This window comes from Chenopodium album, chromosome 3 (genome assembly GCF_948465745.1).
Source record: "Chenopodium album chromosome 3, dcCheAlbu1.1, whole genome shotgun sequence".
Classification (NCBI taxonomy): Eukaryota; Viridiplantae; Streptophyta; class Magnoliopsida; order Caryophyllales; family Amaranthaceae; genus Chenopodium; species Chenopodium album.
The window spans coordinates 65,879,615-66,167,972 of NC_137836.1; the positions used below are offsets into that span (position 1 = coordinate 65,879,615).

Genomic DNA, 288,358 nt, shown 5'->3' on the forward strand with positions numbered 1-288,358 from the left:
ACAAAATAGAGATTATGCAGAATTTGGACTCACACAAGGTACAAGGAGATACGCAAGCGCGTAAGAAAATTGTTGAGTTTCTTGACATCTGCTGAAGAAAATTATTAAAGGGATACAGGCCCATGTTCTACATCTTTGTCCTTTATTTTATTTTTTAAAGTTGGTATAACATGAGAGATGAACACCTATAAACCCTTTTGTTAACTCAGATCACTTCTCCTTATTGATTAATCATAATACATCTCCGTGTTTACATACCAAAATGGTTTCAGTAGCATGGATGAATGTCAAACAATGAGCGAGTTCTAACATCTTGGGTACCTTGAAGCATCTAATCTAACACCTTAATCAACGGCCCTTACTGACCTTTTCTTTCCTTTATCAAAACGTCATTTACTTTTTTTCCAAACAAAAAATTCATATATATGCATTTCTTAAGTTTCCTTTTTTATATAAAAAAAAGGAAATTTTCTTATTTGGCATATGAATTTGCATGATTCATACATATCTTTTCTTTCCAACTTTGGTTGACTTTAATACCCCTTGTATAGGTAACCACCCAGGATAAGCAGACGTCTGATTTGGAAGCCTTCTCTTTACAAATATGACCAATCCCTCTCAACAAACCAGCCTTTCATGCCGACTAGAAAATCCCATCCTAAAAAACCAAGGTTTGATGCCCCATCCACTTACTAAGGGTCTACAATTAATGATGAAAATGGGTTATATACCTGGTCAAGGTTTAGGTCGAAACAATGAAGGAAGGAGGTACCCTATCCCCATCATTGACAAGAAGAATCGCCATGGTTTAGGATATGATCCTAGCCACGACTTTCACACTCACAAAAGATCATCTTTAACACTCAATGGACAGTTCGTTTTACAAAATGATACCGAGCCATACCATGAATTCCCTGAGCTGTGGTATGACTTTGCCTCACAAAAAATACTCCCTGGACTGGAAATCTTCTTCGCTGAGGCTAGAGACGAGGATGTGGTAGAAAAGTGGTTTTACGAGAAGCCTGAACAAAAGGAATACATTGATTGGATAGAGTACTTGAAGCATGGTGTTCTGAGAAATTTATTTTCCACAAAATTTGGAGATATTGAAGACATAGATCCATTATCACTCATAGTACTAGTTGAGGGTGATGTTCAACTCTAAATGAAAACCGAAAAGACTCAAAACCAACCCTACCTAAAGGACCCTTCCCTTAAACTTTTTTCAAAAACGAATGAGATTCATTTCTCCCACTCAGATGGCTATGAAACGGATAGTTCTTCATCCAGCCAGCTTTCCCTCCACACACAATCTGACTTTTCTGATCATGAAGACTTTGAAGCTCTTGTAGAATCTAAACATGTTTGATGCAAGAAATTAATGTTGATTATCATGAGTTATCTGACAATGAATCTTTCAATGAGCCTAAATCATGCATGACACCTATAGAAGAGTCCATAGTCATAAATATAGGCATAGAAGGTGACATAAGAGAGGTTAAATTAGGATCTTCCCTCTCCCCTGAAGAACAAGTTGCATTCATTTCATTACTTAAAGACTATGTAGACGTGTTTTCATGGTCATACGCTGATATGGGTGTGGACCGTAACATAGCTGAACATCGTATTGCTCTCTATCCAGACAGCAAGCCAAAACAACAAAAGTTGCGAAGAATGAAGCCAGAAGTCAGTCTTAAGGTCAAAGAGGAGATCCAGAAGCTGCTTGATGCAAAATTCATTCGACCAATTAAACACCCTGAATGGTTGGCTAATGTGGTGACAGTTCCCAAAAAGGAAGGAAAGGTTCGAGTATGCATAGACTTCAGAGATTTAAATGCAGCATCGCCAAAGGATTATTTCCCACTGCCCCACATAGATGTCTTGGTGGATAGTACTGCGGGACATGCAATGTTCTCATTCATGGATGGTTTTTCAGGCTATAATCAAATACTGATGGCGATGGACGATACACCAAAAACATCGTTTATTACCCCATGGGGGACATTTTGCTACCAAGCGATGCCCTTCGGACTAAAAAATGCTGGGGCTACTTATCAACGTGCTGCAACAACCATCCTACATGACCTCATCCATGACACTGTTGAAGTGTATGTGGATGATATGATTGTTAAAAGCCATGACCGTATGGAACACATATCGGCATTGAAGTCTTTCTTCGATAGAATTCGAAAATACAACTTAAGATTAAACCCCCAGAAATGTGTGTTTGGGGTGACTTCCGGAAAACTTCTAGGATTTATTGTAAGTCAAGAAGGAATCAAGGTTGATTCAGATAAGGTTAAAGACATTAAGGAATTGCCTCCTCCAAAGAATGAAAAAGAAATAAGAGATTTTTTGGGAAGAATTCAGTACATCAGCAGGTTCATATCACAACTTACAACTAGATGTGAACCAATCTTCAAACTTCTTCGGAAAAATGTGCCAAAAAAGTGGAATGATGAGTGTCAAGCTTCATTTGATTCAATGAAAAATTATCTTTCTAATCCTCCAGTTTTGATGCCACCCAAGCCTGGGGAACCTTTGCTCTTGTACCTTACAGTGACAGAAACTGCCATGGGTGGATTGTTGGCGCAATATCAAGAAGGTACCAAGAAAGAAATTGCTATTTATTATCTAAGCAAAAAGTTCTTAGAATATGAGACTAGATATACTCCCTTAGAAAGGGCATACATCGCTCTAATCTACGCGACAAAAAAGCTCCGACATTATCTACAAGCTCATACAACATTCCTTATCTCAAGATTAGACCCTATCAAATATATCTTTGAGAAACCTATTCTGAGTGAAAGATTTGCGACAGAATTCGATATTCAATGTGTTAATAAAAAATCTGTTAAAGGGAGAGCCATATCTGAAGCGTTAGCTGATGGGCCTATATCAGGAGATGAATTCGATAACGACTTTCCGGATGAACATTTATTCAATATCAATACATCACAATGGAAGATGTACTTTGATGGAGCATCTAATAGAAGGGGGAATGGTGCAGGTGTGTTACTTATTGATTCACATGAAGTTCATATTCCCTTTTCAATAAAACTTAGTTTTCCAACAACCAATAACACCGCTGAATATGAAGCTTGCATCTACGGTGTAAAGGCAGCCTTAGCAGCAGGGGCAAGAAATCTTATAGTGTATGGTGATTCAAACCTCATTATATCTCAGACAATTGGAGTGTGGAGGGTTCGAGATGAAATGTTGCAAATGTATACTGACCATCTCCAACAACTTATCCCCTGCTTTGAGGAAATCGATTTCAAACATCTCCCCCGAGAACAAAGTAGTTTCACTGATGCGCTAGCAAATTTGGCAGTAAATTTAACCTGGGAAGATAACGTTAAAGTTCGGTCTGTAGCTATAGAAGAAAAAAGTTCCCCAGTGATCATGGATGAAGAAATGATCGCATCATTAACTATACAAGACGAAGAGGACGCTTGGTATAGCGACATAAAAAATTTCTTGGCCACTCGAGAATATCCCGAAGGGAGTCATAAAAAAGATCAACTTGCAATTCGAAGGCTAGCCGCTCATTTTGTGATATTAAAAGATCAATTGTATCATAAAGGTTTTGATAGAACCTTGCAACTATGTATTCATGGTGAACAAGTCCGAAAGGTCATGGGAGAAATCCATGGAGGAGAATGCGGACCACATATGAACGGACGAATGTTGGCTCGTAAGATTTTGCGAGCCGGGTATTATTGGAGCACCTTGGAGACAGATTGCATACACTTTGTAAGGACATGTAAGAAGTGTCAAATCTTTGCAAATCTCAACCATATGCCACCCGTCTCACTACATAATCTCACTTCACCGTGGCCATTCTCAAGGTTGGGCATCGACATCATTGGACAAATTCATCCGAAAGCTTCAAATGGGCATCAATACATTTTAGTAGCGATTGATTATTTTTCAAAATGGATTGAAGCAGCATCATTTTCCAAGTTAGGTGCAAAAAAAGTCTCGAAATTCGTGATAAATAACATTATTTGTCGCTATGGAGTACCTTTTGAAATGATTTCGGACAATGGGTCGCAATTCGAGGGGCAATTGAAAGAAACTCTTGAAAAGTATAAAGTCAGACATCATCAATCTTCTCCTTATCGCCCTCAAACCAATGGAGCAGTTGAAGCAGCCAATAAGACCATTCGGACAATAATCGCAAAAATGACTGAAAAGACAAGGGAATGGCCTGACAAGTTGCCGTATGCTCTTTGGGGGTATAGAATCTCTATTCGAACCCTAACAGAAACTACTCCTTACTCCTTGGTGTATGGGATGGAGCCCATCCTTCCCATAGAAATCGAAATTCAATCCTTACGGGTCATGAATGAAAGTGAAATCTCTGAAGATCAATGGCTCAAACTTCGGAATGATGAACTTGCCTTAGCAAATGAACGAAGGTTACAGGCTCTTCACAATACCCAACTTTACCAACGACGCATTGCTCGAGCCTTCAACAAAAAAGTTCGAGATAGAGACATCCAGGAGGGTGATTTGGTGCTAAAATAAAATCGCGCTCCTCTTCATGATCCTCGGGGCAAATTTAAACCAAATTGGTCAGGACCATTCTTGGTCAAACATATCACTCCTGCCGGGGCAGTACAGTTAGTCGATATAAATGGTGATACTTTCCTCCACTTCACCAATCTTGATCAGCTCAAAAAGTATTACGCTTAGTATCCATACCCAAGTCAATACGGGTAAAAAAAAAAAAAAAAAATCTCCGCACGTACTTTGGTCAATAAAACGGGAAATTTCTTGTCAATGTATGACATTTAATCAACTCTAAGGTTGCATACGAATTATAGTTTTTATAATCTCGTCTCCTTTAGATTTATCGATTGTATATTTAGGCTTTGATGTCATTGTCTAAACTTTGGACCTCCAATACGGTTATTAAATACATGATTGGGCTCATAAAATGGAATATTCTAAATCATGATCTCGTAATCATAAACTTTAAATTTCAAGTAACAAATGTCAAAGTTTAGAGCAACAATGAGTTGACTTTTAATCCTAATTCGATGCTTCAAATGCCCATAGTGCTAAGGAAACCCTAGACTTATTACGTGAAAGGTTCAAGTGCAAAAAAAAAAAAAAAAAGGGGGCATTTGAATCTTTCCGTTCTTGACTTTATCATTTCTCTTCCTTAATCCTCTTCGAATTGCTGATCGAGGGTTCATCCTCTATCTTTGGCCTTTTAAAAGAACCCACATCTTTGAGAAGCCACCCTTCATAATAAACATCAATAGTCGGATCTCTTAAGACAGGGAGAAATGGAACTTTCTTAACCCGTTCCCAAACTTTGAACAGATCCCTCAACATGTTGGTATCTATCCAATGAGTGGTACATTCATCAGTGGGAAGATCCTTTAGGAAGGTTTGTCGCTGCCCGAGCTGCCGAAGACACCTCCACGGATAATAAAAAGTGACATTGTTGATACTTGGAAGCACTACACCCCTTTTGTTAGCAGTACTATATATGACTTCTTTGATCCCCAAATGAGAGGTTACCTATTGGATTTCACCTTCAAGGGTAAAGCTCCAAGCATTACTTTTCTTTACCTTATGATATAAGGGTGAACAACCCCTACTAAGGATAATCTTAGGATGGTACTTGATTTCGTTCAAAGGTTTCACCAACTTAAACTTCTCCATCAGCCACAAGTGAAGCACCAGTGGGCTCCCCTTCATGAAGGTGTATGGATGTTCCTTTTGATGATCAAGACTAAGGACCAATTCTCCCAAGATCAATGGCCCTAATAGGCCCCCATAAACCATTTGTAGTGCATAGCTAGCTACATTGTTATGACACAACCCAAGATCTTCCTTGAACAACAAAAGACCCATGAGGGGAAACAAGCATGCTCGACTTCGTGCGGAGCCATATGAAATATCAAGTTTAAGACTGGTACCTTTTGCTTTAAAAGGTTCGAGGACACAATTGATAAGGATGGAATATTCATGATGGAAAGTCATACCATCATGATAAGATATGCCTAAAGCCTCATGTAAATAACCACTAATAGAAGTACACTTTTTTGTGGTAACCAATGGTCCACTCATAGAAAAACCCAAGAGGCCTTCAATTTCTTCTACCATTGGCACCATCTCCCCACCTTTAAACCTAAAAACATGCTTTTTCTCATCCCAATATTTTGTAGAAGCATAAATAAGGTCATAGCAAAGTGGAAGTTTGAGAAGAGGAAGAAGGGAATCAAAGAAGATTTTTGCATAACTCTTCTCTCCTAAAGCAACCTCTACCCCCATGGAAAATAAAGTGTTTTTGTAGTCTACTTCATTGATTTCATTCAAGTAGCTGGGTTCTTTTCCTTTCATATCCATAATTTTGAAAGAAATTTGAGGAAAAGGAGGAAAGGGAAACAAGAAAACTAAGTATTCTTGTTTCAAAGGAGAATAGAAGTGAATGATTATGATCACCCAAACTCATGTCTTATATAGGCAAATAAAAAACCCCACCTTACATTGAAACACCTATAAGATTTCATGCATTTAGTCCCACCACAACATGCAAAAATCCCACATATAAGCTTTCATGCATCTAGACCCACCATAACATGCAAAAATCCCACCTTACATTGAAACACCTATAAGCTTTCATGCATTTAGTCCCACCATCCACAACATGCCATTTTTCTTCATGCAAACTTTATTTACATGCATGTGTTATGATAACAATCAATTGTTTTTTTACTCCATATTCTCATGGTTAAAGTACCCGTGAAACTTGCTTTTTTTGTACATGAATAGTATGGTCAAACAGAATCAAATTAATCCTTAGAATGTCTTTTTAGCTAATTTTACGGTTACACTTTGATATGCCTCAAGCTGTTTATTATTATCTCCGTTCTATATGGAGTCTTTCAAGCCGATTTTTCAACCATGTGTAATGAACGAATAAGTTCTTTATCGAAATTTCCAAAGCTGGTTTTTCAACCACAACCGATCAATAAATCAAAATTTTCGAGCCGGTTTTTCAAACCGCAACCAAAATTCCCAAAGCTGGTTTTTCAGCCACAATTGATCATTGGTTAATTGACCAAGACTTTTTAAGCCGGTTTTTCAACCGCTATCGAGATTTTTCAAAGCTGGTTTATCAACCACAACTGATCAATAAATCAAAATTTTCGAGCCAGTTTTTCAACCGCAACCAAAATTCCCAAAGCTGGTTTTTCAACCACAATTGATCATTGGTTAATTTACCAAGACTTTTAAGTCGGTTTTTCAACCGCAATCGAGATTTTCCAAAGTTGGTTTATCAACCACAACTGATCAATAAATCAAAATTTTCGAGCCGGTTTTTCAATCGCAACCAAAATTCCCAAAGCTGGTTTTTCAACCACAATTGATCATTGGTTAATTGACCAAGACTTTTTAAGCCGGTTTTTCAACCGCAATCGAGATTTATCAAAGCTGGTTTTTTAACCACAACTGATCATCAATCAAATATTCAATTTTATTTAAGCCAGTTTTTCAAACTGCAAATAATTGGCGATAAATTTTTAACCACAGTCAATACGTTGTATTTGACTGCAAATATTCTCACGCCACATTTAAGCATATGCTTGATGATTATTAGCATTTTGTTTTACTCTAGTTTCTTTATAAGTTCTATTTAAGGATCAAAATTTACTATCTTTTTCTAATCATTGATCATCATTTGTTCCAAACTCGATCAATGAGGGGCATTCTGTAGACACCAAATTTTGATCCCCTATTTTCCATACTTTTTTACTTTCAATTAACTAATAAATTATAATAATAAGATCTGATTTTGCTAACGACAACCGCAATAATTAGACATAAGAGACAAATTCAAGTAGTGTTTATTTATAATTTTGGAGTATACAAAACTCTTACAATTTGTACTCCTAATTTACGAACAAAATACGAGGTTAATTCGAAGCATAACTCGAACCTTGTACACTCCGTGCCGGGAACTTCAAGTCGTCATTTATTCATGATTATGAAAATCATTAACGCCATTAGTAGCACCACTAACGCCATGATCAAAGCTAAATATAAATTTAGCACTCGAAAATGCTCGTCGAACGGAGATGGAGCTTGACGATTTTGGTTGCCGGGAGCCATGGAAACCGAAGAGGAAAAGGCAAGGGGTGTGTTTTTTGAGAAAAGGGTGATTTCGGATAAGGGAAATCTCCCTTTTATAAGGGATAAATCTTATCCGTATTTTTGTCATATCCCAATTGTATAATCGTTTAGTCTAATAATAGTAGTAAGTGTATCTTTTAAAAGTAACATAAAATAAAAACAATATTGTTACTACTGACATATGTAATAATTATTCCGTTTGACATATCCTAGTCAATAGTATCAAATTTTGACCCTTTAATCTGTACATTTTTAAAACCTTGACCATTTCTAAAGTATCACTTTTTAACCCCTAATAAATTTTTAGTACTACTGATTCTTTTTTATCCTATTGTTATTATAATTATTCTACTATTTTTATATTATAAGTGGGTTCATCATATGTTATGTAAATAATTGTTACATTGTTGTTGGATTTAGTTTGACGATATGCCTAACCCATTAACATATTCATGGCTTTTGTTCCTTTATAATTTTATTATTTTCTTTTTTTTTTTTTTAAAAAAAAAAAAAGGAAAAATACAAATCATAAAGGACAAATTAGCATATTTTGATTATGTAAAAGAATGCAAAGCATGCATGCATTACACTAAGCTATTACCAATGCTAACAAAGTCACGGTTTTCCCCCCTCCCCAACTTTTCATTTTTATTTTTTTTTATTGTGTACTTTAATTTTTTATTTTTCGCTCATAAAATGCATTTTGTTAGATTTCACTTTGTTAATAACGTAATGCTACTACCTTATATTTCATCTTCTTCCTTCCTATTCAAATTCCCACCAAAACACCATTACCACTTACCTTCATGAGTTATCTTTTCTCTGTTTCACACACTCAGAAATAACAAGTGTAAGTATGCATGCTATTTCTCTTCCGGGTTACTGCAATGACGACAATATTTGACAGTAAAAGAGTGGCTCCAAGCAAAGATACCCCTGCCATTACCACTCATTTGATATGTCAAATCTCTACAGAAAAAGAAAATGGTAAGCCATGGTTGTAATTTAGCAACGAGAATCAGAAAATGGTGTGATATGACAATACGTTGTATCACTGAGCTGTGTTTCTTCCCAAACAGTAAGGTGATATGACTATCCACAATCAATGGCAAACAATTTTTTTTTCTTGTTATTTTCTGATAAGTAGGTGGTGTAATAGTCGTATTTTGCTATGGTAAGTTTAATATACGAAGAGTAAGTACACTCTTCAAAGGAAAGTAGTACCAATTAACCATTGTATTCAAATTATATTAGTACTTTTAATTATTTTTAGTCATTAATAATATTGTCTTTTGTTCAGTCAATAGTAATTAAGTTTTACATAAAGTAGTAGGCTATTCTATTTGTCCTCTACTTCATTAAGACAAATTTTGGTTATAATTTCTACCTAACTCTTGTATTCGTATGTATTTATTTCGTATAACAGTATATTCTTTGTATTTTGTATTTTAGCTCCCATTTGCTTCCATATATATACCACCCTACTCTTCACGAAAAAGGGGGAAAAATATCGAAGAGAATAGTAAAAAAAAAAAAACATAAAAGAAGTATAAATTATTTCAGCATTATTATTAGACTTAAAAAAAAAAAAAAAAAAAAAAAAAGCAATCAAAATTTTTTATTTTCCGTAAAAAAAAAAAAAAAAAAAAAAAAAAAAAAAAAATTGTAGAAAGACTTGGCCTAATTTTAATTCGATCGTTTTGACACTATCACGCTACTCTTACTAACTCCACAAGATATCTACTCAAAGTCAAAGGTAATATTTTCTCTCTTTTTATTTGTGATTTCATATTATTTTTACATACATTTACTAACGTTTCTACTTTTGTGTGTTCCATAACCTCCTAGGGCACTATACGTGCCGGTTTCCTAATTTGGAATCCCAATTTTTGATATGTTATAGAAGACTGATAGACCTTTCTAGGGATCTATCATATGCTCAAATCCGACCGTTAAAACTTGAGTTATGGTGTCCGAAATATTAAGGAAATTTTTTTAAACCCTTAAGTTCTTTTTTTTAAGAAAGAATGAACTTTATTATATAATTTGTGTCACCCTATTATATACACCTCTGGTAATTTTTTTTTTTTTAAGATTTAAATTTAAGTCATTTGAGGAAGCTATAAATTACTCATGCCTCAAGTTGATATTAATCCAAAAACAGAGACACATATGTATCACTTTAAGACTAACACTCTTTTTTCTTAAAAAAAGGGTCTTCTTCCTCCTATGGCTATATGAAAGGAGCGGTATAAATAATTCATTTATTTCGGAATAGAATGTCTTACTTTTTTTATATATAAATCTTGTTTAAGTTTTAATTCCATCACCGTTCGGAGGAGCAAAATTTCCTTATGCATTTCTTAATAAAGAGACAACTAATTTTTAATTAAGTGAAATATGGCTTTGCATGCTTGTATCATTTTATTAATAAAATAAACCTTTCGAGTTGTGGTTTATGGCCTATATTTAAATAATAGGGTAAAATTGAATATTCAATCATGATAGGTTATGAGATGATCTTTTGCCACAGAGAACTATACTTTTAAAGTTTTATTATCTCTGATAGATCGTTTTCGTAATCTGACATGATCAAGGTTTTCAATTCACTACCTATCATTTAGATTTAAGCCATATGGACTGTCCATTTTGCATAAGTCAATTTCCTATAATCCAAATACATTTCCTTTGTATTCTTCTCGATTCATACCAAGTAAAATACCCCTTTTTATCAGACTCCAATAAAGCCCATACAATCTCTTTTCAGAAGTTGGTCAACCCTAAGTAAAGCCGTTGATTGAAACACATTTTCCAAATAAAAAAGCATTCTCCTCAAAGAAACTCCTATGGTGTCGCTAATTCTAGTGACTTCCTCAACCTTGATAAATTGACCTCCATCTTGAAAGCAAGATTGCTCAGCCTCATTCAAATAACCCCATACGGATCGACCACCCTTCCCAAAAAAAAATATAAACCTTCTTGAAACCTCGTATGGAATCTTTGACCATGTACAAATGGACGTTCGTAAGAACTACGTAGGGTTTTGATCCGGGAGTGGATTCAAATCCCACAATGAACGGTACGTAGGGCAACTTTAATGCTCAAACCCACCATATATCGTAAGGTTTAATTCACTTTTATTTTACATTTGAGTGTGATTGACAATGTGGAAATTTTCGTGTTTTTATGCATTAGTTTAAGGCAAAGTATGTGAATAACCATAACCAATTAGCAACGTACTAGTAAGAGCCTGTTCATTAGAACAGAGGAAGAGACGAGTTCCAAACGTTCGATCTTCCTAACTTATACCCCGTACCTAGATCTCTAATTTTCCTAAGACCATACTTAGATAGTGCCTCACCTAATGGAGTCAATGTCGTTTTCTATTTGAAAACGATCATAAACAAAAAGACCGTCTCTATTCGGGAAAATAAAAATAGAGTGGCGACTCTAATTTCTTTTTTTTTAGTCACATTATCGACTAACGTGGGATTTTGACTTCTAATTCTAATTAGTCAAAAATGGGGTACCACACTAGGGTAATTAGTTTGTTAAACAAGGGTGATCTATTTTTACCAACTCATCTTAAGACCAATGTTCTAAAGGAAAATGTACATAAAAAAATTCAATAGTCTAAAAACTTTTCCTAATTTTTTTGGTAAGGGAATAATAAATTAACTTAATTTCAAAGAGTTATATTTTCATTAATGTAATCAATTAGTAAGAAGTATAATGCTTTGAAATGAGTTTAATTTTTTTAGCATAAGTAATAAGGTGTTTGCAATTAGTTAAGTTTTTAAAATTTTAAACAATTAGTATTGGATGCTTTAAAGTGTAATATGATTTAAACTCCTTGTCACATACTCCATGTCTATATTCATATTGTAATCTTCATCTAAATGTCACAGCTTGTCACATACTCCACACCTGTCAAACGATCATAGAGAAAGACAATATCACTCACAGCCACATTAACACAACCTCTTAATCGTGATTTCACTAATGTCAGATGCAATAGTGATTTAACCATGGTATGCTATCTTATCCTCTTTCCTTACCTGAGGAGTTAATCGGTCATGGGTTACTTGAGTTACTCGGTCAGGGGTTACTCGATTTACTAGGTAAGGGGTTATTTAAGGAGTTTGGGCAGGAGTTACTTGATTAATTCAGTCAAGGTTACTTTAAGAGTTCGGTCAGGGGTTACTCGGTCAGCGGTTAATTGAGGGTTCATTCAGGGGTTACTTGAAGAATTACTCAGTCCGGGAATAGTCGATCAGGGGTTAGAAGATAGAGGAGGAGAGGAAGGAGAGAAGGAGAGAAAGGGAAAGGGAGGTAGAGAAAGAAGGGCCAAAATAGAGAGAATCATCGAGACAGAGAGAAAGGGAACTAGGAAAGTGAAGGGTTTGAAGAGAGAGATAAAGAGGGTTTAAGAGATAGGGCAGGCCGAAATTAGAGATACCAGTTCAAAAGAGATAAGGGGTAGGCTAGAACAAGGCCGGGAGAAAAAATGTTAGAAAAAATGGGAGAGATAGAAATATGTGTTATGAAGGAGAGAGGATGAGATAGAAAGAGGCTAAAAAAAAGATGTAAGGACAGGAGAAATGCAAAGGGGTTGGAAGAGAAATAAAGAGAGTGATTAATAGGAAATATGACTGAGTGAAAAGGATAGAGAAAGATATGATATAATAATAAAGAACAAAAGAGGAGGCCCGAGGGAGAGGAAGAGAGGGAGTAAGTGCGACCTATAATTTTCGATTATTGTTTTATCTTTTCTCACTTGTTTGAACTCGATTTTGTTTCAACATATATAATCAAACAACAACTTTTTGGTATAGCAAGCCACACCGTGTGGCAAGGGTTACCCGAGTTATTTTGATAGGGGTTATTCGAGTTATACAGTCAAAGGTTACTCAAGTTACTCGATCAAGGATTACTTTTGGGGTTCAGATAGGGGTTGTTCAAGAGGTTCACTCGGTTAAGGTTACTTGAGGGATTACTCGATCAGTGGTTACTCGAATTACTCGGTCAAGGGTTACTTGAGGAGTTAATCGGTCATAGGTTACTTGAGTTACTTGGTAAGGGGTTACTCGAGTACTAGGTAAGGGGTTATTTAAGGAGTTCAGTCAGGGGTTACTTGAGTAATTTGGTCAGGGTTACCTAAAGATTTCGATCAGGAGTTACTCGGTCAGTAGTTACTTGAGGGTTCATTCAGGGTTTACTTGAAGAATTACTTAATCCGGGATTAGTCGGTCTAGGGTTACTTAAGATAGAGGAGGGAAGAAGAGGAGAAGAAGAGAAAGGAAAAGTAGGTAGAAAAACAATGGCCAAAATAAAGATAATCATCGAGAGAGAGAAAGGGAACTAGGAAAGCGAAGGGTTTGAAGAGAGAGACAAAGAGGGGCTAAAAGATAGGGCAAGCTGAAAGATAGAGATACCAGTTCAAAGGAGATAGGGGGGGTAGAAGAAGGGATAAAGGTCGGGAGAAAAAAAAAGTTAGATTAAATAGAAGAGATAGAAATATGGGTTATGAAGGAAAGAAGATAAGATACAGAAAGGAAAAGAAAGAGAAAAATTGGAGCATCGACCATACAAAAAACACAATTTAACCCAAATTTAAATGCACATTGATCAGATCCGACTAAAACAATTCATAATTGCAAATATAAACCATCTTTTATTTATTTGGTATAACCAATCCATTCACATAAAATAGAACGACCCATAATTAAATTTTACGTTATAATTTCTTACTACATAAACAACGACATTACTAATCCATATATAACAATAACATTTATATTTGTAGATACACCAAATAATATGTCAAAATACAACAAATTAATTAGCTGATTTGCTTCATCTTCTGATAATTGAACAACGTTTGCTCCGAATACTCTCTCTTTTGCTAGCTTTTTTCGCGGTGCCGGTAGTTTTCCACCATTGATGCTTTGCTTCTCCATCGTCCATTAAAGGGAGTGAGAGCTGATTTTGCAGGACGTTGACGGGAAGACACAGAGGACTATCTAAAGGAGTTTCAGCCTAGGTATAATTATTGTGTATCCTTAATTTGATACAACAATGCAACAACATCACTATTTACATAATTAACATACACACTATAAATTATTGCTACATTATGAATTGACAAGAATACACAATAATTATACTACACGTTATAAATTATTGCTACATAAACAACTACAACTTTATTAATCTATATATGATGATAACATTGTATATATAAAATGCAACAAACACTATGTCAAGATACAACAAATTAATTACACATTAACATTAAGCGCTAAACTAAACTTTTCTGATTCACCATACGAAGCGCGCGCATCGCGCAGTTAATTAAAAGGTGTGATAACTAACTCTTTATCCACTCTATTGCCCTTAAAAATTCTAGACCATAGCACACTAGAACTAATAATACAGTCCCTGAATAATGGAAGGTGATTTTCACTATCCAACTTAAATCTGGTACAAAGAGCATCAAAGTTATCAATATTCTTGGCTAAAATCGTGGCAACCGTACCGGTAATATCTGGTGACTAAAATTCCAAACTAGCATTTTGTAATTGTGAGGGACGGACATATGCCATATTTTCTTTCATGTGATGGAGGGAAAAGAAGGACGAGAAGTAAAGTTTGAATATAGTTTTTTTTTCTTTTTTTTTTTGGAAAAATTGCTCCCATTAATCTAAACTTTGTCTCGTCCGCCGAAATTAATCCCAACTTTCGTTTATTATCTATCACTCCCAACTTTAGGGGGTATTAATTTCTGTTGCACCCAACCGGTCATCTAACCTGATATAGCAAGTCACCAGACACGTGTCAACACGTGATAGGTCCAAAAAAAAATTAAAAAAAATAATAAAACAAAAATTAAAAAAAAACCAAAGTCATCCCCCACCCCTATCCCGGTAAACACCCCATCCCTACCTCTCCGGAAAAACGCCCCACCCCCGAAAACCCTTCCCCCGCTGCCGGAAAACGGCGTCCACCACTCTCCCGCCCTGCAAACCCACCCAATCTTCACCAGCCCCCGCCGTTTTCACCCCCTTCTCCATCTTCTTCACCGCAAAACTCAGCCACCACAACCCCCTGTTCTTACACCAACCCGCAACTCACACCCCCAAATTTGCATCTCCCTTACTTAAACACCACGCACACCAGCCCACAACCCCTGTTCTCGTTGCACCTATCATTAGCAATCACCATCGCAACCAACACATTCTACGGGCACCGCACCACCTCTGCTCCTAGCCACCGTCACCAAAATCACCACAAATCGCGCGCAGCAGCCGCAATTAGCAACCCATAGCCTCACCATGACCCGCAGCCGCCCTATAGTTCGATAATTCGAATAGAGCAGCCCGCAAATTCAAACTTCGAATCAGCCCCAATTTGAGTTCGTCGCGGGCGTGGCCTCTGCCACCGTCGGCGCCCCTTTCCTTTCTCCTGCTTTGGTGCGTGAGAGAAGAGTGATGGATGGGGCATGGGGCTACTGCTTTGGGAGGCCGGTGCTCCGGGGGAAGGGGGATGGCTGGCAGGTGGTTGTAGGCTGCGATATTAGGTGGTTTAGTTTTTTTTTCTTTTTCATTTTTATTTTTTGATTTATTTTTTATTTTTTAACCAATCCTATTACGACACGTGTGCAATTAATCACAAGTCAGCAATGTTTACCTGATTAACCAGTTGCAAGTCATTTGGGTGCAATAGAAATTAATACCCCCTAAAGGTGGGAGTGATAGATAATAAACGAAAGTTGGGATTAATTTCGGCGGACGAGGCAAAGTTCAGATTAATGGGAGCAATTTTTCCTTTTTTTTTTTTTAGAAAGTTTGAATATAGTTTGTAAGCACTTTGAATAGTAAATTGGCCATGAGATTCTTGACCTCCTTATCTACATTTTTTTTTAATTTTACCACCCCTTAAATTAAAAAATTACTCAGATTTTCACATTTTTTCAAAATTCCGGTGGGCTTTCCTTTTGTGGGCTCCACTTAACGGCTACTAACCGCTATTTTGACCCTTTGAGTGATTCCCCCCCCCCTGATTTTTCTCTGTAAAACAGCCCTCCCAGCTTCAATTTGCATTTCCTTCACCAAATTCCACTATAATTGGGGTAAATAGGCAGATTTGGAAATTAGGGTTCTTAGGAAAATTCAACAATTGGGAGCCCTATCCCTCTATGAGAGGTGATCAACATTGGCCCTACCCGCTAGCCCGGCCCGAAAATAGGGCGGGTTTGGGCGCATATTCTTAGGTGCACACTTATGCACCTATTCCTAGAAATAGGTGTAACAACGGCACAACATGAACATTAGCTTTCTTAACCTCTGTTTTTTTCCTTCGTTTTTTATTCTCTCTCCTCTCTTTTTTAAACTTTTCCCCTTTTTTTTTACACTTTTTTGATTGAATTTGTTTCTTACAACATGAAAGTAGTTATTAAGTACTTCCTCTGTTTTTTTTTTATACTTGCAACACACCTTTTATCACGCTTTTCAAGGAGGTGATTAAACTAGGTAAACGAATGAATTAATCTATGAGATTTAAACTGTTACAACTTATCCCTTTCTTCTTATAGGTGGTAAAATTTCGTAAAACAATTAATTCGTATACCTAGTCTAATATCTTCCTTAAAATGCGTGCCAACGGGGTGTGTTGCAACTAAATAAAAACGGACAAAGGTATGAACATTGGTGTGAATTTCGATTTTGTGCTTAATTTCGATTGATTAAGGTTTATATGAATCTTTGAATTCACAAATTTTGTTTGCTTCGATCAATTGCATATTTGCATCTGTGTATGAATTTCGATTCAATTCTTATGAATTTTGTTTAATATATATGAATTGAATTTTGTTTCATTTTTGGTTATGTTCGATGAATTTGATCTATGTGTGGTTTTCGATTTCTTATGTGGTGACTTTGTGATTAACTTCGATTGATTAGGTTATATATGATTTTCTTAATTCTAATGAATTGAATTTTATCTGATTTTCTGCATTTTTTTTTTTATCAATGAACATAATCATGCAAAATATGAACATATGCATAGGTTCCCTTAAATGTGAACATTAGCTTTTCAGAAAGTGAACATAGGCATAACAAATATGAACTTATGCATTTCAAAAAGTGAACATAACAATTCAAAATATGAACGTAAGCATTGGTTTCCTTAAAGTGAATACAAGAATTTAATAGGTGAACATATACGTAAAAAAAAAATATGAACATAAACATTTAAGAAAGACAACATATGCAAAAACAAATTTAATTAATACTTCATGAACAACACATATTTACATTATGAATATCTGAAATTATATATGAACATATAAAATATTATTATGAATATAATGCATTTAATTATGAACATAAAAATTTGAAAAAATATAATATAATATGATTATGAAACATATGCATTATAACTTATAAGTATTAAATGTTCATTTTTTTTACGTGTTCATTTTTTATTATTAAATGTTCATTTTTTTGCATGTTTATATTTTTACTACATGCTAATTTTGTAGAGCGTAGTGTTGATTTTAGCAGATCGCGGATATGTTGTCCGGGTTATTGATTTGGGCCGCGTGTTTTGGGTCTTCCCGAATTTTGATCTGCCTTCTATCCCCCTCCCCCCTTCCCCTCTCTCTGAGTTTCCCATTGAAGCGCACTCCACGTTGTACACTGAGCCGCCTTCTGATATTTCAATCCTCCATTGAAGCAACTTCTGAAGTAAGTTCTTATTCCTTTTTTGTAATCATCGTATCAATTTCACGATTTAGGGTTTATCGTTGATCTAATCTAATATCAATTTCGTATTCCAGGGTTCGAACTTTTGAACTATTGGTCCTAATTACTGACGAGATAATTAAATTGTGAGCTTAATTTGATAATTGAATCAAATATGCCTTTTCTCCCTATAAAATTATGTGATTTTCGAGCCTATATTTTTTATTATCGTTGCTAATGTGTCGAAGAAACTTTATTGTCTGCCCTGTTCCTGTGATTTCCTGAATTTGAACTTTGAAACTTTGAACCAGATTGTTTCGTCCCCAGTTGCTCTTTCAAGTTATCGCTTTCATAAATTCATATTATAGTCCTTTTTTTTTTTATTTTTTATTTTTATTTTGTTTTTTAAGCGGTTTTGCATGATTATCCTATTTGATCAGAGAGGGCATTGCTGGGGGAGTGTTGCTATATTTGGGTTTTAATAGTATCGTCTATTTATTTATTATGGATGCAGGTGTATGGTCAGTATGGATAGGAGCTTGAAACCATGTACCAGTAATTATGCTACTGTATGTGATGTTCAAAATCACAACTTTACTCAAATGTTGGTAGATAGGCTCTCCAGTTTGCCTGATGAATTATTAATTCGGATCCTCTCTTTGCTTCCTACCAAGGATGCTGCTGCTACTTGTGCCTTGTCTACGAAATTGAGGCGTGTTTTCCCTTTGATTACAAGTCTTGATTTTGATGGTTCACCTATCTGTCTTTGTTTGAAACATCCCTATGCAATTGAGCGTTTCCCCACTTTTGTGAGCTTTGTTGATACCGTACTCCAGACACACCAATCGCAGCATCTTACCAAGTTTAAGCTTAAACTTACCAGCAAGGACTTTGGTAAAGTGTACTTTTTTGGTTGCGATAGTTTCTATGGGTGTAGTCAAGGTTGCCTCCCTGACTTGAAATCTCTGCGATTGAATGTGTGGATCTCTTATCCATTGTCTTTTTGTGGCCTTAGGGAACTTGACCTCTCTATACTGGTGGGGGAGTCGGGTGATTTTCAGCTGCCCCCAGCTATTTTCACCTGTGAAACGTTGGAGGTGTTGAAACTTGAGGTCAACATTGGTTTTGATCAAATTTACGCCATGCCCTCTTATCATCTTCCAAAATTGAAACAGCTCGTCTTGTTTGCACCTCTCATTTCTGAGGATGACTTTTTGCCGAGGCTAGTATCAAGTTGCCCTCTACTTGAAGATCTTACATTCCAACCCTTTACAAGGCATGTGAACATCATGGCTATCACGTCGACTTCCCTTCGAAGATTGACTTTAAGGATGCCTAAATGTCATGGTTTTATAGGAGATAACAGCGACTGTGTGCTGATCAATACTCCCAATCTGGAGTACATTAAATACTCTGATAATTTAGCAAGTTGTTACTCAATCCCTGTAATGCATGGTCTTGTTAAAGCATCTCTGACAATATGTATGGCCTTAAAATTTGAAAGATCATTTCAGCAAATAATTAACCTCATTAGACCCTTTTCTTATTCACAACACTTATCATTGTTTGGCATTTTTATGAGGGTAATGTCTCAATCTCTAATTTATCTCTTTTAAGCTGAATAATCCCTTTTCTCCTTTCATAGTTGATTTTGAAATTTACCAGTTGTAATGATTGTTTAACTTGTGGTTGTAGGAGTTCAACTTCGTCGATGAGGAAGTCTTAAAGGATAAACTGCCCGTGTTTCCTAATCTGAAACATCTAGAGTTGGGTGGTGCTACTGAATATAGCTGGTGGGATAATCTGTTGTTGCCTTTTCTCAACTGTTCACCTGTCTTAGAAACACTTGAATTTGCACAGGTTGGTGTGGTTTTAGTAATCATATGAGCAATGTTGTTCAACTTCTAAGAGAGTTTCTTATTTTTTATTTTATTGATTATTGCTGTTTACTTCTTAGGGACTTGCTGGATATCATGGCGGCATTTTGTGTAAGTATAGGAAAAAGACGCTGGAGCAGGAACGAGAATTTTTTACCCGTACAGATCATGAAACTCCCGTATGTTGCAGGAATCGTCTCAAACGAATAGTGATAAGGGAATACCATGGATTAGATCAGGAGATAGTAATAACCCAGTTTCTCCTTAGACATGCGTTAGTTTTGGAGGAACTGGTCATATGCTTAGCCCGAAAGCCAAATCCATATCAGATGTTTATCGAGAACACATTGAAGAATTTACCAAAAGCCTCAAGTATTATGATCAGCATGGTCCATGTTAACTTCTATTCATTCTTACCTACAAGTTATCTTAGTTTGGTTGTATTTTTTTATTTAATAACTAACTATTGTTAAATGATTTACTTATGTGAAGGCGGGGTAATTCTTACCCTTGAACTGTGCTAGGATTGAGCCCAACACATGTCGTCTATGTTTGATAAATTATAGTCATTGTTAAAAATAATATACTACCTCCGGTCCAATTTAGTTGAAACTTTGGGGGGGTTTGCGGAGGCCGAGGCAAAATTTCCTAAGCATGTTTAATGAAAGATAAGGGTATACAATTAAGTATTAATCAAGTAATAAAAAAAAAAAACAAATTCAACCCAATTTTTAAAAAGAAACCCACCACCACCAACCCAGCCACCACCACCAACCCACGACCACCAAACCACCGACCCCAGAAACCCAACGACCCCCAACCCACCGATTCCACCAGCCACGACCACTTGAAACCCACCAACCCCAGAAACCCACTGACCCTCGAACCCACCGACACAGAAACCACCAACCCAGCACACCGGAACCACCAACACTGAAACACCAACCCCGAAACCCACCAATTTGAAACCCACCAACCCCTACCCACCGATTAAAAAACCACCAAGCCCGACCCACAAATTTGAAACCACAAACCACTGATTAGAAACCTCAACCCGCCGATCTTAAACCACGAGGAAGGAGAGGAGAGAAAAACCGCCGATTCACGCTCAATTCTTCGCCGTGAAACTTTGGAGCTCGCCGGAAATTGCCTCAATTGGACTCGATCAAGCTAATTAGATCATAGAGGAGTGGAGAGAGAAATCGTCTCAATTGGAACTCGCCGAAAATCACCTCAAGAGGAGAGAGAAAAAAATTGGGGATGAGGAAGATTATGTACAATTTGATGAATAATGGTGGTGAGGAGGAAGATGAAGGAGGGTGAAGGTGGCTGGAATTTGTTTCGGTGGCTAAGGGGTTGATTTTGGTGAAAATAGGTAACTAAATTAATGTTAGGGTTTAAGGTAATAAGATAAAATCAGTTTTGTAATTAGGGTATTTTAAAAAAAAGTAAGGGTAAAATGGTAATTTTACCACTAAAAAGTTATTAAAAAAGGAAAGAAATGGGAAAGTTGCAAGTAATGTGGACCGGCCCAAAAAAGAAATAGTTGCAACTAAATTGGACCGGAGGTGGTAGTTTATGATTGGCTTAGCCTTTTAGTAATCATTCGCATTCTAAGTCGTGAAGAAGTAATTTGCAAATGAAAGCAATTATTTAAAAGAATTTGTTGGAAGTGTCTCTTTCGATGTTGAAACACGAAATTTCTTACTCTTTTTACCTGCTACGGAGTAGCTAGCAAGCTCAACAATGGAAATTGTGCATTATATACTACCTCCGTTACATATTATGTGCAACGATTAGACATTTTTTCTATCTACTTTATGTCAAATCGTTGCAAATAATATGTAACGGAGGTAGTATGTTAACATGTATGTAAATATGGAATAGACAAGGCAACAACTTGGAGGATAACACCAATCTTGTAATGATTAGAAGAAAATAATGAGGTTAGGTTACAATGTGAGGCATAATGGTGCTTAAACCAACCTTTTACTCTTTTCTCTTCTTTAAACTCTTTCAATTCACCCACTTTTGGTTTTGGCATATATTAATGAATTTTGCCAAATTGTTTCGCTTCTAATTTTTTGCATTAGTACCCTCCATTGTGAGATGACTTCTTAATGTTCTTTTTGCCTTGAATAATTTTTATTTTTTTATTTATTTATTTTTTTTGGGCATGGACGACAGTTTAACATTAAAGTACGTAGTAATTTTTTTTTTCTCATATTCAAAAATAAAAATTCTATAGAGCTGTCAAATTGGATCGATATTCGTTTATTGCTCAAGGGTGAGGATTATTTTAGTGAAGAAAAAATCTCCATGCTATGCCTATTCAAAGCTGTATCCCGTGTGTGAGGGTCTGATTAAGAGATTTGGCTTCAGTAGAGTTTGTTCTTAACATCACAGTTGTCAATTATATTCACCATCTCTGGGTTCATGGCAAGCCACCTGTTTTGAGTAGCCAAGCTACCATCACAGATGTTAGAGTAGCCTCCCTCCGCAAAAATAATGCCGAGTGGGATATTGATGCCTGCAAACTTTGTTTTGATGAGGAGACGAAAGTCGAGAATGGAGCATAAGGCGGGTTCTGGTATCATGGCAGCTAAAGATAATGACCTTGCAGCTGATTCCGAGTCAGAACAAAGCTGCCACCCAGGCTTCGAATCAAGGCAGGTCAGCAGGGAAGCACACCAACAGAGTAAGTGTTACATTTTAACTACAGGAAGTGGTGTTTGCAGGCCTACTATTCTGGACATCAGGCAAACAAAAATCGAGGATGGTGGTGGATACTTAGAACTACTGCAGATGCCATTAAAGAGGGAGAGGGATCCTTGCAACTAGCAGATAGTTTCATGCATGTTGGCAACGATTTTCAAGGGAGTCAAAGAAGCGGTGAAGCTGCATTTGTGGCATTTACAAATTTCTATCCCTGGCAGAAGACTTCATAAATGGTTGCAGGGAGATTATACTGGAGCTCAACATGCAAGAATGCATCTTCGAAACATTGCAGATTTACTGTTAAACTTTCATTGTGTTAGTATTTGTATTGTTACTGGGGATTAACTCTCCTTTTTCAGCTGTCCAAAAAAAAAAAAAAAAAAAAACAATTGCATTTATACAGTTATACTATATTGGGATTATTGTAAATTTAAAACATGTCATAAATATAAATAGAACTTGATGGTGGTTAGATTTCCAAACCTATACTTCCTCCGTTTTTTTTTCATATTGCAATGTTGGGAAAAATACTCTTATGCCTTACAAACATTTTTTTAACACTTAGAATGGAGTGAGGGACATAGAAAAGACAGATTACTCAAAGTAAAAGGCACCGCAGAATGAAAATTTAGGCAGTTGTTTAATTGCACAAATTTAAACATCTAATGAAATGCATTCACAAATTTATCACTAGCGAAGCTTCTACCGTAGTCGTCGACTACGGACGACTACAATAAGAGATTAAATCTGAACCATCGATATAGTTTGTTGCTTAATCTTAGCCTTTGAATGTTATATTTTTAAAAAAATAAAAAACCTAATTTACACATCATTTAAGTCATGACAAGTCATCGACCAGTCAACAAAGAGTTGTTTGGTTACTAACTTTTGGAGGGTAATTTTTTTTTTCCAAGTTATAATAAAATAATTTATAAATAACCAACCAAATTTGAAATAAGTCGTCCAATATAAATTAAAGAAAAAAAAAACATTTGTACAACTACATCCCATTTTGACTGCTTCAACCATCTTCAATTGCACACTTCATCTTCAACCTTCATTATTCAACCATTACACAACAATAAATTACCAAAGTATATAAGAAACCAATAAGAATAAAGTATACTCATCACATTTATGCTTCAAATTTATTTATTTATTTATTTTATTTTATTTGGAATTTGTAATCTACTTAATTATCTGTATAAAAAAATAGTTTGATTTCAGATTTTATTTTATAATTTTGGAATTAATTGTTACTTTGTTAGAAGTGGTATGATTTATTTTGTGGTATAATTTTGATTAGGAAAATTTGGATTTTGGTACCTCGAAAATGGGGGTAATTGAATTTTAGTACCCATATAAAATTTTATTTTAAATTGGTACCTCAAAAATGACTAAACTATAGATATCAGTACCTCCGTTAGCATTCTATCAACTTTGCCGTTAGTGGGTCCCATTATCTAATTATTTAATAATTTAATTTATTAAAAAAAAAAGAAAAAACATTTAATAAAAAAAATTAAAAAATAATAATAATAAAAAAAAAACAGAAAAACCCCTAATACCACCAGCCACCCACCTTCCCCGCGCCGACGCCACCCACCCCACCAGCCCTGCCTCCCCGCGACGACGCCACCCAACACACCACCACTCAGCGCACCACCAACGAGCCCAGTACCACCCAACACACCACCACCCAGCGCACCACCAACGAGCCCAGCACCACTACCACCTGCGAACCCAGACCCACAACCCCGAAACCCACGTACCACCACCCACCCCGAAACCCACCACCAAAAACCCAGACCCACAACCCACCAACCTCCACCCCGAAACCGACAACCCACGAACTACAATCCACCACCACCCACCCCAAAACCCATAACCTAAGAACCCAGCCAACAACCCCAAAACCCGCCACCACGAACCCAGACCCACAACCACGAAACCCACCACCCACAACCCCGAAACGCACAACCCACGAACTTAGATCCAACGCCCACAACCCCGAAACTCACAAACCACCAACCAACACCACAGGTGGCGTCGTCGCGGGGAGGCAGGGCTGGTGGGGTGGGGGGGGGTGGCGTCGGCGCGGGGAAGGTGGGTGGTTGGTGGTATTAGGGGTTTTTCTGTTTTTTTTTTATTATTTTTTAAGTTTTTTTTTATTAAATGTTTTTTCTTTTTTTTTTAATAAATTAAATTATTAAATAATTAGATAATGGGACCCACTAACGACAAAGTTGACAGAATGCTAACGGAGGTATTGGTATATATAGTTTAGTCATTTTTGAGGTACCAATTTAAAATAAAATTTTAGATGGGTACTAAAATTCAATTACCCCATTTTCGAGGTACCAAAATCCAAATTTTCCTTTTGATTAGTCATATGAATTCGCGAGTAATCATCCGCCATTATTGTACGTTGAAGCTATGTGAAATTGTGAATGGTTTAAGGTTGGAGATGAATAAACTTTAAAATTAAAATTAAAATTTTGTTAAAAAAAAAAAAATTAAAAAACTGAAACAAGACGTTTTAAAGGGCGTAATCAAGGTAAATTAATTTATTTATAAGACTTTAATTTAGGCTTAAAAGGCAACAACCTAACCACCTTAAAACATATCCTAAAATAACACTAGTACATAACTAACCTTAAGTAACATCCAAAAGGTGTTACATTAAGTGGTAAAAGTGGTATCATAGATCAAAGGTAACACTTTATTGGGTGATACATCTGCCCATGTTACCTATACTCATAAGTAACACTTTAAACTCCTATAATAGCACTTTCACGGGTGTTACTTAATGTCCTATTATGTATCACTTTTTCTATACCTTTTGTATCGGTTTTAAAGTGTTACTCACATTTTTCATGTAAAACTTTAGAACCAATAGTAACAATTTTCAATTATTTAATAACCTATTGTACCACTTTATTTGACATTATGTATCACTTTTTTGTCGCTTCTTGTAACATATTGTTAATAAACTAGGAAACACTTATGATTATTATTATTATTTATACAAAAAAAAAAGTAAATAATCAATCATAAAAGAAATTTAAATTAAAGTAGATATATTATAGAAGGTATATATGTTGATTACATAAATGATTATATCTACCACCTATACAACTCCATAAGCGGTAGATTTTTCAAAATAAATACATAGATAAATTTGAAAGAAAAATTCCTGGAAACAAAAACTTCTTCTATTTTTCTATGAGCTTCCATCAATTTTTCTTTATGCAGCATATGTTTCCCGTAGCTTCAAAATGCATTATCCCTCCACTCTTATCTTCTTCATTCTGCACGCATTCAATACAATTTTGTCAAAATTTATTATAAAATTATTATAATTATATGGGTAGAAGAGAGATTGAGTACCCAATGGTCAATATATATTTTCAAAAATTGGACTTGTTCCATCAATGTAGCACAGGGGACTTTAACAGCAACAATAACAAGAGAGAATATTGTAGTTGTTAAGGTAATATTCATATAGCCGTGAATTTATTGTAAAATTCTATTGTTATGCACAAACACAACCTCATAAATTACTAGATTTTGTTTTATAAGTATTTGAGCAACTTATTTCAAGAGATATAAAACACAAATCATAAGAATCATATTAGATCTGAAACAAGACAAGAGATCGGAAAAATAAGACATAAGGAATCAAAAACAAAAACTAGAATTTATCAAATACAACAAGGACAAAAAAAGATGTATAACTTGTATTGAATAACAAATAGAGCACCTGAACATGTTGTTGATCATCTGTGCTTCCAAGAGAATGCTTTGCATATATTTTTTTTCCAATAGAGGTGACCCATCTACAAGCACACCAATGGCACCAAAATTTACCACAACAGTCAACAGTTAGCTATAGTCTATTTCCAACATAGTAGCAAATAAAGAGATAAAGAACTACTTCAAACAAGTAACTGACCTGTAGCTTAAAAGTTATGTTGATCCACGGGTTAAAAATAATGCAATTACTTCAAGGTAGCAAAGCTTTCAAAGTAAAACCAATTTGTGCTCAAGGATATCAAATCACACAAACTTGTACATTAAAATTTCAATAATGTGAGCTAAATACTAGTATGAAGAATAGAATCAACACATATTATCAAGAATACAGTAAAATGTTAATCAAACAGTTTTTATTTATTTATTTTTTTTAGAAAAGAAACCTTAGAATGATATATGATATATACATAAAATGTTGTTTTCATCTAATTGCAAGTGTCTAGAGCAGGCAAGGACAAATAACTCAAAGTTACTGTATGAGTATCTAGTTGTTCTCAACTTCTCAATTTAAAAGCACTCGTATACTATAGCTAATCATGATGAGTTCATAAATTCGTTTAACATAAGAGTCCTATGTCCCATATTATTAAATATTTGGTGTAAGAGTACTTAAGATGGGAAATTAATTATCATAAGAATCAATGCAATTTTTTTTTTTTTTTTTTTTTTTTATCTAGTATAAACCAAAAGTGCTAGAGAGTTTTCCCTTAGAGGAAAAACCAAGTTTTTGTCAAAGCACACTTACTAACTGTATAGGCACAAGTTTGACATCTTACTATAGTCCTTTAGAGTTTAGACAATAAAGAGAACTATGGTGACAAATCAACTACAAGAACAAACACCAGTTAGGAGACGTCAAACTATAATAGTCTAAGCAGAATATAGGATCCTCAATTGTATAATGTAGCCTACAAATTAATGAACTTAATAAGATCAATACCAATTCAATAAATTAAATTCTTCCATTAAATTGAGAGATCAATTACAGAAGCAAAATAAGCTAATCCAAAATTGTTATACTCTCTGCAAAATACAAAGATTTATTGAATCGACAACTAGTTATAAAATTATACTTAGAAAAATTAAAAATTTACAATCCCAATACTTCAAATCATAAAATTCATCATTCCCTTTAAAAAACATAATTTTCTAACTAAGAAACCCAAATCAATACGAAGTACTGTACTAAACAAAACCTTTAAAAAATGAATTGGACTCAATAGATATGATAATAAAATCAATAAATAAACAAGAAAAATTTCAGAACAATCAATACCTCATTTAACAAGACAACAAACTTAAGTTGGGTATAACTCACCGAAAATTAACGATATTTAGAAGTACAAAAATACCCAAAACCATAAATAAATATATTGAATTAGTTTAATCAATCAGAATTGAAAATAAAAATTAAAATATAAAGCAAGAACTTTAATATGTACAAGTTCAATCAAATTAAACAAACTAATTCTAATCAAACCTGGTTAAAGACTCACAAACAACATGGATTGGGTAACGAAAGAGGGTGGCTGATAGAAATTGACTAATTGAGCACCGAAAGTAGCTTGGCAGCGATGATTGATGAATGATGATCGGCAAGGCGGTTTGGAGAAACCTAGGTGGTTACGACGAGAATGTGTTTTCCAACAAAAAAATTCTTCTAAATGTTTCGTAATTGCTATGAGTAAATTAATTAATAATAAAAAAATATAGTAATAGACATCATAGGACGGTGGAGTAAGTAACACGACTTCACAAATGATACCTTATAATGATACAAATGATACATATTTTGAAGTGATACCTTAAAATGCTACCTTTTTTTCATAGTGATACATTAAGTGTTACATAAAATAAAAGTGCTACATAAGTGTTACCTAAATATTTAGCAAATTGACAATATAAAAAGTGTTACCAACAAGTGTTCCTTTAGGTTAATTTTGTACTAGTGTAAGATGTTCTCTAGGTTGTAGTATTATATCATATATTCTCATATCCTTATAAATATATTTAAAAAATATTATATCTTTGTCAAAGTTGCATTTAGATTTAGAATACTAGTACATTGTGAAATTATAATGAGGCAAAAGCTTGTGTTTATTCATCATATGCGGCAGCTTAAATATAATACAAGTACAATCCTAGGCAATCCACCCTAGTATAAAAGATAAGATCAAAGTTTTCCAAAATATATCATATGCCAACTATACAATATATGGTCATATCCTAATATACCATACTTATAAATTTCCATACGCATATTATGTTAATAAAATTTTAAATTCATTAATTATTGTCCATCTTCTTCACGATGTATACAATGTTTCTTATTTTGGGTATACCTAAGTTATATTTGGGCGTACCTAAAACGAAGTGGTTCAATTCTTTTTAAAAAAAAAATTAGAAAAGTTTAAGGTTATTTCAGGTAATCACATTCGTTTTTAGTACTCTTGATGACCAGATTTATTGTCACTCTATCTAACCAAGATTTTATTAACTTATCACGACTCTTATTAAAATTGAAAGACCAATTTTAGATGCTGAAAATAGTTACTCATCCAAAACATTACCTATTACATAACGATTCTTGTTTAGATTAAAAAACACCCTTTATCTTAAATTTATTTAGGGATCAAGAAAACATATACTTTAATGTACGTAGTACGTACACAAAGAACACAATTAGGCGGTCCCATACGACTACTAGTTAGTCCCAAAATGCAACGCTACATAAATGTTTGGTTTTATTCGTAGGTCAATTATCGAAATTCATAAACACAAGAATCCTAACAATTTCGTCTATTAACCCTATTGTTTGCAACAGATTAACTTTGTGTAGAACAAAACTCACAACCCTTAGAGAATACGTAAATTTCACTTTTAGGTATCCCCAATTTAATTTTTCGTGTACCCAAAATTCGAATCTTATTAGTCAATTAAGATAATTGACAAAGATAAGACATGGTTAAAACATATTAGAGGTGATCAATGGTCGGGCAGGCCGGACCGGGTTTGGGTCGGGTCGAGAGCAAAAAAAGTCATTCCTTGTGTCGGGCCAGGTCGGGCCAAGCTTCGAACCGGAATATATGTGCCCAAACTACCCGGGCCATGCATGCTTTTCGGGCCAATTTCGGGCCGGGTCAAAAAAATTATCTAAAGTGCATAAAATTGATTTTCCTCGTCCGCCCTATTTTTAAAAATCTTTCGGGCTAGGCAGGGCCCGACCCGATTTCGGACGGAAAAGCTGCCCAAAACCCGCCAAAATCGGGTCGGGCTCGACTTGATCAGGTCTAAAACATATACTTAATTGTATGTAGTGCGTAACAATAAGACATTGTTAAAACATATACTTGAATGTACGTAGTACGTAACAATAATTTTGGGCGAACTCAAAAGTGGATTTTTTATTAGTTAATGTAAGACTTCTTGATTAAAACATAGATCAAGGTATATAAAATGTTTTTCAATTTGGGTATACCTAAGCTATATTTGGGCATACCTAAGCTATATTTGGGCATACCTAAAACACAATGGTTCAATACTTTTATTAATCAAAATACAGAAATATAAAGTTATTTCGAATAATCAAATCTGTTTTTAGCACTCTTGACTAGATATTACAACTCTATCTAATCAAGATCTCATTAGCTTAATCACAGTTTTTATTGAAATAAAACGACTTATTTCATCTATTAAATAACTATTCTTGTTTAGATTGAGATCCACTTATCTTAAATTAATTTAGGTATATGCGAAAATATATACAATACTTGTGAATGTAATTAGTAGTATGTAACAAAGAACAAAATTACGCGGTCCCAAGTAAACAACAGCTAGTTAGTCCCAAAATAAATCGCTAAAGATTAGTTTGCTTTTAATCGAAGGATAGTTTTCAATATTCATACACACAAGAATCCTATCAATTTCGATTATTAGTCCAATTGTTCGCAACAGATTAATTTTGTAAAGAAAAAAAACTCATGACCCCTACAACATAAATAAATTTTTTTAGATATCCTAAATTGGATTTTAGGCATACGCAAAATTCGAATGTCATAATTAGTCAATTAGGACGATTGACAAAGATAAGAATTGAATAACACATAGGGCCTGTTCCGATTTATTGAAAATAACTTAACAGAATGGAGCTGAACAAAACACGCCCATAGATTACGATATAAAATGTTTCCCATTTTGGGTATAGTTAAGTTATATTTGGACGTATTACCTAAAACGAAGTGGTTCAGTTCCATTTCCTTTTTCTTTTTTTTTCTTTATTTTTTTTTACAAATCATAGAAATTTATTAATATTTCGTATAATCACATCCATTTTAGTACTCTTGACTAGATTTAGGCCCTGTTCTCTTCACCTTAAAAAAAAAAATATTAAGTAAAAATAATTTCAGTTCAGTAAAATTAATTTCAGTTCAGTAAAAATAATTTCAGTTCAGTAAAAATAAGTTCATTTCAGTAAAATTCAGTTTTCTCAAAGAAGAATTATAATAGAAAATCAGTAAAAATAATTTCAGTTCAGCAAAAATAATTTCAGTTCAGTAAAATTAATTTAAGTACAGTAAAAATAATTGAAGTTCAGCAAAAATAATTTCAGTTCAGTAAAAATAATTTCAGTTCAGCAAAATTAAGGTGAATAGAACGGGGCCTTAATGTCACTTTATCCAACCAAGATCTAATTTGCATAATCATGGTTCTTATTATTAAAGTAGAAATCCTAAATTTATATACTAAAAATAGTTGCTCGCCCAAAACATTACCTTACACAACGATCCTTGTATAGATTGAGATTTTAAATTGGAATAAATAATATAAAAAATAAAACAAAATCATTATATGTAAACTTAAGGGATAATTGGATAGTTCAAAAGTTAGACACCAACATTTTCACTATATCATATACGAAAGTGGTACAAAAAAGGTTAAAAATATTACAAAATTTTTAATTAAACTGTTAAAATTAACAATTTATGTATTTATAATTCTATATATGAGAAATTCGAGAATTCTATTGTAAATGTCGCATACTGCTATGTAACAATAAAGCAGCGTACTGCAACGACTACTATTAAAATTAATTAAATATATTATTTATTTTTTGTATTTTTTAAACATTTTTAAACTTTATCTAAGCTAATACACAACAAAAATTGCATAAGATGTTGTATTATTTATTGAATTTATTAGACTGTTCGATTGACCTTGGCTAAATATCTTTTAGCATAATCGGATCCTAAACATGTATTCCTTTTTCATTGAAGAAATTTATGTAATTTTGCAACTTAACATTTGTTTACTATTAAAGTGATTTCAATTATCCCATAATAATAAAAAAATAAAAAAAAAAGTGATTTCAATTATATTGCCTTTTGAGTTATTTCATTTTTTAAAAAAATATTTCATCAATATTTTAAAATTGAAACTAAAAGGAAAGCTATAATTTATAAGGTCAAAATTACAATAATTATACATTGCAATAATTATGCAACCACTATAATAAGATCAGTCATATTGAGAAAGTTGAGATACACATAGTACATTTTTTTTTACCAAATATGCAAATGTATTCAAGTGAATATGCAAATTATATTTTTGGCTAGTAAATGTAGAATTGAAAAAAAAAAAAAAAACCCAACAACAACAACGTATTTTTTTCTAAAAAATCACTGTAATAAAAAACTGATTGAAATTATATAAATAAATGATTCTATGAATATTCAAATACATTAAATACAATTATATATTCTTAAAAAGTATAACATATAATTATTTATAACAGTACAAGTATATTTCAATTTATACGCTAATACGTGGTAAAAATATCCAATTAACATAATTATGAGATTTTAACAAAATTTTGTAGGGATTGATATTTTTTTTGTGAAAATATTTTAAGTATAGATAAATGAAGATAAAATTTATCAATAAAAAAAAATCCTTAATTACGCCTAACTTCCTTCAAAAAAAAAAAAAAAAAAAAAAAAAAATCCCTCAATTTCTCAATTTACGCCTAACTAACTACATTTTTTTTTCCTTTTCTATCTAATTTCCGTTATTTTTATTTTTTTTTTATATTAGAGCTTTAAAGTCCTTCATCAATGGTGATTATGATTAAAAACAACCCATTGAGTACACTTTTAGACTAATGATTATTGTACATGAACATGATACATGAGTTTTAAATTGCCTTTCTTTTATAAGTTACATTCAAATTAATTATCCTGTGAGAATTGATTTAAATGAACTAACTAATTTGATTTTCAATGATTTAAAAATTTAGGCATGCATAGTTGTGATAATTTGACGTTGCTTTTACAAGTTTTTCATAGATTTTGGTAATTTAATTACCGGATTTATTGTTGAAGGATGAAGGTAAATAATGAAATAAAAAATGGAGGTTCAATGTTAATGTTGACATTTGAGGTTCAATGTTAATGTTGACAATGGAGGTTAATAATAGAGATGAATCACGATAGTAATTAATAATGTTAAATTTTTTTTTTTTAAAAAAAAAAAAAATCAATTTTAACTAAAAATAAATAAATAATGTGCGTAAAATAAAAAAGCAATAACCAAACAATCCCTTGTTGACTGTGTAACATATGTGTTGAATTGGACGGCTGAGATTAGACAAATAATGTATCAACGGTTTAGATTTAAATTATTATCGTAGTCGACCATAGTCGCCCGTAGTCGACGACTACGCTAGAATTTTTATTATCACTAGATACTGAAACTCTTTACATTCGAAAAAATTCTTATCATCAAACAATCATTAAACCTATGAACAAACACTTAAGGAAATTAACATTCTGAACTAAGAAAAAACCTGGGGTTTTTATTTGTACCTTCAACTATTGTTTTCTTCTGACATTACGAAAAATCTACTCACTAAAAATTCTGCACACTGTACTAAACCTCCATTCCCCTTTCACTGGATCATAGGAGACAAAACTGTATATAACCTGAACAATTTCAAGAGAATTACTGGCTCGCTACCGCCACGTGTTCAAACGTTAAGGCTATTTCAGAAATTAGCAGCGGAAAACTTAAAACAGTTATAAATAAACCTCAAAATCAAAGGATTAAATCAAAATAAATATTACAAGTTGGAACCATTAAGGCCCTTTATCAAAACCCAACAAAAAGTAGTAAGTAAATAAATCCAGTGTTCGAACAAATTCAAACCAAAAGAAATAGTGTCAAATAAAAATCGAGTTAAAAGGAATTCAACTTACGAAAGACATAAACTGCAGTCAACCAACTCTCTACTCAAAATCCCATAACCCTGATGAATGATGCATGTGTAAGAACCTGTGGTTATTCTGCTCTCCAATATTACAAGTGTAAAAATTGGATCGTCATAGGGTCATTGAAAGGCGAAGGCCATGATCAAAGAAGGACACACACAAAAGCACGCAATCAGCAAAGCTTAGTACATACAAGCTGCGAAATAATTTAAGAAATATCAAACATGCTACTAATAATCAAACATATGCATCATTAAATAATAAACTCAACACATGACTCAACTATCCAATTTATTAAGACTTCACTAGTTAATAGTAGCTAACTCATTTCAATTTACTCATTGGATTTAGCAATAGACAAGGTTGTCCAATCCATGTCCCATTTGGAACATCAATAAAGAAAAACCCCATGCCTCCTTTCGGAAACATCAATAAACATCCAACAACCACGGGCACGACTCCGTGACCGTAGTTAGTATGAGATCTCACCTAACTCCTAGTTTTAAGAAAAATATTTGAAATAAGAGACTCGTAGATCAGACGGCCTCGAGAAAAGTACACGGCTAATACCCCATGTACCCCAACCCCTGATTGTCATTACTCCAGATGTACACCAATCCAGAGTTTTATTGCTCATCCATCTTGCACTTTACGTGATTTACTGGTTTAAACTTGGTGATGACTCATATGCATAATAATACAAACATTCCAAATACAATTAAATCAAGCAAGGCAAGTTTCCGATTTCAATTCTTGATTTATTAGTGACAAAACAACATTTATTATTTATTCCTTTACTACCTCGGTGTTTAAATACCTTGAGTGCATAAGGCAACCCAAATTCTTAACCTTGTCTTATAAGACTTGAATCTTTCCTTTACTCATCCTATTTTATTAATCATGACTGAGTAATAAATAAATCATTTCACCAATCACATACCTTTGCCTCTAAGCGCACCTTGCATAATTAGAGCATAACCAATAATTGCAATAAGGAATAGTGCACATCAAATGAAATTCACATTGTATAACCAAACAATTTAACCCAGTCATCCCTATACATGATACTAAGTTCTCGATCCGTTCTTAAATATGCACCTAAAAGCAAGGTTTTGTAACTTGTATGTACCTTGAGTAAACAATTCGATTGGCCACTTTATAAACTAGAAGTCGCTTTCTACAAAGTCCTATCCTAAAGCAAACAATGAGAAATAAATCAATACTCAAGCCATTAAATTTACATCAATACTAAAGCATTTTAAAATCTCTCAAACCATAAAATAAAGCCTTTAAATTGTTCCCATTAGTCAAAATTAGTAGTACAACATCCCAACTACAAGTTTATGTGTTAAAATTATGAAAATAGTGTATAATACAAAATTACAGCAAGTTTATCTTAATAATACATGCTGAAAATTCGTTTTATCATTAGTTTTTGTAATTCAAATAATTTGTACTTAGCATATTGCATAAATATTTGTTTAAATCATATAGAAGCATTCTAAAACCTTATTTTTGGCTCAAAACTAATAAAAATTAGATTATATCAAATCTGAAAATTAATTTAAATTATAAATTTCAAACCTTTAAAGATCTACATTAACAATTCAATGATTAGAATAGTGTATTACACCTTAAACCTTAAAACCCTTCAAATAAACAACATAAAACTCAAATTTTACAATATATAAAATCTGAAAATTAATATACAACCAAAATAATCATACTTTGACATAATTTAAACATAGAATAATTAAGTAACTTGCTTAGTACGTTATTAAGCCTTAAAACATGAAAAATCAACACTTTAAACCCTAAATTCATACATACCCAAATCTGAAAATTAATATAATAATTTAAACATGCTAAAACTCATAAATTTGTAATCTTTTATAAACTAGGTACATAATCAAACCATAATAATGTAATTTAGAACAAAGTTTTTAATTAAAGCTTGAATCTTTAGACATTTTAATTAATATTATAAAGCAATAAAAAAAATAAAGGAAAAGGGGAAGAAAGGTGGCGAACTGGGGTGGTCGGCAGCCGGTGAGGGTGGCGGTGCAGGTGGCGGCTGGGCGGCGGTGCAGGTGGTGGCTGGGCGGCAACAGCTTCGAGATTATTATTATTTTTATTATTATTATTTTTATTATTATTATTATTATTATTGTTATTATTATTATTATTATTATTATTATTATTATTATTATTATTATTATTATTATTATTATTATTATTATTATTATTATTATTATTATTATTATTATTATTATTATTATTATTATTATTATTATTATTATTATTATTATTATTATTATTATTATTATTATCGTAGTTGTTGTTGTTGTTGATATTATTGTTGTTGTTGTAGTTGATATTATTATTTTTTTTGTTGTTGTTGTTATTATTATTGTTGTTGGTTTTGTTGTTGTTGATATTGTTATTATTAATTAGTAGAAATATAATTTTAATATTATTATTATTATTATTATTATTATTTAGTAATTAATGTTATGGTATTATTTTTTTGTATTTGTTGTTATAATTGTTTATTATTATTTTTAATATTATTATTAATATTGTTATGTTTTGTATTTGTTGTTATTATTATTATTATTAGTATTGTTATTATTATTATTATTATTATTATTATTGTTATTATTATTATTATTATTATTATTATTATTATTATTATTATTATTATTATTATTATTAGTATTGTTGTTATTATTATTATTATTATTATTATTATTATTATTATTATTATTATTATTATTATTATTATTATTATTATTATTGTTTTTATTATTATTATTTTGACAGAAACCATGTTTTGTTTAATTTGTATAGGATATGGAATATGAGGAAGGCAGTGATGGTGTGAATTATAGTGGAAATTTTGTCATGGATACATTTTTTCCTACATTTGACGATGCGGTAATATGGGCTGATGGTGTTTCCATAAAATTGGGATTTATATTGGTGAAATCGTCTTATAACAAAACCAGAGATGGTCGGCCGTATCGGTATTTGCGATGTGATCGGTCATGAAGGAGCAAGCCGAAAGATTAGGAGAACGCAATACGGAAGGACACCAAAACCAAAGCTAATGGTTGTCCATTCTACATCAAGATATATTATGAAGTCAGCACCGACAGTTGGAAGATCATTGCGAAAAATGATCACACCGGGACACATAACCACCCAATGATTGTGTACCAAGAGGGTCACCGTAAAGTGAGCGGATTGAGTCCGGGTGCAAAACAGGTTGTGCGGGACATGACAAAGTCCAAGGTTGCTCCCCGTAACATCATGTCCACTATTGCCGAGCAATTTCCTGATGATCATCCAAACATCCGACACATTTACAATTGCCGAAATGACTTTAGGATGAAGATGTCCGAAGGAAGAGGAGTTGTTCAGCAATTTCTTCATCTAGCGAGAGTTAGTAAATACATTTACTGGGCCACGAACGATGATCACAACGTTTTGAAACATGCATTTATGGTGCACCCGATCATGGTCAACATACTCCGCACATACCCACATGTCATAGATATGGATTCTACTTACAAGACCAATCGATATAACATGCCTTTCTTTGAGATAGTAGGTGTGACACCGACAAACCAGAATTTTCTAGTTGGATATGTTTTCATGCGCGACGAGTGCACGGCTAGCTATCGGTGGGTGTTGCAGATATTAAGGGAGTTGATTGGGTTTGATAAAGAGCCATCTGTATTTATTTCAGACCGTGATCTTGGGCTATGTGCGGCTTTGAGAGAAGTCTTTCCAGGGACGTCACATTTACTCTGTCTATGGCACATCAACGGAGATGTGGAGGCTAAGGTGACGAAGATGTTTGGAAACAAGAAGGTTGGTGTCAGTTTTAGAGCTGGGAGATGGTTCAAAATCGTGAATGCAACAACACAGGCGGAGTATGATCATGCTCTAGTTGCCATGCAAGTGAGGTGGGGAAAATATCCGGCAGTGATTCAGTATGTTCAGAGAACATGGCTTTGTCATAAGGAGAAATTTGTGAAATTTTGGACGAACCAGGTTCTTCACTTTGGTAACACCACCAACTGCAGAGTTGAGAGCCAACATTCAGCAGTGAAAACTTGGTTTGAATCATCCACAGGTTAGTTGTACTATTTTATTAGTTGTTCTCGTTGTTACGTAATTGTAATTATAATAAAAAAATTAAAGTGTATTTACTAATTAGAATCATTAGCAGGTTCTTTGGATATCGTATAGGCCCGAGTCCATTGTCATATCGGTAATCGCATCATACAAATTCGTAATGACTTGGAGGCATCAAGGTCTGAAATTGGTCAGATGTACAGACAGTTGCCACTGTCACGTATAAATGGCAAAGTGTCTCAACATTGCTTGAAAGTACTGAATAACAAGACAAAAAGGATGCGGGATTTGAGTTACCAGGTCCATGAACGGTGTGGATGTGTTATGCGTGTGACCCATGGTCTTCCATGTGCTTGCCAGATACATGATTCGATAGTTGCACAGACAGGATTGTATAGCAGCCAAATTCATTCTTTCTGGAAGACACTGGTTATTGGTGATGGCCTTAACATTCCTGAAGTGGTTAATGATTTGACCGAGGAGGCTGCACATTTTAGGTCCCTAATTGATGAAGTCATGGAAAGTGACCCGACCATACGTCGAAATGTAACGCGAATCATCGAAGAGGAGCTACATCCAGATCAAACACACCTTGAAGAACCACATATCAACCTCAACACTCGTGGTCGACCGAGGAAAAATGACACCAGGCGTGATTGTAGCTATTTCGAGCATGTGAACCGTCAACACACTCAACGTGGTGGTGACCCAGAACCAGGTAATATTAAAATTATATATGTAATATTAAAATATGTAAACTTAATACTTGTAGCTTTACTAATAATTTATCTTTTAATTTTGTGTTGTAGATCCAAGTGACATTAGTCAATGCAGGTATTTGAACTTGCTTCCAGGCCCAATGTTGCCGTACATTTCGTCTTGGAAGGATGTCATTGGTGATGGGAACTGTGGCTTTCGTTGTGTCGCCGAATTCTTCTTTGGCGATCAAAATTAGTGGTTTGACGCTCGGGAAACAATAGCGAACGAGATCGCTGGTCATCCTGATTTGTACGAACGAATTTACGGGCTTGGGCGACTTTGGATGAACGTAGAGCATATTCGATGGGATGGTGGGGCTGGGGGAGTGGCATTGGATGGTTACAATTCAAGATTTATTTCCTATTGCTACGTGGTTCAACGCAAGGGTGATTTGTCTCGAGGTAGGCCTAGTACCAACTTGCTACTACCCATGCATCACAGTCTTACCGCTGAGGGCACGCAACGGGGTTCGGTCACCGACTCGAGAGTTTGTGATTGCTACAGTTGGTGGATCACATTTCATCCGTCTTGACCTTGTACCTGATTCACCTCTCTCGCCGATCGCCAGTTGGTGGACGGAACACCACGAGGATAGTGTTAATGGATGGGATCAACAATATCAATTGAGAAGGGACATGTGGGATGCATTAGTTAGGTAGTTTGTAATGTACATTCACTAACTTTGAACATTTGTAAGAAAATTAGAATTATGAAATTAATTTTAAATGTATTTGCTTTTAATCTAACATGATATGCAACAAAACATCAAATATAAAAATAAATAAGTGTCCAGTTTATACATTACATTTTTAAAAAAAAAAAAAAAGTTCATAACATAATTAAAACCACTAACACAACTTCTAATCAAAATAATCTAAAGTCCCATTTTTGACATCCAATCAAATACAAGCTGCTCAGTCATTGTTCGAGTCTCACTCGACATTTCAGGATACTCAGCCAGTGCTATTTGGTGAATCTCCATGGACCGACCCATCCACTGCAAATTAAACAATAACATATTATTAACACAAAAATTCATCACAGTCATTGTTAATATAATAATAAGCATAAATACTTACATAATAAGTGTTAGTCCGCTCAGGTAGGTTGCTTGTAACTCCTGCACCTGGAGATACCCGCGGGTGAGAAAACCTGTACAACCACTGCATGTAACCAGGCGCAACCGAAGGAGCTGCAACACTAAGCCTGGTGAGGGCACCTAAAACTACACTATGAGATACCCCAAGGACAAACCTCTTCCACATCACATCTGTCATCTCGGTCGGGAAGTCTACCCGATACATCTTCAAGTTAGTCGGCCTCTTGGCCTTCTCTGGCCTGATGATCTCGCGGGGAATGCCTTGCACGAAACCAAGCTGGCGCACCACTCTATTAGGCATGTACGGCTCAATGATTTTACGGTACTGGATGCAGCCAATGAATAAAGTGGGGGGCACTCGTAATGCTGAGGGTCTTGTTCTTCATCATGACTAGCCGAACATTCGTCTTCCTCGTCAGATATGGGTGCTCCACTTGCAGAGTACAAGGGCCGACTACTACCAGACTGTTGATCTCCCGACCAACCACTAGTAGACCCATATTGCTACTGCTCGGGCTGAAGCGGTGCTGAACGAGATGTCTGTCTCCTAACAGACGCTTTCAGACGTCGTGATATTGCATGTCGAGCACCAGAACCCTCGATCTACATAAAATAAGAAAAAAATCCGATTTTAGTAATAATAATAATAATAATAATAATAATAATAATAATAATAATAATAATATAATAATAATAATAATAATATAATAATAATAATAATAATAACAATAATAATAATAATAATAATAATAATAATAATAATAATAATAATAATAATAATAATAATAATAATAATAATAATAATAATAATAATAATAATAATAATAATAATAATAATAATAAACAATAATCAAAACAACAACACCAACAATCATAATCGTAATAACAATAACAAAAAAAAATTAAAATTAACAACAACAACAACAATAACCATAGAAGGCCAAGAATAACAACAATAACAACAACAAATAAAATTAACAACAACAACAATAACCATAATAACAATAACAACAACAACAACAACAACAACAACAACAACAAATACAAATTAACAACAACAACAATAACCATAATAACAATAATAATAACACTAATATCAACAACAATAATACTAATCATAATTAAAAATATTAATAATAGTACTACTAATAACAATAATAATAATATTATTATAACAACAACAACAACAACAAAAAAAAAAAAAAAAAAAAAATAAACAACAACAATAACCATAAAAACCCTAATATCAACTTAGTTTAATAATAATACTAATCTTATTTTTAAAAATAATAACACTACATAATATGCTAACCATAATAATAACAATAATAATAATAATATCAACAATAATAATAACAATAATAATAATAATAATAATAATAATAATAATAATACTAACCATAACACTTCAAAATAACAACAAAAATAACAAAATCCAAATAAAAAAATAAAAATAAATCAACAACAACAACAATAACCATAATAACAATAATAATAAAAACCCTAATATCAACAAAATAATAATACTTATCATATTTTTAAAAATAATAACACTACAAAATATACTAACCATAGTAATAACAACAACAATAATAATATCAACAATAATAATAATACTAACCATAACACTTAAAATAACAACAAAAATAACAAAATCCAAAAAGAAAAAAAAAATTTAAATTAACATAAAAAATTACAAAACCATATTTTTAACGGGAAAAAAAAACAAAGAAAAAAAAAATGGAACTTCCGCCCAAAAAATCCGGAAGTTCCAAAGAGGATCCGCCTGGAGTTTCCGGATCCTCCTTGGAACTACCGGATTTTCTGGGCGGAAGTTCCACGATCCGTAATTAAAAAAAAAAAAAATTCATCTGCTCGCCTCCGTCGCCGCCACCTCCGCCGCTGCCTCCACCGCCGCCAAAGCTCCTCCTTCCGAATTTCAGCCTTATCCGCCTCGAATCACCCATTTTTTTGTGTTTTTGATGATTGTTGTTTTTTTTTTAAAAAACGAAGAAAAAAATTTGGAAATTTTTTTTTCTTCAGATTTTTAGAGTGTTTTAGAGAGTTAGAGAGTAAGAGAGTTAGAGAGAGAAGTAAGAAAGTGAGAAATGTTGGTCGGGAAGTGGAAAAAACCGTATTTAAATGTTAGGGGTAAAATTGGAATTTCAAGTCAAAAGGGAGCGTTACTCGGTAAAATGGGAGCGACGAATAACAACACCCATTTTTTTTTGATCTTACGTGAAAGAGAAGGAGAGGAGTAAGGGAATTAAGGTGGGTTTTTTTTGTGTTTTTATAAAAGTTGGGCCTAAATTCCTAACCCAAGTAGAATTAGGATTTGACTTTGGGCAAATTTGGGTTTGGGTAGGAAATCAACTTTGGGCTAAATATATTCAAGAAAATAAATTGTAATTAGACTAAACTTAATAGTTTAATAAAATCTTATTATTTTCCTCAAGATAATTCATACTTAGAAAATCAAAAATAGAAATATTTGTATAAATAATTATAAATAATAAATTAATACATTATAATTATATCAAAAAATGTGGGGGATTACAATCTACCCCTCTTAAAAGAAGTTTCGCCCTCGAAACTTAACCCAAAAACCATAATTTTCCATAATCATTCAAACTTTTTGTGTTTTGTATTGCCGTAAATTGCTTGATCCTCAACATGTATACTCAACAAACTGAACTTTGTACTCAATAAACTCATATTTGGCCTAAGTTTACATACTTTTATTGTATGTAAACGCAATACTAATGCATAATAATAATAAAAAACATGCAAAATCAAGCAATAAATGGTATAATTGAGGTAAAAGCGCGAAATCACATCGCATTCTACCCCCCCTCAAAAGAAAAGAGTTACGCCCTCGTAACTCACCTCGTCAAATAACTCGGGATACTTGTTCCTCATCTCTTCCTCGGCCTCCCAAGTAGCTTCTTTGTATTCCTGGTTAGACCAAAGGACCTTCACTGTCTTCACATCCTTGTTTCTAGTACTACGCACTTTGTGATCTAGTATCTTGACTGGTCTTTCTTCATAAGTTAGAAACTCATCTAGTTGAATAGTCTCCAGCTGCAAAACATGGGTTTCACTAGGCATATACTTCTTTAACTAGGAAATGTGGAACACATCATGCATTTTCTCAAACTCCATTGGCAAAGCCAATTTGTAAGCTGTAATACCCCTAATATAGCAGTGCTCTATATATATATATATATTTATTAACAAAAGTTTGGTTTGTTTATAATTTTTTTTTTACATTCTCTCAAATTTACAAGTAAGTTATTTTTTTCTATTTTAAGTTTCGAGGACGAAACTTGTTTTAAGGAGGGTAGATTGTAATACCCGAATATTCTATGATTTTATATAATATATTTTATTAAAAAATAGTTTATTTTTATTTATTAAATAACTTTTCTTATCTAATATTTTTATTTTAGAGTTCGAAAAGTTTTAAAACCCTATTTTATTTAAATAGGACTCTTTTATTAACACCTATAAATATTAATAAACCCTAATTATTTTATTTGTTTTTACTACATTTATTTATTTCGCCGTTGCTCGTCACTTTTGCTTTTGGAACAATCAGAACCTTGATTTTCTTATGAAGCAAAATCTCAACCTATATTATATTGATTATCATCATGATGTATGATTTCACCCAAATTTTATCATCAAGCCTTCTATCATATCCTCTTTATACAAAATTGTTGGACATGGGTTTCTATTGGCGTGCAACTAATTGATTTAAATATTTTGCTTATCACTCTATGCAATTTGCGTGGTTCTCTATTGCGTCTCATTGTTTTAGTCTTCGTCGGAAAGGTATCACACTATCGATCTTTTGGAGTTGCTTGATTATAATGTGATTGTATTAAATTATTAGAATTGTTTGGTTATAATTTGTTTATTGATTGTACTCTATATTGTCATGTGTAAATTTTATTTTTGCTATTCGTATGATCAAGATTATATGTATATGATTAGTGTGAGGTATTATATGATTTAATTGTCGCATTGATTGATTATGTTAGGACTTTTGATGTTAGCTATAGAGAGTATTGTTCTTGAGGTTTTAGGGTTACTAATATTATATTGGGTTAAAATTTGATTATATTTGGGTACTAGTTTTATTTCCCTGAGAGTTGAGATATTTTTAAATCGAATTGTTATGTTATTTGGGAATCTGTGCCATTGTTGAGATATAATCTAATAGGTTGTGAATGATTATTTGATCGATGTATGAGATCAAAAGGTTGAGAATTATTTTTTTTTATTGGTTTGAGGCTCGGCGTTATATACCTTAGTCCTTGGCATGCTGGTAAGAGGATGATAATCATGAGTTAAGAATGAGGTACAATATTTATTTATTTATTTATTTTTATGGTCCCCTACAGTGGGAATTGACCCGTATGTGGTCTGGTTCAAGGTGTTTTTTTAGTTATTGGGAGTATTCAAGTTTTTATACTTGTTAGTTTGTTATTCGAATTGCCCATGGTCCAAGGGTAGGTGTAAAACAAAGATCATGGCACACTTAATGGTTAGAGGAGTTAATTGAGTAAAAGTTCGTATTATTATTCGAGGTTGAGTTTGATAAAAGTTATTATTGGAGTAGGGAGTTGTTTTATTCTTGAGGTGTATATGTGTAATGTAGTTTCGAACTGCATTGTTTAATTGATTCATTATATTAATTATTCTATAACTCTTTGTGTTTTCTAATATGTGGTGATTACTCAGCTTTTTGCTGACGTGTGTGTTTGTTTGTTGTGCTACTTGTGTTTGCATCCATGTCTTTTTCTTATGGTGGCCCTGCGACGATCTATTTTGGAATTTGTCCTTAATGATGAGTAGTCAAAATTTTCTTAACAGGTTAATGAAGTGATTGTTGTTGAGGGTAAAAATACCCCGTATACGTGGACCAATCCCACAGTGACACGTGGCCCAATTATGGGGTGACACGTGTTACCACGGGAAGATGCCACGCAATCCAGATTTCTTAAGGTCTCAGGCCAATCCCATAGTGACACGTGGCCCAACCATAGGGTGACACGTGGCCCAGCCATAGGGTGACACGTGTCACCACGGGAAGATGCCATGTGTCTACGCAATATGATCCTTCTAAAAACAGCGTGCCAAAAAGCCCTAACAACGTCAGGGCCCGTAGACACCCATTTGTGTCTCCCCAAAACCAAACCCGGTGATGAGTACCTTTCACGTCGAATCATAATCGAATGAAACGAAAGTGTGGAAAGTCTAGTGTTGCGGAAAGTTTTTATTTCTTTTCTCTTCTCCTTGTTTTTGAAAACTTTATTTTAAGAAAACAGCCAATCCAGTTTGGTTGGTCCGTGATATGGGTCTAATAGTGGTGTACTTGGATGGGGCTTGCAAAGACCTTTCCAACGATATATTATAAGCCCAATTTCGATGAATATTGAGGAAGTTATGGCCAAAATACTAAACTGGGCCCGGTTTGAGCTTTATATGCGGCCCAATGATCTAGAGGAGGGCCTATTATTAATTATCATTCCTAAAGCTATTAGGACTGATTATAGTCTTCTAGAATATTCTAGAAGGTTCTTTTCAATCCTAATGGAGTTAGGATTGATAATTATGTTTTAAAGAGTTTGAAATTGAATAAAACTACTCCTTTTAAGAATCCTTGTTTTGTACGAAGTGGAATATATTTAGATTTTATTTTCGTGCCTCATAATATTTATCCAAATTTTATATGGTTGGATAGATCTTTAAATTATCTTTCCAATGATATATTATAATATTAAATCCAAATTATAACGAAAAAGATATGAGTGAGACATGAAACTTTATCCAAAACTGATACCCTTCCACTATTTTGGCCATATCTTTTTATCTACAAAATATTTTAATCTGATTCTAATTGGGTTGTAAAGTAGACTTTAATAGCTTTCCAACGACATATTATATACCTTATTTAGACTTCCGGATCAAAGGATATGATAAAAACAAAAACGCGTTAAAAACAGGCTTGGCGCCTGACTCTAGGAATTGGCGTCTGGAATCAGACCTGGCGCCAGCCATTGGCGCCTGGGGCCAATAGCCAATACCTGGCGCCAACCTCGTTTTGCGTGCGCCAGATTCTGTTTTGTTAATTTTATCTTTTTGGCTGATTTTCTCTATAAATATCGTATTAAAAACTCCGTTTTGATTCATCAACAATCAGTTTTCTTTCGCAATCATTAATTCTCTAATTCTCTCTTAATCATTCACCAACTTTCATCAAGATTTTCTTGATTATTCTCTCTCTCTCTCTCTCTTTTTCTAAACTAGCCTTTTCTCAAATACAAAGTTCCGCATTCGCAAGATCTAGAAACACTTAGCCATATTCGAAGTTGCCTTCGCCCTAGATGTGAAAGGTTTAATTTCTGAGGGTTTGGTCCCAAATCTCTCTTTCAATTATTTAATTTAATTGTTTTGATTATTATTTTCCTTGAAGTTACTAACGCGTGTATTTTGTTATTAGAAAGAGGTACGAGGCATCCAAGTAAGTACTTTAATGGTTTAATTGATATTATGATGTAGAAATCATGTTTGTATAGTTATTATGATATTCCTAGTATCATGTCTAGGGTAATTTTAACATTAAATATGATTGCTATGATGCCTTTTATTCTCTTCCTAATATTTATGATTGTTAGTATCATGTTAGGGTTAAAGATTTGATTTTTATTGCTTAGTGACATGCTAGGGTTTGTTATTAATCTTGTTAGTATCATGCCTAGGATCTTGCTATGCTTTAACATGATTATGATGATTATGATTATGATTATGATTATGATTGATATTATTGTTATTAATGATGTCGACTATTTATTATGTTGCTTGATATGCATATTATTTTATTGTTATTGCTTGATCACCTTTTATTGCATGTTAAAGGGAATTGGTATTTGCAATCACGCTTAATAAGATAATTAATAATCTTGTTAGGTTAATTGTGATTATAATTCAAGTGATCGCCAATAATAGTTTATGTGTGCATTAAATTCAACCAACATAGATAAAAAGGTTTATGGTTAATCCTATTGATTGTATGTTAGTCAGAAAGCGCACATGAATACGAGCAGAATAAAGTAGAGGCCTATTATTAGGGCAGGTTCAATCTCTTTTAGGTTGGATTTGTACCATCATCCCCGAACCCTTATTTGGTTCATGACCTTATGGAGTTGACGATCTCTTGGATCGTTAAGGGGTGTAACCTACACCTCGTGAAGGGTTTACAAGTTCCTTAAAAACTTGTTGGCGACTCTTTTGCTCTATCTTCTTCCCTTTTGGACGCCACCGTACTTTAGTGTATGATCACAGTGGGGTTCAAGCTAGTGGGATTTTTAAAGGCTTGAAATTATTCCCTACAGTTTTTGGTGACTCCACTGGGGAGGATTTCTATTTTAATTCCTGAATTTGTTTCGGCAATGATTTAGAATGAGTGGATGAGACTTGAAAAGTTCTAAGTATTTCATGTGCGTAATTTTGATTAACATTGTTTCATATGCATAAAAAGGTTCTCATTGGAAAGACCATCCGTAATGAGTCAAAAACATAAGGATTTTACACGTAGGAAATTTGAGAAATGTCTTTCACAACTAGGACTGAAATAACACCGCGCGAAACTGGATGATTTTATTGAGCACAGAAAGCTGCTGAGGCATGTGGGAAGTAGCGTCAGGGGCCAGAGCTTGGCGCCATACTTTTAGCTGTTGCGCCAGACGCCAATATTGGCGCCAGGCGCTACAGTTAAAAGTTGGCGCCAGTCTCTGTTTGCTGGCGCCAATTTCCCCCAATACCGAGCTAGAAATATGCGTTCTAATTTCGACCGGTTTTTCGTATTGTTTGCTCGATCCTACTTCCTGATTGAATTTTTTCTCATTTTTTCGAAACCCATATGTGTTCTACATATGGACATAACCCTCTGGGAATTCATGCTCTATCTACCCGATTGAACGCTCCTAGCAACAAAGGGTACATCTGAGAGGTTGAAATCACCAAACCATGGAAGTGAGTTTTGTTTCTAAAAACTCGCGGTGTCCTATCCACACGCGTTAACCCTTCACGGTTAGGCTTCTACGCGGTGCATCTGGACAATTAACCATGGACCCTGTTTGACTAAACCATATCCCGAACTTTAGAGAACTAGAGCCATGGTTAGGTTGCAAACTCATTGCATCATGTCGTGCCTACTTGACTAATTGTGCATTTTTTGTTGTGCATATATATCCTATGCTCCTCTTAACCGTTTGTTGATTTGTGTTGAGACTAAAATTAATGACCTAAAGAACTTTGCCTAATTAATTAATTAATTAATTAATTTGAGATAATAAATAAACATAAAATCGAGTCATAGTTCCTTTAAGTCAACCCGAATTTTTATTCCCGTATACTGCACAAATGTCAACTTGTTTTGGTCATAGCTGGAGTTCTAGAAAGAACTACGAGTCGTACAACAAATGGATCTGTAGCCCCGAGTTTTATCTTTAATTCGGCGTTGGTTTCATCCCAATCAGAGTCGCAGATCAAAAGTTATGACTAAAATACCACAGTCTGTCCAGTTTAATGCATATACGTGAAGTCTTAATTTAGTCTTTGCTTGAGTCTAGTCACACAGTCTAGCCACATGGTCATGACACGAGTCTTAAAATGTCACCTACACTCACTAATCTTAGAACACACTTTGAGTATACATCACCATGACCATGTCTTAGGTTCATGCATGAGTCGGTCTTTTTCGTTATTTGAGTTGGGGGGTACATTCTATCCCTAATTCTTCATATCCCTCCACCTCCATCATCTTTTTCTTTTTTCACTTTCTATTCCATCTTTCTTCACTTCTTCGATCCATGTGTGTTGAATCGAGTTTGAGTCATATGATTGACAAACAAAAAATGAGGGTAATGATGAAACAACACAAGACAAGAGGCGAGCTTCAACGAAAAGATTTCATGACCTCTTTTTCTATTTCTTTTTCATTTTTTCCCTTTCCCCAATAAGTCTAGCATAGACACCTTTCTTTTCCATTAGATTATTTTTTGTAGATTCCTTATTTATTTTCTTTTAATAAAATGAGCATTTATTTCCTTATATATGATCATTTCATTATATTGCATTAAAAAAAAAAAAAATCCATGTCGAATTAAGCACAAGGTATACCAATGATTTTAGGCACCCCTTGTAGCCACATCATATCTCCTTTCACCTTTCAAATTTACAATCCTTTCTTCATAAACCACTTTGAGCCTTGTCTAATGATAGACCTTTCTGTTTTCAACCTACATCTACCAAACCTTGGGATGGGATGGTGTGCAACTTATGCAATTCTAAAACAAAGTTTGAGTGATTTCAAAAGATCAAAATAAAAATAAAAAAAAAATAAATAAAAGTGTACAAAAGGGTAAGTGTTCCAATGTCTTTGATGTGAATATATCTTCGATAAGAACACGTCTCAGATTGCGTCTCTTATCGAGTGCTCGGTACCGTGCCTGAGAAACATGAATGTCAAGTGAGTGATAGACCGCATGATCGGGATTGCTCACACTTATTAAAATAAAATAAATGCTAAAGCAAAAAGAGAGCTAAAAAAAGAGTAGAAAACCTCAAGCATAAAAATACAAATATTTAAAAGCAAGGTTGCACACCTTGGGGGCTTATCTAGGGTCTTGAGCCTTTATCCCCTTCTTCTTCAAACCTTTAGCCTAACCACGTTACAACCCTTGAAAATACCTTTTTGAGGTATACACACTTGTGTGAGGTTTGGCTAGAGCTACGTTCGGGCTGATTCCTAACGGATACGTAGGCAACCTCACATCGAGGTGCGGCCGTAATAAACATGCATTCATATTCACATTCATACACTTACACCATGATCATATCAAGGGATCTCCAATGCTCATCCCTATTCACTTAGAGCTAGACTTGGGGGCTTGGTCCTTACATCATTAGCTTACCTAGCCTAAGAGTCACCATTATTTGGCTCTTCTAACAATATGTTTTTTCACACACTTAGCTCTTGCGGCCTAACTTTAGTGTCACTATCACACACATCACAGACACATGACCAAATACTTCCCTTAGGAACCCTTTATCATGAAATCTTAACATTGAAGCATGCGTTGTCATATCAACATCACTCATCAATCATAATTGTCATTGCATCACGAAGTATGAAGTGCTTAGCCTTCGTGCCTAAGTTACCCAAATACTTTCATCATGGAGTCAACAGTTGAGATAGCCTAGGATGAATTAATCCTTGAACCTTAAGAGATAGTATAAAACAACATTTGACTAAGCTCATTCAACATGCATCTTCAAACTTTTGATTTTCTTTTTCAAGTCTTTCTTTTTCGGGAGAAAGTCGGTACCCTCCACAAAATTGACGGAATATTTTTGTTTTTTGCATTTTTCGAGTCGCACGATCACATTACAATGCACACACGAGTCATGTACACATTGAGTCATGTCGTGCCATATCACCTTGATTTGAGTCTAACACATGTGTCAAACAGTTTCGAGTCGAGTCAACCTCGAGTCAGTCAATCAGCAAGTCAAGTTTATACCTTGAGTCGTGTCAAGTTATTAAGTCAAGCAACATTAAACCTTAGGTCAACCCTAAGATAATTTTAAGCCTTAGGTCAACCCTAAGATAATTAAAGAAATTGGAAAAGTTCTATAGTAAAAATAAATATAGGTGCAGCGGAATAGGGAGGACCCTACTCCAATTCCTGGCGCCAGAAACATCTCAGTAACGACAGAGCTCGAAGCCTCTCAGAAAGGTGATTTCGACCTCATGCAACAATTTCGGGTTCCTTGGTACGCCAGTTAGCCCCTATAAGCAATTTGACATGATTAAGTAGTCAGTTTGATTACAATCACAATAAGTGGACGACCTGATGAAAGATCGTATCACTTAGCTTAAGCGCCTAAAACACTGGCTCATTACAATCGGTTTAAAAGCAAGCACTAAAACGACAATATTTCAAAAAATTGGATTGTCATCCCCAACTGACAATATTTCCAAAAATGGATTGTCGTGCATCTTCTTCAAACGACAATTTTTCCAAGATTGGATTGTCATCTCTAGCAAAGTTTCCAAGCATGGATTGTCGTGCTCCTTCTTTATTGGCAAGTTTTTCCAAGTTCGGATTGTCATACATTCATAGATCGCTGGCAAGTTTTCCGAGATTGGATTGTCATACACCCAGTTCCCTATGGCAAAATTTCCCAAAGGATTGTTGTAGGTTTTTATTCATCATAAATATCGGCAAAAGTTCCTCAACGTGGATTGCCATTCATTTCAGTAAGTGGCAAATTTTCCCGAAGTGGATTGTCGGTTGACTCTTTTTTTGCAAATGTTCCAAGACGCGGATTGTCAATAGTGGCAATATTTTCCCAAAAGGATTGTCGCATACTGTTGGCAAATTTCCAAGGTGGATTGCTTTCAAGAGTTATATTCTAAGATGTGGATTGTCGATCATAGCAAAGTTCTTATGAAAGATTGTTACGAAGCATTGGCAACTTTTCCAAAAATTGGATTTTGGCAAATTTTTTGAGGTACGGATTGTCGCTTCATCGTGGCAACATTTCCAAGGATGGATTGTTACGAAGCATTGACAACTTTCCCTAAATCGGATTGTCATACATCATACAAGAGTTGTGTTGGCAACTATTCCCAAAGAAAAGAGGATTGTCATCACAGCAAAAGCACCGACATACTGGTTCACAAGCAGCAAAGCGCCGACGTACTGGCATGGCAGTATTAAGGATTAAAAAGCAGTGATCTTTTCGAAGACTATCACAGCGGAAATTGAACATATCAAAAAGAAGCTCTTTGTTCAAAGACGCGTGAACATATCAAAAAGAAGCTCTTTGTTGAGAGACGAGTGAACATCGAAACAACAAGGTGGCGTTCCCTAGATTGTGGAGAGTTGTCACAAACAACTGAGGATTGTTTCGAGAGAAATAATCTTCGATGGTATTCCCTTGGACGTGGAATATTATCAAAGCGGGGAGGATAGTTTCAGGCAAAGCAATCTTCTAATTTGGAAGCAGTTACAGATGTAGCAGTTTTCAAGCGGGATGGCATTCTCTAGCTTGCAGGAGGTCATCAAAGCAAATCGGTTACTTTCAGAGACGTGTGCTCGACGGTGCAAGATACGCGTTTCTTAACTCTTTTATCTGTTTAACTAATGCTAGTTTTGCAGGTATTGGCGTTACAAGATTGATTTAGGATCGCAGAACGTTCTGAATCATTCTTCGTCCCTATCGTTACTTTGACTTTCGTTTTCGAAGCTTGCGTTTCTCCAAACTCAGTCAAAGTGGGGGCTTCTGTAGACACCCATTTGTGTCTCCCCAAAACCAAACTCGGTGATGAGTACCTTTCACGTTGAATCACAATCTAATGAAACGAAAGTGTGGAAAGTCTAGTGTTGCGGAAAGTTTTTATTTCTTTTCTCTTCTCCTTGTTTTTGAAAACTTTATTTTAAGAAAATAGCCAATCCAGTTTGGTTAGTCCGTGATATGGGTCTAATAGGGGTGTAGTTGGATGGGGCTTGCAAAGACCTTTCCAACGATATATTATAAGCCCAATTCCGATGAATATTGAGGAAGTTTTGGCCAAAATACTAAACTGGGCCCGGTTTGAGCTTTATATGCGGCCCAATGATCTAGAGGAGGGCCTATTATTAATTATCATTCCTAAAGCTATTAGGATTGATTATAGGCTTCTAGAATATTCTAGAAGGTTCTTTTAAATCCTAATGGAGTTAGGATTGAGAATTATGTTTTAAAGAGTTTGAAATTGAATAAAACTACTCCTTTTAAGAATCCTTGTTTTGTACGAAGTGGAATATATTCAGATTTTATTTTCGTGCCTCATAATATTTATCCAAATTTTATATGGTTGGATAGATCTTTAAATTATCTTTCCAATGATATATTATAATATTAAATCCGAATTATAACGAAAAAGATATGAGTGAGACATGAAACTTTACCCAAAACTGATACCCTTCCACTATTTTGGCCATATCTTTTAATCTACAAAATATTTTAATCTGATTCTAATTGGGCTGTAAAGTAGACTTTAATATCTTTCTAACGACATATTATATACCTTATTTAGGCTTCCGAATCAAAGGATATGATAAAAACAAAAACGCGTTAAAAACAGGCTTGGCGCCTGACTCTAGGAATTGGCGTCTGGAATCAGACCTGGCGCCAGCCATTGGCGCCTGGCGCTAGCCATTGGCGCCTGGGGCCAATAGCCAATACCTGGCGCCAACCTCGTTTTGCGTGCGCCAGATTCTGTTTTGTTAATTTTATCTTTTTGGCTGATTTTCTCTATGAATATCGTATTAAAAACTTCGTTTTGATTCATCAACAATCAGTTTTCTTTCGCAATCATTAATTCTCTAATTCTCTCTTAATCATTCACCAAATCTCATCAAGATTTTTTTGATTATTCTCTCTCTCTCTCTCTCTTTTTCTAAACATTGCTTTTTCTCAAATACAAAGTTCCGCATTCGCAAGATATAAAAACACTTAGCCATATTCGAAGTTGCCTTCGCCCTAGACGTAAAAGGTTTAATTTCTGAGGGTTTGGTCCCAAATCTCTCTTTCAATTATTTAATTTAATTGTTTCGATTATTATTTTCCTTGAAGTTACTAACGCGTGTATTTTGTTATTAGAAAGAGGTACGAGGCATCCAAGTAAGTACTTTAATGGTTTAATTGATATTATGATGTAGAAATCATGTTTGTATTGTTATTATGATATTCCTAGTATCATGTCTAGGGTAATTTTAATATTAAATATGATTGCTATGATGCCTTTTATTCTCTTCCTAATATTTATGATTGTTAGAATCATGTTAGGGTTAAAGATTTGATTTTTATTGCTTAGTGACATGCTAGGGTTTGTTATTAATCTTGTTAGTATCATGCCTAGGATCTTGCTATGCTTTAACATGATTATGATGATTATGATTATGATTGATATTTTTGTTATTAATGATGTCGACTATTTATTATGTTGCTTGATATGCATATTATTTTATTGTTATTGCTTGATCACCTTTTATTGCATGTTAAAGGGAATTGGTATTTGCAATCACGCTTAATAAGATAATTAATAATCTTGTTAGGTTAATTGTGATTATAATTCAAGTGATCGCCAATAATAGTTTATGTGTGCATTAAATTCAACTAACATAGATAAAAAGATTTAGGGTTAATCCTATTGATTGTATGTTAGTCAGAAAGCGCACATGAATACGAGCAGAATAAAGTAGAGGCCTATTATTAGGGCAGGTTCAATCTCTTTTAGGTTGGATTTGTACCATCATCCCCGAACCCTTATTTGGTTCATGACCTTATGGAGTTGACGATCTCTTGGATCGTTAAGGGGTGTAACCTTCACCTCGTGAACGGTTTACAAGTTCCTTAAAAACTTGTTGGCGACTCTTTTGCTCTATCTTCTTCCCTTTTGGACGCCACCGTACTTTAGTGTATGATCACAGTGGGGTTCAAGCTAGTGGGATTTTAAAGGCTTGAAATTATTCCCTACAGGGCTGAAATCCCGAGAGATGACGCTGAAAGCCGCAAAACGGCGCCCCCAGAGGGGCACGTGGCGATCGCTGGTTGCGCAGCCAATCACGTCACGCAAATCTAGGGGGGAGGGGTAGGCAGCCTCGTAGAGAAGAGCCTGAACCGTCCAGACGATGGAAGGACGCAAGAGAGTACCTTAGGCATAAGCAGCGGGAACGCGTTGCCCACTCGGACACGGCTTCAACCCCAACTATGCCGGATGATTTTTCACATCATTCTCTCTCCCAACATACCAACACGGCCGCCTCCAGTGGAAGTCAGGCAATTTGCACCCCAACTCCTATTCCAGTCTTCCATTCTCCAACTCCTGTTTAGGCCCAATCACTGCAATATCAACCTCAGGGGTTCAATGGCTTGATGCAGCCAAACCCCCAGGCATACGTACAATATGGGCCCTATGGGCAGGTGTACGGACAAGCTCCCTATCAAACTGGACCGTCCGTGCAACCGCAACCCATTGATTGGCAGATGCGCCTACTTACTCTGGGAGATAAGCCGCCCCCGTTTTCGCAAGATATCCTAAATGCCCCTCAGCCACCAAAAGTGAAGAGTGTACTTGTGGGAGCCCATGATGGCACGGGCAACCCAGAGGAGCACATCACCTCGTACAGGAACCTGATGTACTTGCAAAGTGTAGACGATGCTACGTGGTGCAAATGTTTCCTGGCCACTCTGAAAGGTGTGGCACAAGACTGGTTCAACAGTTTGCCGGCCGGTTGTATCAATTGTTTTACCACTCTTAGTTTGCTGTTCGTGGGAAATTTTTCATACAACATACCACCTCGAAAGACTAGCCTTAACTTGGCGACAATCGTCCAAGAAAAAAATGAGGGCTTACGCTCGTACGTCCAGCGATTTAACAAAAAAAAAGCCCAAATTCATAATCTACCGGACGAAATGGCTTATTCTGAATTTCTCCGGGGATTAAGGCACAATGGTTTTAAATTTGACTTGGTAAGGAAAAAGATTCGGACATATGCAGGTGTTCTGCGGGAAGCCGAATCTTATATTTAGGCGGCAGACTTTTGTTCGCTCACAAAAGCAGAAGCGCCGGCCAAGGGGGCTGAGAAGAAATCTTCTCAGCAAGACTCGGCCGGCTAAAAGAAAGAAGGAAAAAAGAGAAAGGAAGTCTGGGTGGCTGATGGCCAGCTGCAGAAAACCAAGAAGGTCAAGGCGTACGAGCCCCAGTTTGAATTCAACAAGGACTGTTATTCTATCTTGATGGAAATCAAGGATAAGTTTGAGTTTGAGAAGCCACAGCCGCTGAGAGGCCCGGCTCAGTATAGGAACAAGAACAAGTATTGTCATTACCACAAGGACGTGGGACATGACACAAATGATTGTATCAACTTGAAGAGACTGCTGGACAAATTGGCCGAGAAGGGCATGCTGAATTCATATGTGATGAAGTCCAAATTCACCTACACGCGGACAAACAACACGTCCGAGCAAAGACAGAAGAATGATAAGAACAAAGATAAAGAGGATGATGGTAACAACACTGATTCGGGCTTTGTGGCCGTGATATCAGGAGGATTTGCCTCAGGCGGTCCCACTATGAGAGGGATCAAGAAGGATGCTTGGAACCTGGGAAAGGTGATGCAGATGGATTCAGTGAAGGCTGAACCCTTCCCCGAAGTAATCATCAGTGAGGCCGATCGGGGGGAGGTCAAAGCCTTGCACAATGATCCAATGGTATTCATTATGAAGATAACCAATTTGAAGGTCGGACGAATATTGATTGACACGGGTAGTGCGGCTGATATCATCAGCCTGGCCGCCTTGAAAAATCTAAGCTTCCCAGAGGATGCTCTCCAAGACATCACTCACCCGTTGGTCAGATTTGGGGGGAATGTCATCCACCCGGTGGGCTGGATAGATTTACCCGTCCGATTTGGTCAAAAAGGGGAAGGAAGAGATATGGTCGTCCGCTTCTTGGTTGTGAAAGAGCTTACTGGATATAATGTCATACTCGGCCGTCTTACGCTGAATGCAGCAAAAGCAGTCATTGTGCCTCACCTAATGCTGCTAAAGTTTGAGAGGACGGACGGGAAAATAGGTACAATCCAAGGAAGTCAGAAGATGGCAATGGAATGTAATCAGTTGGCGGTTAAGCCTACAGCGCGCGGACCAAAATCGTCCGAGCCAAAAGAAGAAGGAACCTCACTCCCAACACACCAGGTCGGCCAGAAGCGTAAAGCGGCTAAGATAGAGCAAGCATAACAACTAATGACTGTCGGTCGGCCAGAAGAGTTACGACCCCAGCCGGCCGGCAGTCACCAGGATATAGTGCTCGACCCCGATCAACCAAACCAGACAGTCAGTGTGGGCACTATAGCTTTGGGTGTGCTTGGGGATGAGTTAATTCAATTATTGAGGGAGTTCAAGGATGTATTTGCATTTGAGGTCGGCGAGATGCCATGTATAAGCCCAGATCTAGTTGTGCACAAATTAGCGGTAAATCCGACCGTTAAACCTGCCCGCCAGAAGAAAAGAAATCATGGAGAGGAAAGGAATCAGGCGGGCGCAGCAGAAGTTAAGAAGCTTCTGGACGCCGGTTTCATTCGGCAATGCTTTTACCCAGAATGGGTGGCCAATGTGGTCCTTGTCAAGAAGCCGAATGGAACTTGGAGAATGTGAGTGAATTACATAGATCTAAACAAGGCATGCCCTAAGGATAGCTTTCCCCTGCCCAAAATCGACCGGCTGGTTGATTTGACGGTCGGGCATGCCCTGATGAGCTTTATGGACGCATACTCCAGATTCCATCAAATTCCGTTATGGGAAGAAGACCAGGAGAAAACGGCGTTCGTGACTGAGCAGGGGTTGTACTGTTACACAGTCATGCCATTCGGCCTTAAGAATGCCCCAGCTACTTTTCAGCGACTTGTAAACACAGTCTTTAGAGATCAGCTCGGTCGGAATATGGAGGCGTACATTTATGACATGATTTTCAAGTCAAAAGAGCCGGCCGACCATTTGAAGGATCTACAAGAAACTTTTACCGAACTCAGGCGGCATAAGATGATGTTAAATCCAAAGAAATGCGTCTTTGGTGTGGAGTCTGGTAAATTTCTCGGATTTTTAATTGATCAACGTGGAATCGAGGCCAACCCTGAAAAAATCCAAGCTGTCTTGGACATGAAGTCACCAAGGACAATTAAAGAAGTCTAAAGATTGACCGGATGCTTGGCCGCACTTGGTAGATTTTTGTCAAGATCAGGGGATAAGTGCCGCTATTTCTTTCAAACCATAAAAAAGAAAGCCATGTTTGAGTGGACGGAGGAGGCCGAGGAAGCATTCGTACATCTAAAAGGCCATTTACATACATTGCCTCAGCTTGTCAGTCCACTTAAGAGCGAGAAGTTGTTCATCTATCTTGCTATCTCAGAGCACTCCTTAAGTGTCGTCCTACTTGCTGAGCGGGACGACCGCCAGACCCCTGTCTACTTTGTTAGCCACGTTCTACATAACGCTGAGCTAAGGTATCCCCCCATTGAAAAATTTGGCTTGGCATTGTACATGGCATCAAAAAAGCTGCGGCCATATTTCTTGGCACATTCAATTGTGGTCTACACAGACCAACCTTTGAAGAAACCATTTACAACGCTAGAGGCAAGCGCCCGTATGCTCAAATGAGCCTTGGAAATGAGAGGTTTTGATATTACATTTGAGCCAAGAAAAGCAATCAAGGGGCAAGCCTTTGCTGATTTTTTAGCTGAAATGACTCGGCCGGATCTTCAGACGGCCGGAGATCAAATCTGGAAAGTGTTCGTGGATGGCAGTGCGACAACCACTGGTTGCGGTGCAGGTGTTATATGCCAATCACCTGAAGGAGATTAGTTTGAGTACGCCCTGAGATTCCAGTTTCAAGCCTCTAACAACGAGGACGAGTACGAAGCCCTCTTGGCCGGCCTCAGAATGTGTAAGGCGGCAGGAGCGACAAAAATTGACGTATGCTCAGACTCTCTACTTGTAGTCGGCCAGGTGAATGGAGACTTTGAAGCGAGGGAGCCGGCCATGGTAAAATACTTGAAGATTGTAAAAGAGGAGGCTGAGGGCCTAGACCATTTTACCCTGCAGCAGGTCCCTCGTTCGTCCAATCATCAGGCGGACGCCCTCTCTAAGTTAGCATCCTCAGCATCATGTGATACTCCCAGGTCAGTGTTTTGGGAAGTAAAAGAGAAGAGGAGCATTGATGTTGAGCCAGTACACGCAATTGATAGAAGCTCCACTTGGATGGACGGGATCATATCTTACCTTAAGGACGGATTACTCCCGGCCGATCCTAAAGAGAGCTGGTTGATGAAAAAGAGAGCGGCTTGGTTCGAAGTTAAGCAAGGAGAGTTGTTCAAAAAGGCATTTGTAAAGCCATACCTAAAATGCATTACTCCTGAGAGAGGGTATTATATCTTGGATGATATTCAGCAGGGGCAGTGTGGTTCTCACATTGGAGGACGAGCTTTGGCTGAAAAGGCTGCTCGCCTGGGTTACTACTGGCCGAGCTTAAAGTCGGACGCAATGGAAATGGTGAAGAAATGTAATAAATGCCAGAGGTTCGCAACATTAATTCACCGACCCGCCAACAGCCTTTCGGCCATCAGTAGTCCGCTCCCCTTTGCCAAATGGGGGATGGACATCTTAGGACCATACACACCAGCGTCCGGCCAGAGGCGGTATGTGTTTGTAGCAGTAGACTACTTCACAAAATGGGTAGAGGCCGAGGCCGTCCAAGGCATCAAATGGACTGATGTTACAGCTTTCATATGGAGGAGTATCATTACACGCTTTGGTGTTCCTCAGTCTATGGTGTTTGACAACGGACCTCAGTTCGAAACGCCTCAACTCAAAAAATGGTTGGAAGACCAAGGCATAGCTCATTGCTTTGCTTCAGTCGGCCGCCCACAAGCAAATGGTCAGGTAGAGGCATAAAACAAATTGATCTCCAATGGAATTAAGCGCAAGCTAGAAAAAGCAGGCGGCTTGTGGGTTGACGAATTGGTTAATGTGCTGTGGTCCATACGAACTACGACCAAAAGTTCCATAGGAGAAACTCCCTTCTTCTTAGTCTATGGTGCTGAGGCGGTCCTTCCAATTGAAATGTATGAGCCCACTCTTAGGGTGATGCTATATGATGAAGCGGCCAATTGAGAAGCCATGAAGACCGCTCTAGACTTCCTTTCTAAAGCTAGGGCCATGATGACCAGCGCACATGGAACACTAACAATCTGAAGAAATATTATGTTTAATTACTTAGCCAAAAAGCTGTGTATACAGCTAGGTCTATTGACCGAGCAATGTAAGCCTTATACAGCTAGGTCTGTAGACCGAGCAATGTAAGCCGTACGACCACGACAATGTAATTTTGACAAATTAATGAAAAATTCAAAGATTGTTATAATTATTTTTCCATTTAATTTATGCTTATTTGTACAGTCATAATTTATACGAATAGTCCGCGTGAAATTTACAAGTAGGTTACTTGCAACATAGCAACACGGTCGCAGAACAAAAATAAATTAAATAAAATAAGAATGGGCAGCTTGATCCCAAAATTCACATGAATGCGTCCGCCCTAAAGTAATGCGGACGATAAGGGTAAGGTACCATGTGAAACCCACATAGTGGGGCAAGGGCATACCAAGGCATTCCAGCCTAGCCAAACATGAAAATTTTAAGTTGAGATCACACTTGGAATTTCCTGAGTGCGTCCGAGCGATAGTTTTAACGGACAAACTCAAACAAAGCCGATTGAACGGCCAATATATGTGTTGATTCGGCGTACCACCTAGTCCATGGGCAATCATTATTGTGATTTGATTAACTTGGTAAAAGTCATACCACCTAAGGTATAAATTCTACCAAGCCAATCAAACTACCCAAAGTATGGACTAGGCGAACGCCGAATAAAGGGGCATACCCCCCAATTGTACGAGGATATAAAAACGTGAAAAGTACGTGTATAAAAATGCAAAAAACTCATTAAGTATAAAATGGGCAAAGTATGAAGCGAAATCGGAAGCCAAATTAATAAAAGGGCCGCTCAAAAGGCGGTAAAATATCTTACATAAAAATCGCTCAAAAAGGCGGTTGAAAAAGTCAAGAAAACTATACATAAATAGAGCTTAAAAACAGAGAAAGCTGAAAGTCAGGGGGCGGCCGGGGCAGAAGCTGAATCAAGGATTGAGATGGGATCCTGAAAAGCTGCAGGAGAGGCGTCCTCAGCTGGCACCTCTTTGCTCTCCGCTTCACCATCATTGCTGTCCGCCACTTGATTTTCCTCATCCTCTGAGGTTGTTGGTGTGGCGTCCAGCTCAGGAGAAGGCTGGCCAACCTTCTTAGCCTCTTCCCTGAGGCAGACGAAGTTGAGGTGCTTAGTGAAGCGCTCTTGAAAATAGGCAGCCTCCCCATCCTCCACCATGAGCTTGAACGCTTCGAAGAAAAAACTCTTCAGCCTATCCTCAGCGTTCTGCTCAATGCGGACGACCTCGTCTGCGCTAGGGGCCCGAGGCGTCTTCTGTTGGAGAGTCAAGTCCTCAACAGACTTATTCAAGGTCTCTACCTCGGCCCTCAGAGTGTCCGACTCGTCCAAGGCCTCCTTCAAGTGTTTTTGGGCCAAGGCCACATCACTCTGAAGCTTTTCGGAGGCCTTGAACCCTGCCCTCCAGCGTTCGCCGTCCAGTAAGGCTTGGTTCCTCTCTTGTCTCATAGCCTCCCTGGCCACGGACTCTTGCTTTAGGGCCTCGCCCAGCTTCACCAAATCCTCCGCCTGCCGCGCAGCCTTGTCGGACAGCACATTAATTTGGGTCTCAAAATAGCGGCGCTGGACGGCCGCCTCCCTCGTAACAGCATCCTGGGTCTTTTGAATCTGGGCCCAGGCATGCTTCAGCCGCTCGTTCTCCTTGTCCTTCCATTCCAAGAAGGCATTCAGCCGTAGGAAGAGCTGCGTACAGGGTAAATGTGTTAGCAAAATGAGCGAAAAATTGGCTAAGTCCATTTGAGGGAGAAATTTACCTCAGCGCTGCAATTGATCATGGGGCTGAGGAAGCCCTCATGAATTCCCCGCAGCTTGTCTCGCTGCTCAGCAGGGACGGCCCGAGCCATGGCCTCCCGCATCGCCTTCCTGTCCGCTCCAGTAAGGGACTGGCCGGGCAGCTTCATTTGTAGCTCCTCTGCAATGTCTGTAGGCGGACACAAAGAGTTTAAAAAAAAAAAAAGAAAATAATAATAAGATCCAAAGTTATTGGAACTGACCGTCAGAGAAGCTTGGAGGAGTAGGGAGATTGAAAGTGAATGGCGGGGGCGGCGCCGGCTTATTTCTCTCCTCCCCCGTCCGGCCAGGCTGATCGCCGGCCGATTGATTGGCATCAAGCCAATCAGATTCATTGACTCTTTGGACGGGCGGAGTCACTTCTGACCCGGTCGGTTTTGCCTGGGTCGACTTACCCCTATCGTCCGATTTCTCGGACCTAACATGATCCGGCATGGCGGCCGGATCTATGGAATTGGAGGCCCCGCTATAGCTCAGCCGGGGTTGTTCTCCTTTGAACTGTTTTGATATAATCCGCGATGTCGTCTTGGCCGCAGAAGTGGAAGTGGTCTTGGATGCGACCGTCTTCCGTTGCTTGGACGCCTTGCCATCCTGATCCGTCTTGGACACAGGAGACGGCTGCTTCCGTTTGGATCTGGGGGATGGAGTGGCCAGCTGTAGAGACAAAAGTTAGAAAACGAAAACAAGATGATATAATAGGCCGAGCCTAGTTAGGAAGAAGATCTCTTCCGAAATGTATACACGGACGTAAGAAAGAGAGCTAGTTCGGTTTACTTACTCCTTTAGTTTGCTCGTACAGCCTCTGGCGAGCCTTGTACCGAGTCAAGTCAATCTCGGACATGTTGACCTCCTCTTTCTGTTCTTTGTCCAGCATCTTGTACGCCTCAGCTGAAAGAGGAAGAAAAAGAGTTAGAAAGTTTTTCAAGTTCAAATAATATGGGTAAGTGTAAAAATTTGTGTCCGTGCGTCCACCTTGGGGCAGGTTCCTGTATAGGCCATAGGCGGACATGAAGGTGGGATCCCGCAGCCAGCTGGATAAAGGAACCTAGTTGCTTGGAACGCGCTCGGTTTTGCCGTTCCTTTTCACCCGCTTGACTTTAAAATATTCAAGCTGGTGCTCCTGGCTGGGGTGGACGGGTGGCTTATCGGGCTTGAGATCCCCACGTCCAAGTTGAATTGGCTCAGCATTGAACCGATTTATCCGCAAGTTAAATTCGACGTCCTTAGTTTTGATGCGGTAGAATCGGTGCTTCCAGTCACGCCACTTGGAGACGCGGTCCATCACCACCATGTAATCCCTAGTGGTGCTTAAGATGAGCCAGCCGTCCGTATCCGCGTCCAGCCTAGTCAGTGAGTGCATCTCGCAGAAAACTGCAAAGTTTGGCGCGAAGCCCTTGTAGATGCACGTCACCAGGTACCCAAAGATGTTCAACCAGCTGTTTGGCATCAGTTGGAAGAGAGCAATATCATACTCGTCCAAGATTGTGCGGACGAAAGGATGGAGGGGGAAGCGCAGTCCAACGTCTAAGGCCGCCCTGTAGACGCTGAAGGATCTTTGGCGCGGCCTCTCTTCTTCCCAGGCGGCCAAAGCGCAGGACTTTCTTGGGGGCTGGATCTCGAATCCCTCCCCGAGGTGGAGGAATAACTTGTAATCCTCAAATTTGTAGTTCAGGTAGCCCAAGGCTGTGCTACCCACCGTGGAGGCATACGGATCCTTGAAGTTGTCAACATTGGCAACATCCTCCTCGGCCGCCTCTTCACCCTCTGCGGCCGCCGCTCCACCCTCGACCGCATTTTCAGCTTCGCCCTCCTCTTGTCGAGGAGTGCTCCCAAACTCGGAGGACAACACTCTATTAAGGTGAGCTGCCTCCGCCAAGCTGCGGCTCCTAGAACTATGGCCGCCCCAGGGGGAGATTGCGTCTTCAAGTGGTCGTTTGCCCTTATCTTTGGCACCGGCCGCCTGACTCCTGGTAGGAGGGGCTCTGCGAGGGGGCAGGTCGGACGGTTCGTTAAGAGAAATCCCCGTTCTTGGTCTGTCCGACCCGCCATATCGGAGATAGAGTTCTGAAGGAGTGGGGGCGGACGCTCGAGAAGAGGAAGGACGCCCCTCACAGAGTAGCAACTCGGCCCCATCCATGACCGAGCTGGCATATTGGGGGAACCTCAACCCCGGAGTTTGCCCGGACGTTCCCCCCATTGAAGGAGCGCCTTAAGTTCTTTGATGCTCCTCAAATGAGGAAGTTACCTCCACGGCCGAGCAGTGAGTGCCCGTGGAAGCAGTCGTAGGAGTGGTAGAAGGGGTCTCAGCATTAACCCTGTTTGGGACATAAGGCGGCCTAGGGTTTACCAGACTTCCGTCTGGATTTCTGGCCGCGTGACGGTTGTGCATTTGCATCGTCCGTGCCATGTTTGACTACAGGGACAAAGAAGAATGGGTGGATGTGAGTTGGTACACACTAGAAATGGACCCACTCCATGAAGGAGACAACTCGTCTCCGTCCACTCTAGACTCCTCAGTCCCAGGCGAACGGCCGACCTCATGAGGAGAAACGGACGAAGCCGAGTGTTGAGCCAGCTTTTAAATAAACAAAGAAATAAAAAGACAAGGAAAAGAAAAACAGGCGGCCTACCTCTGTACGTGTTGAAAACTTGGAAAAACTTGAAGATTGATCGGAAAACTCAACCAATGTCACCGGAAAACTCAAATGCGCGGCGGAGCTCTTGAAGATTCAAAGGGAAAAACACTTTCTCTCTCTAGAAGCTCTGACTTCTCTCTAGAAAATGTAAAGTTCCAAAGTGCCAAAATGAAGTCAAACCCCTTGTATATATAGGAAAAATTTATAGGGGTAAGATTGTAAATTCAACTTTCCCGCCCAACTTAGCTAAATGGTTACAATTTGAAAAAAGTGACCTAGAATTTGGAAGGACAAGGAGTAACTCCGTTAAACTAGACGGAAAGGACGACCTAATAAACGGCTCGTCCAAGGGAAAGCTGACAGAACTAAGGCTCTTTCCGAAATGGCAAGACGGTCGCAAAAATCGACGGCCCAGTTTCGTCCGCGCCGCTTGAATAGACAGGCGTTTACCCTAAAAATGTCAGGCGAACAGAAAGTTGACAAAACTCTAATACATCTGTACGCGCCAAGGCTATTAAAGGTCAGAGGAGCCGGCCTATAAGCGTACGAGCTATCCCCTCTGAAGGGCAAATGTTGAGGGTAAAAATACCCCGTATACGTGGACCAATCCCACAGTGACACGTGGCCCAATTATGGGATGACACGTGTCACCACGGGAAGATGCCACACAATCTAGAGTTCTTAAGGTCTCAGGCAAATCCCATAGTGACATGTGACCCAGTTATAGGGTGACACGTGTCACCATGGGAAGATGCCATGTGTCTAGGCAATATGATCCTTCTAAAAACAGCGTGCCAAAAAGCCCTAACAACGTCAGGGCCCAAATCCCGAGAGATGACGCTGAAAGCCGCAAAACGGCGCCCCTAGAGGGGCACGTGGCGATCACTTGTTGCGCAGCCAATCACGGCACGCAAATCTAGGGTATAAACCCTAGAGAGAGGCACGAATCCCACCCCTATAAATACCCCAATCATTTATGATGGGAGGGGGATTCAGACAATTGAAAACACAGAGCATTAAATAGCTCCAACTTCTCTCTACTTTCTCTCTTCTAGCCCTTTTTCCGTTCTGATCACTGACTTGATCATCGGAGGCGAATATTCCGTTGATCGGAATATTCGTTGTTTTGCAGGTAGGACCGACTCATTGCCAGCAGAGCGTGACCAGTATCCCAGGAAATCCAAAAAATACCCGAAACAATTGTAGCTAAAGAAGCTCAAGTGTTTCGATTAGTATGCTATAACGAGTTTGTAAAGTTGTATAAATAGCTCACTTAGTTTTATTGGGTTGTAATTATTGGGATTTTGTAAGCCTCAACACTTGACCAGGTTGTTGAGTGTGGCGGTAATACCTCAGTTTTAGGTGTATGCTTCCGCAATTTTATTTAAAGATCGTTAATTTTCCTTTAATTCTTGTTTATTATTAATTAGTAAATCGGGGGTGTTACATAAGCCACCTTTCCCACACGTTGGAGGATTTCATATGGCCCCACATACTTAGCACTAAGCTTCCCTTTCTTTCCAAATCGCATCACACCTTTTGTTGGAGAAACCTTTAGAAAGACCTTGTCTCCAACACTAAACTCATCATCTCTTCTCTTCAAGTCGGCATAACTCTTCTGTCTATCTTGTGCTGCCTTTATACGCGACTGAATTAGTCTCACTTTGCTCACCATATCTTCAATGAACTATGTACCCAAAGTAACTCGTTCACTGTAATCATTCCAGCAAACTGGACTTCTGCACTTTCTTCCATACAAAGCTTCAAATGGTGCCATCTTGATGCTTGTATGGTAACTGTTATTGTAGGAGAATTCGATCAAAGGTAAGTGATTCTCCCAATTCCCTTGAAAGTCTAAAGCACAAGCTCGTAGCATATCCTCCATTGTTTGGTTTGTTCTCTCAGTCTGACCATCTGTCGCAGGATGAAAGGCGGTACTCATCTTTAATGCTGTCCCAAGGTTCTCTTGTCCTTTTTGCCAAAACTTTGATAGAAACCTCGAGTCTCTATCTGACACTATGTCCTTGGGAACCCCATGCAACCGAACTACATTCTTCACATAGACACTTCCTAGCTGCTTCTTTTTCTAGGTCTCTTTGATAAGAATGAACATCACTGACTTAGTAAGTCTGTCCACAATCACCCAAATCGTGTCATTCCCAATTCGAGTCTTTGGTATGCCTGTCACAAAGTCCATGGATATAGGTACCCATTTCCATTCTAGTATTTCCAAGGGTTGCACCTTTCCCATGGGTCTCTTGTGATCTATCTTCACCTTCTGGCACGTCAGACACTTGGATACAAACTCAGCTACCTCTCTCTTCATATTCGGCCACCAATAGAACTCCTTCAAGTCCTTATACAACTTATCTCCCCCAGGGTGAGCTGAATAAGGTGTATTATGGCACTCCTCCATGATTTTTCTTTTAGCATCCTCACACTTTTGTGGTATACACCATCTCTCCTTATATCTCAAGCTCCCAACCTCATGAATCTTGAATTCAGTGTCCGCACCACTAGTCACACGATCCCTAATCTTCTGAAACGACTCATCCTCCAGCTGCCTTTCTTTAATCTCCTCAAATATTGAAGGTTGGATGGTTAAAGCACTTAGTAATCCCTCTAACTCTCCTTGATTGATAACCTCAAGGTTTAATATCCTCATATCTTCACACAACTCATAGGCCACAATCAAAGCATTGACATTATGACTCGACTTTCTGCTAAGGGCATCAGCAACTACATTCGCCTTTCCCTCATGATACTGGATGTGGACATGGTAGTCTGTGAGGTACTCTAGCCATCTATGTTGCCGCATATTCAAGTGTTCTTGGGTGAAGATTTACTTTAGACTCTTATGGTATGTGAAGATCCTACAAGAAACACCGTAAAGGTAGTGCCTCCAAATCTTCAAATCGAACACAACAGCTGCAAGCTCCAAGTCATGGGTAGGGTAATTGACCTCATGTTTCTTTAGTTGTCTCGATGCATATGCGATCACCTTTCCATTCTACTGTAGCACACATCCCAAACCATGCTTCGAGGCATCACTATACACTTCGAATCCTTCTCTCCCATTAGGTAATACCAGCACTGGTGCAGTGGTCAATCGCTCTTTGAGGGTTTGAAAAGCTGACTCACAACTCTCATTCCACTCAAACTTGCTCTGCTTCTTCATAAGGGTAGTCATGGGTCTAGCTATCTTCGAAAAATCCTTAACAAACCTTCTATAATACCCAGCTAATCCCAAGAAACTACGAACATCAGTCACATTCTTAGGTGTGGGCCACTCACAAACTGCCTTGATCTTCGCAAGATCCACAGATACACCCTCTTTCGAAATGTAATGCCCCAAAAATGTAACTTTCTCCAACCAGAATTCGCACTTAGAAAACTTAGCATACAACTTGTTCTTTCTAAGAGTTTCAAGGGTAGTTCTCAAGTGCTCAGCATGCTCTTCCTCATTCCTCGAATACACTAAAATGTCATCAATGAACACAACTACAAACTTATCCAAATACTCATGAAACACTCGGTTCATCAAGTCCATAAATATGGCTGGTGCATTGGTTAACCCAAAAGGCATGACAGTAAACTCGTAATGCCCATACCGAGTTCTAAAGGATGTTTTTGGAATGTCTTTATCTGCAACCTTAAACTGATGGTACCCCGACCTTAAATCAATCTTCGAAAACACACTTGCTCCCTTTAGCTGGTCAAACAAGTCATCTATCCTTGGTAAAGGGTACTTATTCTTCATAGTCACATTATTCAACTCTCTGTAATCAATACATAGCCTCGAACTTCCATCCTTCTTTTTCACAAATAACACAGGTCCTCCCCAAGGTGATGCACTAGGCCTAATGAACCCCTTGTCTAACAACTCCTGTAATTGAGCCTTTAGCTCACTCATCTCAGCTGGTGCAATTCTATAAGGTGCTTTTGAGATAGGTGCAGCTCCTGGGACTAAGTCAATGGTAAACTCAACTTCCCTCTTAGGTGGAATTCCCGAAATCTCTTCTGGAAAGACATCTAAAAATTCATTCACAATGGGTACATCCTCTATCCGCCTACTCTCACTCATACTCAAATCTTGGACACAGCAAAAATACAATGGACATCCCTTATTCATTAGCTTCTTGACCTTCAAAGCAGAAATAATCCCAAAACCCTTAGGCTTCCCTAAACGTCTATAGGACACCGTCTTACCCAAAGGATCTCTCAATTGCACCCCATGAATCTCACAGTCTATCTTGGCCTTGTATGAACTCAGCCAATCCATCCCAAGAATTACATCCAAATCCCCTAGATTAAACTCAATAAGATTCGATGGAAATATAGCTTCTCCTGTTTTGGGTGTTTTTGTCCCTTGGGAGAGTTACAGCATGAAGTCTGATCCGGCCGAGCTGTACCTGCAAAATAACGGAGACTCGGTTGGAGCTCCGCCTCCGACGGTCAAGTTAGTAACTTGAAAAGGACTAAAGAGAACGGAAATTTAGGTGGGTATCTGCTCGGATTCCAAGCTCAGGTGTTTCTCTGGTGTAAGAGAATGCAAGTGTAATAAATGGTAAAACGTGCCCTCAAAATGAGGGACATCTCCCTATTTATAGGGTCTTTGGGAATTGTGCCCTTGATTAGGTCACTGAACCCTAATCATTGGTGGGCCACGCCGTTTTGCGGCGTTCTCGAGATTTGGGCCTGAAGGCCGCCTTTTTCCCTTAATTTCTGGAGTGACACGTGTCAAGCAGGGATTCACTACTAGAAAATCCGTGTTTTTAAGACGCTTTTAAAGCCTATTTTTGACGCTAAAAAGCGTCGAAATTTTTTTTCTCGACGCCTCTAAAAAGCGTCGAGAATAAGTGAGTCGAAAAAATTAGGCGTCATTAAAAAGCGTCGCGAATCTCGACGCTATATTGTGTCCAAATTCTTATACGAAGCATCGAAAAATGTAATATTTGGCGCACTTTATCAACTTTAGAGACGTTTTTTCTTGTCTAGAACCTTAAAATTGGTGACGCTTTTCAATGTCCAGAGTTTTATATAGTTGATGTCTAATATCTTGGGGACGCTTTTTCTTGTACACTTTCTTCAAAAAAAAAATCTACAATATATTTACATTTAGCCATATATATATTTCATTCACTGCAAAATAATACTAGTATACTAGTACTACCAAAATATATAAACATAAGTATATAGCAAAAATATGCCAAAATTTATTATTGCATATATTTAATTATATTATAGTATATGTACAATTTCTCATATATAGTACTGAGTTATCTATTACAACATATATAATTCCAGCTTGCACTTCACTCGCGACTAGCTAGTAGTGGAACAAATTTTGATACACGGATAGAAAATCTTTACACAGCTTAACATTATCTTTCTTCCATCCTCGTAATCTTGAACTGTTAATTTTATAATTGTGGCTACGACCATTGGACAGATAAAGGATAGATACAAAATGCTCAGACCTGCAATCCAGAGAGGAAAACAAAATTAATAGGAAAGCCATTAACCTTAAGCTCATACAAATCCACAAAAATAGTTAAACTCGAATAATAGCTACACCATTTCTTCTACTATATTATTTAAAGAATCATTAACCTCAAAAAATATTCAGTGAAAACAACAACAATCTTCTCATATATGACGAAAAAAAACTGTTAAACCTTTCGTATAAATATTCACCAAATTCAACGAAGCTAGAGGAAGTTCATAATTAATAGCACCCACAAGACCACAATCATGTCAAGAAATCATATATAGTATTGGACAATGCAGAGTAAATAAAAGTAGGAATGCACTATATGATAACAAATATTAGAGATTAAAGTTTCAAAAAAAAAAAAGCTACCTGAATATTAGAAATCAATGAGACAGCTAGGAAGATATCAAGTGTAAGACAACCTGGTAATCGTGGATCTTTTGCATACATATTCTGGATAGACAATTTATAGCTGCTCCTTATCCAATAGTTTGGTGATCTATCCTCAAATCTAAGCCAACATAACAGAATTTTAATCAAGATCAATTATAAACAAAGAAACTCAATCATGAATATTGTTAGCAATGTACCAAAGCTAACAATGAATATTCAATAATAAAAGCAACAAGATACATTTGAAGCTAAATAGCTAATTGTCACCTAAGAAAAATTTAACTAGCATGGTCTACCATACCAAGCCACGCCACCCCTCACTAAAAGGGAAAGCACTCGACCTTGGAAAAATAAATCATATCCTACATAAACCATAACCCCAATAATTAAGAAAACCACCAATGAAATCAAGTATACTTATTGAATAACATATTCAGATGCTACACTAATAACACTTCCTCAACCAGTACATAAATTTGAGCCATCTATTTCCTTGCTTAACCGGAGGAGAAAACTCAGTATTTTTTTTTTTTTTTACAATTAGGTTTATTAAGGTAGTTCCAAGAAATCACAAAATTATTACACTTAATCCTAAAAATCGTAGGTGATTTCAACATACGAATGCAAGAGCAAAAAAAATACAAAAGCAGAGCATCTCTGTGAGCTACAAAGTATCAAAGTATTAGACAAACCCCAAAAGTTGAAAATTAACAAGTAGAACAAAGAAATAAAAAGTTACATACCAATGCAAGAGCAAAAAAATACAAAAGCAGAGCATCTCTGTGAGCTACAAAGTATCAGACAAACCCCAAAAGCTTAAATTTAACAAGGAGAACAAAGAAATCAAAAGCTAACTATGAGCTACACTAACAAAAATGGGTACAATTCATACAAAGCACTTGATTAAGATGTGCATAAAAAATGTGGATAATACTTGAAGTAGAGTAGTAGGCATGTAGTGTATGAAAAACAATAGCAATAAGACAAAAATAGAACAACATAGAATAAAACGAGATAATTAGCCCAAGACTTGCGAGGTGGGAGCTCTAAAATTGAGCTCCTACTTAAATCACGCCTTTTCCTTGACCTTCAATACACTAATGAGGATTATTACTCAATATCTCATAATTAAACTTAAATGAAGAAAGTGAAGTTATTGCTTATACTTTGCATATCTTTATTTCATTGTCAATTAGCAGCCTTGCAGGTTTGATTTCTATTTTATCACTTTTATGTCTTATCATTTGTCATACTAGACAAGGACAGACATGCCATAGCATATACTTCCTCCGTTTTCTTTTACTTACAACAATTCCCTAAAACGGAAATGTCACAATACTTGCAACACACTATAAAAGGAAAGTTACTTTAGGGAAAAGCTATACCAATTTCCTTATTTAAAGCACATGGCCCATTAAATTACACTCCTAAAAACCACTCATCCTATTTTAAAGTTTATTATACCATGTAGACCCCACCTTTCTTAATTACCGCCCTAAAGGGTGTGTTGCATCTAAAAGAAAACAGAGGAAGTACATGATTAAAAACACAACAATAGTTCAATCTAATAAAAACATGGAAAGGTGATCAGATAAAGGGTATCGTCGGTTAAAATTATGTGCATACCCTTGGTTTTAATTAAAGCAACTAGAAAGAGGGCCATCAGCTACCAGTGTTTTTGTAGCTTGTAGAGCAAACAAAGCTTAATATAATTCATTTTTAAGTCTGATAAAACACAGTGCATTTCAAACATAAATAGATGTCAGAAACAAAGAATTAGTATATTCTATATGAATGAGGGTAATAAATATTATAAGGTTTTCATGCAAGTTAATAGCGAAGACTAAAAGGACAAATAATACACCATTAGTTTAACAAGGCATCTAAAATAAGTTAATACTCCGTAGCCAATATTATACCCAATTTGTTCTAATATATCTCTAAATAATCACGTAAAATGGTACAATATTTAAATTCCATTTGATTAGGGAAATCTCATAACATTCAAGCCTAATCTAAACAATTTCAGAGCAAATAACTAAATGCCTAACAAATTGAGAAAATGAAGAGTGAATAGCTCTTGTACTAAATAAGTTGAGAAGGATACAAAAACAAAGGATATGAATCATCGAGCTAAACCCAAACAATTATGAGATAAATAAAATGATAAACTCGACCCATTAAATTTGAGTTAATAACCCAAAATCAAATAGAACCCTAAATTGAAACACCCACAAATTTTATTTTTTTTTTAAAAGAATTGCAATTACACCCAGAATTGGAAAAATACATGCAATTATGCAAATGTAAGTTAGAACAAAATCAACAATAATTAAATAAAACGTAAAAACCAAAAATTTATTCTAAATCCCCTGCACCCAACACATACGAAAGAACCTAGATTTCAATAAAATGGCTTTCTACACAATAACTAAAAATTCAATGTTATTTCACAATAATTAAATATAACAAATATAATCTGAATGGTGTTTTAGCATAAAAACAGTAAAATTGATGAGGAAAAGAATGAGATTACCTTAATTAATTGAAGAAATTAACAAGGACATGCAGGAAATTATAACAAGCTTTCACCCATTTTAGCCAAATTTCAAGCTATTTCAACGGCTGAACTGAGATCGTATAAGAATGGATGATAAATGGTGAACAATTAGGTTTAATTTGTTTGAAGTTTTAAGATCTAAGAGTTAGAGAGAGAGAAAGGGAGAGAGAGAGATTGGTATATTTTGTGTGTGGTTAATTATACGGCGGTTTTTTTTTTTTTTTATTATTTTCCTTATACACTATTTTTGAGTCACGTGCAAGTCATACGACGTTGTGGACGCTTTTCCTTGTTAAGAAACTTGTTTGACATCAAAAAGCGTCGAAAAAAGCGGAAATTTATTTTACTGCTGACGGCCCATACACAACGTCGAGCCAATAGCGTCTAAAAACTGAGGGATTTGTAGTAGTGATTGGTCCACTCTGGGCCATTCTGAGACTGACACGTGTCATCCTCTAATTGGACCACGTGGCAGGGTAAAATTACCCTAAACATTTGCCCCTCACATATGTGACGTGGCACGCCACGTGGCATCTGTGACACATGTCACGCTCCGGTTGGCGGTAATTTTACCTTAAAGAAGTAACCATTCACCTTCCGAGTAAATTACGAAAATGCCCCCATATTTACCCTCTATATATAGCCGTTTTACCCTCATAATTTTGTACGTTTACAAAAATTTTCTAGAGTGAAAACTTTGAGAGAGAAGAAGTCATCCGTTTGAGTTAGACGCGAGTAAGAAAGTTTGCTCTCCATCGACCCAGTCGGACCCGCCTACCTTCAGATATCACATCCAAAGGTACCGTCTCTGTCTCTCTCAGCTCTTTTTTTTTTTTTCACCGCTTGTACATATTTCTTGCAATAAATGGATGCATCACCAACACACACGGCACAGCCTAGGTTAGGGTCCAGCCGGTCACATGGGACGGCTGAGTCTAGGATTGGGAGTGCCGTCTCGGGGTGTTGGGACCACCCTTTGCCTTGGATTCCAACCAGTTATGTGTCTGTGCAGGAAACCATGGCTCGAACAATGCAGACGGCAACTGATCCAAATTACAAAAGCGAAGTCTCAGGCGGCCAAACGCCTGAGGGAGAACCGTCTGGTCAGGGAGACCAGATGGCTCTGGAGAAGTCCCCTCCGCGCGCCCCCTCAACTCCCGCTGATTCCTTCTTAGAGGAATGTGACCAAGGCGGCGATGAGGCCGCCTCTGCCCCCTTGACCCAAAATGAGGAAGAGACGGAGAGCGACAGCTCCGCCTCTACCTCTGAGAGTAGTGATGACTTACCCCCGCTTCAGGATAGCGAGGAAGAGGTAAGGAAAAAATGGAACGAGAAGGACGATCCCTTCAATATCCACGTCTCCTCCAAGGACTGGATTCAAATGGAGGAAAACTTAAAGAATTTACGAAAATGCACCCGCTAGGAGACGGGTGTAGGATCCGGGTGCCGCCTGAGAATGGCACCATCTCCTGGGGGGACGATCAACAGAACGCCAACAGCTATTTTGGCTGTTATGAGGCGGCGTTTAAGGCTGGCCTTCGCTTCCCCTTCACCGGGCGGTGAAGGCAATTTTAAGAGGCTACGGCCTTGGAGTCTAGCAACTTACTCCCAACTCTTAGACAAACATTTTGGGGTATGTTGCCGTCTGTGAGTTCCAGGGCTTAACCCCGGCTGGGAGGCTTTTGCTAGTATGCATTATCTTAGCAGAAGCCCAGGCGACTGGAGGGCGTGGTACACTCTGACCACGCAGCCCCAATATATGATGACCTTGGACAAGGTCTCGAAATTCGACGGCTGGAAGCACAGGTTCTACCTGATGTAAGCTCCAACCAGACGGGAGAATTATGAATTCCGTTTGTACAATAAGAAGCCCGACTTGATGGGCCGGAAGTGCGCTCTTCCCTGGATCCCAGAGGAAGATTTTGACAAGATCATTGAGGCGGACTTTTTCGGCCTCACAGACGCGACCTTGTCAAATGGGGAAACAATAAAAGTTCCCAAGAACTGGATCCCCAAGAGCGCCTGGTTCAGGGACGAGTGTTTCCTAGCCGCTTGCGGGCTAAGACACATGTTTACCAAACGTATGCGCCTGAGTTTATATCCGTCTGTAGTACTTTTTTATCGAAATTGATTTATGATATTGACCAATTTCTTTCTTTTTGCAGAGGAAGAATTAAACATGTTGCAGACGAGAAACTCCCAAGTGATCCTCTGCACTCATTCACAAGCAGCTTGCGGAAAAAGCTGCGGCTGAGGTCAAGGCCAAGGTAATAAACACATGACCCTTTCGTAAATTGATCTTAACAATTATTTTTCCCCGGATGCTAACTTTAACTTGGTTATTTTTGCAGGGGTGAGAGGTTGGAAAGACGTTTGAGAAACAACTCAAACGGGCTAGGGAGGAGACCCCCGCCGTTCTCAACAAAAAAAAAATCCACCTCTGCGTCAAATCCTAGCGCCTCAGCCGGGCATCAGCAGATGCGGATAGTGGGGCGGAACGAGAAGGTAGGCGGCAGCCTGGGCCTCAGCCTCGTTAAACTAGTAACCGCGACCAGGGGGTTCTCCACGCCTGCAAGCGGTTCCCGCTTGGTTGGCTCTGAAGGTAAGAACCCTTTTGAATCCTCGCTTGAGCTGGGGTGGCCTTTGCGGGTGAAATCCCACTCTCAACAGACGTTATCTTCAGACGGTCGGCAACAAATAGGTGCTGCCTTAGTTTCGCACTCACCACGTATTGATTGTGGTGCAGATCAATCTCCACGCTGGCCAAACGTCTAGAAGCATGCCAAGGCCATGCTGGAAGCCGTCCGGAAGAGGGATAAAGACAGTATCCCTAGGATAGAGACGTTCAATCTTGAACGCATTCTATCCCTTCTGGCTGAGGTAAGAAACTTGTCAATTCAATTTTATTTTTTCCAAGTGTTTTATCCCGCCTGCAATTCTTATACCGCCTGCATTTTCAAGCCATGCTGCGAGTGGACGGGCTCAAACGTCCTTATTCCCGCAAACGGGAAGAGGTAAAAAGGGCCAAGAAGCCCACCATAGACGCTGATAATATTGCTTTACACTCGACTATCGTAAATGAACTTGAAACTAAAGCAATAATTATGACACAGGCGTCTAGAATCCAGCAGCTGGAGTCAGATCAAGAGACGGCCAAACAGCGGGCGACTGATGCTGAGACGGCCCGGAAAGAGGCGGAGGAGGCCTAGAAGAAGGCGGATGAGAGCGCCAAAAAGGCTGATGAGGCGCTCAAGAAGGCCCAGGCGGACCTTGGCACACTTCAGGGTGTTTCCGAAGAGAACACCAAACTGAAGACCAAGGTTGAGAGGCTGGAGAAGGAGGCTGCTCAAGCTCAGACAAACTTTGCAGAGACCCTGGAGGCGGAGCAAAACCGCCTTGTTGCTGAGAGTGATGCTGACAATGACGCCCGTATGAAGATCGCCTGGGCTGCCTTGTACCCAGACGCGGATTACAGCGTCTGGACACTGGCGCACATCTATGCCGAGTACGTGGTGTACTTGAGAGAGCAAGGTTAGCCAGAGCCTGACTCTTTTGAAGCCTAGGTAAAATCGAGCAACGAGTCGTCCGTGCCTCAGCTACCTGGTCTGGACGAAGCACAGGAGATACCCTCAGATGATGAGGAGAAGGAGGAGGACCAGGATGCACCACCTGCAGGCCAGAAGTGACCATTCAGCGGCAGTATGCCAATCTCTGTTTTTTATTTTTTCTTTTATTTAGCGGTAGTATGCCAAAACTTGTTTTTTTTGGCCTGCGTGTCGAGTATATTTGTATTTACCGGCTGAGGAGCCGGGTTAATTAACAATTTCTCTTTCTCCCTGTAGACACCTAAAAATGTCTCCCCAAAACCAAACCCGTTGATGAACACCTTTCACCGCCATTATTGGTATAGTTGAGTATTTAATCTTTGGAATACTTAAATCCATGTTCTATCCAATATACTTCATGAACCAATCCAATTTCTAGCTCATTTCCCTAAACCATAACCTATTTTCCACTTTTCGTGTCCACATCACATAACTGAGAGAAACTGATTTTATGGCTATAAAATTTTGATCTAATTATTATTTTGTTGGATAGGCCTTTAAATAAGCTTTCCAACCATATATCATAAGCCCAATTCCGAGCTATAACGAAAAAGATATGAGAAAAACATTAAACTCGGCCCAAAACCAACACCCTTCTACTAAAACAGCCATATCTTAAAATCTACAAATTATTTTGACTTGATTCTAATTGAGTTAAAAAGTAGACTTGATAAGCTTTCCAATGATATATTATATGCTTTATTCCGAGTTACGGATAAAAAGTTATGATGATTTTAAAAACGGGTAAAAAACTGGAATTACCGCGCAGCAGCTAAAATGCCGCGACGCGGCAAGATCTGACGTGGCACGGGAGAAATTCCCGTGACACGGTAATTTGGAGGGGATTTTCATGTTTTTAGTGCCCCGTGACTTGGCATAAGTACCGTGACCCGGCGCAATATGCCGTGACACGGTGGACTTTGCCGCGTCACAGCGTTTTCTGCCGTGTCACGGTGGGTTGCTGACGTGTCACGGTGCTTAAAACTTTCCCACGTCACGGGGAACTGTGCCGCAACAAGGGAATTACTACCGTGTCACGGTGCCAGTGCTGTGACACGGGACAACTCCGTGTCTTTTCCGCGTAATCCCTTCACGCGTTTTTACTCCCGTAGGTCAAATATTTCCCGCGTCACTCTATTTTTCCCCGCATCACGCTAATTTTCCCCATGACACGGTAGAGTCTGACTGTGTCACGGTACAGTCTGACCGTGTCGCGGTAGCCTTTTTTAGGGTTTTTATCTTTTTAGGGTTCCGTGTGTTCCCTCTGCTCATTTTCCCTATAAATACCCCCCTCCTTTCTGCAGTTCGGGGCAGCAATAATCATTCTCTCTCACCTTGCACCAAAAAATCATCCTCTTTTCTCTCTTTAACCTAATTTCTAGCCTCCTTATTCTTTCATAATAATTCTCCTAAGCACTCTAAGGAGTCTATACTTAACCCGAGGTTCCGTACTTAAACCAAGGCGTGAAAGGTACAAATAACTGAGGGTTTGGACCAAATCAATTCTACTTTTTATTTAATTTAATTTCCATTTACTTTATATTTTTTTATTGAAGTTACTAACAGTTTATTCATGATGTAGCAATTTAAAGGAACGCGCGAAATGTGAGTAATTATTAATTAATTTAATTACTCTTATTTTATTTTCTTATTGCTAGTATCATGATTAGGTTATTTTTTATTTGATTTGACTAACGCTATTATTATTGAATTGCTTCCAATATTAATGAGAATTCTATTATATTTATTGATCACTACATTGCATGTTTAAAGGGAATATGTAATTGAAAATTACGCCTAATAAGATAATTTGGACAACCGGTTTAGGTTTCTTTTTAATCTTGTTATTTAATCAAGTGATCACAAATATTTTAGAATTATATGCTGCATTAATATTCAACCAATTTAGCCTAATAATAGTTTGGAGCAAATTGAATATTGTATTGTATGCCTTTGAGATCGCAGGAATCACTTTTCACTATAAGAATCGAGTAGAGGCCAATACGGGCAAATGTGACTCCATGACTCACTTCGTACCATCATTCCCGATCCTCCTTTCGTGGTTCCGAACCATATGGAGTTAGTAATCTTATGGATTATGAATGGGGTGTAACCTTCACGGGTCAATCGTTGTTGCCTTCGTTGTCCCTTTATCGTGGTTGCCTTTTATGATTCGTGAACGGTTTACAAGTTCCTTAAAGACTTGTTGGCGGCTCCCTACTTTATTTGTCCCTAATTGATGTCCCTAATCGTAATGTCAATTTCCACTTCCTATGAGTGCCAAGCATATTCACAACATGCTTTTAACGTAGGCGCACTTCGAGCGACGCCTACACTCCCAGACGGGGTCCAGTTAACATTTTAATCCACTTCAACCGTTTGGTTGGGTGGACTTTATGAAATGCACCGACTGAGTCGGTTCTGATCATTTTGCGTTTGAATTTTAATTTTGCAAATTTTAATTTTTCATTTTTGCCTAACTTATCAAAAGCATGCGGCGATTTTTGCCTAACTAATCAATAGTCTGGCTGTCCTTGCCCCTGACGGCTGTGTGATTGGTTTTAAGTGGAGTTGGTTGATTGACTTGAAAACGTCTGATGCTGTAAAGAGCATGATATGTTTGTAAGTCAATCAATCACAATAGTGATTTCCCCAAACCAATTGCACAGCCGTACACCAACAGGCGTTTCAGTCACTACCCAGACGGCGTTTGTCCATCTTAGTAGAGATTTCATAGCCATTGAACAACTCTTTTGCCCCAATTGAGGTAGGAAGTGCAATTTTGGAATAAATAACCTAAGTGAGACCTTCAGCCGGTGACCGACGGATGCCCCAGGGCATCCGGTATTTGGCAACTTGATCGCTCTTCACAGGTCATTTTGGTCAGACGGCTATTAGTTGACCAATTTGGTCGTTCAATTTTTGTCGTCTGCATGGGTACATAGAACCGACAAATAGTCTGTTCTCTGCAACGATTGCACCCGGAGGGGTGTCGCCGGGCGCCTTTGTCCATGTTGGGACAGGCGATTTTATAAAATGAGCAACCATTCGGCCATTTTAGCCTCTGGTCTTGTTTGAGACCGGTTGTATAGCCACTAAACGTTTTTGTGCTTAGTTTTTAGTCGGAGTATTAAATGTACACTAAGTGTCAAACTTAGTTAAACAGAAAAACGCGTTTGGGTTATTGCCCAGGCGAACAGACAATTAATAAGTAAAACATAGTAAAAATACATAAGGAGTCCATCCGGGAATTACCCAGGCGGAAAAACAAAACTTGCTTGCAAACAAAGTCTGATTTCATTGATTGATTCATTGTTTACAAAAATTTACATTCTCAGAAGTAGTACTTTTTCAAATTGTCTACATTCCAAGTTCTAGGCAGGCGCCTGCCGTCTGGAGTTTCCAGGCGGTAGGTGCCGTCCCTTACTTTGTCATAGATCCGGTAGGGGCCTTCCCAATTTGGAGTTAGCTTTCCCAGCTCATTGGCCCTACCAGTTGCCTCCATTTTCCGAAAAACTAAGTCGTCCACTTTCAGAGGACGCTTGTGTACTTATTTGTTGTAGGCTCTAGTCATTCTCAGACGGTAAATCTCATGACGCAAGGCGACATTGCCCCTGCGTTCTAGGAGTGAATCCAATGCCAGGCGCATTGCTTCCTAGTTTGCCTCTTCATCATATAGCATGACTCTGAGAGTCGGCTCGTAACGTTCGATGGGCAAGACGGCTTCAGCACCGTAAACCATGAGAAATGGGGTTTCACCAGTTTCCCCTTTTTCTGTTGTCCGGATGGCCCATAGGACATGGTAATTCTTCTGCCCACAAGCCACCGGCTCTTTCTATTTTCTTCTTAATTCCGTCTGAGATGAGTTTGTTGAAAGCTTTAACTTGGCCGTTTGCTTGGGGCCGGCCAACGGATGCAAAACATCTTGAGATCCCCTGATCTCCCAACCAAGTTTTTAGCTGAGGCGTCTCAAACTGTGGACCATTATCAAACACCATAGACATAGGTACCCCATACCGGGTGATAATGTTCTTCCAAATGAAAGAAATTACGTCTGAGGTCTTGATGTTCTTAACCGCCTCAGCCTCCACCCACTTGGTGAAATAATCCACAGCCACCAAGATGTAGCGCTTTCCGCCTGGAGCAGGCGTGTAAGGACCTAGAATGTCCATGCCCCATTTTGCAAACGGAATTGGGTTGTGGATGGCCGTCAGATCAGTAGTCGGACGGTGAATGAGTTTGCCAAATTTTTGGCACTTATCACATTTCTTCACCAACTCCTTGGCGTCTGCCTCAAGAGTGGGCAAAAAGTAATGTCGTCTGGCTCTGACGGCTAGGGACCTGCCGCCTATGTGGGAGGCACAGAATCCCGAGTGCAAGTCTTCGAGAACCTCCTTCCCCTTTTTAAGGGTGACACACTTCAACAGGGGCTTAAGAAACCCCGCCTTGAAGAGTTCTCCATTTTTCAACTCGAAGCTTGCAGCTCGCTTCTTCAGGACGGTTGCTTCCTTTGGCGAATCAGGAAGTGTGTTGTCTGAAAGATAAGCCCAGATGCCATCCATCCAGGTAAATCTTTGGTCCAGAACTTCAATGGGATCTTCATAGATGCTTCTCTTTTCAAGAACTTCCCAAAAGACAGACCGAGGCGTATCATGGCAAGCAGAAGACGCCAGTTTTGACAATGCATCCGCCTGGTTGTTTTCGGACCTAGGCACTTGATTCAGTAGGAATTCCTCAAGTGCCCCGGCCTCTTCGTTGACTGCCTGAAGATATTTGATCATAGCCGGATGAGTAGCCTCATAGCTTCCCTCATATTGGCTAACAACCAATTGGGAATCAGAGTAGGCGTCAATTTTCATGGCCCCTGCCGCCTTACACATGCGAATACCGGCTAGCAGGGCTTCGTATTCTGCCTCATTGTTAGAGGCCTGAAACTTGAAGCGTAGTGCATACTCAAATCTGTCCCCTTTAGGAAACTCGTAGATTACGCTTGCACCTCAGCCATTCTTTGTAGAGCTCCCGTCTACGTACACTTTCCAAACCTGATCAAGATTATCCGGAGCCACCGGTCGGGTCATTTCAACAATGAAGTCGGCAAACGCCTGACCCTTCACTGCCTTTCTTGGTTTGTAAATGATTTCGAGACTTTGCATTTCAATAGCCCATTTCAACATTCTCCCGGATGAGTCCAAGGTAGACATTGGCCGCTTGAGTGGCTGGTCAGTGTAAATCACCACCGGATGTGCCAAAAAGTAAGGCTTCAATTTTTTGAATGCCATATACAAAGCAAGGCCAAAATTTTCAACCATGGGGTACCGGAGTTCTGCATTTTTAAGAACATGGCTAATGAAGTAAACCGGGAGCTGCACGCCGTCTCGCTCAGCAAGGAGAACGGCACTGAGGGCATGATCTGAGACGGCTAAATACATGTACAACATCTCCCTAGGCAAAGGACTGACCAACCTAGGTAGAGAATGTAAATGCTTTTTTAACCTCTAGAACGCCGCCTCAGCATCATCCCCCCATTCAAATCTTGTCTTCTTCCTGATTGCTTGGAAGAAGTAGAGGCATTTGTCGCCTAAACGACTAAGGAACCTCCCCAAGGCGGCCAGACAACCGGTGAGTCTTTGAACTTCCTTGACAGAACGGGGAGACTTCATGTCAATCACCGCCTGTATCTTTCCGGGGTTAGCCTTTATCCCCCTTTGATCAATCAGGAATCCGAGAAACTTCCCAGACTCAACACCAAAGACGCATTTCTTTGGATTTAACATAACCTTATGCCGCCTGAGTGTGGTGAAGGTTTCTCGAAGATCAGCAAGGTGATCCGCCTGTAGCTTGGAATTGACTATCATGTCATCAATGTATGCCTCCACATTTCTCCCAATTTGATTAATGAAGACTGTATTAATCATCCGTTGGAAAGTGGCAGGCGCATTTTTCAAGCCAAACGGCATCACAGTATAACAGAATAACCCCTGATCAGTGACGAAGGCCGTCTTCTCTTGATCCTTTTTACACAGGGGTATCTGATGGAAGCCGGAGTAGGCATCTATAAAGCTCATCAAGGTGTGACCGGCTGTGGACTTGACCAGACTGTCGATCTTTGGAAGCGGGTAACTGTCCTTTGGACACGCCTTGTTGAGGTCTGTGTAATCAACACACATGCGCCATGTCCCATTCGGTTTCTTAACAAGGACCACATTGGCCACCTAGTCGGGGAAATTACAAGGTCGAATGAACCTGGGGTCTAGCAGCTTTTTGACTTCGGCAGCTGCCGCTTGACTTCTTTCCTCGCCGTGGTTTCTTTTCTTCTGCCGGATGGGCTTCTTTTTGGGGTCCACGGCGAGTTTGTGGATAGCAAGATCTGGGCTGACGCCTGGCATCTCTTCCACTTTAAAGGCAAAAATGTCTTTGAATTCCTTCAACAGAAGGTGCAAGTCTGCACCCAAAGTAGCATGAGCAACCATCCTAACCTTTACAGTACGTTCTCGACGGCTGTCATCCAGAACGAGATCAATGCTTTCACCAGCCGGTTGGGGACGGAGCTCATCTGACCGTTCACCGATCAGTGATTGCTATTTTTTCTCTTTCTTCACCTCCACCAGCAGAGGTGCCTTTCTTTTCTTTCCGGCTGCTGGTGGGGCAGGTGCTAGGTCGGCATCCTTGACATTGTCAAGGTCTATTGGTTCCTGACCGCCTGTGGCCACAGTATCTCTGACGGATGAGAGATATCACTCTCGGGCCGTCTTCTGATCCCCATTCAGGGAACCAACAGAGCCGTCATCCCTCTCATACTTGATGAGCATGAGAAATGGGATGATTACTGCCTTGGCTTCGTTGAGAGTTGGCCGGCCAAGGATGATGTTGTAGGCGGTTAACTCCTCAACGACCAAGAATCTAACGACAATATGTCGTCCCTGGCCTTTTTCCCCCAGCCGGATGGGTAAGTCAATTCTACCGGCTGGGTAGACCATCCCACCCCCAAAACCAACCAAGGGGTGGGTGACCGAATGCATGCTGCTGACATTATATTTCAGCTTTTGCAGGCACTGGAGGCTGATGATGTCTGAGGAGCTTCCGGTGTCAATAAGGATCCGTCCAACCAACTGATTGGCCACCTTACATTCAATGACCACCGGGTCGTCATGCGGACGGCGGACGCTGCCCCTATCCTTCTCAGTGATCAAGGCGTCTGGGAAGGAGGAGCTGGCAGACGCCTACTCATCATCATCTTTGTCCATCTTTCAAAGATGGCTCTTGGTGCCTCGGATGGTAGGGACACCACATGAGAGCCCGCCTGCTATGGTGTAGACCGGCTCCTTATCGGTATCCGAACTACTAGCAGGCAGGGGTTAGTCTGTGAGGACTGACCCTTGTTTTTCTTTTTTGCCCCGGCAGGGGACTTAGAAATGTAGGACTTCAACAGCCCTTTGTCAGCCAGACGGTCCAACGTTCGCTGAAGACTAAAGCAGTAGTTGGTGTCATGGCCAACCTCCTCATGGAATTGACAGAATTTATTTTTGTTCCGTGACTAGACAGAACTCTTCATTGGATTCGACTTTTCAATGGACAGCCGGTCCTTTACTTCCATGAGGATGGAGTTGCAGTCTTTATTAAACTCGTACATGGGAACGTACGGTTTAAATTCTTTCTTTTTCTTCTGGGACGGCTGGTCAGAGTCAGTAACCGCCTAGACTTCTTTTCTTTTCTTGCTCTCTTCTTTGTTTTTGGCCGGCTAAGCTGACCGGCTGTCTTTCTGTTTGTCGGACTTCTTAGAGTCCGACTAGCTTCTAGGCGAGAAGAGGTTGGTAGCTTGGATGTAGCTTTCCGCCTCCCTCAGGGCCGCCTGTAAGGTGAAAGCCCCTTTTTTTACTAGGTCGAACTTAAAGGTCGACCCGTCTCTCAGACCCTTGAAAAAGTCTGTAAAAGCTACCTCGTCAGACAGTCCTTGAATCTGAATTCTTATCAGATTGAACCGCCTCATATGAGCGCAACCCTTCTCTTTCTCCCTGCCTAACAGTGCTCAAATCAAGGCTTGTTTTCTTAGCAGGGATGTTCATTGAGAAGTTGGAAGCAAACAGGAAGGCGAGCTTCCTGAAGCTATCAATGGACCCGGCTGGCAAATTGCCAAACCATTGTTGGGCAATGCCCTTCAATGTAGCCGGGAAGCACCGACACCAAGTGGCATCATCCAACCCCTGCAGATACATGAGGTTGGTGTAAGCCATGAGGTGGTCTTCCGGATTGGTGGTACCATCATAGGTACCAACCAACACATTCTTAACCTTGGCTGGCTGAGCCGCCTTGGTTATCTCCTAGGTGAACGCAGAAGGCTGTTCACCCAGGCGCAGCAGCCGGAGCTTCCAGTCCAATGGCTGGACATTTTGATATGCAGCCTAACCTCTAAAGAGAGCCAGCTGCATGAAGTGAGGGGGATACTGTCCGTAAGCCTGAGTAGGCACATACGGTACAGTTCCAATCATCTGAGGGCCAGAATGGACAGTATTACCGCCTGTCTGGCTCCCATGCAGAGAGAGAGAGAGAGAGAGTTCCCTGCAGTAGAGTTGTTGAAGCTGTCTGGAAAGTTCAACGTTGAGGCCGAATCAGACAACTGTTGATTCCTCTTCCGGTTGATAATTTCCTGGGCATCAGGAATTGATTTTTTACTTCCCACCGGCTGCTGAGTCCAGCGGGTGTTGTTGTTGTTCCTCTTGGGAAGGAGAATCTTTGACCAATCAATGGTCCCGGCTGCCTTCTCCTTTGGATGAGGAGTGGGCTGCCGGTCTCTGACTGACTTCCCCTTCTCCTAAAGAGTCTTCTTGGCCGACTAACCTTTACTTGGGCCAGCCCGGCTTTGGGTGATCAGCTCTTTAATTTCACACTTGAAACTGGTCATGAATCTCATGAGTTCGTCTCGGGTGACAGGTGCTGACCCAGCGGCCGTTTGGGTTTCCCCTTCCGGCTTCCCAGAGGGTCGGTTAGTACCCGCCTGGGAGGCGCCCCGCTCCAGAGTGTCTCTGGGCCGGATGCGCTTGGTTCTGAGAGAGCCGTCTTCGGCTGTAAAGGTTTCGACCTAAGGATCTTCAACCTCATGGTCTGTAAAGACTTCTGGGTCTTTGCCCAGACGGTTAGGGGGTGGTACATACTCTAGAACCATCTTCGAGGTACTCTCCCCACATATGGCGCCAAATGTTTTGGGTGTTTTGGTCCCTTGGGAAAGTTACAGCACGAAGTCTGATCCGGCCGAGCTGTACCTGCAAAATAACGAAGACTCCGGGTGGTTGGAGCTTCGCCTCCGACGGTCAAGTTAGTAACTTGAAAAGGACTAAAGAGAACGGAAATTTAGGTGGGTATCTGCTCGGATTCCAAGCTCAGGTGTTTCTCTGATGTAAGAGAATGAAAGTGTAATAAATGGTAAAACGTGCCCTCAAAATGAGGGACATCTCCCTATTTATAGGGTCTTTGGGAATTGTGCCCTTAATTAGGTCACTGAACCCTAATCATTGGTGGGCCGCGCCGCTTTGCGGCGTTCTCGGGATTTGGGCCTGAAGGCCGCCTTTTTCCCTTAATTTCTGGAGTGACACGTGTCAAGCAGGGATTGGTCCACTCTGGGCCATTCTGAGACTGACACGTGTCATCCTCTGATTGGACCACGTGGCAGGGTAAAATTACCCTAAACATCTCCTATTTTCAAAGGCAAGCCTTTGAATATTCTATTACAATGGACAAGTTTGCCCGTAGGCAGACTGACCGACACATTAACATGACTCGATTCAGCTAAGTTTAACTTGCGCACAACAAAAGTAGAAATGAAAGAGTAAGCTGCTCCAGAGTAAAAAAAAGTGTTGACAGAGACACAATGAATAGAAAAAGTACCAGTACCTACATCCGAGGACCTCTCAGCTTCTCCCTTGCTCATCACAATCAAGCGCCGGGAGTGTTCTTTCTTGCCTGGTAACCATTGTTGTTGTTGCCTGAGTTGTTGCTGTCGTTGCCAGATCTGTTGTTGTTGTTGCTACCATTTCCAAATTTCCCATTCTGACCATTTCCCTTGTTCCCCTGGTTGTTGAAGTTGTTAGGCCTCTGTTGGGTGTTCCCACCATTCCCACCATTTCCCTATTGTTTCTGTTTGGTGTAACACTCATATTCCCTGTGCCCCTTCTTATTACAAAACCGCCAAGTCACCAATTTCCCATCACAGTCTCTCCCAGGGTGGTTTCTCCTACACCTCTTACAATGGTAGGTTCTCTCTCCATTGTTAGCATTAGAAGAGTTGCTAACATTTTGGTTACCTCTATCAAATGAGTTCCCATTTCTAGGCCTCTTAAAGCTACTTTGGTGTTCGGGTCTCCCAAAGTCCTTCTTTTTTTCTCCGGCCTTAGTACTCTCGCCCTTACTCTTTGAATTCAGGTGGTATATGTGAGTAGCTCTCTCATATACCTTATCAAGGGTTTTAAATACCTTTCCAGCTAAGTCTTTCTGTAATTGGTCAGTTAACCCCTGCTCAAACCTCTAAACCTTCAGTTCTTCTGTGGGTACAACCTCAGGAGCAAACCTGGCAAGGGTCATAAATTTATTGTAATACTCAGAAATTGTCATCTGCCCCATATTCAGGTTTATGAACTCCCGAGCCTTCTATTTCTTTAGGAAAGGAGGATAAAATTTATCTCTTAGGGCGGTTTTGAACACTTCCCACCCAAAGTTAGGTCTGGCTCTCACTAGTTCAGAGTTATCTCTCCACCATATATATCAGCTTCGTCCTTAAGGTACATAGCTGCCTGGTCCACTTTCATACCCTCAGGACAGTTCAGTGCCACAAACAGCTTATCAAATTCCCTAATCTAGTTTTCTAGGAAATTAGGGTTAGCCCCTCCCTTAAAAACTGGTGGCCTAACCTGGGCCAACTTCTTAAACATCTCTGATTGTGGGTCGACTTGGTCTCCCCGATTTTGGTTAAGATTTTCAGCTAGCAAACGAATAGCATCAGCTAAGGCAGCGTTCCCAACCATTCTAGTGCTACGCCTGAAATAGAATAAATATGCACTCTATTTTAAATGAAACCCAAATACTATTCACACATATTCATTGAATCACAATATTGCATTCGTCACATAAAATTGTTCAAAAGGGTACTTTGAGATTGGACCCCCTTGTTCCAAGCAAAACCATACATTATAAACACAATTCATACGCAAGATTAAATGAAGTTAAGAAAATATTTCCCCCATCCCGCGTCACTCATACTAAGTTTAATCATAAACAAAGAAATTTTTTCCAAAATTATATGATCACAAAAATTAGACTTGATCTTACTCACAAAGAAAAGTAAAATAAGGCTCTTAAAATAAAATATCAACTTCTTTTTATAACTTGAATAAATGTATCAATCCCAAATAATAACTCTGTAGCATGCTATAATGAAGTTCTAATAACCATTATTAATGGCAAATTGCCTTATTCATGCTAACTCTACCCTAACAAAAATAAATCTCAAGGTATCACAAAGCTGTTTTTATCTTTCTTCTCATCATAATTATTAACATCAAAATCGGGATCCTTCTCATCATCTGAGTCTTCAATAATTATTGCCTTGTAAAGCGGATTAGGATTCCTAATAACTCTCCTTCTAGCATTTGGATCTTCAGGTGGTGGTTGTAGCCATTCAAGGTTATTCTCATCTGGAAATTCAATAAGAGTATAGTCATGGAACATTCTTTGGTAGGTTTTAATCTTATGCTTTTTGTTCTTTGTAGTCTTAAACTCATGTATATACTGGTAATCTTCCTCATCAGGATTAGCTGGCGTGATAGTCCTTTCAAACCTCTCTAGAGTATCTTCACTTCGAGCATCATTCTCATCCTCAGACACAACAACGGGGTTGTTCCTAGTACCATTATTCGTGCTTTCAGACGTGCTTACTTAGTCACTCATCTCTTTTCTACGTCAACCCAATGCAACGAACATACAAAAGCATAACACAAGCACATCATAAAACACATCAATTAAGACATTAATTACAACATGTTAAATAAAAAAGAAAAATAACACTTCATGTGACAATTAAATGAAAAGATATGTATGAAATATGCATGCATTCCCTTCTTAAGTCTATCCAAAGCTCACCAAGTAGACAAAATAAGCTTCAAAATCATATTAGATAAAACGTTTCAAACATACTAAGTTTCGAAAAATCACTTTAGCCTTTGAACTTAAATCCTCAACTGTTAGTTAGGCGCCTAAGACATACTAAGCTAATTGGCTTTAGTGGTAATTAAATCTAACCTAAGCTCCCAGATACCACTTTGTAATACCCCAATAATTCTCTCTTAAAAACCTGTATATAACCTGAACAATTTCAAAAGAATTACTGGCGCGCTACCGCCACGTGTTCAAACGTTAAGGCTATTTCAGAAATTAGCAGCGGAAAACTTAAAACAGTTATAAATAAACCTCAAAATGAAAGGATTAAGTCAAAATAAATATTACAAGTTGGAACCATTAAAGCCCTTTATCAAAACCCAACAAAAAGTAGAAAGTAAATAAATCTAGTGTTCGAACAAATTCAAACCAAAAGAAATAGTGTCAAAGAAAATCGAGTTAAAATGAATTCAACTTGCGAAAGACATAAACTGCAGTCAACCAACCCTCTACTCAAAATCCCACAACCCTGATGAATGCTGCATGTGTAAGAACCTGTGGTTATTCTGCTCTCCAATATTACAAGTGCAAAAATTGGATCGTCACAGGGTCATTGAAAGACAAAGGCCATGACCAAAGAAGGACACACACAAAAGCACGCAATCAGCAAAGCTGAGTACATACAAGCTGCGAAATAATTTAAAAAATACCTAACATGCTACTAATAATCAAACATATGCATCATTAAATAATAAAATCAACACATGACTCAACTATCCAATTTATTAAGACTTCACTAGTTAATAATAGCTAACTCATTTCAATTTACTCATTGGATTTAGCAATAGACAAGGTTGTCCAACCCATGTCCCATTCGGAACATCAATAAAGAAAAACCCCATGCCTCCTTTCAGAAACATTAATAAACATCCAACGACCACGAGCGCGACTCCGTGACCGTAGTTAGTATGAGATCTCACCTAACTCCTAGTTTTAAGAAAATTATTTGAAATAAGAGACTCGTAGATCAGACGGCCTCGAGAAAAAAACATGGCTAATACCCATGTACCCCAACCCCTGATTGTCATTACTCCAGATGTGCACCAATCCAGAGTTTTATTGCTCATCCATCTTGCACTTTACGTGATTTACAGGTTTAAACTTGGTGATGACTCATATGCATAACAATACAAACATTCCAAACACAATTAAATCAAGCAAGGCAAGTTTCCGATTTCAATTCTTGATTTATTAGTGACAAAACAACATTTATTAATTATTCCTTTACTACCTCGGTGTATAAACACCTTGAGTGCATAAGGCACCCCAAATTCTTAACCTTGTCTTATAAGACTTGAATCTTTCCTTTACTCATCCTATTTCATTAATCATGAATGAGTAATAAATAAATCATTTCACCAATCACATACCTTTGCCTCTAAGCGCACCTTGCATAATTAGAGCATAACCAATAATTGCAATAAGGAATAGTGCACGTCAAATGAAATTCACAATGTATAACCAAACAATTTAACCCTGTCATCCCTATACATGATACTAAGTTCTCGATCCGTTCTTAAACATGCACCTAAAAGCAAGGTTTGTAACTTGTACATACCTTGAGTAAACAATTCGATTGGCCGCTTTAGAAACTAGCTAGAAGTCGCTTTCTACAAAGTCCTCTTCTAAAGCAAACAATGAGAAATAAATCAATACTCAAGCCATTAAATTTACAGCAATACTAAAGCATTTTAAAACCTCTCAAACCATTAAAATAAAGCCTTTAAATTGTTACCATTAGTCAAAATTAGTTGTACAACATCCCAATTACAAGTTTATGTGTTAAAATTTTGAAAATATAGTGTATAATACAAAATTACAGCAAGTTTATCTTAATAATACATGCTGAAAATTTGTTTTATAATTAGTTATTGTTATTCAAATAATTTATACTTAGCATATTGCATAAATATTTGTTTAAATCATATAGAAGCATTCTAAAACCTTATTTTTGGCTCAAAACTAACAAAAATCAGATTATATCAAATCTGAAAATTAATTTAAATTATAAATTTCAAACCTTTAAAGATCTACATTAACAGTTCAATGATTAGAATAGTGTATTACACCTTAAATCTTAAAACCCTTCAAATAAACAACATAAAACTCAAATTTTACAATATATAAAATCTGAAAATTAATATACAACCAAAATAATCATACTTTGACATAATTTAAACATAGAATAATTAAGTAACTTGCTTAGTACGTTATTAAGCCTTAAAACATGAAAAATCAACACTTTAAACCCTAAATTCATACATACCCAAATCTAAAAATTTATTAAAATAATTTAAACATGCTAAAACCCATAAATTTATAATCTTTTATAAACTAGGTACATAATCAAACCATAATAATGTAATTTAGAACAAAGTTTTTAATTAAAGCTTGAATCTTTAGACATTCCAATTAATATTATAAAGCAATAAAAAAAATAAAGGAAAAGGGAAAGAGAGGTGGCGAACTGCGGTGGTCGGCAGCCGGTGAGGGTGGCGGCTGCAGCTTCGAGAATTTTTTTTTCTTCTGCTAGAGTTGTGAAGAGGGAGGAAGAAGAAAGTGAGGTTTCTTTTTTTTTTTTTTTTTTTTTTTTTTTTTTTTATCTTACGTGAAAGAGGAGGAGAGGAGTAAAGGAATTAAGGTGGGTTGTTTTTTGTGTTTTTATAAAAGTTGGGCCTAAATTCCTAACCCAAGTAGAATTAGGATTTGACTTTGGGCAAATTTGGGTTTGGGTAGGAAATCAACTTTGGTCCAAATATATTCAAGAAAATAAATTGTAATTAGACTAAACTTAATAGTTTAATAAAATCTTATTATTTTCCTCAAAATAATTCATACTTAGAAAATCAAAAATAGAAATATTTGTATAAATAATTATAAATAATAAATTAATACATTATAATTATATCGAAAAATGTGGGGGATTACAATAACCAAAAAAACATCTTGAACCAGACCACATACGGGTCAATTCCCACTGTAGGGGACCATAGAAAAATAAATAATAAAGATTGTACCTCATTCTTAACTCATGATCATTATCTCCTTACCAACATGTCAAGGACTAAGTTATATAACGTCGAGCCTCAAACCAAGAATAAAATATAATAATTCTCAACCTTTTGATCTCATACTTGATCAAATAATCTTTCACATGATAATAAATAATATCTCAATATTGGCACAAGTTCCCAATTCATATATGACGACATATTCGGCTCATAAAATATCTCAACTCTTATAGGGCTAATACTAGTACCCAAAATTAATTAATTTTCAACCCAAAATAATACTCTGCATTAATCATCCTAAACCTCAATAAAACAATACTCCCTATAGCAACAACATTAAAACCCTAGAAATTATCAATCATAAACAATAAAAGTAATACGATACTCATATCCAATCAAAATATATAATATCAATAATCAATCATGTACATATACAAACTTGATCACACGAATTACAATTATAAAATTTACACACAATAATAATATAGAGTACAAATAATAAATCATATCACACATAATAATACGAAATATAATACAAACATCTCCAAAATTTCGTGTGATTACCTTTCAAATCGAAACATCAAATATATTACATATGATCAAGGGACATTGTAGGATTTGGGGAACAAAAAGTCACCGAGTATGCTTGATCCGAATAATAGGAAACAAAGTTACCCAATAATTAAAAAAAAAAAAAGGAAAACACGAGGTTAGGTAATTGATAATTTCTTTTAGAAAACTAAGAAGTGGAATCAGATGTAAAATCATCTTACTGCCAACCTTGTGAGGACTCTCGTACGGCAAACGAAGTGCGCAGAGAAATAAAGGTTTATATATACATTACATAAGTAATTTAGATAATTATTAAGGTTTCAAAATAGTTTATATAAGATAACAAAAAAAAATAGAGTATAAAAAAATTGATAATTTCATATTTTAACCATAAAATATATTTGATAAAATCTTAAAATATTCGAGTATTACATGCATTGACTAAAGTTCGCAGAGAAGCCAAATATGAGATTGCCTTCATGATCTCTAATGATCCCTCCACCCCCTGCCAAGCCTGGACACCTTTTAGCAGCACCATCACAGTTGAGCACATACCACCCCAATTAAAACCCTACCACGAGATTTGCTGCTGCTGTTTTGCTTGCCTTAAACAAGGAGCATCTTCATGATTATTTAAGGTGCGAAATACATCATCTACTCTTATACAAATAAAGGCTCCCATATCAATAGGAGTTTCATCCCCCTGTTAAACACATAGCAATTTCTCCACCTCCACACCCACCAAGTAATTGTACCAAAGAGATTGGGCCATCCTTGGTCATCAATTTGTCCAAACTCCTTGAGATTATGAGAAATCCAATCCTTTAAGGACCCTTGAAAGAAATCACGAGCGAGAGTAGGAGTGAGTACCATTTTCTAGACTTGCATTGCTGCTGAGCAGTCACGCAATATGTGTAGAATACTTTCTTCCATATGACCACAAACGAAGCAATAGGGATCGTCAGTGAGTTGCCTTTTGAACCTGTTATGGTTCCAAGCACCTTGTCATGGAAAGGTAGCCATAAAAATCATGCACACACTATTGCAAAAGTGCCTTCCACACAAGATTCCAACATTCTTCATCAAAAACATTTGTTTCGTAGCGCATGATGCTAAGGACATATTTGATTGTAAGTTTGCCCTTTGAAACCCCCTTCCAGTAGATTAAATCCCTAATACTCGGGTTTGCTCTAACCTCATGATTTTGTATAAGCTTCAAAGTATCCGAGTCTAAGAAAGAGGCAAAGATGTTCCACCTCCTGCCATGATCGGTTTCCCACTTATCTTCCACTGTCACGCCAGCTAGTTCAATTCCATGGTGTTGTTTCTATGAATACTTCAAGAAGGGGGGTGGAATTGTAGTATGAGAGTTTAGCCAAACTTTTTGCGGAATTAAAGCTAAGTAAGATAAAGGAACAGAAAGATAAACAAAAGGAACTAAAGTGCACGAGAGATTTTTACGTGGAAAACTCCTTAGCCCTAATCAAGGAGAAAAACCACGACCACTTGGGATTTTAGGAAAAAGAATCTTCACTAGAATAGGACAATAAATCCTATTACAAACTAAAAACTCTTACTTCAAGTTCCTCAACGAACTTGAAGCCTCGAGGAACAAGTAACCTAACTTGTTACTCCTTCTCTTCTCTTTCTCTCTTCTCACTTCTCTCTTCTCTCTTCTCTTTCGCTTTCTCACTTCTCTTTCTCACAATACAGAAGTTCACTCAAACTTCCCCATTCTCCAAATTACAACTCAAAAGAAAAAATTAAAACTCTAGTACAATAACATTAAGAACACTCTAATCAACTTATGTGGAATTGGACTCTTAACTCGATTAAAAGCTTGAAAACTTATGTGAGCAAGGGTGAATTTTTCCGACAGAAATTATGAACTATTTATAGAGCAATAAACGCCTTGGAAAAACTTCTTTGTGCAGCAAATCCATTACGCCACTACTCATACCCACTAAGAAGATCATGTCCCTTAAATTAAGGAACCATGAACTCCTCAATGTGCAAAACCATGACTGAAGAAGAACATGGGAGAGTAGGGCGCAAGTCTTGGAAAACATGGAGATTTTATTTTCAGAAGATATTTTGTAAAATCAGAATAAAATCCTCTTTTTGTTTAAAAAGATATTCGTTAGAAAATAACAAATGTTTAGGGTAAAAATACCCCAAGTACGTGGCCCAATCCCATAGCGACACGTGGCCCATTCAAAAGGCGACACGTGTCCATATGGGAAGATGACGCGTGTCAAATGCCCAAAAGGGGCACCTGAAATCAGAAAAGAAAAAAGGCCTCTATTTTCATCAGGCCCAAATCCCGAGAAAGATCCTTGAAAGCCGCAAAACGGCGCCCCCTATGACACGTGGCGCTCTCTGATTGCGCAGCCAATCACGTTACGGAATTCTAGGGTACAAACCCTAAAGGGGCACATGTTCCCACCCCTATAAATACCCCAATCATTTATGATGGGAGGGGGGATTAGGACAAAACATAAAAAAAAAAGCATTAAAAGAGCTCCAACTTCTCTCTACTTTCTCTCTCTAAACTTTCCGTTTCCCGATCTCTAACTTGATCGTCGGAGGCGAATATTCCGATAAAGGAATATTCGTTGTTTTTCAGGTGTCCGAGTCTCGTTGCCAGAAGAGCATGACCAGTATCCGAGGAGATCACAAAAAACCCTAAAACATTTGGCGCCGTCTGTGGGGATACTCGTATGTTATGGCAATAGACGGTCAGACACCTGTGGGGAATAATTTCAAGCCTTTAAAATCCCACTAGCTTGAACCCCACTATGATCATACACTAAAGTACGGTGGTGTCTAAAAGGGAAGAAGATAGAGCAAAAGAGTCGCCAACAAGTTTTTAAGGAACTTGTAAACCGTTCACGAGGTGAAGGTTACACCCCTTAACGATCCAAGAGATCGTCAACTCCATAAGTTCATGAACCAAATAAGGGTTCGGGGATGAAGGTACAAATCCAACCTAAAAGAGATTGAACCTGCCCTAATAATAGGCCTCTACTTTATTCTGCTCGTATTCATGTGCGCTTTCTGACTAACATACGATCAATAGGATTACCCTAAACCTGTTTAATCTATGTTGGTTAAATTTTATGCACAAATAAATCTATTATTGGCGATCACTTGAATTATAATCAAAGTTAACCCTAACAAGATTATTAATTATCTTATTAAGCATGATTACAAGTACCAAATTCCCTTTAACATGCAATAAAAGGTGTGATCAAGAAATAAAATAAATATCAAGCAACATAATAAATAATCAATATCATGAATAATAATTATAATAATAATAATATCATCATAAATAAAATAATTATCATCAAAATAATAATAACCAAAAATTATAACAATTATAATAATTATCATGTTCATGTTAATATTAAGGCATAATAAACATAGCAAGATCCTAGGCATGATACTAACAAGATTATTAACAAACCCTAGCATGTCACTAAGGAATAAAAATCAAATTTTTAACCCTAACATGATACTAACATGAATTAATATTAGGAAGAACATAGGAAGCATCGTACTTTTAATCATACTTGATATTAAATTTACCCTAAACATGATACTAGGAATATCATAACAATGTAAACATGATTTCTACATCATAATATAAATTAAACCATTAAAGTACTTACTTGGATGCCTCGTACCTCTTTCGAATAACAAAATACATACGTTAGTAACTTCAAGGAAAATAATAATCAAACAATTAAATTGAATAATTGAAATAGAGATTTGGGACCAAACCCTCATAAATTAAAACCTTTCACGTCTAGGGCGAAGACAACTTCGAATATGGCTAAGTGTTTCTAGATCTAATGAATGCGGAATTTTGTATTTGAGAAAAGGCTAGTTTAGAAAAAGAGAGAGAGAGAGAGAATAATCAAGAAAATCTTGATGAGAGTAGGTGAGAATTGATGAATAAAAACGGAGTTTTTGATACGATATTTATAGAGAAAATCATCCAAAAAAGATAATTTAATAAAACAGAGTTTTACGATCGCAAAACAGCATTGGCGCCAGCCCTGGCTAGTTGGCGCCAGGCACTAGTGGCTAGCGCCTGGCGCCAATCCTGGTTCCACGTGCCAAGGCCTGGGTTTGGACGCCAAACTGGCTTTCAACGCGTTTTCGAAAATCTGATAAATTTCCCGTACTGGAAGATAAAATAATATAATTCCATCGAAAATGCTATTTGATCTTGATTAAAACTCTGAGAGTCCTAATTGAATTAGGAATGAAAAGAACCTTCTAGAATATTCTAGAAGACTAAAACCATTCCTAATTGCATTAGGAATGATAAATCATATTAGGCCTTCCCCTAGATCATTGGGCCGTACATAAAGCTCAAACCGGGCCCAGTTTAGTAAATTGGCCATAACTTCCTCAATATTCATCGGAATCGGGCTTATAATATATCATTGGAAAGGTCTTTACAAGCCCCATCCAACTACACCACTATTGGACCCATATCATGGACCAACCAAACTGGAATGGCTGTTTTCTTAAAATAAATTTTCAAAAACAGAGAGAAGAGAAAAGAAATAAAACTTTCCGCAACACTAGACCTTTCCACACTTCGTTTCATTCGATTATGATTCGACGTGAAAGGCACTCATCACCGGGTTTGGTTTTGGGGAGACACAAATGGGTGTCTACAACACCTAATACTGGTCCTCGTCCAGGCAAGGACGGATTTGTAGAGGATTTACATACCACCATACATTCCAGTCAGCCTTTGACCGCCTCATTTCATGAGACTGAACAATCTCCAGTTACTCCAGCTACCTTGATGGCCGAGCTCACTAAGCTTCGCCAAGAGTTGGACAACCACCGTGCCTCGGCCTCTAAACAACAGAAGGGGGGAGGATGTGCTTCCAAGAAAACGCACAACAAGACCAATGTAACAGATGCTGGTAATACCCCATTCCGCCGTCCACATGGTAGGTCTCCCCGAGTCCCACAGACCAATCTCTCTAGTTTGTTGGCAAGAACCTAGTCGGCTAGGGGGAGGGGTAGACAGCTGAAAAGGGGGAAGCCTGAGCCGTCACAGCGTTTCAAGGACGCAAGGGACTACATTCAGCACAAGCAAAGGGAGAGGGCCGCATATTCTGACACGGCCTCTACCCCAACTATGTCAGATGAGTTCTCTAACCAATCTTTCTCCCAATATACCAACACGGCCATCTCCAGCAGAAGGCAAGCTGCTCGCACTTCTACTCCTATTCCAGTTCAGCCGTTATAATATCAGCCCCCTCAAGTTCTCAATGCGTTGATGCAGCCAAGTCCCCAGTTCTTCGGACAGTATGGGCCGTATGGCCAGACGTTCGGCCAGGCTCCCTACCTGGCTAGACTGTCCGCGCAGCCTCAACCTATTGATTGGCAGATGCGCTTGTTGACTCTGGGAGATAAGCCGCCTCCGTTTTCGCAAGACATTCTAACAACCCCTCAACCAGCAAAGGTTAAGAGTGTACTTGTGAGTGCCTATGATGGTACGGGCAACCCAGAGGAGCATATTACTTCGTACAGAAACCTGATGTACTTGCAAAGCGTAGATGACGTTACCTGGTGCAGATGCTTCACGGCCACCTTAAAGGGTGTGGCGCAGGATTGGTTTAATAGCCTTCCGGCCGGGTGCATAAATTGCTTTACCACCCTCAGTTTGTTGTTTGTGGGAAATTTCTCTTACAACATCCTAAAAAGAAAGACAAGCCTCAATTTGGCAACAATTGTGCAAGGAAAGAATGAAGGACTACGCTCGTACGTCCAAAGATTTAACCAAGAAAAAGCCTGCGATTCGGTCGTACGCAGGTGTATTGCGGGAAGCCGAAGCCTACAATGAGGCCGCGGACTTCTGTTCGCTCACCAAATTAGAACAGCCGGCCAAGGGGGATGAGAAGAAGCAATCTTCTCAGCAAGACTCGGCCTGCTAAAGGAAAGAAGGAAACAAAATAAAAGAAGTCTGGGTAGCTGATGACAAGCAACCCAAGTCAATGAAGAGCAAGACGTACGAGCCCCAGTATGAGTTCAACAAGGACAGTTATTCCATTCTAATGGAGATAAAAGACAAGTTTGAGTTTGAGAAACCTCAACCCTTGAGAGGCTCGACCTAGTATAGAAACAAGAACAAGTATTGTCATTACCACAAAGATGTGGGTCATGACACGAACGATTGCATCAATTTGAAGAGGCTATTGGACAAGCTGGCCGAGAAGGGTTTGTTGAATTCTTATGTAATGTAGTCCAAGTTCACTTACAAACGGACAGACAACGCGTCCGAAAAAAAGCAGCATAATGATAAGAAAAATGACAAAGAATATGATGGGAACAACACTTATTCAGGCTTTGTGGCCGTGATATCAGGAGGCTTTGCTTCAGGTGGCCCTACCATGAAAGGGATCAAGCAGGATGCTAGGAATTTGGCAAATATGATGCAAATGAATTCAATAAAGGCTAAGCCTTTCCCCGAAGTAATCCTTAGTGAGGCTGATCGTGGGGAGGTCAAGGCCCTGCATAATGATCCTATGTTCTTCGTCATGAAGATAGCTACCTTGAAGGTGGGACGAATATTGATTGATACGGGTAGCTCGGTCGACATCATCAGCCTGACCGCCCTGAGGAATCTGAGCTTCCCAGAGGATGCTCTATAAGACATTACCCACCAGTTGGTAGGATTTGAGGGGAATGTCATTCATCCAGTCGGACGGATAGATCTTCCTATCCGCTTCGGGAAGAAAGGAGAAAGGAGAGATATGGTCGTCCGCTTTCTTGTTGTCAAAGAGTTGACAGGGTATAATGTTATCCTCGGCCGCCCTACTCTGAATGCGGCCAAGGCAGTCATTGTACCTCACCTAATGCTGCTTAAGTTTGAGAGGTCGGACGGGAAGATTGGAACAATTCAAGGAAGTTAGAAAAATGGCTAAGGAATGTAATCAGTTAGAGGTGAAACCTACTGCACGCGGACCAAGACTGTGTGAGGTAAAGGAGGAAGGAACCTCACTCCAAGCATACCAGGTCGGCCAGGAGCGTAAGGCGGCCAAGGCAGAAGAAGCCTAGCAATTAATGACTGTCGGCTGGCCAGAAGAGTTGAGGCCCCATCCGGCCGGCAACCACCAAGATATAGTGCTTGACCCTGACCAACAAGGACGAACGATTAGTGTTGGCACTATAGCCTTGGGTACGCTTGGGAATGAGTTAATTCAGCTGTTGAGAGAATTCAAAGATGTGTTTGCATTTGAAGTTGGTGAAATGCCAGGAATAAGTCCTAACCTGGCCGTGCATAAGCTGGCCGTGAATCCATTGATAAAGCATGTCCGCCAGAAAAAGAGGAATCATGGAGAAGAGAGGAATCAGGCGGCCGCGACTGAGGTGAAAAAGTTGTTGGATGCCTGTTTCATTCGGCAATGCTTTTATCCAGATTGGGTAGCTAATGTAGTTCTTGTAAAGAAGCCGAATGGAACTTGGAGAATGTGCGTGGATTATACAGACTTGAACAAGGCGTTCCCTAAGGGTAGCTTCCACTTGCCCAAGATTGATTCCACGCCCGGGCACGCCCTAATGAGCTTCATGGACGCATACTCCGGATTCCATCAAATTCCCCTATGGGAAGAAGACAAAGAAAAAACAGCGTTCGTGACTGAGCAGGGGTTGAACTGTTACAAAGTTATGCCATTCGGCCTTAAGAACGCCCCTGCTACCTTTCAGAGGCTTGTTAACACGGTCTTTAGAGATCAGCTCGGCCGAAATATGGAGGCGTACATTGATGACATGATTGTCAAGTCAAAAGAGCCGGCTGATCATCTGAAGGATCTACGAGAAACTTTCACCGAACTCAAGCGGCATAAGATGATGTTAAATCCGAAGAAATGGGTCTTTAGTGTTGAGTCCGGTAATTTCTCGGATTTTTTATTGATTAACGTGGAATTGAGGCCAACCCTGAAAAAATTCAAGCCGTCTTGGACATAAAGTCACCAAGAACAATCAAGGAGGTAAAAAGACTGACCGGCTGTTTAGCATCCCTTGGTAGATTTCTATCAAGATCAGGGGATAAGTGCCGTTAATTTTTCAAAACTATTAAAAAAAAAAGCTATGTTCAAGTGGACAGAGGAGGATGAGGAAGCATTCATACAATTGAAAAGTCACTTGCATACACTGCCTCGCCTCGTCAATCAGCTCAGGAATGAGAAGTTATTCATTTATCTTGTCATCTCCGAACACTCTCTAAGTGCCATCCTTCTTGCTGAGAGGCACGGTCACCAGGTCCCAGTCTATTTTATCAGCCATGTACTTCACAATGCTGAGCTTAAGTACCCCCCAATTGAAAAATTTGGCCTGGCATTGTACATGGCATCAAAGAAGCTGCGGCCGTATTTTTTAGCACACTCAATTGTGGTCTATACAGACCAACCTTTAAAGAAGCCATTCTCAACTTTAGAGGCTAGTGGTCGCATGCTCAAGTGGGCTTTGGATCTCAGAGGCTTTGACATTACGTTCGATCCATGAAAAGCAATCAAGGGGCAAGCTTTTGCGGATTTTTTGGTTGAGATGACAAGGCCTGACCTTCAGTCGGCCGGGGACCAGATTTGGAAAGTGTTTGTGGATGGTAGTGCAACAGTAGTTGGGTGTGGTGTTGGTATCATATGTCAGTCTCCTGAAGGAGATAAGTTTGAGTACGCATTGAGATTTCAGTTCCAAGCGTCAAACAATGAAGCTGAGTACGAAGCATTGTTGGTCGGCCTAAGGATGTGCAAAGCGGCCGGGGCAACCAAAATTGAAGTATGCTCGGACTCCCGGCTAATAGTCCACCAGGTCAATGGTGGCTTTGAAGCCAGGGAACCGGCCATGATGAAGTACATGCAGCTGGTGAAGGAAGAGGCCGAGTGCCTAGAACATTTCTCTCTCAGACAAGTTCCTCGTTCAAAAAATCATCAAGCGGATGCGCTCTCCAAGTTAGCTTCCTCGGTATCATGTGACACTCCGAGATCAGTATTTTGGGAAGTGAAAGAAAAACGGAGTATTGATGCCGAGCCCGTTCAGATAATAGATAGAAGTTCAACCTGGATGGACGGAATTATTTCCTATTTGAGGGATGGAATTCTTCCGGACGATCCCAAAGAGAGTTGGCTAATGAAGAGGAGAGCGGCGTGGTTCGAGATGAAGGATGGGGAACTATTCAAAAAGGCTTTTGTGAAGCCCTATCTTAAGTGCATAACTCCTAAAAGAGGGCATGATGTGTTGGACGACCTCCATCAGGGACATTGTGGCTTCCATATTGGAGGACGAGCCTTGGCTGAAAAGGCTACACACTTAGGATATTACCGACCGAGCCTAAAAACGGACGCCATGCAAATGGTGAAAAAATGTGACAAGTGCCAGAGGTTTTCGACCCTTATTCATCGGCCAGCTAATAGTCTTTCAGCCATAAGCAGTCCTCTCCCTTTTGCAAAATGGGGCATGAACATCTTAGGGCCATACACTCCAGCGTCCGGCCAGAGACAATATATATTGGTGGCTGTGGACTATTTCACTAAATGGGTTGAAGCCGAGGCCGTCCAGGGCATTAAATGGACGGATGTGTCAGCCTTCATATGGAAAAGCATAATCACTCGGTATGGATTGCCTCAATCAATGGTATTTGACAATGGACCTCAGTTTGAGACGCGCCAACTCAAAGAATGGTTGGAGGACCAAGGCATAACTCACTGTTTTGCTTCGGTCGGCCGACCACAAGCCAATGGTCAAGTGGAAGCCTATAACAAGTTGATCTCAAATGGAATCAAGCGCAAGCTTGAAAAAGCAGGCGACCTGTGGGCTGATGAGTTGGTTAATGTGTTATGGTCCATACGGACAACAGAAAAGAGTTCCACGGGAGAAACTCCATTCTTTTTGGTCTATGGAGCCGAAGCTGTACTCCCAATTGAGATGTACGAGCCCACTTTGCGGGTGATGCTATATGATGAGTCAGCCAATTGGGAGGCCATGAAGACCGCCCTAGATTTTCTCATAGAAGCTAGGGGCAATGCGGCGCTTAGACATGAAATCTATCGCTTAAGGATGACAAGGGCATATAATCGCCGAGTGTCTAAGCGTCCGCTGAAGATAGGGGATCTGGTGTTGAGAAAAATGGAAATTGTTGGCCGTGCCAATGAGGATGGCAAATTAACTCCAAACCGGGAGGGGCCATACCGAATTAGGGAAGAAGTCCGAGACGGCACATACCGCCTTGAAGCCATAGATGGTCGTCAGATCCCACGGACGTGGAACACTGACAATCTAAAAAAGTATCATGTTTAAGTTTCCTTTTTAGTACTTAGCCAAAAAGCTGTATATACAGCTAGGTCTATCAGACCGAGCAATGTAATTAAAGCCATACGGCCACGACAGTGTAATTTTGACAAATTAATGAAAAGGTCAAACATTTTTATTGTATTTTGTTATTTTACTTATGCTTATTTGCACTTTATGATATAAACTGAAAGGCCGAGTAAAATCTCTTACTAAGTTGCTTCAAACATAGCAACTCGGCCTACCATAGGCTCAGCAAATGGCTAAGGTAAAAAGGTTACAAGATTGTTTCCAATAAAGCAACCCGACCACAAAAAAAAAAAAAAAAAAAAAAAAAAGGAAAAAGAAATTGACTTAAGTAAGAGATGAACGTCCATCCCAATCCAGGACGGACAGTGAAGGCAAGGTATCCTAAAATTGTGTAATACAAGTGTCCCTTACAAATAGGGCAAAGGCATACCTAGGCACCTAGCCCAGCCAAGCCAAGAAATTTCTAAGTTGAGATAATACTTGGAATTTCTCGAGTGCGTCCGAGCGATAGTTTCAACGAACGACTCGCATAAAGACAATTGAACTGCCGTTCAAATCTGATTGATTCGGCGTTTCACCTAGTCCAAGGGCAATCATTACTATGATTTGATTAACTTGCTATTTGTCATACCCTTTAAGGTATAAAAACTACCAAGTCAATCAAACCACTCAGAGTATGGACTAGGCGAACACCGAATAAAGGGGCATACCTCTAGGTTCGTACAAAAAAGCATTCAAAAAGCATAAAATTGCGAAAAAAATTGCTAAGTATGGAACAGATATAAAAAACCGCTCAACAGGCGAACAGATTAGCATATAAAAAAGACCGCTCAGAAGGCGGCCAAAATGCTTTACATTACCGCTCAAAACAGGCGGCTTCAAACAAAAACAAAAAATTGTTCAAGAAAAGCTAAGGAAAACAAATTAAAAGATGATAAAAGGAAAGCTGGAAAGCTGGGCAGACGACTGATGGAGGACCTGAGCTCTATTAAGCCGTATCATCTTTGGCAGGCTCCTCCTGTAGGAGTTTATAGGTACTACGCAGCGGAAATAACATGAATCATATTCATAAAGCACCTAAACCAAGAATCCCATGCATAACACACAAGACACATAATCATACCTTTGATGCGTGAATTCCACGAAGCTATTCGACAGGCAAATTAGGGAGAGAATAGAGCCCCAAGTGTTGCTCCTCAACTTAGTCCACAAGATTTGAACGAGCCGTCCACCAATACTAGATCGGTCGAGTGATTGAGGAAAACCGCGATCACCACCTTTTCGGACAACCGACCATCGCACGAACCACCACCACCACGAGACACCACCGTGCGCCGGGGAGGAGGAGAGAGCTATGAGAGAGAGGAATATGAGAGGGGTTGGGTTTCGTGTTTGCTAACTCGGGTTTGATCAAAAGATCAGTAAATTGCATACATGCAAACCTAGGCACCTAGTCTATTTATAATATCATTATAATTAGACTAGGGCACGAATCCCAAAAGCCTCTTAATTCCCCTACATGGTCGGCCACCTAGAGTGATGAGGCCCATGATGGGCCTCGTCCTCTAATGCTCGATCTAGCCCCTTTGTGTGACCTTATAGAATCCGTCCAATTGGGTTTTGGCCTATTTTACTAGTCCAAAGATCGTAAGTACCTCTAGCTGTAGCAAAACGACGACCCAAATGTCCGGACTTAATTATCTCCATAATTTGATCCAATTATATATCTAGTAATTGCACACGACGAAGACATAACTCCTTCAATCTCCCACTTGTCTGAGACAAGGGTGCAATATTCAAATTCCTTAAGTTAATATGTGTCGATTTGATAATATGACTGCATCACATGTCGAGATCATATTAATATACATATCAATACTTGAAAACTGAGTTAGAATTACAAAAACAAATGACTACTAAGTACTGCATTTGAACGCGGCCACGTATTTTCTGAATTTTCCCTCTTCAAGCGGCCATGACACATTTCCTAATTTAATAGGTAGACTCTATCCAATCTTGTGGCAACAATCCTCCCACTCAACTTCTGAAATGAGCGGGAAACACCCTTTATAATCTCCAGTTACGGGAAGACGTTTGAGTGTACCACAGCCATAACATCCATTGAATGAAATCATGTTCCACTCATGTCAAAGGAATCCACTAATATATACAGAAGCTCTATACTTGAACTTCAAAGTAGGTCAATAGTTCGATCATACATCATTCATGCATATCCAAGTGATTGACCGAGCATCACTATGCCCATATAGCCCATGAAACTGCGCTATCCAATCAATCTTCCATGCTAGTCCATTTGTTGAAATCATTTATGTCTACTTTAATGATTTTAAACTAGGAACTTAAATAATATATGAATTTTGTTCACCTGTGGGGTTTCAATTCAAAAGGTCATCAACCTAGTGAGCCCATCAATTCATAATTATTTTGGACATTTTATTTAATTTCCAAAACCATAATTAAATAAGAGAAATAATAATTTCTGTTTTAAACATAATTCTGCAAATTGATGTATTTCTCATGTTATATGTTTTCTCAAACATACACAACTTAAATTACATAATTTGCTTCAATCCATGACTTTAATATAACTTTCATACCTTAGTCTAAGGAAGGGGTTTTAGTGATTTCTCACGCATAATAAAACTTTGCAGAACTTGACCTCCCGCTGGTCAATGATCTCATAACTGAGGCGATATCTCATATCCATTTGTTGTGATTTGTGATGTGACCCTGGCTCCTTTGTTCTTGGGCAAAGGTGATCCTTTAGTCATATGACATTTTAATCCGAACTTCCTCTAAAACTATCCGACTATAGCTTAATACACATATTCTAACATTGAGCATGCAATAGTGCTCTGCTTTGAACTCTTCAAGCTCACTGTACTTCTCCATACTAACAAAAATATGCATCTAGATAAACTTCTAGAATCATCTTGCCTGTTTGGAAGAACTTGCATCCGTAAAACCTTTTGACAATTTGTTTACCTTTAACACCATAAACTAGAAAAATTCCTTTAGCGCTTCTCAAGTACTCAAGGATTTGTTCTTTGTAACTCTCCGTATGCTTATTCTGTATTTGCTTGAAACTTGCTACACATGCACAAGTCATATGTAACAACTTGCTTTATAAATTTCATGGTATATGTAATGGACCCTTTTGCCGAAGCATAAGGTACAATACCTTTACAACTCAACTCTACTAGCTTTTAAGGCACTGAGTTTTACTGAGTGTAAAACCATGAGACATGGGAAGAGATACTCTCTTAGATTCTTGCATCTTGAATTTGTCAAGAACCTTATCAACATAAGTCTCTTGATTAGGTCCAGTCATCCTTCAAGATTCACTTTGTGGATTTTGATTCCCAATATGTACTCAACATCTCCTAAGTCTTTCATATAGAAACAATCTTTCTAACCATTTCTTGACTTATTCAACCATTGATTTATCATTTCATATGAAATGTATGTCAACTACTGTAGACACCTAAAAATGTCTCCCCAAAACCAAGCCCGATGATAAATAACCTTTCACCGCCGCCATTGGTCGGGTTTAGTATTTAATCCCGAGAGTGCTTAAAAAATCGTATTTTATTAAATTCATATTTTTGAAAGGTCCATGGATCAGTCTTGGTGTTTGGTAAAAGCATAGTTTTAATTTTAGCCCAAACTTGTTAATTAATTTTAAGCCCAAACCCTTTTGGTGTCATTCTATGCTTGAAGAATTCCACCGATAATGCCTTCCATACTTGAGGAAAGCCGACAAAGGAATTTCGTGGTTTTCTATACTTGAAGAAAAATCCACGGATGATGCTTTCCATGCCTGAGGAAAGCCGACTTGGCGGTTTTCTATACTTGAAGAAAAATCCACCGATAACGCTTTCCAAGCCTGAGGAAAGCCGACTTGGCGGTTTTCTATACTTGAAGAAAAATCCACCGATAACGCTTTCCAAGCCTGAGGAAAGCCGACGGTTGCTGAAAATTGATAAGTGTATGGTGGTTTGATTATCCCCGAACATGGGCTGTAAATGATTCACAATTTTAAGCCGATTATCCGACCATATTAGATGTTTAAAATGCCGCAAAATAGGCTTTGACGCCTGCCAGGGGTAAAATGGTAATTTTAGTCCCCCTTAAACATCAGTTGGGATTTTCCGCGTGACTGTAGCGAAAAAATAATCACCCAATAAACTCGGAAAGTCAGCCAAACTGGTCAAAAAGCTAAGAAAATTCCCTGACCAGGTTCAGATTTGTCACGCCACGTCAGAAAGTTCCCGTGACACGGTCAGCGATTCCCATCTGACAGGACTAGTATCCCGTGTCACGGGACACATAATTTTCTTTTTTTTCTCTTTTTTTTTTTTTATTTTCGCTGTTTGAATCAGTCAACAACGGCTCTTTTTTGTCCTTTTCTGCCTTTAAATCCGCGTGCACCATTTTTTCATTTCACATTTCTTCTTGCTTTCACATTTGCTTTCACCATTCACCACTTTAGCTTCTCTCTTTCCAAAAGCTGCCGCGCCACGCCTGGAATTAATCGCCGGCCGTTCGAAACTTGCCGTGACACGGTAACGGCGACCGTGACACGGTTAGTCTCTTTCTTTTTTTTTTTTTCTTTTTTCTTCTCCTTTTTGCTTTGCTGCGGTTGTTTGGCTACTGCGCTGTTGCTGTTTCGTTGCTGCTTCTGTTTCTGTTCTTGTACTGCCGTCCAGTTCACCGGAGCTCCGTCAGCCTTGAAGGTTTGTCGTGACACGGTTGCTCTTGACCGTGACACGGTTGGTCTTGCCCGTGTCGCGGTAGTTGCGCTGGTGACCGGAGCATATTTTCGAGTTTTGGAGTTCGAATTTCACCAATTTTGTTGTAATTTCTCGATCTTCTCCTCATTTTTGACTTTTTACACACATCCATGTAAGCTCCCTTTGATTTTTGCTTTGAATTTGCTTCACATTAACAATTTCATGACAAACCCTAAAAAAATCAATTTGGGGGTTTTTGATTTTGAAGCTTTATGTTGAAATTCTTGCCATGATTTTATTTGTATGTGTGTACATGTGTGTTTGTGAGAAATTTGAGATAAAAATTGCATGACTTGATGGAGAATTGAGCAAATCACCATTTTTGGGTGCTGCTTTGTGAAATAATGTTCATGCTTTGAAATGGTGAAAAAATAGTGGTGAATCTTGTGAAATGATGTGTTGATTCATATTTTGCATATGTACTATATTGTCATGGAGAACATAGTATCATGCGGCTAGGAGCACTGTAGTATTAGTTTGTCATGGAGAAACTAAATACAATAATTTTTGCCAATTTTTAGCCTTGAGGTAAAAATTTAGCGTATAATTCAATAAACAACTAAATAACTCACGAAATGATGCCAAGTATTTAGATTATTATTTTGCAATTTAAAATGTTTAGGAAATGATGCTAAACATTTAGATTTTGATAAAATTTAGCATATAATTCAATAAACAACTAAATAACTCAGGAAATGATGCCAAGTATTTAGATTATTATTTTGCAATTTAAAATGTTTAGGAAATGATGCTAAACATTTAGATTTTGATAAAATTTAGCATATAATACAATAAACAACTAAATAGCTTAGGAAATGATACTAAGTATTTAGATTTTATTATAAATATGCAACTTGAATTAAATGTTTAGGAAATGATGCTAAACATTTAGATTTTGACAATAGCATGCCTAGACGACGAGATTGCGACCTTTCTACCCGCGGCCGGCGTCGGGCTTTTCGGGAGGACAGTCCCATTGTCCCTGAGGGCGTGGACGACGACGTCTTGGAGTCCAAGCCTCGGACTTCTACGAGTAGGGGTAGGTGGGTTCCACCTCCGTGGACTCCAGACCAGTTGGTTTTCTGCCGTGAAAACCACGTTTCTCATCGTGCACTCTCCGGCATAGTCGATGGCACACTTCGCCATCATGGTTCCGGGGCCGGTGATTTGATCCCTCGACTTCACCAGGTCATTACGGAGGATCCTGCTACGAGCGCCCTATGGGAGTCGTCTGGCTTGGTCGATTTCTACGCGGCGGTTGTAGGGTTTCGCAGCCCCCGGGGTTGCGGCGCGACGGTTGTTCGTGCGTTGTTGGAGTATTTTTGGGATACTACCAACACGTTTCACTTTGCTTGGGGGGAGATGACGGTGACCCCCTTAGACTTCAGCATGATCAGCGGACTGCTCTTTACCGACCGGGCAGTAGGCCAGATGTCTGATCTATCCTGGACATCGGCTGAGGTAGCCGATTTGTTAGGTCCGATCGTTCAGCATATCTCGTCCGGTGTCACGAGGTGGTCCTAGGAGTGGACGATCGGAGTCGGCTTCAGTTCTTGCTCGCGGCTTCGATATGGAGGATACGACGGCCGAGCAGCGGGTGCGAATCTTCATCTTGATCCTGATCTCTATGACCCTCTCTCCTGACAGGAGTTCACGCGTGCTCCTCTGCTACCTCCCTTCTTTGGCCAGGATTCCCGAGATAGGATCCTACAGCTGGGCCAGTCTTGGATACGCGGATCTTCTTTTATCTCTACGTCATGGCTGCCGTCAGCTGAATGACGAGTCCCCTATCACCGTTTACGGCCTGTGGAGAGTCGTAGAGGTGATGATCTTTTCCCCTTCTTGTTCCATTTCGGCTTTTTCGATTCGTATGCTGAATGTTATTTTTGTTGCAGTTATGGTTCTACGAGTACTTCCCAGGCTTGGCTCCTCGCCGGCGTCGGGGAGTGGTCCATGACTTCCCCGTCGGAGCCAGCTGGCGTGACCGAGGAGAGTCACGGGTGGAGTCTGTTCCGGCGCTTCGTGGTGTACTACGCCGAGGCACCTCTTCCGTTGGCGTAAGGATTAGCTTTGTTGCGTTTTTTCCTTCTGATGTTGTTTCTGTCGTTTCACGCCTAAATTTTTATGGTTTCCAGGTTCCCATTGATGTCCAGTATCGTCCTTGGGCCGGGATGACTGATCTACCCGAGGCCCTACGTCTTTCAGTGTACCGTACCATTTTGGTTGGTACTGGGCGCTTCGTCTGGTATTTGGGGGAGCGAGTCGTCCGTCAGCATAGCGGCGATCGCTTTGTGGTGCCTTCTTCCCCGCCAGAGTCGATGCTGGACTCCCGCTTGATCAGAGGGTTGATCAACAGGGGAGAGCGCTACACTTTTCCGTGGCAGGAGCTTGTTCACATGGAGAGTGACTACGCGTGGGATTTGCTTCCCTCTCTGGCTCCTCCACCCCGTCTTCCCGAGGTATGATTTATTTCGAGAATCTTCTTTACTAGTCTCTGTTTTAAATAGTCGAATAACTTGATTATTCGATTATATTTTCAGGCGACCATTCACCCTGTGGGGAGGATTCAGATTCCTCCTCAGTCTGTCCGCTACCCTGGGCCGATCGGTATCACGGAGGACCACATTGCTGACGCGCAGGAGGGTTATAGACAGGCGCAGGAGTCAGTGCCTGAGGCTTTTGAGCCGGTGAGTTTTCTTCGACGTATTATCCACTCTTTTAATGCTGCTTATTACTGATTTTTCTTTGTTTTATCCTCAGCCTAACCGCCCGGAGGTGATGGGAATTATAAAGCTGGTGGACGCGCTGAAGTATTGCATCATTAAGCTTCGGCGTGGTGCGAGTTGTCGGAGCTCTAGCGACGTCCTTGAGGTATCACTTATTACTTTTTCATTTCCACCATTTGTTTTATTTTGCATCATTGACACCTTTTGATTTTGTGTTTTTTTTCAGGAGCGACGGAGGTCCCGCTCGCGCTCGAGGCCCAGAGGCTCGGACGAGGAGGAGCTTGGTCGTAGTAGACGATCTCCTGTGGCTCACCGGCGTTCTCAGTGAGAGCCGCAGACTACTCAGCCGTTCTAGGAGGCTCAGTGGCAGCAGGGGCAGTCTTCTTAGCGTCCGTCACTTTCACAGCCTCCAGTTCCTGAGTTTGGGTCTCCTTTGGATCCTGGTTCATTCTCGGCCCCATTATCCGGGATTCCTCCACCACTGTCGGGCTTGTTCTCGGTTCCGCTATATGGGACGATGCCTTCGCCGACGATTCCAGTATCTTTGGGCCAGTCTACTCCGCTTTCCGGCTGGACGGGTCCTGCTTTGAGCTTGACTACTACTGGGCCTGCGGGGACTAGTAGGGACGCTACTCCCCGTACTCGGATGGTCGAGGGACTCTTTGGTTCGCCGTTTCCATACACACAGGGAGGTCCACGTGCACAGGGACAAGATGAGACTGATTCTGATTCTAGAGATTTTTGACCGAGGGTTTATGTGCATACTGTGATGACACTTGATACATTTATGTATTACGACTCTTTGTACATTATTTACAGTTTATATATCTACTATTGTGTGTGTTAGTGTGTGTTTGAGACTCTTTGTGTGTGATTGTGTACTAATTAATGACACGATGAAAAAAGACATAAGTGGAGTAATGGAGGGTACCGACCTTCCCCAAAAGAAAAGAAATAACATTACCTTCCCCAAAAGAAAAGAAAAGAAAAGAAATAAAGATAAAATGATGAATCAATAACTAAAAAAATATCTTCCCCAAAAAAGAAAAATAAAAAATAAAAAGCAAAAGAAATAAAATCGTAAAATAAAGATAAAAATAAAAAAGGTGAGAATTTTATAGAACTCTCATAAAAGACTGAAAAAACAAACGTTAAAGATAAGAAAATACAAAAAATCCGGATAGATACGGAAAAGATGAAACAAAAGCAGGCGCGTAAGGTGCCGTGACACGGCACTGTTCACCGTGTCACGGCAAAGGTTCCCGTCACACGGTGGAATTTCCCGTGTCACGGGAAGCTTATTATTCAGCAGTTTGTTTCACGCGTGCGAAAAGATAAATTCTGGGCAGTTCCGAGCGCTTTTGCTATAAAATAAGACCAGATTATTCATGATATGCATAATTACGAAACACAAAATAATTTAGAATTTCATATTTCGATAATCATGTCTCAGAATTTTGATAATACATTGCGCGACTGGTCTTATTCTTTGACCAATGCCGAAAAAAGAGAGTTAGAATTATTTCATGTCAGGAGTTTGCTAGCCCTGCGACATGTAGCTATTGAACATGATTTTCTTAGGGCAGCATTAGATTATTGGAGTCCAGAAACGCACTGTTTCAAATTTGATTATGATGAAATCTGTCCTCTGCCGGAGGAATTTGGCGCAATCTTTGGATTTCCTGCTAGGAATCTTATAGCCATGCCTACCTTACGTGAATATTATTACCAAGACTTTGAACGCCATCTGAATCTAACAGATCCTGATTTAAATAGAATTGTTTGTGGTAATGAAGTAGACATAGAAAAACTTGCTAACTTATATTTTAATCGCCCTGTCTCTGAGTCTTATCATGTGTATCGTAGAAGGGCATATATTTTTTGCATGTTTAGCAAGCTACTTTTTGCAAACGGTAGGGTAGGACATGCTTGTCTAGCGTCTGTGCTTGAGCATGTAGAATCCGGAAGATCTCCTATGCCGACGTGCCTTGGAGAAACATTTCGTGGTTTAGACGAGGCAAAATCTGACCGGAAAGCCATCAGGAAGGGCTCTCTGGTACTATTACAGGTAAAAATACGCTCTGAATAGCCCCCGTGACACAAAACAGTCACCGTGTCACGGTTAGGTTCTGCCGTGACACGGTCAAAACTGCCGTGTCACGGGAATCTGCAGTTTTTTTTTTTTTTTTTTTTTTTTTTTGACGATTAATGTTCTTTTTGTTTTCTTGTTTTGCAGATTTGGTTGATGGAGCGTTTGGAATTATTTGAAGCCCCCGATGACATTGAAAAATATGGCCCTAACGACTTAGTCCGTAGGAAGAAGAATTATTCTGCGAACATGTCGTATGAAGATTGGAAAAATTTCTTTGCAAAGAGAGAATTTTCCATTCGTTGGGTGGTGCCTTGGTGGAGGCTTACTAGGATGGTTGGCACGAATGAAACACCATATTTCCGTGTTCCTAGTATCTCCAAATTGACCTTTTACTGTCCCTCTTGACTGATGCGGCAGTATGGACTTGAACAAGTAATTCCACGCTATAACGATAGTCCTCGTGAAGTATCGTTGCATGAAAGTAACGTTCACAAGTACGAGACTTATTGGATTGGAAGACCTTTGTGGACCGTTTCTGCAAGTGACCAAGCTCCTCCTCCCTTATCTAGTGCATACAAGGCATGGTTGAACCCTAGAAGCAAGAGGGAACGATTCGGATCACGCAAGTCTGATGTAAAGAGTCGTCTTGGAGATAAGAAAGCTCCTCTTAAAGATCGCCTAGGTCCGAGAACACAAGGAATTGAGTTTAAGACTCCTAAGATGCCAAGGAAGAAGACCTATGTGAAAGGAAAGGGTAAAGAAAAGATGGTGTATAGGGAGAAACAACCAAAAAAGTTCAAGAAAGGTGAAAGGGGCGAAAGCTCGACTAGGGGTGTGACGGTTCGGGCTACAAAAGACACACTAATGGTGAGGGCCGAACTAATTGAGCAAGAGAAGGATGTTCCTAAAGAGAAGAGAGATTAGATCAATAGTACTTTGCATTTTATTATTTAATTTTTATTTAAAATAAGGCGTATGATGCCAATATTGTAGTCGCATTTATTTTAATAATAACAGCGTATTTATTTCTTAAATAAAAATTACAATGACTTTTATATATTATCCGAGTCAAGGAGTCGGACGCAATGGAAGAACAAAGCTCGAACAGGAAATTCGCAACGAATTCGCCAATAAATAAAACGGGAAACTGAAAATCTGCTGTGTCACGGTCAAAAAGTCCCGTGACACGGTTAAAATTCCCGCGTCACGGCAAAACTCTTTTTTTTTTTTTTTTTTTTTGGCGCGACGTGGTACGGAATAGTTCTCCGTTAGACGGGAACAAATCCCGTGTCACGGGAGGCGTTCTGTTCTTTTTGCTGTTCAGATGTTGCCGTGACACGGGATTTTCTCCCGTCAGACGAGAATTCTTCCCGTGTCGCGGCATATGTACCCTTTTTTTTTTTTTTTTTTTTTTTTTTGCCGTGACGCAATGTTGAACCGGGCACATATTAAATCAATAGAGGGAGCATTTATTTTTTATTTTAGAGTGGTCGGGCCCCCTTGAGGGGTTGCCTACGTATCCTAAAAAGGAATCAGGCCAGACGTAGCTCTATTGGGTCATGAACCCATGCGACTAGGCGTAGAACTTTTTGAGTTGATCCAAGTTGGTTAAATTATGGAAGCCGTTACCGTCCATGTCTACCAATTGTGCCGCTCCGCCGAACAGGATGGCTTTAACAATGTACGGGCCTGACCAGTTCGGTCTGAATTTTCCTCTTGGATGTAACACATTTTTGCGGAGGGCCTTAAGCACTAGGTCACCCTCTTTGATGTTCCTGGTCTTGACTATTTTATTAAAATGTCGTGCCATACGCTGTTGGTAGGTTTGGACATGATGCAAAGCTGCCAATCGTTTTTCATCAAGCAAGACCAGTTCGTCGTATCTTGCTCTAATCCAGTCGACTTCATCTAGTTGGCTTTCCAATGCGATTCGGAGAGAAGGTATCTCGAGCTCGATTGGTTGTACAGCTTCGACGCCATAGACCAAGGAAAAGGGGGTAGCCCCTGTCGATGTACGGACAGAGGTTCGATAACCCCAAAGGGCGAAATGTAGCTTACTTGGCCAATCTTTATAATTTTCCGTCATCTTTTCGATGATGGTCTTCACGTTTTTGTTGGCCGATTCGACTGCTCCGTTTGTTTGTGGTCTGTAAGGTGATGATCGATGATGTTTGATGTGATATTTCTGCAACAATTCCGCGCATTCGGCTTGGAAATGTGTTCCATTGTCACTGATCATCTCATGTGGTACCCCATAGCGGCATATAATATTTTTCTCAATGAATTGAGCTACATGTTTTGCCGTCAGCTTGGCATATGAGGCTGCCTCAACCCATTTGGTGAAGTAATTGATTGCTACGAGAATGAATTCATGCCCCCCTTGTCCTGGTGGTGTGATTTTTCCAATGATGTCGATGCCCCAAGTGGAGAAAGGCCATGGAGAAGTATACGTGTAGAGAAGTGAAGGTGGAACATGTTGTAAGTTTGCATAGATTTGGCACTTCATACATTTCTTGACGTACTCGTGACAATCTCGCTCCATAGTAGTCCAATAGTAACCTTGTCGTTGAATCTTTTGGACTAACATCTTTGCATTCATGTGAGTTCCACATATACCAGCATGAAGGTTTTCCATGGTTTTATGTGCTTCTTTTTTAGCTACACATAAGAGATTCCTTCCTGTTGCGGTTCTCTTATGGATTTCTCCCCTGATGAGCACATACTGTGAGGCCAGGAGCCTCAAAGCACGGCGTGCCCTTTTATCAGTATTAGGAGGATACTCTGCTCTTGTCACATAATTGAAGATGTCTGTATACCATGGTTCTTCATCTTCTTCTTGTTCATCATCAAGTGCATGAACATAAGCTGGTTCATATCTTCTCTCTATGGTCAGTGGCATTCTGATCGTGTCAGCTGGAATTCGCACCATTGATGCTAACTTAGCTAGTGCGTCGGCGAACTGGTTTTCTTCTCTTGGTAAATACGTATATTCCACTTCATCTAGTTGCTCCGTGAGAGTTTCCAGATGAGCTTGATACGTAGCGAGACTTTCACTCCTTACTTTCCATCTCTTAGAGATTTGGTTAATGATTAGTGAGGAGTCACCATAGATTCTGAGTTTCTTGATTCCCAAGGCGACAGCTGTTTCTAATCCCAAAATGCATGCTTCATATTCTACGGCATTATTGGTGACATCAAAGTCGAGCTTCATGGAAATTGGGATGTGTTCTTCATTGGGCGATACGAGCAAGACTTCCACACCACATCCCTTTTAGTTTGAAGCTCCATCGAAATAGAGCGTCCAACTATCGTCTTCGGTCATGAGTAAATCTTCGTCAGGGAAATCGTACTCATCTTCTTCTTTTTCAGCTTCTTCTAGCGGAAAGTCTGCTAAGAAGTCAGAAATTGCAGAACCTTTGATGGCCTTTTGTGGCATGAATCTCAAGTCAAATTGAGCTAGATTGACTATCCACCTTGATAATCTGCCGTTGAGTGTTGCTTTCTCGAACAGATATTTGAGAGGATCCATCTTAGACACGACGTGCACTGTATGAGTGAGCATGTAATGTCTCAGTTTTTGTGCGGCCCATACAAGTGCGAGACACAATTTCTCGAGTGGCGTGTATCGCATCTCATATCCTTGGAGTTTCTTGCTCAGGTAATTAATTGCATTCTCCTTGCTTTCGATCTCTTGTGCTAGCATCGCCCCCATCGTTTCTCTTATGACCGTAAGGTAGAGTCGAAGAGGAAAGTCAGGTATTGCCAGCGCTAGCACGGGTGGGTTTGCCAAATACTCTTTGATTTTGTCGAAAGCCTTTTGGCAGTCATTATCCCATGTGACTGGGACATTCTTCTTAAGCTTCTTGAATATAGGTTCGCATATCGCTGTGAGCTTTGATATGAACCTACTTATGTACTGCAACCTTTCAATGAAGCCTCAAATTTCCTTCTCAATTTTGGGTGGTGGCATGACCATGATCGCTTTTACTTTTGAAGGATCTATTTCAATCCCTCGAGAACTGATCACATATCCAAGTAATTTGTCTGACGTGACTCCGAATGCACATTTTGCTGGATTTAATCTCATGTTGTACTTACGGAGTCTTGCAAAAAATTTGCGAAGTGCGACAATATGGCCTGGGCGATCTTTAGACTTGACAATCATATCGTCGACATAGACCTCCACCTCTTTATGCATCATGTCATGTAAGAGTGCTGTAGCTGCTCTTTGGTAGGTGGCACCCGCGTTTTTCAACCCGAATGGCATTACCGTATAGCAATATGTACCCCACTGTGTGATGAATGTGGTTTTCTCCATGTCTTCTTCGGCCATCAATACCTGATTATATCCGGCATAACCATCCATGAATGACAAGAGTGCATGATTTGCTGTATTATCGACCAGAATGTCAATATGAGGTAGAGGGAATCCATCTTTTGGGCTTGCTTTATTAAGATCCCTGTAATCAACACACATTCTGACTCTTCCGTCCTTCTTTGGAACTGGGACCACATTTGCTATCCATTCCGGATACTTGGATACTCTGATGAAACCTGCGGCCAATTGCTTCCTGATTTCTTCTTTGATTTTGAGAGCCACATCTGGTTTCATTCGGCGCAGCTTTTGTTTGACAGGCTTCATACCTGGAATGAGTGGTATCGTATGCTGAGCTATATCCCTGTCAATTCCTGGCATATCTTGGTATGACCAAGCAAATACATCAACAAATTCACTAAGCAAGTTAATTAGCTCTTTGCGTTCATCTTGACTTAGTGTTAATCCAATTTTTACTTCTTTAACAGTCGTATCATTGGAAATATTAATTGTTTCTGTATCTTCAATAACTGCTGTTTTATTTTCGTGTTCTTCCATTGCTTTTATTATTTCTTTGTCATTTTTATCATTAGCAAAGCAATATTGATCAGGGCTAGGGAAATGGCACACATCGTAAGCAAAGGTATTCATTTTATTGAATTCACTGGCTAAAACATCAAGACAGGCAAGGTCAGCTGCGACCTCACCAGAATTATTAGGACTAGAAAGATAAGGCTCAACAAGAGACTCAGGGCTGAACTCTATAGCAGAAAGAGGGTCGGCCTCAAACTCTAAGGACTCATCTACAGACTTAGACTCAAACTCGGACTCAGACTCAGATGATTCAGGCTCATCAAACATAGGACCCTCGCCAGCGGTTATTTTCAACTTCTCTCCACTTGGCGTAGTGATCCTCAATGTCTTGCGCCATCCCCTTGAAATGTTGTCAGCTTGGACGATTAACTCGGAGGGATCAAACTCCTTGTTTGCCATGACCGCTTGAACGAGCTCAGAGTTATCATTGCAGACCGGCTTGGATTCATTTTTCTCCATTCCAAAAAGAAGATTAATTCCCAGATCATCAGAGTTCAAGCTGGCTGACTTCTCGACTGTGGAGAGTTCTTCATCGAGGAAGTCACAATCGAGGAATACCTCGAATCCTGGTTCGCGGATCCCATCATGGACAAATGGCTCGGGGAATTCATAGCATGGGAAGTCTTCCCCTTCTTTGATGTACTGGCCGTTGAGAGTGAACGGATATGGATCCATGGCCATTTCTGTCTTCGTGATTCGAGCATTGTTGCGAGCCTTCAATTTCAAGGCGGCCCGTTTCAAGTCTTCCTTTGTCGGTTCGAATCCTAAGCCGAAAGTGTCCTTCTTGATTGCACCAGGATGGCCCCAAGATTTAGCCATTTTCTTCTTGAGCCCAAGGGTCATTCCAGGAAAGTGACCTTGCTTCTTCAGAATGGCGTTGATACTAGTGTTTGAATAAGGATCGAAGTCGAGATGACACTTTTCCTCTTCTTCGATCGCAAGAACATCATCTAAAGAAAAACCCCACAGATCTTCATCTTCCTCGTCGTGTTCAACATGGACGATAGGGGTATCAATAACTTGAATGCGCATAGGAGAAGCATCGATAGTAATCGGAATCCCTCCCACTATGGCTTTCACTTTCTGGTGAAGCGACGACGGAATCGCCTTTAGCTCATGAAGCCAAGGGCGTCCTAACAACAGATTGAAAGAGGCCTTAATGTCTACCACCTGAAACTTGGTGCGACGCTCAACGGCCCCAGTGGTTATATTCAGTATGATAGTACCCACGGCTTGACGGCGAGTATTATCGTAAGCTCGAATCCCCTGAGTGGAGGGAGTCAACTCTTCATTCTTTATACCCAACCTCTTTGCAGTACGGAGTGGGTACACATTGATTGCAGAGCCATTATCAACCAGGCTCATAGGAACATTCATCTGCCTACACACCACAGTGAGGTGTAAGGCCTTATTATGTTGGTCCCCTTCCAGGGGTAGATCCTTATCAGAAAAGGAAATCAGATTGCTGGTACTCGGCAGCTCAGTAGTGAGGAAGTTGACCAGTCCTTGGGGAGTCATGTCGTCATCGACTCCTATCTTCACCAGAGCATTCATTACAGCCTTTCGATGCTCGTGGGAAATGGCCAAAAGCTTCCATACATTCATCTCCACCTTGGTCTTTTGTAGCTGTTTGACCACATCGCTATTCACAGGGTCGATGGGATCAACTATCGGATTTGATTGTGGTGGAGGTGGAGGTGGGTTAGGTTGTTGCAACCGTCCACTTCTAGTGAGAACCTTGACCTCAAGGTCCCCCCAAACATCTTCACTGGTGCCGAGAGACGAACAGGTTATATCTTTGAGATAGATATCTTCATCATCGCTATCCCAAATCCCATTCACTTCTTCAGTGCTTGAGATAAATACAACTTCTGGAAAAGGTTCATTCACAGGTTGAATGAGTATTGACGGATCAAAGGAGACTTCATCTCCCATGATAGCCAAAGCATCAGAAAGAGGACCTGTTTGAATGTTAGGCTTCTTGCCCCCTGGAGGGACAGGAAGTTGGTTAGCATCTATCAGGTCTTGGATTGCGTCTTTCAGCCTCCAACACTTCTCAATGTTATGACCCTTGCCTTGATGATACTTGCAATAAGCATTGAGGTCATAGCTAGCGGTCCTATTCTCAGGTCGAGGTTCTGGGAATGGTCCAATTGGCATAATCAGTCCCTTACTATGAAGACGGTCATAAGCAGCATCATAAGTCATTCCCAAAGGTGTATAAATCCTCCTTTGCCTTTGGAATTTTTGAGGAGGAGCATTAAGGGCCAGCACATCATTAATGTTGATGTTGTTGGTAGCATTATTGGGCTTAGAAGACGAAGAAGAAGGAGTGTCGTTCTTCTTGTTTTTCCAAGTGCTGCTGTTATTGTTGTTACCAACAGACTTCATCAGTTCATCTTCGATATTGATTCCAATATCGTATACAGCTTCAAAGGTACTTAAAGGCAGAAACTTCAAGTGTTGCTTGTATTTATGCGTCAGATTGGAAATGAACAAGCGAACCATTTCCTTCTCCTTGGGAGGGTCTACTAGGAGTGCAGCTGTTTCTCTCCACCTGCTTAGGTAAGTAGTGAAGCCTTCATTCTCTTTCTGTTTGAGAATGGAGAGTTCACGTTCAGAAGTCTTGGCCTGAATGTTGCACTTGTATCGGTTCATAAAGCTTTCAGCAACATCTTCCCAGGTCGCGACATGCTTGGATTCTAGGGAATAGAACCACTGTTGACAGGCGTGCTCTAAGGAAAGAGGAAACACCGTAGGGAAGAGTGTCACATCTACTCCCTTAAGAGCCATAGTTGCAGAAAAAGCCTTCAAATGGAACAGCGGGTTATCAGTAGGCTTGAACTTGGGAATATCAGCAGTGGAAAATTTTTCAGGGAGTTTCTCTCTTATGGACGAGGAAGTGACAGGCTGTTCCACATAAGTGAACTCTTCTGAAATCTTACTCATCTGTTCGTTGATCTTGTCCATCGCAGCAGCAGTAACACTGTTTTTCTTGTCTTTCTCTACAGTGCTGACTCTAGTAGTGAGTGTCTGCATCATGTCAGACAACCTTTCGATTGTCCTGTTGAGGTTCTCGATGTCTTCCTTAGTGGCCATTGGTTGAAAGTAGACTGGAGACGGATCTTGTGGAGATGACTGAGGTGGTTTCCTTGTACGCCTCTTTGGTACGAGAGGTTGTTGAGGTATGGACTCAAACCGTAACAATCTACCCTTGCTTCTTGCCCAAGCGCTGTGACACCGAAACAAATACACCTTTTAATGACCACACTTAACCTTAACCTATCCGGATTAAAAAAAAGAAAAATTTGAAGTTCTACTTATTTTATTTTTTTTTTTTGTTAATATTATAAAAATAAAAAAAAAAAAAACATGGGAGGATACCATCCGACTTACTCCGAAAAAAAAACGACACAAAAACGAGACTTCCCTAAAATACGGTCAAAAGTGGTGTACGACTAAAAAAAAAGAAATGTGTGTGGACATAACATGTAAGTGATTAGGTGAGGTTATAGACGCGTGTTTTGACCGTATAACTAGACACGACTCAATACTGGACACAAAAATCGAGAAAAAAGACTGACGGGACACTTTCCTAGGCACCGTGTCACGGTGCAGACTGGCGTGACACGGTTAAGACTTACCGTCAGACGGTAGCCTTTACCGTGTCACGACACTGTTCACCGTGACACGGCAGAAAATGCCGTGACACGGTGCACAGTTCCAGGTCAGTTTTGTGATTTTTGTTTTAGATTTTAATCGATTTTAAGTCCGTACTAATTACTATGTGAATAAAAACCCTCGATCATGGGTCAAACAAAAAAGCAAACACATTAGGGTTAGCACCGAACAAACACATAGCATTTAGGCACGATGATGTAAAAAAGTTCGCAACCTAAAGTCAAGGTCTATGTTCAACTATTGGTCAAGCTTTGGGTGTCAAAAGGGTACCATGGTTAAGAGTTTGGACGCATTAGCAAGGCAGCCTCCCTTGAGGGTGTATGCCAACGGGCGGCTCCGCGAGTTCGTGATGAAATCGAACTCGACTCCATGGTTTGGGTAGATTTAATGACTCGGATGAACCCTTATTGCCATGAGCGTTTTTGGGTTGATAGAGCTTAAATCCCCCGGGGCTAAGACGCATGTAGAACACATACGTTTTTTCAGAAAAATCGAAGGAAGTCGACTGTGGGAAAAGAAAATAGGTCACCGGACAGATTTTAGGTCTGCCGTGACACGGCAGAAATTCCCGTGTCACGGTATAGTGTACCGTCAGACGGTACACTGTACCGTGACACGGCAGACTCTGCCGTGACACGACAGTCAGAAAATCTGACTGGTGCCCTGTTTGCTTTTGCGCGCAACCAAGTTATCCAATTTTTCCTACGGGACAGACCTGAATGCGACGTTAAAACGTCTATGCAGATGCAAAAATGCCAAATTAATCACAGGAATACTTTTCAAGAATCTTTCAAGTCTCATCCACTCATCTTAATTAAATACTAATCACTCAAATCGATAAATAATTAAGAATCCTCCCCAGTGGAGTCGCCAAATTGTAGGCGTCGTTCGAAGTGCGCCTACATTAAAAGCAAATTTCCGTGTTCTTTCCGCGTAAACCCTTAACGCGTTTTCCGTTCCGTTTTCTGAAAATTTCCCGCGACACTCCAAAAACTGACCGTGTCACGGGAACTTGTACCGTCTGACGGTAAAGTCTAACCGTGTCACGGTACAGTCTGACCGTGTCACGGGATACTTGTTTAGGGTTTTTATCATTTTAGGGTTCCGTGTGCTCCCTCAGCACATTTCCCTATAAATACCCCCTCATTTCTGATGAACGGGGCAACGAGAATTCTATTATTCTTATTTTCTCTCTTCTATGCTCTTAACCTAAACACTAGCCTACCCTTTTCACTTCAAAATTCCTTCTTCAAGCACTCAAAGGAGTCTATATTTTACTCGAGGTTCTATCCTTAAACCAAGGCGTGAAAGGTAGAATCGTTTGAGGGTTTGGCCCCAAAATTAATCTTGTTTTTATTTAATTTGATTTAATTGTTGTTTTATTATTTCCTTGAAGTTACTAACTCGTTTATTATTTTGTAGTTGCAAGTAAATAGATTCAAAGTAAGGATTATGCTCTTTTTATTATTGTTATTTTTCTAACGATTTCTCTGTTGTTAGAATTATGATTAAATTGGTTTTTATGTTTATATTGATTCTATAATATTTATTGATCACAATATTGCATGTTAAAGGGAATATGTAATTGAAAATCACGACTAATAAGATAATTTGGACAACCGATTTAGGTTCCTTTTAATCTTATTGTTTAATCAAGTGATCACCAAATATTTTAGAATAATGTGTGCATTAATTTTGAACCAATTTAGTTAAATAATAGTTTGGAGCGAATTGAATTATTGTTTGTATGCCTTTGAGATCACAGGAATGCTTTTCACTATAAGAATCGAGTAGAGGCCAATACAGGCGAATGTGACTCCATGACTCACTTCGTACCATCATCCCCGATCCTCCTTTCGTGGTTCCAAACCATATGGAGTTAGTAATCTCATGGATTATGAATGGGGTGTAACCTTCACGGGTCAATCGTTGCCTTCGTTGTCCCTTTATCGTGGTTGCCTTTTTATGATCCGTGAACGGTTTACAAGTTCCTAAAAAACTTGTTGGCGGCTCCCTACTTTATTTGTCCCTAATCGTAATGTCAATTCCCACTTCCTATGAGTGCCAAGCATATTCACAACATGCTTTTTAACGTAGGCGCACTTCGAACGACGCCTACAACTACATACTAGACTAAGAAGACCAATTGCTCCCACTAAACTCCTTGTTTGTACAAGATTCTTTTTCATTCTTCCAAGGTAATCAAACTGTTTGTTTTCCTAATGAATGTTCCAACTCCCTAATGCTTACTTCAATCCATAAATGAATTTCTGAAGTTTGCAAAACATTCTACGAATTTCTGGATTTCAAAACTCTTAGGTTGTATCATATGCATGCCATCCATCAAGAACATTTCATGAAGGTGATTTTGATCTCCATAACTAGAATAATCTGAATAGGCTTACACATCTAATAGGTTTGACCCCATTTGTAAGACTATCATGGACTAGCACATCTTTACAGACGTGGATTTTATTCAGGATTTCTTGGCTTTGAGCCACTTTCTGAGTTGGCACTTGTCCAAAGCTTGTTTGTAGGTATAGATTCCAACCATTCCAATAGGAAAATTTTAGAATCCACCTTTTACCAGAATTTCAACAAAACGTTTGTTTTGATCCTAAGTAACCTACGATAGGTATGAGCGACAATAGAATTATTCTCTTCAACTCTTTGAAGCCTTTCATTCTAGTAGGACGATAGAAGTCTCGCTAGTTGAATTAGCTTGCTTCGACACATGTTTTATCAAATTAGCTGATTTCATACGCCTTCGTCTCTAATGTAGTGTTATCCACATCCATTTGTTGCTTGTCTCGAATCTCATCGAGATCTAACTTTACTCCCACTTGGCTTTGTAGGAAGACATTTCTTTCTATAAAGACACTATCGCGAGCAACAAACATTTTGTTTCTAAGAGATTGTAGGAATAATACCTCTGATTTAAGGTTTATTATGCCATCTTTATAAACATTTTACATAGATTTCATATTCCCTCAATCCATTTTAGAAAAGATAACTTTTGGAACATTTCCAGTCTATAACTCTTATGACATCTTTTCTACTGCTTTGGTTAAGTTTCTATTTAGTATATTCGCAATTGTTGTTGTTCTAATGCATATCCTCAAAAACGATATTTGTAAATCATTAAATCTTGGATCGAATCATGGCAAGCAAAGTTTGATTCCTGCTTTAAACATACAATTTAATTATAATGTTTCTGGATTATGAACTAATTCAACAATTCCTTTAGATGATCATTTGTTTTGAGTTAAATATTTATCACAACAATCATATTGTGGTGCTAAATTGTTTATCTCAAACTTGATTTTACATTTCATTTTGTAATTTTGAACATTTCAATGATTCCAACCTTTACTTCATTAAGTAATTATCAACATATTAACTTAAATAGTTAATAAGAGCAATGAATTAGTTAAATCCTTTTGCTAAACCTTGAACTTGTGGTACACACACGTCATATGTTTGTGTTCCAAAAGGTCATTTTAGCTCTTTTACCCTTTCAACTAAAAGGTAATTTGGTCATTTTACCTTATCAAGCATGACTTCCAATTCTCAAGTGATTCATAATCATATAAGAGTAAGAGTCCACCCATAACTTTGGATGTGCAAATGGTTTATGTGACCTAACCTTACTTTATTTATAAGTAAGTTTACTTTGAATCATCTAAATTTACTTTTGTGATCTAATTATATCAATGTCATAAAACCAAAATTAACTCATATCTAGCAAAATGAAAACAATTTATTACCTTGGTCATGGATCAACATTTGTCCAAGCCAAGTAAAAACAAATCAGTATTCAAAACAAGAAAACCGAAATATTGTCTCATCAAAAACTGGAAATTGTTCTAGATGTCATGATAAACTAATCAAAAACTAAAGCTATGAAGCTATTTCTTGCCACTCAAAACTTCTAGTGCACCTTAAAGCTCCACCTCCATGCTAGCTTCACTTGTTTGCAGTTTTTGCGCAACATCACAATGTTAAGCACTGCAACTTGGTATCACATACCTAAGTGAAAGTTAAAATGTTTATAGCATTATACCTGAGGTTGATGCTCCATTCTTCTTCTTGAGGAAATCAAGGTATTTTTGGCAATTGCGTTTCCAATGCCCCTTCTTCTTGCAATAAAAGCATTCACTCTAACTTGCAGCCTTGGGTTTTGGATTCACCTTAGGCTTTTCAGGAGCCTTGGCAACTTGCTTGCCCTTGCTCTTGGCACTAGAATTTTGCCCCTTCTTCTTGAACCCCTTTCCCTTTTAAATCATAAGAACTTCCTTCTTAGGTTCCTTAGGGATTTGTTTCTCATCACTAACCAGCATTGCATGCAATTGATTCATAGTCTTTGCATTGGCAGTCATGTTAAAATTCATGATAAACTGGTTGAAACTTTCTTGAAGTGAGTGGAGAATGATGTCTGTTGCCAAATCATCACTATATGGGTACCCCATTTTCTCCATACTTTGAATTAGGCCGATCATTTTGAAAACATGATCATGAACTGTGGTACCCTTCTCCATTCTACAATCCAGAATCTCACGATGAAGCTCATATCTTTCAAATCTAGCTTGTTTCTTAAACAAAGCTTTGAGTTCTTCCATGATTGAGTAGGCATCCTGGTCCTCAAAACGTTTTTGAAGACTAGGTTCCATGGTAGCAGTCATTAAGCAAGTGATAGGCATAGCTCTATCATGAGCTTCCTTGTGCTTCTTGATCTCTGCTGCAGTAGGATTTTCTAGCAGAGGTCCTGGCAATGGGGTATCAATGACATCGTCCTTACCTTCAGATTTCAGAACAAGCCTTAGCATTCTTTCCCAGTTGGAAAGGTTTTCCCCTGTCAACCTATCCTTCTCAAGGAATGGTCGCAAATTGTAAACGTTGCTATCATTGTTATTACGGCTACCCATCTATGTCAAAATAAGGCAAAGTTTAATAATTATGTTTAATAAATTAAAGTACCATACAACGCATTCATTTGGTAACTTTAAAACACTTTATTCAATGATTAAATGATCCCAATTGAATTTTAAGTGATTCTAAGATCCTTTATTTGTGAAATAATTGACCGGACTGAGGCCCTACCATCAACCATTACATTTTCAAGGTGAGTAAACTCTTTACTGATTACAACTCTTGTAACTCTTGGTTGAATAATTAACCATCACATGTTTAATTATTACCCTTAGCTTCAAGGTTCTAAACGCTTTAGGTAACCTTGTTGAGTAAAACCAATTAAAATTGTAGAATTGGTCCTACCCCCACTTCCCCAAGATATATTATGACACTCTGCTGAGGCCGACCCATCATAAACGATCGAAGGTTTCGTCGGGTTTTTAATTGGAAAAGCTGCCTCAATATTACTGGGATCTAGATTTATTATGTTATGATTATTTAGTGAACTCTAGCGCATCATCAAGCAACATAAATAAACCTAAACATGCATAATCAACTAATGCAATAAAATAAACATGACGTAGTATGGCCCCTTAGTCCTAAGAAAACTAGAAATGAAAATTGCTCCCACTTGAATCATCATGGATCTTCATCCACCTTGCTCCTTTGGGCCTTCACTTCATGGGCTTCTTTTGGGCTAACACCATTTAAATAACTATTCTATTTACATTAAATAAAAGTTATAAAAATACTTAACGGTACGCAGACCATATTTAGATTACAAAAATACATCACGATGCGCAAATCGTATTTAAGAATCTATGGGCCATACTAGTCTACATATAGAAACATAATATCATATATTAGAAAAGTGCCATATAATAAATCACTCAACATGCTTATCTAAACTACAACATCGAATGTTCATAATAAAGTCAACGCATTTCCTGAAATATTTTATATTTTAATCATAATTAGATAATATCATATATTATTCATGACGGTTCATAAAATATCATATATTTAATTTAGTCATGAGATAGAATCAAATCATATTTTAATCTAGAAAGATAAAACATATTTAATCTTCCATGATTATCCTAACTAAGTTAGGAGATTCTATCCTAATGACTAGCCAATTAAATAATTTTAAAATCAATTACATCCTAATCTAATTATGGGATAATCACATTATTTAAATCAATTATTATCCTTTTGGAATATGCTCAAAATATCCTAATCATCTTATCCAAAATTAACCACTTTAATTTAGGGTAATTACCAAAATAACAAACTAAATATGGATAATATCAAATATAACAACTTTTGAATAGTTGATTTTATCCTAAAATAAAAGATCTTATCCAAATAAAACAAATTTTATCTTTTAAAATAAAAGACCATATTTTCAAAATATTTTAACTTATCCAAAATAAAAGTGATTTTATCCCAAAATAATTCGTAGTTATCTTGAAATAATTTTTCAAAAATAGATTTTTTTTTTTTGAAAACCGCAACCACCATCGTTGGCCACCGTGGTTGGCTAGCCTTGGCTAGCCACGGTGGCTGGCGGCTTTGCAACAGCCACTACCGCGCAAGGCAGCAGCCGCAGCCCTGCTCCATCCATGGCAACAGCTGTGCAACACTTGCACGCTGCCGTCCACGACCACCGGACCTCCGCCCTCCCCTTCCCGTCCCTCTAGACTGACCACCTGGTCGGCAGCCGCCGTGGCTGCGCCACCCAGCCGCGGTTATCGGCCATGGATAAATTTTTTTTTTATGTTTTTAATTTAATTAAAATAACATTTATCCTAATTAAATTAAATCAGTCCATAAAATTAAAATTAAATCATATTCAACTTTAAAATTAGGGTTCATCATAAAAATAATCCCAACTTAATTCTAACTTTTAAAATTAAATCTATGATCATACATAAAAAAAAATTTATGCATAAATCAATCCAATTAAAATTATGAAACATAAAACAAATCGAATTAAAACAAAATCAAGCACAAAAATCATATTTTAGGGCTTGGAATTTTCGAAATTAGGGTTCTAGGGCTCGAAATTTTCGAACATATTAGGGCATAATTCGATCTTCTTCATGGCTATTTGAGCATAATTAAATCGCATTTAATCGATTCCAAAAGTTTAATCACATTAAATATAATAATTGAACCATAAATAATTTAATTTCTCCCTCTTAATTGATTGTAAAATTAACGTGGACATCAAATAATTGTATTATTATGATCTAGCGCGATCATGCAAGAGGCTAACTGATACCACTGTAGGAGTTTATAGGTACTACGCAGCGGAAATAACATGAATCATATTCATAAAACACCTAAACTAAGAATCGCATGCATAACACACAAGACACAGAATTATACCTTTGATGCGTGAATTCCACAAAGCTATTCGACAAGCAAATTAGGGAGAGAATAGAGCCCCAAGTGTTGCTCCTCAACTTAGTCCACGAGATTTGAACGAGTCGTCCACCAATACTAGATTGGTCGAGTGATTGAGGAAAACCTCGATCACCACCTTTTCGGACAACCGACCACCGCACGAACCACCACCACCACAAGACACCACCGTGCACCGGGGAGGAGGAGAGAGCCGTGAGAGAGAAGAATATGAGAGGGGTTGGGTTTCGTGTTTGCTAATTCGGTTTTGATCAAAAGATCAGTAAATTGCATACATGCAAACCTAGGCACCTAGTCTATTTATAATCTCATTATAATTAAACTAGGGCACGAAGCCCAAAAGCCTCTTAATTCCCCTACATGGCCGGCCACCTAGAGTGATGAGGCCCATGATGGGCCTCGTCCTCTAATGCTCGATCTAGCCCCTTAGTATGACCTTATAGGATTCGTCCAATTGGGCTTTGGCCTATTTTACTAGTCCAAAGATCGTAAGTACCTCTAGCTATGGCAAAACGACGACCCAAATGTCCGAACTTAATTATCTCCATAATTTGATCCAATTATATATCTATTAATTGCACACGACGAAGACATAACTCCTTCACCTCCATCACAGACTTTTCTTCCTTGGCCGGGTCAGGGACGGACGTCTCTTCTTCTAGCTTTTCAGCGCCATCGTCCGCCTCCTCCTCCTCATCACCTTCAACTTCCTCTTTGTCCTCTCCGGACTCTAGGGAATTGACCACTAGCTCTTGAGGAGGTTGGCCGGCCTTCTTTGCCTCTTCCCTGAGATAGACGTACGCCAGGCGCTTAGCAAAGTGCTCCTGGTAGTAGGCCGCCTCACCGTCGGCCACCATCAGCTCAAAGGCGTCAAAGAAGTGAGCCTTAAGTCGTTCTTCAGCGTTGTGCTCAATGCAGACGACTTCTTCAGCACTGGGCGGCCAAGGAGCTTTCAGCTTCTCAGTCAAGTCCGAGACAGACTTCTTCAAGGTTTCCACCTCGGCCCTCAGCACGTCCGCCTCATCCAAAGCTGACTGAAGATTAGCTTGAGCAAAGGCTAAGTTGCTCTTTAGCTTCTCAGACGCCTCAAACCCAACTTTCCACTTCTCTCCCTCCAGGACGGTCGTGTCCCTTTCTTGGCGCATAGTCTCCCTTTCCAAAGTCTCTTGCTCGAGAGCTTTGCCCAGTTTGACCAGGTCTTCAGTTTGCTGCGCCGCCTTGTCAGACAGCGCAGTAATTTGGGTCTCAAGATGGACCCTTTGAATAGCGGTCGTCCCAGTGACAGCATCTTCGGCCTTCCTCAACTCGAGCCAGGCCTTGTTCAGCCGCTCGTTTTCCTTATCCTTCCAGTCAAGGAAGGAGTTTAGGCGAAGGAAGAGCTGCGGACAGAGGGAAAAAGAGTTAGCCAAATGACAAAAAAATATGCTAAGTGTTGAGAAAAAATAATATGGTATAAAGAAGGAATACCTCGGCGCTGCAGTTGATCATGGGGCCGAGAAACCCTTTGTTGATTCCCCGCAGCTTGTCTTGCTAGGCTTGGGGAACCGCGCAAACCATGGTCTCGCGCATAGCCTTTATGTCCGCGCCAGTAAGGGACTGGTCGGGCAGCTTCATATGCATCTCCTCCGAGATAAATGCGAACGACCGTACAAAATGGTCAGCTTAGATGAACAGGTGAAGCAAACAAAGACGTACAAAAAAGATAGAGATAACTAACCAGTTGAGAAACTCGGAGGAGATAGATTGAAGGGAGGGGGCGGCGGTTGAGCGTCCCCCTCATTTCCAGAACGGCCAGGAGTGTCACTGGCCAACTGACTGGCATGCAACCAGTCATATTTTTGAACTCTCTCGACATGCGGAGTCGAAAAAGGGTCAGTCGTTTTTATAGGGGACGACTTACCCCCATCGTCCGATTGGACGGACGCATCATGAACCTGCTCAACAACAGGATCCACGGACTTGGAGGCCCCGCTTTGTCCCAGCCGGGGTTGGTCTCCTTGAGACTGCGTTGGAGTAGTATGCGACTTTGTCTTGGCCGCGGTTTTGGAAGGGGTCTTTGCAGCGACCGTCTTCCTCCTTTTGGATGCATTCGCATCCTGAGCCGACGTAGCCGGCTGCTTCCTCCTTGCCCTTGGAGTGGGGGTGGCCTGCTAAAAATACAAGTACAATTATTAGCAAGGGCATAAGAAAAGGAATTTGTAAGAGTCCGTGTGAAGTTTGGAAGGAGCTCCCTTCCAATATACCTGAACGGACGAAAAGATACGTCCGTGCAAAGTCAGGAAGTATGCTCCTCCCAATATACCATGGCGAACAATGAAAAAGAGAAAACAAAGAAACTTAAAAACAGAAAACAAGTGTTTACCTCCTTGGCTTGCTCGTACATCTTTTGTCGTGCCTTGTATTGAGCCAAGTCGATGTCAGCCATCTCCACCTCACCCTTCTGTTCAGGGTCAAGCATAGCGTACGCCTCCACTGCAAAAGGAAGAAGAAAGTGTTAGAAAATTTTCTAAGTATGAAATTCATGTGCGTACAAAGAATATATCTAAGCGTCCACCTAGGGGCAAGTTCTGGTATAGGCTATACGCAGACATAAATGTAGAATCCCGGAGCTAACTGGATAGAGGAACTTAGTGGCGAGGAACGCGTACAGTATTGCTGCCCTGCTTGACCCTATTGACCTTGAAATAGTCAAGTTGGTATTCTTGGCTGGGGTGGACGGGTGGCTTGTCATGTTTGTGGTCCCCGCTTCCGAGCTGGATTGGCTCGGGATTGCACCTATTCATCCGCAAGTTGAACTCAACGTCCTTAGTCTTGATGCGGTAAAAACGGTGCTTCCAATCCCTCCATTTGTTGAAACGGTCAACCACTACCATGTAGTCTCTGGTTAAGCTTAAGATAAGCCAACCGTCCGTGTCCTTCTCCAGCCGTGTTAGTGAGTGCATCTCACAGAAAAACGGCAAAGTCTGGCTTGAAGCCCTTGCGGATGCACATCACCAAATACCCAAAAACATTCAATTAACTGTTTGGCGTCAGTTGGAAGAGAGCAATATCATACTCGTCCAGCAAGGTGCGGACGAAAGGGTGGAGGGGAAAACGCAGGCCGACGTCCAAAGCGGCCCAGTAGACGCAAAAAGCTCTTTAGTGCGGCTTCTCTTCCTCCCAGGCGGCCACAGCAAGTGACTTTCTGGGAGGCTATATCTCAAATCCCTCCCCAAGATGTAGGGATGCCTTGTACTTGTCAAATTTATGATTTAGGTAGCCCAAGGCCGTCTACCCACCGTACAGGCGTACGGGTCTGTGAAGTTGTCAATGTTGGCAACGTCCTCTTCGGCCGTCTCACCTTCGGCCTCTTTCTCAACTTCTTCTTCTTCTATTTGGTGAGGGGGAGCACTCCCAAACTCAGAGGACAACACTCTGTCCAATTCAGCTGCCTCGGCCGAGCTTCGACCTCTAGAGCTGAGTACGCCTCTAGATGAAGGAACATCCTCTTCGACTAAGGGACGTTTTCCCTTGTCTTTGGCAATGGCCGCCTCATTTCCCGAAGGAGGGGCACTGCAAGTAGGCAGGGCGGACGGTTCTCTAATAAAGATTCCAGTCCTTGGCCTGTCCGCCCTGCCCTGCTGGAGCAGAGGTTGTGAGGAAGTTGGGATGGACGAACCAGCAGCGTACGCCCCACAAGGGTTAGGATGGTTGTTGCGAAGTAGCAACTCGGCCTCATCCATGACCGAGTTGGCATATTGAGGGAACCTAAGTTCCGGAATTGGTGCGGACGAGGTGCCTTGAGCTCTTTGGCGTTCCTCGAAAGATGAAGTTACCTCCACGGCCAGATGTTGATAGCTCGTGGAGGTAGTTGTACGTGTGGTGGAGGCGGTCTCTACATCGATACTGTTAGGGTTTTCGGGTCATAAGGGACCCTGGGGTGAACCAGACTGCCGTCTGGGTTCCTGGCCGCATGAAGTTCACGCGTACGCATGGTCCTAGCCATATTCGCCTGTAGGGGCAGAGAAGAACAAGTAGGGGTGAGTACGTACGCACTTGACATTGACTCACTCCAAGGAGGAGACAACTCTTCTCCGTCCACTCTAGACTCCTCAGTCCCAGGCGAATGGCCGGCCTCATGAGGAGAGTCGGACGAAGCCGAGTATGGATCCAGAATTAAGGTAAAGAAAAAGACAAGTAAAGAAGTAAAAAGGGGAAAGATGTAGGCGGCCTACCTCTGTAAGTGTTGAAATCCTTGAAATGTTCTTGGTGTTCTTGAAGATTGACCGGAAAACTCAAAAAACGTCCGGAAAACTCAAATTCACGGCGGACTCTCGAAGTTTCAGGGAGGGATAACTTCCTCTCTCTAAAATGCTCTGCCTTCTCTCTAGAATTTCCAAGGATGTAAGGTGCCAAAATGAAGTCAAAATCCTCGTATATATAGGCAGAATTTATGGGGGCAAAATAGTAAAATCATCTCTCCCGCCTAAACATTCAAACGGTAATTTTTTGAAAAAATTACTCGAAAATTGAGCGGATGGCGTTAGGGTTCCGTCAGTATAGATGAAAACTGAGACAGACAAGTAACGACGTGTCTAAGTAGACAGCCAAATAACATAATCAAGAGCTTACATCTCAAAGATTTAGTCTCCAGAATTCCCAATGATTTAGTTGAGAAATTGCGTCCGTCAGACGCTTAGTCTAGAGAAAGCTGTTAGGCGGACGTAGCATGGCTTGAGTACCAGGGCGTACGCCCCTTTGATGAACAGATGATACGCGTCTGCCTCACCATGGATCCTAATCGTCCGAGGACAATGCCTTAGGAAAAAGACCCAATATGTGGTCTAGGGCAATTGCCACCTCAATGGACGGACACAACCTGTCCGCCCCTTTTTCCAGCCCATTCCAGGGTATGTGGACGTCCAAAGCAAGTAGAAAATCATAGGAGGCGGCCAGTTTGCGTACGAGCCACCCCCTTTGAGGGGCAAATGTTTAGGGTAAAAATACCCCAAGTACGTGGCCCAATCCCATAGCGACACGTGGCCCATTCAAAAGGCGACACGTGTCCCTATGGGAAGATGACGCGTGTCAAATGCCCAAAAGGGGCACCTGAAATCAGCAAAGAAAAAAGGCCTCTATTTTCATCAGGCCCAAATCCCGAGAAAGATCCTTGAAAACCGCAAAACAGTGCCCCCTATGACACGTGGCGCTCTCTGATTGCGCAGCCAATCACGTCACGGAATTTTAGGGTACAAACCCTAAAGGGGCACATGTTCCCACCCCTATAAATACCCCAATAATTTATGATAGAAGGGGGGATTGGGACAAAACATAAAAAAAGAGAGCATTAAAAGAGCTCCAACTTCTCTCTACTTTCTCTCTCTAAACTTTTTGTTTCCCGATCTCTAACTTGATCGTCGAAAGCGAATATTTCGGTAAAAGAATATTCATTGTTTTGCAGGTGTTCGAGTCTCGTTGTCAGAAGAGCGTGACCAGTATCCGAGGAGATCACAAAAAACCCTGAAACAACAAACTTTCCTAAAAATTAGCTAGCACAAAGTTATCTTTTTAGACCAATTCCACACAGTATTTCGAATTCAACTTAATATCTTATACTTACATATATCCTAAGATATAAAAATATATTTAGTCTTCATGTTCTCTGATGAAGCTTCTACTCCGAGGCTTCTGTTCCTTGGAAGGAACTTCTCTTCTCAAGTCTTCATTTCTGAAGCGCCAGTTCCTGTGAGGGAACTCTTCTTTTTGGATAGCTTTGTTTCTGGCCTTCCTGTTCCTCATGGTATCTTTGCTCGACACTTAATTCTCCTAGTCTTTGCACTGATCACACACTTAAACAATCAAGCTCTTATTAGTCAGTAAGTAAGTGAGGTTGTGTCATCATCAAAATCATTAAGTCCAACACATGGGGATAGTAATACTAACCAACTCTTTTAGAGGTGTGTCAGTAGCCAAATCATGATCCCTAAAAAGCGTTTGAGTTCCACCAATTGCTATCCGCATACCCTTGCTTTGGAACTTCGCATTTTCAGTGATGTCGCTCCACACATTAGACATTCCTTGCTTCGGCTCGAACATGTCAACATCGCAACGACCCTTGCAATATTTAGCACAAAGAACACGAGACCACAAGACATTAGGTTTAGCTAAAACTCGCCAACCTAGTTTCATTAGAAAAGTCGGATTAGCTTGTTTAGCAAAAGTAATTCCTACACCACCTAGATCTTTCGGCCTTTGCAGAACTTTCCAGGAAAGGATATGGATTCTCTTTCGATCTTAACTTCCTCACCAAATAAATCTTTGAGTTTTTTTTGTCAATTTCTTCGCATATGGTACGAGGATTTTGGCTAATTATTGAGTAGAAGGACATAGTAGATAGAGTGGATTTAGCAAGGGTTATATGGCCAGCGAAAGATAAGTATTTTGACTTCCTACCACTAAGCCTTCTATCATTTTTTTCACAAAGGTGACTGTAAGTTTCTTTAGTGACCCTACTAGTTAGAGTAGGCATCCCTAAGTATAACCCCATATCCTCCGTAGTTTCCATCCCTAGAGCCGAACCTATTTCCACCTGCTCAGTGATGGAAACATTCTTTGAAAAGTATACTTGAGACTTAGGTAGATTTACTTTCTGGCCCGAAGCATTGCAAAAGCGATTGAGGCAAGTACGAATCAAATCATCTTGGTCAATACTGCAAGGAATCAATGTTATTAGGGGAAGGGTATGTTAGTCATATCCTATTAGTAGTAGCTTGGGGAATAAGTTAGAGTTTGTTATGAGAGTTTTTTTATAAATAGACCTCACTAGGAGGAATAATTATGATGTTGAATATTGTGAGGATTCTTATTGGGAGAGAGTGAGCCTCTCGAAAGCTCATATTAGGAGAGAATCCACCTCTCGGAAGTGGAATTATCATTCTATTAGTTGTAATTCTCAACTTAATACTATAATCAGATTTTTCTTCCTAATTTCTGTCATTTATAGTGTTGGAAACCGTGTTAATGCCTAGCTAGCAAATGGTATCAGAGCAGTACGGTCTTCGGTGACCTTGCCGGAAGTCAGGTGAAGGTGCCGGTGAACAGCGAGTTCGCTGACATGTTCTCACAGCCAGAAATTGAGGTCAAAATAGATGCAAATACATATTGATTGTACCAAAACATAGACTAGATGGATTTTTGAAGATGAAATTTATCGTATCAGATCAGGGTTAGGTGTAATTCAAGAAGACTTTGAGGAAGAAGAACATCAGGTTAGGGAGAAGGCCACCTCCGAGTGGTCATGTGGTGAGGAGGAACCTCCATCACAGGAGGACAAGAAGGTGGAGGAATTGGAAATTTTCAGATCTGACCGCTACTTCTACTCAATCGTGCGCCTCTCTAGTGGCGCAATGGTGGAGGAAGCCAATTTGGAGAAAAACATAGGTAATCAATACTTTTGCTCTGCTTTCAACGGCCTATTTGGTGGTTTTCGCAATGGTGCGGTTGTTGAGATGTCAGTTGGAGAACTTGAGAGTTCAAAATTTTGGTTTAGTTATGCTAAGACAAGTAGATCTGGATTGAGTGAATTCGCGTCTGGTGGCAGCGTTGGTCGAGATGGTTTTGCCGCCGGAAAATTTGGTGGTCGGGATGGTAGTGGTCAAAGAGGTGTCGCCGGCAATAGAGCGAGTAATGGATGTAATTGGCTCGAAAGGAAATCGCCAAGAGCGAGGAATCTTCGAGCGAGGTGGTGCTGATGGCAGTGGCTTAGGTGGTGGCCCAGGTTTTTACACCGTAAGGACTTGTGGTGGTGCAGGAGGTTGTATCGAAAATAGTGGTGGTGGTGGTGGGATGTTTGGCTTCCGGACAAAGAACAGCTTAATTCAAGGGCCAGGAATGATGGTGAATGGATTTAGGTCTAATGATTCCGGCGACGGCAATTCCGGTGGCGGTGGTAGCATCGACCATGCTGGTGGTGGTGATTTTTCATGTGACTTGCTGCAGAAAACTCCAGAAGGGTGTGAGTATGGTAGAAGCTTTACTGCCTTGGGAAAGAAGACAATCCTAAAAGATGCTAGTGAGGGTGTAGGGAATAATTTCAAACCTTTAAATCCCACTAACTTGAACCCCATTGTGATTATACACTAAAGTACGGTGGCGTCCAAAAGGGAAGAAGATAGAGCAAAAGAGTCGCCAAAAAGTTTTTAAGGAACTTGTAAACCGTTCACGAGGTGAAGGTTACACCCCTTAACGATCCAAGAGATCATCAACTCCATAAGGTCATGAACCAAATAAGGGTTTGGGGATGATGGTACAAATCCAACCTAAAAGAGATTGAACCTGCCCCAATAATAGGCCTCTACTTTACTCTGATCGTATTCATGTGCGCTTTCTGACTAACATGCAATCAATAGATGTACCCCTAAACCTGTTTAATCTGTGTTGGTTGAATATTAATGCACAAATAAACTATTATTGGTGATCACTTGAAATTATAATCACATTAACCCTAACAAGATTATTAATTATCTTATTAAGCGTGATGACAAGTATCAATTCCCTTTAAACATGCATAAAAGGTGTGATCAAGCAATAACAATAAATATCAAGCAACATAATAAATAATCGAGCATTAGAATAAACATGAATAATAATAATCATCATCAAAATAATAATAATAATAATAATAATAATAATAATAATAATAATAATAATAATAATAATAATAATAATAATAATAATAATAATAATAATAATAATAATAATATTCATAATCATCAACAATTATAACAATTATAATAATTATCATGTTCATGTTAATATTAAAGCACAATAGAAATAGCAAGATCCTAGGCATGATACTAACAAGATTAATAACAAACCTTAGCATGTCACTAAGCAATAAAAATCAAATCTTTAACCCTAACATGATACTAACAATCATAAATATTAGGAAGAGAATAAAAGGCATCATAGCAATCATATTTAATATTAAAATTAACATAGACATGATACTAGGAATATCATAATAACAATATAAACATGATTTCTACATCATGATGTCAATAAATCAATTAAAGCACTTACTTTGATGCTTCGTACCTCTTTCTAATAACAAAATACACACGTTAGTAACTTCAAAGAAAATAATAAACAAACAATTAAATTAAATAATTGAAAGAGAGATTTGGGACCAAACCCTCAGAAATTAAACCTTTCACGTCTAGGGCGAAGGCAACTTCGAATATGGCTAGGTGTTTCTAGATCTAATGAATGCGGAATTTTGTATGAGAAAACAAATTTTAGAAAAGAAAGATAGAGAGAATAATCAAGAAAATCTTGATGAGAGTTGGTGAATTGAAATAAGAATTAATGAAATCTGGTTATCGAAAACGGAGTTTTAATACGTTATTTATAGAGAAAATCAGCCAAAAAGATAAAATTAACAAAACAGAGTATGGCGCACGCAAAATGAGGTTGGCGCCAGGCGCCAATGGCTGGCGCCAGGCGCCAAGCCTGTTTTTAACGCGTTTTTGTTTTTATCATATCTTTTGATCCGGAAGTCCAAATAAGGCATATAATATGTCGTTGAAAAGCTCTTAAAGTCTACTTTCTAACCCAATTAAAATCAGATTAAAATATTTTTTAGACAAAAAGATATGGCCAAAATAGTGGAAGGATAGCAGTTTTGGATAAAGTTTCATGTCTCATTCATATCTTTTTCATTATAACTCGGATTTAATATTATAATATATCATTGTAAATATAATTTAAATATCTATCCAACCATATAAAATTTGGATAAATATTACGAGGCACGAAAATAAAATCTGAATATATTCCACTTCGTACAAAACAAGGATTCTTAAAAGGAGTAGTTTTATTCAATTTCAAACTCTTTAAAACATAATTATCAATCCTAAATCCATTAGGATTTAAAAGAACCTTCTAGAGTATTCTAAAAGACTATAATCAATCCTAATAGCCTTAGGAATGATAATTAATAATAGGCTCTTCTCTAGATCATTGGGCCGCATATAAGGCTCAAACCGGGCCCAGTTTGGTAAATTGGCCATAACTTCCTCAATATTCATCGGAATTGGGCTTATAATATATCGTTGGAAAGGTCTTTGCAATCCCCATCCAACTACACTATTATTGGACCCATATCATGGACCAACAAAACTGGATTGGCTGTTTTCTTAAAATAAGTTTTCAAAAACAGAGAGAAAAGAAAAGAAATTAAAACTATCCACAACGCTAGACTTTCCACACTTTCACTTCATTAGATTATGATTCGACGCGAAAGGTACTTATCACTGGGTTTGGTTTTGGGGAAACACAAATGGGTGTCTACAGAGGGCAATATAGTAAATGAACAAAAGGATGAAAAGGTTAGTAACAATAAGATGACATCTCTACTGCTGGGGTCACGTTCAGCTCAAAAAGTAGGGAGTCAGCAGGCAAATCCAATTAAAATTGGTGAAGGAATGTTAGAGGAAAGGCCCACTTATTTTGAATCCTATTTTGAAAGTCAAACAGCTGGGCTTATTAATAACAGGCCCATTTTACAGCCCCAAAATATCAACCTCCCTTATCGTTACTCTCTTTTTATGACCCAACCCAGCACCCTTTCTCATAATTCATTTATTAGCCTTAACTTTCTCACCCATTCTTCTAGCCCACATTATTCCAACTCCGACACTAAACACTTCATCCAGCCCATGACTATGGTCCATCTCGTAGGCCACAAACCAATCTATTACTCCTCCAACTCTTCCATCCTACTCCTGACATTCTTCCATGGCGAATCCCAGAATTCTTTTACCATAGCTCAGCTATTGAAGATTGAACAAAACCTCACTGTTGGGGAGCCTTATAGAAAGCTAAGAAAGTGTGACAGAGATTATCTTTGTTGCTGCCAGTGCCGAGAACCAAGTGCCGACTACTATCCACCATGAGGACAAGGTGAAAGTTATGTACATAATTAAATTGAATTGCAATAGCTTACAAGGTGGAAAACAATTTTCGCGGCGACTAAGGGGAGCGGAGGGAATGGACGATGCTGAGATGAGCTAACCCTAGGCGTGGCAAATCAAAATGTTTTGAATTTTTTTAACATTCAATGAATGAAGTTTATTGACGGAGTCCACCGCCATTAATTGTCTGACAATATCCGTATTATTATGTGTACTTGGGATTGAGAAGTGACATGGCAAAGAGACCATGTTATCATTTTAAAGTGACGATATGGTCCCTCAATTTAATGAGTGAAAATACGAAAATGACAAACTTTGTCAATCAAAGAGATAAACTAGAAATTATATTGGCGCTTTGTGTTGGAAATAGGTAGTCAAGGAAAAATAGGGAAGGCGACATACAAGAGTTTTTCTATGAGAACTATCGCGCCCGATAGGGCGGGCTTTGCCCGACCGGGCGGCGGACTCGAGTTTTTGATGAGCCCGATCGGGCGGCTTCGCCCGATGGCTCGCCCGGGATGGGGATTTCAGATCGCCCGATCAGGCGCCACACAACGTCTGGAAAAGCTCGATCTCACGCCCGATCGGGCGACAGCTCGCCCGATCGGGCCCGCCTTTTTCCTAGGTCGGTTTGCTTTGCGTGTTTCCTTTTTTCGGGACTCATATAAATACGAGTCTTACCTTTTCATGAGATCATTCACTTTTCTATCCGAAAACACAAACCTACCTTTTGAGATCTGAACAGTTCTTGAGCAATTCCACTCTTCGAGTTCGGGTGCACGGATTACGGAGAGAGTTGCATAAAACTTGGGGGGCGTGCGTCACTAGGAAACTTGTACCGGTGGTGGCGTATTTCGCTTCTAAGGCAGCGGATTTTGTTCCACGGCACGACTGTGAGTTTGGGATCTTCAATCTAGGAAAGTTCTAATCTTTTTGTTTGTTATTGATTTCAACAGTTATTTTTCCAACAATTTAGAAGCGAAATATAATTTGATTTATTCTGTTGATATCATGACTAGCAATTCTCAAACTCGTCTATACCTAGATCTGTCTAAGGTTGAGTCTCTTGATGGAATTAATTATAAGAGATGTTCACAAAGGATGTTGATTGCTTTTGAACAAGTAGAGATTGATTATGTTTTGTTTAAGGATGCTCCAAAACCCATTGAGCAAACCAATACCAAGATTGAAATTCCTAGTATTCCTGCTCCTGGGAATAAAGAATCTAGTTCTAGTCAAAGGATCACTACTATTATTGCTAATGAATCTGAAATCAAGAAATTTGATCGTGATAATAAATTCGTTAGAGGTCATCTTTTGAACAGCATGAAAAACAACATATTTGATTTGTATGTTAATATGAAATCTTCTAAAGAGATGTAGGAGTCTTTAGAGAAGAAATATGGTGCTGATGATGCTGGGAAAAAGAAGTACGTGACTGGAAATTGGTTGAATTTCAAACTGGTTGATACAAAGCCTATTATGGACCAAGTCCATGTGTATTAAAATTATGTTGCTGAAATTCTTGCTCAGGGTATGAAGATGTGTGAAATCCTTCAGGCTAATGTTTTGATTGAAAAATTACCTGATTCCTAGTCTGATTATAGAAATCACCTCAAGCATAAAAAGAGGGATCTAACCCTAGAAGAACTTGTGAGCCACATGAAGATTGAGGAAGCCAACAGGCTTAAGGATGTTTCCTCTAAGCCTAAGAATGTGTTAGCAATCAAAGCTAACCTTGTTGAATCTGGTGCTGACTCTAACAAGAAAACAAGTGATAATCGTGCCAAGAACGGGAGCTCTGAGAAGAAGGGAAATCTCCAAGCTAAGGGCAAGATTGGGAAGAAAGTGATTGTCAAATGTTGGTCGTGTGGTGAAGTGGGGCACTTTGCTTCTCAATGCAAAAACAAGAAGAAGAAAAATCTAAAATCGAGTGGAGGATTCAAGGGTCATGCTCATCTGGTTGAGAATGAGGATGAGGATGTCATTGCTGCAGTTGTTTCTGAAGTCAACCTGGTTGAGAACAAAAGTGAATGGATCGTGGACACTGGCGCATCTAAGCACTTCTGTGCTAACAAGGACCTGTTTGTCAGTATGGAAGATGCAAAGGAAGGTGAACAAGTCTACATGGGAAATTCAAGCAGCTCTAAGGTACTTGGAAAGGGCAAAGTGGTTATGAAGCTGACTATAGGGAAGACCTTGGCTCTCCACAATGTGTTGTATGTTCCTTCTCCTTCGTAGAAATTTAATTTCTGGTGCTTTGTTGAACAAAGTAGGAATTAAGTTAGTTTTTGATGCTAATAAACTTGTGTTAACCCGTAATGGGGAGTATGTTGGAAAGGGTTACCTTAGTGGGGGCCTATTTGTTCTTGAGATTGTAACTGTTCCTTCAATGAATAAGATTTCTACTTCTGTTTATATTGTTGAGTCCTTTGATTTATGGCATAGTAGGTTGGGTCATGTTGGTGCAACTAAATTGAAACAAATGAAAAGTTTAAATTTGCTCCCAAATATGTCATTAGATGGATTTGAAAAATGTGAAGTGTGTGCGGAGTCTAAATTTGTGAAGAAACCCTACAAATCTGTCACGAAGAGAGAGACCACACCACTTGAGCTAATTCATTCAGATTTAGCAGACTTTAAGAACTTGGAAAGTAGAGGCGGGAAACGCTACTATATCACCTTCGTCGATGATTATTCTAGATATAGCAAGGTGTATCTTTTAAGGACGAAGGATGAAGTTGAGTCCAAGTTTCTTGTGTATAAGGCAGAGGTAGAAAATCAATTGGAACGGAAAATAAAGAGAGTTCGCTCAGATAGGGGTGGAGAGTATGGCTCCGGTTTCCTCAAGGACTTATGTGAAAGTGAGGAATCATTCACGAAGTATCGGCCCCGTATACTCCGCAGCAAAATGGTGTGGCAGAGAGGAAAAATATGACCTTGAAGGAAATGATGAATGCAATGCTCCTAAGTTCCGGGTTGCCAGACAATTTGTGGGGTGAAGCGGTTCTATCAGCTAATTATGTACAGAACAGAGTAACTCACAAGAAGTTAGATAAGACTCCATATGAAATATGGAAGGGTTATGCTCCAAACTTTAATCACATGAAAGTGTGGGGGTGTCTAGCTAAGGTGGGCTATCCATCGTTCAAGCGCTCAACTATAGGTTCTAGGACCTATGATACAGTATTCATTGGCTACGCTGAGAATAGTGTCGCATACAGGTTTATGAGTCTGGAAGATCGCTCTATATCTGAATCTCGTGATGCAGAGTTCTTTGAACAGGTATTTCCTTTGAAGAAAATCTTAGTTTCTAACGATGTTTCTTCAGTTTCTTCATCTGCAGAGCCAGAAGATACTTCCCCTAGGATTGAAAGTGAGATTCAACCTAGGAGAAGTAAAAGGCAAAGAGTAGAGACAAGCTTTGGACCTGATTTCCTAACAGCCTTTATAGCAGAGTGCGGAAATCTAGGTGAGTTCGAAGATGATCTAGATGAGATCATGCTGTGTCTACAGGTTGTGGATGAAGATCTAAAATCGTTTGAAGAAGCTATGGGTTCAGTAGATGCAACATTCTGGAAGGAAGCTGTAAACAGTGAGCTTGACTCAATCATGTCAAATGGAACCTGGGAGCTTGTGGACCTACCAAAAAGGAGCAGAGCTATTGGGTGCAAGTGGATTTTCAAGAGAAAGATGAGAACCAACGGCACCGTGGAAAGGTTCAAAGCTAGATTGGTGATAAGAGGATTCACTCAAAAATTTGGCCTTGATTATTTTTATACTTATTCTCCGGTGACTAAAGTTGCTACTATTCGTGTTTTGTTTGCCTTAGCATCATCTTACAACTTGATTGTGCATCAAATGGATGTTAAGACAGCTTTCCTGAATGGCGATTTGGAGGAGGAGATCTACATGGAGCAACCTCCGGGTTTTGTAGTTCCTGGGATGGAGAATAAGGTGTGCAGACTAAAAAAATCCTTGTATGGCTTGAAACAAGCTCCGAAGCAATGGTATGAAAAATTTCATAAAACTATTCTTAGTTTTGGTTTTTTTGTCAATGGTAGTGATGCATGTGTGTACTCTAAGATGTTTGGTGCGCAATGTGTGATATTATGCCTGTATGTTGACGACATGCTCCTGTTTGGCACAAACATGTATGTCATAAATGAAACTAAGAAATATTTAAATTCAAAGTTTGAGATGAAGGATTTGGGAGAGGTAGATGTGATCCTTGGTGTTAAAGTTACTAAAACCAAGAAAGGGTATTTTCTGTCTCAGTCTCATTATGTGGAGAAAATTCTGAAGAACTTTAATTGTTTTGATTTGCCTTCATTGAGAACTCCTTTTGATCCTTCTGGAACTTTGGTGAAAAATGTGGGGGACGGTGTATCTCAAACTGAATATGCTAAGGTGCTTGGTAGTCTGATGTTTTTGATGAATTGCACTCGCCCTGATACTGCTTTTGCTGTTAGTAGACTTAGTCGCTATACTCATTGTCCTAGTGAGCAACATTAGGTTGCTTTGAGGCGTGTGCTCAGATATCTATGTGGAACCATGTCTTGGGGATTGAATTTTGTTGGTCATCCTTTGGTTCTTGTAGGGTATTGTGATGCAAATTGGGTAACGGATAGTGATGAAACAAGCTCTACAAGTGGCTATGTGTTTACTCTTATTGGGGGTGCAGTTTCATGGAAGTCTGGTAAGCAGACGTGCATAGCTAGATTAACTATGGAAGCAGAGTTCATCGCATTGGATCTTGCTACACAAGAGGCATGTTGGTTGAGAAATTTGCTTATTGATATTCCTTTGTGGGGGAATCCGTCACCACCTGTCTCTATGCATTGTGATTCACAAGCCGCTATATGTGTTGCTAAAAATAGCGTTTACAACGGTAAGAAAAGGCACATAAGAGTCAGACACGAGTATGTGAGGCAGTTTATTGTGAATGGGGTTATTTCTTTGGACTATGTTCGAACAGAGAAAAACCTGGCAGACCCTTTTACTAAGGGATTGAGTCGTAGACTAGTGGTGGAGTCATCAACTGGTATGGATTTAGGACCTTTGTTGTAATGACTTGGAATGGTAGTTATTCTAGCTATGTGACATGATACATTGGTTTTAATAAATCAGGAACCTGTTTTGGTTATTTTGTTTCATTGGAATGAATCATGTGGATTTGTTATATGTGTATCATGTGTTTGAATCTATTACTCTATAAGAGTGGTAAGTTTTACCAGTTAGATTCTGCTAGGATGAGTTTATCTCTTAATGTCATTAGTCCAGTTGTTTTCTGAGCAGGGATAGATGGAGGTTCTTAAGAGAGTTAAGGCCTTTGTCCCAGTAGCTTTTAAAACAGGATAGATAATGACACCGAAAGTTGAAGGGTTGAACTTATGTTCTTAATGTTCTAGTTCCATTGCATGTAATTCTTTGGTTTACAAGGTGCTTAAACATGTTTAAGCCTGCAGGGAAAGACCTTTGAATTTGCTGGGAACGTGTGTGAGTAACACATAGGATGAACACCTACGTGAGTACGAGAGGTGGCCTCTCTCAAGGGAAGACTGGAGTATTGTTTTCCTGAAGTACTCATGAGAGCCAAAGTGTTGGCCAAGATTGACGGAGTTGCTTAAGCTCTAAAGTCAAGGTATGTGCGTTCAAGGTCCCTTCCTCGCTCCTAGGAGTTCAAATCTTAGGATACTCACTAGGGAAGTGTTGAAAACCTTGTGCACTAATGTGTTAGTTCAAACCTTTGGATACTAGCATTTAAGTACTAAGACTTTCATTTACTGTTCAGATTTCATGTTGAAGATCCGCTCGCATTAGTGGGGGATTGTTGGAAATAGGTAATGCAAACGGATGACTCGCGTCCAATCGGGCGGCTCTCGCCCGATCAGGCGGAGGTGGTCAAGGAAAAATAGGGAACTCTCGCGCCCGATCAGGCGGGCTTCGCCCGACCGGGCAACGGACCAGAGTTTTTCTACGAGAACTCTCGCGCCCAATTGGGCGGGCTTCGCCCGACCAAGCGGCGGACTCGAGTTTTTGACGAGCCCGATCGGGCAGCTTCGCCCGATGGCTCGCCCGGGATAGGGACTTCATATCGCCCGACCGGGCGATGTCCGCCCGATCGGACGCGACACTACGTCTGGAAAAGCTTGATCTCGCGCCGGATCGGGCGGCAGCTCGCCCGATCGGGCCCGCCTTTTTCCTAGGTCGGTTTGCTTTGCGTGTTTCCTTTTTCCGGGACTCATATAAATACGAGTCTTACCTTTTCATGAGATCATTCCCTTTTCTAGCCGAAAACACAAACCTACCTTTTGAGATCTGAACAGTTCTTGAGAAATTCCACTCTTCTAGTTCGGGTGCACGGATTACGGAAAGAGTTGCGTTAAACTTGGGGGGCGTGCGTCACTAGGAAACTTGTACCGGTGGTGGCGTATTTCGCTTCTAAGGCAGTGGATTTTGTTCCACGGCGCGACTGTGAGTTTGGGATCTTCAATCCAGGAAAGTTCTAATCTTTTTGTTTGTTATTGATTTCAACAGTTATTTTTCCAATACTTTGGATGAGTACAAAATTAATCATGCACACATATAGAAGCAAAAGAGAGAACCTAAGACACCCTTTGTTATATGCTCCGTAGAGCGTTAACCGAGTTCTTTTAGTTTAAAACAGAAAGCAGTGACATTTTGGCATTAATTCCATATGGTGGCACATAAGATTCCTGTTGTCTATAACAACCGGTCACTTTTATTAACAATTTTTTTTTTAGGGCGCTACCCCTATTCCTACGTGTGTTCGCCCCTGCCCACAATAACAATCCATTATTCACTTTGTAGATAGGAATCCTACGGAGTATATAACTTTAGTTCCTCTACATAAGGGTTTGTAGGTAAGGTGAGTAAGGGCCTGTTCTGATTTACTGAACTGAAATGAACTGAACTGAATTGAATTGAAATGAATTATTTATGAGAGGATAAAATTAGGAACTGAACTGAACTGGTTGCAACTGAACTGAACTAAAATTAATCTGAAGAGAACATGCCTTAAGGCAAACTTGATGAGAGTTTCATAAAGTCTTTCTAAATTCTTAGAGAGTCCTCTAGAGAAAATCCTCACCTTAAGAGAAAGATTGATTTTCGAGTGTCATAAAGTAGAGAAAACAAAACAAAAAAAACTACTCTAGTTATTGTCATGTCTATTTAAACTTTAAGATTAGAGTGTCGTAATATTTTCAAATTTAGTAAAAATTTCTCCTAAAAGGGAATGTTATGTATTTGAACCTTATATCTCAAATGAGTTATTTGTCTGTTTAAAAGCTTCATCATAAACACAATATAGATTCTTTAATTAGAGACTTCGATCAAACGTAAAAAACGAATTAGATCTATGTTGTGCCTAATCTACGGAAAACAAGATTAAGGTTAACTACTTTAGTTAAACCGGAAACTCAAAACACCATAGATTCCATTGTAAACTAATCTCATGTATTAGTCAAAACTCTCTAACTAAATAGTTATTCCATAGCATGGTGGGCTATTAGCCATTAATTAAGAACAAATGATCATCAATCTTGTAAAGCTTTATTTTTAACTAATATTATATTTTGTTGATTTAACTGGCATTCTAAAGATACTTAAGATAGTTATTGGCATAAGCTAATAAGGTATCAAAAGGTTTGTTATAAATACCAACGAAAAGCTCAAAAAAAAAAAAAAAAAAGACAAAGAAAAGTGTTAAGTGTCTTCTAGCTAGGAAGACATGTATTAGTGGTTCATAATCCCTCATATGATCGCTCGTTACAGCCTCTGCCTTATGCAGTCGTGCATGCTTTTGTTATGTGTAGGCATGGGTTAATGCCTAGCAATCGTAATGTGGTGGCATTTTCAATAAGTAGGAAAAATCATACTTATGTATTAGTTGTCTGTAGATAACATCATATACATATAACATGACTGCAACCTTCAGACTATAATCAATATATATATATAAAACCCGAAAACTCATAAATCTTACTGCAGTAATATACAATACATTATCATTATAAAGCCAACGATGTTAGTATAATACAAGGTCCTGAACTCCATAAAATGATGAAAATACAAGAGGTATTAACAATCCATGAGAGCACCTTAGTCATCACGAATATGAACTGAAAGCATACTGTTATTCTCTTTACTTGGTAGACCTTCCACAAAAGAAACAAGTTAGTACTACATGGTGGTGTCCCCTTGAGAAAGGTAGGTACGCCGTCTCAGATTAGACTCCGGTGTAGGTTGCTGCAGAAAGATCTTTGTAGGATCATTTGGATCAACATACCTGCAGACATATAATTCTAGTTTAGTAAAAACTACCTTAAGGTCGACTATTATCTCGAAGACTCAAAACATTAAAAAGATACTTACGCATGTCTCATCATTTCATCCACAGGAGTTTGTGCTGCACGTAGAGGATCAATACGAGGCTCAGGGGCAGGTGCAACGTGCTGATTGTAGCGCCTTACGGAATTGATCAAGTTAAAGAACAATGGGACAAAGGTACCACAGCCGCCCTCCTTGAACAAAATCTTGAATGAGTGGGTTGAGTATAAAGCCCTGTTCTCATTTTCAGGTATAACCTGTGCGTTAGAAGTGTCAGAAAACAAGGACTGTTCAAACTCTAAAAAGTGTGATAATTGTGCAAATTTTTGAAAACTCACTGGTTCCACATGTCCGGAAATGTTGTTGCAATGAAATATTGGTTGGTTGAATTTCTCACTATGAACATGCAACTGCAGAAAGGCAAGATAGATCACCACAGTGTTAAGCCATCAAAATACAGAATACAAAATACCCAAAAAACAAAATAGTAATACATATACGTATGTGACTTCCACTTCAGATGAAGCTTTTCATTAAAAATAGTTGAATTCTTCTTCAATTCCAAAATAAATAAATAAATAAAATGCTACACTATTAGCATAAGACAGTTTCTGTTGGCAAGAAAGAAACACTTGGCACCAGAAAATCGCTAGAAACAACTCTAAATCAATAGAGAATGGTAGGGAAGGACGAAAAAAGGTTTAAAATTGGAATGACAAAGACACAAAATAAAACGATAAACAATTGCTGAGCACATAATAAAAAGTAGTTAATGGATTAGCTTTTTTGGATCAACTAGAAAGGAAAAATACAACACATAACTATGCACTAGGGGAAAGTTCGTATACCAGAGGCATATCAAATGCATAAAAATTCCCAACAGGCTTGCTTGCAACAAATACCATGCGCACATTTGACAAGTAGATAGTCCCCTTAGCTTTCACTTTTCCGCTCCTAGAAACCAGTAAAACACAAGTGAGACAGACAATAGTGCATAATGGATAATATTAATCAACTTGAAGACAAGGTAATAATTGCAGAACTAAAAGAGACAGCAATTTTAAAGCTGCAGAACTTCTCCCTAAAGCTATAATCTTTATTTATCAACTAGTTCAGCAAATCCTATTTAAGTAATTCAACTCAACTTCAAAATATAATTCCATCTACATCTTAGTCTTCCTTTTGTGCATGTACAAAGAAGATTTTGGTAAAAAAATGATACTCCCACCATCTAAAAGTAATTGTCACGTTTCTATAACTTTAAAGTTCAAGGATTTAACATGATTTAAAAAAAAAAAAAAAAAAAAAAAAATCTTGTAACAGCTGTGTCTTCCATTCATCACTCATTCCAGACGGAGATGTCATTTATAAAGCAAAAAAGATGCATTAAAATTTTGATAATATTTCTAGCCAAAAGGATACATTTTTTATATAATTGATGAGGTCCTTATATAGCCATATAGTAGCAGTGCAGCACACATGAAAGCCATAACCATACACACCTTAACATTTCCAAAAACAAAATTTAAAGGCAGAAATATAAGATCAAATTTAATTTTTAATCTCGTGACGGTACTAGGAAACAACGTATAGCAACTAAATTACACAAACACCTGGTCATGAACCTGCCCACATGCAATATGGAGTGCCTCAATATTTGGCTCTACCAATTATTCGTTGGTGCTGAATGTAATACATATTTACAAATTTATTAGTCACTTAAACCACTATTAATTAATGGCACATTGTATTACTGCAGCGCATCTTCCAGAATTGTGAAGAAAAAAAAAATTGCTAGTGGAGCTAACACCTCAAGAAACTTGCATGAGGCACATTACAGGATACAACTCATGATCAAGCATCGTGGTTTGGTTACTAGTAGGATTCCAGCAGTCAAAGTATTAACCTAAAATCTTTGTAGTTTGTACAATGCTAACAATGATACAAGACCACAAAGTCTTTGAAGGAAATTTATAACAAACCCCAACACTCTACTATATACTTAGCTAACAATAAGTTCTTGTGAAGGATACATCCTAAAAGGCTAAAACATAAAAGTTTGAATAATGGCACATTCCGATCTACTACTAATAAAAAAAATTGATCATATTAAAAGTGAGTTCATCAAATATTAGCGGTACTTAAAGGACTTAGAAATACATGATATTTTACACTGCTCTTGCAAACAACCACTGCCAAGTTCAAGCTTCACTCGTATGTGCAATTTCTTATCGATCATGACTAAAAGCATTTCTTTCATCTCTCAAAGTCCTACCTCAAAAGAACATTCACATTGACTTTGTTCATATCCAACAAATGTAGGTAAAGAGAATTTTGAAATTCCAAGAGCATATTCACACTACCCTTCATGAATTTTGTTCATAGATGGCAACCGTAGGGAAAGAAAATTTATAAAATCTAATTCACTAACAACTTATATAAACAACCGAGGTAACTACATGTTCAGAATCGTCCCCAAAATCATAGTCGAAAGCTTAAGTGATTTCGACTAACACTTCATCTTATCCCTTATGCTCTCATATACTATCACCTTCATTATTCTTCAAAGATTCTCTCTCATTATCTCCCATAAACTTGCTTGTATCAAATTTACAGCGGTTCACTATGTAACACATTAAAGCAAAAGTATAGTTAAATGTTGCTTCTGGTATTTTCAAAATACTTGCTTTAATTACTCAATTCTCTTCTTGTCCTCTATAATCCAAATTTGATGCTCCACCCCAAATTTTTTTTTTTTTTTAAAAGCAATTTATAAGCTCGAATTTTCTTTAAACAATAACATATCTGCAATTATAAAACCAACCAAAAATCCAATTCAATAACACAAAAAAAAAAAAAAAAAAAAAAAAAAAAAAAAAAAAAAAAAAAAAAAAAACTCATAATTAAGAAGAAATTAAGCAAAAATTGAAATATAAAAAAATAAATGCACAATTCGACACCACAAACACAACAATTCGTATCAATTAACCAATTCCTAATCTTAAAATACACAAATCACCCGTTCAATTAAACAAATTAACCCTTAAATTCAAATTCAAATTCATCAGAATACCAAAAAAAAAAAATAAAAAATAAAAAATAAAAAATAAAAAAAAAAAACATTATAAAACAGAAATTAAAGAAGGAGAAGTTCTAACCCAGGGATTTTATCGATCTCAAATTCAACACCATCTCTAGCCAAGACGAACAATTCGGCATAAAAAGGGACAGGCATACCATTAGGAAACAATTGAGGATTTTGAGCCATGTTTAATTTCTCTTCAATTTTTTGGATTAGTATGAAATTCTCTCTTGTTTTCAGATTATGATCTGAAAAATTAACACTCTGGGTGTTTCTTGTAAGGGGTATTCCACCAGCTTCTCGACAGATCAATTTACCTCTTTTTGATTTAGCTTTGTTTTGTGAGATGTATTTATATACTTGCGTGTACGTGTGTGCGCATCATCGAATGTACTAGTACTAGTAGGTGTCAAATCAAAACTAATTTGACCGACCTAATTTGAAAATCCGAGATAAATCTCTCCTTGTATACAATAATTTAAGAGGACTCAACTTTAAAATTGACTCGATCTCATCGAACTCGACCCTATCTAAATTGGCATCTCTAGATACTATCCTAATGAAAATAAAGTTTATGTGTTCCTAAAAACGTCTATATGCTACGTATACTCCTCATTTCACCACATCACTTACTCGACTTCTTATTATGCCACGTCATCCACTCGATACCTCAATATGCCACATCATCAACAGAACCAACAATACTCAATGTTGTCTCAACTGTTTTGGGTGTTTTTGTCCCTCGGGAGAGTTACAGCTTTAAGACTGGTCCGGCTTGAATTGTACCTACAAAAACAACGGAGATTCCGAGTGGTAGGAGCTTTGCCTTTGAAGACCAAGTTAGAACTTGAATGAAAAGAAAAGATGCGGAAATTTAGGTAGGATCTTCTCGGATTCCGAGATCAAGTGTTCTCTGATGAGAGAGAAAATGGATTTAATAAATGATTGAATGTGTCCCCAAAATGGGGAAATATCTCCCTATTTATTGGGTCACTCTGACCTAGGTTTTGTTGGTTGCGCCGCAATTACGGCTTTCTCGGGAATTGGGCCTTGAAGGGCGTAATTCTTCTGATCCATCTGAGGCTGTCATGTGTCAGCTTGTGAGTGGCCTTAGATGACCTGTCCAGACCTGACACGTGGACCTCTTGGTCCACATGTGTAGGGTATTTTTACCCTAAACACTTGTTCCTCACAAGGGCGACGTGGCGGGCCACGTGACGCCTGTGACACGCGTCCCCCTGTGAGTGGTGAACAGTAATAACGGCTATTAACCTTCTGGGGTATGACGGGGATGCCCCAATTTTACCCCACTATAAATAGGGTTTTACCCCCCCCTTCTCTCCCCTCATTTACAATGTTTGATAAGTTTTCTAGAAAGAGAAAGTGAGATTTTAGTGAGAGATACTCTGATCCCGCCTGCATTAGATCTTTCAAGATTTCCGCGTGGTTACTTACTACACCTGGTCACCGTCTATTGCAGTTTTCAGAAAGTTTAAAGCTAAAGTAAGGTAACCGCCCGTACCCTCTTTCAGCTTTTTTCTTCTTTTTCCTCTGTATACATTCTTGTTCCGTCTGTATACATATTCTTTAAAAATAAAAATGGACTCTCAATCCACACACTCGGCACTGCCTAGGACATTCAGCCGGTCTCTCGATACGGCTGAATCTAGAACATGGGGTGCCTTTTCTTGACTGTCGGAACTGTTGTGCTCATCCCCGAATTCCTCCTTCTTTGTGTCTGTGTAGGACACAATGGAAAGAGTTAAACAAACGGCTATTAAGCTGAGAAGCCGGCGCGCTAGGAAAGTGCCCGCAGACGAGGTTATTCCGGATGGGGAACAGGAGGAGTCGGAGGGGCAAAGTGGTTTCAATGATGGGGCTCCCTTTTCCCCAAGTAGTTCAAGTGTAAGGGGGGTAGGCGGTGAAGAGGTCGTCTCCTCTCACGGGTCAGGTGAAGAGTCATGGGTGACGAGGCCGCCATAAGATCGAGGGTAGAGGCATTTGGCTCCAATCAAGACGATTTTGCGGCTGACTACCAACAGTTGGCTAAAGCTTCAACGTTCCCTGATCCCAAAAAGACTAGGATACTGCTGGGTGATATTGCCTTGTTATAGAGTGGCTTTGAGTCTTTCAAGGAGAAGTACCCCTTTGGAAAGGGGTGGATAATTGAGGTCCTGCCTAGGGATGCGGTAATGGCCAGGGACAATGGAATAGAAAATGCTGACAATTACTTCGTCTGCTACGAGGCGGTTATTTCAGCCGGCCTCCAATTCCCTCTTCATAAGGGAATTAGAAAAATTCTCAAGGGGTACGACGTAGGCGTCTGGCAGCTCACCCTAAACTCGTGGGTCAATATTCTGAGCTACATCGCCGCCTACAAGTTTCAGGATTTGGAGCCTAGCTTTTCTGTCTTTTCTCACATGCATTACATGAGCAAAGCCCCAGGCGGTCATGGGGCGTGATATACTCTTACCACACTTCCCCAATATTTAATGTCTTTGGATAAAGTGTCCAAATGGACCGGCTAGAAGGAGAAATTTATTTGTTCTCCTCCACAAGGTTGAGTCACAACCGGACCTGCGCCGGTATAATAGAGAACCAGTTCTTCTAGGCAGGAAGTGTACCCTCCCCCGCCTCTCTCCCAAAGCTTACGAACAAATAATGGAGCCGGGATTTTTTGAGACCACGATTGAGCCCTTAGGGGATGGGACTCACATAGTCGTGCCAAAGAACTGGATCCCTGTAGACACCAATTTGTGTCTCCCCAAAACCAAATTCGGTGATGAGTACCTTTCACGTCGAATCATAATCGAATGAAGTGAAAGTGTGGAAAGTCTAGTGTTGCGGATAGTTTTAATTTCTTTTCTTTTCTCTCTGTTTTTGAAAACTTATTTTAAGAAAACAGCCAATCCAGTTTGGTTTCTCCAGGATATGGGTCCAATAATAGTGTAGTTGGATGGGTCTTGCCAAGAGCTTTCCAACGATATATTATAAGCCCAATTCCGATAAATATTGAGGAAATTATGGCCAATTTACTAAACTGGACCCGTTTTGAGCCTTATATGCGGCCCAATGATCTAAGGGAGGGCCTAATATGATTTATCATTCCTAATGCAATTAGGAATGGTTTTAGTTTTCTAGATTCTTCTAGAAGGTTCTTTTCATTCCTAATTCAATTAGCATTGATAAATTGACTTTTATTGACTTTTCAGAGTTTTAATCAAAATCAAATAGCATTATCGAGGAAATTATACGATTTTATCCTCCAGTACGGCAAACTTATCTGATTTTCGAAAACGCATTAAAAACATGCTTGGCGCCTGACCCAGGCATTGGTGCCTGGAACCAGGAACCAGGAACCAGGCCTGGCGCCTAGTTACAGGCCTGGCGCCTAGTTACAAGCCTGACGCTAGCCATTGGCGCCTAGCGCTAGTGTTGGTGCCTAGTGCCAGTTAGCCAGGGTTTGCGCCAGCTCTATTTTTCGTGCGTCAGACTCTGTTTTGATATTTTATCTTTTTTGCTGATTTTCTCTATAAATAACGTATTAAAAATTCCGTTTTCATTCACCAATTATCACCAATTCTCATCATTCACGAGTTCTCATCTACAATCAGTTTTAATTAGCATTCGCCTATAATCATTCATTCATTCATCTTTCTTTCTTTCTCTAAACTTTGTTTTTACATACAAAATTCCGCATTCGCAAGATCTAGAAACACCTAGCCATACTTGAAGTTGCCTTCGCTCTAGACGTGAAAGGTTTAGTTTCTGAGGGTTTGGTCCCTAATCTCTATTTCAATTATTTAATTTAATTGTTTTGATTATTATTTTCCTTGAAGTTACTAACGTGTGTATTTTGTTATTAGAAAGAGATACGAGGCATCAAATTAAGTACTTTAATGGTTTTAATTGATATTATGATGTAGAAATCATGTTTATATTGTTATTATGATATTCCTAGTATCATGTCTAGGGTAATTTTAATATTAAATATGATTGTTGCGATGCTTCCTATGTTCTTCCTAATATTTATGATTGTTAGTATCATGTTAGGGTTAAAGCTTTGATTTTTATTGCTTAGTGACATGCTAGGGTTTGTTATTAATCTTGTTAGTATCATACCTAGGATCTTGCTATTATTATGCTTTAATATTAACATGAACATGATTTTTATTATAATTTTTATAATTTATGATGATTATGAATAATATTATTATTATTATTCGTGTTTATTCTAATGATTGATTATTTATTATGTTGCTTGATATTATTTTTATTGCTTGATCACACCTTTTATTCATGTTTAAAGGGAATTCGTACTTGTAATCATGCTTAATAAGATAATTAATAATCTTGTTAGGGTTAATTTGATTATAATTCAAGTGATTGCCAATAATAGTTTTATTTGTGCGTTATATTCAACCAACATAGATTAAACTGGTTTAGGGTTAATCCTATTGATTGCATGTTAATTAAAAAGCGCACATGACTACCATCAGAATAAAGTAGAGGCCTATTATTAGGGCAGGTTCAATTTCTTTTAGGTTGGATTTGTACCATCATCCCCGAACCCTTATTTGGTTCTAGACCTTATGGAGTTGACGATCTCTTGGATCGTTAAGGGGTGTAGCCTTCATCCTATGAACGGTTTACAAGTTCCTAAAACTTGTTGGCGACTCTTTTGCTCTATTTTCTTCCCTTTTGGACGCCACCGTACTTTAGTGTATGATCACAGTGGGGTTCAAGCTAGGGGTTTAACGCTTGAAATTATTTCCTACAGTTTTTGGCGACTCCACTGGGGAGGATTTCTATTTTAATTCCTGAATTTGTTTCGGCAATGATTTAGAATGAGTGGATGAGACTCGAAAAGTTCTAAGTATTTCATGTGCGTAATTTTGATTAACATTATTGTCATATGCATAAAAAAGATCTCATTGGAAAGACCATTGATATGTCTATTTTATATAGTGTTTTATCCCCGTCCCTTGGTCGTTATTAGTAGTGTTTTTGGATCTTTCGGGCCACTTTTATTACTAATTTGTGTGTTCTAGTATTTTTGTAGTTTTAGTTGTATTTTACAGAAAATTACACTCTTGGAGCATTTTCCCGGGCTTTATGGATCGACTACGGAAGCTAGAAGGACACGACCACTTTTGGAGCCCAGGATCGGTGAGAGCCGGTGATTAAGGGCTCGGTAATTGGGATCACGAGGTATTTGGACCAAGTATTCAAGACCCGAGAGGAAATCCGGATTGGGCCGAGAAATCTAGCCCAATCGAAGTCCAAGCCTCGAAGAAGAAGACCGGGCCCGATCGGGCGGATGCGCGCAAAGGCACCCTTAAGGAAGAAGCGCGCCCGATCGGGTGAGCGTAGGCTCGATCGGGCGCGGCATGCCAGCAGTGGGCGTTGTAAAAAGCCGGGCCCGATCGGGCGGCCCTTCGCCCGATCGGGCGCGTGTTTACTTAGTAGCTGATTAGTTTAGTTCTAATTCTTGTTTTTAGGAGAGGTTTAAATACGATTTGTACGGAATTTTTAGTTACCTTTTTCTTAGACTTTCTCTCTCTACTTATTATTTTTCTCTCTCTTAAATTCTCACTAAACTTTTGTTCTTAATACTTCCTTTAATTCCAGATTTATTTTTGGTACAATTTCTTCCCTTTTTAATTTCAGCTATTTTAATTGTTTTCTTGATTATGCTTTTAATTATTTACTTGATTGGCTTAGTTATGATGATTAGTGAGTAGTTCCATTCTAGGGTTTATGGGGATCCATAATTAATATGAAGGGATAGTTTGTTATTATTGATTATTGATATTGCATGATAATTTCCTATTGAATTGTTTTAATTCTTTGCAATTAGATTATGAATCGAGCAGATGTAATTTGATTGTGATTGTTTAGCAATATTGAATTGATGAATCGAGCAGATGTTGATTTAATATTAAAGGCTGTTTTTAATAGGAACTTAGGTCTAGTAAATTGCGAGAGCCTGTTAGATCTATGTTGATTAATAAATTGCGAGAGCCTGTTAATCATGTTATCTGTGCATTGTTAATTATTAATTACTTTGTTCTATCCTGGAATATTAATTATTAGTGAACCTGTGACCCTAGGTTTCCTTATTATTGATTCTTTTCTCCCTAAACTTATTCTTCGTAGTATAGAATTCATACCTAAAAATATTGGTTACTTAGATAATTTAGATTATAGTAATTAATTAGAATTAAAAAGACCTGTTTCCCTGTGGAGTTCAACCCTACTTCCCTATCTACCTTAGTTAGTGATTTAGGTAATTATTTTTTATTAGGGGATACGACTTTACCTTGTCAACCATCCGTAATGAGTTAAAAACATAGGATTTTACACGTAGGAAATTTGAGAAATATCTTTCACAACTAGGACCGTAATAACACCGCGCGAAACTGGAAAATTTTATCGAGCACAGAAAGCTGCTGAGGCATGTGGGAAGTAGCGTCAGGAGCCAGAGCTTGGCGCTAGAATTTTAGCCGTAGCGCCAGACGCCTAAAACACTGGCTCATTACAATCGGTTCAAAAGCAAGCACTTTAACGACAATATTTCTAAATATGGATTGTCACGCATTCTTATTAAACGACAAAGTTTTCCAAAAATTGGATTGTCATCCCCAACGGACAATATTTCCAAAAATGGATTTTCGTGCATCTTCTTCAACGGCAATTTGTCCAGGATATGGGTCTAATAATAGTGTATTTGGATGGGGCTTGCCAAGAGCTTTCCAACGATATATTATAAGCCCAATTCCGATGAATATTGAGGAAATTATGGCCAATTTACTAAACTGGGCCCGTTTTGAGCCTTATATGCGGCCCAATGATCTAAGGGAGGGCCTAATATGATTTATCATTCCTAATGCAATTAGGAATGATTTTAGTCATCTAGATTCTTCTAGAAGGTTCTTTTCATTCCTAATTCAATTAGCATTGATAAATTGACTTTTGCTGACTTTTCAGAGTTTTAATCAAAATCAAATAGCATTTTCGAGGAAATTATATGATTTTATCCTACAGTACGACAAACTTATCTGGTTTTCGAAAACGCGTTAAAAACAAGCTTGGAGCCTAACCCCAGGCATTGGCGCCTGGAACCAAGACTGGCACCAGCCATTGGTGCTTGGCGCTAGTGTTGGTGCCTAGCGCCAGTTAGCCAGAGTTTGCGCCAGCTCTGTTTTTCGTGCGTCAGACTCTGTTTTGATATTTTATCTTTTTTGCTGATTTTCTCTATAAATAACGTATTAAAAACTCCATTTTCATTCACCAATTATCACCAATTCTCATCATTCACGAGTTCTCATCTACAATCAGTTTTAATTAGCATTCGCCTATAATCATTCGTTCATTCATCTTACTTTCTTTCTCTAAACTTTGTTTTTACATACAAAATTCCGCATTCGCAAGATCTAGAAACACATAGCCATATTCGAAGTTGCCTTCGCTCTAGACGTGAAAGGTTTAGTTTTTGAGGGTTTGGTCCCTAATCTCTATTTCAATTATTTAATTTAACTATTTTGATTATTATTTTCCTTGAAGTTACTAACGTGTGTATTTTGTTATTAGAAAGAGGTACGAGGCATCAAAGTAAGTACTTTAATGGTTTTAATTGATATTATGATGTAGAAATCATGTTTATATTGTTATTATGATATTCCTAGTATCATGTTTAGGGTAATTTTAATATTAAATATGATTGTTGCGATGCTTCCTATGTTCTTCCTAATATTTATGATTGTTAGTATCATGTTAGGGTTAAAACTTTGATTTTTATTGCTTAGTGACATGCTAGGGTTTGCTATTAATCTTGTTAGTATCATGCCTAGGATCTTGCTATTATTATGCTTTAATATTAACATGAACATGATTTTTATTATAATTGTTATAATTTATGATGATTATGAATATTATTATTATTATTTTTATGATGATTATTATTATTCATGTTTATTCTAATGATTGATTATTTATTATGTTGCTTGATATTATTTTTATTGCTTGATCACACCTTTTATGCATGTTTAAAGGGAATTCGTACTTGTAATCATGCTTAATAAGATAATTAATAATCTTGTTAGGGTTAATTTGATTATAATTCAAGTGACCGCCAATAATAGTTTTATTTGTGCATTATATTCAACCAACATAGATTAAACAGGTTTAGGGTTAATCCTATTGATTGCATGTTAATTAAAAAGCGCACATGAATACGATCAGAATAAAGTAGAGGCCTATTATTAGGGCGGGTTCAATCTCTTTTAGGTTGGATTTGTACCATCATCCCCGAACCCTTATTTGGTTCTAGACCTTATGGAGTTGACGATCTCTTGGATCGTTAAGGGGTGTAACCTTTATCCTATGAACGGTTTACAAGTTCCTAAAACTTGTAAGCGACTCTTTTGCTCTATCTTCTTCCCTTTTGGACGCCACCTTACTTTAGTGTATGATCATAGTGGGGTTCAAGCTAGGGGTTTAACGCTTGAAATTATTTCCTACAATACCCCCATCTGTATTTTTTCAAGGATGAGGGATTCCTGTTCGCCTGCGGACTTAGCACGATGTTCACCAAGGGTAGGTAGACCCACTATACATCCGGCAAATTGTCGTCTCTGCTTATTGTAGACACCCAAATGTGTCTCCCCAAAACCAAACCCAGTGATGAATATCTTTCACGTCATTTGATTATCTAACAAAGCAAAAGTGTGAAAAGTCTAGCGATGAGGATGTTTTTAATTAAAATATCTCTTCTTTCTGTTTTTTAAAATATTTCTTTTTTTACCTTATTTTTGAAAAACGTTCATTCCAGTTTAGTTTGGCCCATGATAAGGGTCCAATAATGGTAGAGTTGGATGAGGTTTGAAAAGACCTTTCCAACGATATATTATAAGCCCAATTCCAATGAATAATGAGGAAGTTATGGCCAAAATACTAAACTAGGCTCGGTTTGGTTTTTATATGCGGCCCAATGATCTAGAGGAGGGCCTATTATTAATTATCATTCTTAAAGCTATTAGGATTGATTATAGTCTTCTAGAATACTCTACAAGGTTCTTGTAAATCCTAATGGAGTTAGGATTGATAATTATGTAGAGTTTGAAATTGAATAAAACTACTCCTTTTTAGAATCCTTGTTTTGTACGAAGTGGAATATATTCAGATTTTATTTTTGTGCCTCATAATATTTATCCAAATTTTATATGGTTGGATAGATATTGAAATTGTCTTTCCAATGATATATTATAATATTAAATCCGAGTTATAATGAAAAAGATATGAATGGAATATGAAACTCTATCCAAAACTGACACCCTTCCACTATTTCGGCCATATCTTTTTATTCACATAAAATTTTAATCTGATTTTAATTGAATTAGAAAGTAGACTTCAAGATATTTCCAACGACATATTATACGCCTTATTTGGACTTTTGAATCAAAAGATATGATAAAAACAAAAAACGCGTGAAACTGATTATTAGCGCCTGATGACAAGCATTAGCGCTTGGCGCTAATGACCAGCGTCTGGCGCTAATCGTGTTTTATTCTCGTTGAAACTCTGATTCGTTTTATTATCCATCCGACTGATTTTCTCTATAAATAGCCTCTTAAAATTCTGTTTTCAATCATCAATTATCATCAATTCTTCTCACCAATTCTCATCAAGAATCTCTTAATTACTCTCTCTTTCTCTCTTTTTTCTAAACTAGCCTTTTGCATACAAAATTCCGCATTCACATGATCTAGACACACCTAGCCAAGTTCGAAGTTGCCTTTGCCCTAGACGTGAAAGGTTTTAATTTCTGAGGGTTTGGTCCCAAATCTAGTCTAAACTTTCCAAATCTCTATTTCAATTATTTAATTTAATTCTTTGATTTTGTATTTTCCTTGAAGTTACTAACGTGTGTATTTTGTTAATAGAAAGAGATATGAGGAATCCAAGTAAGTGCTTTAATTGATTTAGTGATTTTATGGTTCTTAGAAATCATGTCTAAGTTGTTATTATGATTCCTAGTGTCATGTTAGGGTGTTTCAATCTTCTTAGTATCATGTTTAGGGTAAAGAATAAGTTCCTTAAATCAAGTATCATTATTGTGATGCTTCCTATTTTTTTCCTAATATTTTTGTTAGTATCATGTTAGGGCTATATATTTGATCTTTGATGTTTAGTGACATGCTAGGGTTTGTTATTAATCTTGTTAGTATCATGCCTATGATCTTGCTATTATTATTATGCTTTAACATGATTATGATAAATATGATTATTTTATGACGATGATTATAATTATTATGATTATTGTTATTATGATTTATTATGTTGCTTATATTTATTGTTATTGCTTGATCACACCTTTTATGCATGTTTAAAGGGAATTGGTACTTGTAATCACGCTTAATAATATAATTAATAATCTTGTTTAGGGTTAATATGATTATAATTCAAGTGATCGCCAATAATAGTTTTATTTATGCATTAATATTCAACCAACATAGATAAACAGGTTTAGGGTAATCCTATTGATTGTATGTTAGTCAGAAAGCGCACATGAATACGATCAGAATAAAGTAGAGGCCTATTATTAGGGCAGGTTCAACCTCTTTTAGGGTTGATTTGTACCTTCATCCCCGAACTACCATTTATGGTTCCAGACCTATTGGAGTTGACGATCTCATAATCGTTAAGGGGTGTAACCTTCACCTCGTGAACGGTTTACAAGTTTCTAAAACTTGTTGGAGACTCTTTTGCTCTATCTTCTTCCCTTTTGGACGCCACCGTACTTTAGTGTATGATCACAGTGGGGTTCAAGCTAGGGGTAATGCTTGAAATATTCCCTATAATTATATACTTCAATTCCTTTAATTGCTTTGTCTAACAGTTTGTTTGCTCCTTGCAGAAGAAGCGCTGAAAATGGAGGACCCGGAGAAGACTCCGGCTAAGTCTGCTGCCCTGCTGCGTAAGGAATAGTTGCAAGCCAAGAAGGCAGTAGCCGAGGCCAAGGAGGCTAAGAAGGGCGGGGTAAGGTCACTAGACCTGTTTTTACTTTTGCTTTTTCTCCAACATTTTTCTTGCTGTAATCTTATTGTCTCTTTTCTCTGCAGAGTATTAGCAAAACTATGCCCCACTCAATCTTAAAATTGATCAAGAGGCCTGGTGAGGAGTTGGAAAAGACTCCCGCTACTAAGGCTGCCAGGAAGAATCCTTCCCAGTCAACCTCTTCTGCCAACCAGGATCGTCCTACGACGGGGGGCAAAACTCCTGCTGCTATGAAGACTCTGAGTTAAAAATCATAGCGCTCAAAGAATGCGCCGGATGCCTCTACGGCATCGAAGGGTTGCCAACCACCCAATGTTGCAGCCGGTGCGGCAAAGACTGGGGAGGGTGATTCCCCAAAACCCCATACTCAAACCTAAGGTAAGAATCGGATTGAACTTCCTTGGCCGCTTGACTTTATGCGAGTCAAGACTAAGGTTGACCCTTTTGGAGGTTTAGTTAGCAGCCGGCAACGAATGAATGCCAACTATGCTACATCCCTCTCACCAAGTACTTCTTATGGTGCAGATGTTACATCTGACGCGCCAAGCGAATGGTGAGGACCCTCACCTGGTCTAAGAAGAATTCCGTGCATGATTTGCAGGTAGTGGACTTTGACCAGATAATGGGCCAGTTGGCGGAGGTAAGTCGATCTTAGCTTAACACTATGCTTTCTATTTTTATTTTATTAAGTGTAAGCATCGTTTGAAGTGCGCCTATGTTAAATCATGTTTGAATATGCTTGGCACTCATAGGAAGTGGGAATTGACATAATACGATTAGGGACAAGGAAAGTAGGGAGCCGCCAACAAGTTTTTAAGGAACTTGTAAACCGTTCACGGATCATAAAAGACAACCACGAATAAAGGGACAACGAAAGGCAACAACGATTGACCCGTGAAGGTTACACCCCATTCATAATCCATGAGATTACTAACTTCATATGGTTCGGAACCACGAAAGGAGGATCAGGGATGATGGTACGAAGTGAGTCATGGAGTCACATTCGCCTGTATTGGCCTCTACTCGATTCTTATAGTGAAAATTGATTCCTGCAAACTATTATTTAGGCGTGATTTCAATTACATATTCCCTTTAAACATGAAAAATGGTGATCATAAAAAATAATAGAATAACATCAATGTTGGAAGATATTTAACAATAATTCTAACAATACAAAATCGTTAGAAAAATAATAGAAATAAAAGGAACATAATTCTTACTTTGATTCTGTTTGTTTGCAACTACAAAACAATAAACGAGTTAGTAACTTCAAGGAAATAATAATTAAACAATAATTAAATTAAATTAAATAGAATTGATTTAGGGCCAAACCCTCAAACATTCTACCTTTCACGCCTTGGATTAAGGACAGAACCACGAGTAAAGTATGGACTCCTGGGAGTGCTTGAAGAAGGAATTTTGAAAGAATAAGGGTAGGCTAGTGTTTAGGCTAGAGCATAGAAGAGAGAAAAAACTAGAGAATTAATTATTGCCCCGTACATAAGAAATGAGGAGGTATTTATAGAAAAAAATGTGCTGAGGGAACGCACGGAACCCTAAAATGATAAAAACCCTAAAAAAAGTATCCCGCGACACGGAAAAGTGTACCGTGACTCGAGAAATCCCACCGTCACAGGGGAAACATTCAAGTGACACGGTGCACATTTTGTATGATGCGGGAAATATTTAGTGAACGGGGGAGGAAACGCGTTAAGGGTTTACGCGGAAAGGACACGGAAATTCCCTTGTCACAGCAGGTTTCTCATGTCACGGGGAACCCCACCGTCAGATGGGAAATTTTCCCGTGACACGGTGGACTGTTGCCGTGACGCGGGAATTTTTAGTCCGCTTTTCCGTCTAAATTAATTTTTAACTCTAATTTCGTTCAGCATTTTAAGTGTCGATTGATAATTTCGGGCCATTTTCTGATTTTATTATTATTTGGGCTAAAATAAATAAAAATTTTGGGCCAAAATAAATAATAAAATAGTAAAATAAAAAATAAAAAAAGGTTTGGGCTAAAAGTAAATAATAAGTTTGGGCTGAAATAAAAACTATGCTTTGACCAAACATCAAGACTAATCCATGGACTATTCAAAAATACGAATTTAATTAAATACGATTTTTTAAGCACTCTCGGGATTAAATACTGAACCCGACCAATAGTGACAGTGAAAGTTTGTTCATCATCGGGTTTGGTTTTGGGGAGACATTTTTAGATGTCTACATTAAGTATTGAACTTTTCGACTGACCCCCTCTTTTTTAGGTGATGCTGAGAGTGGACGAGTTACGGGGCCCCTTCAGGCGGAAGCAAGAAGAGATAAATGATGCCAAAACGAGGGCCACTTAAAATCTCAACTCAGCTGAATATGCTAACTATATGTGCGAATTAAAGATTAAAGCAGTAGAGTTGAAACAGGAGGAGTTGATCCGGAATCTGACGACTGCTAACGATACTGCCAACAATCGGGCCAATGACCTTGAGCAACAACTTTAAAATTCTCAATCTGATCTCAAGGCATTGGAGGGGGTTGATCGGGAGAACACAAAACTCCGAGCAGACGTTACTCGGTTGGGGGTGGAGCTGGTCAACCTGAGGAACCAACATCGAGATGAGATTGCCAAAGAGCAAAGCCACCTGGTGGAGGAAAATGAGCGAGACAATGAGGCCCGCCTGAAGATTGCTTGGTGTCTCCTCTACCCAGTCGTAGACTTTGAAGTCTACAAACTTAGGTATGACTACGCCACTGCGGTGTATGGTGCCCAAGTGCTGGGAGAGGCAGCTCCGCCTCCATTCAAAACCTAGGCAATTGAGCTGGGATATGAAGTCTTAGATGATGAAGGGGAGCAAGCTAAAGGCCAAGGGAATCAAGCCCCCTAGCCCCAAACGGCTAATGACAAAGCTGAGGCCCCAACCAATCAATCTTAGGCAGCTGATGCAATTGAAGGAGCCCTCCCAAACTGGTCAGGACCAGCAGGAGCCAGCCACCCGTTCTTTAAGCGGTAGTATGCCATTTAACTTTCTTATCGGGTCAACAATTTTTCTCTTCTTTTCACCGGATGTATATCTGGTTAACAATATTATTCGACCTTAATGCCGATTTTTATTTATGAAGTATTCCGACTTAGTTGGTTTTGCACATATTGCATTTGCGTTTGAATCTTGAATTTTGCATATATACTTGAATTTCTCATATATACTTGACATTTTGCCTAACTTATGAAAAGCAAGCAGCAGATAGTAATTCGTTTGTTCTTGCCCCAGGACGGCTGTGTGGTTGGTTTCATTTTAAATTGATTGATTAGCTTGGAAATGTTTGATACTTTAAAGAGTGTGAGATGTTTATAAGCCAATCAATCACAATGGTGATTGCCCCAAACCAAGTGCACAGCCGGCCATTGAAGCGGGCGTTCCCAACCTCTTACCTAGACGATAAACAACCGTCTGGGATGGTTGCATAGCCATTACACGAAGCTCATTTGCCCCTGTTAGGGAAACCTGTGTAATTTTGGAATAAATAATCTATGTAAGAACTTTCGGTCGATAGCCGGTTGATGTACTAGGACCAATTAGGTTTTTCAATCTTTGTTGTCTACATGTGTACGTAGAGCAAACTATAGAGTGCTATATGCGACGATTGCACCCGGAGGAGTGTCGTCGGACACTAAGTTTCATACTGGAACAGGCGATTTTGTAAAATGTCTAAGGCCTCACGTCTTAATCAAGACCGGTTGTGTAGCCCCTAAGCCTTTTTGTCCTTAGTTTGTTTTGGTGTCAAGTTTCAAAATTAAAATTTTAAAGTAAGCATTAAAAGTCCGTATGTGCATTGCTCAGACGACATAAAAACAAAAACAGTAATGTAATTGAAATAAAAAAAGCAACTTTTTATTAATAAACTTCTTGTTTACAAAAAATTTATAACCCTCAGAAGTAGTACTTTTTTAAGTTATCTACATTCCAAGTTCTAGGCAGGCGTCTTCCGTCTGGAGTTTCCAGGCGGTAGGTGTCATTCCTAACTTCATCATAGATCCGGTAGGGGCCTTCCCAATCGGGAGTTAGCTTTCAAAGCTCATTGGCCCTACCGGTTGCCTCCATTTTTCGTAGCACAAAGTCCCCAACTTTCAAGAGCCGTTTGTGCACTCACTTGTTATAGGCACGAGTCATTCTCAGACGATATATCTCATGGCTCAAGGCAGCATTGCCCCTGCATTCCGGGAGCGAGTCCAATGCTAGCCGCATGGACTCCCACTTTGCCTCTTCATCGTAAAGCATAACTCGTAGAGTCGGCTCATAATGGGCAAGATGGCTTCAGCACCGTATACCATGAGAAATGGGGTTTCACCGGTTGCCCCTTTTGCATTTGTCCGGATGGCCCATAGGACATGAATTAATTCTTCTGCCCATAAGCCACCGACTTTTCAATTGTCTTCTTGATGTCGTCTGAGATGAGTTTGTTGAAGGTTTCAACTTGGCCATTTGCTTGGGGTCGGCCTATTGATGCAAAATAATTTGAGATCCCTTGATCTCCCAACCAAATTTTGAGTTGATGCGTTTCAAATTGAGGGCCATTATCAAACACCATAGACATAGGTACCCCAAACTGGGTGATGATGTTCTTCCATATGAAAGAGAGGACATCCTTTATCTTGATGTTTTTGACCGCCTCCGCCTCCACACACTTGGTGAAGTAATCCACACCCACCAGAATATATTTTTTTCCACCGGGTGAAGGCGTGTAAGGACCTAAAATGTCCATGCCCCATTAGCAAACGGGTCTGGGCTGTGGATTGTCGTAAGGTCAGTAGCCGAATAATGAATGAGCTTGCCAAATTTTTGGCACTTGTCACATTTTTCCACCATCTCTTTAGCGTTTGACTCAAGGGTGGGCCAAAAATATCCCTACCGCCTCGCCCTAACGGCTAAGGATTTGCCGCATATATGGGAGGCGCAATATCCTGCATGCAATTCTTTGAGAACTTCTTTCCCTTTTTCTAGGGTAACATACTTCAGGAGAGGTTCCAAAAACCTTACTTTGAAGAGTTCTCCATTTCTCATCTCAAAGTTTGCAGCTCGTTTCTTCATGACGGCTGCCTCCTGTGGTGAATCCGGGAGTGTGCTGTCTATGAGATAAGCCAGGATGCCATCCATCCAGGTAGAGATTTAATCAAGGGTTCCAATGGGCTCTTCATATATGCTTATTTTTTTAAGAACGTCCCAAAAGATTGACCGCGGCATGTCACAACAGGCGGAAGATGCTAATTTGGACAAGGCATCCGCCTGGTTGTTGCCAGACCTGGGCACTTGACTTAGATGAAACTCTTCAAGTGTCCCAGCCTCTTCTTTGACTGTCTGGAGGTATATGATCATTGCCGGATAGGTAGCTTTGTACTGACCCTAATACTGGCTTACGACCAACTGTGAATCAAAGAAGGCGTCAATTTTTGCTGCCCCTTCTGCCTTACACATGCGGATTCCGGCTAGCAGGGCTTCATATTCAGCCTCGTTATTTGAGGCCAGAATCTTGAACCGTAGTGCATATTAAAATTTGTCCCCCTCAAGTGACTCATAAATAATTCCTACACCACAATCGTTTTTTGTCGAGCTCCCGTCTACATACACTTTCCAAACCTGATCAAGGTTATCCGGAGGAACCGGCCGTGTCATTTCAACAATGAAATTGGCAAACGCCTGACCTTTCACTCCCTTTCTTGGTTCATAAGTGATTTCAAGACTTTGCATTTCAATAGCCCATTTTAACATTCTACCGAATGACTCAAAGGTATACATTGGCCGCTTGAGGGGTTGGTCGGTGTAGATCACCACCGGACGTGCCAAGAAGTAGGGTTTTAGCTTCTTGAATGCCATTCAAAGCAAGGACAAAATTTTCAACCATTGGGTACCGAAGTTCAGCATTTCTGAGTACATATTGGCAGATAAAATAGACTGGGAGCTGAATTCCGTCTATCTCAGCAAGGAGAACAACACTAAGGGCATGGTCTGAGACGGCAAGGTACATGTACAACGTCTCTTTGGGAAAAGGGCTAACAAGCCTTGGCAAATAGTGCAAGTGTTCTTTCAATTTCTGAAAGGCCGCCTTAGCATCATCCCCCCATTCAAATCTAGTCTTCTTCCTGATTGCTTGGAAGAAGTAAAGACATTTGTCACCTGACTAGTTGAGGAACCTCCCCAATGCCGCCTGGCAACCGGTTAGTCTCTGTACTTCCTTGACAGTGCGAGGTGACTTAATGTCAATTACAGCCTGTATCTTCTCGGGGTTAGCCTCTATCCCCCTTTGATCGATCAGGAATCCGAGAAACTTCCCAGACTCAACACCAAAGACGCATTTCTTTGGGTTTAACATGACCTTATGCCACCTGAGTGTGGTGAAGGTTTCTCGGAGTTCATCAAGATGATCTGTCTGTAGCTTGGATTTGACTATCATGTCATCAATGTACGCCCCCACATTCCTCCTAATTTGATAAATGAAGATTGTATTAATCATCTGTTGGAAAGTACCCGGTGCATTCTTCAAGCCAAACGGCGTCACAATATAGCAGAATAACCCCTAATCAGTGACGAAGACCGTCTTCTCTTGATCTTTTTTCCACAGGGGTATTTGATGGAAACCGGAATAGGCATCCATAAAGCTAATCAAGGCATGACCGGCTGTAGCATCGACCAAACTGTCGATCTTTGGGAGCGGATAACTATCCTTTGGACATGCCTTATTGAGGTCCGTGTAATCAACACACATACGCCGGGTACCATTCGGCTTCTTTACAAGTACAATATTCGCCACTTAGTCGGGGAAATTACATGGCCGAATGAACCCAGTATCTAACAACTTTTTTACTTTGGCAGCTACCGCCTGATTTCTTTCCTCACCGTGATTTCATTTCTTTTGCCGGATGGGCTTCTTTTTTGGATCCACGGCGAGTTTAATTTGGGGACAGCGAGATCCGAGCTGACGCCTGGCATCTCTTCCACTTCAAAGGCAAAGATGTCTTTGAATTCTTTCAACAGGAGGTGCAAATCTGCACCCAACATAGCATAAGAAACCGTCCCCACCTTAACAGTATGCTATGTACGTCTGTCATCCATAGGTATATCAATATGCTCACCGGCCAGCTAGGGACGAAGCTCATCTGACCGTTCAAGGTCTATTGGTTCCTGTCCTTGGCCGTCTGAAGGAATGATTACCGCCTTGGCCTCGTTGCGATTTGGACGGCCTAAAATAATTTTATAGCCGGTCAGCTCCTCAACTACCAGGAACTTGACGACCTGGTGTCGTCCTTCTCCTTTTTCTCCCAGACGGATGGGTAGATCAATCCTACCGACTGGGTACACTATCCCCCCCTCCAAAGCCAACCAGGGTGTGTTTTACCGTGTGCATGCTGCTGGGCTTGTACTTCAGCTTCTGCAAGCACCTCTGACTGATGATGTCTGACGAACTGCCGGTATCAATAAAGATTCGGCCTACCAACTGATTGGCGACCTTACATTCAATGACAACCGGGTCATCATGGGAGCGACGGACGCTGCCCCTGTCCTTCTTAATGATCAAAACGTCTGGGAAGGTTGAGCTAGCTAACTCCTGCTCATCATCATCATTGTCCATCTTTCGAAGACGGCTCTTGGTGCCCCGGATGGTTGGGCCACCGCATGAGAACCCGTTTGATGCAGTGTAGACTGGCTCCTTGTCTGTTTCCGAGCTACTACCAGGCTGGGGAGTCTTAGACGACTGCTCGGGGTTCTTCTTATTAGTCTCTTTGGACTTAGAAATGTAGGACTTTAACATCCCCTTGTCAGCCAGACGGTCCAACACCCGTTGAAGGCTAAAGTAATCGTTGGTATCGAGGCCAACTTCTGCATGGTATAAGAAAAATTTATTTTTGTTCCTTGATTAAATGGAACTTTTCATTGGATTCGGCTTCTTAAGAGACAGACGGTCCTTGATCTCCATGAGGATGGAGTTGCAGTCCTTGTTAATCTCATACTTGGGGACGTATGGTTTAAACTCTTTCATTTTCTTCTGGGAGGGCTGGTCAGAATCGCCCACCGTCCAGACTTCTTCTGGTAGTGCATATTCAAATTTGTCCCCCTCAAGTGACTCATAAATAATTCCTACACCACAGCCGTTTTTTGTCGAGCTCCCGTCTATAAACACTTTCCAAACCTGATCAAGGTTATTCGGAGGAACCGGCCGTGTCATTTCAACAATGAAATCGGCAAACGCCTGACCTTTCACTCCCTTTCTTGGTTCGTAAGTGATTTCAAGACTTTGCATTTCAATAGCCCATTTTAACATTTTGCCGAATGACTCCAAGGTAGACATTGGCTGCTTGAGGGGTTGGTCGGTGTAAAGAACCACCAGTTGGTCCAAGAAGTAGGGTTTTAGCTTCTTGAATGCCATAAAAAACAAGGCCAAAGCTTTCAACCATTGGGTACCGGAGTTCAGCATTTCTGAGTACAAATTGGATGATAAAATAGACTGGGAGCTGAATTCCGTCTATCTCAGCAAGGAGAACAACACTGAGGGCATTGTCTGAGACGACTAGGTCCATGTACAACGTCTCTTTGGGCAAAGGGCTAACAAGCCTTAGCAAATAGTGCAAGTGTTCTTTCAATTTCTGAAAGGCCGCCTTAGCATCATCCTCCCATTCAAATCTAGTCTTCTTCCTGATTGCTTGGAAGAAGTAAAGGCATTTGTCACCTGACCGGTTGAGAAATCTCCCTAATGCCGCCAGGCAGTTGGTTAGTCTCTGTACTTCCATGACAGTGCGGGGTGACTTCATGTCAATTACAGTCTGTATCTTCTCGGGGTTAGCCTCTATCCCTCTTTGATCGATCAGGAATCCGAGAAACTTCCCAGACTCAACACCAAAGACGCATTTCTTTGGGTTTAACATGACCTTATGCCGTCTGAGTGTGGTGAAGGTTTCTCGGAGATCATCAAGATGATCCGTCTGCTGCTTGTATTTGACTATCATGTCATCAATGTACGCCTCTACATTGCTCCTAATTTGATTAATGAAGATTGTATTAATCATCCGTTGAAAAGTTGCCGGCGCATTCTTCAAGCCAAACGACATTACAACATAGTAGAATAACCCCTAATCAGTGACGAAGACCGTCTTCTCTTGATCTTTTTTCCACAGGGGTATTTGATGAAAACCGGAATAGGCATCCATAAAGCTAATCAAGGCATGACCGGCTGTAGCATCGACCAAACTATCGATCTTTGGGAGCGGATAACTATCCTTTGGACATGCCTTATTGAGATCCGTGTAATCAACACACATACGCCGGGTACCATTCGGCTTCTTTACAAGCACAACATTCACCACCTAGTCGAGGAAATTACATGGCCGAATGAACCTAGTATCCAACAACTTTTTTACTTTGGCAGCTACCGCCTTATTTCTTTCCTCACCGTGATTTCTTTTCTTTTGCCAGATGGGATTCTTTTTTGGATCCACGGCGAGTTTAATTTGGGGACAGCGAGATCCGGGTTGACGCCTGGCATCTCTTCCACTTCAAAGGAAAAAATGTCTTTGAATTCTTTCAACAGGAGGTGCAAATCTGCACCCAACTTAGCATAAGAAACCGTCCCCACCTTAATAGTACGCTCTGTACGGCTGTCATCCAGAGTTATATCAATATGCTCACCAGCCAGATGGGGACGGAGCTCATCTGACCGTTCAACGATTAGTGATTGCTATTTTTTCTCTTTCTTCACCTCTTCCAGTTGATGAGCCTTTCTTTTCTTTCTAGCTGCTGGTGTGGGTGGGTTGACGTCCTTGACATTGTCAAGGTCTACTAGTTCCTGTCCTTGGCCGTCTGAAGGAATGATTACCGCCTTGGCCTCGTTGAGATTTGGACGGCCTAAAATAATGTTATAGCCGGTCAGCTCCTCAACTACCAAGAACTTGACGACCTGGTGTCGTCCTTCTCCTTTTTCTCCCAGACGGATGGGTAGATCAATCCTACCGACTGGGTACACCATCCCCCCCTCCAAAGCCAACCAGGGGGTGGTTTACCAGGTGCATGCAGCTGGGCTTGTACTTCAGCTTCTGCAAGCACCTTTGACTGATGATGTCCGACGAACTGCCGGTGTCAATAAGGATTCTCCCAACCAACTGATTGGCGACCTTACATTCAATGACAACCGGGTCATCATGCGGGCGACGGACGCTGCCCCTGTCCTTCTTAGTGATCAAAACGTCTGGGAAGGTGGAGCTAGCTAACGCCTGCTCATCATCATCATTGTCCATCTTTTGAAGACGGCTCTTGGTGCCCCGGATTGTTGGGCCACCGCATGAGAATCCGCCTGATGTAGTGTAGACTGGCTCCTTGTCTGTTTTCGAGCTACTAGCAGGATGGGGAGTCTTAGACGACTGCCCCGGGTTCTTCTCATTAGTCTCTTTGGACTTAGAAATGTAGGACTTTAACATCCCCTTGTCAGCCAGACGGTCCAACACCCGTTGAAGGCTGAAGCAATCGTTGGTGTCGCGGCAATCTTCCTTATGGTATAGGCAAAATTTATTTTTGTTCCTTGATTAAATGGAACTTTTCATTAGATTCGGCTTCTCAAGAGACAGACGGTCCTTGATCTCCGTGAGGATGGAGTTGCAGTCCTTATTAAGCTTGTACTTGGGGACATATGGTTTAACCTCTTTCTCTTTCTTCTGGGAGGGCCGGTCAGAATCGCCCACCGCCCAGACTTCTTCTGGTAGTGCATATTCAAATTTGTCCCCCTCAAGTGACTCATAAATAATTCCTGCACCACAGCCGTTTTTTGTCGAGCTCCTGTCTTCAGACACTTTCCAAACCTGATCAAGGTCATCCGGAGGAACCGGTCGTGTCATTTCAATAATGAAATCGGCAAACGCCTGACCTTTCACTCCCTTTCTTGGTTCGTAAGTGATTTCAAGACTTTGCATTTCAATAGCCCATTTTAACATTCTGCCGAATGACTCCAAGGTAGACATTGGCTGCTTGAGGGGTTGGTCGGTGTAGATCACCACCGGATGTGCCAAGAAGTAAGGTTTTAGCTTCTTGAATGTCATACAAAGCAAGGCAAAAATTTTCAACCATTGGGTACCGGAGTTTATCATTTCTGAGTACATGGCTGATAAAATAGACTGGGAGCTGAATGCCGTCTCTCTCAACAAGGAGAACAACACTGAGGGCATGGTCTGAGACGGCTAGGTACATGTACAACGTCTCTTTGGGCAAAGAGCTAACAAGCCTTGGAAAATAGTGCAAGTGTTCTTTCAATTTCAGAAAGGCCTCCTTAGCATCATCCCCCCATTCAAATCTAGTCTTCTTCCTGATTGCTTGGAAGAAGTAAAGGAATTTGTCACCTGACCGGTTGAGTTACCTCCCTTATGCCGCCAGAAAACCGGTTAGTCTCTGTACTTCCTTGACAATGCGGGGTGACTTCATGTCAACTACAGCCTGTATCTTCTCGGGTTAGCCTCTATCCCCCTTTGATAGTTCAGGAATCCGAGAAACTTCCCAGACTCAACCCCAAAGACACATTTCTTTGGGTTTAACATGACCTTATGCTGCTTGAGTGTGGTGATGGTTTCTCGGAGATCATCAAGATGATTCGTGTGCTGCTTGGATTTGACTATCATGTCATCAATGTACGCCTCTACATTCCTTCTAATTTGATTAATGAAGATTGTATTAATCATCCGTTGGAAAGTAGCCAGCGCATTCTTCAATCCAAAAGGCATCACAATATAGCAGAATAACCCCTAATCAGTGACGAAGACCGTCTTCTCTTGATCTTTTTTCCACAGGAGTATTTGATAGAAACCGGAATAGGCATCCATAAAGCTAATCAAGGCATGACCGACTGTAGCATTGACCAAACTGTCGATCTTTGGGAGCGGATAACTATCCTTTGGAAATGACTTATTGAGGTCTGTGTAATCAACACACATACGCCGGGTACCATTCGGCTTCTTTACAAGCACAACATTCGCCACCTAGTCGGGGAAATTAAATGGCCGAATGAACCCAGTATCCAACAACTTTTTTACTTTGGCAGCTACCGCCTGATTTGGAGACAACGAGATCCAGGCTGACGCCTGACATCTCTTCCACTTCAAAGGCAAAAATTTCTTTGAATTTTTTCAACAAGAGGTGCAAATCTGCATCCAACATAGCATAAGAAACCGTCCCTACCTTAATAGTACGCTATGTACGGCTGTCATCCAGAGGTATATCAATATGCTCACCAGCCAGCTAGGGACGGAGCTCATCTGACCGATCACCGATTAGTGATTGCTATTTTTTCTTTTTCTTCATCTCCACCAGTTGATGAGCCTTTCTTTTTTTTCCAGCTGCTGGTGGGGGTGGGTTGACGTCCTTGACATTGTCAAGGTCTATTGGTTCTTGTCCTTGGCCGTCTGAAGGAATGATTACCGCCTTGGCCTCATTGAGATTTGGACGGCCTAAAATAATGTTATAGCCGGTCAGCTCCTCAACTACCAAGAACTTGACGACCTGGTGTCGTCCTTCTCCTTTTTCTCCCAGACGGATGGGTAGATCAATCCTACCGATTGGGTACACCATCTCCTTTCCAAAGCCAACCAGGGGGTGGTTTACCAGGTGCATGCTGCTGGGCTTGTACTTCAGATTCTGCAAGCACCTCTAACTGATGATGTCCGACGAACTACCGGTGTCAATAAGGATTCGCCCAACCAACTGATTGGCGACCTTACATTCAATGACAACCGGGTCATCATGCGGGCGACGGACACTGCCCCTGTCCTTCTTAATGATCAAAACGTCTGGGAAGGTGGAGCTAGCTAACGCCTGCTCATCATCATCATTGTCCATCTTTCGAAGATGGCTCTTGGTGCCCCAAATGGTTGGGCCACCGCATGAGAACCCGCTTGATGCAGTGTAGACTGGCTCCTTGTCTGTTTTCGAGCTACTAGTAGGCTGGGGAGTCTTAGAGGACTGCCCCGGGTTCTTCTTATTAGTCTCTTTGGACTTAGAAATGAAGGACTTTAACATCCCCTTGTCATCCAGACGGTCCAACGCCCGTTGAAGGCTGAAGCAATCGTTGGTGTCGCGGCCAACTTTCTCATGGTATAGGCAAAATTTATTTTTGTTCCTTGATTAAATGGAACTTTTCATTGGATTCAGCTTCTCAAGAGATAGACGGTCCTTGATCTCCATGAGGATGGAGTTGCAGTCCTTATTAAGCTTGTACTTGGGGACGTATGGTTTAAACTCTTTCTTTTTCTTCTGGGAGGGCTGGTCAGAATCGCCCACCGCCTAGACTTCTTTTCTCTTCTTGCTCTCTTCGTTTTTCTTTGCCGGCTGAGCAGTCTGGTTGTCTTTCTGTTTGTAAGACTTCTTGGAGTCTGACAGGCTTCCAGGCGAGCTGTGGTCGGTTGCTTGAATATAGCTTTCAGCCTCTCTCAGGGCAACCTGTAGGGTGAATGCCCCTTTTTCTGACAAGGTCGAACTTCAAACTGACCCGTCTCTCAGACCCTTAAAGAAGTCTATGAAAGCTACCTCGTTAGAAAGTCCCTGAATCTAAATTTTGTTCAGATTAAACCGCCTGACGTAGGAGCGTAACCCTTCTCTCTCTCCCTGCTTAATGGTGCTCAAGTCAAGACTTGTTTTTTTTTGCAGAAAAGTTCATTGAGAAGTTGGAAGCAAACAAGAAGGCAAGCTTCTTGAAGCTATCAATAGAACCGGCTGGCAAGTTGCCAAACCATTGTTGGGAGATGCCCTTCAATGTAGCCGGGAAGCATCGACACCAAGTGGCATCGTCCAACCCCTGTAAATATATGAGGTTGGTGTATGTCATGAGGTGGTCTTCCGGGTTCGAGGTACCATCATAAGTACCTACCAACACGTTTTTAACCTTGGTAGGCTGTGTTGCCTTGGTTATTTCCCTGGTGAACGCAGAAGGTTGTTCACCAAGGCGGAGCAGACGAAGCTTCCAGTCTAGTGGCTGGACATTGCTGTATGCCGCCTGACCTCCGAAGAGGGCCGACTGCATGAAGTGAGGAGAATACAGGCCGTAGACCATAGGCGGTACGTACAGTGCATTCACAATCATCTGAGGGCCAGAGTGGTCGGTATTACTACCTGTATGGCTCTCATGCAAGGATTGGGCATTCCCTGCAGATGTATTCTTAAATCTGTCTAGAAAGCTCGAGGTGGAGGCTGACTCAGACAGCAATTGATTCCTCTTGCGGATGATGATTTCCCGAGCATTAGGAGTTGATTTTTTGTTACCCACCGCCTGTTCACTCCGCCGGGTGCTTCTGGTATTCTTCTGGGGTAGAAGAATTTTGGACTAGTCAAAGGTCCTGGCTGCCTTGTCCTTTGGATGTGGAATTGGCTGCTTGTCCCTAACTGGCTTTCTCCTTTCTAGAGGAGTCTTCCTTGCCGACTAACCCTTGCTTGGGCCAGCCCCGCTCTTGGTGATCAGGTCTTTGATTTCACCCTTAAAACTAGTCATGAATTTCATGAGTTCGTCCCGGGTGACTAGAGCGGATCCACCTGCCGTATGGGTTTCCCCTTCCAGCTGACTAGGGGGTCGACTTGTACCCGCCTGGCTTGCACCCCATTCCAGAGTGTCTCTGGGACGGATGCGCTTGGTAATTAGAGAGTCATCTTTGGATATGTAGGTTTTGACCTGAGGATCATCATCCTCATGGTCAGTAAAGACCTTCGGCTGGTTAACCGGTTGGTCAGGAGGTGGTAAAGACTCTTGAACCATCCTTGAGGTACTCTCCCCTCATACGGTGCCAAATGTTTTGGGTGTTTTTGTCCCTCGGGAGAGTTACAGCTCGAAGACTGGTCCGACTTGAGTTTTACCTACAAAAACAACGGAGACTCCGGGTGGTAGGAGCTCCGCCTCCGAAGATCAAGGTAGAACTTGAATGAAAGGAAAAGATGCGGAAATTTAGGTAGGATCTTCTCGGATTTTGAGATCAGGTGTTCTTTGATGAGAGAGAAAATGGATGTAATAAATGGTTGAATGTGTCCCCAAAATGGGGAAATTTTTTATCTCCCTATTTATAGGGTCATTCTGGAAAAGTGCCCCTCCCTAGGTCACTCTAACCTAGGTTTTGTGGGCTGCGCCGCAATTGCGGCTTTCTCGGGAATTGGGCCCTAAAGGTTGCAATTCTTCTGATTTATCTGAGGCTGCCACGTGTCAGCTGGTGAGTGGCCTTAGATGACCTGTCCAGACTTGACACGTGGACCTCTCTGATTGGCCCACATGTCTAGGGTATTTTTACCCTAAACATCAACTATATTGGAAAAAATACAGAAAAAAATTGTCCGGAAAAATTCCACCTTTGGGGCGTCCGCCCAAAATAATTCGATCTGTGGGTTATTTTTAAATAATGCGACCTTTATATCCAATCCACTCAAAATGATCCTGAGTGAACTGTAACCAGTTGAATAGGTAATTTTTATTTCCATAAAAATTTAGTATGACTCAATCCATGATTTGATATGCATTACCATAAATATTTAGTATGACTCAAGCTATGATTAAATGATTTGATTTGTATTGCCATAAATATTTAGTATGACTCAAACCTAAACTATATCTAACATGACTTGGGGCATGTTCGGCAAAATGTAGCTGTGAAGGTAGCTGTAGCTGTGGAGATAGCTGTGAGCTGTGGAGATAGCTGTTAGCTGTCAATAAGCTGTTAGCTGTGAAAAAAAGATAATTTAGGTATGATTGTTCGGTAAAGTAGTGGCTGACTAGCTGTTACATTTAAGAATCAATATTTTATTTTTAAAACCATACATTAAATTTTCAAAAGCTACCTCTAACTTCAAAAGCTAATAATCCTAGCTTTTAATAAAAGCTACCTCCACCACTAAAAGCTACTTGAACCATTACTTTGCCAAACACTCACATTTTTTGTTGAGTAGTGGTTTGAATTGGTCAAACCATTAAAAGCTACTCAAAAGCTAGCGCCGAACACGCCCTAGACTCGATCTAACCCGGTTCAGCGCCCTGAAGTGACACCTCTACGTATAATCATATATTCACTAGTGTTAGGCTGGAGAGTGAGAAATAACTCAAGTGGTTATAACTTTCCTCTCGATTCTAGGAGATCCTGTGAACCCGCCATTGTTAGCTCTCTAAACACACAAAAAAAAAAAAAAAAAAAAAAAAAAAAAAAAACCTAGTGTTAGGACCGCGCAATGCTCTGAGTTACTGCATTATTTTCATGATAATCTTTATTAATATTTAATTTTATTGAATGACATAAAATATGGTAATAGCTTAGTGCCTAACACGTTGGAGTTTAAATTCGTGGTAGTGAGTTCAAATATTGTAAGAACCATATTTTTAGACAAGGAGTAAAAAACGGAATAAATGAGGAGAGCGCCCATAGGGCACCTATGGCTGACCCATAGATGGCTAGCTAGTAGTAACAAGAGTTTGTTTTGCACACCCGGGGTATTTACTCATTAAATTTTGCTCATTTCATAAATGAGCAATTTCTTTTTGCTCATTTATTAAATTAACAAGTTACTACATTAAATGAGCAAAAATTAACGAGCAAATTACCCGGGTGTAACTTCAGGGAATATTTCAAGCATTAACCCCTAGCTTGATCCCCACTGTGATCATAAACTAAAGTACGGTGGCGTCCAAAGGGAAAGAAGATAGAGCAAAAGAGTCGCCAACAAGTTTTTTAGGAACTTGTAAACCGTTCACAAGGTGAAGGTTACACCCCTTAACGATCCAAGAGATCGTCAACTCCATAAGGTCTTGAACCAAATAGGGTTTGGGGATGAAGGTACAAATCCAACCTAAAAGAGATTGAACTTGCCCTAATAATAGGCCTCTACATTATTCTGATCGTATTCATGTGCGCTTTCTGTGACTAACATGCAATCAATAGAATTACCCTAAACCTGTTTATCTATGTTGGTTGAATATTAATGCACAAATAAAACTATTTTTGGCAATCACTTGAATTATAATCATATTAACCATAAACAAGATTATTAATCATCTCATTAAGCGTGATTACAAATACAAATTGTCTTTAAACATGCATAAAAGGTTTGATCAAGCAATAAATATAATATATCAAGCAACATAATAATAATAATCATCATAATAATAATTAAAATAATCACAATAATAATCAAAACAATAATCATCATAATAATAATTATAATAATCATAATCATAATAATCATGTTAAAGCATAATAATAGCAAGACCCTAGGCATGATACTAACAAGATTAATAACAAACCCTAGCATGTTACTAAACAATAAAAATCATATATTTAACCCTAACATGATACTAACAATCATATATATTAGAAAGAACATAAAATGCATCATACTTTTAATCATACTTAATATTAAAGTTACCCTAGACATGATACTATGATTATCATAATAACAACCTAAGCATGATTTCTACATAATAACATCAATTAAACCATTAAAGTACTTACTTGGATGCCTCGTACCTCTTTCTAATAACAAAATACACACGTTAGTAACTTCAAGGAAAATAATAAACAAAACAATTAAATTTAATAGTTGAAAGAGAGATTTGGGACCAAACCCTCATAAATTAAACCTTTCATGTCTAGGGCGAAGGCAACTTCGAATATGGCTAGGTGTTTCTAAATCTAATGAGTGCGGAATTTTTATATTTGAGAGAAGGCTAGTTTAGAAAAGAGAGAGAGAGAGAGTAATCAAGAGAATCTTGATGAGAGTTGGTGAGAATTAGAATGAATAAGAATTGATGAGAATTGATGATTGAAAACGGAGTGTTTAGAACGCTATTGGAGTTTTTAGAACGCTATTTATAAAGAAATTCAACCAAAAAGATAAAACATCAAAACAGAGTTCTGACGCAGATAAAATTTGATTAGCGCCGACGCCGGCAATTGGCGCCGGACGCTAACATTAACGCCAAGCGTCAGGCGCTAATGTTGGCGTTAGGTGCTAATCCCGTTTTTAACGCATTTTCTAAAATCAGATATAATTTAACCGTACAAGAGGATAAAATCGTATTTTCCTCAAAAACATTCTTTTATTCTGATTAAAACTCTAAAAAGTCAACAAAAGTCAATTTATCAATGCTAATTGAATTAGGAATGAAAAGAACCTTCTAGAAGAATCTAGAAGACTAAAACCATTCCTAATTGCATTAGGAATGATAAATCCATATTAGGCCCTCCTCTAGATCATTGGGCCGCAAATAAGGCTCAAACCGGGCCCAGTTTAGTAATTTGGCCATAACTTCCTCAATATTCATCGGAATTGGGCTTATAAATTATCGTTAGAAAGCTCTTTTCAAGCCCTATCTAACTACACTATTATTGGACCCATATCATGGACCAACCAAACTGGATTGACTGTTTTCTTAAAATAGGTTTTCAAAAACAGAAAGAAGAGAAAAGAAATTAAAACTATCCGCAACACTAAACTTTCCACACTTTCACTTCATTCGATTATGATTCAACGTAAAAGATACTCATCACTGGGTTTAGTTTTGGGGAGACACAAATGGGTGCCTACAGTACCGTACGTCCGGGTGTTTATAACAAATTCTAAGTAGTAACGACATTTTAAACCATTGCTAAACATAAGCCCAACTTGATCTCAAGCCCAATCCGAGGAGTACATAAGTACATTATACGAAATACATGTATCCTGTGAGAATGTGAGTATGATTTTGCAGATTTTTTTAAAAAAAAAAAAAAAAAAACGCGGGAGTTGAAGATCTTTTGCGTTCTTCTGACGCCGAGCAAATATTCTGGGCAATTTATATTATTTCCTGCACCATTTTCAAGCTAAGTTCTTCACTATATATATATGGATTCTTTTATATTTTCTCCTTTAATTTGCTTTAATGTTACTAATTTTTTTCCAAATTCCAACTTTCAAATTTGTTGCATTCATTGTGATCTATTGAAGCTTCTAGCGATCCGGATTGATGGCTGGAGGTAATTTCCGACGTCTTTTAATTTTTAAAATTAACTCAGAGTATTTGTTTTTTGAAATTTCACAAGTTTCTGTTCATAATTGCTCAATTTCATTAATCTAGGATTTGAATTGTTGATATTTAGGGGTTTTCTGTATATTTATTTTACTTATTTGCAATTTTTTTATCGTTGTTGTTGAGTTTCTTCTTCTAGGGTTTCAATTGATGATCGAATTTGTAGCAAAAATAGTGGAAAAGGGTTGATTTGATAGAAAAACTTGAAATTTTGCCATTCTCCCAAAAAAAAAAAAAAAAAAAAAAGCCATGCTTAATTGAAGTTTTTCCTGATTTCTCATTGACTATAGAAAAAATTTGCGATATTTAGAGTACCTGCATGACTTGGTCTCTGTATACCTATTAAATATAAAAATGTACGTAGTATAATCATGCATGCTTAACATACTTAAGGTGTTGTTGTGGATATAGTACTTTGAATGGCTTTGAGCTTTTTTATTCTCCATTTTACAGTGTTCGGGCAAGTTTCGGCTTCCTTGGAGACGCCACGTGAGTTTGAAAATGTTAGCAATTCGAGTAATTTGTTTGCTTCCCAAGGTTTTGGTGGTAATGCCACCAATGTATTTGGTGCCTCATTGTCTCCTTTTGAGACGTCAAGTTTGTTTGGGAGTGGTAGCAATTTGAATAATCTGTTTGCTTCTAATGCAATGGGTACTACAAATTTCCCTAATGTATCTACCCAAGGGTCTGGTTTTGGCTATAATGCCACCAATGCATTTGGAGAAGCATCTTCCTCCTTGGAGACATCAAGTATGTTTGGGAGTGGTAGCAATTCGAGTAATCTGTTTGCTTCTAATGCATTGGGGACTACAAATTTCCCTAATGTATCTACCCAATGGTCAGCTTATGGGGGTACTACAACCAATGTATTTAGAGAAGCATCTTCTTCCTTGGAGATGTTAAGTTTGTTTGGAAATGGTAGCAATTTGAGTAATGTGTTCGCTCCAAATACAACAAAGACTACAAGTTTACCGTCCAAGGGTTAATTTTTGGGGGTAGTACAACCAATGTATTAGGATCAACATCATCTTCTTTGGGAATGTCAAGTTTGTTTGGAAAGGATAGCAATTCGAATCATATGTTTGCTCCTAATATAACCGGAAGTACTGCTTCCCCAAGTTTCATTAATCAGGGATCATTTATTGGTGGAAAATCAACTGGTGTATTTGGAGTGTCGTCGGCTTCTTCTCCATCCTTGAGTAAGTGATGAATGATTTATGTCAGGTTTTTCACAATGTATTTTTAGGATCATTTTATTTTCTTCTGAATATTCCCTTGATAATTTATATGATTATGTCCATAGCTTGGCAGTTCTAGAATTTATATGATTTAAGTGGAAGTCAAATCCATGGCTCTCTGGTCAGTTTGTGCTGATTTCTCTGTTTGCTTCTATGTGCCAGCAATTGGACGACAACCAACTGCTTTCTTTGGATCGTCATCAACATTTGGGACCACAAACGTTGGAAATGATGGTCCATTTGGTTCTACTACTTCAATAGGAGCATTTGGAGGTCTGCCATCATCATGTTTGGTTTCTGTATTATCCTTAATTGAAGCATTTATTGTTTGGCTTTTACTTATTTTCGTGCTTCCTTGTCAAATCTATTTAACATGATTTTGTTTCCATGGGGAGTTTATTTTTCATATTACTCCGTAGTAGTTTGTGTGCTTTTGTATTGTTCATGTTTGAGAACTTAGGCCTTCTAAGTTATATTAACTGCCGATGCATATCATTTATTGCATTCTCATCTGTCATTTGCTAAACACACAATTTTCTGATATTTTTAACTCTAATTCCTTTATCTATTTATATTTTTATACATTCTTTATTTCAAATCTACAGTGTTTGGACAAGGTTCTTGTTCCTCTTCTTTATTTTTTACCTTGTCGTTATTTGGGAATAAGAGAATTCCTGGACATAATTCAGTTGCTTGTAATACAATAGAGTGTGAAGCCATCCCAAATTCCTCAATACAGAAGTCACTTTTTGGTGGAATTTCGACTGGATAATTGGAGCATCATCATCTTCATTTCTGACTTCTCCTACCACCTTCAATACATGTATCGGTTCTACTTTCATTTGTTTTTCTTCTCTTCTCTCTTTTTTCGTAGGGGAGGTGGTGTGTCATGTACTCATGTGTCAAGCCTCTAGAATGGCCGACATAATAGCTTTCTGAATAGTTGAATTGGATAGATTTTAAGATAGGTGAAGGTAAATATGGAAGAGAGTGATACTTATTTAGTATTAGTTATTGAATCAATGCTCTTTGTCATAGGTTATGCTGTAATTAGTGTAATAGCCTAATGAAGAATCTGGAAAGGGGAAACAAGTTGAAGCTAACTAATATGTTTATGATTTGGTTGCTTTGATTTTGAATATTGGTACTTTCTTTAGTCATGATTATTTGATGGTCATATGTTCTATTTGGCACATATAGCAGCCATAGTATCTCTTATAGTTTAGGATATTCCCTCGAGGAAGGGCTGTAGGACCGGTCCTCACTATTTGTCCAAAACTACATAAACTTGTAACATTATGCTGGTACTTAATCTTGCATATTTTTTGCATCCTTTGTGTGGTGATTGGTGAATATCTCCCTTTCACTGTACATTTGCGAATATAATAAAAATGGTAAGTCTTCTCCTACCCAGGAGAAGATGCAGGTTCAAATCCTACTATTCGCCAATATCAATCAAAGAAGTTGTAGTTTTTTTTGGTACTTGCTTAATTTCTGCATCCTTTATGTGGTAAATATCTGCATTTCCTTTTCATTATTGATACTGTACATTTGAATGCTGCTGCTTCTTGTTTTATGTTGATTCATTGATGATGGTGCATATAGTTTCACTGCCTAACTGTGTGTGTGTTTTTTTTTTCATTATTATGTTCACATTATATAGTAGTTTTCTCTCGATATTAATCAGATTCCTAAGCCCTTTACTATTAGATCTCTAATAAAAGTTCTCAAGCATCATTCTTGAGGGTATGCTTTTATGGGCAATGAAACAGTAGCAATTATCTGTATGCTAAGTGATTGTCAATGACGTGATAAGAATAATCATTAAGGCATAGGAGTATGCCACAATCTTTATTAATTCATGGCCGGTGAAAAACATTGACCTTTAATCCCGTATATGACAATTCATCGTTTCACAACGAGTAATAGACATGATGTGTATTGCTTTAAATAGATTATCCTCTTATATATTACTTTTTCCTATTAAGCACTTAGCCCTTATTCAATTAGTACTTTCTTTCTTGTGAGCTTGTGGAGCATTCAAAGATGACAGGGTCTAAAATCAGTATTCACCTGTTGAGGAGATTCATTCCTTTGGCTTCCTAAACTTAGGAAATCATTCTATTACATAGAGTTTGCTGACACGAGGCTATATGAACTTCAATTATTTAATCAAGACTTTGGAGCTTAATGTGTTTTATACTTTCTCTTGCTCTATGTGACCCACTGAGTCGTTCTACTACCCTACCTCCAAATAGATTACCTTTGGAGGGGGTTTCCATTTCCTTAGCTTCCATGTCAAAAATCTTACTGATGATGTAAACAATATCTTCTTCGAAATATTTCATTTTATGATCTAGGAATTGGAGATACATCAGCGAGAGCTTGTGGACCACCTGCAATAGTTGGATTTACCAGCAATAATAGTAGCAATGCAGCTACGTTTATGCCATTGAGAAATGCACTAGCTTCACATGTCACAGGGTTAAATTTTGAACAAACATCAAATGCACTTGGAATAATGCCTGCCAACCCATTTTCAACTTCCAGTTCTGTGGCTTCCCCATCATTACTAGCAGGTGAAATAGTGAATTTTATGATTATTTTATTATCTTTGTTATCTGCTTTTATTTCACATTATGAATACATTATCTTTAAATTGTTGGAACACCTGCACCTTTTTTTGGTTCTTTGGGCTCCATTTAAGTTCTACGTGAATAAACAATATCAGTTATGGCTATCTCTTGGAATTACTAATCTGAGGAAGTGAATAATTTCTGGATAAAATGTTTGACTTGTGACTGTTGTGAGAATTTTGTTAATTGTCTTTTGACCATCTTAACATTCTTCAGTTCTAATCAATGTCAAGTCTCAAGTGTGACTGAGACTATGGAATTTGGATTTTCAGTGAGAAACTTGTGGTTGGGTTTGTTGATCCTACAGAGACTTATGATACAGAGTCATTAGAGTTTGTATGTTTTGGGCATAATTAGTTGCAATAAATCATGGAATCCTAATTAATTGTTGATATGCTAAAAATCTGTGTGATTATTTTAAAATAATATACACCTATGGATTAATTTTATATATCCTCCAACACTTTTGTACTAACGGGGTGAGGCAATAAATTTCTCTCACACTTGATCTATGTATGCTGGAAACTTTGGAGGTAATGTCTGATTACTAACGGATTGTAGTGATAACAATTCTACTTTGCCGTTCTGTGGATACTATGAAGAAGAAATAAAGTTAAATCTCTAAAACTAAATGTTTTTCTTTACCTACTATAATGTAGGGTAGCAATTCTGTGTTTTCATAGTATATCATTTCTTGGTCCTGCTGCCTTAGGGACTTTATTTTGAGTATGCCCCACCCAATTCACCAGAGCTTTTGAACTCTGTTGAGGGTAGTAATAATCTAATACAAACAAAATCACAAGCTGTCTAAATGCAGAATCATTTTTTTTTGTATACATTCTTCTAATACTACTGATTTTCCGCCAGTCCGCCACATCTTTGTTCTGGTAAATTTTATGAGCTTTTTCTCTGTGATGTAAAGTTAATGCAATTTTTTTTTGGCCAATATACAGGATGCAGAAGTAAATCATATGAGTAAACCATTATTAAGGATGATTCAAAACATTGTAGACTAATTTCAATATCAGGCATGCCTTGTTACGCTGGTAAAAGCCATGAAGAATTGAGATGGGAGAACTATGGCCTAACATCAGGAGGTATGCATGCTTAATATGTTACAAGTTTTTCTATCTTTTGTTTTCTTTATACCTTCATCACTTGCTGCTGTAGTCTGTAGAAGTCTATTGATAATATTGCTATCAAATAATTTTGAATTTTGTTTTTTTTTTTATATGTTTTTCAGTCCAGCAGAATTCAGTCAGTAACCAAGCACAAGGGATTGACAAACAACATTTGAGCATCCCTCTTCCTTCAGTTAAAAGTTCCTTGGGAATCCCTACTCCATCCTGTAATGCTCCAGCGTTCTCAACAAATATGAATACTCCTACTTTCCAAATCCCATCACCAAATCTATCTGCATTTCACACCAGAACGCCCATTATTACTGGATCTGGATGCGATCAAGTCACTGCCGGTGATCCTAATAATCAGCTACTACAGAATCCTCAGTTATCAACTCAAGATTTAAGACTTTGGCCTGATTACTTAAGAACAACACCTAAACACCTGTCAATCCACTCACCATCTGCTGGAAATGGATGTGACCAAGTAGCAAGTAGTTCTGCTATTAGATCGACAAAACCATGGCCAAATAATGGAAATTCAGTGATCCATACAATTATAAGTAATGCGCAGTGTTTTTCTGAACTTCCTATCACTTCTTTCTGTGTGTTGCTCATCAAGAATTTTTCATCTGATCTGGTTGAAATTGCAATACATGATTTTCTTGTTTGGATTATGTTATAGTTTTATGCTCATTGCTGTCTCTTGGATAGTTTAATTCTTTTCTTTTTTTGGTAAATTTTCTTTTTTAATTTGTTCTATTAACCTCCTTTTGTCTTCCCTCATCAGCAAGCATCATCTCCCTGGACAACACCTCTTGTCTCAGCAAGTATTTTTAAAAAGTTCATATGATCATTATGAAAATATACTAATGGTTTCTGCGTGCAACATCTATCATATATTCGTAACTGCTATTTTTGGCACAGCATTATAACTTTCTTTGCTATTTTTTGGTAACCATTAGGGAATAATGGAGGTGTTTCACTCGATGTTGGCTCGCCTCAGCCCGATCCTCCTCAATAGTAAGTTGATGTTTTTTATCTTCATTTTTATTGTTGTAAAAATTTGTTCAGTAGTATCATACTTTTATTTCATGCTTTTTGCTGTATACACTTTTTAAAAAAAATCAATTAGTTGACTAACCACAAAATGTTGAGGCAATCATCTTATTTCTTTATAGGTTCACAGCAACAAGCAAGGTCACGGAAAGCATTATAGCTGTGAAAGATCCTTTTGGATCTGAGACAGCAACATTCCAGCCATTGATGGATCACTCTGCCCATTCTTCATTTATTCAACATGGAATCTCTAGCATGCCCGTGAGTATTTCCACACGCTTTCCATGCTACATTGAAAATAAACATTTTTTTTATTTAGCATGATTTTCTTTTAAAATCCTCACGGGCTATGTTATTGTGCCAAACAGGTGTCTAGTAAACCTGCAAAAACTAGAGTTCCATCTTATTTTACATCAAGGCACCATTCACTTAAGCCGTTGACAGTGAGTGTCAAGAAATATCATCCTAGCAGTGATGGTACAAAGCTGAGGAGGGTATTATTTATGTTGAAATTCTGTGAATTTGTTGTATTTGTACCTTTTCTTCTCCCTTACTTTGTTGAAGTCTTTGTTTCCACTCATTGTCCAATATAGGTGCCCTTCTTTGATCGGGCTGCAGAAGGTCTAAATATAAGCAAGGGATGTAATTATATAATTCCAAGGGAGAATCCTAGATCAGTGATTGATGCATCCACCGATGCAACCTTTGACAGTGCTTCCACAAAAGAGGCATCTTCACTGTATCATGCAGATACTGTGGAGTATGAGGATGGTATGTCATTCATTTTGTGTGTTTTTAGTCAAGCTCTGATAAATTGGTCTGACTGTTTTAGGAGCTTTTCCTAATTTTTTCTATCTTGTTCTAAAATCCTTTAAAGAATTATATGTCAGGTTGTGATCTGCAGATTATGTGTGCATATACATATTTTATAGGTTTTGATGCATCATACATTTCCACTATACAGGCAACAAAGTATTAAATGGATTAATGATAAACGAGAAACTAACTATGATAAGAAATCTTATTACAAAGGTGAGGAAATTTTGAGTAAAATAAACACAAAGAAGATATTCAAAAAGCACATAGTTTTGTTAAAATAAGTGAGGTTCCTGATTTTGTTCTGTTGGGAAATATATCTACGATTTTAGTATTTTGGAGGACTCGTGGACAAGGCTTCCAGAAACTTGATTGGATTTTGTCTTTGTGTTCATGTTTTGGATTCATAAAAACTCGTGCATGAGATGGTGCCAATTCTAATTCTATGGAAGAGTGACATTACTTGTTAAGGAGGTTAATTTGTTAATGTATCACAATTAAAAAAAAGTGAGACGGTCTAAGCTAAGACTTGGTTTCATTTTCTAGCCTTGAATAAATTATGTTCCCATTTCCAGATCATATCACATTCTGCCATTCTGGCCACCATATATGCTCTTGATGCCTCAGAATATGATGGGATTGCCAATTATTATTCTAAAATTTGTGTTGTATAAGAAACTAAGCATCTGGGTGTAGCTACTTGAATGAATTTGTGTCCTTATTCTATAGTATCATTTATGCCAATTTATGATTTCTACAGTTTTGATGTCTCTATAATTGTCACTTGCGCTGTGAATTATTTTACGTAGAGATCCTAGTTTCATTTCTTCTGATGTGTCAGGTATAGACAATGCTAAGAAAGCCCAAATCAATAGTTCTGAACCCATCTCTCATAAAGATGCTTTTGCTAAAACCAATGACAGTGCAAAAGAGTTGGAGCTCTTGCTCCCAAAGCTACAACGTTCTGACTACTACACAGAGCCCAAAATTGAGAAGTTAGCATCAATTGAAAGATCTAATCCAGGATTTTGCTCCCATGTAAAGGACTTTGTAGTGGGCCGAGATGGCTTTGGTTGGGTGAAGTTTTACGGGGAGACAAATGTACGTGGACTCAATCTTGACTCCTTAGTTCACTTCAGTTATCGAGAGGTGATAGTGTATGATGATGAGAGTGAGAAGCCTTCAGTTGGACAAGGCCTTAACAAGGCAGCTGAAGTTACTCTTCTGAATGTTAAATGTCTTGACAAGATTGGAAAACAGCATACTTGTGAGAAAATGGTTGAGAAATACATTGAGAAGTTGAAGCAGGCAGCTGAAAAACAAGGTGCCGAGTTTGTCTCCTATGATCCAGTGAAAGGGGAATGGAAGTTTAGTGTGCAGCATTTTTAGTTAGTAGATTTTTCGTAATGTCAGAAGAAAACAATAGTTAAAGGTACAAATAAATACCTCAGTTTTTTTCTTAGTTCAGAATTTCGAGTTCCTTAAGTGTTTGTTCATAGATTTAATGATGGTTTGATGATAAGAATTTTTTCGAATGTACAGAGTTTCAGTATCTAGTGATAAATTTGTGAATGCATTTCATTAGATTTTTCGAGTGCAATTAAACAACTGACTAAATTTTCATTCTGCAGTGAACTTTGTGTAATCTGTCTTTTCTATGTCCCTCACTCCATACTAACTTAGCTCCTGTTTAAAAAATGTTTGTAAGGCATAAGAGTATTTTTCCCAACATTGCAATATGAAAAAACGAAGGAAGTATAGGTTTGGAAATCTAACCACCATCAAGTTCTATTTATATTTATGACATCTATCTATATTATAATTGTAGAGTGGTTTTTCCAACTTTTAACCACAACACTCCAAAACCCAATCTCTAAATTCTCATTCACTTCCCCCCCCCCCCCCCTTTTTTTTTTCCTTTTCCTTTTTTTTTTTTTTTTGCCTTATAATTGTAGAGTGGTTTTTTCAACTTTTAACCACAACACTCCTAAACACAATCTCTAAATTCTCATTCACTCCCCCCCCCCTTTTTTTTCTTTTCCTTTTTTTTTTGCCCTATAAATAACTTCCACCTGTCTTTTTTAAAAAAAAATAAAAACTCTCCAAAAAAGAATTTCCACTATTATTTTTCCTAATAACACACAATACCCCAAAAACTATCTACATTGTCCAATTTTTTTTATAGAAACACCAATATTACAATAATTGCACATTTTTTTTTCCAAAATTGCTTGCACTTTTTTTTTTAAGTAATATCGCCACTATAAGTTCCACTATTTTCCTTTTTAAAAATTCTTCTAATTGTTTATTTATATTATTTTAAATCAGCTAATTACCTTACTATTAATTCAATAATCATCGGAAAAAAAAATATATACATAAGGTTTTTTGTGCGACAACACGTTTTTTTTTTCTTTTTCTTTTTTCGACAAGCCAGCAGTGGCACAGGAATAACCCATTATAATATAGACAGAGTAACCCCCTAGAACACAAAACGCACAACCCTTATAACACTGGCGGGATAACAACTATAACGCAGAACGAGTAACCCTTAAAATATTGACTGAATAATCCCTATAACATTGACAAAATAACTTCCATAATAGCTAGCTACACGGTGTATTCAGCCACATAAAAGAGCAAGTTACTATATTACAAACAACCATAATAGCTAGCTACACGGTGTATTCAGCCACATAAAAGAGCAAGTTACTATATCACAAACAACTTAACGTATTTAAAATATATTTTTGTTATAAGATCTTTGTAATATCTTTCTATAAAATATATATCCCGTGCACGGGTACACTCTAGTGTTTTAAATTTACAAGCATCCCAATGTAGTATAAATGACAATTTTTTTATTTTTTTTATTTTTGACAGCTGAAAAAAGGAGAGATAATCCCCCGTAACAATACAAATACACAATGAAAGTTTTAACAGTAAATCTGCAATGTTTCAAAGATGCATTCTTGCATGTTGAGCTCCTGTAAAATCTCCCTGCAACCATTTTAGAAGTCTTCTGTCAGGGATAAAAATTTGTAAATGCCACATATGCAGCTTCACCGCTTCTTTGACTCCCTTGAAGATCGTTGCCAGCATGCATGAAACTATCTGCTGGTTGCAAGGACCCCTCTCCTTCTTTAATGGCATCTGTTGGTAAAATACCTGTTGATTCCAATAACAAAATAGAGAAGATGAAAGGGAAAATACTTGATTGAAGATCTCAAACTCACAGTCGCGCCGTGGAACAAAATCCACTGCCTTAGAAGCGAAATACGCCACCACCGGTACAAGTTTCCTAGTGACGCACGCCCCCCAAGTTTAACGCAACTCTCTCCGTAATCCGTGCACCCGAACTCGAAGAGTGGAATTGCTCAAGAAGTGTTCAGATCTCAAAAGGTAGGTTTGTGTTTTCGGCTAGAAAGTGAATTTTCACATGAAAAGGCAAGACTCGTATTTATATGAGTCCCGGAAAAAGGAAACACGCAAAGCAAACCGACCTAGGAAAAAAGGCGGGCCCGATCGGGCGAAGTCACCCGATCGGGCGCGAGATTAAGTTTCTTCAGACCTGGTGTCGCGCCCGATCGGGTGAACACCGTCCGATCGGGCGCCCGGTCGTGCGCCCGGTTGGGCGATCTAGAAACCCCATCCCGGGCGAGCCATCGGGCGAACCCGCCCGATCGGGCTCGTCAAAAACTCGAGTTCGCCGCCCGGCCGGGCGAGGGCCGCCTGATCGGGCGCGAGAGTTCTCCTATTTTCCTTGGCCACCTCCGCTCGATCGGGCGAACACCGCCCGGTCGGGCGCCCGGTCGGACGAACACTGCCCGATCGGGCGCGAGCATCCGTTTGCATTACCTATTTCCAACAATCCCCCACTAATGCGAGCGGATCTTCAACATGAAATCTGAACAGTAAATCAAAGTCTTAGTACTTAAATGCTAGTATCCAAAGGTTTGAACTAACACATTAGTACACAAGGTTTTCAACACTTCCCTAGTGAGTATCCTAAGATTTGAACTCCTAGGAGCGAGGATGGGACCTTGAATGCACATACCTTGACTTTAGGGCTTAAGCAACTCCGCCAATCTTGGCCTACACCTTGGGCTCTCATGAGTACTTCAGGAAAACTACACCACAATTTTCCCTTGAAGGAGGCCACCCCTCGTACTCACGTAGGTGTTCCGTCTGTGTATAAAATACACATTCCTAGCACATCTAGGGTCTTTCCTTGCAGGCTTAAAACACATTCAAGCACCTTGCAAACCCAAGATTTTTCTGTACAGTGGAATAAGAACATTAAGAACGAAAAGTTCAACCCTATCAACTCGACGGTGCATCTATCAATTCACTACTCAATAAGCTCTTAGGCTAGATGCATTAAGGGATACTCCCAACCTCAGTCATTCGGTACCACTATCGTTCCCTACTCGAGAAGTATCAGGGCTAGTGATTCTAATTTATTTAAGAATCACTATCGTTCCCACCTCTCAAGCAACTGGGCTAGTAGTATTAAGAGCAAGCAATGCTCAACCTTCCACTTTCGGTGTCATTATCAATCCTAATCTAAGAGCCACTAGGCTAACGGTCTTAAATCCACTTAAGAACCATTATCAATCCCTGCTCAAAGAATAACTGGACAAATGACATTAATAGACACGCTCAACCTTACTGAATCCACATGATCAACAAACCACTGAAAAAGGTTATAGATTCAATAAACATAAATGGTGTAAATCCAACAATGAGTCAACCAAAACAAGGCTCCAGACCCATTTAGAACAAAAGTTCAACAAATTTAAACATTTCGGTGTGTCCATGTAAGCTGTCACAATTGACCACCCAATCTGGGTTATGGACATATTAAGAGCACTTAAAGCTCAACCTGCAAGCATGAAGCAACAAGTCTACCAAAGCAACTCATAACCATATAAATTAGAGGGTCATTACGCCAGATCACTTCAGGATGTAGACTCAACTTTTAAATTTCGTCACTAGAATAATTAAAAATACCCCACAGGATCTTAAATATATTCTCTTAGACAATCAAGCACTTACCTATGCTTCATCCCTGTATAAGGACCTGCTTGATTCTTCTTTGCTTTCACGTACTCTAACATGAGTATCATCTCCACAAGATCTGTCTAACTTTGTCACTACATCTGTAGTTCATGACAACATACATAAACACTTGTGAAAAATAATGTAGAGAACATGAGGATCAACTTACCCCCACAATGGACAAACTTCCAGAGATTAATTTTTGCAACAATCATCTTCTTGACCACGCCATCCAATCTAATGAACCTTTGCTTCATAATGGATAGTGTACAACAGTTTGTTTTGTAGCTCACTCGAAACAGAGCACCACCCTTCATCATGTACAAATCATACACTGAAGAGGTTCAACTAATCATCGTTGTTCATTCATCATTGTCTCTTATAATTTACTGGATAGGTACTTGAGAAACTTTCTCACTTTAACCTTCATCCCTGTACTAACTGAAACTCAAACAATAATTGAGTAATTCTCTCTTGACAAACAGAATGAACAATATAGTTTACAACAAAAACACTACACGTCAAGAATAGTTTGTTCATCATTTAGATTGCAAAACATTAGCACATTTGAATCAAACATCAAGGCCAAATCATGAAAATAACTCTGGCTTAGACATGATAAATATAATTTACCAAACCACTTTCTCTACATCACAATAATGAGATTGATGTGTGCCTTTATTAGTTCATCGGCATACTGCCTAGAACCATTCTACTTATCACATTATCTTGTACTTGTCTCTTGGCTTAGAGACACATATACATCTTTATCTCAATTAACAACATGCATGTGAAGTTAACAACTTATGATCATTCTAGCAAATGAACTCTATCAATGCGAACCATAGTAACATCACACATGCATCAAGAAGTTCAACTCACATGCTAAGAAAAACTTAACATAACAATTTAGAGTACTCAAATCTAACCCCCACTCACCATACATATCACAAAGGGTATAACATCATGAGCAAAAATACCTCATCTTCTAAGTTGTCACCTGTGCATGCGTTTTAAAAATACACACCCTTGATTTACAATCAATTATGCTAGGAAGCTTAAGCAACCTTACTGCAAACCAGACAAGCTTAGAACAAACCAGGTGAGTCATAAGAGTTGGTCAGCACCAAACTTACAGAATAAATCCTAACAACATAGTATCTTACCTTTGGCCCATTTCCAATCAACCACCTTTCAACTCACCTTGAAAGATACTTACAACTGATGGATTTATAATAGCAAGGAAAGATATACTATTCTCAAACATATCAGACTCAAAGAGAGTGCACAACTTGCGTTAACATGCTTCTTTCCACAACTAGTCAATCAGGTTTATCCATATGGTTCAGGATTTTTCCATTAACCACTATATAAATATATACCACACAACAAACATCCACATACAACTTTCGATCAAGAAAGTAAAACCAAGATGATACGCAACTAGTTTAAGCTTTAATCCAATACATCTTAGATGATGAACTCATCAACTTTACTGGTAGGATAAAGCTTAGGAAGCAAGAACAAATCCTATGAATGAGCAAAACTAACATGTCATGTCATAGGAAAGCATATACTTGAGACAATTCAAGGATTTAACATATCAAGCTCGTACATGATAAACATAGCAGATATTCAGCATACATATCACCCACATTCCCACAAGCCCTCATGCTTTATATGAAACTTATCTAGAAGTCAATTCTTTATTATTGGAAACCCCCACATCACAGATACCACATGAAAATAATCATGAATCAGGTAACAAATTAGGGAGTATAAACCAAATTCTTGGGTGAAATACTTACTAAACAAATAAACAACTGATACATATCTGCAACCCCGACAATACTAATATTCGCAGAATATTAATAGTGTTTAAAGACACATAGAATGTTAATTCTCATCCTTACCTCATGTAGGGCACTTACACTTAACACTTGCACGACCATCCTAGCTTAGTTAAGTCAAGCCTTTTTATTCTGCTAATAGGCACGGAAATCAACCCGGTCTCATCTAGACCATCAACAAGAAAAATAATTGCTAAACCTCTAGCAAAATAAATACATTTCAAGTTCGTGAACAAAGCTAATTAAGATCACAAGAATTAAAAGAGCCATTAATTCTAAATCCCTTTTTTTTAATAAAAAAAAGGGACACTTACAAGCTTATCACATACTCCGTGCTAAATAAAACATTATCCATGATTAGGAGAAATAACAACAAAAACGCTATCGTAAGATAGAACATATTTATATACCATCCCTAATCTGCTAGGACAAATCACATTAAAGTCCATGAACATAAATAAATTACCATTGGACGAAACATGCATTAGCAGAAATAAATTACTTGCAAACAACAAGTCAAAAGCTATAGATAAACGTCACTTTCGGAGACCTTCCTCCTCAATACCACTCATCAAATAGAGTACAAACTAACTTACTAGTTAGTCACAAAAATCTAACTCAAAACACCCCCACATTGTTAAACAATAGCTCATAATAATTAAATTATGCATATATAACAGGGGCACATAATAATGGACACAAATATTATGTAGAGTTAGAAATTACTTAAATAAATTGAGAAGGATAACTTATCTGATTACGAGCAATGGTCTGACCAACTATTGTTGCATATCTCGGCTCATTCGCTCGACAGTCGACACCATTGCTGCCCATCGATCCTCGCACTCCACAACCGATTGCATTACTTGCAAATCCTGTTGGAGTCCTCGTTAGAGAAGGAGCAACCTTTTGATAATCTACCACTTTAATTAGTCTTCCAAATTAAAGACTTCTCAATTGCACTGCTTCCACCAACATACTTCAATGGAAAAATTTCAGGATTTTCTTTTCTCTAAATTCGAGTTCATCCTTACAACAATGTACACAGATATTGCACACTGACGGATAAAATAAATTTCCCCAAAAATTAGGTTTCTTGAACATTGAATAATAATGGACGTTGACTTAACGATCCCAAATCAATTTCGAAAAATATATTGATCATCCGAATCGTAATCCTCATCCCGATCATACTAGTTATAATTGAATAATCCAGGAATCAACAGTATAATAAATTAATACTATTTTGCTTCTAAATTGTTGGTAAAATACATGTTGATTCCAATAACAAAATAGAGAAGATGAAAGGGAAAATACTTGATTGAAAATCTCAAACTCACAGTCGCGCCGTGGAACAAAATCCACTGCCTTAGAAGCAAAATACGCCACCACCGGTACAAGTTTCTTAGTGACGCACGCCCCCCAAGTTTAACGCAACTCTCTCCGTAATCCGTGCACCCGAACTCGAAGAGTGGAATTGCTCAAGAACTGTTCAGATCTCAAAAGGTAGGTTTGTGTTTTCGGCTAGAAAGTGAATTTTCACATGAAAAGGCAAGACTCGTATTTATATGAGTCCCAGAAAAGGGAAACACGCAAAGCAAACCGACCTAGGAAAAAAGGCGAGCCCGATCGGGCGCGAGATTAAGTTTCTCCAGACCTGGTGTCGCGCCCGATCGGGAGAACACCGCCCGGTCGGGCGATCTAAAAACCCCATCCCGGGCGAGCCATCGGGCGAACCCGCCAGATTGGGCTCGTCAAAAACTCGAGTCCGCCGCCCGGCCGGGCGAGGGCCGCCCGATCGGGCGCGAGAGTTCTCCTATTTTCCTTGGCCACCTCCGCCCGATCGGGCGAACACCGCCCGGTCAGGCGCCCGATCGGGCACGAGCATCCGTTTGCATTACCTATTTCCAACAGCATCTGCATTGTTCTAAGTATCCACCACCATCTTTGATTTTTGTTTTTGCTTCTTACTTGCCTGATCTCCAGAATAGTTAGCCTGCAAACACCACTTCCTGTAGTTAAAATGTAACACTTACTCTGTTGGTGTGCTTCCCTGCTGACCTGCCTTGATCTAAAGCCTGGGGGGCAGCTTTGTTCTGACTCGGAATCAGCTGCAAGTTCATCATCTTTAGCAGCCATGATACAAGAACCCGCCTTATGTTCCATTCTCGACTTTCGTCTTCTCATAAAAACAAAGTTTGCAGGCATCAATATCCCACTCGGCATTATTTTTGCGGAGGGAGGCTACTCTAACATCTGTGATGGTAGCTTGGCTACTCCAAACAGGTGGCTTGCCATGAACCCAGGGAAGGTGAATATAAATGACAATTGTGAATTTGTGATGTTAAGAGCAAACTCTACTGAAGCCAAATCTCTGAATTAGACCCTCACACACGGGATACAGGTTTGAATAGGCATAACATGGAGGTTTTTTCTTCACTAAAATAATCCCCACCCTTGAGCAATTTGAAAGCTCTATAAAATAATTATTTTTGAACATGAAGAAAAAAAATTACTACGTATTTTAATGTTAAACTGTCGCCCATACCAAAAAAAAAAAAAAAAAAAAAAAAAAAAAAAAAAAAATTCAAGGTAAAAAGAACATTAAGAAGTCCTCTCACAACGGAGGGTACTAATGCAAAAAAATTAGAAGAGAAACAATTTGGCAAAATTCATGAATGTATGCCAAAACCAAAAGTGGGTGAAAAGAGTTTAAAGATGAGAAAAGAGTAAAAGGTTGGTTTAAGCACCATTATGCCTCATATTGTAACCTAACCTTATCATTTTCTTCTAATCATTACATAAATGGTGTTATCCTCCAAGTTGTTGCCTTGTTTATTCCATATTTACATACATATTAACATATATAATGCACAATTTCCATTGTTGAGCTTGCTAGCTACTCCGTAGCAGGTAAAAAGAGTAAGAAATTTCGTATTTCAACATCAAAAGAGACACTTCCAACAAATTCTTTTAAATAATTGCTTTCATTTGCAAATTACTCCTTCAGGACTTTGAATACGAATGATTACTAAAAGCCAATCATAAACTATAATTTTTAACAAAGACTATAATTTATCAAACATAGACAATATATGTTAGGCTCAATCCTAGCACAGTTCAAGGGTAAGAATTACCCCGCCTTCACATAAGTAAAGCATTTAACAATAGTTATTAAATAAAAATACAACAAACTAAGATAACTTGTAATTAAATAAAAATACACCCAAACTAAGATAACTTGTAGGTAAGAATGAATAGGAGTTAACATGGACCATGCTGATCATAACACTTGAATCGAACAGGTGACTGAGGCTTTTGGTAAATTCTTCAATGTAATCTCTATTAACATCTGACATGGATTAAAATTCGGAGTTCGGGCTAAGCATATGACCAGTTCCTCCAAAACTAACGCATGTCTAAGGAGAAACTGGGTTATTAATATCTCCTGAACAAATCCATGGTATTCCCTTATCACTATTCTTTTGAGACGATTCCTGCAACATACGGGAGTTTCATGATCTGTACGGGTAAAAAATTCTTGTTCCTGCTCCAGCGCCTTTTTCCTATACTCACACAAAAAGCCGCCATGATATCCAGCGAGTCCCTAAGAAATAAACATCAATAATCAATGAAATTAAAATTAAGAAAACTCTCAGAAGTTGAACAACATTGCTCATATGATTACTAAAACCACACCAACCTGTGCAAATTCAAGTGTTTCTAAGACAGGTGAACAGTTGAGAAAAGGCAACAACAGATTATCCCAGCAGCTATCTTCAGTAGCACCACCCAACTCTAGATGTTTCAGATTAGGAAACACGGGGAGTTTATCCTTTAAGACTTCCTCATCGATGAAGTCAAACTCCTACAACCACAAGTTAAACAATTATTACAATTGGTAAATTTCAAAATCAACTATGAAAGGAGAAAAAGGATTATTCAGCTTAAAAGAGAGAAATTAGAGATTGAGACATTACCCACATAAAAATGCCAAACAATGATAAGTGTTGAGAATAAGAAAAGGGTCTAATGAGGTTAATTATTTGCTGAAATGATCTTCCAAATTTTAAGGCCATACATATTGTCAGAGATGCTTTAACAAGAACATGCATTACAGGGATTGAGTAACAACTTGCTAAATTATCAGAGTATTCGATGTACTCCAGATTGGGAGTATTGATCAGCACACAGTCGCTGTTATCTCGGAAAAAATCAGGACATTAAGGCATCCTTAAAGTCAATCTTCGAAGGGAAGTCGACGTGATAGCCGTGATGTTCACATGCCTTGTAAAGGGTTGGAATGTAAGATCTTCAAGTAGAGGGCAACTTGATACTAGCCTTGGCAAAAAGTCATCCTCAGAAATGAGAGATGCAAACAAGACGAGTTGTTTCAATTTTGGAAGACGATAAGAGGGCATGGCGTAAATTTGATCAAAACCAATGTTGACCTCAAGTTTCAACACCTCCAACGTTTCACAGGTGAAAATAGCTGGGGGCAGCTGAAAATTACCTAACTCCCCCACCAGTATAGAGAGGTCAAGTTCCCTAAGGCCACAAAAAGACAATGGATAAGAGATCCACACATTCAATCGCGGGGATTTCAAGTCAGGGAGGCAACCTTGACTACACCCATAACAACTATCGCAACCAAAAAAGTACACTTTACCAAAGTCCTTGCTGGTAAGTTTAAGCTTAAATCTGGTAAGATGCTGTGATTGGTGTGTTTGGAGTACGGTATCAACAAAGCTCACAAAAGTGGGGAAACACTCAATTGCATAGGGATGTTTCAAACAAAGACAGATAGGTGAACCATCAAAATCAAGACTTGTAATTAAAGGGAAAACACGCCTCAATTTCGTAGACAAGGCACAAGTAGCAGCAGCATCCTTGGTAGGAAGCAAAGAGAGGATCCGAATTAATAATTCATCAGGCAAACTGGAGAGCCTATCTACCAACATTTGAGTAAAGTTGTGATTTTGAACATCACATACAGTAGCATAATTACTGGTACATGGTTTCAAGCTCCTATCCATACTGACCATACACCTGCACCCATGATAGATAAATAGACGATACTATTAAAACCCTGATCAAATAGGATGAATCATGCAAAACCGCTTAGAAAACAAATATCCAGAGCTTGTAAGAAATTTAACAATCAATAAAAAGCGGATTATAATATGAAAGCGATAAAAACAAAATAGGATGAATCATGCAAAACGGCTTAAAAAAAAATCAAAATCAAACAAAAAGTGGATTATAATATGAAAGCGATAACTTGAAAGAGCAACTGGGGACGAAACAACCTGGTTCAAAGTTTCAAAGTTCAAATTTAGGAAATCACAGTACGAAATTTAATTTAGGCTCGAAAAATCACATAATTTTATAGGGAGAAAAGGCATATTTGATTCAATTATCAATAATTTAAGTATCTCGTCAGTAATTAAAACCAATAGTTCAAAAGTTCGAACCCTAGATTACGAAATTGATAGTAGATTAAACCCTAGATTGTGAAATTGATACGATGATTACACAAAAAGGAATAAAAACTTACCTCAAAAGTTGCTTCAATGGAGGATTAAAATATCAGAAGGCGCTTTAAGAATTTTTTTTATAAAAATACTAAATCTAATATATATATATATATATATATATATATATATATATATATATATATATATATATATATATATATATATATATATATATATATATATATATATATATATATAAGGGAGTTTTTTCCCGAGGGATTTAATTTTCATAGTGTGCCATGTAGGATTATAAATTTTAGTAGTAACCAATTAAATAGGAGATTATTAAAATATTTTATAATTAAATAATTCAAATGTCATGTAAGCAAAATTGGCGAATGAGATTTTCCAATTTAAATTAATTAAATATAAAATATTATCTTTTTATATTAGGAATTTTATCTAAATATATAACAAATTTTAGCACATAAATATATGTATAAAAAAAATTATTTTTAAAAATTCAAACAAACCGTGCATCACACGGGCTTTATCTAGAGTTTTTCCCCAGTTTTTAGAGAGCCACGTAGGATTTAATTTTCTTAGCGCGCCATGTAGGATTATAAATTTAAGTGCTAGCCAATTAAATAAGAGATTATTAATTTCTTTTACAATTAAATAATTCAAATGCCACGTAAGCAAAATTGACGAATGAGATTTTAAAGTTTAAATTAATTATGTACAAAATATTATCTTTTGAGGTTAGGAATTTTATCTAATATTTTAAAACTAATATAATAACAATTTTAATCACATAAATATGATATTTGTTTTTTTTTAAAAAAAAAAAATACTAACAAACCGTGCATCACACGAGCTTCATAAGTATATATATAAGTATATGTATAAAGGAGAGTTTTTTCCTGAGTTTTTAGAGAGCCATTTAGGATTTAATTTTTTTAGGGCGCCACGTAAGATAAACAATTTTAGTGGTAGCCAATTAATTACGAGATTATTAATTTCTTTTAGAATTAAATAATTTAAATGACGCGTAAGCAAAATTGGCAAATGAGATTTTCCTGTTTAAATTAATTAAATATAAAATATTATCTTTTGATATCAGAAATTTTATCTAAATATATAAGAAATATTAGCACATAAATATATTTATAAATTTTTTTAAAAAATTTTTAAACAAACCGTGCATCGCACGGGCTTCATCTAGTTTTTAATAAAGTTATGGAATACACGTAATAAGTAAAGGTAAAACTATATTTTAATGTCATTTTATGTTTTTTTTTTGTATGTTTAGTACAAAAAACTTATAAAATTAAAGTTTTCTAACCTTATTAATGATAATTTTCACCATTATTTAAGGTTTCACGCATATTTTTAAGAAAAAAAAAATCGGTCCGGATAGACCGGTTTTTATAGGGTTTTGGATCGGACCGGTCCGAAGACCGAAAAAAATAATTTCAAGACCCGAAGATCAAACCGATTAGTTCGGTCTGGTTCGGTCCATTATTTTGGTCCGGAACAATTTATGAACACCCCAAGTTGGAAAAGGAAGAGAGAGAAAGGTATAAATACAAAAGTGTCCATGTAATGTAAACTTAAACTAAATAATAAGGGTGAAAAAGTAAGGGTATGTTGGATATTTGCAATGTGAACAGATACAATTTTTGTCTTAAAATGGAAATGGTGCAATATTTGTGAAACTTTCGTAAAAGGCAAGTGATGAAATATTAAAAGAACGGAGGAAGTAATAAAAAATAAAAAAAAATAAAAAAGTAGTAGTGAGTTGGGTGGGGACCATGAGAGGAGATAGATAAATATTTTAATGTAGCTTTTTATCAAAAAAAAAAAAAAAAAAAAAAAAAAAAAGTGTAACACTTATTAAAACACGGCCGGTTTTGGTAAGTGTAACACTTATTAAAACACGGAGGGAGTATTTATCCATACTTCTATTTTAAAATAAGAAGTTTAAAGGACACATGCATGTCCTCTTCTCTCTCTTTTTTATTTATTTATTTTTTTTTTTTTAAAAAAAAAAAAAAAAAAAAAAACTTTATCCTAAACGATTACAATTCTTTTAAAATATCAATTTTCATATGTATCTTTTGGGTTTCACTACATTTCATTATATAAATTTCCATTTACAAAGAAATTGATAATATTTTACCTTCCCTCTCTTTCACTGATTTTACCCGTCCTCTCTTTCACTCGAAGTCTATAATTTATATCAACTAATTAAAATTTTTATGGAAATTCTCTTTGGTAACACCATACTTTTAACTTTCCTCAGTGGTGAATTACAAAAATTCTTATTATCTTTGATAAACCTAAAATTTTATATTAAGCTAACCATGACATTAATGATAAACTATAATTAAATATTTAACTATAGTTAGTTTATTTATTTATTTAATTTGTTATTATTATTTACTTAAAAAAAAAATTGTTTTTTTATAAAAAAAAGTCACCCCTTCCCCAACTAATCCGCCACCACTCTTCGCCCCCATCCACACCGGCGCCGACCCCTCTCTCCGTGCCAGCCTCCCATCCCGGCCATAAATCGACAACAGCCAAATTTGCTACTATGCAACAACATCAATCAACCAAACACCTTCCTCGTCCTCAATTTCGATCTTCACCATCAATCGTCGACGTCTTTTTCGATCAATTCGCTTCCAATTCGTCCTTATCACTCTTCGTTGAGATTTGATGAGTGATTTATTTTCCGTCGACCAAACAAACAATTGAGATTAGGAAGAGAAAAATTGGGGATTTTTTTAGGGTTAGGGTTAAGGATGGAAATCGGGAATTGGGGAATCGGGGAAGGGGAGTCCAACGAGAGAGGAGTTACAGGTGTGGTTGCGGATTTCAGGGATGGGGGTTGAGAGGCTGACGAATTTTGGGGGTGGGGTATGAGTGGCTGGCGGTTTTCAGAGGTGAGGGATAAGAGGTTGGTTGTTTTAGGGGGTAGGGGGTGAGCGGCTAGTGGTTTTTGGGGGTGGGGGATGAGCGGCTGGCGATCTTCGGGGGTGGGGATGGAAGTGTTTCAGGGTTTTCGAGGAAGTGGAGTGGTGTGGGATGGTCGCCGGCGTTAAGGGGTTTGGGTCCCGGCAAGTCGATAATGAAGTGAGGTGGCGCTGGAGAAGGGGAGGGGGTTAGGGTTGGCTGGGGCACTGGTGGGTGGTGTTAGGTTTTTTTTTTTTTTTTTATATAAAAATAATTTAATTATTTAAAATAATATTAAAACTAACTATGGTTAATGAAATTAAATTAAAATAAGTATTATCTTTGGTAATAAAAAACTTAGGTTTATCAAAGATAATAAGAATGGTTTCAAAAAAAAAAAAAGATAATAAGAATTTTTGTAATTCAACACTGAGATATGTAATAAGTATGATGTTATTGAATTTAGAGGAGCATTCAAAGGTTTTTTTTTCGATCTACACATTATTTACATTTCGGTTTTTTTTTTTCAAATTCATTTTTAATTTTTTGTTGTTTTTGAATTCCCTTTTTTAAAACAAATTTTTCTTTCACAATTTGTGTAGGTTTTCAATAAAAATCTGTATAATTTTTTTTTTCTATTTCAATGTTTAATGATCAATTTTTTTCTACAATTTTCAATGTTTTGAAATTTTATCAATTATCACCTTTTCAAATCTTGTTTTTTATTAAGTTTATAATCCCCACCAATAATCCTTGACTTTCGAACCTCGTTCTTTCTCTCTCCATGGCATGAACCTAACTTTTTATTCGAAACCACCATTAACGAAACCCTAAATGGTGCTTTTGTGGTGGGGAAATAGGGTTTGAGGTGTGGGGGAAGAGGATGGGTCGATTTAAGGTGGTGAATACAGTCGAGGGTGGATGCCCACCTTAGCCATGAACCACCACCCCAAAACCGTGAACCCCCAAAATCGAAACCCCAGATTTCGATTTTAGGGGTTTTTAATTTTAGGGGTGGTGGTTTACGACTAAGGTGGGCGGCTGCTGTAACACCCCCAAATCTCCCTCTACGGAATTACCAGTATAATACGTATAACTATACCGTAGAGATAGACTTGGGCGTGTTACCACCGCGTGATTACGCAAGGCTACTCAAAATACTTAACTCAATAACAAAACTTTGCAGCGGAAACTTCAATATTCCTCTTTATTAATAATTATAAAAATAGTAACATTGTCATGAATATTCTAAATAAAGACAAGACCAACATTCCTAAACTAGGTGATGCAAATCCCGGGACTCTCATATGCTCATTCATGACTCCACCTGAAAATAGTTAACACTGCTTACCATTACGGTAAACAGGGCGAACCAAAACAAATAAGAAATACGAATTAGCAAATTATGCTAAGTACGATAAGTGCAAGATAATGTAAACTCAATTTATTTGCAAACATGCTTGTAAAACCAATTCCAATAAATATTCCAATAATTCCAAAACTCATGATTCAAAACCAATTCCAATGATTCAACATTCAAAATAATTGATAAACCAATTCTTTTAAAAATCCAATTCCTTTTTGAACCAATTTCTTTAAATTCAATTCCTCACCCAAGTGTGCACACCGCCCAAGCTAGTCTCCTTATATTACAAGGTTATTCTTGAGGAAAGACTAGGTCATACAAAGTCCGTAGTCTTATCAATAAACCAAATCTGCATAGTGGGATTACCAACATGCTTATAAAGCATTAATAATAATATTTCAATGGTTCAATAAATCCTTTTAGTAATTCCAATATAATTCAAAATCCTTCCACAAACTTTCAAAATTAAAACCTGTTAAATAAATACTTGAGAATAAAATCTCATATTAATACTTTTCAAAATCAATAACTCTTCCTTGAAAAACCTTCTATTTAATTCAATAAACTTTTCAAATCAATTCCTTTAAACATGATAAGTAATTCGACCAAACCATTCAAAACATGATTTAAAAATCAATCATTAAAAATACTTTTATTAAAACTAATATTAAAATCAATACCTCCAAACATACTTTATTTCATAAATCATAATTCAATTCAATCACCAATCAAGTCATGTAAAAACATTATATTCAAACTAATCACTTTTGAAGGTATCTAGCCACCTAAACGTACCTTGATCCTTGCTTAGCAAACACACCAAAAGAACCTCATAGCAAAACACACCAAAAGAACCTCAAGAATCTTGATCGAACACACCCTACAAATAAATATAACCTTAATCAATATAAGGTTAACAAATAATTAAAACCCCCCAACTATATGTACATGAACCTTTTAAATTAATTTCTCATAAACATCATTAAAAAAAAATATGATTTTATATAATTAAAACTACTCATAATAATTTTTATAAATCCCCCATAATAACAATAATAATACTTGAATAAGAGAAGAGTAGAAGAAAAGATAAGAAAACAAGAAAGAGAGAGGTATTGGATTTGCGTTGGAAAGAATAGACAGAACTTACAGAGGCTATAACTCCTTTGATATAACTCCAAATTGGGTGATTCTTGAGCCTAACTTCAAGGAGTTTTTGAGAGAAACAATCTTCTGTGAAACGTCAATACACTAAAAACTGATCAGAAGTGCCCGAAAATTGGATTCAAAGATAAAAGGGATAATTTGTGTAAAATTGAGGAGAAGAAAAGAAGAGAATTGGTGTGAAGAATGTGAGAGGTATGAATGGGTATTTATAGGCTAGTATGAGCATGAATTATTGTAGGAAAATGTAGGAAGAATTATGGTAATTAGGGTTTAAGAGATTACTTGGAGAAGTGAGTAAAGAATTAAGGAAAGTTTGGATATTAAGGTGATTGTGTATACTTGAATATGGAATGTATGTATGTCATGAAAAATAATAAGGAAATTAGAACTACTTGGGGAATAATCAAGATTAACAAAAGGCAAGAGAATATGATGATTGGATACTAAAAAGATGGAGAATCAGAATTAAGGAAAATAGGAGATTCCCTTACTAGTATTTAGGAAGATTTTGCTCGGTTTAAGGAATAAAAATAATTGTATAATAATATAGAATAATTAATTAATTAATTAATTACCAATTATTTACCAATAAATAATCAAGAAAAATCAGATTTTCCATACATGGAAAATCCGAAATTCTTTAGCTCTTTATTGGAAATTTTCAGCCATTATAATTAATTTATAAAATATTATTTTTCTTTAATTAAAATATCCAAAATATGTAAATAATCCGGTTTTTAAAATAAGATAAATGGATAATAAGTCTTATCCAAAATAATAATTAAATTTCAAAATACTTTTGGCGCCAAAATTCAAATATTATTTTGGCTCCAAATAATAAATTTACTAAAATACCCTTTTTATAAAATAATTCCGAATTAATTAATTAAGAAAATACGTGTGAAAATACGGGGTATTACAGCTGCGATATGGGAAGAGGTATGGGCTACCGGCGAAGGGGTTTCGCCCATCTCCTCCCTTTTTCTCCCCTAAACCACCACCCTAAAACCCCAAAATCGAAATCCCAAAAATCAAAACCCAATATTTAAAAGGATTTTTAATTGAAAAAATTGCCCACAATAATCCGAACTTTTCCTCATTCACCGAAAAAAATCCCTACTTTTGATTATTTTTTAATAACCCGAACTTTAACTTCAATTTGCTTCTAGCAGTCCCAAGTGACCGAAAACCTGATGAATAGGTAAAATAAAAATTGGTTTAATGTCAAAAATTAAGTAAAATAATGAAATTAAAATTAATCATATATAAATAAATAAACAAACAAACTCAAACCCAGCCTCCGGCAGTCTGTCGGCCACCCCCTCCATCTCCCCCTCCCCCTTCGATCCCCCACCAACACTCAGCCACCACCCACTCAAGTGTTAATATCCCATCCCCCCGTCAGGCGTCTTTTCCTCCTCCCCATTCTTGCAAACCACCAAAAAAACTCAACCTTCAATGGTAACTTAAACACCACCATCTCTTGTTACACATTGCCACCCCAGCATTCCGCTCCCAAGGTCGCCTAAACTCAGCAATTACATCGAAACCTTTTATCAGAAACTTATACGTTGTATGAAATTCGATAATCATGAACCAAATTGAACCCATAATGAGACAATTTTGTTCATTCTCTTCAAATTCAATTTAATTTCTATACACTCAAAAAAAAAAAATCAATTTATTACAATTTATATTTTTCTAAAATGCCTGCTAGTCTCAAACTCTCAAACAAATGCACTTGAATGATGAATTCTTCTCTTGTTCAACAACTCCGAAAAAAAAGTCAAGAACCATGAACAGAATTCCTTGGCCCCTACATGCCTACATGGTGGGTGGGTTTTTTTTTTTTTTTTTTTTTTTTTTTTTTTTTTTTTGTTGATAACTAATTAAATAATTATTCTAAAATTTACGAATTTTTCACCAAATGCCCTTAAGTTATTTTTTACTGACCACATACCCATGAAATTTTTCAAATTCACCATATACACTTGAGTTTTTAAAAAAATATCATGACATGTCGTTGATGACTAGCTAACAACTATTAATTCCGTTTTGCCACGTGAAAGCATGTTATTGGTTATTGTTTAGATTAATTAATTAATTATTAAAAAAACTTTATAAAATTTTGAATAAAAAAAAAAAAAACAAAACTTCACCTGCCACCAGCGAGCCACCTTAGCCAAACCACATCCCCACAACCGCCACCCATCCATCTTCCCCACCGCCGACGCCTAGTCCTCCTCTTCACCGCACCGGCACCGCCATCCTCTAAACCATGCGCCAGAACCCGCCCAGAACCACCATACTCCTTCCCTTCTCTTCAACTATAAAAACCCCTCTCCGATTTTCCACCTTAGGCAAACATTAGGAAACCACCCCAAAACCTATTCGTTGGCAGCCCAAGTCCCCCCTCCATGACGTCGCCGCCTACCTTAGCCAAAATTCACCGGCCCAAAACCGTTTTACCCCAAAATCGAAACCCTAAAAATCAAAATCTATGTGTAGGGAATATTTCAAGCATCATAACCCCAAGCCTGAACCCCACTGTGATCATACACTAAAGTATAGTGGCGTCTAAAGGGAAAGAAAAGAGAGCAAAAAGAGTCGCCAACAAGTTTTAGGAACTTGTAAATCGTTCACGAGGTGAAGGTTACACCCCTTAACGATCCATGAGATCGTCAACTCCAAAAGGTCTTGAACCAAATAGGGTTCGGGGATGAGGGTACGAATCCAATCTACAAAAGAAAGGATCTGCCCTATAAAATAGGCCTCTACTTTATTCTACTCGTATTCATGTGCGCTTTCTGACTAACATACAATCATTATATTAATCCCAAACCTGTTTAATCTATGTTGGTTGAATATTAATGCACAAATAAATCTATTATTGGCAATCACTTGAATTAAAATCATATTAGCTTAAACCAAGTTATTAATTATCTTATTAAGCGTGATTTCAAGTACAAATTCCCTTTAACATGCATAAAAGGCGTGATCAAGCAATAACAATAATATACCAAGCAACATAATAATAATCATAATAATCATAGTAATAATAAAGCTTAAATATAATAGCAAGACCCTAGGCATGATACTAACAAGATTAATAACAAATACTAGCATGTCACTAAACAATAAAAATCAAAGCCTTAGACCTAACTTGATACTAACATGTTAACATGATATTAGAAAGAATAAAAAGGCACCCTAAACATGATTCTAGAAAGCATTAAAAATATCCTAACATGATACTAGAAAGCTTAAATAACACCCTAACATGATACCAGAAAGCATAAATAACACCCTAGCATGATACTAGGAATTAAACAAATCTAAGCATGCTTTCTACATTGAATTAATATAAGGAGTAAGCTAATTACTTACTTTAAAGTCTTGTACCTCTTTCTAATAACAAAATACACGCGTTAGTAAACTTCAATGAAAATAATAAATCAAAGAATTAAATTAAATAAATTGAAAGAAAGAGTTAAAAAAGTTTAGACTAGATTTGGGACTAAACCCTCAGAAAAGTATAAACCTGTAGGCGTCGTTCGAAGTGCGCCTATGTTAAAGCATGGTGTGAATATGCTTGGCACTCATAGGAAGTGGGAATTGACATATACAATAGGGACAAGGAAAGTAGGGAGCCGCTAATTGCAACAAGTTTTTAAGGAGCTTGTAAACCGTTCACAGATCATTAAAGGCAACCACGATTAAGGGACAACAATAGGCAACAACGATTGACCCATGAAGGTTACACCCCATTCATAATCCATGAGATTACTAACTCCATATGGTTCGAAACCACGAAAGGAGGATCGGGGATGATGGTATGAAGTGAGTCATGGAGTCACATTCGCCCGTATTGGCCTCTACTCAATTCTTATAGTGAAAAGTATTCCTGCGATCTCAAAGGCTTGTAAACAAAGATTCAATTTGCTCCAAACTATTATTATGCTAAATTGGTTGAATATTAATGCAACATATAATTCTAATTATTAGTGACCACTTGATTAAATAACAAGATTAAAGGAACCTAAACCGGTTGTCCAAATTATCTTATTAAGCGTTATATTCAATTATATATTCCCTTTAACATGCAATATGGTGATCATAATAACAATATAATAAACATTAATATTGGAAGAAATTCAACAATAATAGCGTTAGTCAAATCAAATAATAATAAACCCTAATCATGATATTAGCAACATAAAATAAAATAAGTAATTAAATTAATTAATTACTCACATTCCGCGCGTTCCTTTAAATTGTTATATCATGAATAAATTGTTAGTAACTTCAATAAAAATATAAATCAAATGAAATTAAATTAAATAAAGAGTAGAGTTGATTTGGTCCAAACCCTCAGTTAATTATACCTTTCACGCCTTGGTTTAAGTATAGAACCTCGGGTCAAGTATGGAGTCCTTGGAGTGCTTAAGGGAAATATTATGGAAGAATATGGCGGCTAGAATTTAGGTTTAAGCCACTTTTATTACTAATTAGTGTTTTCTAGTGTTTTCGTAGATTTGGTTGACTTTCGCAGGGATTTATGCTTTTGGAGTATTTTCCCGAGATATTTTGGAGCAATCACAAACATTGGAGAAGGACGACCAGACTCTATAGCCCAGGGCCGGTTAGAGCCATCGAACCGGTGATTAAGGGCTCGGTATAGGTGATACCGGGGCATTTGGACCGAGTATTCAAAACCAGAAGAGGAAATCCAGATTGGCCCGAAGAATTGGAGCCCAATCGTAGTCTAAATATTGGCCCAAATGAGCAGCCTGGCCAAAGAGGCTGGCGCCCGGAGGCGCGCCCGGCCAGGCGGGAGAAGCTTAGGCTGGCGCCTGATGATGCGCCCGGCCGGGCGCAAGTTTAGTATTAGGGAGCAAAAAAAGCGCGCCCAATTGGGCGATGCCTCGCCCGATCGGGCGCGTGTATTTATTAGTTGACGCTTAACGTCGTTTTAATTTGTTTTGGTTTAGGATTTTTTTACGGAGTATAAACACTCCTCCGTGATACGATTTTAATATCTCTTCTTCTCTTTTTTTTTACTCTTTCTTTAATCTCTTAATTGTTCTCTTAGATTTCTTTCTCCAATAACCTTTGTTCTTAATCCACTCTTAATTCCAGATTATTTGGTAACGATTTCTCTTCCCTTAATCTTAGTTGTTTATTTTATTCCTTTCATCATGTTTTATTTTATTGCTTTGATTAGTTTAGTTTTTAATATGTGTGAGTAGTTTTATTTCTAGGGTTTAAGGGGATCCATAAATAATATGAAGGGGTAATTTGTTGTTGTTAAAATGCTAGATTAATTTCCTATTGATTGATTTAATTCTCTGTGACTAGATTAGGCTTGATCTTTTATGCATGAGTTTGACAATATAGATACGACAGATGAGAATTGATGCTTAGGTCTAGTTTCAATAGGCAGATTAATTTATAAATGGTTAAGTCGAGATTCGAGAGATGAGATTTAATACCGGTAAATTAATTATATATGTGATTGTAATACGTAGCGAAAGCCCTTTACAATCTGGTTAATTGATGTATTGATGATTGACTGTTATTGATTATTGGTATTACATGATAATTTCTTATTGAATTGTTTTAACGTTTTACAATTACGGCTTGTAAAAGTATAGCAATATTGAATTGATGAATCGAGCAGATGTTAATTTGATATTAAAGTCTATTTTCAATAAGAACTTAGATCTAGTAAATTACGAGAGCCTGTTAGATCTATGTTGATTAACAAATTGCGAGAGCCTATTAATCATGTTATTTATGCAATATCAATGATTGATTACTATGTTTTACTCTAGAGTATTATTTATTGGTGAACCTATGCCCTAGATTCTTTTATATATTGTTTTCTCCCTATTCTCAATCTTCGTAGTTTAGTTTCATATTCAACTTATATATTGGTTACTTCATAATCTAGAGTATATTAGTTAATTAGGAATAGAAATACTTGTTTCCTTGTGGAGTTCGACCCTACTTCCCTATCTACTTTAGTTAGAGGACTTAGGAATTACTTTTGATTTGGGGATACGACTTTACCCTGTCAGGACTCGTGGACAAGGCTTCCAGTAGGGCTATCAAAAGTTGACACGACACGACAACCCGACACGAACCCGACATGAAATAAGCGGGTTTGGGTCAAAAATTCTCAATCTGTTTAAATAATTGGGTCGACACGAACACGACACGTAATTAAACGGGTTAGGTTTAGGTTGAAATTTTCAACCCGAAACCGACACGCATAACACGATTATGTAAATGGGTTGAACGACAACCCGTTAACACGAACCCGACATGCTCAACCCGATTATTAAGTAGTAGAAAAAGAAACCTGAATTTTTTATTCTAAACTTTTTTTTAAACATTATTCGAAACTTGTACTGTACTGGTTGTAGAATTTAGCATTGGCGCTATGCTGCCGCTATATTTAAATATTGGGGATTGTTTGGCGGTTTAATTTGGCGGCCAAATAAATTTTTTTTAACTTTTTTACATTTCACTTATCCATTTAGAGGATTCTAGATAGTACTTAGTTACTCTTTATTTAAATAATCATATATGTAATCCATAAAATTAAGCACTGATGCATGTTTTAGAAGTTGTCATTTTGAAGGTTGGGACTTGGGACAACTCTTATGTATTGGTTGGGTTGCTAAAACCACTATCTTTATGTTCTTGTAGCATCTTTTGACAAAATCAGTAGCTTTAATCTCTTGTATTATCGTTAATGATGTATGTCTTTTTAATTATTATTGAATATTAATTAATTTATTATATATTATGTGGGTTAAAAGGTTACCCAGCTAGGTAACCCGTTTAATAAATGGGTTAGGTTTGAGTCAAGGGTTTTCAACCCGTTTAATAAATGGGTTAGGTTTGGGTCACGGGTTTTTCAACCCGTTTAATATTGACACGAACACGAACACGACACGACACAACACGACACGTTTGACAGGCCTAGCTTCTAGAAACTTGATTGGCTTTTGTCTTTTTTTTTTTTTTTTTTTTTTTTTTTTTTGACAAGACGAGCTAAAAAACCGAAAATCTAAAACAACAACTAAAAGGAACAACAACTACAACTAAAAAGACCAAATCAACATGTTACGCTGACGAGCTTGCTTGGCCAACCAGTGCACCGGAGTCACCCACTGTCGAGGAACCTTTTTGATAACACAGGAGGAAAAGCGAGCAATGATTTCCTTGGTGTCCTGAAGCATCCATAAGCAGTGGATATCCGGACAATGCTTGTTCTTCAGAGAATTTAATAAGGCAAGACAGTCAGTATAGAGAAGCAAGTGCCTGTACCCCCGACGATCAGCAGCTTTGAGGGCCCAAATGCAAGCTTGTAACTCTGATTGGCTTTTGTCTTTGTGTTCATGTTTTGGATTTATAAAAACTCGTGCATGAGATGGTGCCAATTCTAATTCTAGGGGAGAGTGACATTACTTGTTAAGGGAGGAAGTACTGGATGAAAGGGGGGAGCGTCCAATTGGACCAGCGCAACAATAAAATAATAATATCTGCAATTAAAAATAAAGGACAAACCAAAAAAAAAACTCCCGTTTGGTTGGGAAAACGGGAACGGAGTGTTTTTTGGGGGAAAATTTTCCGCCAAAATGCAGCTGAGCTGCTGATGTCACTTGTTCCCAAAATTGAAAAAAAGGAAGAGAGAGAAAGCTAGCTAAAGTTCATTGTTTGAGCCAAAACTTCAAGAACAAATACCAATGAAGAACGAAATTCCAAATCTCAACTAAATTGATCTAATTTGGGAAACTCGAAAACGACATACCAAATCTGGTAAGCACACTTTAATTTTTTTTTGGTCTTTTTGTTGTTAAATTAGTCTTTTTGTTAATTTAAGAGTTATTTATTAATGTATTATATTGAATTTCTAGGTTTTCTAAGTTGGATTTTTGGGAATTGTTTGCTAAACTCGACAATTATCATCAATTTCAGGTACTATACTTTAAAATTAATTAGTGTTTTTGCTAGGGTTACTATATAGTATTATGTCAATAATTTCTAGGGTTTGTAGATAATGATATCATAATATTTCAATTGTTTCGAGTATGAACCATGAAAATCTGAACTTAATTGTTTGGGTTTGGTTTTTGGAATAGTTCATGTGAATAATTATTAGTTATGTGTTTGGGTTTGGTTTGGTTTGGTCATTAGTTCATGTGACTAGTAATTAGTTATTAGTTATTAGTTATTAGTTCATGTGACTAATAATAATTATTAGCCAAATCTCTGAATCAGACCCTCACACACGGGATACAACTTTGAATAGGCATAGCATGGAGGTTTTTTCTTCACTAAAATAATCCCCACCCTTGAGCAATTTGAAAGCTCTATAAAATAATTTTTTTTAACATGAGAAAAAAAAAATTACTACGTACTTTAATGTTAAACTGTCGTCCATGCCAAAAATAAAAAATAAAAAATTATTCAAGGTAAAAAGAACATTAAGAAGTCCTCTCACAACGGAGGGTACTAAAGCAAAAAAATTAGAAGAGAAACAATTTGGAAAAATTCATGAATGTATGCCAAAACCAAAAGTGGGTGAAAAGAGTTTAAAGATGAGAAAAGAGTAAAAGGTTGGTTTAAGCACCATTATGCCTCATATTGTAACCTAACCTTATCATTTTCTTCTAATCATTACATAAATGGTGTTATCTCCAAGTTGTTGCCTTATTTATTCCATATTTACATACATATTAACATATATAATGCACAATTTCCATTGTTGAGCTTGCTAGCTACTCCGTAGCAGGTAAAAAGGAGGAAGTGTTTCCCACTACCAGGTAGGGACTAGGAAAGCCCATACCACCGTTGAAAAAAAAAATTTCGCTAAGTGTTGGAAAAAAGTTATTTCCTATTTTAATACTGTTATTTTATGTTCTAGCCTGTTAAAATAAAATTTAATACCGTTATATGTTTCTTTAATATTGTTTTTGAGGTGTTATTTTGATCTTTTCAGCAGTACTTATATATTAAAAGAATAAGTATTTGTGTTAAAAATTAAGTATTATAGTTAAATACAGTTATTATATAAGTGAAATCTGTTATTAAGAAAGACAATTCAGTTATTTTAAATTAGAAACTGTTAAGCTGCGTGATTTGGTATCAGAGCCATAACGGTTAAAAGCTAAATTAAGTTATAAATAATTAAGTAAAACTGGAGAATACTAGGCCCTCTACAGAGTGTAAGAAACCTGATTTTAAGCATTATTATCATATTCCTGAAAACACTAATAATTTTGGCCCAGTCCTTAATTATATAGTAGATCAAATTGGCGAATTAAGATCGGAAGTTGATAACATACATGCTCGTTGTATTAATATCGAAAATAAGATATCAATAACCACATCTGATATTAATAAAAAAGTAAGCGATCTAAATGAACAGGTTAAACAGGTTCAACTTGCTTTAACAAACGAAGTTAGGCATCAACTTCGAAAAGAAGTATCACCTAATAAAGATAAAATAGTCCCATATAAATATAAATATCCTTTTCCAATCGTAGATAAAAATAAAAAGTTTACTGTAACACTCCCTAAAAGACCGATTAGTAACCAAGAAAAGAATAAAGAAACTAAACATGAGCCCTCGTCTTCAGGAGAAAACACTAAATGAATTACAGGGCCTATTCGACAAAGAAGAAGACCCTAATAAGTTTAACGAAATCATGAATTTAATTTCTAAAAAGGGGATTGCTTCTGATAATGAAATAGAGAAAAATAATTATGCTACTTTAGAGGAAGATTTATATCAACAAATGGGAATAATGAAGTTAAATGATCTTGACTTTCTACCCATAGAAGTTGTTCAACGAAAGATCGAAAACAAACTAGGAAAAAGAGTAATGGATAATAATGATGTTGGAGAAGAAATTATTAATGTAAACAATGTTATCCAAAGACCTAGGTACCAAGGAGAAGGAAGTTGCCCACGACCAAGATACATACCAGCGAAGACTACCCGGTTTAGTGTCAAGGTTATGCCTACTCATATACCTAAACAAGAAGAAGTGACTCTTGAACCCATTAGTCAAACTGGTTATAAACTTAAATTAGACGGTGTAAGAGATAGACAAGATGTTTTAGATCAATGAAAGAAGAGTATGAGTAGTGTACTTAATTTAAATACTGAATGGACTTCATAAAATTTCTTAAATTATATTGAACATAGTCTCTACGGCTATGTAGAAGATTGGTACGATGGAATAGATGAAGAAGTAAAGACTGCATTAAGAGCTAGTGAATCACCTACAAGAATGTTTAGGCAGTTATGTCAATATATTGAGTTAGAGTTCATTGGTCCTAGAGCCGATCCTAATGAGAAACGAATGGAATATCAAAGAAAGTTAAGTAATTTATCCATCTGTAATATGAAATATGTTGATGATTATATTATGGAATTTGAAACATATTATTATAAATTGGTGAAAATGAAACAAATCTTGGAATGTTCTACGATAAATTACCCAGCCCTCTTAATGAAGAGATTAGTGAAAAATATCAAGAATGGAGAGAGAAATTTTTAGCTAGGGATGCCCTAGGTAATAGAATTGCTTTCCTTAGAAAGTGGATTTAAAAGAAGTGTAGAGAGGTTGCAGGAACTCAACAAATGAAGAGACAATTTCTCACTTGTTGGGATTTTCCAAATAACTATGGATGCGAAAGAAAAAACTATAATAAAAAAAGAGCTATAAGAAAAATAAATTTGACCGATCAAGAGGAGAAACCTATAAGAAGAAGTATTATAAACATAAATATAGAAAGCCAAGTAGGTTTTTCAGAAAGGCAACATATTGTCCTGAGAAAAAGAAAACATGCAAGTGTTGGTCTTGTGGAGAACTAGGACATTATGCTAATGAATGTAAGAAAGCTAATCATAAACTAATGGAAGCCTTAGGAAGTTGGGATTACATAGAAATACCAGAAGACGAGGCTTTAGAATTGGCTTTAAATAACAATAAAGGAATAGTAGAGATCGTAGAAGTGGAAAATGAGTATAATGAAGAACCTGAAGTTAATGATGAGTTTGAAGATGAAAATTATGAAGAAATAAATAACATGATGGAAGGAGAAGAATTAGAAAATTCAGAATCAGATGACAATGAGGAAGATAAAAGAAAAATGAAAATAGGTCGACTAAAAAGAGCTGAGTATTCATTAAAAGATAATGACCTAGATCAAGTAAACAAAGAAAGCTGGAATTTTCCCCAAATTACTAAAAATAAAATATTTAAAACTTCTTTCTTTTAAACTAGAATTAAATATGTATGTGAAGAAATGGAAGGAAGTATAGTAATCGAAGATTGTGAACAAAAAGCAGCCGAAATTAATATCATAAACTGGAAAAGTATTAAAAAACATACAGAAAAGGGAAATTATAGCTATATTTGTATTGGTGCAGTACAAGTATACATAACTCCTTTGCAAGATTTTGGCAAGGATGTTAAATGCTTGAGTTTTATTTGTGATATTAGACATAAATAATTTTATGATCAAATAATTAGTGGTATCACATGTAACTTAAGTCAAGGAACGGTAAGCTATATATGTGAACCTAGATATTATGTGAGCTTAGAGGATTCCTTTGCGTCAAAGTTCTTAGCTATCAAGCTATTAATAGAAGGAGTGAAAATGCATAAAGGAACACGACCCATACAATTAAGATGGAAGGTGGTTTATAAGTTGGTAAACTCTATAGACTCATCTTTTAAGAAACAAATAGTCGATGCTCAAAAATATGAGCAAGGAGGAGGTCCTAAGAAGAAAATTACACCTATAAAGGTAAATCCTAATGAAATTGAAATTGAAAAAACTTGGGAAGAATTCTTTATGAACCCTGCAGTTAGTAATAGATCAAGTAAGATGTTAATTGATGAATCAGGACTACTTCATATTGGAATGAATACAAAGCCTAAATTACAGAGAAATCTGAGTTTTAGAACACCAAGTCTATGTAGACAAAATTCAACAATAATAAAAATAAAAAAACAAGGTGATGAAAAGTCAGAAGAGGATGAAGAAGAAATATTAGTTCTACTAAAGAAACTAAATGAAAAATATGAAAGCAAAAAAGCCTTAAAACAAGCGGCAAGGCATAGCATTGATATGGGATCATGTTCTAATTTCGAGTTAAATGAAGATCCAAATAATCCTATTGATAAAAGGAAGGTAATTGGATATAAAACCAAAACTGTAAGTGAACCAGTATATGATGATGAAGTTAATATGCAAATGGAAGCTTGTAATGAAATATCCAGTACTAATCCTAATATCATTTATATTCCAATTGATATATGCATTGAGGATTACAATAAATATAGACTATGTGCATATATTGATAGTGGTTGTTCTACATGTTTTGGAAAGAAATCATTATTTCCAGAATTCTTGTGGAAAAAGGCCAAAAATCCTATGCAAGTTAGAATTGCCAATAATAGTGTCATGATGCATACAGAGATAATTGAAGATTTAAAAATAGAAATTGGAGGAGTCCAATGTGTTATTCCCATTTTATGGGCAACTAATCAACCTAGTCATGATATGATAATAGGAAATAATTTTCAAGATTATACTCCCCATGCACTCAAACTATTGATCAAATAATCTTTACTATTAATGGTCATTATGTTCCCATACAGAAGATAACAAAGGCATATACTCATCAGACAATGGAATTTACGCGTAGCCAGCGTGGTGATAGGGTTACTCCTACACAACGAGAGGTTGCACTTAGAATTTCTGAGTGTGATTCATCATTAATATATCAGATAAATAAGCAACAAGAAAAACTATGCGAAAAATTATATTCAACAAATCCTTTAGAACATTGGGAAAAGGATAAAGCATTTGCTAAGATAACTCTAACAAATCCCAATAAGATTATTAGAGTGAGACAAATGGTTTATACCTACCAAGATATTCAGGAGTTTGATGAACAAATAAAAGAGTTGCTCAATAAAAAGCTAATTAGGAATAGCAAAAGTCCTCATAACAGTCCAGCATTCATGGTAAGAAATCATGCAGAAGAAAAAAGAGGTAAAGCTAGAATGGTTATTAATTATAAACAACTAAATGATAATACTGTTTTTTATGGCTATTATGTTCCTAATAAAACTGTGTTATTTAATAGAATACAAGGAGCCACATGGTTTTCTAAAATGGATTGTAAGAGTGGCTACTGGCAAATTAAAATAGAAGAAGAAAGCATTCCTTTAACTGCATTTAGTGCCCCTCAAGGGCATTATGAATGGCTAGTAATGCCTTTTGGATTAAAAAATGCTCCACAAATATTTCAGAGAAGAATGGATAATATTTTTAGAGAACTTAATCATTGTTGTTTGCTCTATATAGATGATATTCTAATATTCTCAAAAGATTTAGAACAACATAAGAATGATCTTAAAGCAGTAACTCAAAAATGTGCAGAGCATGGTATAATCCTTGGAAAAGATAAATGTGTTTATGCTAAACAAGAAATTGAGTTTCTTGGATTAGAAATTAAAGCAGGACAAATAATATTGCAAAAACATATTTTAGAGAAGATTGAAAAATTTCCTGATAAAATTGAAGATAGAAAACAACTAGAAAGGTTTCTAGGATGTTTAACCTATGCTTCTGATTTTATAGAAAATCTTGCTTTATTAAGGAAGCCATTACAGAAAAAACTCAAGAACGAAATAACTTGGAACTGGAAGGAAAGTGATTCCAAAATTGTTCAAGATTTAAAAGTTATGTGTAAAGACCTTCCTGTACTAACACTACCTACTAGTGAAGATGATTTAATCCTTGAAACAGATGCTAGTAATGAGCACTGGAGTGCTGTGTTAAAAATAAAAGAAGGAGAAAGACTTTGCAGATATAGCAGTGGAAGTTTTAACAAAGCTGAGTTAAACTATCCTACAATGCAAAATGAAATCCTTGCAGTTATTAGAGGGATCGAGAAGTTTTTAATCTTCTTAGCCCCTAAACAGTTCTTAATAAGAACAGATTGCAAAGGCATACTCGGTTTTGTTAAAAAGAATTTGTCTAATATGCAAGCGCAAGGGAGACTCTTGCGTTGGCAATTATGGCTTAACCAATTCTCTTTTACTGTTGAACATATACAGGGAACAAATAATTCTTTGGCAGACAGCTTGACCAGAGAATTAGCTAATGTCGTCCAAGAAGCTCAAGACTACACAAAAACCTCCTGCATACCAACTTCAAAAGATGGATGTAGAGAGGAAAACTCTCATTGATGAGACCGAGAAGGCAATGGAGCGGGTTTCACCCTCTAGCTGGGCCTTAATGCAAGGCTTGATCATATCAGCAAAACAACGTTCGCGGGATGTTTTAATTAAGGGTTGTCATCGGGCAGTCCAAAGGATATTGATGTTCGAGATAACAATTATGTTATTTCAGCTCATTCCTGATGTACGAGATATAATATTAAACAAAAAAAGAGATAATGATTTTAGGACATGGTACGAGTTGGTGGCTACAAGGTCCAGTAAATTCTTTGATCTTCGAGATCTATGGGGAGAAAGAGTAGAGTTTCCCAAAAACTCTAAAGTTGCATCATTGCGAATCTACCCATATCCTCTTAATAAAAATGCTCCATTCATTAGTATACATTACAAGGCTTGGGATTATGGAATGGTACATGAGTTTTATGAATTCCCTACTCCTAATGACTCTTTATTTCCAAGACTTACAAAGTTCCAGCAGTACGCATTCAACAAGGTTCAAAAATATTGTGAAGACAAAAAAGACGAATTTCGGTTAAGCGTAAAGGTACAATGTGCTAATATCGAAGTTAAAGAAGGAACAGTTAGTCCCCCGCATTACTTAATAGTATTTGGGGGAGTGAGGTATTGCAAAGATCCCATACTAATTCGTCAGAAGATGGTTAGAAATCCAACTGAAGCAAGAGCATTGGGATTTTTCTACATTTCACAATATCTTAACGATTTTATAAAAAGGAAAGAAATTCCTCTTGTCATATTTTGTGTTGGTAACACAACAATTGTGGCGCCTAACGAGATGAAAGAATATTTAGTAGATGGCATAAACAATACCGAGTCAATCTACAAATATTTAGAAGATATCGAAAGAGGAAAGTTTCTGTCATTTGAAGGCTATGAGTATCTGTTTGAAACATTCATGAGTTGGGATGAAGAGTATGCAACCAAGTGTGTCGCAGACCTTTGCAGAGAGAATCCTATTTACGAAGACAGTAAAGATAGTGAGGGAGGCCTACAAGAAATGATGATGGATGAAATTATGAATGCATGAGCCCACACCAGCAATAATTCATGGCATCTTTACTGTAGCCACGTTTTATTAATTGTTTCTGTCTTAAAGTATCTTTGTAAAAAAAAAAAAAAAAAAAAAAAAAGCAATGGTGTAGAGTTGCTTGCTGAGTCAGGATAAGGATCCTATGTAAGTTTGCTTCCCTATATAAAGGGACTTAGGTCAAGAAGTGAAGGCAGAGTTGGAGGAGTTGGCTAGATAATTGCTCTAAAAGCATTAGAGAGTCCTCTAGAGAAAAATACTCACCTTAAGAGACAGATTGGTTCTCCATCTCTCTTAAAGTAGAGAAAAACTCTAGTTCAGCTTTTGTCTGTTTAAGCTTTCAGTTTGTGTGTCTGTTGTAATATATGAATGTTGTAATCTTTTCAAATTAAATAAAAGTTTCGTTCAAGAAGGGAACGTTATCCTCTTGAACCTTATATATCAAATGAGTTATCTGTCTATTTAGTTCCATCATAAACACAATAAGGATTGTCTAATTAGAGATTACAGTCTGAGGTAGGAAACGAATTAGATCTGTGCTGAGCCTGATCTAAGGAAGACAGGTTTGGGGTTAGCTACCTTGATAAAGCCGGAAGCTCAGAACGCCGGAAGTTCCATTGTCGACTAAGTTCAGGTATTGGTCAAAACTCTCTAGTTAAATAACTATTATTGCGAAGCATGGTGGGCTTTTAAACTGTTACAATAATTTATTTTGATGTATAAGTAGTAGAGTTGTGATAACTAGTACCGTTAAAAGTCATTTAAAGTAATTATCAGATCGAATTATAGTAAAAATCAGTGTATTATTAAAATCTGTTATTTTAAATTTAGGTATTGTTATTAATTTATCAAGTGCTGTTATTAAGTCATTAAGTACTGTTATTTATCCTAAATAAAAGATAACTTAAAAAAAAAAAATCTGACGTCACTTGGTATTGGGCGGGGTAGCCTATACCGGGTAGCGGTCCATCATCCCTCGGTAAAAAGAGTATTCAACATCAAAAGAGACACTTCCAACAAATTTTTTTAAATAATTGCTTTCATTTGCAAATTACTCCTTCAGGACTTTGAATGCGAATGATTACTAAAAGCCAATCATAAACTATTATTTTTAACAAAGACTATAATTTATCAAACATAGACGATATATGTTGGGCTCAATCCTAGCACAGTTCAAGGGTAAGAATTACCCCGCCTTCACATAAGTAAAGCATTTAACAATAGTTATTAAATAAAAATACAACCAAACTAAGATTAACTTGTAGGTAAGAATGAAAAGGAGTTAACATGGACCATGCTGATCATAATACTTGAATCGAACAGGTGACTGAGGCTTTTGGTAAATTCTTCAATATAATCTCGATTAACATCTGACATGGATTAAAATTCGGAGTTCGGGCTAAGCATATGACCAGTTCCTCCAAAACTAACGCATGTCTAAGGAGAAACTGGGTTATTAATATCTCCTGAACAAATCCATGGTATTCCCTTATCACTATTCTTTTGAGACGATTCCTGCAACATACGGGAGTTTCATGATCTGTACGGATAAAAAATTCTTGTTCCATCTCCAGCGCCTTTTTCTTATACTCACACAAAAAGCCGCCATGATATCCAGCGAGTCCCTAAGAAGTAAACATCAATAATCAATAAAATTAAAATTAAGAAAACTCTCATAAGTTGAACAACATTGCTCATATGATTACTAAAACCACACCAACCTGTGCAAATTCAAGTGTTTCTAAGACAGGTGAACAGTTGAGAAAAGGCAACAACAGATTATCCCATCAGCTATCTTTAGTAGCACCACCCAACTCTAGATGTTTCAGATTAGGAAACACGGGGAGTTTATCCTTTAAGACTTCCTCAACGATGAAGTCAAACTCCTACAACCACAAGTTAAACAATTATTACAATTGGTAAATTTCAAAATCAACTATGAAAGGAGAAAAAGGATTATTAAGCTTAAAAGAGAGAAATTAGAGATTGAGACATTACCCACATAAAAATGCCAAACAATGATAAGTGTTGAGAATAAGAAAAGGGTCTAATGAGGTTAATTATTTGCTGAAATGATCTTCCAAATTTTAAGGCCATACATATTGTCAGAGATGCTTTAACAAGACCATGCATTATAGGGATTGAGTAACAGCTTGCTAAATTATCAGAGTATTCAATGTACTCCAGATTGGGAGTATTGATCAGCACACAGTCGCTGTTATCTTCCATAAAATCATGACATTTAGGCATCCTTAAAGTCAATCTTCGAAGGGAAGTCGACGTGATAGCCATGATGTTCACATGCCTTGTAAAGGGTTGGAATGTAATATCTTCAAGTAGAGGGCAACTTGATACTAGCCTTGGCAAAAAGTCATCCTCAGAAATGAGAGATGCAAACAAGACGAGTTGTTTCAATTTTGGAAGATGATAAGAGGGCATGGCGTAAATTTGATCAAAACCAATGTTGACCTCAAGTTTAAACACCTCCAACGTTTCACAGGTGAAAATAGCTGGGGGCAGCTGAAAATTACCTAACTCCCCCACAAGTATAGAGAGGTCAAGTTCCCTAAGGCCACAAAAAGACAATGGATAAGAGATCCACACATTCAATCGCGGAGATTTCAAGTCAGGGAGGCAACCTTGACTACACCCATAGCAACTATCGCAACCAAAAAAGTACACTTTACCAAAGTCCTTGCTGGTAAGTTTAAGCTTAAACTTGGTAAGATGCTGCGATTGGTGTTTTTGGAGTACGGTATCAACAAAGCTCACAAAAGTGGGGAATTGCATAGGGATGTTTCAAACAAAGACTGATAGGTGAACCATCAAAATCAAGACTTGTAATCAAAGGGAAAACACGCCTCAATTTCGTAGACAAGGCACAAGTAGCAGCAACATCCTTGGTAGGAAGCAAAGAGAGGATCCGAATTAATAATTCATCAGGCAAACTGGAGAGCCTATCTACCAACATTTGAGTAAAGTTGTGATTTTGAACATCACATACAGTAGCATAATTACTAGTACATGGTTTCAAGCTCCTATCCATACTGACCATACACCTGCACCCATGATAGATAAATAGACGATACTATTAAAACCCTGATCAAATAGGATGAATCATGCAAAACCGCTTAGAAAACAAATATCCAGAGCTTGTAAGAAATTTAACAATCAATAAAAAGCGGATTATAATATGAAAGCGATAAAAACAAAATAGGATGAATCATGCAAAACGGCTTAAAAAACAAAATCAAAATCAAACAAAAAGTGGATTATAATATGAAAGCGATAACTTAAAAGAGAAACTGGGGACGAAACAACCTGGTTCAAAGTTTTAAAGTTCAAATTCAGGAAATCACAGTACGAAATTTAATCCAGGCTCGAAAAATCACATAATTTTATAGGGAGAAAAGGCATATTTGATTCAATTATCAATAATTTAAGTATCTCGTCAGTAATTAAAACCAATAATTCAAAAGTTTGAACCCTAGATTACGAAATTGATATTAGATTAAACCCTAGATTATGAAATTGATACGATGATTACACAAAAAGGAATAAAAACTTACCTCAAAAGTTGCTTCAATGGAGGATTAAAATATCAGAAGGCGCCTCAGTGGAGAACGAGGAGTGCGCTTCAATGGGAAACCAGACCAGACCGCTTTGGACCGATTTAATAATTTTTTTTATAAAAATACTAAATTTTTAATAAAGATATGGAATACACGTAAAAAGTAAAGGAAAAACTATATTTTAGAACGATTTCCATAAAAAATGTTTAAATCAAAATTAATTCCCACTTTGCGTCGTTTTAAAAACTTATTCCCTACATATTGTCCACGTAGGATAGGATATTAGCTTTTATTTTATTTTATTTTTTTTCCTTTTTTTTTCTAAGTGTAAGACCGCAATTAGTGATAACGATTTTACATATATAACCGCAATTGTTAGTAGCGGTTTTATTTTAGAACCAATATTGCTATTGGCGGTTCTTTCTTCAAGGTTTTTTGAAGATGGGTTTTTCTGGGTTCGGTTGAAAATTAGAATGCTGAGGTATTCCCATGAAATTAAAACAGGAATTAAAAAAAAATAAATTATATGGTAGTTCATAATTGTATGAATTATCAAGAAAATAGGGAGATTATATCAAAACAAAATTACCCAGAACTCATAATTGTATGAAATTACTCAAAAAAATCAAAACAAAATTACAATTAGAAGCTAGTGTTTTAGAGAGAAAGAAGGGACAGAAGATCTAAGAAGAAAAAAAAGGTTTGATATGATAAAAAAAAAACAAGAGTGAATAAAGAGGTTGAGGCAGTAGCTTGAAAATAGCGTGGTTGTTGTTTTAATACCAACGACAATAATGGAATTTGCGAGACATCAATTGTGTTACATTTTGCGGCTGCACAGTTCAAGTGCACACTCTCCACCATTGTTGAATATTGATTTGTTGACTCTCAGTGAGAACCAAGAAGAGAGAAAATGGGAAGACAGGGGAGACGTGGTAAAGTGTTTACTAATTGCGGTTTACACTTATTTTAAATAATAATAATAATAAAAAAAACCAAAGCAAATACCCGATCCTACGTGGACACTATTTAGGGAATAAGTTTTTGAAACGACGCAAAGTAGGAATTAATTTGAGTTAAGCACACAACTAGGTACTCAATTCTTTAAAATTTCATTTTTTAGGTACTCTGTAACACCCCCAAAATTCGAGTCTTTAAAAACAATAAGAGTAACCTTTAACTTTCAAAAACCCAACCATCGAACTCTGGAAGTGTTACAGCTACACTTATTTTCCGTAGAAAATAAATGCAAAGCAAAAATAACATAATGTTTAAAATAACTAAGTGGTCTATGTTGTGGCAAATAAAATAGTCATTACATCAAATTGCAATTATTTGAAGCTAATAACTGCGAGGAAATAATTAAATTCGGGGATAAACTAAATTGTCTTAGATACGTGATTATTCTAACGTCTCCTCACACGTAACCGAGTACCCTTTCTACCAACCTGCAAAATAAATCAGAAACAAGAAAAGAGAGAAGACTCCCAAAAATCAGATAAACTCAGTAATTCCAACTCCATCCCGTAAAATAAATAAATTTTAGTTTAAAACAGCTTATACATAATATAGTCTCATAAATATTTTAACACTCAACCAAGTTCAAATAGTCACATAACATATTATTACTTTATTTAAGAAAGGGAAAGAGAACGCCAGTAAGCCAGGACTAGTCCTTGTCACCACCTACTTTATAGAGGGTCGCGCGTAACCCCAATTGGCCATAAAATAAAACAGAATGTCCCTAGTGTGCACACCCCTCACTAATACCCAGTAATACCCAGTGATTAGGAGGAAGACTAACAACAATATACAACAATTTAAACCAACTAGTAGCAACCATAACTACTAGTGGGCAACCTGTTCTTCACCCTTTCGGGTTTCATTTCCCTTCTTAAATTAAATTTCACTGTACATCTTATTAGATTATATTATCCAATTACACTGTACACAAGTATTGCACAAATCAATTTAATTTCAAGTATCAATACTTCAATTTCAGTATTATTAGACCATAGTCATCCTACATGACATATAGACCATCAATCACGTATAATCAATCATCCAATACCCAATATTATATTTTTTATAAAACTCATACGATAACAAATAATCATATTTTTCGAAATTACATATTCTAGTACACAAAATAGAAAACTCATATATAATATATGATTCCATAATATCATACGATAGCACACTCATCACATATGATTACATAAGCACGTATTTGACACATAATATTTCAAAACAATTTCCTAACGGGATTCTAAAGATGATGGACATTGAAAATTACCTTGATCGTGCGTAAAACTCAAGGTAATTAACCTCCGGAACGGTCACCTAGTAGCCTCCGTCTACAAATAAACGATTCTAAGTTAGATAATTATACGACTATACAAAAAAAATTGAGCGTGTGATTAATTTATCATAACCCGTAATCTAGTCGCCCTAAAAATAAAATAAAATATAAACAACTAATTCTAGAGTTAAAGAACTTATTATATCATCATCATCACCATGATTATCATCATCACCATGATTATCACCATCACCATGATTATCGTCATCACCATCACCGACATCCAAACCCCAAATCCACTAAATCAATACAGAGTAATCTAAAATACACTAAATGAACCCAAAGTTTATTATTTTTTTATAAAAAAAATCAATCAACTAAAAAAATCCAACGGACCAAATATTAAAACTAAAACAAGATGGAAAGTGACGAGTTGCAGGTGACTTCCGAACTGGGCAAATTCGGCTTCGAATTTATTTATTTATTTATTTATTTATTTTTAAAATAGATAGTTTACCTAAGAAAAGATTGAAAGTACGTTATTGAAATTTGAGGTTAAGGGGAGGGGTTTATATAATTGAGTTGTTTAGCATTCTAGAAATTTCACAAGATAAGGGTCAAACTTATCTTGAGTTTGTTACATAAACTCAGTAAACAGATTTTCAAAATTCCTTTTTATCAGCTTACAAACCAATCTCTGTATGTTATCCAAAATCAGTTTTTTTTTTTTTTTTTTTTTATTTTTTATTTTATTTTATTATTTTTTTAAATTCGAAAATAGAAAAAAATTATTAGTATATATATTTGAAAAAAAATCATAAATTTAAAGTTTATACTTACTAGAAAATTGGGGTGTTACATACTCAATTCTTTTTACTTTGCTTTTGGGTACTGAGTTAAGAATTCAAGCCAAAAAATTAAATCAGCCAAAGAATTGAGTACCTTGGGTTAAAGAATTTAGTACTCTTGGTTAAGTATGTGGGCCCCACCCGATTAAAAAATTAATATTTATAAAAAAATGTATTAAATTAGACTAATTAATGATTAATATTTATTAAATAAATGTGAACAAGCCCTTAATTAATGTTTTTTTTTATTATTATTTTAAAGTCATAGGTCAAAATTAAATCACGAAAAACCAGTGCACGCACGCCTCGGCGGCATCGCGTGCACAGATTAAAAGACTAGTAAGAAGTTATTGGAAATGCATGTTTTGGACAATAATTGCTTTAAATTTACACTATCCAACTAATTAATCATTTTTAAATAAAAAGGACAGCTTGTAATAGCTAATCTATATCTATACTCTATACTTTATTAGTATTTAAAAACACAAACCATCATTTCCATCATGCCATATGTAAACTTAGTTTTTCACCAATGGCACATGTCACCTCACCTTTTCATTAATTCATTCATTAATCCTCTTTATCATAATTAAACCCCACTAGCTTTAATTCAATACATGTGAATGTTATTTGATTCACTTTTCCCCAACTTAATATCTTCTACAATTGCATTTAATTTTCACCTTTCTTCTCTTCTATAAACTATTTTTTTTTTCAATTAAAACATATTACAAAATAAAATCTATATTGTAAAAACATTCCGTGCATTACAAGGACCAAAAGACTAGTTAGTAAAAATACAGTATTTTGTACCATTTATTTTGTATTAGAATAACACACCTATCTATAAATTCACCTAATATTAGGACTTATATACTACAGTACCTAATTAATACTACTATGATTTAAGGTTTTTTTTTTTTAAGGTTTCAACATAAAAAATAAAAAAATAAATAAAAAAATAATGAATTTCCTCAAATCCTTGTGGCACAATGCTATTGATTGGATAAATGAAACAGTTTGTTGTATTCTTGTGTACATCCATTGTAAACTCCATCGGTCCCTTAGCTTACATTTTGAGTAGTCGGCAAACTTCCCAATCGAGTAAAGAAGGTGGCCTACAATGTAGGTGTTCATGTCAATATATTGTTAGTAGGGTACATGAAACTATTATAAATATATATATTTTTTTATAAATATTAATTTTTTAATCGGGTGGGGCCCACGTACTTAACCAAGGGTACTAAATTCTTTAACTTAAGGTACTCAATTCTTTGGTTGATTTAATTTTTTTGGCTTGAATTCTTAACTCAGTACCCAAAAGCAAAGTAAAAAGAATTGAGTACCTAAAAGGTGAAATTTTAAAGAATTGAGTACCTAATTGTGTGCTTAACTCAAATAATTTTGATTTAAACAATTTCTAGGGAAATCGTTCCTATATTTTAATGTCATTTTTTTTTTTTTGTATGTTTAGTACAAAAAACTTATAAAATTAAAGTTTTCTAACCTTATTAATGATAATTTTCACCATTATTTAAGGTTTCACGCATATTTTTAATTAAAAAAAATCGGTCCGGATAGACCGGTTTTTATAGGGTTTTGGATCGGACCGGACCGAAGACCGAAAAAAATAATTTCAAGACCCGAAGACCAGACCGATTAGTTCGGTCTGGTCCGATCCGGTCCATTTTTTTGGTCCGGAACAATTTATGAACACCCCTAGTTGGAAAAGAAAGAGAGAGAAAGGTAAAAATACAAAAGTGTCCATGTAATGTAAACTTAAACTAAATAATAAGGGTGAAAAAGTAAGGGTATGTTGGATATTTGCAATGTGAACAGATACAATTTTTGTCTTAAAATGGAAATGGTGCAATATTTGTGAAACTTTCGTAAAAAACAAGTGATGAAATATTAAAAGAACGGAGGAAGTAATAAAAAAAAAAGTAGTACTGGGTTGGGTGGGGACCATGAGAGGAGATAGATAAATATTTTAATGTAGCTTTTTACCAAAAAAAAAAAAAAGGAAGTGTAACACTTATTAAAACACGGCCGGTTTTGGTAAGTGTAACACTTATTAAAACACGGAGGGAGTATTTATCTATACTTCTATTTTAAAACAAGAAGTTTAAAGGGCACATGTCCTCTTCTCTCTCTCTCTCTTTTTTTTTTTTTTTTTTTTTTTTCATATGTATCTTTTGGGTTTCACTACATTTCATTATATAAATTTTCATTTACAAAGAAATTGATAATATTTTAACTTCCCTCTCTTTCACTGATTTTACCCGTCCTCTCTTTCACCCGAAGTCTATAATTTATATCAACTAATTAAAATTTTTATGGAAATTCTCTTTGGTAACAACATACTTTTAACTTTCCTCAGTGGTGAATTACAAAAATTCTTATTATCTTTGATAAACCTAAAATTTTATATTAAGCTAACCATGACATTAATGATAAACTGTAATTAAATATTTAACTATAGTTAGTTTATTTATTTATTTTGTTATCATTATTTACTTAAAAAAAATTATTTTTTTATAAAAAAAAGTCACCCCTTCCCCAACTAATCCGCCACCACTCTTCGCCCCCACCCACGCCGACGCCGACCCCTCTTTCGCCAGCGTGCCGACCTCCCCTCCCGACCATGAATCGACAACAGCCAAATTCGCTACTATGTAACAACATCATCAACCAAACACCTTCCCCGTCCTCAATTTTGATCTTCACCATCAATCGTCGACGTCTTTTTCGATCAATTCACTTCCAATTCGTCCTTATCACTCTTCGTTGAGATTTGATGAGTGATTTCTTTTCCGTCGACCAAACAAACAATTGAGATTAGGAAGAGAAAAATTGGGGATTTTTTTAGGGTTAGGGTTAAGGGTGGAAATCGGGAATTGGGGAATCGGGGAAGGGGAGTCCAACGGGAGAGGAGTTACAGGTGTGGTTGCGGATTTCAGGGATGGGGGATGAGAGGCTGATGAATTTCAGGGGTGAGGTATGAGTGGCTGGCGGTTTTCAGAGGTGAGGGATAAGAGGTTGGTGGTTTTAGGGGGTGGGAGGTGAGCGACTAGTGGTTTTCGGGGTTGGGGGGATGAGCGGCTGGCGATCTTCGAGGGTGGGGATAGAAGTGGTTTAGGGTTTTCGAGGAAGTGGAGAGGTGTGGGATGGTCGCCGGCGTTAAGGGGTTTGGGTCCCGGCAAGTCGGCAATGAAGTAAGGTGGCGCTGGAGAAGGGGGGGTTGGGGTTGGCTGGGGCATTGGTGGGTGGGGTTGGGGTTTTTTTTTTTTTTTTTATAAAAATAATTTAATAATTTAAAATAATATTAAAACTAACTATGGTTAATAATGAATTTAAATTAAAATAAGTATTATCTTTGGTAATAAAAAACTTAGGTTTATCAAAGATAATAGGAATGGTTTCAAAAAAAAAAAAAAAAAAAAAAAGATAATAAGAATTTTTTGTAATTCACCACTGAGAAATGTAATAAGTATGATGTTATTGAATTTAGAGGAGCATTCAAAGGTTTTTTTTTTTTCGACCTACACATTATTTACATTTCGGTTTTTTTTTTTTCAAATTCATTTTTAATTTTTTGTTGTTTTTGAATTCTATTTTTTTAAACAAATTTTTCTTTCACAATTTGTGTAGGTTTTCAATAAAAATCTATATAATTTATTTTTTCTATTTCAATGTTTAATGATCAAATTTTTTCTACAATTTTCAATATTTTGAAATTTTATCAATTATCACCTTTTCAGATCTTGATTTTTATTAAGTTTATAATCCCCACCAATAATCCTTGACTTTCGAACCTTGTTCTTTCACTCTCCATGGCACGAACTTAACTTTTTATTTGAAACCACCATTAACGAAACCCTAAATGGTGCTTTTGTGGTGGGGAAATAGGGTTTGAGGTGTGGGGGAAGAGGATGGGTCAATTTAAGGTGGTGAATACAGTCGAGGGTGGATGCCCACCTTAGCCATGAACCACCACCCCAAAACCGTGAACCCCCAAAATCGAAACCCCAGATTTCGATTTTAGGGGTTTTTAATTTTAGGGGTGGTGGTTTACGACTAAGGTGGGCGGCTGCTGTAACACCCCCAAATCTCCCTCTACGGAATTACCAGTATAATACATATAATTATACCGTAGAGATAGACTTGGGCGTGTTACTGTCGCGTGATTACGCAAGGCTACTCAAAATACTTAACTTAAAAATAGTAACATTGTCATGAATATTCTAAATAAAGACAAGACCAACATTCCTAAACTAGGTGAATCAAATCCCAGGACTCCCATATGCTCATTCATGACTCCACCTGAAAATAGTCAACACTGCTTACCATTATGGTAAATAGGGTGAACCAAAACAAAAAAGAAATACGGATTAGCAAACTATGCTAAGTACGATAAGTGCAAGATAATATAAACTCAATTTATTTGCAAACATGCTTTTAAAACCAATTCCAATAAATTATCCAATAATTCCAAAACTCATGATTCAAAACCAATTCCAATGATTCAACATTCAAAATAATTGATAAACCGATTCCTTTAAAAATCCAATTCCTTTTTGAACCAATTTCTTTAAATTCAATTCCTTACCCAAGTGTGCACACCCCCAAGCTAGTCTCCTTATATTACAAGGCTATTCTTGAGGAAAGACTAAGTCATACAAAGTCCATAGTCTTATCAATAAACCAAATCCGCATAGTGGGATTACCAACATGCTTATAAAGCATTAATAATAATAATTCAATGGTTCAATAAATCCTTTTAGTAATTCCAATATAATTCAAACTCCTTCCACAAACTTTCAAAATCAAAACCTATTAAATAAATACTTGAGAACGAATAAAATCTCATATTAATACTTTTCAAAATCAATAACTCTTCCTTGAAAAACCTTCTATTTAATTCAATAAACTTTTCAAATCAATTCCTTTAAACATGATAAGTAATTCGATCAAACCATTCAAAACATGATTTAAAAATCAATCGTTAAAAATACTTTTATTAAAACTAATATTAAAATCAATACCTCCAAACATACTTTATTTCATAAATCATAATTCAATTCAATCACCAATCAAGTCATGTAAAAACATGATATTCAAACCAATCACTTTTGAAGGTATCTAGCCACCTAAACGTACCTTGATCCTTGCTTAGCAAACACACCAAAAGAATCTCATAGAAAAACACACCAAAAGAACCTCAAGAATCTTGATTGAACACACCCTACAAATAAATATAACCTTAATCAATATAAGGTTAACAAATAATTAAAAACCCCCAACTATATGTACATGAACCTTTTAAATTAATTTCTCATAAACATCATTAAAAAAAATATGATTTTATATAATTAAAACTACTCATAATAATTTTTATAAATCCCCCATAATAACAATAATAATACTTGAATAAGAGAAGAGAAGAAGAAAAGATAAGTAAACAAGAAAGAGAGAAGTATTGGATTTGCGTTGGAAAGAATAGGCAAAACTTGCAGAGGCTATAACTCCTTTGATATAACTTTGAATTGGGTGATTCTTGAGCCTAACCTCAAGGAGTTTTTGAGAGGAACAATATTCTGTAAAACGTCAATACCCCAAAAACTGACCAAAAGTGCCCGAAAATAGGCTTCAAAGATAAACGGGATGATATAAATAAATAAACAAACAAACTCAAACCCAGCCTCCGGCAGTCTATCGGCCACCCCCTCTATCTCCCCCTCCCCCACCGATCCCCCACCAGCACTCAGCCACCACCCACTCAAGTGCCAATATCTCATCCCCCCGTCGGGCGTCTTTTCCTCCTCCCCATTCTTGCAAACCACCAAAAAAACTCAACCTTCAATGGTAACTTAAACACCACCATCTCCAGTTACACATTGCCACCCCAGCATTCCGCTCCCAAGGTCGCCTAAACTCAGCAATTACATCGAAACCTTTTATCAGAAACTTATACGTTGTATGAAATTCGATAATCATGAACCAAATTGAACCCATAATGAGACAATTTTGTTCATTCTCTTCAAATTCAATTTAATTTCTATACACTTTAAAAAAATCAATTTATTACAATTTATATTTTTCTAAAATGCCTGCTAGTCTCAAACTCTCAAACAAATGCACTTGAATGATGAATTCTTCTCTTGTTCAACAACTCCGAAAAAAAATTCAAGAATCATGAACCGAATTCCTTGCCCCCTACATGCCTACATGGTGGGTGGGTTTTTTTTTTTTATTTTTTTTTTATTTTTTTTTTATAACTAATTAAATAATTATTCTAAAATTTACGAATTTTTCACCAAATGCCCTTGAGTTATTTTTTTACTGACCACATACCCATGAAATTTTTCAAATTCACCATATACACTTGAGTTTTTAAAAACATATCATGACATGTCGTTGATGACTAGCTAACAACTATTAATTCCATTTTGCCACGTGAAAGCATGTTATTGGTTATTGTTTAGATTAATTAATTAATTAATTAATTAATTATTAAAAAAACTTTATAAAATTTTGAATAAAAAAAAAAAAAAAAAAACTTCACCTACCACCAGCGAGCCACCTTAGCCCAACCACATCCCCACAACCGCCACCCAGCCATCTTCCCCACCGCCGACGCCTAGTCCTCCTCTTCACCGCACCGGCACCGCCATCCTCTAAACCATGCGCCAGAACCCGCCCAGAACCACCATAACCCTTCCCTTCTCTTCAACTGTAAAAACCCCTCTCCGATTTTCTACCTTAGGAAAACATTAGGAAACCACCCCAAAACCTATTCGTCGGCAGCCCAAGTCCCCCTTCTATGACGTCGCCGCCTACCTTAGCCAAAATTCACCGACCCGAAACCGTTTTACCCCAAAATCGAAACCCTAAAAACCAAAATCTATGTGTAGGGAATATTTCAAGCATCATAACCCCAAGCTTGAACCCCACTGTGATCATACACTTAAGTATAATGGCGTCTAAAGGGAAAGAAAAGAGAGCAAAAAGAGTCGCCAAAAAGTTTTAGGAACTTGTAAACCGTTCACGAGGTGAAGGTTACACCCCTTAACGATCCATGAGATCGTCAACTCCAAAAGGTCTTGAACCAAATAGGGTTCGGGGATGAGGGTATGAATCCAATCTAGAATAGAAAGGACCAGCCCTATAAAATAGGCCTCTACTTTATTCTACTCGTATTCATGTGTGCTTTCTGACTAACATACAATCATTATATTAATCCCAAACCTGTTTAATCTATGTTGGTTGAATATTAATGCACAAATAAATCTATTATTGGCAATCACTTGAATTAAAATCATATTAGCTTAAACCAAATTATTAATTATCTTATTAAGCGTGATTTCAAGTACAAATTCCCTTTAACATGCATAAAAAGCGTGATCAAGCAATAACAATAATATACCAAGCAACATAATAATAATCATAATAATCATAGTAATAATAAAGCTTAAATATAATAGCAAGACCCTAGGCATGATACTAACAAGATTAATAACAGATACTAGCATGTCACTAAACAATAAAAATCAAAGCTTTAGACCTAACATGATACTAACATGTTAACATGATATTAGAAAGAATAAAAGGCACCCTAAACATGATTCTAGAAAGCATTAAAAATATCCTAACATGATACTAAAAAGCATAAATAACACCCTAACATGATACTAGAAAGCATAAATAACACCCTAACATGATACTAGGAATTAAACAAATCTAAGCATGCTTTCTACATTGAATTAATATAGGGAGTAAGCTAATTACTTACTTTGTAGCCTTGTACCTCTTTCTAATAACAAAATACACGCGTTAGTAAACTTCAATGAAAATAATAAATCAAAGAATTAAATTAAATTAATTGAAAGAAAGAATTAAAAAAGTTTAGACTAGATTTGGAACTAAACCCTCAGAAAAGTATAAACCTGTAGGCGTCGTTCGAAGTGCGCCTACGTTAAAGCATGGTGTGAATATGTTTGGCACTCATAGGAAGTGGGAATTGACATATACAATAGGGACAAGGAAAGTAGGGAGCCGCCAATTGCAACAAATTTTTAAGGAACTTGTAAACCATTCACGGATCATTAAAGGCAACCACGATCAAGGGACAACGATAGGAAACAACGATTGACCCGTGAAGGTTACACCCCATTCATAATCCATGAGATTACTAACTCCATATGGTTCGAAACCACAAAAGGAGGATCGAGGATGATGGTACGAAGTGAGTCATGGAGTCACATTCGCCCGTATTGGCCTCTACTCGATTCTTATAGTGAAAAGTATTCCTGCGATCTCAAAGGCATGTAAATAAAGATTCAATTTGCTCCAAACTATTATTATGCTAAATTGGTTTAATATTAATGCAACATATAATTCTAATTATTAGTGATCACTTGATTAAATAACAAGATTAAAGGAACCTAAACCGGTTGTCCAAATTATCTTATTAAGCGTTATATTCAATTACATATTCCCTTTAACATGCAATATAGTGATCATAAAAACAACAGAATAAACATTAATATTGGAATAAATTCAACAATAATAGCGTTAGTCAAATCAAATAGTAATAAACCCTAATCATGATACTAGCAACATAAAATAAAATAAGTGATTAAATTAATTAATTACTCACATTCCGCGCGTTCCTTTAAATTGCTACATCATGAATAAATTGTTTGTAACTTCAATAAAAATATAAATCAAATGAAATTAAATTAAATAAAGAGTAAAGTTGATTTGGTCCAAACCCTCAGTTAATTATACCTTTCACGCCTTGGTTTAAGTATAGAACCTCGGGTCAAGTATGGACTCCTTGGAGTGCTTAAGGGAAATATTATGGAAAAATATGGTGGCTAGAATTTAGGTTTAAGCCACTTTTATTACTAATTGGTGTTTTCTAGTGTTTTCGTAGATTTGGTTGACTTTTGCAGGGATTTATGCTTTTGGAGTATTTTCCCGAGATATTTTGGAGCAATCACGAACATTGGAGAAGCACGACCAGATTCAATAGCCCAGGACCGGTTAGAGCCATCGAACCGGTGATTAAGGGCTCGGTATAGGTAATACCGGGGCATTTGGACCGAGTATTCAAGACCGGAAAAGGAAATCCAGATTGGCCCAAAGAATTGGAGCCCAATCGTAGTCAAAATAAATACTCCTCCGTGATACGATTTTAATATCTCTTCTTCTCTTTTTTTTACTCTTTCTTTAATCTCTTAATTGTTCTCTTAGATTTTTTTCTCCAAAAACCTTTGTTCTTAATCCACTCTTAATTCCAGATTATTTGGTAACGATTTCTCTTCCCTTAATCTTAGTTGTTTATTTTATTCCTTTCATCATGATTTATTTTATTGCTTTGATTAGTTTAGTTTTTAATATGAGTGAGTAGTTTTATTTCTATGGTTTAAAGGGATCAATAAATAATATGAAAGGGTAATTTGTTGTTGTTAAAATACTAGATTAATTTCCTATTGATTGATTTAATGCTCTGTGACTAGATTAGGCCTGATCTTTTATGCATGAGTTTGACAATATTGATACAACAGATGAGAATTGATGTTTAGGTCTAGTTTCAATAGGCTGATTAATTTATAAATGGTTAAGTCAAGATTCGAGAGATGAGATTTAATACCGGTAAATTAATTACGTGATTGTAATACGTAGCGAAATCCCTTTACAATCTGGTTAATTGATGTATTGATGATTTACTATTATTGATTATTGGTATTACATGATAATTTCTTATTGAATTGTTTTAACGTTTTACAATTACGACTTGTAAAAGTATAGCAATATTGAATTGATGAATCAAGCAGATGTTAATTTGATATTTATTACGAGAGCCTGTTAGATCTAGTAAATTACGAGAGCCTGTTAGATCTATGTTTATTAATAAATTGCGAGAGCCTGTTAATCATGTTATTTATGCAATGTCAATGATTAATTACTATGTTTTACCCTGGAGTATTATTTATTGGTGAACCTATGCCCTAGATCCTTTTATATATTGTTTTCTCCCTATTCTCAATCTTCGTAGTTTAGTTTCATATTCAACTTATATATTGGTTACTTCATAATCTAGAGTATATTAGTTAATTAGGAATCGAAAGACTTGTTTCCCTGTGGAGTTCGACCCTACTTCCCTATCTACTTTAGTTAGAGGACTTACGAATTACTTTTGATTTGGGGATACGACTTTACCCTGTCATGACTCGTGGACAAGGCTTCCAGTAGGGCTATCAAAAGTTGACACGACACGACAACCCGACACGACAACCCGACACGAACCCGACATGAAATAAGCGGGTTTGGGTAAAAATTTCTCAACCCGTTTAAATAATTGGGTCGACACGAACACGACACGTAATTAAACGGGTTAGGTTTGGGTTGAAATTTTCAACCCAAAACTGACACGCATAACACGATTATGTAAATGGGTTGAAAGACAACCCGTTAACACGAACCCGACATGCTCAACCCGATTATTAAGTAGTAGAAAAAGAAACATGAATTTTTTATTCTAAACTTTTTTTAAAACATTATTAGAAACTTGTACTGTACTGGTTGTAGAATTTAGCATTGGCGCAATGCTGCTGTAGGGAATAAATTTCAAGCTTTAATCCCACTAGCTTGAACCCCACTGTGATCATACACTAAAGTACGGTGGCGTCCAAAAGGGAAGAAGATAGAGCAAAAGAGTCGCCAAAAAGTTTTTTTAGGAACTTGTAAACCGTTCATAGGATGAATGTTACACCCCTTAACGATCCAAGAGATCGTCAACTCCATAAGGTCTAGAACCAAATAAGGGTTCGGGGATGAAGGTACAAATCCAACCTAAAAGAGATTGAACCTGCCCTAATAATAGGCCTCTACTTTATTCTGATTGTATTCATGTGCGCTTTCTGATTAACATGCAATCAATAGATTAACCCTAAACCTGTTTAATCTATGTTGGTTGAATTTAATGCACAAATAAACTATTATTGGCGATCACTTGAATTTATAATCATATTAACCCTAACAATATTATTAATATCTTATTAAGCGTGATTCCAAGTACCAAATTTCCTTTAAGCATGCATAAAAGGCGTGATCAAGCAATAAATATAATTAATCAAGCAACACAATAAATAATCAATATCATGAATAATAATAATAATAAAAATAATAATAATAATAATAATAATAATAATATCATCATAAATAAAATAATTATCATCAAAATAATAATAATAATAATAATAATAATAATAATAATAATAATAATAATAATAATAATTTTCATAATCATAAATTATAACGATTATAATCATAATCATGTTCATGTTAATATTAAAGCATAATAATTGCAAGATCCTAGGCATGATACTAACAAGATTAATAACAAACCCTAGCATGTCACTAAACAATAAAAATCAAATCTTTAACCCTTACATGATACTAACAATCATAAATATTAGGAAGAACATAGGAAGCATCGTAACAATCATATTTAATATATTTGATATTATAACGTTTTCCCTAAACATGATACTAGGAATATCATAATAACAATATAAACATGATTTCTACATCATAATATCAATTAATCAATTAAAGTACTTACTTTGATGCTTCGTACCTCTTTCTAATAACAAAATACACACGTTAGTAACTTCAAGGAAAATAATAAACAAACAATTAAATTAAATAATTGAAAGAGAGATTTGGGACAAAACCCTCAGAAATTAAACCTTTCACGTCTAGGGCGAAGGCAACTTCGAATATGGCTAGGTGTTTCTAGATCTTGCGAATGCGGAATTATTTATTTGAGAAAAGGCTAGTTTAGAAAAGAGAGAGAGAATAATCAACAAAATCTTGATGAGAGTTGGTGAATTGAAATAAGAATTGATGAAATCTGGTTATCGAAAACGGAGTTTTAATACGTTATTTATAGAGAAAATCAGCCAAAAAGATAAAATTAACAAAACAGAGTTTGGCGCACGTAAAACGAGGTTGGCGCCAAGCATTGGCCATTGGCGCCAGGCTAGCACCTGGCGCTAATGGCTGGCGCCAGGCCTGGTTCCAAGCGCCAATGCCTAGAGTCAGGCGCCAAGCCCGTTTTTAACGTGTTTTTGTTTTTATCATATCTTTTGATCCGGAAGTCCAAATCAGGCATATAATATGTTGTTGGAAAGCTATTAAAGTCTACTTTCCAACAAAATTAGAATCAGATAAAAATATTTTGTAGATTAAAATATATGGCCAAAATAGTGGAAGGGTGTCAGTTTTGGATAAAGTTTCATGTCTCATTCATATCTTTTTCGTTATAACTCGGATTTAAAATTATAATATATCATTGTAAAGATAATTTCAAGATCTATCCAACCATATAAAATTTGGATAAATATTATGAGGCACGAAAATAAAATCTGAATACATTCCACTTCGTACAAAACAAGGATTCTTAAAAGGAGTAGTTTTATTCAATTTCAAACTCTTTAAAACATAATTATCAATCCTAACTCCATTAGGATTTAAAAGAACCTTCTAGAGTATTCTAGAAGACTATAATCAATCCTAATAACTTTAGGAATGATAATTAATAATAGGCCCTCCTCTAGATCATTGGGCCGCATATAAAAACCAAATTGGGCCCAGTTTAGTATTTTGGCCATAACTTTCTCATTATTCATCGGAATTGGGCTTATAATATATCGTTGGAAAATTCTTTTCAAACCCCATCCAACTACACCATTATTGGACCCATATCATGGACCAACCAAACTGGATTGGCTGTTTTCTTAAAATAAGTTTTCAAAAAACAGAGAGAAGAGAAATTAAAACTATCCGCAACACTAGACTTTCCACACTTTCACTTCATTCGATTATGATTCGACGTGAAAGGTACTCATCACCGGGTTTTGTTTTGGGGAGACACAAATGGGTGTCAACAAAAGCCCCCACTTTGACTGAGTTTGGAGAAACGCAAGTTTTGAAAACAAAAGTCAAAGTATCGATAGGGACGGAGAATGATTCAGAACGTTCTGCGATCCTAAATCACTCTTGTAACGCCAATATCTTGAAAACTAGCGTTAGTTAAACAGATAAAAGAGTTAAGAAACCTGTATCTTGCACCGTCGAACACACGTCTCTGAAAGTAACCGATTCGTTTTGATGACCTCCTGCAAGCTAGAGAATGCCATCCCGCTTGAAAACCGCTACGCCCGTAACTGCTTCCAAATTAGAAGATTGCTTCGCCTGAAACGATCCTCCTCCGCTATGATAATATTCCACGTCTAAGGGAATATCATCGAATATTATTTCTCTAGAAACAATCCCCATCTGCATTGATAATATTCCACGTCCAAGGGAATACTGTCGAAGATTATTTCTCTTGAAACAATCCTCATCCGCATTGATAATATTCCACGTCCAAGGGAATACTATCGAAGAATATTTCTCTTGAAACAATCTCCATCCGCATTATGACCATCTTCCATGCCTAAGGAAATATGATCGAAGACAACTTCTCCCGAAATTACCTCCAGTTGTTTGTGACAACTCCCCGCAAGCTAGGGAACACCACCTTGCTGTTTCGATGTTCACTCGTCTCTGAACAAAGAGATTCCTTTTGATATATTCAATTTCCGCTGTGATAGTCTTCGAAAAGATCACTGCTTCTTAATCCTTAATGCTGCCATGCCAATACGTCGGCGCTTTGCTGCTTGTGAACCAGTATGTCGACAATCCTCTTTTATTTGGGAATAGTTGCCAACACAACTCTTGTATGATGTATGACAATCCGATTTAGGGAAAGTTGTCAATGCCACGTAACAATCCATCCTTGGAAATGTTGTCACGATGAAGCGACAATCCGTACCTCGGAAAATTTGCCAAAATCCAACTTTTGGAAAAGTTGCCAATGCTTCGTAACAATCTTTCATAAGAACTTTGCTACGATCGACAATCCACATCTTGGAATATAACTCTTGAAAGCAATCCACCTTGGAAATTTGCCAACGCTATGTGACAATCCTTTTGGGAAAATATTGCCACTATTGACAATCCGCGTCTTGGAACATTTGCAAGAAAGAGTCGAACGAAAATCCACTTCGGGAAAATTTGCCACTTACTGAAATGAATGACAATCCACGTTGAGGAACTTTTGCCAATATTTATGATGAATAGAAACCTACAATAATCCTTTGGGAAATTTTGCTATAGGGAACTGGGTGTATGACAATCCAATTTCGGAAAACTTGCCAGCGATGACAATCCGAACTTGAAAAAAATTGCCAAACAAAGAAGGAGCACGACAATCCACGCTTGGAAACTTTTCCAGAGATGACAATCCAATCTTGGAAAAATTGTCGTTGAAGAAGATGCACGACAATCCATTTTTGGAAATATTGTCAGTTGGGGATGACAATCCAATTTTTGGAAAACTTTGTCGTTTAATAAGAATGCGCGACAATCCATATTTGGAAATATTGTCGTTTAAGTGCTTGCTTTTGAACCGATTGTAATGAGCCAGTGTTTTAGGCGCTTAAGCTAAGTGAGACGATTTTTTTTTCAGGTCAATCACTTACTACGATTGTAATCAAACTGACTACTTAATCATGTCAAATTGCTTATAGGGGATAACTAGCGTACCAAGGAACCCGAAATTGCTTCATGAGGTCGAAATCACCTTTCTGGGAGGCTTCGAGCTCTGTCGTTGCTGAGATATCTCTGGCGCCAAGATTTGGAGTAGGGTCTTCCCTATTCTGCTGCACCTGTATTTATTTTTGACTATAAAACTTTGCCAATTTCTTTAATTATCTTAGGGTTGACCTAAGGTTTAGCGTTGCTTGACTCACTGACTTGACACAACTCAAGGTATAAATTAAACTTGACTCGATGTGATTGACTGACTCGAGGTTGACTCGACTCAAAGTGAAATGACATGTGTGACTCTAATCAAAGTGATATGACATGACATGACTCAATTTGTACATGACTCGTGTGTGCATTGTAATGTGATCGTGCGACTCAAAAATGCAAAAAACAAAAATTTTCCGTCATTTTTGTGGAGGGTACCGACTTTCTCCCGAAAAAGAAAGACGCAAAAAAGAATCGAAAGTTTGAAGATGCATGTTGAATGAGCTTAGTCAAATGTCATTTGATACTATCTCTCAAGGTGCAAGGATTAATTCATCCTAGGCTATCTCAATGGTTGACTCAATGATGAAAGTATTTGGGTAACTTAGGCGCGGAGGCTAAGCACTTCATACTTAGATGCAATGATGATTATGATTGATGAATGATGTTGATATGACAAGGCATGCTTCAATGTTAAGATTCCATGACAAAGGGTTCCCAAGGGAAGGTATATATTTGGTCATATATTTGTGCAGTGTGTGATAGTGACACTAAAGCTAGGCCACAAGAGCTAAGTGTGTGGAAAAATATATTAAAAAGAGTCAATTGGTGGTGACTCTTAGGCTAGGTAAGCTAATGATATAAGGATCAAGCCCCCAAGTCTATCTCTAAGTGAATAGAGATGAGCATTAGAGATCACTTGATATGATCATGGTGTAATTGTGTGAATGTGAATATGAATGCATGTTTATTACGGCGGCACCTCGATGTGAGGTTGCCTACGTATCCGTTAGGAATCAGGCCGAACGTAGCTCTAGCCGAACCTCGCACAAGTGTGTATACCTCAAAAAAGGTCTTTTTAAGGGTTGTAACGTGGTTAGGCTAAAGGTTTGAAGAAGAAGGGGATAAAGGCTCAAGACCCTAGATAAGCCCCCAAGGTGTGCAACCTTGCTTCTGAATCTTTGTATTTTCATGCTTGAGTTTCTACTCTTTTTTGGCTCTCTTTTTTTGCTTTATTTGTTTTATTTTCATAAGTGTGGGCAATCCCGATAATGCGGTCTATCACTCACTTGGCATTCATGTTTCTCAGGCACGGTACCGAGCACTCGATAAGAGACGCAATCTGAGACGTGCTCATATCAAAGACCTTGGAACACTTGCCCTTTTGTACACTTTTATTTATTATTATTATTTTTTTTTTTGCTTATTTTTGCTATTTTGATTTCCTGAAATCACTTAAGCTTTGTTCTTTGAAAATTGCATAAGTTGCACACCATCCCATCCCAAGGTTAGATAGATGTAGGTTGAAAAAAGAAAGGTCTATCGTTAGACGAGGCTCAAAGTGGTTTATGAAGAAAGGATTTGTAAATTAGAAAGGCGAAAGGAGATATGATGTGGCTACAAGGGGTGCCTCAAATCATTGGTATACCTTGTGCTTAATTCGACATGGATTTTTTTTTCTTTTTTTTTTATTTTTTATTTTTTTTTTATTATATTTGATGCAATATAAGGAAATAAATGCTCATTTTATTAAAAAGGGAAAAGAAAAGAAAAACTACAAAAATAATCTAAAGGAAAAGAAAAGGTGCCTATGCTAGACTTATTGGGGAAAGGAAAAAATGAAAAAGAAATAGAAAAAGAGGTCATGAAATCTTGTCATTGAAGCTCGCCTCTTGTCTTGTATTGTTTGCTCCGACATCATCCAGTCTTCTCGCTAGCTAGAGGCGATGGGATCTTATTTGCCTCTATGAGATCTTGAATGAGGTTTTGAAACCAGTAGCATTCATCAGTAGTATGACCGCGCCCTCGATGGTACTTGCAATAGGAGTTTGGATTCCATCTCGAAGATCGATTTTCTGGTGTTGGATCCTCGGTAGGGCCAATAGGTTTGATTAATCCTCGATCATAGAGACGATCAAAAGCAGCATCGTAGGTCATTCCAATGGGTGTGAACTCTCGCCTGGTTTTCCTTTTAGATCCTTGATTATCTATGGCTAAGACACCATTATTGTCAAAGGTACTAACATTATTACTGGAGTGGGCGTTTTCGGAAGAAGAAGGATTGTTGTTCTTCTTTCCTTTCCAGCCACCGTGGTTACTATTGTTAGTAGCTTTTTGCTTTGCGAGGTCGTCTTCGATTTCAATTCCGATGTCATAAACGGCCTAGAAAGTATTCAAATTGTGTTGATATTTTAAGTGCTTTGAATACTTTTCTTGGAGATTCTTGATAAACATCCTCACAGACTCCTTTTCGGTGGGGACCTCAATCATCTTGGCGGAAGTTTCCCTCCATTTATTAAAGAAAGAAGTAAAGCCTTCATTCTCTTTTTGTCTTAGCATCTCAAGTTGTCTATGGTCGGTTTCAACTTGGATATTGCACTTGTACCTATCAACGAAAGCGTTCACTATCGATTCCCAGGTAGAGGTTTTCTACTTGTCAAGGGAGAAGAACCATTGTTGGCAAACGGTTTCAAGAGATAGTGGGAACAGAGAGGGGAAAACCTTCTTATCAATACCCTTAATACTCATTATAGTTTCAAAAGTTCTTAGACGGAAGTAAGGGCTATCTGTTGCCTTGAATTTAGGGATGTCAGTGGCGTTGAACTTATGCGGAAGAAGTTCCTTGTCCAGCGAGACCCCTTGTGAACTCATGCCCTGAAATTTATAGTCACTAGATAGCTTGCTTAGACTCTCTTGCATGAGATCCATCTGTTGTTGCTTCATGGGATCATCGACCTTAAGTGTGAGGAGCTTCAGTGTTTCAGTCATGGTAACCAATTGGTTCCTAAGCTCATTGACTTCTTCTTGAGTTGCCATTATCTTTTTAGCCTTCCTCTTTTGACGAATCGGTTTATCAAAAAGCTAGACCTGAATAAAGAGGTTGTCCTTGATTAATCTCCCTTCTCTCCTCGACCAAGTACTGTGGAAAAGGAAATTGGGGATATTTATTGTTAATTATTTGACTCAAACTTTATTCAACATGCAATGGATGGAGGAAGTAAAGAAAAATTGGAATAGAATGTGAAAGAAGATTTAGATGGAGGGATATAAGAATTAGGAATAGAATGTACCCCCCAACTCAAATGACGGAAAAGACCGACTCATGCATGAACCTAAGACATGGCCATGGTGATGTGCACTCAAAGTGTGTGCTAATACTAGTGAGTGTAGGTGGCATGTTAAGACTCGTGTCATGACCATGTGGCTAGACTATGTGACTAGACTCAAGCAAAGACTAAGTTAAGACTTCACGTATATGCATTAAACTGGACAGACTGTGGTATTTTAGTCATAACTTTTGATCTGTGACTCTGATTTGGATGAAACCAACGCCAAATTAAAAGATAAAACTCGGGGCTACAGATCCATAGGTTGTACGACTCGTAGTTCTTTATAGAACTCCAGCTATGACCAAAACAAGTTGACGCTTGTGCAGTATACGGGAATAAAAATCCGGGTTGACTTAAAGGAACTATGACTCGATTTTAGGTATATTTATTAGCTCTAATTAATTAATTAATTAATTAAACAAAGTCCTTTAGTCATTAATCGGTTTATTTAGTCTTAACACAAGTCAAACAAACGGTTAGGAAAAATCACATAGAGTATGCACAACAAATAATGCACAAGTAGTCAAGTAGGCACAATATGATGCAATGAGTTTGCAACCTAACCATGGCTCTAGTTCTCTAAAGTTCGGGATATGGGTTAGTCAATAGAGGGTCCATGGTTAATTGTCCGGATGCACCGCACGGAAGCCTAACCGTGAAGGGTTGGCGCGAGTGGATGGGACACCGCGAGTTTTAGAAAAAAACTCGCTTCCATGGTTTGGTGAATTCAACATTCTCGGATGTACCCTTTGTTGCACGGAGCGTTCAATCGGGTAGATGGAGCATAAATTCCCAGAGGGTTATGTCCATATGTATAACACATATGGGTTTCAGAAAAGTTAGAAAAAATTCAACCAGGAAGTAGGATCGAGCAAATAATACGAAAAACTGGTCGAAATTAGAACGCATATTTCTGGCTCGGTATTGGGGGAAATTGGCGCCAGCAATCAAAGACTGGCGCCAGCTTTTAATTGTAGCGCCTGGCGCCAATACTGGCGTCTGGCGCTACGACTAAAATGCTGGCGCCAAGCTCTAGCCCATGACGCTACTTCCCACATGCCTCAGCAGCTTTCTGTGCTCGATAAAATTTTCCAGTTTCGCGCGGTGTTATTTCAGTCCTAGTTGTGAAAGATATTCCTCAAATTTCCTACGTGTAAAATCCTATGTTTTTAACTCATTGCGGATGGTCTTTCCAATGAGATCTTTTTTATGCATATGACAATAATGTTAATCAAAATTACGCACATGAAATACTTAGAACTTTTCGAGTCTCATCCACTCATTCTAAATCATTGCCGAAACAAATTCAGGAATTAAAAGAGAAATCCTCCCCAGTGGAGTCGCCAAAAACTGTAGGGAATAAATTTCAAGCTTTAATCCCACTAGCTTGAACCCCACTGTGATCATACACAAAAGTACGGTGGCGTCCAAAAGGGAAGAAGATAGAGCAAAAGAGTCGCCAACAAATTTTTTTAGGAACTTGTAAACCGTTCATAGGATGAATGTTACGCCCCTTAACGATCCAAGAGATCGTCAACTCCATAAGGTCTAGAACCAAATAAGGGTTCGGGGATGAAGGTACAAATCCAACCTAAAAGAGATTGAATCTGCCCTAATAATAGGCCTCTACTTTATTCTGATCGTATTCATGTCGCTTTCTGATTAACATGCAATCAATAGATTAACCCTCAACCTGTTTAATCAATGTTGGTTGAATTTAATGCACAAATAAACTATTATTGGCGATCACTTGAATTTATAATCATATTAACCCTAACAAGATTATTAATATCTTATTAAGCTTGATTACAAGTACCAAATTCCCTTTAAGCATGCATAAAAGGCGTGATCAAGCAATAAATATAAATAATCAAGCAACACAATAAATAATCAAATATGTAGGAGAGAGAAAAAATATTATGTGCAACTTTGAGTGAGTTCACGGTTGCCAATGCAAAAAATGGATGGGGTAGATTAAGGTGTATTTAGATTGAATTAATCAAATATGTAGGAGAGAGAAAAAATGGTCCCCCAATGTGGGTTAGTGGGAAAATCTGATTCCCTTAGAAGGAAATCAGATTCCCTCTTTTTTTTGGCCAAATTTTCAAACTTTTTGTAAATTTGGGAGGGTTTAAAATTCCCTCCACTTTTTTAAAAAAAAAAACCAAGCATTCAATTCTTGAACATCTTCATAAATAGAGAATCCAACAGCATTTAAGAGGCTTATAAAAGGAAGCCCCCATTATCAACCAAGCTTTGATAACTCAAAGCATTAAATACAACCATCAACAATTTTTAAAAAGTCATCCAAATGTTTATCCCCAAAAGTTAGACCCTAATTCAGATATTAGCCCCCCATTAATCCAAAAAATTACATCCTAGGCTACATCAATACTGCACAGAGGAATCCACCATAACCAAGTGATGTTGCTCGTTCTCTATGTACACAAAAGTGTAGGGCAGCTTCATCTTGCCAAAAACCTTCATCTGCCAACCCTACAGCATCATCAGCAACTTGGAAAAGGAAGGGACCCCAACAAAAAATGGCATATTTTGATGAATCTCAGCAGTTTGATATCGAAGAATTACTAACAGAGGAACTCATGGCAGAACTTTATTTTGAAGAGGAAGAACAAATTCAAGATGAAGACATAGAGTTTTATGATTCTGATAATGAAAACATGCACAAGAAGAGTCTACAGAAGGGACTCAGGCACCAAATGAGCAAGCTCAACAAGAGACCATCCATCATGATGAAGATCAACAACAAGGACAGACTCAAGAAGCAACAACAACCAACAGAAAACAACTCACCATGTATCAAAGAAGAGAGATTGTTGATGCAATGTTGATGATGATGCAAGATGGAGCTTTGCCAAGAGGATACAAAATGCAACTTTCAACAAAATTCAGAGTGCATAAATCAACAATCACAAGAATATTCACAGACATAAAAAAACAGATGGCAGAGGGGAATATGATTGATGTCAGGACAAAAAAGTATGGCAAAACAGGTCCAAAACCAAGAGAATTCACAGATGAATTCTTACAATCAGAGAGGTCATATGCAGCATCACTCAACATTTCACATGTGACTTTGCACTATTTGAAGAAAAAGGGAAGGTTGAGAACACACACAGCAAGTTGCAAACCAGCACTCTCAGCAGATCACAAGATAGCTAGAATGAAGTAGGTTTTAAGTCACATAAACCCTGTTGAAGGTAATCAGGACCCCACTTTTGAAGACATGAGTTACAACATTCACATAGATGAGAAATGGTTCTACTTGAACCCTGATAAAAGGAGGTTTTACCTTCTACCAAGTGAAGAGGATCCATACATGGCACAACAATCAAGAAGATTCAAGTTAAAGGCAATGTTCATGGCCATTATTGGTAAGCCATTGTATGGCATAAATGGTGAACTTGTACATGATGGAAAGTATGGGATATTCCCATTCACAGTCCAGGACAGAGAAAAAAAATCAAGCAAGAACAGAGCAGCAGGAACAATGGTGACAAGAGCACTTCAGAATGTAAACAGGGAGGTCATTAGGGACATGTTACTCAACAAAGTCATTCCAGCAATCAAGGAAAAATGGCCAGAAAGTCTGCCCAAGAATGCTACCATACAATGGGATAATGCAAGGCCACATCAAATACCAAGAGATGAGGAGTTTGTTGCAGAAACAACATCCAATGGGTTTAACATTCAATTTGTGTTCCAACCAGCTCAATCACCTGATCTAAATGTGTTGGATTTAGGTCTTTTCAGGTCTATTCAATCATTACAATATCAATCTTTCCCTAAAAATCTTGATGAGCTAGTTGAGAAGGTGATAGAGTCATACAACACATTCAAGCCTGAAGTCAACAAGTACATATAGGTCACTCTACAGAGATGCATGATCAAAATACTGAAGGCACAAGGAGGGAATAGGTACAAAATTCCACACATGAACAAAAAAAAACTTGAAAATCTAGGTATTCTGCCAAATCAAGTGTTTGTTCAGAAGGAGATAGTGCTAGAGGCTTTGGAATACTTGAACACAATGTTCATACCAGCACCAGATGAGACTCAAGCAACAACACAGGAAATGGAGGTGGATGCAGATTAGACAAGGGTACTCCTCAAATCAGGACAACAGCATATACTGCCACACATAACCATCTGAAGTTAGGTTATTTTTTTCTTTTTGTTGTTATTGTTCATGGCAATCTAAATGAATAGGTGGTTAGGTGTATTTTGTGTTTTACAGTGTCAAAAACCACTAAGGCAGTGATGTGAAAGTCCAAGTACTCATGTAATAGGCTTTTTTTAGCCACATTTTGAATGGAATGAAAATGGTAATTATCTAAACACAGAAAATCCATCAGAAGTTCATAATTTTGTTGAATACAACAACTCAAACAAGGTTACCTCAACATCACTCCCAAAATTGAGAATGATGGAGCTACATACTTGTTCAAATTGAAATTCAATGGAGTCCCTTCATCATTTGGATTACACACTAACAACATACTCATAATAAGAAAGGGACTCATCAATCATCACTGAAAAGGCAACACTAAGGGACTCAAATATAGGGTGCTCTCTTTCCCAACATGTCATTGAGAACAGTACATGCAACAAACTAGCCATAATAGTCTCATCATTTATCAACCATATTCCCATAAAGGCCAACACTACTTAAAACATGGTGTATCAAACAAAAACAAAACAACATGGTGTATATGTCCATAACCCAGCACACAACAACAACCATCACAGTACCAGCAACCACAACAACAATACATCCAAAAATCAACAACAAAATAGCCAACTAAACTCCATCAAGGATGAATCAGTCACCCATCAAAACCAACAACCAGATCCAAGCCCAAAAATAACCACCAACAAAAAATAACTGCAACAATTACATCAAGAACCAACAAACATCAACAATTAACATAGAAATTGAACATGAAATTGGGACTTTATCAACAACAGTATAACCAGCACATAATCAAACACATCCATCAATAAATAGGGACTCAAATAAATTAAAGAATAAATTAGGGTTAGGAATCGTTACGAGATCAGTCACTCAGAGGGTTGAACCCAAGGGTTCATCCGCCTCACGTAGCAGTGCACAATAGGGACAGAGGAAGAGGCGGGCTCATCTTTTTTGGATGGTGGTTCCTCATCATCAGAAGACAAAACGATGTACTCGGTGTCAGGGAGCCCACGCATCCTACGCAAAGCCACACGCGCCGCCTTTCTCGAAGAACGAACCTTGGGTGGTGGTCGTTCCCTCTTAGATCTGGCCTTCGTTGGGGCCACAGCACTACCCTCAGCACTCTCAGCAACCAGATCTGGAGGACCCTCAAAGAAATCAAGGGATTTGCGACGGGACTCACCTTGTCCTTCCTCCCTCTTCTGCCTTTCCTCCTCATCCATGCTTTTCAGCACTTTTCCCAGAGCCTTGTATGTGTATTAGGTACAGTAGGGTCCCGTATCAGTTGACTCATAGAACTCACGAGGGAAGTTAGATCCAGTCTCGAAGTAGTGGATGAAGTAGTTGATCAGATTCTCCTCCCCTTTGTCGTTGGTTGCCATGTAAGCATCCTTCAATGGATCTAGGTCTGGCATTTTTTTGGAAGGAAAGTAGTGTTTAGAAAGATCGAAGGATAGAGGAAGAGGGAAATCGAAGAAAAGAGGAGAGAGGTAGTGCAGATCTAGAGAGAGGAAGTGGGAAAACGAAGAACACAGGAGAGAGAAAACCCCAGATGATGAACTAGGGTTCATCTGGGGAAATATCCAGAAGAAATAGAGAAGCTCAACAATCGTCATTAATTGAAGGTGGTTGGGAATGTGAGGAAATTAGAGAGTTGGGGGGGAATTGGGGGTAATAAATGGAGGGAGTCATTAGTTTTATGTAATCTGATTAGATTAGGTTAATATGATTAGATTAGAGTAAGGGCAAAGATTAAAAAAAAAAAGGGAGTTAAGTAAGGGTAAAAAGGTCATTTCACAGCTTTTTCCTTACTAAAAATAGGTATAAAACTGAAAGTTGCACATAATAGAAAACATCCCAAAATGGCAAAAGTTGCACATAATATTTAACGGAGGTAGTATAATAATAATAATATCATCATAAATAAAATAATTATCATCAAAATAATAATAATAATAATAATAATAATAATAATAATAATAATAATAATAATAATAATAATAATAATAATAATAATATTCATAATCATAAATTATAACGATTATAATCATAATCATGTTCATGTTAATATTAAAGCATAATAATTGCAAGATCCTAGACATGATACTAACAAGATTAATAACAAACCCTAGCATGTCACTAAACAATAAAAATCAAATCTTTAACCCTAACATGATACTAACAATCATAAATATTAGAAAGAACATAGGAAACATCGTAGCAATCATATTTAATATATTTGATATTATAACCTTTTCCCTAAACATGATACTAGGAATATCATAATAACAATATAAACATGATTTCTACATCATAATATCAATTAATCAATTAAAGTACTTACTTTGATGCTTCGTACCTCTTTCTAAAACCAAAATACACACGTTAGTAACTTCAAGGAAAATAATAAACAAACAATTAAATTAAATAATTGAAAGAGAGATTTGAACCAAACCCTCTGAAATTAAACCTTTCACGTCTAGGGCGAAGGCAACTTCGAATATGGCTAGGTGTTTCTAGATCTTGCGAATGCGGAATTATTTATTTGAGAAAAGGCTAGTTTAGAAAAGATAGAGAGAATAATCAAGAAAATCTTGATGAGAGTTGGTGAATTGAAATAAGAATTGATGAAATCTGGTTATCAAAAACGAAGTTTTGATACGTTATTTATAGAGAAAATCAGCCAAAAAGATAAAATTAACTAAACAGAGTCTGGCGCATGCAAAACGAGGTTGGCGCCAGGCGCCAATGGCTACCACCTGGCGCCAAGCGCCAGGCCTGGTTCCAGGCGCCAATGCCTGGATTCAGGCGCCAAACCCGTTTTTAACGCGTTTTTGTTTTTGTCATATCTTTTTATCCGCAAGTCCAAATCAGGCATATAATATGTCGTTGGAAAGCTCTTAAAGTCTACTTTCCAACCCATTAAGAATCATATTAAAATATTTTGTATATAAAAAAATATGGCCAAAATAGTGGAAGGGTGTCTGTTTTGGATAAAGTTTCATGTCTCATTCATATCTTTTTCGTTATAACTCGGATTTAATATTATAATATATCATTGGAAAGATAATTTCAAGATCTGGATAAATATTATGAGGCACGAAAATAAAATCTGAATACATTCCACATCCTACAAAACAAGGATTCTTAAAAGGAGTAGTTTTATTCAATTTCAAACTCTTTAAAACATAATTATCAATCCTAACTCCATTAGGATTTAAAAGAACCTTCTAGAGTATTCTAGAAGACTATAATCAATCCTAATAGCTTTCGGAATGATAATTAATAATAGGCCTTCCTCTATATCATTGGACCGCATATAAAAACCAAATTGGGCCCAGTTTAGTATTTTGGCCATAACTTCCTCATTATTCATCGGAATTGGGATTATAATATATCGTTGGAAAGGTCTTTTCAAACCCCATACAACTATCCCATTATTGGGCCCATATCATGGACCAACCAAACTGGATTGGCTGTTTTCTTAAAATAAGTTTTCAAAAACAGAGAAAAGAGAAATTAAAACTATCGGCAACACTAGACTTTCCACACTTTCACTTCATTCGATAATGATTCGACGTGAAAGGTACTCATCACCTGGTTTGGTTTTGGGGAGACACAAATGGGTGTCTACAGCTGCCGCTATATTTAAATTTTGGGGATTGTTTGGCGGTTTAATTTGGCGGCCAAATAAATTTTTTTTTTAACTTTTTTACATTTCACTTATGAGGATTCTAGATAGTACTTAGTTACTCTTCATTTAATTAATCATATATGTAATCCATAAAATTAAGCACTGATGCATGTTTTACAAGTTGTCATTTTGAAGGTTAGGACTTGGGACAACTCTTATGTATTGGTTGGGTTGCTAAAACCACTATCTTTATGTTCTTGTAGCATCTTTTGACAAAATCAGTAGCTTTAATCTCTTGTATTATCGTTAATGATGTATGTCTTTTTAATTATTATGTTGAATATTAATTAATTTATTATATATTATGTGGGTTAAAAGGCTACCCAGCTAGGTAACCCGTTTAATAAATGGGTTAGGTTTGGGTCAAGGGTTTTCAACCCGTTTAATAAATGGGTTAGGTTTGGGTCAAGGGTTTTTCAACCCGTTTAATATTGACACGAACACGAACATGACACGACACGTTTGACAGCCCTAGCTTTCAGAAACTTGATTGGCTTTTGTCTTTGTGTTCATGTTTTGGATTTATAAAAACTCATGCATGAGATGGTGCCAATTCTAATTCTAGGGGAGAGTGACATTACTTGTTAAGGGAGGAAGTACTGGACGAAAGGGGGAAGCGTCCAATTGGACCAACGCAACAATAAAATAATAATATCTGCAATTAAAAATAAAGGACAAACCAAAAAAAAAAACTCCCGTTTGGTTGGGAAAACGGGAAGGGAGTGTGTTTTGGGGGGAAATTTTCTGCCAAAATGTAGCTGAGCTGCTAATGTCACTTGTTCCCAAAATTGAAAAAAAGGAAGAGAGAGAAAGCTAGCTAAAGTTCATTGTTTCAGACAAAACTTCAAGAACAAACACCAATAAAGAACGAAATTCCAAACCTCAACTAAATTGATCTAATTTGGGAAACTCGAAAACGACATACCAAATCTGGTAAGCAAACTTTAATTTTTTTTTTGGTCTTTTTGTTGTTAAATTAGTCTTTTTGTTAATTTAAGAGTTGTTAATTAATGTATTATACAAAATTTCTAGGTTTTCTGAGTTGGATTTTCGGGAATTGTTTACTAAACTCGACAATTATCATCAATTTCAGGTACTATATTTTAAAATTAATTAGTGTTTTTGCTAGGGTTACTATATAGTATTATGTCAATAATTTCTAGGGTTTGTAGATAATAATATCATAATATTTCAATTGTTTCGAGTATGAACCATGAAAATTTGAACTTAATTCTTTGGGTTTGGGTTGGTTTGGTTTGGTCATTAGTTCATGTGACTAGTAATTAGTTATTAGTTATTAGTTCATGTGACTAGTAATAATTATTAGCCAAATCTCTGAATCAGACCCTCACACACGGGATACAGCTTTGAATAGGCATAGCATGGAGGTTTTTTCTTCACTAAAATAATCCCCACCCTTGAGCAATTTGAAAGCTCTATAAAATAATTATTTTTGAACATGAGAAAAAAAATTACTACGTACTTTAATGTTAAACTGTCGTCCATGCCAAAAAAAATAAATTATTCAAGGTAAAAAGAACATTAAGAAGTCCTCTCACAACGGAGGGTACTAAAGCAAAAAAATTAGAAGAAAAACAATTTGGAAAAATTCATGAATGTATGCCAAAACCAAAAGTGGGTGAAAAGAGTTTAAAGATGAGAAAAGAGTAAAAGGTTTGTTTAAGCACCATTATGCCTCATATTGTAACCTAACCTTATCATTTTCTTCTAATCATTACATAAATGGTGTTATCCTCCAAGTTGTTGCCTTGTTTATTCCATATTTACATACATATTAACATATATAATGCACAATTTCTATTGTTGAGCTTGCTAGCTACTCCGTAGAAGGTAAAAAGGGTAAGAAATTTCGTATTTCAACATCAAAAGAGACACTTCCAACAAATTCTTTTAAATAATTGCTTTCATTTGCAAATTACTCCTTCAGGACTTTGAGTGCGAATGATTACTAAAAGCCAATCATAAACTATTATTTTTAACAAAGACTATAATTTATCAAACATAGACGATATATGTTGGGCTCAATCCTAGCATAGTTCAAGGGTAAGAATTACCCCGCCTTCACATAAGTAAAGCATTTAACAATAGTTATTAAAAAAAAATACAACCAAACTAAGATTAAATTGTAGGTAAGAATGAAAAGCAGTTAACATGGACCATGCTGATCATAATACTTGATTCGAACAGGTGACTGAGGCTTTTGGTAAATTCTTTAATATAATCTCGATTAACATCTGACATGGATTAAAATTCGGAGTTCAGGCTAAGCATATGACCAGTTCCTCCAAAACTAACACATGTCTAAGGAGAAACTGGGTTATTACTATCTCCTGAACAAATCCATGGGTTATTAACATCAAAGCACTGATGCATGGTTTATCCTTTATGACTTCCTCATCGATGAAGTCAAACTTCTACAACCACAAGTTAAACAATTATTACAATTGGTAAATTTCAAAATCAACTATGAAAGGAGAAAAAGGATTATTCAGCTTAAAAGAGAGAAATTAGAGATTGAGACATTACCCACATAAAAATGCCAAACAATGACAAGTGTTGAGAATAAGAAAAGGGTCTAATGAGGTTAATTATTTGCTGAAATGATCTTCCAAATTTTAAGGCCATACATATTGTCAGAGATGCTTTAACAAGACCATGCATTACAGGGATTGAGTAACAACTTGCTAAATTATCAGAGTATTCAATGTACTCCAGATTGGGAGTATTGATCAGCACACAGTCGCTGTTATCTTCCATAAAATCATGACATTTAGGCATCCTTAAAGTCAATCTTCGAAGGGAAGTCGACGTGATAGCCGTGATGTTCACATGCCTTTTAAAGGGTTGGAATGTAAGATCTTCAAGTAGAGGGCAACTTGATACTAGCCTCGGCAAAAAGTCATCCTCAGAAATGAGAGATGCAAACAAGACGAGCTGTTTCAATTTTGGATGACGATAGGAGGGTATGGCGTAAATTTGATCAAAACCAATGTTGACCTCAAGTTTCAACACCTCCAACGTTTCACTGGTGAAAATAGCTGGGGGCAGCTGAAAATTACCTGACTCCCCCACCAGTATAGAGAGGTCAAGTTCCCTAAGGCCACAAAAAGACAATGGATAAGAGATCCACACATTCAATCGTGGAGATTTCAAGTCAGGGAGGCAACCTTGACTACACCCATAGAAACTATCGCAACCAAAAAAGTACACTTTACCAAAGTCCTTGCTGGTAAGTTTAAGCTTAAACTTGGTAAGATGCTGCGATTGGTGTGTCTGGAGTACGGTATCAACAAAGCTCACAAAAGTGGGGAAACGCTCAATTGCATAGGGATGTTTCAAACAAAGACAGATAGGTGAACCATCAAAATCAAGACTTGTAATCAAAGGGAAAACACGCCTCAATTTCGTAGACAAGGCACAAGTAGCAGCAGCATCCTTGGTAGGAAGCAAAGAGAGGATCCGAACTAATAATTCATCAGGCAAACTGGAGAGCCTATCTACCAACATTTGAGTAAAGTTGTGATTTTGAACATCACATACAGTAGCATAATTACTGGTACATGGTTTCAAGCTCCTATCCATACTGACCATACACCTGCATCCATAATAAATAAATAGACGATACTATTAAAACCCTGATCAAATAGGATGAATCATGCAAAACCGCTTAGAAAACAAATATCCAGAGCTTGTAAGAAATTTAACAATCAATAAAAAGTGGATTATAATATGAAAGCGATAAAAACAAAATAGAATGAATCATGCAAAACGGCTTAAAAAACAAAATCAAAATCAAACAAAAAGTGGATTATAATATGAAAGCGATAACTTGAAAGAGCAACTGGGGACGAAACAACCTGGTTCAAAGTTTCAAAGTTCAAATTCACGTAAAAAGTGGAGAACGAGGAGTGCGCTTCAATGGGCAACCAGAGCAGACCGCTTTGGACCGTTTTAAGAATTTTTTTTATAAAAATACTAAATTTTTAATAAAGTTATGGAATACACGTAAAAAGTAAAGGAAAAACTATATTTTAATGTCATTTTATGTTTTTTTTGTAGGATCTTGCTAACGAGCGCCCCGGGGCGTTAGATAAGGATAAATTATATTGGTTGAAATGGTATTAAGTTAGGAATTCATGACAAAATCACGCGTCATTCGGTGTAATTAATGTTAATTTTACTCTAATATTTGCAATTTAATTCTCTTATCTAACGCCTTGGGGGCACTCATTAAAGTTTTCTACCCTTATTAATGATAATTTTCACCATTATTTAAGGTTTCACGCATGTTTTTCATAAAAAAAAATCGATCCGGATAGACTGGTTTTTATAGGGTTTTGGATCGGATCGGACCGAAGACCGAAAAAAATAATTTCAAGACCCTAACCGGTCCATTTTTTTGGTCCGGAACAATTTATGAACACCCCTAGTTGGAAAAGGAAGAGAGAGAAAAGTAAAAATACAAAAGTGTCCATGTAATGTAAACTTAAACTAAATAATAAGAGTGAAAAAGTAAGGGTATGTTGGATATTTGCAATGTGAACAGATACAATTTTTGTCTTAAAATGGAAATGGTGCAATATTTGTGAAACTTTCGTAAAAGGCAAGTGATGAAATATTAAAAGAACGGAGGAAGTAATAAAAAAAAAAGTAGTAGTGGGTTGGGTGGGGACCATGAGAGGAGATAGATAAATATTTTAATGTAGTTTTTTACCAAAAAAAAAAAAAAAGTGTAACACTTATTAAAACACGGAGGAAGTATTTATCTATACTTCTATTTTAAAACAAGAAGTTTAAAGGACAAATGTCCTCTTCCCCCATTTTTTCTTTTACTTTACCCTAAACGATTACAATCCTTTTAAAATATCAATTTTCATATGTATCTTTTGGGTGTCACTACATTTCATTATATAAATTTCCGTTTACAAAGAAATTGATAATATTTTACCTTCCCTCTCTTTCACTGATTTTACCCGTCTTCTCTTTCACCCGAGTCTATAATTTATATCAATAAATTAAAATTTTTTATGGAAATTCTCTTTAATAACACCATACTTTTAACTTTCCTTAATGGTGAATTACAAAAATTCTTAATATCTTTGATAAACCTAAAATTTTATATTAAGCTAACCATGACATTAATGATAAACTGTAATTAAATATTTAACTATAGTCAGTTTATTTATTTATTTTGTTATTATTTTTTACTTAAAAAAAATTATTTTTTTATAAAAAAAAGTCACCACTTCCCCAACTAATCCGCCACCACTCTTCGCCCCCACCCACGCTGGCGCCAACCCCTCTCTCGCCAGTGTGCCGGCCTCCCCTCCCGGCCATGAATCGACAACAACCAAATTCGCTACTATGCAACAACATTAATCAACCAAACACCTTCCCCGTCCTCAATTTCGATCTTCACCATCAATCGTCGACGTCTTTTTCGATCAATTCGCTTCTAATTCGTCCTTATCACTCTTCGTTGAGATTTGATGAGTGATTTCTTTTCCGTCGACCAAACAAACAATTGAGATTAGGAAGAGAAAATTTGGGGATTTTTTTAGGGTTAGGGTTAAGGGTGAAAATCGGGAATTGGGGAATCGGGGAAGGGGAGTCCAGCGGGAGAGGAGTTACAGGTGTGGTTGCGGATTTCAGGGATGGGGGATGAGAGGCTAACGAATTTCGGGGGTGGGGTATTAGTGGCTGGCGGTTTTCAGAGGTGAGGGATAAGAGGCTGGTGGTTTTAGGGGGTGGGGGGTGAGCGGCTAGTGGTTTTCGGGGGTGGGGGATGAGCGGCTGGCGATTTTCGGGGGTGGGGATGGAAGTGTTTCAGGGTTTTCGAGGAAGTGGAGAGATGTGGGATGGTCGCCGGTGTTAAGGGGTTTGGGTCCCGACAAGTCGGCAATGAAGTGAGGTGGCGCTGGAGAAGGGGAGGGGGTTGGGGTTGGCTGGGGCACTGGTGGGTGGGGTTGGGTTTTTTTTTATTTTATAAAAATAATTTAATTATTTAAAATAATATTAAAACTAACTATGGTTAATGAATTTAAATTAAAATAAGTATCATCTTTGGTAATAAAAAAAACTTAGGTTTATCAAAGATAATAAGAATGGTTTCAAAAAAAAAAATTGATAATAAGAATTTTTGTAATTCTCCACTGAGAAATGTAATAAGTATGATGTTATTGAATTTAGAGGAGCATTCAAAGGTTTTTTTTCGATCTACACATTATTTACATTTTGGTTTTTTTTTTTCAAATTCATTTTTAATTTTTTGTTGTTTTTGAATTCTATTTTTTTAAACAAATTTTTCTTTTACAATTTGTGTAGGATTTCAATAAAAATCTGTATATTTTTTTTTTTCTATTTCAATGTTTAATGATCAATTTTTTTTCTACAATTTTCAATATTTTGAAATTTTATCAATTATCACCATTTGAGATCTTGATTTTTATTAAGTTTATAATCCCCACCAATAATCCTTGACTTTCGAACCTCGTTCTTTCTCTCTCCATGGCACGAACCTAACTTTTTATTCAAAACCACCATTAACAAAACCCTAAATGGTGCTTTTGTGGTGGGGAAATAGGGTTTGAGGTGTGGGGGAAGAGGATGGGTCGATTTAAGGTGGTGAATACAGTCGAGGGTGGATGCCCACCTTAGCCATGAACCACCACCCCAAAACCGTGAACCCCCAAAATCGAAACCCCCGATTTCGATTTTAGGGGTTTTTAATTTAAGGGGTGGTGGTTTACGACTAAGGTGGGCGGCTGCTATAACACCCCCAAATCTCCCTCTACGGAATTACCAGTATAATACGTATAATTATACCGTAGAGATAGACTTGGGCGTGTTACCGCCGCGTGATTACGCAAGGCTACTCAAAATACTTAACTCAATAACAAAACTTTGCAGCAAAAACTTCAATATTCCTCTTTATTAATAATTATAAAAATAGTAACATTGTCATGAATATTCTAAATAAAGACAAGACCAACATTCCTAAACTAGGTGAAGCAAATCCTGGGACTCTCATATGCTCATTCATGACTCTACTTGAAAATAGTCAACACTGCTTACCATTACGGTAAACAGGGCGAACCAAAACAAATAAGAAATACAGATTAGCAAATTATGCTAAGTACGATAAGTGCAAGATAATGTAAACTCAATTTATTTGCAAACATGCTTTTAAAACAAATTCCAATAAATAATCCAATAATTCCAAAACTCATGATTCACAACCAATTCCAATGATTCAACATTCAAAATAATTGATAAACCAATTCCTTTAAATTAAAAATCCAATTCCTTTTTGAACCAATTTCTTTAAATTCAATTCCTCACCCAAGTGTGCACACCCCCCAAGCTAGTCTCCTTATATTACAAGGCTATTCTTGAGGAAAGATTAGGTCTTACAAAGTCCATTTTCTTATCAATAAACCAAATCCGCATAGTGGGATTACCAACATGCTTATAAAGCATTAATAATAATAATTCAATGGTTCAATAAATCCTTTTAGTAATTCCAATATAATTCAAACTCCTTCCACAAACTTTCAAAATCAAAACCTGTTAAATAAATACTTGAGAATCAAATCTCATATTAATACTTTTCAAAATCAATAACTCTTCCTTGAAAAACCTTCTATTTAATTCAATAAACTTTTCAAATCAATTCCTTTAAACATGATAAGTAATTCGATGAAACCATTCAAAACATGATTTAAAAATCAATCGTTAAAAATACTTTTTTTAAAAAAAATATTAAAATCAATACCTCCAAACATACTTTATTTTATAAATCATAATTCAATTCAATCACCAATCAAGTCATGTAAAAACATGATATTCAAACCAATAACTATTGAAGGTATCTAGCCACCTAAACGTACCTTGCTCCTTGCTTAGCAAACACACCAAAAGAACCTCATAGCAAAACACACCAAAAGAACCTCAAGAATCTTGATCGAACACACCCTACAAATAAATATAACCTTAATCAATATAAGGTTAACAAATAAATAAAAACCCCCAACTATATGTACATGAACCTTTTAAATTAATTTCTCATAAACATCATTAAAAAAAATGATTTTATATAATTAATACTACTCATAATAATTTTTATAAATCCCCCATAATAACAATAATAATACTTTAATAAGAGAAGAGAAGAAGAAAAGATAAGAAAACAAGAAAGAGAGAAGTATTGGATTTGCGTTGGAAAGAATAGGCAGAACTTGCAGAGGCTATAACTCCTTCAATATAACTCAGAATTGGGTGATTATTGAGCCTAACCTCAAGGATTTGTTGAGAGGAACAATCTTATGTGAAATGTCAATACCCCAAAAACTGACCAGAAGTGCCCAAAATTGACTTCAAAGATAAACGGGATAATTTGTGTAAAATTGAGGAGAAGAAAAGAAGAGAATTGGTGTGAAGAATGTGAGAGGTATGAAGGGGTATTTATAGGATAGTATGAGCATGAATTATGGTAGGAAAATGTAGGAAGAATTATGATAATTAGGGTTTAAGAGATTACTTGGAGAAGTGAGTAAAGAATTAAGGAAAGTTTGGATATTAAGGTGATTGTGTATACTTGAAGATGGAATGTATGTATGTCATGAAAAATAATAAGGAAATTAGAATTACTTGGGGAATAATCAAGATTAACAAAAGACAAGAGAATATGATGATTGGGTACTAAAAAGATAGATGGAGAATTAGAATTAAGGAAAATAGGAGATTCCCTTACTAGTATTTAGGAAGATTTTGCTCGGTTTAAGGAATAAAAATAATTGTATAATAATATAGAATAAATAATTAATTAATTAATTAATTAAATACCAATTATTTACCAATAAATAATCAAGAAAAAACAGATTTTCCATACATGGAAAATCCGAAATTCCTTAGCTCTTTATTGGAAATTTTCGGCCATAATAATTAATTTATAAAATATTAGTTTTCTTTAATTAAAATATCCAAAATATGTAAATAATCCGGTTTTTAAAATAAGATAAATGGATAATAAATCTTATCCAAAATAATAATTAGATTTCAAAATACTTTTGGCGCCAAAATTCAAATATTATTTTGGCTCCAAATAATAAATTTACTAAAATACCCTTTTTATAAAATAATTCCTAATTAATTAATTAGGAAAATACGTGTGAAAATACGGGGTATTACAGCTGCGATATGGGAAGAGGTATGGGCTACCGGCGAAGGGGTTTCGCCCATCTCCTCCCTCTTTCCCCCCTTAAACCACCACCCTAAAACCCCAAAATCGAAATCCCCAAAATCAAAACCCAATATTTAAAAGGATTTTTAATTGGAAAAATTGCACACAATAATCCGAATTTTTCCTCATTCACCGAAAAAAATCCCTACTTTTGATTATTTTTTAATAACCCGAACTTTAACTTCAATTTGCTTCTAGCAGTCCCAAGTGACCGAAAACCTGATGAATAGGTAAAATAAAAATTGGTTTAATGTCGAAAATTAAGTAAAATAATGAAATTAAAATTAATCATATATAAATAAATAAACAAACAAACTCAAACCCAGCCTCCGGCAGTCTGTCGGCCACCCCCTCCATCTCCCCCTCCCCCTCCCCCTCCGATCCCCCACCAGCACTCAGCCACCACCCACTCAAGTGCCAATATCATATCCCATCCCCTCGTCGGGCGTCTTTTCCTCCTCCCCATTCTTGCAAACCAACAAAAAAACTCAACCTTCAATGGTAACTTAAACACCACCATCTCAAGTTACACATTGCGACCCCAGCATTCCGCTCCCAAGGTCGCCTAAACTCAGCAATTACATCGAAACCTTTTATCATAAACTTATACGTTGTATGAAATTTGATAATCATGAACCAAATTGAACCCATAATGAGACAATTTTGTTCATTCTCTTCAAATTCAATTTAATTTCTATACACTTTAAAAAAATCAATTTATTACAATTTATACTTTTCTAAAATGCCTGCTAGTCTCAAACTCTCAAACAAATGCACTTGAATGATGAATTCTTCTCTTGTTCAACAACTTCGAAAAAAAAGTCAAGAATCATGAACCGAATTCCTTGGCCCCTACATGCCTACATGGTGGGTGGGTTTATTTATTATTATTTTTTTTTTTTTGATAACTAATTAAACAATTATTCTAAAATTTACAAATTTTTCACCAAATGCCCTTGAGTTATTTTTTACTGACCACATACCCATGAAATTTTTCAAATTCACCATAAACACTTGAGTTTTTAAAAAAATATCATGACATGTCGTTGATGACTAGCTAACAACTATTAATTCCGTTTTTCCACGTGAAAGCATGTTATAGGTTATTGTTTAGATTAATTAATTATTAAAAAAACTTTATAAAATTTTGAATAAAAAAAAAAAAAAAATTCACGTGCCACCAGCGAGCCACCTTAGCCCAACCACATCCCCACAATCGCCACCCAGCCATCTTCCCCACCGCCGACGCCTAGTCCTCCTCTTCACCGCACCGGCACCACCATCCTCTAAACCATGCGCCAGAACCCGCCCAGAACCACCATACCCCTTCCCTTCTCTTCAACTGTAAAAACCCCTCTCCGATTTTCCACCTTAGGCAAACATTAGGAAACCACCCCAAAACCTATTCGTCGGCAGCCCAAGTCCCCCCTCCATGACGTCGCCGCCTACCTTAGCCAAAATTCACCGACCCGAAACCGTTTTACCCTAAAATCGAAACCCTAAAAATCAAAATCTATGTGTAGGGAATATTTCAAGCATCATAACCCTAAGCTTGAACCCCACTGTGATCATACACTAAAGTATAGTGGCGTCTAAAGGGAAAGAAAAGAGAGCAAAAAGAGTCGCCAACAAGTTTTAGGAACTTGTAAACCGTTCACGAAGTGAAGGTTACACCCCTTAACGATCCATGAGATCGTCAACTCCAAAAGGTCTTGAACCAAATAGGGTTCGGGGATGAGGGTACGAATCCAATCTACAAAAGAAAGGACCCGCCCTATAAAATAGGCCTCTACTTTATTCTACTCGTATTCATGTGCGCTTTCTGACTAACATACAATCATTATATTAATCCCAAACCTGTTTAATCTATGTTGGTTGAATATTAATGCACAAATAAATCTATTATTGGCAATCACTTGAATTAAAATCATATTAGCTTAAACCAAATTATTAATTATCTTATTAAGCGTGATTTCAAGTACAAATTTCCTTTAACATGCATAAAAGGCGTGATCAAGCAATAACAACAATATACCAAGCAACATAATAATAATCATAATAATCATAGTAATAATAAAGCTTAAATATAATAGCAAGACCCTAGGCATGATACTAACAAGATTAATAACAAATACTAGCATGTCACTAAACAATAAAAATCAAAGCTTTAGACCTAACATGATACTAACATGTTAACATGATATTAGAAAGAATAAAAGGCACCCTAAACATGATTCTAGAAAGCATTAAAAATATCCTAACATGATACTAGAAAGCATAAATAACACCCTAACATGATACTAGAAAGCATAAATAACACCCTAACATGATACTAGGAATTAAACAAATCTAAGCATGCTTTCTACATTGAATTAATATAGGGAGTAAGCTAATTACTTACTTTGAAGCCTTGTACCTCTTTCTAATAACAAAATACAAGCGTTAGTAAACTTCAATGAAAATAATAAATCAAAGAATTAAATTAAATAAATTGAAAGAAAGAGTTAAAAAAGTTTAGACTAGATTTGGGACTAAACCCTCAGAAAAGTATAAACCTGTAGGCGTCGTTCGAAGTGCGCCTATGTTAAAGCATGGTGTGAATATGCATGGCACTCATAGGAAGTGGGAATTGACATATACAATAGGGACAAGGAAAGTAGGGAGCCGCCAATTGCAACAAGTTTTTTAGGAACTTGTAAACCGTTCACGGATCATAAAAGGCAACCTTGATTAAGGGACAACGATAGAAAACAACGATTGACCGGTGAAAGTTACACCCCATTCATAATCCATGAAATTAATAACTCCAAATGGTTCGAAATTACGAAAGGAGGATCAGTGATGATGGTACGAAGTGAGTCATGGAGTCACATTCGCCCGTATTGGCCTCTACTCGATTCTTATAATGAAAAGTATTCCTGCGATCTCAAAGGCATGTAAACAAAGATTCAATTTGCTCCAAACTATTATTATGCTATATTGGTTGAATATTAATGCAACATATAATTCTAATCATTAGTGATCACTTGATTAAATAATAAGATTAAAGGAACCTAAACCGGTTGTCCAAATTATCTTATTAAGCGTTATATTCAATTACATATTCCCTTTAACATGCAATATGGTGATCATAATAACAATAGAATAAACATTAATATTGGAAGAAATTCAACAATAATAGCGTTAGTCAAATCAAATAATAATAAACCCTAATCATGATACTAGCAACATAAAATAAAATAAGTAATTAAATTAATTAATTACTCACATTCCGCGCGTTCCTTTAAATTGCTACATCATGAATAAATTTTTAGTAACTTCAATAAAAATATAAATCAAATGAAATTAAATTAAATAAAGAGTAGAGTTGATTTGGTCCAAACCCTCAGTTAATTATACCTTTCACGCCTTGGTTTAAGTATAGAACCTCGGGTCAAGTATGGACTCCTTGGAGTTCTTAAGGGAAATATTATGGAAGAATATGGTGGCTAGAATTTAGGTTTAAGCCACTTTTATTACTAATTGGTGTTTTCTAGTGTTTTCGTAGATTTGGTTGACTTTTGCAGGGATTTATGCTTTTGGAGTATTTTCCCGAGATATTTTGGAGCAATCACGAACATTGGAGAAGCACGACCAGACTCTATAGCCCAGGGCCGGTTAGAGCCATCGAACCGGTGATTAAGGGCTCGGTATAGGTGATACCAGGGCATTTGGACCGAGTATTCAAGACCGGAAGAGGAAATCCAGATTGGCCCGAAGAATTGGAGCCCAATCGTAGTCCAAATATTGGCCCAAATGAGCCGCCTGGTCAAAGAGGCTGGCGCCCGGCCGGGCGGGAGAAGCTTAGGCTGGCGCCCGGTGACGTGCCCGGCCGGGCGCGAGTTTAGTATTAGGGAGCAAATAAGGTGCGCCCGATCGGGCAATGCCTTGCCCGATCGGGCGCGTGTATTTATTAGTTGACGCTTAACGTCGTTTTAATTTGTTTTAGTTTAGGATTTTTGTACGGAGTATAAATACTCCTCCGTGATACGATTTTAATATCTCTTCTTCTCTTTTTTTTTACTCTTTCTTTAATCTCTTAATTGTTCTCTTAGATTTATTTCTCCAAAAACCTTTGTTCTTAATGCACTCTTAATTCCATATTATTTGGTAACGATTTCTCTTCCCTTAATCTTAGTTGTTTATTGGGAAATTCTCTATGGTAAACCTTAAATTATTACTTTTCTCAGTGGTAAACACTACTTTTTTAAAATGTCTATGGTAAACCTCAATTTATATTGCTAAGCTAATGGTAAAATCTTAATCCTCACCCCAACCATGGTTAAGGCTGTTTTTTAAAAAAAAAAACTGAAGTTACATAATTGCCCCTATTAATTTTCCTTCAACCACTTATGTCTAATCAAAAGGCATCGACTTTGATTCAATTACTCAGTTCGAATATTAGAAGAGAGAGAATGATGAATTCTTGAACTTTTATTTAGTTCGAAAAATTTAGGGCTTGAAATTTCTGGGTTTTGGGTATTTTTTTAGTATAGAATTTTGTCTGGGTTAAAGCGATTAATCGAGGTAAATTTCAGAGGAGTTTTTCTCAAAACTGGGAGATAATTTGCGAGGAATTGCGATTGGTTTTAGGGTGGAAATTTGTCGACGATTGTTGGTTAGTGAACAAAGTTCGATCTTTTGAAGCTTTACACTGCTAATAGTGAGAGTTGAAGTTAGGTATGTGTCGAATTTTTCTTCGCATTATATTGTGCTCTGTTTATGGGTTGTGATAATCAATGTGTAAATGCTGGATTGTTAAATATTGCTTGTTGTTAATCAAAATTGATGGAGTTGATATTGTCTCTGATTTATGTGTTGGAATTGCATGATTGTGTTGCAAAGGTTGTTGTCTATGATGTGCTTTCTGTGAAGGTTATTATTCTTAGCCAAGTAATGATTAGTGATTACTTGTTGTTTATTTGTGTGTTTGTTGCAGAATGGTTGAAAAAATAGTACTACAGTTTCAATATAGGGGTGTAGATGTGTCTATTGTGGTTGATGATACAGATTAGGTGAATTTGATAGCCTTATTGTGGAGTATTGGGAAAAAGAAAAAGAAAGTAATGTTGAAACACCCTGATAAGTGACTTTTATGCCACTTTTTAGGGTGTTTATTGAGTCGTTTTTCGGCTTATTTTTCCAATAATTTAACCCTTTTTGTCCTTTATTTCTTTATTTACTTATTCTTGTCTTTTATCTTGATTTCGAGTATTTAAGTGGTTTTTAATAGTTTTTAGCTTATTTTCTTAATTTATTTAATTTATCTTCTTTGTTTTTATTTTGATCTCCATGCTTTGGTTTTGTAGGAATTATGCGCCGAAAGAAAGAGGATATCAAGAAGCCAAGTTATCTGTTGTGCGCGGGGTGCTGTGCGGCTTATGCGCGGGCGCACATGTGAGGCTGTGCGGGCGCGCAGCCCTGTCAGAACCCGCACAGCCAGACTGAAGAAACAGAGCAAAACCAGAGAGTTTGCGCGACCCTATGCGCGACCTCTGTGCGGGCGCACACACCTTTGCGCGGGCGCGCATGACTCATGTGCGGGCGCGCTTATTTTCCCCGTACCCACAAAGTTGCGGCCGCACACTACGATGAGAGGGCGCACACACATTGTGTGCGGGCGCACAGGACTCATGTGCGGGCGCGCACGACTGGGTTTACGATTTATTTGCGCCTTGTTGTCCAAGTCTCTTTCTTTTGTGTGGAGCCACATATATATAGACGGGACTCTTTGAAAAAATGGGGGGGATCTATGATGTTATTTTCTTAGTTAGTTTAGGAGAGCTTCTCTCTCTTAGGGTTAGATTAGGAGTTTCTCTCTCTAGTTTAGGAGTAGTTTAGAGAGAGAAAGCTTGGATTTTTCATGGAGTTTTTGGGATTTTGAAGAAGCAAATTTGTGGATTTTCCCTCTCATAAATTCAATGAGTCTTCCTAACTTTCTCTCACCTTTATTGCTTTCATTTATTATTGTTTTTGCTTATTTATTTGTTTATTTGAGTAGATTAATTAGTTTAGTTGTTGATTCTTGCTTTTATTATTATTTTACCTTGTTTTCCATATTTTTGTTCACCATGTTAGTTTAGGTTTTGTTCTAGGGAAATGGATGAAGGTTATGTTAATTAATTTAATGATTGATTGTGGTTAGTATGAAATTGTTTCTTGATTATTGTGTATGGATGATGCTTTTATGGATTAGAATCTTTCTAGCTAATTGATTCTATGCTTTTAATTGTGTTTTCAATCGATTGTGCGAGAGTGAGTTGGTTGAGAGCCCTAAATTCTTCCATACCTTTGCTAGGCTAGTTGCACGAGAGTGAATTAGTTTAGTAGGATAATTAACATGCTTAATTGTGCGAGAGTGAGTTAAATGTGTTAATTGTTCCTAATCAAGGTCATTTTCATCTAATTGTATGATGTTATTGAATGTATTGATGTAATTGGATTCCACTTTCCCTAGTTTTAGTTATTTGCTCTTAGTAGTGTTAATTGAACCTCTCTTTACCTCACAAGCTTTCCTAGTAGTCTAATTAGCATAGATTGATACACTTAGTCCTTTTGGGTTCGACCCTTTACTTACCCCTATACTCGTATTAGGGTAGTTTAGGTATTATAAATTGTTAATTTGATTAGGGTTAGTAGACTAACGACACTATTCTAATTCTCGATCAAATTTTGGCGCCGTTGCCGGGGACTAAGGCGTTCATTAGTTTGTGTTGATTAGATTAGCTAGGTTCTTGTATATAATTTGATTTGTGTTTGCTTTTCTTTGTTTGATATTTGTATAAAAATGGCATGCTTATCTTTTCCTCAATTTGATGGTGAACCCTTCTATGCTTACTTTGAAAGACTAGATGGTTTTCTTAGTTACCATGGGTGTTCTCTTAGTGATGCTTGTGATATAGCTTATTGGGGCATGAATGAGTATACTAGGGGAATGGTTGAGGACATGAATAATGGTAGATTTTGTCATTTGTCTATGCATGATGCGTGGGATTTCTTCACATGGCTTGCTAAGGATTCTTTAGATAGAGAATCTCATGTTTCTTACTTTGATTCTCAATGCCAAGATTCTTTTAATTTTTGCATGAATTCTCTTGATACTTCTTATGTGCCTAGTGATAATCCAAGTATGCAAATTGACACCTTTCCCCCTTATGCTCATTTTGATGAGGTTTGTGCTAATTTTGATGATGTGCAATTTGACTTTGATCATGAACCTCAACCCAATAACATTGAAGCCCAAATTCTTTCTCAAATGCAATATCTCACCCAACAACTCCAAGAGCTTCAAGAGGAACAAAAATTGAGAGAAGTGAGGCTTGCCCAAGTGATGAGTGCTTTGGTTGATGTAAATGGATGTGAGGCACCTCATTTGGAGTGTGAGAGTGTTTTTGAGAATGATGTGGGCCGAGGGTGTGAAGGTGAGGGGAGATTTTCTTGTGATGAGAGGATTTTTGAGGATTTTGATCCTTTTCATTCCCCATTTGAGCTTGAATGTCATCCTTCCCCTTATTCACCCCCTTTGAGAGCTTCCCTTGGTGAGGATGTGAGTGAGCCATCTTCAATTTTGAATGAGGGATTTCATGAGGATGATGATGATGAGTTTGAGCAATCAAGAGAGATTGAAAGTCCCTTGAGTGATGGTGGAAGAGTTTTTAATGAAGAAAATATCGATTTTGAGGTTTCCAACCCCCTTCCCCATCTTGATGAGTCTACCTTGCATGTTTGTGACCCTTCTATCCATGAGTCTTTGGACTTATTTGAGGTTATGGCTAGTATGTTCATTGAAGGTGTAACAAATCATTATAGCCTCTTGAAAGAGTTCATTGGCAATGCTTCATGGGAAAGGGATGAATTTGAGAGAAACCTTTATCCTTTCATGCATGGTTTAAAGACTCTAGGCTTTGAGGATCTTGAGGGAGTTGTTGTTCATCGTTGTGATAGAGAGGAGGATGAGGTTGTTTCTATTGGAGAGTTTTTGTTTGAGGGAGATGAGAGTCAAGAGTGTTCTTTTGAGGATTCAATGATTGATTTTCATGCTCTCATTGGTGATGTGAGGCTTTGTGAGACCATTGTTTCTCCTCCCCTTCCTCATGTCCCTTTCTCAAGGAAATTTGACCACATCCCCTACTATCCCATGTTCCTCCCTTCTTTTGTCAAAGAGCCTATTGAGGACCCTCTCTTGTTTGATGAGACTTTTCCTTCTCATCCTCCCATCATTGAGGAAATGGGTGATTATGCCACCCAAAAAGATTTTGAGGAGGTTTTGCCTTTTTATTCTTTTCCTTATTTTTCTTCTTCTTTCTCTTCTTATTTTCTTGATTTTTCTTTTGATTTTTCTTCTTTCTTTTGGCATCTTCCTCCTCATTTACGTGCAATAATCTTGTTGCACGTCCTCCTCCCGTCATTTGCCTACTTGTTATCATATGAGATGTGTAGTAGTGCATTTGATAAGCTCTTGCGTTCGTTGCAATATTATTTACTAGAGCGGTCTTGCTTGGACGTTAAACAAGCCTTTCTCGGGAAGTAACCCGAGGTTTTTATTGCTTTCATTTTCTTTCCTTTTTAGATTAGATTTTCTCTCATGGAAATGTTTGTGTGCCTTTTGCTAGGTACATGACTTGATATACACTTATGCATTGGTTTGGATCAAGAATCAAGGAAGTTTGATGCCTATTTTTGCTAGCATGTGGAAATCGAGATTTCAATTCAAAAGGAAATCGGCTTTGAAAGGTTAAATTGGTTCATTTGCGGGTATTTACACCCACCAATATCCGGTAACATCTTTCCTAGCTCTTTCTCTAATGGTTGGTGACTCGTTGGACATGTGTTGGTTTGTTGGGTTGATTTCTTTCTCGTCCCCTCCCATGGATTATTTAGTTTATGTTTGAGTATATTGTCTCATTCAAGCTTGGGGGAGGGTATTCTATCATGCTTTGGTGGGATGTTGATTTATTTATGCCATGCACTTGAGTATATGCATTTCCATGCCTTTTCTTTTGTTTTGAAAATTCCAAAAAGATTTTTGTTTATTTTCAAGGTAATTTTGGCAAAATGTGTTTTGTTTGTTCTTATTTTGGACATTTTGTTTTGGGACTTGAATCCTTGAATGTTTTTCTTCCTAAGTGGTAAATGTATGCACGGTTTGAGAGTGTCATTGGTTGACTCTAGGATACTATATGCTAAGGTAGCCAGTTTAAGAACTTTTAGGGGTCCATGAAGCCTTAGTTCACGGGAATGTGGTAAGATGGAGTTGCTCTCTATAGTGGATTTGAAACCCTTGGTTGGTATTTGTTTGGTTATAATCCCTTGTGAGCTTCATTTGTTCTAGCCTTCATCACCTTGTTCAGCGGCTATTTAGGATCCTTGACTATGCATGTCTTAATCCTTGTTTCGACCTCTAGCTCCCAAGATCGTGACCGGGCCTCTCTAGGGGAGGAAAAGGGCACCTTTTCTCATTTTTCTTTATCTTCTTTTTATTTTGTTACAAATTTGATTTTCTATTTTGCATCAACCTACTTATTAACCAATTTGAGCCTAATGTTTCCCGCTCTTGTTTAAACCGCATTACAAACCCAATGGCCTATGTTTACCAACCCTTTTAGTTAGTGAAGCATAGGCATGTGAGGTTTGAGTGTTGAGAGTGTTGATCATGAGCAAGAAAACTTTGTGAATTGGTTTAAGTACGGTATTTGAAAGTTGAGCTTGAAAAGAATATGCAAAAAGTTCGAGAAGAAAGATGCAATTCAAGAAAATCAAATGAAGTTTCAAGAAAAAGCCGTCCATGGTTAGAAAAAGGCAAGGACACATAAAAAAAATAAAAAGAAACAAATAAACACAAATAATATATTTTAGTTTGGTTTCGTTTTCTTCCCTTGTTTAAGCATTGAGGACAATGCTTCGTTCAAGCTTGGGGGGGAGCGTTCCTTCATTTTTTTTGTATATATTGTGTGTTAGTGTTGAGTAAACTTGTGGGAGATGGCATTATTGGTATTTTTGTTTGATATTTTGCGATTTCTTGAGTTTGTTTTTGAGAGTAGGCCACTCTTTTGCTTCACTTAGGAAATATCACCAAAATTTTCAAATTTTTACCCTGCCTTAACCATTAGCCTTACGTTACAACCTAATAAAAGTCCCTTAGACTTTAGTGGGGTTAGGTCAAAGAACGGTGGAGGGAGATAGATTTCAAACCTATGGAGAGAGTATGCATAGTTGAGATGTCGGGATTACCTTCTCAAAGTTTTTCATTTCTTTATCTTTTTTCGATTCCTTCGTGGAATCATGAGAAGCTAGCTTAAGGGTTGATTTGAAGCTAGTGGAGAGAACGCGGCCCGATTGGTTGGGGCTAGGGTGGATTGAGTCCTCATTAGTTCTCTATGCTTAGCATATGTTATGTTTCAATCAACCATTGACATCTTGGAACGTGCATACATTTGTCTATTTAGAAAGGTTTGCATCCATCGGTGTTTGTTCCAATCTCTTGTCCAAATATGAACTTGTGTTTTTCTTTCTCGTTTTATGTTTCTTTTTCTTTTCTTTTTATTGCCTTGCCTTGGTTTTTATTTAGAGTTGTGGGTTAAACTCTTAGGACACCCTCACGAGAGCACACTCGTCCTCTAGGGCGATCTAGGGGTTTAAAGGGCTTGTCATTAGTTGCTAAAAGTGGCCGTGATTCCTACGAAAGTGAGTTAGTGTACATTCTTGTCTCCTTAAGTGTTCTAGCTTTGCTTGAATAAATCATTCTCCTTCATTCGTGTTTCATGTTAATTTGCTCGAGGACGAGCAAAAGGTTAGCTTGGGGGAGTTTGATAAGTGACTTTTATGCCACTTTTTAGGGTGTTTATTGAGTCGTTTTTCGGCTTATTTTTCCAATAATTTAACCCTTTTTGTCCTTTATTTCTTTATTTACTTATTCTTGTCTTTTATCTTGATTTCGAGTATTTAAGTGGTTTTTAATAGTTTTTAGCTTATTTTCTTAATTTATTTAATTTATCTTCTTTGTTTTTATTTTGATCTCCATGCTTTGGTTTTGTAGGAATTATGCGCCGAAAGAAAGAGGATATCAAGAAGCCAAGTTATCTGTTGTGCGCGGGGTGCTGTGCGGCTTATGCGCGGGCGCACATGTGAGGCTGTGCGGGCGCGCAGCCCTGTCAGAACCCGCACAGCCAGACTGAAGAAACAGAGCAAAACCAGAGAGTTTGCGCGACCCTATGCGCGACCTCTGTGCGGGCGCACACACCTTTGCGCGGGCGCGCATGACTCATGTGCGGGCGCGCTTATTTTCCCCGTACCCACAAAGTTGCGGCCGCACACTACGATGAGAGGGCGCACACACATTGTGTGCGGGCGCACAGGACTCATGTGCGGGCGCGCACGACTGGGTTTACCATTTATTTGCGCCTTGTTGTCCAAGTCTCTTTCTTTTGTGTGGAGCCACATATATATAGACGGGACTCTTTGAAAAAATGGGGGGATCTATGATGCTATTTTCTTAGTTAGTTTAGGAGAGCTTCTCTCTCTTAGGGTTAGATTAGGAGTTTCTCTCTCTAGTTTAGGAGTAGTTTAGAGAGAGAAAGCTTGGATTTTTCATGGAGTTTTTGGGATTTTGAAGAAGCAAATTTGTGGATTTTCCCTCTCATAAATTCAATGAGTCTTCCTAACTTTCTCTCACCTTTATTGCTTTCATTTATTATTGTTTTTGCTTATTTATTTGTTTATTTGAGTAGATTAATTAGTTTAGTTGTTGATTCTTGCTTTTATTATTATTTTACCTTGTTTTCCATATTTTTGTTCACCATGTTAGTTTAGGTTTTGTTCTAGGGAAATGGATGAAGGTTATGTTAATTAATTTAATGATTGATTGTGGTTAGTATGAAATTGTTTCTTGATTATTGTGTATGGATGATGCTTTTATGGATTAGAATCTTTCTAGCTAATTGATTCTATGCTTTTAATTGTGTTTTCAATCGATTGTGCGAGAGTGAGTTGGTTGAGAGCCCTAAATTCTTCCATACCTTTGCTAGGCTAGTTGCACGAGAGTGAATTAGTTTAGTAGGATAATTAACATGCTTAATTGTGCGAGAGTGAGTTAAATGTGTTAATTGTTCCTAATCAAGGTCATTTTCATCTAATTGTATGATGTTATTGAATGTATTGATGTAATTGGATTCCACTTTCCCTAGTTTTAGTTATTTGCTCTTAGTAGTGTTAATTGAACCTCTCTTTACCTCACAAGCTTTCCTAGTAGTCTAATTAGCATAGATTGATACACTTAGTCCTTTTGGGTTCGACCCTTTACTTACCCCTATACTCGTATTAGGGTAGTTTAGGTATTATAAATTGTTAATTTGATTAGGGTTAGTAGACTAACGACACTATTCTAATTCTCGATCACACCCCTAAATCCCACATTTGCCTATGTGTACAAAATGAAACATGTGAGTCTTCAGAGTGATAGTGATTTGATGAAAATGTTTGTAAACTTGCCTGAGAAGAAAGAGATTTATATATGGGTAGGGGATGATTTTAAAGACACTAAGGTTGTTGCTGCAGCTAGATTACTTGTTAAGGGAAAGAATCCAATTGTTGAACCTGACCAAGCTAAAGTGGTGTCTAAGGCTACTGCTACTGCTAGCAAAAAAATGACTCCTAGGAAGAACAAAGTTCCTGAATTGGTTGAAGCAGCAGTGGTGTCTAAGGATGAATTTGATAAGCATGTTCAGGGGTTAGGTAGTAAACAAGTAGTTGAAACTGAGTTTCAAAACTATGATCCAGATGAAACTTGGCTTGATCTTGAGATTAGACTACAAGAAGAGATGGATATAGACAGGGTGAGAGGGAAAAGAGGGGGTAGAGGGATAGGAAGGGGTAGGGGGAGAGGAAGAGGGTCTGGTAAAGGAAGGGGAGAAATTGGGACACAAACACAAACTGAGATTGCAATAGATATTGAAACACAAAATCAGATTCAGAGAGAGATTGAAATACTAAATCAGATTCATAGAGGGATTGAAGCACAAAATGAGCTTGAGAGAGAGATTAAAACACAAAATGTGATTGACAGAGAGATTCAAACACAAACTGAGCTTCAGAGAGAGAATGAAACACAAGTTGGGACCCACAAAGAGATTCTAACACTGTCTGGTATTGAAACTGGGAGAGGTAGAGGGAGGGGGAGGGGGAGAGGTGGAAGGACAGAAAGTGGTAGAGGGAGAGGGAGAGGGAGAGGGAGGGTTAATCCACTAGAGTCTTGGTTCACCATCACCCCTACCCCATGGCAACCTCAACAAAGTGACCAAGCTGATACTAACCAAGTCCATGAGTACCAAGCACCAACTGAATTGATAATCCAGAACTTACAACCCCAACCATCATCTCAAACACTTATACAACCCTTGAAGAATGTGGGAGAGTTTGGTACTGGAGTCTCTTCTACCTCTTCTAGAGTCTCAGCCTTTTTCCAGAGAAGACTGCCTAGGACAACTGCAAAAAGGAGAGGCATTGTGATCAGCCCTAGCACTAGTGGAGATGATAGTGATGTGAACAATTTGAGTGCTGGTGGGGATAACATGAGAAGACTTCCTAGGAGCACTGCTATAAGGAGAGGCATTGTGATCAGCACAAGGACTAGTGGAGGGGAAAGTGATGTGAATAATATGGGAGGGGGAGAAGTGTCTATTAATTTAGGAGAGGACAATGAGAATGGAAGTTTGCTTTTGCTCAATGATGAGGATGGTAAGGGTGATGATGCAGATGACACATACAACCCAGATGATTACATGGAACCTGAGACAGATGATGAGAGTGTTGAAGAAGAAGAGATATTTGAGAAAGATGATGATGTGCCTAAGATTGTAGATAGTTATGATCCATTTGAGGATCTTGATTTTGAGTGTGAGAAGTATGAAGATAATTACTTGACCAGGTTATAAACAATGGTGAAGTGTACAAAGATGAGGGATTTGGGAAGATTGTGCTTAAAGAGTGGCAGTTGTTCACTGATAAGCAACATCTTAGGGATGTTGTTAGAGATTATTGCATCCAATGTGGGTTTGCTGTAATTGTGGACTATGCTAGCAACTTAAGGTATGGTGCTAGATGTTCAGATGTGCATTGTGGCTGGAAGTTACATGCATCAGTTCTTGCAGATGGTACAACATGGGCCATCAAAACCATTCACAACCCAAAACATACATGCCAAGGGCTGGACTCTAGAAATAACATGGTGAATGTTAGATGGGCTAAGAGAGTGTTGTTGGAAGACATCGGGGCAAATAATGATATCCCTGCCAAGTCTCTTAATGATTTGCTATTTCAGAGATATGGAGTTCATATGGCTCTCAGCACCTTGTCAGGCTTGCCATGGAAACATGCAATGAGGGCCATACTACATGCTAATGATGACCCTAGACAGTACATTAGTGAGTGGTACTCAATCAGAAGGTACAAGCTCACTTATGGCAACTCTATCAAGGCTGTACCTGATGTAGAACACTGGCCTGAAACTCAGTACCTAGAATTAGCCCCACCAGCTATGGCAAGAGGGATTGGAGGGCCTGCTAGAAACAGAAGATGAGAAGAAGGAGAGCAAGCTAAAGGCAAGAGATTTAGGACTGTCAGATGTGGTAAATACCAACAGTTTGGGCATAACTCACAAACTTGCCAAGGTGGCTTGACTGGGAAGGAGAAGGCTGCATTGGGTCATGAATCAGGTGCTCAGGCCAAGAAGCAAACAAAGAGGAAGGCAAAAGGGGTTTCAGCAAGCCAACCAGACCCTACAACTGATGCTAATTCCTCACAGCCCATAAGGATGTCCCCAAGGAATAAGAAGGCAAGAACAGGAGTTTCAGCATCACAACCTGTTTGATCATGTCATATTCATCTCAATAGTCTAGTTTTTTTTTTTTGGGCATGTATTAGATGACAGTGGCACTGTGGTATCTTTTTTTGGACATGTATTATTCTTTTTGGACAGAATTGTTTGAAATCAGATAGTTATGGTCTTTGAAGTATATGGAATATATGTGCTACTTGTTATGCCTTACATTCCTTCAATGCTATTTTGGTCTTTGAAGTATATGAATATGTTGTTCAAGCAATGCTATTTTGGACACAGATCAAACAACCATTGATAGAAATGGGAATTTTTTTCATTAATAAAGGGATACATTACATTCTTTCTTCAAACATAACCATAATCAAACTACATTAAATCGCAACGTAAAACAAAATGAAATACATAATAACAACTACTGTCACAATCACTTTGATGAAATTAACCAATTCATCAAGCCTCCCAATAACAGCAACACCACCACCTTGTTCAGCCCCAATTTCAGTAGCACCATGTCTAATAATGTCCTCTTCCTTCACCCAAGCAAAGAAATCACAACTCCTGCACTTGAAGAATAATCTTCGAGGATTCTTCGCAATCTCTGAGACCTTCACACCAGCGATTTTGGGGGGAACACATTGACATCGAACAAGCTTCACCCAACCTATCCTATCTTCCATGGTTATTGGTTTCAAAGAGGAGGAAGAAGAACGCGAAGTTGACATGCTCATTCAATTGGGGATTTGCACAAAATCGACAGAGTAATTGGAATTGAAAAAATTAGGGTTCATAAAAGGGGGAAAATTGGGGGAAAATTAGGGGAATCGATTTAAGAGGGAAATGGGTATTTACAGTTGGAGGAAAATGTGAATTAAGGTTAAATCAGTCATTACCTGTATAGTTAACTAGGGTTAGAGTATAAATTACCTAATTATGTCAATAATTTTACCATTAGATTAGCAATATAAATTGAGGTTTACCATAGACATTTTAAAAAAGTAGTGTTTACCACTGAGAAAAGTAATAAGTTAAGGTTTACCATTGAGAATTTCCCTTGTTTATTTTATTCCTTTCATCATGATTTATTTTATTGCTTTGATTAGTTTAGTTTTTAATATGTGTGAGTAGTTTTATTTCTAGGGTTTAAGGGGATCCATAAATAATATGAAGGGGTAATTTGTTGTTGTTAAAATGCTAGATTAATTTCCTATTGATTGATTTAATGCTCTGTTACTAGATTAGGCCTGATCTTTTATGCATGAGTTTGACAATATTGATACGACAGATGAGAATTGATGTTTAGGTCTAGTTTCAATAGGCAGATTAATTTATAAATGGTTAAGTCGAGATCCGAGAGATGAGATTTAATACCGGTAAATTAATTATGTGATTGTAATACGTAGCGAAAGCCCTTTACAATCTGGTTAATTGATGTATTGATGATTGACTATTATTGATTATTGGTATTACATGATAATTTCTTATTGAATTGTTTTAACGTTTTACAATTACGGCTTGTAAAAGTATAGCAATATTGAATTGATGAATCGAGCAGATGTTAATTTGATATTAAAGGCTATTTTCAATAAGAACTTAGATCTAGTAAATTACGAGAGCTTGTTAGATCTATGTTGATTAATAAATTGCGAGAGCATGTTAATCATGTTATTTATGCAATGTCAATGATTGATTACTATGTTTTATCCTGGAGTATTATTTATTGGTGAACCTATGCCCTAGATCCTTTTATATATTGTTTTCTCCCTATTCTCAATCTTCGTAGTTTAGTTTCATATTCAACTTATATATTGGTTACTTCATAATCTAGAGTACATTAGTTAATTAGGAATAGAAAGACTTGTTTCCCTGTGGAGTTCGACCCTACTTCCATATCTACTTTAGTTAGAGGACTTACGAATTACTTTTGATTTGGGGATACGACTTTACCCTGTCAGGACTCGTGGACAAGGCTTCCAGTAGGGCTATCAAAAGTTGACACGACACGACAACCCGAAACGAACCCGACATGAAATAACCGGGTTTGGGTAAAAAATTCTCAACCCGTTTAAATAATTGGGTCGACACAAACACGACACGTAATTAAACGGGTTAGGTTTGGGTTGAAATTTTCAACCCGAAACCGACACACATAACACGATTATGTAATTGGGTTGAACGACAACCCGTTAACACGAACCCGACGTGCTCAACCCGATTATTAAGTAGTAGAAAAAGAAACCTGAATTTTTTATTCTAAACTTTTTTTTAAACATTATTCAAAACTTGTACTGTACTGGTTGTAGAATTTAGCATTGGCGCTATGCTGCCGCTATATTTAAATTTTGGGGATTGTTTGGCGGTTTAATTTGGCGGCAAATACTTTTTTTTTTTAACTTTTTTACATTTCACTTATCCACTTTAGTGGATTCTAGATAGTACTTAGTTATTTTTTATTTAATTAATCATATATGTAATCCATAAAATTAAGCACTGATGCATGTTTTAGAAGTTGTCATTTTGAAGGTTGGGACTTGGGACAACTCTTATGTATTGGTTGGGTTGCTAAAACCACTATCTTTATGTTCTTGTAGCATCTTTTGACAAAATCTGTAGCTTTAATCTCTTTTATTATCGTTAATGATGTATGTCTTTTTAATTATTATGTTGAATATTAATTAATTTATTATATATTATGTGGGTTAAAAGGTTACACAGCTAGGTAACCCGTTTAATAAATGGGTTAGGTTTGGGTCAAGGGTTTTCAACCCGTTTAATAAATGGGTTAGGTTTGGGTCAAGGGTTTTTCAACCCGTTTAATATTGACACGAACACGAACACGACACGACACGTTTGACAGCCCTAGCTTCCACAAACATGATTGGCTTTTGTCTTTGTGTTCATGTTTTGGATTTATAAAAACTCGTGCATGAGATGGTGCCAATCCTAATTCTAGGGGAGAGTGACATTACTTGTTAAGGGAGGAAGTACTAGACGAAAAGGGGGAGCGTCCAATTGGACCAGCGCAACAATAAAAAAATAATATCTGCAATTAAAAATAAAGGACAAACCAAAAGAAATAAACTCCCGTTTGGTTGGGAAAACGGGAACGGGGTGTTTTTTGGGGGGAAATTTTCCGCCAAAATGCAGCTGAGCTGCTGATGTCACTTGTTCCCAAAATTGAAAAAAGGAAGAGAGAGAAAGCTAGCTAAAGTTCATTGTTTCAGTCAAAACTTCAAGAACAAACACCAATGAAGAACGAAATTCCAAATCTCAACTAAATTGATCTAATTTGGGAAACTCGAAAACGACATTCCAAATCTGGTAAGCACACTTTAATTTTTTTTTGGTCTTTTTATTGTTAAATTAGTCTTTTGTTAATTTAAGAGTTATTTATTAATGTATTATACTGAATTTCTAGGTTTTCTGAGTTGGATTTTTGGGAATTGTTTGCTAAACTCGACAATTATCATCAATTTCAGGTACTATACTTTAAAATTAATTAGTGTTTTTGCTAGGGTTACTATATAGTATTATGTCAATAATTTCTAGGGTTTGTAGATAATAATATCATAATATTTCAATTGTTTCGAGTATGAACCATGAAAATCTGAACTTAATTCTTTGGGTTTGGTTTTTGGAATAGTTCATGTGAATAATTATTAGTTATGTGTTTGGGTTTGGTTTGGTTTGGTCATTAGTTCATGTGACTAGTAATTAGTTATTAGTTATTAGTTCATGTGACTAGTAATAATTATTAGCCAAATCTCTGAATCAGACCCTCACACACGGGATACAGCTTTGAATAGGCATATCATGGAGGTTTTTTCTTCACTAAAATAATCCCCACCCTTGAGCAATTTGAAAGCTCTATAAAATAATTATTTTTGAACATGAGAAAAAAAAAATTACTACGTACTTTAATGTTAAATTGTCATCCATGCCAAAAAAAAAAAAAAATTATTCAAGGTAAAAAGAACATTAAGAAGTCCTCTCACAACGGAGGGTACTAAAGCAAAAAAATTAGAAGAGAAACAATTTGGCAAAATTCATGAATGTATGCCAAAACCAAAAGTGGGTGAAAAGAGTTTAAAGATGAGAAAAGAGTAAAAGGTTGGTTTAAGCACCATTATGCCTCATATTGTAACCTAACCTTATCATTTTCTTCTAATCATTACATAAATGGTGTTATCCTCCAAGTCATTGCCTTGTTTATTCCATATTTACATACATATTAACATATATAATGCACAATTTCCATTTTGAGCTTGCTAGCTACTCCGTAGCAGGTAAAAAGAGTAAGAAATTTCGTATTTCAACATCAAAAGAGACACTTCCAACAAATTCTTTTAAATAATTGCTTTCATTTGCAAATTACTCCGACTTTGAATGCGAATGATTACTAAAAGCCAATCATAAACTATTATTTTTAACAAAGACTATAATTTATCAAACATAGACGATATATGTTAGGCTCAATCCTAGCACAGTTCAAGGGTAAGAATTACCCCGCCTTCACATAAGTAAAGCATTTAACAATAGTTATAAAATAAAAATCCAACCAAACTAAGATTATCTTGTAGGTAAGAATGAAAAAGGAGTTAACATGGACCATGCTGATCATAATACTTGAATCGAACAGGTGACTGAGGCTTTTGGTAAATTCTTCAATATAATCTCGATTAACATCTGAATTCGGAGTTCGGGCTAAGCATATGATCAGTTCCTCCAAAACTAACGCATGTCTAAGGAGAAACTGGGTTATTACTATCTCCTGAACAAATCCATGGTATTCCCTTATCACTATTCTTTTGAGACGATTCCTCCAACATACGGGAGTTTCATGATCTGTACGGATAAAAAATTCTTGTTCCTGCTGCAGCGCCTTTTTCCTATACTCACAAAAAGCCGCCATGATATCCAGCGAGTCCCTAAGAAGTAAACATCAATAATCAATAAAATTAAAATTAAGAAAACTCTCAGAAGTTGAACAACATTGCTCATATGATTACTAAAACCACACCAACCTGTGCAAATTCAAGTGTTTCTAAGGCAGGTGAACAGTTGAGAAAAGGCAACAACAGATTATCCCAGCAGCTATCTTCAGTAGCACCACCAAACTCTAGATGTTTCAGATTAGGAAACACGGGGAGTTTATCCTTTAAGACTTCCTCAACGATGAAGTCAAACTCCTACAACCACAAGTTAAACAATTATTACAATTGGTAAATTTCAAAATCAACTATGAAAGGAGAAAAAGGATTATTCAGCTTAAAAGAGAGAAATTAGAGATTGAGACATTACCCACATAAAAATGCCAAACAATGATAAGTGTTGAGAATAAGAAAAGGGTCTAATGAGGTTAATTATTTGCTGAAATGATCTTCCAAATTTTAAGGCCATACATATTGTCAGAGATGCTTTAACAAGACCATATGCATTACAGGGATTGAGTAACAGCTTGCTAAATTATCAGAATATTCAATGTACTCCAGATTGGGAGTATTGATCAGCACACAGTCGCTGTTATCTTCCATAAAATCATGACATTTAGGCATCCTTAAAGTCAATCTTTGAAGGGAAGTCGACGTGATAGCCGTGATGTTCACATGCCTTGTAAAGGGTTGGAATGTAAGATCTTCAAGTAGAGGGCAACTTGATACTAGCCTCGGCAAAAAGTCATCTTCAGAAATGAGATATGCAAACAAGACGAGCTGTTTCAATTTTGGAAGACGATAGGAGGGTATGGCGTAAATTTGATCAAAACCAATGTTGACCTCAAGTTTCAACACCTCCAACGTTTCCCTGGTGAAAATAGCTGGGGGCAGCTGAAAATTACCTGACTTTCCCACCAGTATAGAGAGGTCAAGTTCCCTAAGGCCACAAAAAGACAATGGATAAGAGATCCACACATTCAATCGTGGAGATTTCAAGTCAGGGAGGCAACCTTGACTACACCCATAGAAACTATCGCAACCAAAAAAGTACACTTTACCAAAGTCCTTGCTGGTAAGTTTAAGCTTAAACTTGGTAAGATGCTGCGATTGGTGTGTCTGGAGTACGGTATCAACAAAGCTCACAAAAGTGGGGAAACGCTCAATTGCATAGGGATGTTTCAAACAAAGACAGATAGGTGAACCATCAAAATCAAGACTTGTAATCAAAGGGAAAACACGCCTCAATTTCGTAGACAAGGCACAAGTAGCAGCAGCATCCTTGGTAGGAAGCAAAGAGAGGATCCGAATTAATAATTCATCAGGCAAACTGAAGAGCCTATCTACCAACATTTGAGTAAAGTTGTGATTTTGAACATCACATACAGTAGCATAATTACTGGTACATGGTTTCAAGCTCCTATCCATACTGACCATACACCTGCATCCATAATAAATAAATAGACGATACTATTAAAACCCTGATCAAATAGGATGAATCATGCAAAACCGCATAGAAAACAAATATCCAGAGCTTGTAAGAAATTTAACAATCAATAAAAAGTGGATTATAATATGAAAGCGATAAAAACAAAATAGAATGAATCATGCAAAATGGCTTAAAAAACAAAAAACAAAATCAAAAACAAAATAGAAAGAATGAACGTTCCCATGACTCTCGTAGACAATGGATTGGCCATTAATGTCTGCCCACTTAGGACTGCAAGGATTCTCGGCATAAAGGATGAGGATTTAACTCCGTCCACACAAGGAATAAGAGCTTACGATAATACTCGACGTCAAGCTCTTGGCAAAATAACCCTAAATGTGACGGCAGGAGCAATAGAACATACTACTACTTTTCAAGTGGTAGACATCAAAGCCTTATTCAATATGTTGTTAGGACGCCCTTGGCTCCATGATCTAAAGGCCGTCCCTTCATCTCTCCACCAACAAGTGAAAGCCATAGTTGGAGGAATTCCAATCACTATTGACGCTTCGCCGATGAGGATCAAATCAATAGAAAATCCAATCATCAACGTGGAGCACGACGAAAATGACGAAGACCTATGGGGCTTTAACGAAGAAGTCTCCTTAATCCAAGAGGATGCACTTCCCTGGGATGACCTTAGGAAAGAAGAAGGGGATAGCAAAATCGGTGGAGTCACCTGGCCTCCCTAAACTAGATACTTTCGGACTTGGTTTCGAACCGACTCGGAAGGATCTCAAGCGAGCCCAGGACAAGTTGAAAGCACGTAGGGACCCTCGCATTCAAAAGAAAGCAATTCTAATGGATCAGTACCCTCTTACGCTTAATGGTCAGTTTATAAAAGAAAGAGAGGACTATCCATGCCATGAATTTCCCGAACCATTTGTTGTAAATGGCATACGACAACCAGGATTCAAGATTTTCTTGGATTGCTATTTCACTGACGAAATCCCAACTCCCGTCCATAAAGAGAAAGCACCCCCATGCTTTGACTTTAACGTCATGGGATTACTGTTTAGGCGAGAAAAGAATGAGCCAGTTTATGAGGAAGATAACTCCTCACTCATTCAAACGGTCCTACAAAGCGAAAACTTCGATCCTTCGAAGCTAATTACTCCAGCTGAAGGATCATTGCGAGGGTGGCGCAAGACTATCAAGGTGACTTCTCCGAGTGGAAGAAAGATATCGATCACGACAGGGCAAGGGCCGATGTTTGAAGAATCATCAGAGTCTGAGTCAGAGTCTTTCCCTTTAGAATCTTCTAAGTCTTTAGCTATAATGCCTCCCCTTCCTATTTCTTCTCCTAGGATAGTTAGTGATCCAGTCCCTGAGGACATGTCACTCTTTGATGTAATGATCTCAGAGTATAATAATATCTCTCATTCCCCTTACTTCTCGTGTTCTTCCCTAACCCAAGATGACGAACATTGCTTAGCTAACGATGAAAAAGATAAAGAAATTATTAAAGCAATGGAAACACTTGAAAAGAAAACACCAGTAATTGAAGAGACTGAAACAGTTGACATCTCGAATGATTCAACTCATAAAAGAGAAGTTAAAATCGGATTAACATTGAATAAACAAGAAAGAACCGATTTAATTAACTTGCTTAAAGAATTTATCGATGTATTTGCTTGGTCATATGAAGATATGCCAGGCATTAACAGAGAAATAGCTCAACACACTATACCATTAATTCCAGGAATGAAACCTGTAAAACAAAAGTTGCGTCGAATGAAACCCGACGTAGCACTTAAAATAAAAGAAGAAGTTCAAAAACAAATAACTGCAGGTTTCATCAAGGTATCCAAATACCCCGAATGGGTCGCCAACGTCGTCCCAGTTCCAAAGAAAGACGGAAGGGTAAGGATGTGTGTCGAGTATCGAGATCTAAATAAGGCAAGTCCAAAGGACGACTTCCCTTTGCCACACATCGATATTTTGGTAGACAACACGGCAAATCATGCACTTTTCTCATTCATGGACGGATATGCAGGGTACAATCAGATTCTCATGGCGGAAGAAGACATGGAGAAAACGACCTTTATCACACCGTGGGGCATTTACTGTTACACGGTAATGCCATTTGGGTTGAAAAACGTAGGTGCTACGTACCAACGTGCAGCAACTGCCTTACTCCATGACATGATGCACAAAGAAGTTGAAGTATATGTCGACGACATGATTGTGAAATCAAAGGACCGTCCAGGCCATCAAGTGGCCTTAAGGAAATTTTTCGAAAAGCTAAGAAAATATAATATGAGGTTGATTCCATCAAAATGTGCTTTTGGAGTCACCTCAGGCAAACTCTTGGGATATGTCATAAGCTCTAGAGGAATAGAGATAGATCCAACCAAGATCAAAGCAATCATGTTGATGCCACCGCCCAAGACCGAGAAACAGATTCGAGGATTTATTGGCCGGTTGCAATACATAAGTTGGTTCATATCAAAACTGACAACGATATGTGAACCAATCTTCAAAAAGCTCAAGAAGAATATACCAGTAATATGGGATGATGAGTGTCAAAAAGCCTTTGACAAGATCAAAGCCTACCTCGCAAATCCTCCCGTATTAGCGCCATCACTTCTCGGAATACCTCTAAGGTTATATTTGACGGTTACCAAAGAGACAATGGGAGCCATGCTCGCACAAGAGGTAGAAAACAAAGAGAATGCAATCTTTTACTTAAGTAAGAAGATGCTCGAATACGAAACACTCTATACACCACTCGAAAAATTGTGCCTCGCTTTGGTGTGGGCCACAACTAAGTTGAGACATTACATGTTGGTGCATACCGTTTTCGTAGTATCCCGATTAGATCCACTCAAATACTTGTTCGAGAAATCAACACTCAATGGACGAATTTCAAGATGGATAGTCAACTTAGCTCAGTTCGATGTGCGGTTTATGCCACAAAAAGCTATTAAAGGATCCGTGGTGTCAGACTTTCTGGCAGATTTTCCAATAGAAGACTCGACACCAATACAGGACAATGAATTTCCAGATGAAGATTTGATGGTCACCGAAGATGATACTTGAACCTTGTGGCGTCGGAGTGCTACTAGTATCACCCAAAGAAGAACACGTACCAATATCAATAAAGCTTGACTTCGACGTTACCAACAATGCTGATGAATATGAAGCATGTGTGGTAGGCCTTGAAACAGCCCTGGCATTGGGAGTAAAGAAGTTAAGGATATTCGGAGATTCCTCTCTGATTATCAATCAAATATCTAAAAGGTGGAAAGTAAGGAGCGAAATCCTAGCCCCTTACCAAACTTATCTGGAAACTCTTACCGACCAGTTAGAGAAGGTAGAATACACATATCTACCTAAAGAAGAAAACCAATTTGCTGATGCCTTGGAAAGATTAGCCTCAATGGTTAGGATTCCTACGGATATCGAGCAAATGCCTTTAACTATCGAAAAAAGGCACAAACCAGCATACATACAGGCTATAGAAGACGACGACCCAGTCCAAGAAGAAGATGAAGAACAAGAAGAAGAACCATGGTACACAGACATTCTCAACTATGTCACCAACGGAGAATACCCTCCTCATGCTGACAAAAGAGAAAAATGAGCCTTGAGACTTTTGGCTTCTCAATATGTGCTCATAGACAACGAGCTACATAAAAGGGTACCTAAAGGTCGAGCTCTCCTATGCGTAGGAAAGGTGGATGCACAAAGAATAATGAGAATGGTCCATGAAGGAATCTGTGGAACTCATAAAAATGGAAAAATGTTAGTCCTGAAAATAATGAGAGAAGGGTATTATTGGACTACCATGAATAGGGACTGCCATCAACATGTGAAAAGATGTCCTAAGTGTCAAATTTATGTCAATTTACAACACGTTCCTCCATCTTTCCTCTACACCTACACATCACCATGGCCATTCTCTACATGGGGAATTGATATAATTGGCAAGATCACTCCCCCAGGGACAGGAGGCCACGAATTTATTCTAGTAGCAATTGATTACTTTACAAAATGGGTCGAAGCGCAATCATGCGCTAAACTCACTGCAAAACATGTAGCACTCTTTATCGAGAGAAATATCATTTGTCGATATGGAGTCCCACATGAAATGATAAGTGACAATGGAACTCACTTTCAAGCCGAATGTGAAGAATTACTACATAAATATGGTATCCAACATCATGATTCGTCCCCTTATAGACCTCAAGCAAACGGAGCAGTCGAAGCAGCTAATAAGAATTTAAAGACTATCATCGAGAAAATGACAGAAAATTATAAGGATTGGCCTGACAAGCTCCACTTTGCACTGTGGGGTTATCGCACGTCAATTCGTACGTCAACAAGAAATACACCATTTTCTTTGGTATATGGAATGGATGTCGTACAACCTGTCGAACTAGAAATACCATCTCTACGCATTGTGCTAGAGAGTAAACTTGATGAAGTCGAATGGACTAGGGCACGATATGAAGAATTGATTTTACTCGACGAAAAAACGACTAGAAGCTCTACATCACACTCAGTGTTATCAAACTCATATGACTAGACATTTTAATAAGAAGGTCAAGACAAGAAATATCAAAGTAGGAGATTTGGTATTAAAAGCACTAAGGAAGAATGTTTTAGATCCAAGGAAAAAGTTTAGACCTAATTGGTCTGGCCCCTACGTTGTCAAAACAATCCTGTCAGGTGATGCAGCAAAATTAACTGACATGGATGGCAATGAATTCTCAAACATGACCAATCTTGACCAACTTAAAATATACTACCCAGAATTACTTGAGTAGGACACTCAAGAGAGCTACGTTCGGCCTGATTCCTTAGGAAAGGATACGTAGGCAACCCTTTACGGGTGCGGCCACTTTATTTTTTGACATCTCCGCGTTCCAGAATCAACTAGAAGTCAACAAAAAGTCGGAAAACTATTGGCGTCGCAAAACAGAGTCTGGCGCCAGCAAAAAGCCATTAGCGCCAGACGACGGTATTGGCACCTGGCGCCAGACCTTAAT

General features: G+C 37.7%; 5 protein-coding genes and 1 long non-coding RNA gene across 6 annotated transcripts; 3 read left to right on the forward strand and 3 right to left on the reverse strand.

Annotated features, from left to right (window-relative positions):
* The first annotated feature begins 17,769 nt into the window (after nt 1-17,769).
* Nucleotides 17,770-197,523, forward strand: LOC145625227 (F-box/LRR-repeat protein At4g14103-like). The gene is made up of 5 exons (XM_081678298.1): nt 17,770-17,903; nt 18,415-19,483; nt 19,596-19,760; nt 19,858-20,033; nt 197,490-197,523. The coding sequence occupies exons 2-5, from the start codon at nt 18,419-18,421 to the stop codon at nt 197,521-197,523; spliced, it is 1,440 nt and encodes a 479-aa protein (XP_081534424.1). The 5' UTR covers nt 17,770-17,903; nt 18,415-18,418.
* LOC145614888 (uncharacterized) lies at nt 69,098-72,543 on the reverse strand. Its single transcript, XR_014107181.1, has 3 exons — nt 72,325-72,543; nt 69,765-69,906; nt 69,098-69,381 (listed from the first exon to the last, which is right to left on the reverse strand). It is a non-coding gene; the product is annotated as an uncharacterized LOC145614888 (long non-coding RNA).
* On the reverse strand, nt 146,590-150,367 carry LOC145614896 (UPF0664 stress-induced protein C29B12.11c-like). Its single transcript, XM_081669969.1, has 5 exons — nt 150,096-150,367; nt 147,786-147,891; nt 147,276-147,347; nt 146,983-147,194; nt 146,590-146,896 (listed from the first exon to the last, which is right to left on the reverse strand). Exons 1-5 carry the CDS (start codon nt 150,203-150,205, stop codon nt 146,791-146,793), a joined length of 606 nt encoding a protein of 201 aa, XP_081526095.1. The 5' UTR covers nt 150,206-150,367; the 3' UTR covers nt 146,590-146,790.
* On the forward strand, nt 185,029-188,416 carry LOC145621465 (nuclear pore complex protein NUP98A-like). The gene is made up of 6 exons (XM_081676199.1): nt 185,029-185,095; nt 185,242-185,759; nt 186,278-186,439; nt 186,547-186,672; nt 186,772-186,949; nt 187,842-188,416. Exons 1-6 carry the CDS (start codon nt 185,029-185,031, stop codon nt 188,381-188,383), a joined length of 1,593 nt encoding a protein of 530 aa, XP_081532325.1. The 3' UTR covers nt 188,384-188,416.
* Nucleotides 197,524-221,990: 24,467 nt separating the features above from the next.
* On the reverse strand, nt 221,991-223,249 carry LOC145625228 (putative F-box protein At3g58910). Its single transcript, XM_081678299.1, has 3 exons — nt 223,065-223,249; nt 222,202-222,769; nt 221,991-222,089 (listed from the first exon to the last, which is right to left on the reverse strand). The coding sequence occupies exons 1-3, from the start codon at nt 223,247-223,249 to the stop codon at nt 221,991-221,993; spliced, it is 852 nt and encodes a 283-aa protein (XP_081534425.1).
* A 24,901-nt stretch (nt 223,250-248,150) lies between these two features.
* LOC145625229 (uncharacterized) lies at nt 248,151-249,020 on the forward strand. The gene is made up of 2 exons (XM_081678300.1): nt 248,151-248,738; nt 248,916-249,020. The coding sequence occupies exons 1-2, from the start codon at nt 248,151-248,153 to the stop codon at nt 249,018-249,020; spliced, it is 693 nt and encodes a 230-aa protein (XP_081534426.1).
* The last annotated feature ends 39,338 nt before the right edge of the window (nt 249,021-288,358 follow it).

What these genes read in the sequence shown, in the direction of transcription:
- LOC145625227 (XM_081678298.1), top strand. Translation starts at nt 18,419, where the DNA reads ATGGTCAGTATGGATAGGAGCTTGAAACCATGTACCAGTAATTATGCT. An exon ending in AAACACTTGAATTTGCACAG is followed by an intron (nt 19,761 to 19,857) that starts GTTGGTGTGGTT and finishes TTTACTTCTTAG; the next exon opens with GGACTTGCTGGATATCATGG. An exon ending in CAGGAGATAGTAATAACCCA is followed by an intron (nt 20,034 to 197,489) that starts GTTTCTCCTTAG and finishes TCACACAAAAAG; the next exon opens with CCGCCATGATATCCAGCGAG.
- LOC145614896 (XM_081669969.1), bottom strand. Translation starts at nt 150,205, where the DNA reads ATGGCTCAAAATCCTCAATTGTTTCCTAATGGTATGCCTGTCCCTTTT. An exon ending in GAGATCGATAAAATCCCTGG is followed by an intron (nt 147,892 to 150,095) that starts GTTAGAACTTCT and finishes ACTGGTTTCTAG; the next exon opens with GAGCGGAAAAGTGAAAGCTA. An exon ending in GATGAAATGATGAGACATGC is followed by an intron (nt 146,897 to 146,982) that starts GTAAGTATCTTT and finishes ATATGTCTGCAG; the next exon opens with GTATGTTGATCCAAATGATC.
- LOC145621465 (XM_081676199.1), top strand. Translation starts at nt 185,029, where the DNA reads ATGCCTTGTTACGCTGGTAAAAGCCATGAAGAATTGAGATGGGAGAAC. An exon ending in AGAATTTTTCATCTGATCTG is followed by an intron (nt 185,760 to 186,277) that starts GTTGAAATTGCA and finishes CAAAATGTTGAG; the next exon opens with GCAATCATCTTATTTCTTTA. An exon ending in ATGGTACAAAGCTGAGGAGG is followed by an intron (nt 186,673 to 186,771) that starts GTATTATTTATG and finishes TGTCCAATATAG; the next exon opens with GTGCCCTTCTTTGATCGGGC.
- LOC145625228 (XM_081678299.1), bottom strand. Translation starts at nt 223,249, where the DNA reads ATGGATAGGAGCTTGAAACCATGTACTAGTAATTATGCTACTGTATGT. An exon ending in GCCTTGTCTACGAAATTGAG is followed by an intron (nt 222,770 to 223,064) that starts GCGTGTTTTCCC and finishes TTGTGGCCTTAG; the next exon opens with GGAACTTGACCTCTCTATAC. An exon ending in TGTTTGGCATTTTTATGTGG is followed by an intron (nt 222,090 to 222,201) that starts GTAATGTCTCAA and finishes TTGTGGTTGTAG; the next exon opens with GAGTTTGACTTCATCGTTGA.
- LOC145625229 (XM_081678300.1), top strand. Translation starts at nt 248,151, where the DNA reads ATGAGTTACAACATTCACATAGATGAGAAATGGTTCTACTTGAACCCT. An exon ending in TTGATGAGCTAGTTGAGAAG is followed by an intron (nt 248,739 to 248,915) that starts GTGATAGAGTCA and finishes GTGTTTGTTCAG; the next exon opens with AAGGAGATAGTGCTAGAGGC.